The sequence below is a fragment of the Capra hircus genome, chromosome 3, assembly GCF_001704415.2.
Source record: "Capra hircus breed San Clemente chromosome 3, ASM170441v1, whole genome shotgun sequence".
NCBI classification, from domain to species: Eukaryota; Metazoa; Chordata; class Mammalia; order Artiodactyla; family Bovidae; genus Capra; species Capra hircus.
Window position 1 is genome coordinate 93732930 of NC_030810.1, and position 288358 is coordinate 94021287.

The window sequence follows — 288358 nt, forward strand, 5'->3', positions numbered from 1 at the left end:
AGATGAGAAAGAAATACTGAGTCGGCCAAGAAGTACGTTCGAGTTTGTTCATAAGATGTTATGAAAATAACATACGGAATGTATTACCAGTTAGCTCTAAGTGGAGTTCATGGGTCTCAGCATCCAGGGCAGAAAATATCTGAGTCAGAAAGGAGATTTTGTGCTTCTCTTCCAATCTCTCTTTTTACATCCAAGGGAAATGAGGCCCTGAGATGACTAGCCTCCCCACAAGACTCCCCAAGCTGTCCCAGAGGCAGAGCCAAGGCTGACCCCTGGGTCTCCCGGCTCTTGGGTCTGGTCCTTCCCATGACCCCTCGCAAGGGCAAGATCAGTCTGACCAGTGGCCATGATGCTATAAACAGCTGTGGTCACCCACCATCCAGTGCCTAAGCACCCGGCAATTGGCACCCACCTTCGCTACGTGGCTTGCAGAAAACACTGCCCCGGTCATGTGAGCTTCAGAGCAATGGTAAATTCCAGGTCAGTGAACAACCCTCCCTCCAGGTATCCTTCTTCATCAACCCTGCCTTCAGAGGCTCCCAGGCCCTCTGTCCCACCAGCAGTTAATATTTCACTTGGTGAGACTTGAGAGAACAAAGAACACGCACGAAGCTGGCCTTGAAGGGCCAAAGGTAGGCTGCCGATGGCGTCTGATGCAGCTCATAAATAAGAACAAATGTACTTTGGATGAGAACGCGGCTTGGCCTCCTGCAGAACAGCTGGGCAGGCTATTCATAGGCGAGCAGAGCGTGCTATTTGCGTCTGCCTGGCATTTGAATGAGGCTCCCCTAACTGTGGCTGCTTGGCCGAGCAGATGTGAGTCACGAGCCTCATTTACGAGTGGGGAGTGGCGGGGGCAAAGGCGACCTGCCTCTCCATTGCAGCCAAGGGCACACAGGGCCAGGAGGGGTGTGTCCAGGGATATCTCCTGCCCCTGTGGAGGGCTTGGGATCCAGAGAGCACATTTTGTAGGAATGTCAGCCTGATCCTTCTCCACGTGGGTGCCATGTGTCCTTGGACCCTTCCTGATCGCCATCTTTGTCCAGCATGTTGAGTGTGTGTTAGTCGCTCAGTGGTGTCCAACTCTGCAATCCCATGGACAATAGCCTGCCAGGCTCCTCTGTCTATAGAATTCTCTAGGCAAGAATACTGGAATGGGTTGCCAAGCTCTTCTCCAGGGGGTCTTCTCGACCCAGGGATTGAACCCAGGTCTCCTGCATTGCAGGCGATTCTTTATCATCTGAGCTACCAGAGAAGCCCCAGTTCACCTTTGTCCAGGCTCCAAGGCAAACACAGGAGACCATCCACAGCCCCTCCAAGGCCCCCAGGGAGGCGAAGTCCCCTCACCAGGCTGTGCTCCAATATCTCAGGCTTCTTGCATGAGAAAGCCAAGTGGAACAACTATGGAAGGGCAGTTCCCAGATGTTGCACTGAGCCCCCATGCCACCTGTTTCCTGGCCACCATACAACAAGCTTTCCTGCTGGGGACTAAAGTGCTGAGGCTGGGGGCAATGAGTGTGAACTGACGTATGGGGGATTCTTTCCCATCCTTAGCACCAGCCACCCTGGAGATGTCACCCACTGCTCCTTCTCCCAGTTATGCAGTTAAGCATAGTTCTGGCTGGTCCTGAGACAAGAATATGCCTTAAGGAGGGTCCATTCTGGTCCAAAGTCACCCCAAGAGGTTCACCCTAGGCCTGGGTACCCCTCATCTAAGGAGCCCTGAAAGAGTGCTCCCAGGGCCTCACTGCAGAATCAGCTCCAGTCATAGAAGCCTTAATGGTTCATATCCATCTCAGGCCCGAAAGAAAAATTCCAGCTGTACCCCAAAAGCAAAGTGACATTAAAGTCCACCGATCCCAAGCGTCAGGAATGGGCCAGGTCCTCCTTCCTGGTGGTCTCCACTTCCCTACAGTGTTTCCCCCGCTCCTGCTCTTACAGACTGGAAGGCCCCAAGGGTTCGGCACACGATGACACTGGGGGCCCGTGCACACCTAGTCAAGCCTTAGGTGTGTTTGGAGCTCATCCAGCTGTGGATGGCTCAGCTCCCCAGCTGAGCCAGGCATGCAGTGCCTTCCTCTCAGTAGCCCCACACAGAAGCTCACAGCTGGTCCACACACGAGGAACTCACATGCGTTTAACACCTGACCACATCTCCGCAGCACTTAGACTTTGTTCCCAATAGGGAGAGACCTCTCACTGTGCATTTCCGTGGGGCCTACTGTCAACTCGGACACAGAGTAGGTACCTACTCACTATGCTTAATCTGACTTGTCTACCCTGAGGAAATACGTTTGCAAGTGATTCAACATTATGGCCTAACAGACACAGACAGGACCATCTGATGCAAATTTACGCTAATGAACACATTATGGCAGATGCTATGGATTCAAGGACTGACGCAAATTCCGCCTTCAACAAACTAGTAACCTGTTTAGAAATTATACTTTTCCAGCAATCCTACTCCTGGGCATATACCTGAAGGAAACTCTAATTCAAAAAGGTACATACCCTCCAATGTTTATAGCAGCACTATTTACAATAGCTAAGACATGGAAGCAATCTAAGTGTCTGCCAACAGATGAATGGAGAAAGAAGATTGGCACATATATACAGTGAGATACCACTCAGCCCTAAAAAAGAATGAAATAACGCCATTTGTGGCAATGTGGATGGACCTAGAGATTTTTTTAATTTTTATTTTTACTTTATTTTACTTTACAATACTGTATTGGTTTTGCCATAGATTGACATGAATCCACCACGGGTGTACATGCATTCCCAAACATGAACCCCCCTCCCACCTCCCTCCCCATAACATCTCTCTGGGTCATCCCCATGCACCAGCCCCAAGCATGCTGTATCCTGCGTCGGACATAGACTGGCGATTCGATTCTTACATGATAGTATACATGTTACAATGCCATTCTCCCAAATCATCCCATCCTCTCCCTCTCCCTCTGAGTCCAAAAGTCCGTTATACACATCTGTGTCTTTTTTGCTGTCTTGCATACAGGGTCGTCATTGCCATCTTTCTAAATTCCATATATATGTGTTAGTATACTGTATTGGTGTTTTTCTTTCCGGCTTACTTCACTCTGTATAATCGGCTCCAGTTTCATCCATCTCATCAGAACTGATTCAAATGTATTCTTTTTAACGGCTGAGTAATACTCCATTGTGTATATGTACCACAGCTTTCTTATCCATTCATCTGCTGATGGACATCTAGGTTGTTTCCATGTCCTGGCTATAAACAGTGCTGTGATGAACATTGGGGTACATGTGTCTCTTTCAATTCTGGTTTCCTCGGTGTGTATGCCCAGCAGTGGGATTGCTGGGTCATAAGGTAATTCTATTTGCAATTTTTAAAGGAATCTCCACACCGTTCTCCAAAGTGGCTATACTAGTTTGCATTCCCACCAACAGTGTAGGAGGGTTCCCTTTTCTCCACACCCTCTCCAGCATTTATTGCTTGCAGATTTTTGGATCGCAGCCATTCTGACTGGTGTGAAGTGGTACCTCATTGTGGTTTTGATTTGCATTTCTCTAATAATGAGTGATGTTGAGCATCTTTTCATGTGTTTGTTAGACATCCATATGTCTTCTTTGGAGAAATGTCTATTTAGTTCTTTGGCCCATTTTTTGATTGGGTCGTTTATTTTTCTGGAATTGAGCTGCATAAGCTGCTTGTATATTTTTGAGATTAGTTGTTTGTCAGTTGCTTCATTTGCTATTATTTTCTCCCATTCAGAAGGCTGTCTTTTCACCTTGCTTATATTTTCCTTTGTTGTGCAGAAGCTTTTAATTTTAATTAGATCCCATTTGTTTATTTTTGCTTTTATTTCCAGTATTCTGGGAGGTGGATCATAGAGGATCCTGCTGTGATTTATGTCGGAGAGTGTTTTGCCTATGTTCTCCTCGGACCTAGAGATTATTATACTAAATGAAGTCAGACAGAGAAAGATAAATATCATATGATATCATTCATATGTGGAATCTAAAAATAATGGTACAAATGAACTTATTTACAAAACAGAAACAGACTCTTAGACTTGGAAAACACACTTATGGTTACCAAAAGTAGGTGGGGGGGAATAAACTAGGAGTTTGGGATTAGCAGATACAAACTACTACATATAAAATAGACAATCAAAAAGGACTCACTGTATAATATGCACAAGGAACTATATTCAATACCTTGTAATAAATTACAATGTACAAGAATCAAAGGCATTTATATATCAACTGAATCACTTTGCTGTACACCAGAAACAATGTAACACTGTAAAATAAACTACACTTCAGTTTTTAAAATTAAAAAAAGAAATTATACTTTTTAATATTCTTTGTGAGCAAAGATGATTCATACATAGAAGACATGGCATTTAGGCTGTTTACGTAGAAAAAGAGCAGGGTCTCCTGCTAAATCATACCTTCATTCAAAGTTTATGGGCATCTACTTGGTACCAGGTTGCTTAATCAAATTAAACAAGGCATAGGTGAGTGCTGCATGGATAACTCACAGTCCAGTGGGGCCAAAGACGTGTTTCAAGGAATGCCTTACACTGGGGCAGGTGCTGCTGAGAAGCATGGCCTAAGCTCCTTGGAGGTAGAGGAGAGAGATGAATTCTTCCTGAGGTCACAAAACGAGGATAGAGTTTGAGAAGGTCTCCCAAAGGAGGGACCATTTGAAGGATGGACAGATCCAGATGGACAATAGCAAATTCTAGGCTGGAAAGTGGAAGTATTAGTTGCTCAGTGGTGTCTGACTCTCTGTGACCCCCATGGACTATAACCTGCCAAGCTCCTCTGTCCATGGAATTGTCCAGGCAAGAATAATGGAGTAGGTTGCCATTCCCTTCTCCAGGAGATCTTCCCTGGAGATCAAACCTGCATATCCCGACTTGCAGGCCAATTCTTTATCGTCTGAGCCACCAGGGAAGCCGGAGGATATTAACCAAGGCATCCAAACCCAGCTGTGTTTTGGGAATGGAATTGTCTCCCCTGCAGCTACTATGGGTGATGGCTGGATGACGGCATAAGATCAGGTGACACCTTTGGCTAAGGGATGAGTCCTTTGCTTCTCTTGAATAAGTCTGCTTGTCTTGAGGATGCTTCCCAGTCTGAAATCGCTGCCTGGATCTACTTTTCCTAGAGAAGAGTTGGGTGAATGGCTAGAGCTGGGTGAACAGACTTTCTGACATGCAGGGCAGAACTTTTAGCTGGAAAGCAGGACCCACAGCATGACCAAGGACACCCTGGGGCACCTGGCAGGAGGCCATGCATGACCACACCTAAGGTCTGACCAGCTAGGTTTGGACAGACCCACTGTAGTTCTTTCCCCTCCGTGTGACTAAGAACCTTATCATAAAAAAGCTGTAAAAATGCCAAACTTTAACCCTATTAAAGTCACACTGTTCCGGCCTTGGCCACCCTAATGGGATTTTACAACTCACCCTCCCCAACAGGAGTCCTTGCATAGCCTGAGGCCTGCCAGAGTCCATGATGAGTGACTAATGCCTTCATGGACTGGAGCCCACCCCCATTATTCCCACCCTCCCCTTGCCAATCCCCCACCTTGGCTCACTGTGACCTTCCACAGTGGCCTCCTGTTCAGTGACAAGTACAAAGTGAGAAATTTCCAGGGTTCTGGACCCCGGGAAGAATGTATGAGTGTACCCTAGAGGGCTCATCAGCTAAAATGGTATTTTCCTTGGGATTAATGAAGCGTGATGGAATTCTTAGCTGCTGTTGTAATGATTAATATGTCAAGTCCATATCACAAGAGAAGTGAACAGGAAAGGGATGCAGGAGTGAGCACGGGGTAAGGGTGGTTAGGGAGGGGGAAAGTGAGAAGGGAAGAGAGAAGGCAAAACTGGTGAAGGGAAAGGGAAGAAAGAGAAGAAGAGGGGAGGGCTGGGAGAAAGGGGGAAGGGGGCTGATGGGGTTTTATTCCATGGGTTACATTGGATCAAACAGGCCTAAGAACTTTGGTGGGGTGGGGGGCGGTGGTGGCAGTCCTCCTACCCTGGGCCGTACTGGTAGAAAGCTGGGTTGAGCCAGTTCAAAACGACCGCTCTCCTGGGAGTGGTTGTGAACAGAATGTTCTGCTTACCTTGTGTCATGGGACGTCATGGGTGCTTGACAACTAAGGGGTGTGTTTTCTCCCCAGAAAAATATGCAGAAAGAGAAACTGTGCAACTAGTGTCTAGGGGCTCACCAAACACCTAACTTTCATAAAAGAGCCAAAAAACAGCCCTGGACTTCCCTGATGGGCCAGTGATATAGATTCCACCTGCCAATGTAGGGGACATGGGTTGATCCCTGTTTGAGGAACTAAGCCTTCTCTGGTGGCTCAGACAGTAAAGAATCTGCCTGCAAAGCAGGAGACCTGGGTTTGATCCCTGTTGGTAAGATCCCTTGAAGAAGGGAATGGCTACCCACTCCAGTATTCTTGCCTGGAGAATCCCATGGAGAGTGGAGCCTGGAGGGCTATAGTCCATGGGGTCGCAAAGAATCCAACATGACCGAGTGACTAATAATTTTGCTTGGGGAACTAAGACCCCACATGCCAGAGGGCAACTAAGCCTGTGTGCCACAGCTACTGAATCTGTGCTCCAGAGCCCGTGAGCCACAACAAGAGAAGCCACTGCAATGAGAAGCCCACACAAACCACAACTAGAGAGCTGCCTCCACTCACCTCAATTAGAGAAAGCCCAGTATGGCCAAAATAAATAGGATAAATTAAGAGAGTAGTGTGGAAACAGACACTCAGTTCAGTTCAGTTCAGTTCAGTCGCTCAGTCATGTCCTACTCACTACCATATGTAAAAATAGATACCCAGTGGTAATTTGCTGTACGACTCAGGGAACTCAAACCAGGGGCTCTGTAACAACCTAAAGGGGTAGGATGGGGTGGGAGGGAGGTTCAAGATGGAGGGGACATATGTATACCGATGGCTGACTCATGTTGATGTACAGCAGAAACCAACATTGTAAAGCAATTATCCTTCAATTAAAAAGAAATTTTAAAACTAACTTAAAAAAACAATCCCAGCCCTGCGTCTAACTGATGGTTTCAGCAGCTGGAAGTGTGTCATATGTCTCAGCAGCCCTCTGCAATGGAGGGCCTTCTGCAAACAGGTTTGAGAAGGGGACAGAGGCATCAGTCATGTGCTTCCTTTCTGCCAAGCCTTCACCTTGCTCTGCAAGGATATGACCCAGCTCCTCGGACCCTCAAGCCCACAGCTGAGGCTAACCCCAGGAGACTACACTCACTGGTCCCCTCCCCCACTCCAGGCCATCCAGATGCTTCCACAAGAGCTGGCATCCACCCTGTGCATGCTTGAGCCCCAAGTCCTTGAGGCCAGCTCACAGAGAGGCTGGGGACGGTGGCCAAGCTGCCAAAGAGAAAGACATTTGCAATGTAAATCAGCCCTGCCAAGCCAGGCTTTTTCCTCTCCTGCTGATTATTTTTATCAGGATGTATTATAATAATTCCATATTCTGTATAATCATGAGCTGGCTCTGTGTAAACACCCTCGCCTTTATTGAAATCACCTGTCAGTTACTACAGATCTCTGAATTCTCTTTCCTGTCCTTGAATCCACTCTTCTCAATCACATCATGGGCCAGGTGGTTCAAGTTTACAGAACCCCATGTACTATCCTGTGGACCATCACATGTAGTAGCTTTCCTAAAAGAAGAGGGGAGAGAATCAGGTTCTGGATGCCCTGTAATGGCTAAAGTATCTCTGCGATCAGAAAACAGTACAAAGCTCCACCACACACCCTGGCTTACGTACCAGCAAAAACCTGGCTTACATTTCCAGCAGAGGATAGAATTACCTAATTCACAATCACATTTTACAATTGCATTTTGGAATATATTTTTATACCTAATATTGATTTATCTATTTAGTTCTTTGTCCACATTAAAACCATTGGTAAGTAGACCTGACTTCAACACAGCCACTTACAGAGCAGCTGGCCCAGGGGCTCACCAGTGTGTACTGAGCCGCTACCTACCCACCCTTCATGTGGGCCCCAGACCATGTTTCCTTAAGGAAAGAGATCCTGGGACTTCCCTGGGGGTCCAGTGGCTAAGACTTCGTGCTCCCAATGCAGGGGGCTCAGGTTCTATCCCTGGTCAGGGAACTATGAATAGATCCCACAGGCCACAACTAAAAATTCCACATGCCACAACGAAGATGGAAGATTCTGAGTGCTGCAACTAGGACTTGGTGCAGCTAAACAAATAAACAAATGTTTTTAGAAGGAAAGAAACAAGAGGTCTTGCAGGGCAAGCTGTCTGGCCTTCTGACCTTCACCTGCGGGGACAGGCAGGATTACATGATGAGAACCCCATCGATCAACAAAGAAGTCATGGTCTCAACATCCCTTCCCCACCCTACATGCCTGGGTGGCATCATGGGAAGAGGCAGCTGGGGCTCCTCTAAGGAGGAAGGGACCCGTCATCTAAAACCACTATGTTTCCAATTCTCAGTCGGGAGCTTTCATATTTCTACCACCTGCTGTAGCATACCCACGATAACTATTAGCTGTTTCCTTGATGGCCAAGTCCAGTATAGCATAGATCCCTAGCCCCTCTGCCTGGCACAGTGCCTGGCACCCACTGGCACTCAGTTAATGCGCTGTAGGTGGTGGTGGTATCAAAGCACAGGGGCCAGGTCAGGTGAAGGGAGGGTTGGTTACAAAGGATCGCCAAACATGGCCAGCAAGATGTCATTTCATTAAAAACCCTGTCTCTTGGCTCTTTGACAACAGGTGGGAGAGAGGGCTCCCAAGGGAGAAATCAAACAGTCCCTTCTTTTTCCTCCTCGCTTCCAGCTCTGACTGCCCTCCACTCTCACGCCCAGAGTCTGCCTCCCAAACTCTGGACTAAGCTCCGTGTTCTGGGAAGGGTGGAGTTTCTTACAGGAAAGCGAGTGGCAGGGGAGGTGAAAAGGGCAGTCTGGGTGGGGTGCTGGTGGGTCTGAGGCCACCGGGGCCTCTTCAGGCACAAGCAGGAAGGAGCAGGATAAGACTGCCCAGGGTGGGAGGTGGGAGTCTGTAGGGGAACCAAAATGGGGTGGAGGAGCCTTTCCTTCCATCTTCCCCTCCCCATGGCCGTACCTTCACTTCCAAACATTTGACTCCTCACCCAGGGCAACCTGGAAACTCTACAGTTTTAGATGAAAGCAGAGAGCAGCCATAACCCTACATCCTTGTAGCTGCCTTGAGATCCCAGACCCTGGACCTCTTCCCAAATGCTTAGCCTCTTGGTCCAAGGAGGATAAGGGGAACACGGCTGGAGCTAGCCTGGAAAGGAAGAAGTTACAAACAGCAGCTCTTTGAAAGGAACAAAGGCCATACGAATCCAAGGGATCAGCCCATCCCCAGGACCCCAAGGGTGACTGCTTCGTAGATAGACAAGGCATACTCATTTCCATGGGGGTCATTTCATGGCTCAATAAAGCACCAGTGAGGAGTTGGCATGGGCATCTCCTCTGTGCCTACATCCCTTTCAGGCAATCGTCCTGTGCCTTACGTTGGGTTCAGCTGCTACGGCCTCTGTGGAACAGTTAAGACTCCGCTAGCTTGGATATAAAGTGAAGGCCCTTCTTTGACACCAGTAAAGGCTCTCATCATCCCCCCAAAGCACTGGAGACCTAGAGATATCCATGCCTTAATAACCAGAGTTGCTGTGCACTCTACCTAGGATTTAACTTACCTGGCCAACTGCATGTCATAAACCCAGCATTTCTTCAATAAAGCCCAGATCCATTTACCTTTTATCTTGAGGCTGAAAATAACTCAAACTCCTGCTCTTCGTTCTTTAAAGGTGAAAGATTATGTCTATTAATAACACTTATCAAGTCTTTAGAGTCCCTATTGAGCTCCTAGGGTTAATTCAGGCTCCAGTAAATCCAAAGTCTGGCTGGGAGACAGGAGGTGGCAGGATTTCACCTGCAAGGTCAATTTTTATCTAGATCAGGGCTATGCTACATTAATTTATCACCAGTGGAATATAAATATCAACCCACCAAGAATGATAGATTTTGACATGAGGAGTGGTAGGTTATTCAGAAACTTTAAAACAAAAAGCCTAAGAGAAATTTATATTTCTTAGCACCAAGAGAAGAGCTAATACCTGTCATGTTGAAAGTGTCCTTACGTCTCTCTCTGCTCCCCAGTTTGATGACAGGTTCCCTTCTCATCCTTCCCATTAAAGCTTCAATTTTACCCTCTCGCAGTGGCTTCTAAGACCACTCCTTCTAAGCCAGATCCCATCCGCTATTCTTCTTCTTTAATTTTTAGTTATTCACTTATTTTCGGCTGTGCTGGGTCTTCGTTGCTGTGCAGGCCTTTCTCCAGTTATTGCAAGCAGGGGCTGCTCTCCAGCTGCGGGGCATCTCGCTGCGGCAGCTTCTCTCGTGGCGAAGTGCAGGCTCTGGGGTGAGCTGGCTTCACTAGTTTAGTTGCAGCTCCTGGCCTGTAAGGCCCAGGCTCAGTAGTTGTGGCACGTGGGCTTAGTTGCTCCGCGGCATGGGATCTTCCCAGACCAGGGATCAAATGCAATGGCAGGCAGATTCTTTACCACGGAACCACCAGGGAAGCCTCCACCTGCTATTCTCATCTAGGCAATGGGAACAGCCTGAATGAAGACTATAACTCAGGACAGAATGTGGTGTTTCTAGGGATGGGTGGATGGCCAGGGTCACTCCACTGTGAGTGCTGGGAAAGCGGTACAAGATAAAGTTGGAGAACTGACAAGGAACAATCTGTGCAGAACTGGCGGGCCACTGTGAGAGGTTTCTCCTTTATCCCAATGTCCAGACCAGGGAAGAAGGATTTGCAAACACTTTTTAGCCTGTTTCGGTACTGTATGTCTTTTTATGGCTGGCTAGTATTACACTGTATTTATATATCACAACTTGTTTATCCATTTATCTGTTAATGGACATTTGGTTTGTTTCTATCTTGTGGTTATTATGAATTATGCTCCCAGAAGGAGTATATGTTTGTAAAATTTCTACCTATCAGATTGACAAAGATTAAAAACAACATTGAGATATTTTAAATTTCTTTGATGTTATAATGTTATTTGTAGCAGTGGCCAATGAATATGTTCAAGCATGATCAGATTCCTTGATGTGGACAATAGCAGTCTTCTTGATGTTTGTCACCAATCAGTGAATCTGGAAATACGTGGTGGGTACTCTGTTGTTCATGTTGTTGTTCAGTTGCTAAGTTATATCCGACTGATTCTGACCCCATCCATGGACTGCAGCATGCCAGGCTCCCCTGTCCTTCACTCTCTCCCAGAGTTTGCTCAAATGTATGTTCATTGAGTTGGCGATGTTATCAAACCATCTCATCTTCTGTCATCCCCTTCTTCTTTTGCCTTCAGTTTTTCTCTTCATCACAGTCTTTTCCAATGAGTCCGCTCTTTGCATCAAGTGGCCAAAGTATTGGAGCTTCAGCACCAGTCCTTCCAAAGAACATTCAGAGATGATTTCCTTTTGGATTGACTGGCTTGATCTCGTGTTTGGTCCTGGGCTATGTGCTATGGCTGGTTGGATTTCTGAAAGAAGTTGTTTGCAAATGGACCCAAGAATCTGCACATCTTTTAACTGGTTTAAGCAAAGTGATTCAGCCATAGTGACTGCACTGATTCAAGCCGTAGTGCAGGTTAGTGTTTGCAGAGACTCACTCCCCTGAGTTAGCCCCTTGGAGTGGAAGTGAACTGTCTAGAGGGTTCAGCAGAGCAAAAGGAGATAAGCCACATTACAGTGGGGCTTGAGCCACAGGGGGACCTGCCTGGAGCTGAGCAGACCGGCTGAGGGCTCCACGGAGCCTCAGGCTCTTTGGGGCCACTTTCATCACTCCCCCATTTCCAGGGCGTAAGAGCCTCTGCCTGCCTCACCCCTCCTCCAGCCTGCCCGCTTCACTGCCCCTGCCGCCCTCCCCTGCAGCCACCCCACCCTTCCCTGGAACACAGAGTTCTCTGCTGTGGACTCTGGGAGGGCCCTGAATCAGGTGCCAGATGCAAGATGTGCTGCAGCAAGGAGGGGAAGGAAGGAGGCAACTGGGAGGGAGGGAGAGAGGAGAAAGGGACTGTTCTGGAGTTTCCCCCTCATACATTCCAGCCCTTTCTTTTGACAAAAAGCAAAGGAAGTAATTTTTTTTTAATAAACTGAAATCAAATTTTGTTTGTTGGATTTGATCAGCTTCCTTAGTGGCTCAGACAGTAACGAATCTGCCTGCATACCCGGGGAGACTGCAAAACCTGGGGAGACCCAGGTTTGATCCCTAGGCCAGGAAGATCCCCTGGAGGAGGGCATGGCAACCCACTCCAGTATTCTTGCCTGGAGAATCCCATGGACAGAGGAGCGTGGCGGGCTACAGTTCACGGGGTCACAAAGAGTCGGACACGACTGAGCTACTAACACTTCCTTTTCCATGATCCCACTCAACTTCCACATTGCCCCTCTCTTTCAGGACACTCATCCGCAGCAGCAATCACTACACGAAGTACCTACTATGTGTCAGGCAAGGACAGGGCCCAGGAGTTCAGGTGGCCAACTGCCATGTTTGCCAGGATCTGGGTTTCCCAGGACATGAGACTTCCACTACTAAACCTGGGACAGTCCCAGGCAAATTGTGAGAGCTGGTCACCTTAGCAGGAGTTGACCATCTAGGAGAGTCAAGCAGACAGGTGTGGCTTGTGGGCAGCGGCAGATGGAATAAAGAGCTTCCCCCTTAGAACTGGAAACCTCTGCTTGGCCCTTAGCTCCCTTCCTGAAAGGACCCCAGTGCCTGTTTCCATGATGCCAAACCTAAGCTCCTAGGATGGGCAGGCAGTGGTGTCGAGACGTTTTCTAAGATCACTTTCATTATATCAAGCTGTGGGAGCCTGTCCACTGGCTCTGTAGTCAAAGGTCAGCTAAGGACAGGCAATTAGCTTGCCCCTTTGGGCCTTTCTCTTGGTGACACCACCTCTGAATTCAGAACAAAGGCTCCTCATTTTGCTTGGGCACAGTGTTGAATGTGAGAATGCTGCCACCTGCTGGTCACATGGGGCTGTTTTTCAGGAGGTGCGCTGACACCCCCCAGAAGAGTGACAGGTGATCCGAGGGACTGCTGAGCCCACAGGCCACAGTAAGACCTCCCAGACTGCCCAGGGCCAGAGCTCTAGGGAGAAGCAGCCAAGGACCCCCTCAAAGTACACCTGGAAGAGCCCCGGAAGCCCCCCCATGTCTGCTCTCTCAGTCTGGCTGTGGAGTCAGAATTCCCAGCTAGGATGGGTGCTCTTTTAGCTACACAGTACAGTCCCCTGGCCCCCAAAGGTCTGCTGGAGCAGGCTGCACCAGAATCCACAATTTATATCCAGAAATTGTACAAGCTGGCATAGCAGCTGAAATCAGTGCTGGTAGGAACATTTACACCATGAAAATTGGCAAATGCTGCAAATCTCCCAGCCCAACCCCACTCTAATGGATTTGTCAACATGCCACTGCAAAGCCCCTGTCAAGCTTCAAATACTGTGAACCGGAAGAGGGAACGTACCAGCCTGCTAGCAGGAATTTTCTCAGATAAAATTCCATACCAAGTATGGAATCAGTATCAGAGAAAAGAGACATATTCTAAGAAGGAGGTTGTGGGGAAGACATAAAAAAAAAACAAACAAACAAACAAAAAAAACCTCCCTAAGAACTACGGGACTTCCCAGGTGGCGCTAGTGGTAAAGAACCTGCCAGCCAGTGCAGGAGACATAAGAGAAGCTAGTTGATCCCTGGGTTGGGAAGATCCCCTGGAGGAGGGCATGGCAACCCACTCCCTTATTCTTGTCTGGAGAATCTCATGGACAGAAGAGTCTGGCGCACTATGGTCCACAAGGTCACAAATAGTCAGACACAACTAAAGCGACTTAGCATGCGCACAGCAACTACTTAATGATTAACGGCCCTGGCATCAGAAACACTTGGAGCTGAGTGACAGCGCTGCTCCTTGGGAACTGGAAGACACTGAGCAAATGGCTTCACCTCTTAGCTCCCAGTCTGTCTCAAATGAGGGCAATATTAGCAGCTTCCTCGCACGGTAGCTGTGAGGCGATGCACTTAAATGCTTAGAACGTTGCCAGGCACAGAGTGAGCACTCAACACATATTAAATATTAAATATTATCAGTCATTGATTAGAATCACAACTCAGCAGGCTTGGAACTGATCTTGCCATCTCCTTACTAAAACCAGTTTCACCTCTAAGCGTCCTTCACAGGGTTGGGAACTTCCATCCTCACCAGCAGCTGAATTTTGACATCAGCCTCACTTGGGGCTATTTATCTGCACTTTTCCCTGCAGTTAGAACCAAGGACAAGGTATCCCCTGCTGCTGCTGCTGCTAAGTCACTTCAGTCGTGTCTGACTCTGTGTGACCCCATAGACAGCAGCCCACCAGGCTCCTCTATCCATGGGATTTTCCAGGCAAGAGTACTGGAGTGGGGTGCCATCGCCTTCTCCAAAGGTATCCCCTAGAACACAGAAATAAGGTGATAAGGTTTTAACATCCTGAATGTAAAAACATTTAAGATGCAAACAACAGATACTAACAGAGTGCAGATTTTCTGTGAATGGGTTCCTGGCCATCCAGTACATGAGTTCAGAAAGGGAAGGATTCAAATATGATTTTAACCTATATGACCTGAATCCTCTTAAATCATATTGCCTTCTAGCCAGCAGGAAGCCAGAAATCTGACATTTCTGATTACAAATCAGCTGGTCAGATGTAGTCATGTGACCACACCTAGATGGAAGACAAGTGGAAAGGGTCTTGACTCAAAGCAGGGATAGGGGACATGTGTCTAACTGAAAACTAGGGGTTCCATTTTTAGGAAAGGGCTGCTCAGATGGCTCAGTGGTGAAGACCCCACCTGCCACTGCAGGAGACGCGGGTTCGATCCCTGGGTCAGCAAGATCCCCTGGAGAAAGAAATGGCAACCCACTCCAGTATTCTTGCATAAAAACTCCCATGGAGAGAGGAGCCCAGCAGGCTATAGTCCATGGGGTCATGAATGAGTCAGGCATGGCTTAGTGATTAAACAATAATCAATATAAGCAACATAAACAAAATAATCAAAATAAACAACAATAACATTTTTAGGAAAGGAAGAAAAGATATTTGGGCGGGGGTGACCCACAGACTCTAACACTGGATCAGTTTCTCCAGGCCTGCTCACTTCTTAACCTCAGGGTACCTCTAGATAACAACTCCCAGGATAAACTACCCTAAATTCAGGCTGGGCGGGTGGCTGTATTCCCTCCAGAATGTCCTGTCTACTTCAGCATGAGGCACAAACCCCCCATCCCATCAGGCATGGATCCCCACTGTATTACCTCCACAGCTCTTTTCCAAAGTTTCCCTTCTTGCCCGTCCTGCTCTCCCCACTGCACTTCAGGCCTCCATGATCACCAATCTGGGTGACTGTGTTAATCCCTCATCGTTCCTTCTGCCTGCACTCTTGCTCTCCTTCAAACCCTGCAGCCAACACATCACTCTTCCTATAAAGCACAGGTCCCACCGTGACACATCCTGCTCAAGAATGTCCACGGTTTCCCAGATCCTGCCCCAGATTTCTTAGAATCTTGAAGGTTTCCTGTGACTAGGCCTTTGGCTGAATCTCTACACCATTCCCCTTCACACATGTGCAGCTCCACGGGAAAGGGCTGCTCACCCCTCCTAGGCTGACTGTGCCTCCTGCCTCCCTGTCTTGGCTCTGCTGTTCGCTCTGTTGGTATCTTTTTCCTTCTCACTCAGCCTGTCTAGATCTTACCGGTCTCGCAAAGCTCAGGTCAAAGCCTGCTTCTTCCAGGCAGCCTTACCCGAGCTAGAGCTACTCCCACCCTCCCAAGCACTGTCACAGAATTTCATGCTTCTATCAGGCTTGGATTGAAAGCATCTCTGCCTTCCCTACTAGCATGAGCCTCCACAGGGCTGAGGGCCATGCTTGCTGGCGTCGGGCTCTAGTCCCTGCCATGTCGGTGAGTCACAATAAATGTTTGTAGATGGGATTTGCAGAGGAGGAATAATGCTCCATGGAAGCAGGGCACATGGGGGCTGGGTGTGAACTTGAACAGCTCACACAATGACCTATGAACCTGCTGAAAGTCAGAAAGCCAGGGCGACCATTTGCACCACTCGGGAAGCAAATTCAGACTCCATCGGAATTTACAAATATAGGTACAGACCTTCCACAAAAGGGGAACACATTCTGGGCTTGTGTTTGAAGGGTTGCCTGAGGGAATGGAGTGGCACTGGTAAGGATGCCTGTCATCTCTCCCATTCTTTTTTAAGGATCAAGTGTGAGTAGCCATGAACAGCAAAGCTTTTCATGCGGGGCGGTTGGGGTGGGGATAAGGCATTGACAGGAAACTAAGTTATCTAGACAAACCTGTCATTTCTCAGTGAGGAACCCCAGTCCCGGAGCAGCAAGGTGGCTTGCCCAAGATCACATGGTCATAGTGTCAGGCAGTACTTAGACCGTTCCAGTTTCCTGGCTACTATTTTCTGCTCCACTGCACAAGCTCTCTAGGTTAAAGGCACCATTAATTCCCAAGGAAACATCTAGTTTGGGGAAATATGAGGTCATAGGGGTTACACGTAGATTGTGTGTTTATTTTTATGCTGGCCATTAAAATTTATTTTACGCTATACACCCCAAGAAGGAAGACATGCAGTCAATTTTAAATTTTACATGTTTATATTTTACATGTTCCATCTGCTATTTAGACTTTCCCCCTCTGTTCGATGTCACTTTTTCCTTAGAAAGGTATCAGAATGGCTTTTCCTTACAAACTACTGTATATAAAATAGATAAAAAACAAGGTCCTACTATGTAGCACAGGGAACTATATTCAATATCTTGTAATAAACCATAATGGAAAAGAATATGAAAAAATATATAGATGTAACTAGGTCATTTTGCTGTACAGGAGAAACTAATACAACATTGTGAATCAACTATACTCCAATTTCAAAAGTTTTCATGGCTTTTCCAGTTTTCTGAGATGTCTTACTAGGAGCACCCACCCTGACTCCAGCTTCTAACTGGCTAGAATTTAATGCAACAGATAAGACTTGTGACCACAGGCTACTGAAAAGCCCTTTGTGTGTGGATTACAAGGGGGTCACTCAGTTTCTCCTTCATTATACCACGCAACTTTTTTGAGTTGCAAGGTTAAGGCCTGGGGCAAAATGTTGATGGAAGGGAACGTGAAGCACCAAACTGGTCTGTGTATTTGTTCCCTCCAACCCACTTAACCTCCCTTAGCGGGTGAAGGTTATGACTCCAGCCCAGTTCTCTAGTGACTGACTCCAGGAAAAGGACATGTGATGAGAACCTGGCTCTCATGGGACTGCTGGCCAGCGGTGCCAAGACAGAGATGGTATTGTTCAGGGAAGCCTCAGGAAGTCAAATATCCGGAGACAAGTGTACATGGGCAACTCACCCCACAGGCTGCAAGAGAACATTTTTCCCCACCGATCAGCCTGTGTATTCGCTTCCACAAGGGCATTCAGAGGACTTCTGCAACGCTCATTCTGTTCGGTCAAAGGCAGCTTCCCAGCGGGCCAGGAAAGGAGGGGTCGGTGTTCCTGGAGGCCTGCTGAAAGCTTGAGTGCCTTGCCTGTTGTCGCATTTAGTTCCATCCCCACACTGAGAGAAACATTTTTGCCTTTCACTTTTTACAGACGAGGAAATTTAGGCGCATGGAATTTGACTTGGGCCAGGCCCAGCCAGCTATTAAGCAACAGACTGAGGAATCAAACCTGGGTCTAGGTTGACGTTAAAGGGTATTTCCAATGCCAGAAATGTGGGTCCTTTCCACGCTGTTGTCCAGCCTTCTGATAAAAGAAATGTTCACATACTGAAATATAGGGAAGTCATTCTGGCCTATACATGAGCTAACTTGAGCTTTACGCTAACTACAATAGCTTGTTTGTGGCCTATCAAACATACATGGTAATTAAGTTTTAATCATTAAAGAAAAGGGCACCCTGGCCAGAAGTAAGGAATGTCAATGTTAGAAATAAAGATCAAATATGCCTCTTCCTTTGATGATAAGATTCCTTTTCCAGGTGCCAAGACCAAACTGTATGCGCTGCGTGCGGACATGCTGGTCTGCTTTTCTGAAACTTGAAGACATGTGTCCCCAATTTGTTTAATGTTCTTTGTTCTGACAAGATATAAAACTGTGCTGAAAACCCTGCTTCTCCAGAGCAGTTTCTCAGAATGATTTGGAGAACAAGCTTCTGGGCTAGTCCTCGGTTTGGCTCAAATAAAACTCTTCCCTGTTCTTGTTATTGATTGTTTATTGTTTTCATTGACACCTGCTCTAAGGCAAGGCAAGTGGTACTGGCCACTGACCAGATGCTTCTGGAAGCTTTGTCTCTCCACTTACTGCCAAAGTCAATTTTATTTTTGACCTCTTTCACGCCACATCTTCACCCCTGAAGACCCTTGCAAATGCACTTTCCCCATGAATGGTTCCTGAGCACATAGTTTCAAGAGATTTCTCCCCCATTCTCTCTTGCCCTGTGACCCTCTCAGCCTGTGCTCCAAGCTCAGCCTTCATAGGGACTGTAGTTCAGCTCACTGAGGCTTGCAAGTTCACTCGTAAACTCCCAGTTGTGCTCTGAACTCCTCAAGGGTGTGGGGAACAGCCTTGGAGAGCCTTGAGAAGGCTTAGCATAACAAATAATAACAGGTACTGAGTGACTACCTGGTTAATTTTTAGGAGAGGCTATGGGAGTCTCCTTTTTGCCTTCAACATGTCCCAATCAGGGTCTTTTCCAATGAGTTGGCTGTTCTCATCAAGCGGCCAAATTATTGGAAGAGAAGGCATCAAGAGGATAAGATGGTTGGATGGCATCACCGATTCAATGGGCATGAACTTGGGCAAACTCTGGGAGATGGTGAGGGACAGGGAGGCCTGGTGTGCTGTAGTCCATGGGGTTGCAAAGGGTAGGACACAACTGAGCAACTGAGCAAATGGGAGTCTCTGTGATTCTCTTAGGTAAAGAAGTACAGAAAACTCAGACAAGTGGCTGCTATCTCTGGCTCTTTCGCCAAGACTCACCTTTGCATCACATAATCCTACAGAGCATCTATAATCCTCTCCCCAACCTTCTGGAGGTCTCAGAGGAGATATCCATTTCCCTGTACTAAAGCCATGCCTTCAACCACCTGCCAGTCCTGGGCAGGGAACACGGGGTGGTAGGGGAAGCCCTGCCCTGAGGGTTGGCTGAGCAGTCCAGGCTTTCTGGCAGCCTTGCCTGTTCCTTTGGCCCTTTCCCAAGTCTGGGTGCTCACACCAAGCACCTTCCCAGGACTCCGTGATGAGGATCTAATCATACTGGTCACCACCAATGCCTCAAATCTCCTCTAGGGACATATCTGCCAGCACAAACCCCAGTTCTCATTTCTTTCTTCCTGGGATCCTGCCTGATTCCTTTCCCCTATCTCACCATCCTTCCTGTCTGAGCACCTGTTTATCTCCAGCACCAACACCCAGGTGGCATGTCTGCTCCCATCTCTCACCCCTCCTCCCACCCCCAGGTCCCTGGGTCTTCAGAGTCAGCACCGACCCTCCACACAGCTTGCTTCCTCCCCTCCTTTCCTCCTGTCTCTCCTCCCAGCCAGGCTCCAGGCACGGAGAGCATTGTGGCCCACTGCATGCCCTATCCTGGCCCCCAGACTGCCTGCCCACACCCAGGGGCCAGACCTACCCCTGGCTCTGAGCATGCACCTGCCTGTCTCCCTCACTCAGCTGGGAGGACCCCAAAGGTGCCACCCTGTTACCTTGGTTCCTGATAACTGGCCCTGTGACCGTCAATCACTGTTAACTGAAGGTGGAAATGAATGGCAGTTGAGTTAACGGTGTTGGTTCTGTTCTCAATGCAGGAGATCAATCTACATTCACAATTTAGGGGCTTCCCTGGTGGCTCAGTATTAAAGAATCCACCGCCAGTGCAGGAGACATGGGTTCAATCCCTGGTCTGGGAAGATCCCACAAACCGTGGAGCAGCTAGGCATCTGTGTGCTACAACTATTAGCTTGTACTCTAGAACCCAGGAAACACAACTGTTGAGCCCACGTGCCACAACTACTGAAGCTGCACACCCTAGAGCTCATGCTCCACAGGAGAGGCAACCTCAATGAAAAACCCCCGCTCTCTGCAACTAGAGAAAAGCCCAAACAGCACCGAAGACCCAGCGCAGCCAAAAATAAATTAATAAAATGACATTCACAGTTCAGCCCCTGCCTGAAGGTCCCCGAGGCAGACTTGGAAGTATGGACTAGCAAAGGTGCTGTATCTGGAGGGCCCTAAGTCTACAACATGAGGACCCAGACAGGGCAGTGGCTTGCCCAGGGTCATCTGGTGTGAGTCACAGATCAGATTGGACCCAACTCTCTGATTCCACCACAAAGGCACTGCTTCAGTCATGCCTTCAGAGTAGTAATATGCTTGCTTTGCTTCTAAAAGACCTTGCAATTCAGACCTGACTCTCCTCCCAGTGATTTCTAAATAGTGAGGGCTGTTCTTGGACTGCTGACTCTAGCTAGCATTGATGAATCCTCTGGGGAGGAATGCACACAGACAGGCGGGGATGCTGGCATCCTGTTCGGTCCTGCAGGGTTCACAATCGCAACGTGTGCAAGGTTGAAATGACTCGAGGCGTTCCTCTCTGCCTCCCAGACCTGGCATTGTGCATCTCCCACCCTGCTACAGCCTTCATCCACAGCCCGTTGGAGGCTGTTCTGGCTTCCCCCTCTCCTGCCAGCATCATTCCTGTTGAACCTATTAGGGAGTTATTGTTTTTGCAGCAAACAGCTGATGCCTCCGGAAAATGTAGCATTTGCTCGTCTCTGCTCCATTTATCTTGTAGTTGGTACATTTTCTCTTCTTTATTAGCAGGGCCACTTACTGGAAAACTAGATCTCTGTCACTTAGTGGTTTCATCTGTTACTCCTGTTCAGAACCCACCTGGAGTCAGAATCCCATCTCTGCGCCAGAACAATTGGTTGCTATGGAAACTACTGGACCACCCCGGGCACAGGCTTGTCTGCAGAGCAGCAGAGTTGCTGCACACAGGGATGGGGGAGGGATAAGGTGTAACAGGATTCCGGGCATGACCTGTTAGACTAGTGACTGACTTTTCTAGGTCACTCTTCTTCTGCTCCTTTCCTCCCAAAACACTGTGTGTGTGACTTCACTTATCCATACCCTGCCCCCAACACCCGCACCCCCCACAGTCCCCACCACTAACCACTCCACCCAGATTTGAAAATCTTTCCCTATCTGCTCTCTTCTGCTGCCAAGTCCAGCTTAGAGCTCGCTCCCTCACTCTGTGGTTAACCGCACCTGAAAAGGCCTTCTTCAATCTAAACCTCCCAATTGTAGTGAGTTTGCATTTAATTTATTTGAATGGAATCACTTGCTTAGTTTCTCATTGTGCTATTTTTTTCCATCCTTCTTCTCAAGCTCCTATACTTTCTCTTTCCAATGGTATTCTGGCCCCGTCAGAGCACACCTGGGCCAGTTGTGTGCACCCTCCCACAGACCCCAGGCCGGGCTCTGCTGACCACACACACACAAGTGCAACTGTTAGTCACTAAGTTGTGTCTGATTCTTTGTGACCCCACAGACTGTAGCCTATCAGGCTCCTCTAGCCATGGAATTCTCCAGGCAAGAATACTGGGGTGGGTAGCCCTTCCCTTCTCCAGCGGATCTTCCTAACTCAGGGATTGAACCCAGGTCTCTTGCATCACAGGCAGATTCTTTACTGTCTGAGCCACCAGGGAAGCTCTGCTGACCACAGGTTCTTGATAGATGCTACTCCCTGATTCCCAGAAAGAAGACAGACTCAGCCCCCAAATGTGTCCGATTAAATTTACCCAGTCTTATCTCTTGAGGATCAATAAATCCAGAGCGATAGACAAATTGTATAGCTCTGGATATCATTTTGAACTTTTGACAAACGAATGAAAAGGAAAAACTCTAAAGCTAGGAAACTCACCCTCGAGGCCCCGGACCGCTTAGGTTGAACTGGCCAAACACCCTCTTCTGCATTTTCACGTGAAGGGCTATGCATGACTGCCCAGCCTAATGGCAGCTCCTTGTGCTTTGGAGAGGCTGGAACCCTTCCAGAGCACTCTTTAGATGAGGTTAAGCTTACAAACCTGAGTGTGGATTTGGGGTTACCCCTGTGTCAAACGGGCAACGTCCCTTTATCCAGCGCCTGGGAGCGCAGGGCCAGTGAAGCCCCCTCTTGCTGGGTGTGGCTGCAGGTGAACAGACCTGTGCTGGATCACAGGGCGAAGGAGGCAACGTTGGATTTGGGGGTCCAACCTTTTTCCGGAACCTGCCCTCCAGTCCCCTGTGGTGGGAGTCAACCAGTGGACATGTCCCCCTTAGCTAAGAAAGGGGCAGAAGTCAGGGGGCCTCCAGGTGCGGATCAAACTTGGAGCTGGACGGAAGCCACTTCCCAGAAACTCACTGGAAGAACGCCGGGCACGCAGGCTGCGGCTGCTAGGGAGGGCACCCTGCGCCCAGCAGTGAGAGCGTGGCTCTCCCAGCACTCATACCATGGCCGAGTCTGCTCATGAAAAGAGGTGCTGCCCGTTGAAGGCCCCAGCACTCCAGAGAAGCGGGTTCGGGGCTCTGTGTGAGCAATTACCCACGCCCCAGGAGAGAAGAGCCGGATGTGGGAGGGGCCTGCCTTTCCCCCACCCTCAGGGCTGTTTCCCTTGTTGCGGGGATGGGTCCCCTGAGGCCTGAGGAGGTGTTGGCAAGGTGTCCTCACCAGGTGAAAGCCCAGGACAAACACCGAACCTGGATTCCTCTGGCAGTGGGGCTGCAGAAGAGCTGGCTTTGGCCCATGGCGGCTAGGAGAAGGGTCTCAGTCGGGGATACCCTTTAACCCCAGGCTTGTCACCCCATGGGGAAGCTTGCCCTTCCCAGTGGGTGCGGAGAAACCCTCGCACGAGTCTCAGCCCCTCTGCAGCCCCAGCTTGAGAGAACGCCTCTGTTCCCCATGGGATGAGGGTGTGGGTAGTGACATTGAGGTTCCCTCTTGCTCTGCCCTGACTGTAAGAGAAGAGGAAGTGCCCCAGTGGCATCGCCCATGGGACAAAGACCTTGCCCAGCCTGACTGCTCACGTTTATTACAGTTACTAAAGGGGTCTAGGGCACTCTCCAAAACTCACTCACTGCTCGAAGGAGAGGCCAGAACTCCAATTCAGGCTGTGTGGCCGCAGCTCAGGTGGTGTGGAGGCCACGGAGGGCTACTTCTGAGTTGGCCGCTCCGGATACGGACCACAGGCTGGCTTTAGAGCCTTGAGGGGTGAGGGGCACAAGGGGGAATCCAAGACAGCCCAATTCCAAATGTTCCTTGAGCATCTGGGTGAGGTGCTTGGTCTTTTTCCAAAGAAATAATTTCTTTCTGGGAGAGAGGGAAAACAAAGCTCAAAAACCAGAGCCGCAGAAATAGCCTGAGGCTGATCAGCCCTGACAGGCCAGTGGCTATGGTCTCCCACTGACAGCCTTGTCTGAAATAGCAGAGGAGCCGGGCACCCCAGGCCCCATTTGCGAAATAGGTACCTTAAGCTCTGTCAGCCCAGATCCGGAAGTCAGACACTTCTTCAGATGCTGCTTCACGGGAGGGAGGGATGGAGGGAGAGGGAGACAGAGAGAGAAAGAGAAAAACAGAAAGGAAGAAGGAAAGAAAGAGCACAGAGAAGTGGAAAGGTGGGGCACCCAGCCAGGAGAAGAGAACTGGGCAACCAGAGTGCCTGGACCAGGTCTGGCTGGAGTTGGAGTAACTGCTTTATGGGAAAGATTGAAAGGTTAATATGAAACCAGCTGATGCTGAAAGAGAACAATTAGGAAGGTGTAAGGGGCTTTGTATTAGATTAACGGCTGCTGGAGGATAAAGTTTACAGCTTCCAGGAAAGATGTCTGGCTCAGAAAAATCTTTTTCATTGATGGTTCTTGGTTGGGTTTTGCTGATATATTTTTTTCTTCTGGATAATTTAGAGAAAATGACCATTCATTCAGGTGAGATTCAGTCTCTCCTTCCCTCCCCCACTCTCCCCTGCTTCTGTCTTTCTGTTGGCAATGTCTAATTATCTTCAGGTTCTGGAATGAGTTTTAAGGTCCCACCTGTAGCATTTCCCCCCAGCGAGACCTGTGATGCTCAATAAGAATATTCTCTTCAGTGCTGCTTGTGTTACGGGGGTATTTCAGGCCAGTAAGTGGTTTCACAGATCAATAGCTCAGCACAGGAAAGATGTTCTGCATATGTGCTCAGTTGCCAAGTCGTGTCCGACTCTTGGCTACCCCATGGACTGTAGCCCACCAGCTTCCTCTATCTGTGGAATTTGCCAGGCAAGAATACTGGAGTGGGTTGCCATTTCCTCCTCCAGGGGATCTTCCCGACCCAGGTTTTGAACTCGTGTCTCCTGCATCGCCTGCATTGGCAGGCGGATTCTTTACCACTGTGCCACCTGGGAAGCCCCAGAGATGTTCTGAGGTAAGACGTCAAAGAGTTAACTCAAGTGTGGGGAGCCAGCTAAGGAGACTGGGGCAGGGGGTTCCCAAGCTTCTGCAACCCAGCAGCAACTCGGTTTCCCCCAGGGAGCTTTTAACATAACAGACTCCCAGCTCCACCTGGACCAACTGGATTAGAATCTCCGTAGGAGCCCTTGGGAGTCTGTATACAGAGTTCCCCAGGCAACCTCAAGACCAGCCAGTGTGGGAACCACTGGCCCAGGGGCACAAGGAAGAAAGGCAAGGGCCGGGGCCACTGGCGCTTTACAGTGTACTTGGTCATTTGTGTGACTTCCTAGGTCCCATCCCAGCTGGTGGGTTTCTTGGAACAGACACTGTGTTTTACTCATCTTTATGGTCCCTGCACAAGGCTGACCACATTCAGTTTTCAGGTTCACATTTTCAGAAGCCTGGATGGTAGAAACCCAGCTTGCACAAGACCACAGGATCCCTGAGATGGCAGGGCCCTTAGAGACCCTCCAGTGCAGTGGCTTGCAAACTGTGCCCTGGGGTCCCACCGTGGAACCCCAGATACCACCACGAGGAAAGAGCAGAAGCCCATGGAGGGGCTCTTCGGGCTCCCCTCTACCCCCCCCCCCCACCTCCCGCGCAGCCTCTTCACCTCATACGGCTCTGTGTTACCTCTAAAGGGGAGCAGAATATGTCACCTAAAACATGCCACTGTGACCTATAGGTCATTTTGAATTAGGGTTTAAGAAACAGCCAGTGCAAAAAGACACCCTGACCCTCTTTTGTCCTCCTGAAAGCAGGAGATAAATCTCCCATTGAAAGGACCCTCCTTGTACCAGGAGGAAGGAAGGCATCCTTATCACCAGAGGCAGGAAATTTGGGGCCCAGAAGGCAGTATAAACAAACCCAGTTAGCTCTTCACCATTTATTCCCTTGGCTTGTCAGCTCTTCCCAAATGTATTATTTCTTTATCCAAAAGGCCTAGAAGCTGCTTTTTCTGGTCGCTTCAGGTCTTCATTCTCCTGTGAAGACATTCATGTACATGTAAATAACTGATAAAATCCATATGCTTTGCTTTCATTGATCTGGCTCTGTCAGTTTAATTTTCAGACCCAGCCAGGTTCCCTAAGATGGTGAAGGAAAACTTCCCCTCTTGGTGCTTTTTTTTTTTTTTTTTTTAAATAATGACCCAGAATGGAAACAACCCAAGCACCTCTGAATGGGTGGATGCATTTTATTTATTTTTTAAAAATTTATTTATTTATTCGTGGCTGTGGCTACCAGTGGGCTTTTTCGAGTTGCAAGCAGTGGGGGCTACTCACTAGCTGCAGCGCACAGGCTTCTCACTGTGGTGGTTTCCCTTGCTGCAGAGCTAGGGCTGCAGGCGCGCAGGCTTCAGGAGTTGCAGCGCTCGGGCTCAGCAGTTGTGGCACACAGGCTTGGTTGCTCTACGGCTTGTGCAGTCTTTCCAGACCAGGAATCAAACCCATGTCCCTCGCATTGGCAGGATTCTTATCCACTGGACCACGAGGGAAGTCCTCCCTACGCTATTGCAATCTCCTATTTGGCTTTCCAGCTCCCGCCCTCAGCAACCCCCAGACCCAGTCCCAATCTATTTTCCATCCAGTGTCCAGAATAATTCTGTCTAAACATAATGCTGGTCAGGTTGCTTTTCATTCAGGAGCCTACGCTGGATTTCCATTTCACTCACCCACAATCTGAGGTCCCATCCTTGCCTGGCTGCCCCTTGCTCATCTGCTCCAGCTACACTGTCGCCTTCGTGCACTGAACATACAGCCAGGCTCTAACCACACTATTCCTTCTGCCTGAAACACTCTCCCCCCAGATGTCTGCCTTGCTGCTTCCTCTTTTCCTGACCACCACATACTATAAATGGTGCCCCATCCCATCAACCTCCAGTCCCCTCCTTTGCTCTGCTGAGTGTCTCCTCTACCAGGACATAAGCTCCAGGAGGAAAGGGACTTTGTTTTGTTCATACTGTATCCCCAGCACTGACAACAGTGCCTGGCACATAGTTCGTTGTTGTTCAGTCCCTCAGTCGTGTCCGACTCTTTGCAAGCCCATGGACTACAGCAAGCCAGGCTTCCTGTCCTTCACCATCTCCCAGAGTTCGCTCAAACTCACGTCCATTGAGTTGATGATGCCATCCAACCATCTCATCCTCTGTCATCCCCTTCTCCTCCTACCTTCAATCTTTCCCAGCATCAGGGTCTTTTCTAATGCGTCAGTTCTTTGCATCAGGTGGCCAAAGTGCAGGAGCTTCAGCATCAGTCCTTCCAATGAATATTCAGGACTGATTTCCTTTAGGATTGACTGGTTTGATCTCATTGCTGTTCAAGGGACTCTCAAGAATCTTCTCCAGCACCACAGTTTCAAAGCATCAGTTCTTCAGCGCTCAGCCTTCTTTATGGTCCAGGTGCTCCATTAAATAAAGCTGTTTCCTGAAATAATCAGGTTGGTTTCCCATCTAAAATCATTCTGTATATTTTCTCCTTTATGCATGTCTATATTTTCTGAATTTTCTGCAGTCTATATCACTTTTAGTCACAAAATGAGCAATAAATGAAGTCTTCTCCAGGACCACTCTTTAGGGGGCCCTCTGGGGTCTGATTGGCACCAGGTCTGTCCTTGGAACCATAAGGAAACTAAGAGGAACGACTGGCTCCTGCTGGTGAACTGGGAGCTTAGTTGTGCCAGGTAACAGCATCTTGTCTTGGAGTTAGCGGGAGAGCTGAGGAGGGGAGAGAGCAGTGAAAACATAACCAACAATAGCTGTGATACACGCCCCTCTCTGCTCTGCGCAGTACACACACAGACACAAGCACTTCCAAGGCCCCAGCCTCCCAGGCCTGCCCCAGAGAAGGCCCTGCTGCCCTGGGCCGAGGTTTCGCTGGCACCACCTGCTTTCCTCCCTGGTCTCGTCTCTTTCCGGGCCCGCTCTGGGCCCGGTACCTGCCGCCTCCGCTCCTTTGAGCGACTGAATCTAAAACAAAGGAGCAGCACTGAGGCTCTGGGGGCAGGTCTCAGGCCTGCGGGAGCCCCTCGTCTGTCTCTGTCAGGGGCTGCCTCCCCAGTGTGGGTGGCATTCCCAGGTCGTCCCATGACTCGGATCCTGTTCACAGGAACTCAGCAGTTCCGGAAGACAGCACAGCCTCATGCACTAGAAACGATTCCGGAAATGAAAGCCCCTTCACTTGGTCATTTTCTGGTGGAATGTTTTCTGATCTGCTTTCGTAAAGCCCATCCGAAACAGACGTCAGAAAAGAGAACTGGGAGGCCTCGTTTCCTCTGCAGCCCCAGAGCTTCCCTCCTGAGGGTAACTCAAAGCCCCAGAACCTGGCTCCTGCCTGTCTTCTTGTGAGGCACCAGCCAGGTCCCACCACCTCCAGGGACAGAGCTGCTGTCTCCTGGGCTAAGATGAGCCCGGGACACTGAAGAGCTCAGCTCTGTCAACTCCTACAGGGAGCCAGGTGGCAAATACTTTAGTCTTTCTGAGACACCTACAGTCTCGTGTCTGTTGCTTCTGCTTTCCCTGCCCCCCCAAAACCATTCTTGGTTCTTAGAAATATAAAATCCACTCTTAGAAATATAAAAACCATTTTTAGTTCACAGCCCTCACAAAATACAGACTGTAAAGCTGGGCAAGGTACAGCCCTTGAGCCAAATGCAGCCCCCTACCTGCTTTTGTGAAATGAGGTTCTATGGGAACATAGCCACACTGGTCTATGTGGCCGCTTTCAGACTGTAGTAGCAGAATCGGGCAGTTGCAACAGAGTATAACTTTCCTGGTGACTCAGTGGTAAAAAATCCTCCTGCCAATGCAGGAGATATGGGTTCTGTCCCTGGGTTGGGAAGATCCTCTGGAGAAGGAAATGGCAACCCACTCCAGTATTCTTGCCTGGAGAATCCCATGGACAGAGGAGCCTGGGGGCTACAGTCCGTGGGGTCTCAAAGGGTCAGACACGACTAAGCATACACACATACAACGAGAAGGCTGACAAAGCCTGAAATCGTTACTATCTGATCTTTTATAGAAGACATTTGCCAAGACCTGCTTCAGAGTTCTCATATAAATGACTCACAGGTATTCCAGCTTTTAAAGTACTTCACACACATTCCTACTTCTTACTGGAAACATTTTTTGACATTAGTAATTGTTCCATTTTACAGATGAGGAAACTGAGGACTAGAAAGGTTAAGGCTTGCCCAAGGTCACACTGCTCATGGGGATTTTGGACCAGATGAAGCTGCTCTGGAAAGAGCAATCTCTGAAGCCTGGAGTCTACCTTTTGATCTGCTCCATCAGGGAAGGAGGCAGTAAGCAGGTCCCCGGGTGCAGCCTCAGAGAGAGACACCGGGCATGGAAAGCAGCCGGGCTGACCTGCACAGGCACTTCCAAGAGTCTCGCGGAATGAGCAGGGACTTCCTGGTGGCCCAGGGGTTAAGCGTCTGCCTTACAATGCAGGGGACACAGGTTTGATCCCTGCTCTGGGAACTAAGATCCCACTTGCCATGGAGCAGCTAAGCCTGCAAATGCTGTGACTACTGAACCTCAGTGCTCCAGAGGCCCCGTGCACAGCTAGAGAGCCCGTGCTCTGCAAGGAAAGACCCTGAGTGCCACAATTAATGAACAGAAAAAGTCCTCAACGCAAGTCCGTTTTGTGCAAGTCCTCTGCACAAAAAGTGCCGAGAATATCTTCAAAGGCTATCTGTGTACAGGGAAGGCTACTGGCTGACTGGCTGGCAGGAAAGCAGCCCTTTCAAATCCACATTTGGCTTCTGTAAATAGTTAACAGGCAGTCACATCACTGTGAGGAGCAGGGAGCCGCAGCAATCCTCTCACGGAGTTCTGGAGAGGGCCTTGCACCCCACGGGCTCCCAGGACTGCTACTTCCTACAGAACTAAAGATAACGCCATCACTGGTGTGAGAGAGACTCTCAGTGGACACTGGTGGCATTGCCACCCCTAAGAATCATTTCAGAAACACCCTCAGGTTCCTAGGAGCTCACTTCCTGGGCTGGGAGTGTAAAGGGCTGGTGTCATCTTGGAGTAATCATCCCAGTACACTCACTCACGTGAAACTAAATGATTGTTGTCCTACTCCAAACCCTCCCTGAGGAAGGCTGGTGTGTGCATGCTCACAATGCTGCCATTTCATAGAACGCATTAGGAGTGCTTCCTTCAAGCCTTTGTGACCTTTCCTGCACCTTTGTCTTATCCATGGGGTGTGTCTGACTCCTGAAAACAGGTAGCCTTTGTGAAGCTTTGTTTGCATTTCCTTCCATCCAGCTTTGCTCCAGGACCTGTTTAGTGTGTCTCATGGAGTTGTTAGTTTTGGCTGTTGCCATTGTTTATGGGTTTTTTTTTTAATTGGAATTAAACACCACAATTATAAATTAGGATCCCCAATATTTCTAGAAAAGTCAGACAAACACTGGTTCTAAGTGTTGAAGTCAGTGGTGGAAACTAGGGAGCTGGTGCCCCCTGGAAGGATTCTCCTGTTTGCCACAGTCCTCACTGCTCCCTGCTACCCCTTAGACTCATGTGAGTACCATGACCCTCTCCTGCAGAGCACTCACTCCTCAGGGATGGAATTCCACATGTATTGATTTAACATACTCCTCAGAGGATGAGTTCAATGATGCCATCGTGGAGATATTTTATTTTTCTAGTCATTTTTAAAATCCTAGTGCCTAGGTGCCTTAATTCATATTTGCTGAAGGAAAGCGGTGGCCAGAGGAGGAGGGAAGGGAAGAATTACTGATGACTTTCTGCAGCTGAATCAGAGAGAACTTGAATGACTTGCTCAGATTCGCAGAGCTAGCTAGTGACACAGCAGAAAGTCGGACCCAAATTTCAAAGGCACATTTCTACTCCACTTTATCATTCTCTGTTCTGGTGCCTCTGCGGGCCCCTTTGGACTGTGAAGAAGAATTGCACCCTGAAAATTGTTATGGCTTTGGAGGCACGCCTGGCCTGGCTCCTGACAGAGCTGGTGTAGTGGAACTGGGCTGCAGCTGGGTCCCTCTGCCACATGCAGGGGCAGCGCAGCCCTCTGCGCCCCCTCCAGGTGGGCTCCTGGGGCACCATGGCCACACTTAGTGGACACATAAGACCCGGGATCATCAATCTGTTGGAAGAAGAAATGTGACCATCTGCACATTCTTGGGATTCCCAGGCGACTCAGTGGTAAAGAATCTGCCTGCAATTTAGGAGACCCAGGTTTGATCCCTGGGTCAGGAAGACACCCTGGAGAAGGAAATGGCAACCCACTTCAGTATTCTTACCTGGAGACTCCCATGGACAGGGGAGCCTGGCGGGCTACTGTCTGTGGGGTTGCAAAGAGTAGGAGATGACTGAGTACACACAGTATTAGGTTGATTTTGACATAAGACCTGTCAGAAGCATGTTATTCTCCATTTACAGATGAAGAAACAGGTCCAGAGATTGAGTTTCCAGAAGTCACACAGCCAGTCAGTGCAAGAGTGGGTTTTTAGACTTGATGTGTGAAATTCCTGGGCAAATTGTTACACCGTGATACATGACAGCCTTGAAAAAGGACAGACTTTATTTATGTCCAGAATATAAGAAATTAACATCAAAAGAGTAAGGAGCGAGCAGGACCTAGGACCCAAGGAGGAAGGGCCAGCTGGAGGTCGGGAAGCAGAGGCTGCAGGAGGGAGGGAGGACCTGGCGCTGGGCAGAGAAGGACAGCGATGATGAGCCTGGAGTTCAACGCACTCTCCTCTTTCTCCCGGCTGTGCCCTGCCTTTGCGCCTCAGTGCGTGCATGCTCAGTCGCTTCAGCTGTGTCTCTTGGCGAACTCTTGGACTGGGCCCGCCAGGCTTCTCTGTCCATGGGATTCTCCAGGCAAGAATACTGGAGTGGGTTGCCGTGCCCTCCTCCAGGGGATCTTCCCAACTCAGGGATCAAACTCGTGTCTCTTGCAGCTCCTGGGTTGCAGGTGGATTCTTTACCGCTGAGCCACCAAAGAAGCCCCTTACACCTCAGACTTCTGAGCAAAAATATGTCTTATCTCCACTCTCTATGGAAACGTAATTTCTCAGCAATCAGATGTCCTAGATCTGGAAGAAGAAAGTGGTGGTCCACAGGCTTGGCTGTCCAGTTCAAAGGAAAATGCAAGGATGCGCTCCTGTCCTTAGTGTTGAGTCTCTGACCCCTGCTTCAGAGAAAGGGGCTCAGGGCGGGAAGGGAGGAGAAACCCGGTGTGTCCCGGGGAGGCGAGGCTCAGGAGCTCAGGCTTCCCACTGGGTGACTTTGGGCTCTTGCTCTGGAATTCAGTTTCCTCCCTCTAGAGGGAGGGGCTAGGTGGGATGGCCTCTTGTACTCTGGTTTTATGCTTCTCCAGCACAGGCCTGGGGTGCAGGCAAGTGAGATAAGAACAAACACAATGGTGATCAAGAGTCATCCAAGAGATTGTTTAACCGATGACCCCAGAGCCACTGAACAGCCGAAGACCGTGTTTGAAACTTATCTCACCGGCATGTGCTTTGAACCTTGGGAATGTCTCATTGTCCATGAGAAAAACGATTGTAGATGTGAATAGTCTGTGGGTGCTGTGTTAGCTTAATGGCAAAGGTCTGAGTGTCAGGCCCAAGTTCAAAAGATCAGGTCTTGGGTAGACGGCTGACCCTTTTTGAGCCCCAGACGCCTTGTTTTTGGAAGATGCACACCTCACAGGGTGGCCAAGGGGTTAGATGAGTTTCCATAGAGGCAGCATCTAACACGGGACCTGGTAGGATTCCTACAAATCATCTGTCCTCCTCCCACTGTAGACAGAAAAAACCGAAGTGAAGAATGGAGCTAAACTGTGAATCCAAACTCAACAAGTGTTTGTGGAACCCCAGTTGGGTTCTGCCCTCCTCTTCCGCACATTGATGTGTTCACAACCAACTGAATAGGTACTGCTACTCCACTGCTGAGGGGCTTGCCAGGTGGCGCTAGTGGTAAAGAACCCACCTGCCAATGCAGGAGACACAGGAGACGATCCCTGGGTCAGAAAGATCCCCTGGAGTAGGAAATGGCAACCCACTGCAGTATTCTTACCAGGAGAATCCCATGGACCGAGGAGCCTGGTGGGCTACAGTCCGTGGAGTTGCAGATTCGGACACAATTGGATCAACTTAGCACGCACGCACACTCCGCTACTATTCAGAAGAAGACTGATGGTCAGAAAGGGCTTCAACACGTAAGCAGAACTGAGATCTGAATGTTTGTCTGCTAGATTCGACCCCAAAGAGTCTTTTCACAGATTCTGAGAAACACCTCCAGGGCAGATGCTCTGGGGGCCAGGTCCCCTGGGAGGGAATTTAGCTTAGGGGTTGCTCTGGGAAGCTCCCCTGTTATATAGCTGTATTTAACATCCTCATATTCTTGGCACTGTGAGGAAGGGCTGGAGCAAGGGTGCCCCTGCCCTTGGTTCTGGCTGGAACAACCAGCCTCAGGTCCACCTTGGGAGAGGGGATCTCTCAACTGCTTTCTACGGTTCAGTTCAGTCGCTCAGTCATGTCTGACTCTTTGCCACCGCATGGACTGCAGCACACCAGGCCTCCCTGTCCATCACCAACTCCTGGAACTTGCTCAAACTCATGTCCATTGAGTCAGTGATACCATCCAACCATCTCATCCTCTGTTGTCCCCTTCTCCTCCCGCCTTTCATCATTTCCAGCATCAGGGTCTTTAACAAAGAGTCCGTTCTTCAAATCAGGTGGCCAAAGTATTGGAGTTTCAGCTTTAGCATCAGTCCTTCCAGTGAATGCTCAGGATTGATTTCCTTTAGGATGGAATAGTTGGATCTCCTTGCAGTCCAAGGGACTCTCAAGAGTCTTCTCCAACACCACAGTTCAAAAGCATCAATTCTTCAGCGCTCAGCTTTCTTTATGGACCAACTCTCACATCCATACATGACTACTGGAAAAGCCATAGCTTTGACTAGACAGACCTTTGCTGGCAAAATAATATCTCTGCTTTTTAATATGCTGTCTAGGCTGGTCATAGCTTTTCCTCCTATGGTTAGTCAAGGCTTTTTTAGTATTGTCACTCCAGCTCCTCATAAACATTACTATTCACATAGGATCTTGATGTTTACAGTGATTTCTCTTATCCACTGTGATGTGGGGGAGAGTAGTATTAATATTATCATCATTTTTCAGGTAGGACTAGGCTCAAGACGTCCCCTGACTTGCTGGAGGCCATGGCCCCCTCATCCACCTCTGAGAATCCTCTGCATCTTGCCAGCATGGCTCCTCTGCCCTTTCATTCTTTAGCCCTAAGGCCTAAGGGGTTCTTGTCACCCAAAGGTAGAGTTGAGGGGAGGGCCTATGGTCAGAGCACTCGTGAGTTCAGTGGTAACAAGGCTGCTCTTTCTTTCCAGGGATTGAGTCATTAATAGTTCCTTAAATATGCCCACCCTTCAACTTAGAGTGCCATTCAGTCTGCAGTGATCACTGCTGCTGTGGGTGTGGTATGAGAGGGTGGGTGAGTCACTTCACCCAGAGGCGTTCTCAGCCAGAGCAGTGTTCTGTGGGGGCTCACCAGCCCCGCCTGCCTGCCCTAGTCAGCCAGAGTGCTGAACCTCTCCCTCTGGCCACAGCAGTTCCTCAGGAAACTACCCCACCAGGCTGCGGCTTTCTGACTTTGCCTCACGTTGTAACCCCTTCCTGGCCCAACTTGGAACACAAGTGTAGGCCTAAGCTCCAAGCTTCTGGCCTTGTGCACACCATTTGCTCCTAGATAATTCTCAGGCCCTGTCATCTATCAGCTAAGGTCTTAGGGTCAGGCACACCTGGGTTCAAATCTTGGTTCTACCACTTACTGGCAATGCAAATTCAACCATGTTGCTACACTGCTACAAATCACTGCTTTCCCATCTGTGTAATGGGAATAATAGTACTGCCTTACCTCCAAGAGAGGGGCGAGATGCAGCAGGCAATGTACTTAGCACAGAGACTGGCTCGTAGCAGATGTTCAATGAATTTCTCTGTGTATGTGTGTGTGTGACTGTATGTCTCTCCTGAGCACCCAGCTCCCCTCTACTGTGGTTCTGTTTTGTTTTTGTTTTTTACCACATATCAATGTGAGTACCACAGGGCTAACCATTTGTATCTTCCCAAGCATCCTGATTTCACCCCTCCTTTTTCCTTTGGTTCTAACCTCTTCTATACCATTTTATTTTTCATAGCCTTTTGCAACTTTCATGCCCTCTGTCTGTTTTTAATGGTTTATAATAACAACATACTGTAGCAATATAACATTTTTCAGTCTTATCCAACAGGACAGGGAGTGGAAACTGATGGACTAGCTGTGAAACATTGATTGAAGCAATGAATTATTTTCTTTAAAAAAAGAATAAAATTTGCAATTCACAGAAGAGCAAGTGCAGATGCTCAAAAAATAATGAAAAAGTGTCAGACTCTAGTAATCAGGGAAATGCAAATGTAAATAGCATTGAGCTGCTTCTTTACTTCTAACAGAATGATCACAGTTTTAAAAGACTGATATTACTGGCTTGACCAAAAAGTTTGTTTGGGTTTTTCCATACTGTCTTATAGAAAGAACCCCCCATATGAACTTTTTGGCCAACCCAATACCTATTGTTGGTAGGAATGCAGGGATAAAGGTTACTTTAATCATTGCTCTTGGATTCCACAGCTTTTGCAAATCACCCTGGCACCATCCATTAAAATTAAAAATACATAACATATACCTTTTGCCTAGCAGTTCCTGAAAATCTACCCCATAGAAATAAAAATATCAGAATGTTTAAAATAAATAAAAATAAAAATATCCTTATGCACCAAGATTTCTGACTATGTGCATAGGGATATAGAATTAACTTTATATCCTGGAACTTTATATCGTGGAAAATAAGCACAACCTAGAAACAGAGAAAATGCCTTTCGAAAGGGGTATTGTTGAATATATTATGACATGCCAGGGAATATTCTGCAGCCATTAAAAAGAATAAATTGGAGCTATGTCCCGTGACTCATGGGGATTGCCATGAATAATTGATGAGAAAAAGCAAAGAGCAGGACACTGGTTATAAAATTTTAAAGCTGAAATAATGCTAGTCTCCCTCCCCCACCCTCCCTACCCCAGATCCCCACTGTGCAAATGAGCCAATATACATGAGCATGGAGAAGAACATGGCAGTATCCTGACCCAGGGTCACTATGGTTTTGGAGGGGAGGATAGTTATATGGCAGGAGAGAGATGGGAGAAAGGAAGGGAGAACCCAATCTGAAGAATAAAGAAAAGAGAAAAAGACTGCATTAAAATGTATGTGTGTGTATGTATATATACATATATTTAATAGGGGCTTCCCTGGTGGCTCAGATGGTAAAGAATCTGCCTGCAGTGCAAGAGACCTGGATTTGATCCCTGGCTCGAGAAGATACCCTGGAGAAGGGATGGCTACCCACTCCAGTATTACTGCCTACAGAATTCCATGGACAGAAGAGCCTGGCAGGCTACAGTACATGGGTCACAAAGAGCTGGCCACAACTGAGCGACTAAGCACAGCACAGCACATAACATGTGCAGATTTATGTATTTATGTATTAATTAATCTGTGTAAGTAGATGTAAGAAGAAAATTTTAAATTATATATACAAACCTTGTATATTTTTGTTAACCTAAAGCAACCAAATGTACATTTCCTTCACCAATGGTGTCACAGACAGCCAAGATCTTTTCACTGAGAATAAGCCTGTTTTGGGGGGGGTTCGGCCCTATTCTGCCTTATGTACAAAAAGCACACATTTAGTGCTTTGTCTTATAGTTTCTAATTTCTGTTTCTGTAGAGTGCAGTGAGAACCTAGACACTTGGAAAATAAGTTTGTACAGCAATCTTTTAGATATTATGCTTCCCCTCAATCTATTCAGTTCTCTTGCCTACACACAATTCAACAGTAAACTTATTTTAGGATCTCACCTTTACTGTTTTCCCAAAACTGTCGCCTGGGTTCTTACAGAAACAATGATTCTCTTTCTCTTCTATTCACATTTCCTCAGTTTTGCGACATTTGTTAAGGTACAACTGGCATAAAACAGACTTGGGAATAAATACATCTCTCTGTAGCTGACATTCACATGAACAGGCAGACGCCATTGTATGTGGCCTCCTGGAAGGTGTGGGCGCCTTCAGGTGGCATAGTCAATGTGCACCCCCACGTGGGAGCAGCAGTCAGTATGTTTCATTGAGAGAAGGCACAGGGCCATGGATCCTGGCCGGTAAGTTACCAGAAGTAGGACTTCATTGAAAACCCTTCTGTGCTGAATTGGTAATCCCTGCTGGATCACATCCAGCTCTCTGATCCTCACTCTGTCGATTTTTCTATGACTGAAACGTCTAAGGTTGCACGTGGATGTCGGAGTCATGGAAGTTTGCAGCCTTCTTCCTGCAATACATCCTGGAATGTTTTTGTTAATATGGCAAAACATCTGGGTCCAGTGGCCTGTCTAGGGTGGGCAGACCTCATGCTTACAATCTTGTCTTGGGATAGGTGATGCAGGGCTGGGACAGGACTCTGGCCCACCTTCAAATCCCCTGACTGCCTGTGTAACTTTGGGAACGTCATCTTACATTACTACACCTGTGCCCTTGTTTGCAAAATGGCGTGATACTATTTAATTCACAGAGGCTCACATGAGATGAATGATTTTAAAAGTATTTGCAGAAGGATAAGATCATCTGGATTATTTTCATCTGTGTACACCCTATATGGTGTGATCACTCACCTAGAGCCAGACATCCTGGAATGTGAAGTCAAGCGGGCCTCAGGAAGCATCACTACGAACAAAGCTAGTGGAGGTGATGGAATTCCAGTTGAGAGATTTCAAATCCTAAAAGATGATGCTGTGAAAGTGCAGCACTAAATATGCCAGCAAATTTGGAAAACTCAGCAGTGGCCACAGGACTGGAAAAGGTCAGTTTTCATTCCAATCCCAAAGAAAGGCAATGCCAAAGGATGCTCAAACTACCACACAGTTGCACTCATCTCACACGCTAGTAAAGTAATGCTTAAAATTCTCCAAGCCAGGCTTCAGCAATACGTGAACTGTGAACTTCCAGATGTTCAAGCTAGATTTAGAAAAGGCAGAGGAACCAGAGATCAAATTCCCAATATCCGTTGGATCGTTGAAAAAGCTAAGAGTTCCAGAAAAACATCTACTTCTGCTTTATTGACTATGCCAAAGCCTTTAACTATGTGGATCACAGCAAACTGTGGAAAATTTTTCAAGAAATGGGAATACCAGACCACCTGACCTGCCTCCTGAGACATCTGTATGCAGGTCAGGAAGCAACAGTTAGAACCAGACATGAAACAACAGACTGGTTCCAAATTGGGAAAGGAGTATGTCAAGGCTGTATATTGTCACCCTGCTTATTTAACTTATATGCAGAGTACATCATGAGAAATGCTGGGCTGGATGAAGCACAAGCTGGAATCAAGATTGCTGGGAAAAATATCAATAACCTCAGATATGCAGGTGATACCACCCTTATGGCAGAAAGCGAAGAAGAACTAAAGAGCCTCTTGATGAAAGTGGAAGAGAAGAGTGAAAAAGTTGGCTTAAAACTCAACATTCAGAAACCTAAGATCATGGCATCTGGTCCCATCACTTCATGGGAAAGAGATGGGGAAACAATGGACACAGTGATGGACTTTATTTTGAGGGGGCTCCAAAATCGCTGCAGATGGTGACTGCAGCCATGAAATTAAAAGATGCTTGCTCCTTGGAAGAAAAGCCATGACCAACCTAGATAGCATATTAAAAAGCAGAGACATTACTTTGCCAAAAAAAGTCCATCTAGTCAAAGCTTTGGTTTTTCAGGTAGCCACGTATGGATGTGAGAATTGGTCCATAAAGAAAGCTGAGCACAGAAGAACTGATGCTTTTGAACTGTGGTGTTGGAGAAGACTCTTGAGAGTCCCTTGGACTGCAAGGAGATCCAACCAGTCCATCCTAAAGGAACTCAGTCCTGAATTTTTTCTAACTTCTATTCTTTGATGTTCTTTTTTTTTAAAAAATTTTATATTAATTGGAGGCTAATTACTTTACAGTATTGTGGTGGTTTTTGCCATACATTCACATGAATCAGCCATGGGTGTACATGTGTTCCCCATTGTGACCTCCCTCCCACCTCACTTCACATTCCATCCCTCAGGGTCATCCCAGTGCACCAGCCCTGAGCACCCTGCTTCATGCATCAAACCTGGACTGGTGATCTATTTCACATATGATAATACATGTTTCAATGCTATTCTCTCAAAGCATACCATCCTTGCCTTCTCCCACAGAGTTCCAAAGTCTGTTCTTTACATCTGTGTCTCTTTTACTGTCTCGCATACAGGGTCATCGTTACCGTCTTTCTAAATTCCATATATATGCATTAATATACTTCATTGGTGTTTTTCTTTCGGGCTTACTTCACTCTGTATAATAAGCTCCAGTTTCATCCACCTCATTAGAACTGATTCAAATGCATTCTTTTTAATAGCTGAGAAGTATTCCATTGTGTACATGTACCACAGCTTTCTTATCCGTTCACCTGCCAATGGACATCTAGGTTGCTTCCATGTCCTGGCTTTTGTAAACAGTGCTGCAATGAACATTGGGGTACATGTATCTCTTTCAATTCTGGTTTCCTCGGTGTGTCTGTCCAGCAGCAGTCCTGAATATTCATTCATTCATTCATGCTGAAGCTGAAACTCCAATACTTTGGCCACCTAATGCGAAGAACTGACTCATTGGAAAAGACTCTGATGCTGGGAAAGAGATTGAAAGAGGGAGGAGAAGGGGATAACAGAGGATGAGATGGTTGGATGGCATCACCGACTCGATGGACATGCGTTTGAGTTAACTCCAGGAGTTGGTGATGGACAGAGAAACCTGGCATAGTGCAGTCCATGGGGTCACAAAAAGTCAGATACAACTGAGCGACTGAACTGAACTCAACTGTACTGAACTGAACACCCTATACATTGTTTGTAACAACAGGATGGCATGAGGGACTCCATCCGTACAGCAAGCAGCAAGATTTACAGCAAGGAGCCTACCCTTTGGAGGCAGATAGAGGGGATCTGGATGCACTTTCACCAGAATTTCACTGTACCTCCTGGTGCAAGCCACTTTATCTCTCTGAGCATTAGCTTTGTCATCTGAGAAGTGGAGAACAAGAATTGGAAAATCACATCTAGCTTGAGCAGTGATGGCGGTGGTGGTGGTGGTTTAGTCGCTAACTCATGTCCAACTTTTGCGACCCCATAGACTGTGGCCTGCCAGGCTCCTCTGTCCATGGGATTCTCCAGGCAAGAATACTGGAGTGGGTTGCCATTTCCTTCTCCGGGATCTCTTCCTGACCAGGGTCTCCTGCATTGCAGGCAGATTCTTTACCAACTGAGCTACAAGGGAAGCCCAAAGTTGAAGAGAAACCGCCTATGGTGAGAATTATAGATTAGGGTCCAAAGATGTCTGGAACACAGGAGAGGCCAGACAGATGTCATTCTTGAGGACATGACTTAGTCCATAAGCTAAGATCTAAAAGAAACTTCATGTCTTTTAGTTTCTGTAACTCAAGTCATTTCTGACTCTTGAGTTCTTGTTTTGTTGGTAGAAAACTTCAACCCCAGCCCTTCTGGGGAGCCTCCCCACTCTGGCTCTGTGGACTGTGACTTTATGTTGAATGACCTGAGGGTTGAGGGTGCTTGACCTTGATCTTTTGCCCACACGGGTTAGGCTGGATCTCCTTTGCCCTGTCCATCTGACCTGTGGCTCTCTATTGCTTACAGGACACAGTTCGAGTGTGCAATTATCTCTGTGGCTTGGTACATAAAGCCAGGAAGCAGAGGAGTGCAACACAATAGGAAAGAGTAGGGCCTATGGATAAAGCCAAGCCCATCTAAAAACATCCAAATCCGAAACAAATGGCTCACACTGTGAGGGCCAAACAAAACGAATGGGCCTCACTTCTCCTCTGTAGTCACAGTGGGCCTTCCCTCACCTCAGCCTCGGCTGGGAATACTCATTCCCAGGGATCAGTTTTTCATCTTGTCCAAGCTCTACAAGCAAGGCCTTTCCTCCCCATTTCTGGTGCTCCCTATCCCTTCCTTGTTTTGTTTTCCTCTAAAGCCCTTAGTGGTGTACTTTCCTTATTTATCCTGTTTAGTGTCTACTCCCCTCCATTAGAATGCAGGCCCATGAAGGCAGGTTTTCATTTCTTTTATTATTGTTATATCCCAAGTGCCCAGAACAGTACCTGGCACATAGTAGGCACTCAATAAATGTGTTGAATGAAATAAAATGGATGGTTTTTGAATGAATGGACATATGGATGACTGAATGAATTCACTGTTGAATAGTCAAATTGGTTTCCTTTCTCCCCTTCCTATGATACTTGTGCTTTCAGAAGGTTCTCATCTGGGCTGCAACTAGGGTGAGGTCAGTGAGGCACTCACTTTGGGTACAAAACTTAACTGAGAACCAAAAAAGCTCAGCAATTAAATATGGATATTTAATGCAATTGTTTGAAAAATCAAAATTAATGCCAAAAACTCTGTGATGAGCAAAATCTCAAATTTTTAAATGAAGACATGATCTGAAAGAAACTGCAGTGAGCTAAACTGAAAATTATTAAAGATTGTCACTTGATCAAGAGGAATTCTCAAACATGGCAATGTTCTGAATTGAAAATAAGGTAAGCAAAGAGGCAGGATTTGAAAGTTTTATGAGTTTCTTTCGTTAAAGCCAGAAAAGTAACAGTCTAATTAATTCTGGGGTAAGTAAAATATTTAAATGTAAAATAATGTTAGGTTTTAATATTAATTAAAACTTTTCAATTTTTCTTTTTTTTTAATAACACTGTGTAGTTTGTGAGATATTAGTTCCCTGACCAGGGATTGACCAGCAGTGAAAGCAGAGAATCCTGGCCACTGGATTGCCAGGGAATTCCTTTTTTTCATTTTTTAAAAGCTGTTTTAATGTTCTGGAGAAATATGACTTGTTAAGAAAGACATGCACACATAGGAGCACACATTTTTCTTTTGCTGTAGAATCTTATTTAGGTTGTTTCTCAGTAGATGCATGATCTCAGTAGACGCATGTCAGCTAAGCAGCGTTATGAGTCATCCCTTCCCAACAGGCCTCCAGAGTTTTCACAACCTGAACTACTTTCATCTAAATGAGTAAGAGAAACCTCCATACTCTCCCCATGGTGGCTGCACCAATTTATATTCCCCCCAACAATGTATGAGGATTCTCTTTTCTCCACATTCTCACCAACGCTTGCTATTTCTTGCCTTTTTGATAATAGCCATTCTAACAGGCATGAAGTGATACCTTACAGTGGTTTTGATTTGCATTACCCTATGATTAGTGATTCTGAGCATCCTTTCATGTGTCTGTTGGCCATCCATATGTCTTCTTGGGAAAAATGTCTTTTCTGCTCCACTGCCCTTTTTAAAATTGGGTGTGTGTTTTTGCTGTTGTTACTGTTGAGTTGTATGGTTTCTTTACGGATTTTGGATATTAGCGCCATACTGGATATATGATTTGCAAATATCTTCTCTTATTTGATAGGTTGTCTTTTCATTCTGTTGATGGTTTCCTTTCTTGTGCAGAAGCTTTTTAGATTGACATAGTTCCATTTGTTTATGATCCAGCTCTCCCACTTCTGCATATTTATCCAAAGAATCTGAAAACACTAGTTCAAAAAGATATATGTATCCCTATGTTCATCACAGCATCATTTAAAATAGGCAAGAGATTAAAAACAACCTAAGTTCCCATCAATGGATGAATGGATAAAGAAGATATGGTATATACACACACACACACACACACATATATAGATAGACAGACAGAGACACACACACACAATGGAAAAAAAAGAAATCTTGCCATTTGCAATAACATGGATGTACCTTGAGGTTATTATATTAAGTGAAATAAGCCAAACACAGAAAGAAAATTACCTATGATTTCACTACTATTTGGAATATAAAAACAAAAAAACCAACCAAACAAAAAACAAAATAAATAAACAAACCAAATCAAACACAAAGATATAGAGAATGGATTCCCTGGTGGCTCAGATGGTAAAGAACCTGCCTGCAACGTGGAAGATCTGAGTTCAGTCCCTGGGTCAGGAAGGTCCCCTGGAAAAGGAAATGGCAATCCACTGCAGTACTCTTGCCTAAGAAATCCCAAGGACAGAGGAGCCTGGTTCCTGGGGTTGCATGAACACAACAGAGCAAGTAACACTAGGCTACCAGAGGGTAAAAGGTTGGGGGAAGGGGAGGACAAAATAGGTAAAGAGGATCGACTGTGTGGTGACAGATGGAAATGAAATGTTTGGTGGTGAGCATGCTGCAGTGTTTACAGAAGTAGAAATATGTCGTGCTCATGAATTTATGAATGTTATAAACCGATGTTACCTCAACGAAAAACACATTTAAAATAAATATTAAAAAGGGAAATGAGGGCTTCCCTTGTGGTTCCATGGTAAAGAATCCAGCTGTCAAAGCAAGAGACATGGGTTCAGTCCTTGGGTCAGGAAAATTCCACATGCCATGGAGCAACTAAGCCTGTGTGTCACAACTGCTGAGTCTGTGCTCTAGAGCCCAGGAACCAGAGCTACCGAGCCCATGTGTGGCAACTACTGAAGCCCACAGGCCGAGAGTCCATGCTCCACAGCGTGAGAAGCCGCAGCAGTGAGAAGCCCGTGCCCGCAACTAGAGAGTAGCCCCTGCTTGAGGCAAATGGAGAAGAGCCTGTGACGCAAACAAGACCCAGCACAGCCAAAAATAAATAAGATACATTTTTTTAAAAAAAAAGATAAAGATATAAGACGTGAGAGGATCGCAGGAGTCTGGTGAGGGAGGTGGTCTTGATTGGGACACTTTTCAGTGATTCCCAAATCAAGACACATAGGCCTACGACTTTGATCATTAGTTTTCCTTTTTCAGGAAGGGATTTTTTTCCCTAATGTTTATTTATTTATGTGGCTGTATCGGATCTTTGTTGCAGCATGCAAACTCTTAGCTGTGGCACGTGGGATCTAGTTCCTGGAGCAGGGATCAGACCCAGGCCCTCTTCACTGGGAGCCACTGGACCACCAGGGAAGTTCCCAGGAAGGAATCTTGAAAAAGAAATATTGAGAGAAAAAGAAAGACCAAGAAGAGGAAGAGCCTGGCAAAAGAGGAAGGGCTTTCTTATCATGCAGACGTCAGACAATAACACAGGCAGCCCGGGCAACCCACACACTTGCTCACTTTGCTCTCACTTCCGCCATCGTCTATTCCTTCCGTTCTGACCCAGAGGAATGGGTACCTCCCAAGATGACACGTGCCACAACCCCTCACAGGATGCTGAGCTGAGCCAGGCCCCTGACTACATGGCCCCGGCAGCCAGTGCCATGCTTCCTGGGGGTGGTGTACAAGCCTGACACTTGGTGAGGGGTTAAAACTGAGGGTGGATGTTAGGAGACAACCCTGGTGGCACCCAAAAGCACTGGAGCCAAGGCTGAGATTTCCGGGCTCCTGCTTCTGGCCCCTTCACTGGACTACCTGTTGAGTGGCTGGTCCAGTTCCCTTCCCTCTCTGAGCCCCAGGCTTTTCATCTGTCTAATGAGACCTGGGTTCAATTCCTGGGTCGGGAAGATCCTCTGGAGAAGGAAATGGCAACCCACTCCAGTACTCTTGCCTGGAGAATCCCATGGACAGAGAAGCCTGCCGTGGGGCCGCAAGAGGTGGACACGACTTAGTGACTAGACCACCAATGAGACCTCTGAGGACCCCTACAGCTTTGAATCTAGAAGGTAGAACTCAGCATAATATTTGGTGCCTTTGATAGGCGGTCAACACAAGTGGTTAAAAGCAAGCCCTCCCTCTAGAGAATACCTAAATTATGGATAAATTTTTCCTTTGAGTGAACATAAAACTTGGAAAAGCATTTCCAAGGACTCCCAACTATATGCAGAAAATAGACCACAGGCACCTGTCTTTTCACAGTGTGGTTGGTGGTCAAGAGGCCTCAGGGGCCACACTGCCTGGGTTTGAATCCTGGTCTGACTGACCTCAGACAAGTGCACGTCAGTTGTCTTGTTTCTGAGATAAAGAAAGTTCTAGGACCTGCTTGTCCCTTGGAGAGGGCTACCAGTGGAGACATTTTTTGGGAAGAGGGGCCAAGATGCAAAGATGGGTGTGACTAAAACCTAAGGTTGAAGGCTGAGGCTGTCAGGTAGACAGTTGATGGTGGAAAGGAGGTTCCAGTGGCTTTGCAAGAGCACGCCCCCAGGAGGAGGACAGGGGTGGGAAGCACGAGGCAGTGTGGAAATGGGAGCGCGGAAGAAGGCAGGTGACCGGGGGATGTGTACATGGGGCAGAGCCTGGCTGAAGAGGGAGAAGGGAGAGACACAATGGGACAAGCTGTCTCAAGATTCCAAATTAAACTCTGGTGTAAGGGGCTTTCATAGATTCACTTCAGCTAGTGTCTGAAGCTAGTTCTTTGCTCGATCTTCCAAACAGGAAGCTGCCTTTTGACCTGGTAACTTCAGGTTCTGGGTAGAGAAACATAGAGTCCCGAGAGGAAGAAGTTGCGTACATAGCCTTTCAGCCTCCAAAGAGCTGAGCCCAGGCTGAGGAGCTGATGGGGAAGTCCTGCTTCAGGGTAGGAGGCCAGTCCCCTTCCTATTCTTTTTTTTGGGGGGCCAGCCACTAGGCTTGAGGGATCTTATTTCCCCGACCAGAGATCAAACCCGTGCCCCATGCAGTGGAAGCTCAGAGTCCTAACTGCTCGGCGTCTGATTAAAGCTTGGAGTCTTCCCCATCAGGGAAGTCCCAGTTCCTTAGTTTTTTTAGTAATGAGTTTTATTAGGACATAATCCACATACTATACAATCCACCTATTTAAAGTGTACAGTTCAGTAATTTTAGTCTTTTCAGAGTTAGGCAATCACTTGTAGAAGGTGTTCATCATCCCCCCAAAGAAACCATGTACTCATGAGCAATCACTCCCTCCCCACACCCAACATCCTCCTCCCAGCCCTATTTGGAAATTTTGTATAAATATAATTGTATAACATGTGATCTCTTTTTAAAAACTGGGGCGAATGCATGTTCAGTTATGTCTGACTCTTTGCGACTCCATGGACTGTAGCCCGCCAGGCTCCTCTGTCCATGGAATTTTCCAGGCAAGAATACTGGAGTGGGTTGCCATTTCCCTCTCCAATATATTTGCTTTATAATGTTAGTTTCTCCTGTACAAAGAAGTGAGTCAGCTGTATGTGTACATATATCCCTTCCTCTTGGGCCTCCCTCCTACCCCCCAGTCCCTCCCCTCTAGGTCATCCAGAGCACTGAGCTGAGCATGCCACACTGTACCGCAGGCTCCCGCTAGCTAGCTATTTCTCACATGGCAGTGCACGTGGACTTCTTTCACTTAGTATATTTTAAAGGTTCATCCACTTTGTAGCATGAATCAGAACTTCAGAATTTTGAGTTTTGAAAAATGTTGTTTAATATTATACAAACACACCATAGGTATAGTCTGTTGTAAATATTATGTGGGTCAAGAAATAACGTTAACTCCCGTAAAGCCCTCATACCCCTTCACAGTCAGTATTCCCTCCCCACCCGCCAACCACTTAGAGTAAGAATGACTTTTTCTTTACCATGTATCATCAAACATTTGCATTACTAAAGACCTTTGAGTATTATTCCATTGTATGGATAGACCACATTTCATTGGTCTATTCATCCATGTATGTGTATTTGGAGTATTTCCATTGTTTGGCTGCTGTGAATAATGACCTATGAACATCCGTGTGCAAGTTTTTGTCTGGATGCATTTCTCTTGGGTATATTCCAATGGGTGGGATTGCTGGGTCTTATGGTTACCTCCTTCTTCCTTTGCATACACGTCCATTTTAAGACGTGGTATATATCCCACGAGTGATCACAGGTCTTCCTGCTCTGCCACACTATGAGCTTCCTTCATCTTGAATACTCTGCCAAACCTAGTACTTGTGTGTGTGTGTGTGTGTGCAAAGTTACACAGTCATGTTTGACTCTTTGCAACCTCAGGAACTGCAGCTCACCAGGATCCTCTGTCCATGAGATTCTCCAGGCAAGAATACTAAAGTGGGTTGCCATGCCCTCCTCCAGGGGATCTTCCCGACCCAGAGATTGAACCTGCATCTCCGCATCTCCCGTACTGCAGGCAGATTCTTTAGCACTGAGTCACCAGGGAAGACCAACCTAGCACCTAGAAAGCACTAAACTATGGTAAGGGGCCCTCCACTGCTTCAGATGATGCTTACAGGCAAAATAAGAAGAGGTCTGTGAACTGACCATCCGATCTCACAAGAGGGTCTGGCAAGCTTGATCTCGGCAAGATCTTGGTAAGCTTGGCAAGTAGTGAGAGTGAAAGCCTGACTGACCTGTGTTCAAGGAAGAATGGGGAGAGGAGAGTCAGAAAAAGAAAGTACAGATCATTCCTTTGAGGAACTTTTCATAAAGAGAGCAGAAAAGTGAGACAAGAGCTGGATGGGAAAGTGTAGTCAAGAGTATTTTGTTTTTTCTTAAAGATATGAGAAATGACAGTATGTATGATGTCATAGAAAGGTAAGAGCTGATGATGGGAGAGAGGGGTGGGCAAAGACAAGAGTGATGTCCTTATGTAGATGAGGAGAGATGGGATCCAATGCAGAAGCAGTGTGAATGATCCATCCCCTGAAAGTCACGTTGAAACCCTAACTCCTGCTGTGACTATATTTGGAGGTAAAGGCTGGGAGGAGGGGATACAGGTTAAATGAGGTCATAAGGGGAGGCCCCCAATCCAACAGAACTGGAGCCCTTCTTAAAGGAACAGATACCAGATCTCTTCTCCCTGTCATGTGGGGACATAGCCAGACAGGAAGAGACCTTACCAGGAACCACACTGGCCGGCATCTGATCTGGGGCTTAGCCTCTAGAACTAGGACAAATACATTTCTGTTTTTTAAGTCACCCAGCCTAAGGTATTTTGTTATGGCAGCCCAAGCAGACTAAGACAAGTGGAGAGATTGGTTTTAGGAGGAGTGAGACGAGTTCACCCACAGTAACAGGAGGGGAGGCAAGGCACATGGGTGCTGACGCAGCTGGGTGGGAGGTGTGGGAGGGCGGGGAGTGGGAAAAGGGGTCTCCTCAGTGCTTTTTTTCAGTGATATAGGAAGCATAATGAGAAGTTGAGAATGAGGACACAGCGTTATGGGTGTAAGAAGAGCAACGAGGAAGCAGCGAATGGACCAGCGTGATCCAACGAGGACATCTGAGCAACACTGGGAATCCCTTTGAGGTGTGCGGTCACTGAAGTGAAACTCATCAGCCAGGTGGTATGGTTTTCTCCAGGATGTTCAGCAGTTTGACTGGAGGGAAGGGAACTAGTACAAGTGACTGTAACCCCAGCTGGGGGCTGGCCAAGTATAAGGGTAAAGAGTGAGGGTGGAGTTGCCCTGTTGAACACTGCAGACCCCAAAGAGTGAAGAGGAGGGCTCAGAGGGGATGAGGGCCAGGGAAGAGGCAGGGTGGCCAGCTTGCAGGTCCTGGCGGGACCGCTGGAGTTTTGGATTAGGGCCCCTTGGGGGTGTGGTGTGGAAGACAGCAAGCAAAGAGGGCATGCTATCGCTAGTGAGGGGCTGCTAAGGGAGGAGGGGCTAAGATACTGAGGGGCTGCAATATTGCTAAAAAGGCCAGGAGCGGGGCCCAGGCGGTGCTGGGAAAGGAAGCTGAGATCCCTGGGGGAAACCATGCCAGGGTATTGGAAGCTGCAGGTTTTGAAAACACTCCAGTTCTGAAAGGGGCAGTGTTGAGAGTGGTTTCCACCTGGTGTTAAAATCTTCATGGCATGAGGAATAACAAAGATAACTTGGAAAAGGGCTATTGGGTGGTGTGGGTCTGCTGGCGTGAGCATCAGAGCTGGAGAAGGAGCAACGGTCTGGAAGCAGAGCTGAGCCAGGAGGATGCCGCTCCTCCCCTGAGCCCACTGTACAAAGCGCACAGGAGAGGAGCGCTGGCCCTCGAGATGGCTGCCAGGGCTCATGAGAACAGAAAGGGGACGTGGACATTCATTAAAGAGGATACAAGGGGTTTTACTGGTGTTAGAATGGGGTCAGAAAAGGCCAGGGAGACCATATGGGGACCAAAGTCTGGAAGATAAAGGAAATTCTGGGAGTTGCTTTGCCATATATATACACATACTTACATTATTTACAAAGATTTACATCTCTAGAAAAATACAATTTATAATAAACAAGGAACAAGATAGCATCCAGTTATGTTCAGTGTGGGTGACAGAGTAGAAGCTAATGCCTGTTGTGTGTTAGTCCTTGTTTTTTCTAGGAAACATTACTTCTCATAAACGGTCCATTTCAGGCAGACTTTCAGAGTTTCCTCAAGGAGAAGGTAATACATGAACGGTAAATCAGATGCCTTCCCGAAGTGACTGAAATAACTTAATTACCATGTGTTCCATTTCATCTTCTGTTACCAAACAACAGGCACTATAAAAGAAATATCTCATATTAGAATAAAACACAGTCAATCTGTGCTGCAGTATATGAGTCTAAATGACCCTCTTATTCTAATGCAGGCAGCCCTTTTGTAATAAACCCATCAAAAGCAAGAGTTCTAGGGAGAAGAGGTGGAAGGAGACTGGTCTTGGGTCCTTATGGGATGGTAGCTGGAGATCTGCCAGGAGTGCTGTCCTGGTGCACAGCACAAATTCAGAGTCCCAGCTTCTCAAACCAACTCAGTCTTGATCTTTTTACACTTGTGCTTTTTGCGTTTTGTTTTTCATCTGACATTTACTCTTCTATGTGACACATAAAAGGATTTTAACTTTTTCTTTGTTTCTTCAAATGTTTTCTAAGTATGCTGTCATTTTAAAAGTAACTTCTCTTCACTACTTTAAGATGGAGTTTTTTATCCGATGTGTAATTCCTGTACTAAATAGTACTTGATTATTATTTTCGTTATGATGTTTGCCAACTGTAGGATGGGAGAGAACTTATTTGACATCTTGCCATGTGCTGAATGGCTTGAGAGAGTAGACTTGCGGATAACGTGAGTGGAATAATGTCGTTAGTGTAATTACTGAGCCTATGACACGAACTATTTCTTTTATGAAGAATTAGGGCTCACTTTCTTCATGCTGAATTGAATCCTGGTATCCCCAAATAACAGACCTGAGCTCGTAAGACCCATAGGTAAACCGTCACCCCTTCTAACAGCCATCTCCTTTGCCACAAGAATATCCTGGCCATGGTTTTCTTCTTTCAGCTTCTCTTCCTGATTATTCGTCTTTGTGGTGATGACAGAACACCCTTGAGTGACTCAGAGGAAATCAACTCAGCTACAGCCCTGCCTGACAAAGTTCCTTCGAACTGAGAAAAGGTCATTTCATGGCTTTTTTTTTTTTTGGTCTTCTCCACAGTCTGTATTTCCATAGAACAGATCAGACCAGGGTTCCAAAAGATCTGCATGAGTCTGGTAAAAGGAGTTCGTAAAAAATTAGTGCTGGACATGAAAAGATGTTCAGGATCATTAGTCATTAGCAAAATGCAAATTAAAACCACAACAAATTCTTGTTTTATATCTTCTAGTTTGGGGAAAGTTAAAGAAATTTGACAATAAAAAAAAAAATTAGTGCTGGGATCAGAGGGGTTAGGTAAAGGAAATAGGCCTTTTCCTTACTAAGAATCTTGTTGTTTAGTTTCTGAGTCATGTCTGACTCGTTTGTGACCCCACAGACTGCAGCACGCCAGGCTTCCCTGTCTTTCACTATCTCCCGGAGCTTGCTCAAACTCATGCCCATTGATTTGGTGATGCCATCCAACCATCTTGTTCTCTGTCACCCCCTTCTCCTGCCCTCAATATTTTCCAGCATCAGGGTCTTTTCCAATGAATCAGCTCTTCGAGTCAGATGGTCAAAGTATTGGAGCTTCAGCATCAGTCTTTCCAATGAATATTCAGGGTTGATTTCCTTTAGGATCTCCTTGCTATCTAAGGGACTCTCAAGAGTCTTCTCTAGCACCATAATTTGAAAGCATCAATTCTTCAGTGCTCAGCCTAATTCTTTATGGTCCAACTCTCACATCCATATATGGCCACTCACAGAGATGTGACAATTTTGCATTTCTTTCTGGTTATGCTTGTCCCCCATTCCTCCCCCTGCCCTGCCCCTCCACCACATCTGTTAACCCTTTAATAACTGAGTTTAGGAAATTCCCCTCTGCAGCCACAGTGGGCTCTTTAAATCCAAAAGGCATTCTTAAATAGGTAAGAAACACACAAAATACAAAATCTGAACAGCCAACAAAAATATACCAAGAAAAGTAAGCTCCTCTCCCACACCCAGCCCCAAGCTACCTATTTATTCCTCAGGATGTTACCCTGAGATGTCAGTTTTCTCTTCCTAGCTCATCATCCCAAGGCAATATTTTTCATGAAAAATTCTCGTGCCACAGAACCTACAAATGCCTCCCTACTCCCATATCACTCATTTTAATGCTCTTGACTTCCAAATATTTTCTTGCAAATATGGTCTCTTTCACCACTTCTTCAATTTGATGCGAAGCAGGCGGACCTCTTTATCAATAACGATGCTATGTTTGGTTCCCGCCTATGTCTCTGCCTCTGCTGCTTCTCCCAGCTGGAACGCCTTTCCCTCTCTGCTCTTGCTTTGAAGATCTTCCTTTCAAAGTCTTCATGATTCTTTTTCTTCCCCTCCCCCTTGCTGGTTGCCTAGCCCTGATCATCCATTCCAGCCCATCACCATGGGCTTCTTGCCTAAGTCCTGTTTCTTACATGCCCATCCATTCTCCCCAGTGTGACCTTAAGTTTCTCAGAGGTAGGATCCCTAATATACGCTTTCTCTGAATCTCATACAGCGTCTAGCCTCACTGGGTACACGGATCTCAAGGCATCGGCTCACACAGTGCCTGCCATCTAGTCATCTCAGTAAGAGTGCTTGTTGAAAGAATGAAGGAGCAGGTAAAGGAACAAGGCCTGGACTACCCCGTCACCTTTCTCAGGGGCCCTGGATGACAGCCCTCACATGAACAACATGCCCTGTCACTGTTCATGAAGGCCACACCTCCACTGTTACCATCAGGATCTCAGCAGAGGCCCTGCCTAGGATCTCACCCTCACCTGCCCTCACAAGCACTGCTTCAGATCTGAACGCCCCCCCTCTGACCATAAGCTCCAGGTCTTCTGCCGCTGCCCCCACATTGCTAGCACACCTGCCTCTCACCTCATCCATGGCTGTTGATCCCTTTCCACCCTCTCTCCACGGGGCCTCCTAGCCCACCAAGCCCTGGTGGCCTCAGTACCCCTGCCCAGCCTGCACCCTGCAGCTGGCTGAGCTGTCTTCTAGAATCCCTTGCCCCAGGCCTTCTGCAGTAGCTGACTTGCCCGGTGATTTGGTCACTGTCCTGGCCAGCAGCTGGAGAGAAAGAAACCTCCCAGTCCACCCAGTGGTCCAAGGTACCACTGCTCTCAGGCCAACACAGCCATGCAGTGATGGCTCCATCACCCTACTCCAGCCACTCAGCCAGTGGCTTTCATGAAAGCCAGCCAACTCGCTCAGCCAAGCCAAAGGTCTTGGCCACCGCCCTCCTCCTTTGCCTCCCTGAGGCTCTAATGCACGGCCTCTTCCCTTGGATCCATAACGCGGTGCTCTTCCTGGACTCCTTCACCTCGCCCTCCACTTGAGGGCCTCTGGTTTCTATTTCTCGGTGACCTCAGATGCTCTGGCAAGCCGTTACTGTCCTGACAAAGGTGCTCCCCAACTTGTAACCTTAGCCCCAGCCCCTATGGCCACTTTTCCAATTAGGTGCTGGATATCTCTACCCACGTAATGTGCCTGCACCCCAAACTCGGCCTGACTGAGCACAAATCCACCTTTCCAAACAAGGGCTCCATCTGACTCCTGCTATGTCTGGCAGTGCTGCCAAGAGTTGAAATTCCTGTTGTTTTTGACTCCTTTCTTGAAGAAGAGTTATAACCAAAACAGCTATTTATTGGGCACCATTATGAGCCAGTCCTCCTCCAATGTGGGAGACCTAGGTTTGATCCCTGGGTTGGAAAGATCCCCTGGAGGAGAGGGCATGGCAACCCACTCCAGTATTCTTGCCTAGAGAATCCCATGGACAGAGGAGCCTGGTGGGCTACAGTCTATGGGGTCATCATGAGTCAGACACGATTGAGCTACTAAGCACAGCACAACATGAGCCAGTCACTCTGAAGCATTTTGATTATACCAACTTGCTTGGTGGCTTCCCTGGTGGGTCAGATGGCAAGGCGTCTGTCTGCAATGCAGAAAACCTGGGTTTGATCTCTGGGTTGGGAAGATCCCCTGGAGAAAGAAGTGGCAGCCCACTCCAGTACTCTTGCCTAGAAAATCCCATGGATGGAGGAGCCCCTGGTAGGCTACAGTCCACGGAGTCGCAAAGAGTTGGACACAACTCAGCGACTTCACTTTCACTTTCACCTTGCTTGTACATATTGTTATTTCTATGCTACTATGACCTAACCTATCATTATTTCTATACTACTGTTATGCCCATTTTCCACAGAAGATACTTGAGGTGCAGTGGGGTTCATTGACTTGTCCAAGTCCTGTGAGAGATGGAGTTACCACTGAACCCCAGGGAGCCAGGTGCCAGACTGCATTCTCTGCTGAGACTCTGTTTATACAATACCCACACTTTCCCTGAAATCGATCCCTCTTTCATTTGTGCCACAATCACACTGATACAGCTTCTCTTCTGCTTGGCTAGATTATTTCATTTATCCACTAACCAGTGTCCCCATGTTTTGCCTCTTGTCTATTTATTCACTGTATGCTTTACCAATACAGACAACGTCCCAAAGCATAGCTCTGCTCAAAAATCCTCAGTGGTTTCCCAGAAAGAAATCACTGAACCTCTCGGTAGCTCTCTCTCAATATCCTGGCCTGGCTCAACCCCTATCCCATCAAAATATGCTGCCCCAAAAGGGGTGACTTGCCACCCCCAACCTTGCCCTTTCCAGCCCTGAGCTTTACTCTTCCTCGAATTCCTAAAAGTCTAGCTCATCAGCCTCTGCCTCCTGACCACGGGGATTCTGCAAGGACAGGGACTTCTGGATCTCCTTAAGGCAACTTCCTTCACCCATGGCAACCATTCATTGTGTTTGAATCCTATCTTTTGTTCATGATGCAGGCCCAGCTCTGACCCTGGCTCCCTAACGAACCTTATCCTTGGCTCCATTTTCCTGGGATGGAAGAAGGAGGGAGTATATTTTTGGTGGTTAACAGGATAACCCATGGAGTCTGAAGACCTAGATTTGAGTCCCAGCGCTACCATTTATGAGTCATGTGACTTGACTTCTCCAAGTCTTCCATTTGATGTCTCTAAACAAGCTGTAACGATACCCCCTTGCAAGGCTTGATGAGAGGACTGAATGAGATGTTACATGGAGAGTGAATGGTTGGTACTTAATGAACTGTGGTGAGTAATCTGCTGATATTACTTATTACTGTTCAAGGCAACTAACTGACAGATAAGTAGAACCTGGGTCCCCAAGGAACAGGCCCTCTACATGGGGTTGTTCTGCTTTTAATACATGATACATAACATGCCCACTGAGCAGTCTATGGGTTACTTACCTAGGCCCCTGAGTTTCGTTGGCTACGACGTCCCAGAAAACCTACAAATGAAGACATTTTTGTCTCAATTAAAGAGCTGAAAAAAAAAGCTGAAATGTGGGGTTGCTGGCTAGAGGCCTGAACTGGGAAAACTCAAGAACACAGCCCTGTCGAGCTGGTCTTTCCTACTCTCCTAAATGCTCACATCAAATTGGCTACTGAGTTGAGCCAAAGAGTTGTTCAAAAATTGGTCATCAGATGATAGAAAAACAAGAACTGTTGATGAATGTTTTTTTCTATAGCAACTTTGCATGAAGCTAAAGATGGAGGGAAGGCTAGAATATCCTGGACCAGCGCTGCCCAATGAGGATATAATGTGAGCCACCTAAGTACTTATATATGCTTACTAGCCACATGATACAGTAAAAAGAAATGGATGAAATTAATTTTATTAACTACCCCAACATATCAAAAATATTACCATAACATATAATCAGTATAAACATTATTAATGAGATACTTTACATTCCTTTTTAAATAAGAAGTCCTACAAATCTAGTGTTTATTTTATACTGATGGCACATCTCAGTTTGGACTCTCATATTTAACTGTTTGAAAAGCCACATGTGGCTACTATTTTAGACAGCACCAGTTTGGATGTTAAGATATGGTCTCACATGTATCCCTCAGTTGCCTCCCCATCAAAGGCACCAGTTAGCCTGGAGCCATGCTGATGATCTGGCAGCTGAGCCCACAAGGTTGAATGAGCTTGTAAAAGTGTCAACTACAACTAGCTGATGGAGCTGTGTACATTCAACTCTCTTCCGTTTTGATGGCTCCTTGCCAAATACCTTATCTTTCCAATTACTGGCTTTAGGATTGAGATGCTTGCTGAAGTAACTATTTGTTACTTTTGGTGGGGTGGGGGAATATATGGTGCTATCAGTATTGACCATTGGGGTAAGTTTCCTTCCATTGAATAAAGGTTTGTTTTTGTTTGTTGTAATAAGTTAAGTCAGTCAGTTGTTTTGGAGTTATATGGGTACACAGGGCTCTTTTTTTGGGCTCAGGAGTTGTGATCGTAGACATCTTACCCCCCACCCCCCAAAAAACACATATGAGTAGAAAATTATTTTGGTTTCTGGGTACCAATCTGTTAAAGACATTATTAACTATACTACTGCTATTTGGGGATTAAAAATAACTTTTTGAAACAACACTTGAGTTCCTTGATGTTTTACTTATTGGTAATGATGCCTTAAAACCTTCTTCAGCTTATTTTTTTATAACTTGGTTAGAGGAGATTCAGTTGACTGACAGTCGATTACTTAGAGATCTTCATGGTATTTGAAACCTATAATATAGAAATGGTATCTTTGGGAAATCACATTCTAGGGCCAATACCCCAAAACAGACTAGGTCAGTACTGGCCTATAATAGAACTTTCTGAAGTGATGGAATTGTTCTCTATTTGGTCTAACATGGTAGCCACTAGCCATCTGTGAGCACTTGAAATGTGGCTAGTACGACTGAGGAACTAAATTTTAAATTTTGTTTAATCTTCATTGATTAAATTTTGTATTTAGATTATTACATGTGGCTAGTACCACCGTACTGAACAGTGCAGGTCTAGGGAAACTGAAATGTAGTTTGTGAACTTGATTCAAGACACAAGTATGAAATGACCTGGATCCAGGATGCCTTCACCTTGTGGAAACCTTACTCTTCAACAATCCCTATGGGAGCGACAAATTGTAAATTTCCTCTTGGCGAAGGCTGATACGGAAACTGTTAGGGCTTCAAGAACCCCCTAGTCTGAAATTTACAGACTGGTCAGCATCCTCTAGGACTTAAGGAGGGGTTTCTTGTCTCCAGGAAAGAATAGGCTGGGACAGGGTCACCAGTTCTCCAGGGCATATGGGTTGCCTTCCGGATTGGTCTGAGATCTCAGGAGGCTGAGGAAGGCAATACAGGTAATACCATGTCAGCTTTACCCTCTCCACATCACCTGACTCAATAAAAACTCCTTCTTACCTCGGACTTGCTTCTGGGTTGTAAGTCATGGGAATTGTGACCACAGCAGCCGAGAGTAAGAGTTTTGTTTTTTTGCAAAGCCTGGCTTGGAGACCAGAAGTGTAATATACGTTGAGGCAGACCATAGACAGGAGGCTGTGGAATGGTCCCAAGTATTATTGGCTGTGTTCCCACTCCTGTAATGGTCTCTATGGCCCAAGGATTCCTACCGCCTCAGGATAATGCAGAATCTCAGGGAACCCCAGCCAACAAGTACAACAAAAAAGGTTTTGCTTGTTTTCATCTTCAAATTAATCATTTTCTGGCCTTGAAAAACCAATTCCCATTTGAAAACTTTTTTTTTTAAGGAAAAAAGTATACATACATTTTAAAAACAGCAAGCCACATATTACTGCTGGCAGTATGGCAAAAAGCACATACCTATGCCTTGCATAATCTGGAAAAAAAAAAAAAAAGAAATACAATTAGCTGAACTGACCAAAACAGATACAGCTGATCCTCCTTATATGCAGATTTCATATTTGTGATTTACCTATTCACTAAAATTTATTTGTATTCCTCAAGCCAATACCTGCAGTACTTTCATAGTCATACGCTGAAACAGGCCACAAAATGCTGAAAACTGTTGTTCCCAACTGAGGGTCAAGGCGAAACTCTGCCCTCATGTTTTGGACCTTGTACTGTAGACACGATCCTACTTGTGATCTCTTTAGTGCCACGTGTTCCACATTTTGTGCTTTTTTGTTGCCTATTTCACTGTCTAAACTGGCCCTCAAAAACAGTGCTGAAATGCCAGAAGGACCATAATTGATGCTTAAATGAAGCTTATTTAACACGTGTATTCTTTCTATAAGACACATAGTATTTCCCAAGCACAAGCAGGCTGTGTATGTCATAGAGAGAATACACATGTTAGATAAGCTTTATTTAGGCATCAGTTATGGTCCTGCTGGCTGTGAATTTCACCATTCATGCATTAATCACATATATTAAATACTGTGTCTTTAAACAGAAACACATGTAAAACAAGGTTCTATATAGATTCCTTTTCAAACATGTGATCAGAGACTTGCAGAAACCTAACCCTATATCTCCCCTGGGAGGAATGCTTCAATATTCACTAATTCTGTGTTCACAGTGACTTAATAAAACATAACTAGGTGAATAAGTGGCTTCCCTGATAGCTCAGTTGGTCAAGAATCCACCTGCAATGTGGGAGACCCCGGTTCGACTCCTGGGTCGGGAAGATCCCCTGGAGAAGGGATAGGCTACCCACTCCAGTATTCTTGGGCTTCCCTGGTGGCTCAGCTGGTAAAGAATCTGCCTGCAATGTGGGAGACCTGGGTTCGATCCCTGGGTTGGGAAGATCCCCTGGAAAAGGGAAAAGCTAGCCACTCCAGTATTCTGGCCTGGAGAATTCCATGGACAGTCCATGGGGTCGCAAAGTGTCGGATATGACTGAGCGACTCACTTCACTTTCACTGTGAATAAGTAAATTTATATGCACAAGGTTGATACACATCAGGTCCAGTGCTTTTTATTAAAAGCAGCAAGTATTTCACTATTTGGCCATCCCATCCTGCCAGTGGCAGCACAACTTGGCATCGTGTGCTTGGCAGGGCAATGTGGCAGCCGTGCACAGCAAGCCTTAGAAGTGTTTGCCATAGAGCAGCTGACCCTGTGCTAAATGATGTGCCTACAGTCTCCCTGAATCACTGCCACAACGCTGGATTAGTGAGTGATCTAATGTTTCAGAGACTCAGGTTTCTCTCGACCTGAGAAATATGCCTCCTGGGGCAACTGTGAGCATTAATTGAATCAATACATGCAAGAGGTGATTAGCTATTGTGTGCTTAGTTGCTCAGTCATGTCCAACTCTTTGTGACCATATAGACTGCAGTCCACCAGGTTCCTCAGTCCATGGGATTTCCCAGGCAAGAGTACTGGAGTGGGGTGCCATTTCCTTCTCCAAGGGATCTTCCCAACCCAGGGATTGAAGCTGAGTCTCCTGCATTGGCAGGTGGATTCTTTAACAGTGCGTCACCTGGGAAGCCTGTTAGCTATTACCGTTAACCTATTGGAATCTCTACTAATGTCCTTTGATTCTGCAGTTCCATCTCTAAGATGCTAACCTACAGACAGAATCAGTGATGTGCCTCTCTTCTCCGTCCAAAAAAGGCACAAAGATATTTACTACAGCCTTACAATATCAAAAAGATAAAACAACCAAAGTGTCCACAACAGAAAATAATGATGGTTCATCAAGTGGACTCTATCTACCTACCAAAAATCTAAGGGCAGAACACAGAGGATATGGCAAAACCACCACACATCGCTAAGGGAGAGGGTAGGGTCACTAACAGCAAATACAACATTGATAAGAGACAGGGGAGAGGAGGGGAGGGGAGGAAAGGGAAGAGGAGATGGAAGATGAATGAATGAATGAGAATATGAACACACCCCCTTTCCTCTTAGTTGGAGCACAGGTGGGTTAGAATGAATAGGCACTGGTTTGATTTGAGAGGTCCCTGGTTAGGAACTGTTAAGTTGTCCCACATACCTATTCTCTCCTCTCTAGTAAAAGAATTCAGATTTGCAGCTGGGCATACCTCCACTCACCTAAAAAATTAGTTTCTCAGCCTTTCTTGTAGTGAGGTTTAACCATGTGACAAGTTTTGGGCAATGAGATGCAAGAAGGATTGTGTGGTATTTCTCAAAAGCCTCCCTGGAAGGTGTAAGACACACTATTTTTCCCTCCCTGGGTCCCACTCCTGAGATAGCAGGGGAGGTGGCAGGAGCCAGACCATACTTGGGTTTCTGGCAATTGCATAAAGCAGCAATGTGTGCCCAAGGCTGCCTACCTTCAATTATTATTATTACCTTTTTTAGTTGGGAAAAGTTAATCATTTATCCTTGCTTTCCATTAAACTGAGTTGACTCATTGGAAAAGACTTTGATGCTGGGAGAGATTGGGGGCAGGAGGAGAAGGGGATGACAGAGGATGAGATGGCTGGATGGCATCACTGACTCGATGGACGTGAATCTGAGTGAACTCCGGGAGTTGGTGATGGACAGGGAGGCCTGGCATGCTGCGATTCATGGGGTCACAAAGAGTCAGACAGGACTGAGCGACTGAACTGAACTGAACTAACTTAAAATACTGTGTTAGTTTCAGGGATATAGCACAGTGAATTAGATACATATATAAAGGCTGAGTGCCAAAGAATTGATACTTTTGAATTGTGGTGCTGAAGAAGACACTTGAGAGTCCCTTGGACTGCAAGATCAAACCAGTCAATCGTAAAGGAAATCAACCCTGAATTTTCACTGGAATGACTGTTGCTGAAACAAGCTCCAACACTTTGGTCACCTGATGCAAACAGTCAACTCATTGAAAAAGACCAATGCTGGGAAAGATTGAAGGCAAAAAGAGAAGGGGGCAAAAGAAGATGAGATAGTTAGATGGCATCACCAACTCAATGGGCATGAATTTGAGCAAACTCTGGGAGATAGTAGAGGACAGAGGAATCTGGTGTGCTACAGTCCGTGGGGTGGCAAAGAGCTGGACACGATATAACAACAAATTTTGTATCAATGAAAGGGATGCTATTGTGACAATCTTTTCTCAAGGTATCAACAGGGAAAAGCATCTTGAGCATTCAATCTAAGGGCAAAGGTTAAACGAAAACTGTGGGAGGGGAAAATGCTTAAAAATCTTAAAATAGCCCACATAATTCTATAAAGGATTTTATTTAGAAATTATTTCATTCAATAATAGTAATAATAAAATTTCCTTCAATATTTCAAAGGTAATAGAATTATTTCCTTTGGCCACCTGATGCGAAGAGCTGACTCATTTGAAAAGACACTGATGCTGGGAAAGACTGGGGGCAGGAGGAGAAGGGGACCACAGAGGATGAGATGGCTGGCTGGCATCACCGACTCAATGGACATGAGTTTGGGTGAACTCCGGGAGTTGGTGATGGACAGGGAGGCCTGATGTGCTGTGATTCGTGGGGTTGCAAAGAGTGGGACATGACTGAGAGACTGAACTGAACGGATTTCCTTCAAGTATATTGACTCTTTGAACACCTGACGCTTTTCAAGATTTCAACTTGCTTGTTCATTCTGTAGACAGTCAACTTCTTTCTCCTTGGTGGTTGTGCACACTGCACACACGTCAAAGCCGAAAGTGCATTGGTTTTGTTTCTTCTTCTCAGTGTAAAGCACACAAACTGCATTTCCACGCTGTACGCCCTGGGTATTATGCAAAACCCGATAAGTGGAAGTAATGAAGGACTGTTTGCTCCAAGTATAATAACTGTCATTAACTCTGCAAATGGATTTTTAATATTCTTGGCAATTGTGTTACCTGTATAAATGCTTCGAAAGACACCTCTGTGGGCTTGGTCTTTCCTGTTTTTAGAGACCCAATCTATCAGTTACGAATTGGAAGCCATTTCATACTTTTTCTGGAAGCATTTGTTTGTTTTACTGGAGAAGTCACACTGCTTTGTCTGAAAATGATATCATAACCTTAATGGCTTTATATCATTATCTGAAAAGTTTTTTAAAAGTTCAATATGTGGGAGACTTAGGGAGAATGGCTCAGGAGCCAAATAAAATTCAAACTTGTTTATATTCATTTGTTGGAAGATATCATTAAAAGGATGTGATTGTAAGTTGACTGGAGAACTGGACCCAGGCCATCAGAGGCCCAGCACAACCACTCCTGTGCTTGAAATGTACATGCTCTGAGCTAGTCCCACCATGCGAACAGTTTTTAAGGATGCAGCCTAGAGACAGAACTTCAAGAGTTGTGAGACCATCAGGATGGTCTATGTGACTGAATCGTGATCTCTATATGAATTCTAAGATTTGGCAGGCAGACACAGAGGTCTATTCCTCTTGAGGTCACCCAAGACAAGCCTCCTAAGTGAGCTTCCTTGCTTATTAAACCTGACACCACTAATCTGGAGTGGCTGCCTTCTTCCTCAGTCTCTCCTTGCCCTTTATGAAGGGTTATGACCAGTGGGCCAATTTACAAACCAACATCATTATATTCATTTTTTGCCTTTTTCTGTTTCATTTGTTTAGAAAAAAAAATTATGCACAGAATCACCCTGCCCCAGCCTAAGGAGACTCACATTCTCTTGTCTGCCCTAGAATCCAGTCCACACTTTACAATTGTGGTATTATCCTGAAATACAGTATTGACTATACATTTCATCTCTTAGGCTTTAATGAACCACTTTCAAATTACTGATCCCTCTGTAAACTGGAAGTACAATATAAAAAATAGATAAGGAGAACTGTAAATTACAAATACACATGAAACTTAAGCAACATAAAAAGACCATAGCTGAGACAGATTGTCACGCTATTAATCAAGTATTAGCCTACACAAGCATATTGAATGTACTTTCTTGTGGCACATGTGCAAACTTGAAGAACATAATGGTTATGAAGAATATTAGGAAGCAGTGAATGAGTGTGAGTAATTAAGAGAATGGACTCTGAAGCCGGATGGCCTGATTTCAAAATCAGGTTCTACCACTTACAGGTTTGTGGCTTTGGACAAGCACCTTAAACTCCCAATCACATCTTGGTTTCCTCCATAAAATAAGGATAATTATTAGATTGTGTGGGAACAGAATTAACATACGTATTAAAATGGTGCTTGACACAAAGTACTAAAAAATACTAGATTGAGGTCTAAAAACAAAGTGGGACTTCCCTGGTAGTTCAATGGCTAGGACTCTGCGCTCCCAGGGCAGGGGGTCTGGTTTCAACCCCTGTTCTGGGAACTGGATCCCACGTGCTGCAAGAGTTTGAACACTGCAATTAAAAATTCCATATGCTGCAACTAAAGATTCCACATTCTGCAACTAAGACTCTGTGTAGCCAAACAAAAAAAAATTTTTTTTAAGTATCTGTGAAAACTATAACTCATTTTATGTTTCAAATTTGTGAAGTGAGAGTTAGCCACTAATCTGTGGTGTGAAATTCATGAATCACCAGTGGTCCGTGAACCCCATTTGTATATAGGACCTCTACCATAACCCATGCAGTCACTTACTCACCCTCTGGCAAACAGGTTGACAAAGAGACGGAAGCTGATGTTCTGAACAATGGATTGCTAACGATACACTGAACATTCTGTGAAAGATCACTTTCCGCTGAGACAAACGCTTCAGATGAAATCGAGCCACGGTGACACTGTATTGTTGGCGGACATTCCCACAAATACCGTATTAGGTCACTATCATCGACCTCTTTGGGGTCACCTTCCGGGATCGAGCAGGTGAGAGTAATGTTTCCACCCTCAGTCAAGAAGCAAGATGCTGACGGTGTTGGAGGAGGTTCTGGGGGGAAAAAAGGGATGTTTAGTACAGAAAAGAATAATATTTAAACTCCTCATCCACAAATTCACAAAGAACTCCCAAACTTCCTTACGAGCTTGAAAAGATAAGCAGACTACTCCTTGAACACCAAGGGGAGAAAATTCTATTTTCTTCTGGATCAAATTCAGTGCAGATATGGGCCCTGAATCCCTTATCCTCAATTCTGAAATCCAAAGATGTCTGAAAGCCAAATGATTGTTCACAAATATTTGTCATCATGTTTTACTAAAAATACCTGCTTGAGTATAAGGTGCTCCCCATTAACTAAGTGAAGTGCTTCCTCACACACACAGAGATCATTTACATCAGCTTTCTAAAATCTGAAAAAGGCTGAATTCCAAGACATCTGACTCAAATGAGTTTGCTCAAGGTTCTGGGGAGCTATATTGTGGGCTGGTCCCACTCAGAGGTAGAGGAGGGTGTGGTACACGTCACATGCCTGCCAGTCTAGAGGCATCACCCCCAGGTTTCTTCTGGAAACGCCTGCTACTGGCAAAGGCAGGTGGGCCTCTGAGGATGAGTAAGACACAAGTCATGGTGCCCCATCATTTCTCTCTAAAGCCTCAAAGCTAATCAGCTGACCGTATCAACCACTGGTTTATTTATTAATTCATACACCTTCTTGCATCTCTCCTTTCCACCTAAAACCAATCATAAGAGATTTGAGAAAAAATGTAAAAATATATCAAATATACAAAAAGTGGTCATGGACACATTTGGATAATAAAATTTCAATACCTTATAAGTTGCATGTGGATAAAAAAATTTCAATACCTTGGAAATACTAAAAAGCAAAGTCAAGTCCATCAAGACGACGCGATACTATACTGTCACTTAAAATATCTTCTAAGACAAAGGAACTCAAGCTCCAACTAACAATCTAAAAAATAAACATGTACAACTCATCTTGCCCTCGTCTTCTCCGTCTATTTCTGGCTCAGTTAAATAAAACACCCAGCCTGTCTTGTTAGACCCGAGTTATACATGACTTTCCTTTCTGCTTGGGGGCTTCTTCAAGTTTTAGGTTTAATCTAGCTCATGTTATTCATTACATGCTGTCTTAAGGTTTGTTCTTTCGTTAAAAGAACTCATACACACACACACCACACGAGTGTGTATTCACTGCAGAGTACCTGCTATCAGTAAGCAGGGTGACATATGGTGAGTCGTGGCAGAAACAGGCATCAGTAAAGCGTGCATTCAAGGGCAAAGGGATAAGGAAGGTGAGGGGATGCTGGGAAGGCCCAGAAGCCATGCTTCATGATTTGGCCAAGAACAGGTCCTGAGCAGAAATGACAGCGGAACCCAGAGCTCAAGGAGTCAACCTGGAGCCTCTTCTAATAATCACTTCAGAATCCCATGGTCTACTGGAAAACCACAGACCATCCTCACCATGGTCATTCAAAATCACATTTGCAGTCAGCCTTAAAAGAAAGGAAATTCAGACACATGCTACCACAGGGATGAGTCTTGAAGGCATTATGCTAAGTGAAATATGCCAGTCATGAAAAAACAAATCTTGTACAATTCCACTTATAGGAGGTTTTTAGAGGAGCCAAATACTTAAAGAGACAGAAAATGGAATGATGGTTACCAGGGAACAGGGAGACAGGAGGGAGGGGGGAATTAGAGTTTAACGGGCACAGAGTTCTACTTCGGAAATGAAAAGTTCACCATGTTCTGTTACAGACTCTAGTTTCTGATCTAGTTCAGCCAATGTTGGGTCTTTCCAGGTGGCACTGGTGGTAAAGAACCCTCCTGCCAAAAAAAAAAAAAAAAAAAAAAGAACCCTCCTGCCAATGCAGGAGACATGAGATGTGGGTTCAGTCCCTGGGGGGGGAAAATCCTCTGGTGGAGAAAATGGCAACCCATTCCAGTATTCTTGCCTGGAGAAGCCCAAGGACAGAGAAGCCTGGTGGGCTATAGTCCATGAGGTCACAAAGAGTCAGACACGACGGAGTGACTGACTACACTCAGCCAATGTCTTGCTGCCCACAGGACTTACCGCAACTATAATCTAACAAACATTAGTTACATCTGTCCCTTAAACAACCAGCAAGAAATGTGCCTACTTCATCCATCGGACAACTTAGTTAATTGATATAGTTATGAATTAAGAACGCACTATTCTGTAAGAAATGAGAATTTCTTACACATATCTGGTGACATTTCTATATTTTCATACATACACCTTAATAAAAAGTCATATACCAGTCCAGACTTATTAAGGACAGAGCAGTTAATCCTATTTATATGAACATTACCAGCCCCCATGCAATAAAGGTTGTAAGAGGATGGGGAAGAACTATGAAATGTTGATGGTGGCAATTTTAAGGGGACTTTGAAGGAAGGAGGAAAGCCAGATGCTCACCTCTAGAAAAGCACAAAGATGCCCTGAACTCAGGAGGTACCAGGAAATCCCCCTGTCTAAAATATCTTTTCTGAAAGGTTCTGGTGTCTCCGGAAGGCTACTGAGTCTTATTATTTTAGTCTTAACAAACCCTCATGGAAGTATGACTTCCTCATTTCTAAAAAAAAAAAAATTAAGTGTGACTAATCATTTTGACATTCAGATGTATATTTTTATAACCCAAATCTAAATTTTATTAACTCTAACTTGGAAATACCTTCTGGTTCTTTCCTTTCCAAACATCTGCTACCAACACCTCTGTCTACCAGGATGATCATGATAGCTTCCAACCTGGAGTCTCCTCTTCCTAATCCACCATAAGTTGCTATCATCTGATTAACCTTCCAAAAATACATTTCATTAAGGCATTTCTCTGCTCCAGTATGAGACACAATGGCTCTTGACTGCTGCTGCTGCTAAGTTGCTTCAGTTGTGTCCAATTTTGTGCGACCCCATAGATGGCAGCCCACCAGGCTCTTCCATCCCTGGGATTCTCCAGGCAAGAATACTGGAGTGGGTTGCCATTTCCTTCTCCAATGCATGTACACGTGCTAAGTCGCTTCAGTTGTATCTGACTCTGTGCGATCCCACGGACAGCAGCCCGCCAGGCTCCCCTGTCCACGGGATTCTCCAGGCAAGAATACTGGAGTGGGCTGCCAATTCCTTCCCCAGGCTCTTGACTGCCACAGGCTAAAACCCAGATTCCCAAACCAGAACTTGAAGTCGACACATTTAATATGGAAGCAATTGATCTGGATGGTGGGATATACAATTGATAGAAATGGGTGCCCTCAGACTGGGTGACTGGTTTGTCCAGGAGATTATGAACTCCTTTTAGATAAGTGAAGCTTGTTAAGGTGTGCAGGCATCCCCTTAGAACCAGTTGAGGCCAATATTACTCACTGCTTCCCGACTGAAACTCACATGCCCTGCATCTTGCGCCTCCCCAGGCCTTTGCTGAGCTTCCTAAGAACGGTCCACTTGGCTTAATTATCAGAATCAAGCACCACTGTTGAGTTAGCGGGCAATTTTAAAATTTTAATTATTTTTAAATTATATTTTTAAACATTTCATGAAGTTTCAAAAAGAGAAATTGTTTTGAACTCAGGTTTCTAAACTCTATAAAAGGGCTCTTAAGAAGCATTCAATTCTAATTTAAATTCTGAGCCAATCTTTTCATTTGTTTGCTCTCTAAACTGCCAGATCCCCAACTTGCAGGTTTTAAAGATTCTGTTTCTTCAGTGGCATCAACTGGTTCTAGGGGGATGCCTGCACACCTTAACAAGCTTCACTTATCTAAAAGGAGTTCATAATCTCCTGGACAAACCAGTCACCCAGTCTGAGGGCACCCATTTCTATCAGTTGTATATCCCACCATCCAGATCAATTGCTTCCATATCTGTTGAGTGCCTATTACCTATTTAAGTCCTTTGTTAGGCTCTGAAGTTACAATGGTGACCAAGAGAGAAATTCTGTCTTCTTTCCAATGTCGCCAACACTCAGTAGTTGAACTGGTGAGTGACAGCTGTTCATCCAGTTAGTCATCATATCCTGTTCCACTGAGACCACCACAAACAGGAGGTAGGGAGCTCAGACTTGAACTGTTATATTGCACTCTTGTCTCTACTTCACCCCCTGGAAACCATCTTACACACTTTGTCACCGGCTGGATCTTCCTAAGACAGCCTTTAACCTAGAGGAAGTAGGCCTAGAACTATACTCACACCTCGGATAAGATGAGCGGAAACTGTGATGCATCAGAGGGGAGAGATGGGAATGGGTTGAGCTGTGCTATGCTGCAGCACAGAAAAGGCAGCTATGAGACAAAGCATTACTAGGACATCTGAGAACAGCAAGGGAAGATGAATGTTAGCTGAACCTACTGTGATAATCATTTCACAATGCATGTGAATCAAACCACCATGCTGTATGCGTTAAACTTGTACAGTGATGAATGTCAATTATTTCTCAATAAAACTAGAGGAAAAAAACAAACATGTAGGTGTAGCCATCAGCCTCTGGAAGCCTGTAACAAGGCAAGTGCTTCAGAGATGAGGCAAAGAGAATAACCAGGAAGCATTCGTGAGAAGCACAGAGGAACCTGAATCCTATCCCCAGTTCCAGTTTAAAGTGATAAGAGGAGGGAAAATAAAATCCCACCACATGTGTGGGGTGCAGGAGGAAGCAGGAACTCCAATTCACAGGTGTTCAAAGAGTTCTGAGCTCATGTTGCCACTACACCCTTTTCCAGAACATTCCCTGCAAGACAAGGGATGCTGCTGCCATGGCCAGCTTGTGCTGTTCTCTCGACCTCAGTCACATACTCTCTACACTGAGAGGATGACAGGGAGCTGAAAGTGGCTCCTGGGCACCAGAAAGAGAGAAAATCCCTGATAACACGTGACATAACTCATTGTTGTATTTCCCATAAACCATTGGTTAGTATTAGTCTCTTAAAATACTTGGAAATTTGCTATTTGAACACACAAATTTATGGATACTCACCAATCACTCTGAGGTAGAACTGGGAGCTCTTTTTAACACTTGGGGATTCAATTTCATACACATCTTCATCTAATTTTGTTAACCCGGTGATGGTGAGGTTACCTGACACAATGTCTAAATGAACTCTATTTTTAAAAGACTGAAAAGCTTCGAGTCCAGATATTTGATCCCATTCTACAACTTTATCCTTCCCCTTCTTCCACATAATCTCTGTAAACGGTTGAGACTTTGAAACGTAAAAGGTTACATTCCCATTCATAGCTCCATAAATATCTTGGGAAAAACAGCTGACGAAATCTAGAGAGAAAAAAAAAAAGAAATTGATTAGGAAAAATAATATGACTTGATCAAAAATAGGAAACTAGCTTCCAAGATGCCTTTTTGGGAAAATGATTAAGTTTAGTGGTAAAAATTATTCATTAGCTACTTTTTGTACGAAGCTGATAAACTGCTGATAAAAAGTACAGGAAGTAGAACATGCTTAACCCTGTAGAGTTTATTCTTTAATGGGAAACGGGGTGGGGGGCCCTTCCTTGGTAGTCCAGTGGGTGAGAATCCACCCAGCAATGCAAGGGGATACAGGTTCAATCTCTGGTCTGAGAAGATTCCTACATGGTGCAGGGCAGCTAAGCCCATGCGAGGCAACTACTAAGCCCATTTGCCTAGAGCCTGTGCTCCACAGCAAGAGAAGCCACCACAATGAGCCTGCACACTGCAACGAAGAGTAGCTCCTGCACACCACACTAGAGAAAGCTGGCGCCCAGCCATGAAAACCCAGCAGAAGCAAAAATAAAATAAATAAATAAATTTGAAAAAAAAAAAAATAGGGAACTGGGGTCTGCCCAAATCCAAGAAATGGATTCAACATTTCTGGAGCACCATAGGTGGTTCAGCTGGTAAAGAAGCCACCTGCAATGCAGGAGACCTGGGTTCAATTCCTGGGTTGGGAATATCCTCGGAGAAGGGAAAGGCTACCCACTCCAGTATTCTGGCCTGGAGAATTCCATGGAATGTGTAGTCCACAGGGTCACAAAAAGCTGGACATGACTGAGCAACTTTCACTTTCACACCAACTACATGCCAGGTACTGTGGGCCACGCTAGGAAAAGGGTGGCAAACAAGACAGGTATCGCTCCAGGCTCTCAAGGGAGAAGACACTGAGCAGGCAAGGAGAACCACCCAGTCAAGGGCCTTTCCTAGGAGATCATGCTGACCTGACACAGGATAATAAAGCACTGGAAGATAAGAGGAGTCAGCGAGATAAGAGGAGGGGTAGGAGAGATGATCCAGCAGATAGGAGTCAGGGCATGAGTCAGGAACGTGCTTGGCATGTTGGAGGAAATCAAAGCAGTTCCAAATGGCTGGAAGGCTTCCCTGGTGGCTCAGATGGTAAACGTCTGCCTACAATGCGGAAGACCAGGGTTCGATCCCTGGGTTGGGAAGATCCCCTGGAGAAGGAAATGGCACCCCACACCAGTATTCTCGCCTGGAAAATTCCATGGACTGAGGAGCCTGGTAGGCTACAGTCCACGGGATTGCAAAGAGTTGGACATGACTGAGCAACTTCACTTCAAATGGCTGGAACAGAGCAAGGCAGGGGAATGGGTGGGCAATGAAGCTGGAGAGGCAGCCAGGGGCCAGATCACAGAGTCTGGGAGTGAGGGGCTGGGCAGAATCAGGCAAGATAAGCTAAGGATTTGGGATTTATTGTAACTGCAAGGGAAAGTCACAGAAAGGTTTTAAACAGAAGACTGGCATGATATAATTTAAATTTCAGCAGGCTGACTTTGTCTGCAGGGTGGACGCTGGTTGATGAGCAAGTGTGAAGGCAGAGAAGCCAGAAGATAGGTCAGTGGGGTAGCAATGAAAGAATGGCGGGTCGGGAGACCAGACTAGGCTGCTGGCAGCGGGAAGGGACAAGTGGACAGACTCAACATTTGAGAGAGAAATGAACAGGGTTTAGTGATTGGATGAGAGGGGTTAACTGTGACTGTCAGGCCTCTTTCTTGGCTGACCACTAAATGAAATCAGAATGACTAAGAAGAAAGTTGGGGGATGTGATGAAGTTTAAGGTCTCAAGGATTGAGCGCAATGGCCCGTCGGAGCCAACTGTAGGTATCCCTGCAGGACTCCATTCAGGGAAGTCTGGTTGATAGCTTGAAATCCACCACAGTGGGAGTATTTACAGCAAAGAAATTGACTCATGCTTCAAATCAGAGCCTCCCGCCTCCTCCACATCAATCCAGTTGGCAAACATTGACTATCACTATTAGATTGGGATATTCTTGATACCCCCAAACGGGCTTAAAAACATCTTGCTCAAAAACAAAACAAAACAAAACAAAACAAAAAAAACACACATCTTGCTCCAGACTTGACTTTCTTAAGCGAGAAAAGCAGCTGTTAAGGGAAAGACATTCAAGACAAATTAAAACTTCACTGTTTGAAATTTTTGGAGGTGCAAATCAGGATAACTGAAAGAGTACAAGAAAAATAAAAAAATATTAAATAGACCAATTGTGGGCTTTCTTGGTCAAGCACTATTTCTCCCACACAACCAGAGCCCGTGAAAAGGCATGAACAGGAGTAAGATTTGAGGTGTGAGAGTCTATCCACACACAACAGCGGAGGCTGGAAATGTCTTGTAAATGAATAAACGGATGAGAGTAAGCAGGGTGGTGGAGGAAGAGAAGAGGTCTGAGTTCAATCGCTTCTTCCTGGCTGCAAAATGCTGCCTTCTGTCTTTTCAGGGGCGGGTTGGCGGGGGGGGGGGGGTGGGCGGTGTGAGGCAGGGGGGTGTTTCCTGGGGTTGAGCACAGGAAAAAGAAAAGTCAGAAATGGAGCTAATGGTGGAAAATGGGGAGACCAGTTGAGGAAAAAAATCACAGTCATTTTGAGTTGAAAGAAATCCCCATGATTAAATCACCCCCATTTCACAGATGCAATGACAGGGAACTAAGAAAAATGAAAGAAAATGTTGCTGAGTGCTTACCATCTGCCGTTACACGTTCACGTACTCTTGTGTCCCTTTTTAATCCTCTCCACATTCCTGTGCAGTCGTGTTGCTAGTTCTGTACACGGATGAGGAGACGGGAGCCAGAACAGACCTGACCTGGCCCAGCCCCTCACTCACTCACAGGGGCCAGACACTGTGATCTGACCCCTGTCTGCCTCTCCAGCCTCATTCCCCGTCCGTTCCCCTCTTGCTCTCTTCCTTCCAGCCATTTGGAACTGCCTTTATTTCCTCCCACATGCCAAGCACCTTCCTGACTCAGGGCCTGCCTTCTTGGAGGCACTGCTTCCTCTACCTGCTTCATCATCGCTCCTCTCCCGTCCTTACCCAGCCATCAGCTGACTGATGGATGCTAAGCAGAAGCAACTGATAAGACATCCACATGGAGCTGTCCTGGGTCCACAGGTCTGGGGCTCACAGGGGAAGGTACAGATTTGGGAATCATCACATTTGCAGAGGCTAGTCTACCCTTTCCTTCCTATAGTAAAGACTTCTCTGTTGCACCTCCAAGACTGATCCTAAAGTAAGTTACTAATACAATCATTTCCAATGAAAAAGAACAAGAGAAAGGAGAGTGAGTTTTTCCTCAAGGTAACACACTGAACAAATGAATAAATGAGCAAACATCAGCTAAGGAAAGGAATCAGCAGTGAGTTGGTTGATAACAGTGAGTGGTTAGAAAAGGGACCACTGGGATGCTGATCTTACTATGCCAGAGGGCAGAATGAAAAGGGCCCCAACTTTCAAGCCAGATGGACCCAGGATAAATACGTAAAAGTTCCTGTCATGCTAGATTTCCTCAGCCTAAAATGAAAGTCATAATGGCTCCCAGAAAAGATTGCTTGGAGGTCTGAATAAGACTGAGAGAAAAAATAATAATAATAAAATAAATAAGACTGAGAGTCTACACAATGGCTGAAACAAAGTAGGCTTTCAACAGGGTTTTCTTTCTTTTTCTTTCACTGATTCACTGTGAGACTGTGTGAGAACTGGGCATAGAGTGCCTTCTCGCTGTTGCAAAGTAGAGAGAGAGGGAGGGGAAAAGTGTATCAGTGATTGCTTAAACAGATATTCTATACTAGACAGATTTTTTTTTAACTATTGGAGATATATTTGTTTTCAAGAATATTGAATGATATTTTCTTTGTAAGATATGAATGTACCTAGTACCAATACGTAGAGTGGTAATTTCCAATTGCAAAGACTCTTGTAGTCTTACAAAGTATCATCATTACACCCAGTTTGGTAGTTCTCATAGGGCTAGAATTCCAAAGTGGAACTCAAATATTTTCAGACAAAGTGACATGGTTTTTTATTTAGAAAATATAGTCACCATTAACTACTGGGTTAATGAAATGGGCCTCCCCACCCCCCTCAACTCCCAGCCACAAAATCCTTTGCTCATTTTTACCTGAGTCCTGAGATTCAGGTTGACTGCTATTTTCAGTTTATTTAATCAGACACTTCTATAGCACTTACTATCTGCTGGGCAGTTGGAAGAGCTCTACAAATATTTATTCAGAGAATCCTCTTAAAAACAATATTAAGCAGGTATTGTTTTTAAAAGCCTTTGACTGCATGGATCACAACAAACTGTGGAAAATTCTTAGAGAGATGAGAATACCAGACCACTTTACCTGCCTCCTGAGAAACTTGTATGCAGGTCAAGAAGCAACAGTTAGAATAGGACATGGAACAATGGACTAGTTTCAAATCGGAAAAGGAGTCCATCAGGGCTGTATATTGTCACTCTGCTTATAACTTCTATGCAGAGTACATCATGTGAAATGCCAGGCTGGATGAAGCAAAGCTGGATATTGTTTTAACCCTGTTTTGCAGACAGGCACACAAAGATTAACTGGCTAATTAGGTAGTGACACTGGACTTGAACTCAGGCTGACTCTTCACCACTGCTTCTTCCTATGTGTGTGCTCAGTTACTCAGCCATGTCCAGCTCTTTGTGACCCCATGAACTGCAGGTTGCTAGGCTCTTCTGTCCATGGGATTTCCCAGGCAAGAATGCTGGAGTGGGTTGCCATTTCCTTTTCCAGGGTATATTCCCAACCCAGGGACTGAACCTGCATCTCTCGAGTCTCCTGCTTTGGCAGGCAGATTCTTTACCACTATCTAGGAAAACCCTTCATAATTGGCTTGCTATATGGTATAAGGTTATTAAAGACAGTGCCACGATACAGGGTATCTCAGGATGTAATTTCTAGAATGTACTGGAACAGCAGTTGTCAGGAATGAGAAAGTCAAACCATTCTAGTTGGGAGTCAAGCAGATCTCTAAAGCCTACAGGTAAGGCACAAACTCAGGGGTCCCCAAATCACTGAATGTCAGGGCTGGACAGATCCTCAGAGAACCGTGCCCTGTTCCACACCCATCTTTAGATACATGAGGAAATTGAGAAGGTTTGCTTGAGCAAGGTATCAGTGAGCCCAGATCTTCAAAATGTTCCATCGGAACCCAAATTCAAACCCAAGTTTCATAATGCTGTTGCTTTCAAAAAAAAAAAATTTAGATATTCAATGAGAAATAAGACAGGGCTTCATAATTAAAGACCAAGGGAAACTAAGTTGAAAGGAAGGGCTAAGAGTCTGTACTTCTCACATATGATAGCAAGGAATATGTGACGTGAACAAAGAAAGGAGGGAAAGGGGACGAGAGAGAGAGAGTCAAATGCAGGAAGGAAGAAAAGCCAAAGGGGGCATGCAGGGAGAAAACAAGGAGCAAACAAACAAGTCATAAGGACACAAGATCATAGGAGCCACTGAGAAGCCTTTGAGAGCTGGCAAACGAAACCCTGAAACAGAGACCAGCGATTCAGCAGAGAAGCCATGGACGAGCCAGGTGTGATACAAAAGGGACAGGTGGAGACGACAGACCCAGCAAGCCTGGCTCATCTTGACAGGGCTCCTCAGCTCCTCCCCGTGTGGCACGTGGAAACTGCCAGATTTCCTCAGTTTCCAAGAAATGTTGATGCTCAAATTTTACGTGAACATAAAAATCAAATTTTATGGAACGCCAAATTTTATGGAATTAGTTGGCAACTAATTCCAATCTGAGTGGAGGGCTGAGTCAGGTCAGCCCCAAAGACAGGGTCATTCTCTATCTCTGCTGCATCCCCATTGCTCAGCACTTGAAGGACATTCAATAAATAAATATTTTTTGAGTGAATTAACTAAACTGATTTAAATATAACTTGAATGTAATACAAAACGTAGGGCTTCCTGACAGAATCACAAAATTTAAGAGTCACCCCAAATCCTGAGATTTTTGCAAGACCCCATATCATTGTGGATATCAAGACCCTGGTGCTGAGAAGGATTGAAGGTGGTGGGGCGGAGGGGGACAACAGAGGATGAGATGGTTGGATCTCATCACCGATTCAATCAACATGAGTTTAAGCAAGCTCCGGGAGTTGGTGAGGGACAGGGAAGCCTGGTGTGTTGCAGTCCATGGGGTCACAAAGAGTCGGATACGACTGAGCAACTGAACTGATATCATTGTGCCAACGAAGAATCAAGACTCGGCAAGAAGAGGTGGAGATGGTTAACTGAAGCTGTGGAATAAATGGCCTGGGACCCCTCATACGCAATCAGAAGAGACCTCTTTCCTCCTCACTGTCTGCCTCCAGCACCAAAGCAAGCCTGGAGGGTCTGTCAGCTCCCCACTCCCCATCCCCTTCAAGTTTAGCTAGGTTTCACCTACCACGTGTTGTGGGCTTCAGGGCACTGCACCAGATAAGCATACCCACTCAGGACATCAGCCCTTAATCAATGTTAACACCTTGTCTGAGGTTTGAGGACATGCAGTTTTTTCACTTCCATTATTTAAACACAAGCTAACAAGTCTTCTGGATTTTGAAGAAAGGTGTTTTTCTGGAGTTTTTTCTTAGAAACGAACAATATGATTTTAAAATACTTCCTTCTCTTCCTAAAATTTTTTCAAGGTTCCACATGGCTGCAGATTTTAGCAGTTAAAACAAAAATTCATTTGATGAGTAGAAAAAAAAATCCCCTGAAAGTTTCAGTACCCAAACATATAAATCTTGGTATTTCCCCCTGTGTGTATGATATCATAATGACAATTCAGTTAAAGATTCATTCAAGCCAGGAGCTAGGAGGGGCCTGGGCATTTTTGTACCCGAGTGAGCAGCTGGATGTCTCCAGCAGACGAGCTTGTGGCCACGACCTTGTTCCTCTCATTTCAGCATCAGAGCACACTTTCAGTTGACACACATTTGGGTAGTGCAACAGCGGCAGCTGGGAAACTAAGTCTCTGGAGACATGAGCACACATGCTCACAGTACAGAGAGTGGCCACCCTCCTCAAATGTCTTGGTCACTGTGATATCAAATAATCTGCTCCATGAAGTCCACAAAAATTCTATTCATCAGCCCCATGCCCCAGTTCTGGCATAGGAAATATACTCACTGGATACAAAGCTGTTGTTGTTCAGTTGCTAAGTTGTGTCCAACTGTTTGGGACCCCATGGACTGCACATGCCAGGCTTCCCTGTCCTTCACTATCTCCCAGAGTTTGCTCAAACTTATATCCATTGAGTCAGTGATGCCATCCAACCATCTCCTTCTCTGTCACCCCCTTCTCCTCCTGCCTTCAACCTCTCCCAGCATCAGGGTCTTTTCCAATGAGTTGGCTCCTCGCATCAGGTGGCCAAAGTATTGGAGCTTCAGCTTCAGTATCAGTCCTTCCAACGAATATTCGGGATTGATTTCCTTTAGGATTGACTGGCTTGATCTCCTTGGTGTCCAAGGGACTCTCAAGAGTCTTCTCCAGCGCCACAGTTTGAGATACAAAGATAATCAAAAGGAGAGCATAGTCTCTTCATCTGAGGAAGTTTAGTGCAGCTCATTTCTCTAACCTAGCTCTTAATAAATTCAAACTGAATGAGCCCTAGATATTAACAACAGATCATCCAAATGAGCCCTAAACCAGCTCAGTCTCAATAATAATATTTAACAATAGCAGCAACATCAGCACTTTTCCTGAAGGCTCACTATGTGCCAGGTACTTGTTCCAAGACATAGATAGATGTGTGAATAGATAGGTAGATGGATAGGTTCATTAAATCCTCAACTTAACTCTGCAAGGTAGGCCTTACTCTTCATTTATTCACTCACCAAATATTTATTGAGTTCCTCCTATGTCCCAGGTACTGTACTAAGCAGTTAGGAGGATACAACACTGAACAAATCAGCCAGAATCCTGCCCTCCTGGAGTTTACATTATTGGTGGGGGTTAGGGGTGGGGGAAGGGGAAGAAAACATTAAATGAAAAAGTATATTAGGTGGTATTAAGTGCTATTGAGAAAAATGAAGCAGCGTATGGGCAGGATGATTAATAATGAGAAGGGAAGTTACTGTTATATGTGAGGTAGTTATAGCTGGCAAGTGAGCAAGGCCCAGGAAAAGTAAAGGAATGAGCTTGAGCATATGGGGAAGAGCATTCAAAGGTAACTGGAGCTCAGAGAGGTTCAGAAGCTGACCAGTCACCCAGCTGGTCCATGACAGAGCTAGTAACAGACAGGCGGCCAGCTCCAGAGCCCGTGCTGTTAGCTACAATGTGAGATGCCTAGATCTTTCCTTGTCAGTTCCACCTACATCCAGTCCCAGTCAGTGATTTCTCTGTTTCCATGATTTCCAAAGGCAGAAATCTACTGGTCTTAGCTATACCACCACAGCTTCCCTGTCTTCATCTATTTCAGACTTTAACTGCAGCCCCCTGCCTGCCAACAGACAATAACCCCCCAGGCTCCCCAGTTCCAGAAACTCCACAGAACTCGCCTCACATGTGCTCTCAGCTGTCAAGCTATTTCTCGTCTCCTAGATGAGTTCAACCAGAATTAAGATGTTTGTTCTTTAAACCAACTTCCTTCTGAGCTTTCCTGTCTCCTGTCATGCTAAAAATACTCTTCTTTTTATTCCTTATTCTTGCACTTGAGAATGCTTCTCTCCCCAGGATGTTTCCCTCTCAATCTGTGCAGTCCAATACAACAGCCACTAGCAACACGTGGCTCATAAGCCCATGACATGTGGTTAGTCCAAATTGAGATGTATTGTGAGCATAAGACACATACCAGACTTTGAAGATTAAGTACGAAAAGGAAATGTAAAATCTCTCATTAATATTTTTTATATCAACTACATGTTGAAATGAAAATATTGTGGGTATGTAAGGTTAAATAAAATATACTAAGATTAATTTTACCTGTTTCATATTATATTTCTATTTAACAGCATTACTGTGGTCTGCTCTTTCAATATACTCACATCACATTATGCTCAAAAATCACATTTGCCTTTGATTGTTCTTGTCTTGGATAGTACCTACAGCATGCTTTGGAGAATAAGGTTCTTACTAGAGCTATTTAAGATTCTGAAAGTCTTTTTAAATCTATTCACCAAAGTTTGATTAAAGGTATTTCAATACACTATTGGTTATTTCATTAAAAATTTCTTTATAATCCCTATTATTTTTTCCAAGTACTCAGCTCATACTTGAGAAACTCTATTACAACAAATTTATGATGACAGCCTTATTAGTTTCTTATTAATATGGATTTCTTATTATAATCTGAATGTGCACATTAAACTTTTTTTTCCCTACTTTTTAACTGTTACATGGGAAAAACATTCAGAAACTACAGACCAGAGAGCCTGACGGAAATTCAGACACTGATCTTGACAGCCATTCAGGGAACATTAGGGAAAATGAAGGTCACTAGGGGGCATTCCCTGGTGGGCCAGTGGCTAAGACTCTGTGCTCCCAATGCAGGGCCTGGGTTCAATCCCTGGTCAGGGAACTAGATCCCACGTGCTGCAATTAAGAGTTTACATGCCTCAACTAAAGATCCCACAGGCCACACCAAAGGACAAAGATCTCGCATGCCACAACTAAGGCCTGACATGGCCAAATAAATAAATTTTTTTTTTAAAAAATGAAGGTCACTAGTAACCAAAATGGGTTCACTTCCTCAGAACAAGCCTATCAAAATAATTTGGTTTCCGAGTTTCTGACCTTTACTGGAGCAGGGGACACGAGGGGTAAGGTGTCTACGAGATCATGGTCTTACATGGCTTGAGCTTCCCAGTGTGGCTTTACCAAGAGAGCAGATCCAGCTGAACTTAAAACAATATTTTTGAAGTATGCAAGCACTGAAAAAAATGGTGAATTTTTCATGTCTCCCAATGACTTTGTCACCCAAGGTTTGAACATTTTTGGAGGAAGCTAAAGTTCCAAAGACTGTGGAACTTTTAAGTGGTGTGGTGGATCAGACTAAAGATGGTGAACCTCTCTGGGTGTCCCTCAATGTGGAGAAACTTTTCATCTTTAACCTAGATGTTTTATCATCGGTGTTGTATAGATGGAGAAGTCTTGAGGCTACTGTAAAAATAAAACTGAAAACCAGAAGCAGGAGGCTTAAGTCCAAATCCTGAGAACATCAGAGAACTCCTGAATCCAGGGAACATTAATCAATAGGAGCTCATCAAATGCCTCCATACATACACTGAAACCAAGCACTACCCAAGGGCCAACAAGTTCCAGAGCAAGACATACCACGCAAATTCTCCAGCAACAGAGAAACACACCCCTGAGCTTCAATATACAGGCAGCTCAAAGTTACTCCAAAACCATTGACGTCTCATAACCCATTACTGGTCACTCGACTGCACTCCAGAGAGAAGAAATCCAGCTCCACCCACCAGAACTACAACACAAGCCTCCCTAACCAAGAAACCTTGACAAGCCACTGATACAACCCCACCCACAGTGAGGAAACTCCATAATAAAGAGAACTCCACAAATTCCCAGAATACAGAAAGGCCACCCCAAACGCAGCAATATAACCAAGATGAAGAGATAGAGGAATACTCAGCAGGTAAAGGAACAGGAGAAATGCCTACCAAACCAAACCAAAGAGGAAGAGATAGGGAATCTACCTGAGAAAGAATTCTGAATATTGATAGTGAAAATGATCCAAAATCTTGAAATAAAAATGGAATCACAGATAAATAGCCTGGAGACAAGGATTGAGAAGATGCAAGAAAGGTTTAACAAGGACCTAGAAGAAATAAAAGAGAGTCAACATATAATGAATAACGCAATAAATGAGATCAGAAACACTCTGGAGGCAACAAATAGTAGAATAACGGAGGCAAAAGATAGGATTAGTGAAATAGAAGATAGAATGGTAGAAATAAATGAATCAGAGAGGAAAAAAGAAAAACGAATTAAAAGAAATGAGGACAACCTCAGAGACCTACAGGACAATATGAAACGCTCCAACATTTGAATTATAGGAGTCCCAGAAGAAGAAGACAAAAAGAAAGACCATGAGATAATCCTTGAGGAGATAATAGTTGAAAACTTCCCTAAAATGGGGAAGGAAACAATCACCCAAGTCCAAGAAACCCAGAGAGTTCCAAATAGGATAAACCCAAGGCAAAACACCCCAAGACACATATTCATCAAATTAACAAAGATCAAACACAAAGAACAAATATTAAAAGCAGCAAGGGAAAAACAAATAACACACAAGGGGATTCCCATAAGGATAACAGCTGATCTTTCAATAGAAACTCTTCAGGCCAGGAGGGAATGGCAAGACATACTTAAAGTGATGAAAGAACAGATTACTGTACCCAGATTACTGTACCCAGCAAGGATCTCATTCAAATATGAAGGAGAAATCAAAAGCTTTACAGACAAGCAAAAGCTGAGAGAATTCAGCACCACCAAACCAGCTCTCCAACAAATGCTAAAGGATATTCTCTGGACAGGAAACACAAAAAGGGTGTATAAACCCGAACCCAAAACAATATAGTAAATGGCAACGGGATCATACTTATCAATAATTACCTTAAATGCAAACAGGTTGAATGCCCCAACCAAAAGGCAAAGACTGGCTGAATGGATACAAAAACAAGACCCCTATATATGCTGCCTACAAGAAACCCACCTCAAAACAAGGGACACATACAGACTGAAAGTGAAGGGCTGGAAAAAGATATATCACGCAAATAGAGACCAAAAGAAAGCAGGAGTGGCAATACTCATATCCGATAAAATAGACTTTAAAACAAAGGCTGTGAAAAGAGACAAAGAAGGCCACTACATAATGATCAAAGGATCAATCCAAGAAGAAGATATAACAATTATAAATATATATGCACCCAATATAGGAGCACCACAATATGTAAGACAAATGCTAACAAGTATGAAAGGGGAAATTAACAATAACACAATAATAGTGGGAGACTTTAATACCCCACTCACACCTATGGACAGATCAACTAAACAGAAAATTAACAAAGAAATGCAAACTTTAAATGATACAATAGACCAGTTAGACCTAATTGATATCTATAGGACATTTCACCTCAAAACAATGAATTTCACCTTTTTCTCAAGTGCTCACAGAACCTTCTCCAGGATAGAGCACATCCTGGGCCATAAATCTAACCTTGATAAATTCAAAAAAAATCGAAATCATTCCAAGCATCTTTTCTGACCACAATGCATTAAGATTAGATCTCAATTACAGGAGAAAAACTATTACAAATTCCAACATATGGAGGCTGAACGACACGCTTCTGAATAACCAACAAATCACAGAAGAAATCAAAAAAGCAATCAAAATATGCAAAGAAACTAATGAAAATGAAAACACAACAATCCAAAACCTGTGGGACACTATAAAAGCAGTGCTAAGAGGAAAGTTCATAGCAATACAGGCATACCTCAAGAAACAAGTCAAATAAATAACCTAACTCTACACCTAAAGCAACTAGAAAAGGAAGAAATGGAGAACCCCAGAGTTAGTAGAAGGAAAGAAATCTTAAAAATTCGGGCAGAAATAAATGCAAAAGAAACAAAAGAGACCATAGCAAAAATCAACAAAGCCAAAAGCTGGTTCTTTGAAAGGATAAATAAAATTGACAAAACATTAGCCAGACTCATCAAGAAACAAAGGGAGAAAAATCAAATCAATAAAATTAGAAATGAAAATGGAGAGATCACAACAGACAACACAGAAATACAAAGGATCATAAGAGACTACTATCAGCAGTTATATGCCAATAAAATGGACAACGTGGAAGAAATGGACAAATTCTTAGAAAACTACAACTTTCCAAAACTGAGCCAGGAAGAAATAGAAAATCTTAACAGACCCATCACAAGCAAGGAAATTTAAACTGTAATCAGAAATCTTCTAGCAAACAAAAGCCCAGGTCCAGATGGCTTCAGAGCTGAATTCTACCAAATTTAGAGAAGAGCTAACACCTATCCTACCCAAACTCTTCCAGAAAATTGCAGAGGAAGGCAAACTTCTAAACTCATTCTATGAGGCCACCATCACTCTAATACCAAAACCTGACAAAGATGCCACAAAAAAAGAAAACTATAGGCCAATATCACTGATGAACATAGATGCAAAAATCCTCAAGAAAATTCTAGCAATCAGAATCCAACAACACATTAAAAAGATCATACATCATGACCAAGTGGGCTTTATCCCAGGGATGCAAGGATTCTTCAATATATACAAATCAATCAATGTAATTCACCACATTAACAAATTGAAAAATAAAAGCCATATGATTATCTCAATAGATGCAGAGAAGGCCTTTGACAAAATTCAACATCCATTTATGATAAAAACCCTCCAGAAAGCAGGAAAAAAAGGAACATATCTGAACGTAATAAAAGCTATATATGACAAACCCACAGCAAACATTATCCTCAATGGTGAAAAATTGAAAGCATTTCCCCTTAAGTCAGGAACAAGAAAAGGGTGCCCACTTTCACTGCTACTATTCAACATAGTTCTGGAAGTTTTGGCCACAGCAATCAGAGCAGAAAAAGAAATAAAAGGAATCCAAATTGGAAAAGAAGAAGTAAAACTCTCACTGTTTGCAGATGACATGATCCTCTACATAGAAAATCCTAAAGACTCCACCAGAAAATTACTAGAGCTAATCAATGAATATAGTAAAGTTGCAGGATATAAAATCAACACACAGAAATCCCTTGCATTCCTATACACGAATAATGAGAAAGTAGAAAAAGAAATTAAGGAAACAATTCCATTCACCATTGCAACGAAAAGAATAAAATACTTAGGAATATATCTACCTAAAGAAACTAAAGACCTATATATAGAAAACTATAAAACACTGATGAAAGAAATCAAAGAGGACACTAACAGATGGAGAAATATACCATGTTCATGGATCAGAAGAATCAATATAGTAAAAATGGGTATACTATCCAAAGCAATCTACAGATTCAATGCAATCCCTATCAAGCTACAAGCGGTATTTTCACAGAACTAGGACAAATAATTTCAAGATTTGTATGGAAACACAAAAAACCTCGAATAGCCAAAGCAATGTTGAGAAAAAGGAATGGAACTGGAGGAATCAACTTGCCTGACTTCAGGCTCTACTACAAAGCCACAGTCATCAAGACAGTATGGTACTGGCACAAAGACAGACATATAGATCAATGGAACAAAATAGAAAGCCCAGAGATAAATCCACACACATATGGACACCTTATCTTTGACAAAGGAGGCAAGAATATACAATGGAGTAAAGACAATCTCTTTAACAAGTGGTGCTGGGAAAACAGGTCAACCACTTGTAAAAGAATGAAACTAGATCACTTTCTAACACCACACACAAAAATAAACTCAAAATGGATTAAAGATCTAAACGTAAGACCAGAAACTATGAAACTCCTAGAGGAGAACATAGGCAAAACACTCTCTGACATACATCACAGCAGGATCCTCTATGATCCACCTCCCAGAATTCTGGAAATAAAAGCAAAAATAAACAAATGGGATCTAATTAAAATTAAAAGCTTCTGCACAACAAAGGAAACTATAAGCAAGGTGAAAAGACAGCCTTCAGAATGGGAGAAAATAATAGCAAATAAAGCAACAGACAAACAACTAATCTCAAAAATATACAAGCAACTCCTGCAGCTCAATTCCAGAAAAATAAACGACCCAATAAAAAATGGTCCAAAGAACTAAACAGGCATTTCTCCAAAGAAGACATACGGATGGCTAACAAACGCATGAAAAGATGCTCAAAGTCACTCATTATTACAGAAATGCAAATCAAGACCACAATGAGGTACCACTTCACACCAGTCAGAATGGCTGTGATCCAAAAGTCTACAAGCAATAAATGCTGGAGAGGGTGTGGAGAAAAGGGAACCCTCTTACACTGTTGGTGGGAATGCAAACTAGTACAGCCACTATGGAGAACAGTGTGGAGATTCCTTAAAAAATTGCAAATAGAACTGCCTTATGACCCAGCAATCCCACTGCTGTGCATACACACCAAGGAAACCAGAATAGAAAGAGACACGTGTACCCCAATGTTCATCGCAGCACTGTTTATAATAGCCAGGACATGGAAACAACCTAGATGTCCATCAGCAGATGAATGGATAAGAAAGCTGTGGTACATATACACAATGGAGTATTACTTAGCTATTAAAAAGAATACATTTGAATCAGTTCTAATGAGATGGATGAAACTAGAGTCGATTATACAGAGTGAAGTAAGCCAGAAAGAAAAACACCAATACAGTATACTAACATATATATGGAATTTAGAAAGATGGTAATGATGACCCTGTATGAAAGACAGCAAAAGAGACACAGATGTGTAGAGCAGACTTTTGGACTCTGAGGGAGAGGGAGAGGGTGGGATGATTTGGGAGAATGACATTGAGACATGTATACTATCATGTAAGAAACGAATCGCCAGTCTATGTTCGATGCAGGATGCAGGATGCTTGGGGCTGGTGCACGGGGATGATCCGGAGGGATGGTGTGGGGTGGGAGGTGGGAGGGGGGTTCATGTTTGGGAGCTCATGTACACCCGTGGTGGATTCATGTCAATGTATGCCAAAACCAATACAGTTTAAAATAAAGTCTTAAAAAAGAAAAAAAAAAAAAAGACAAAATAATTTGGGTTCCTGAGATGGATACTTGCTTGATAAAACAGATCAAGGTCACAAAGGACAGACCTTTGAACTGACAGTTTCCAACTGCAGGCAGACAGCAGACATGAATTTCTTACAGTATTTCTGGGAAAGAGGTGCCCTCACTTTCACTGGTTTCATTTTGAGCCCCACAGTCCTTGGGCTAAGAGCTCATCAGCACAGGCACAAGCAGCATTGAGAAAGAGAAGGCCAACAAATGCAAGGGAAAGGGATTGAAAACAAGAAAACAAAGAGGCCAAAGGAGAGAATCCCATGCCCATAAAGTAGCTACAAGACATTCTCCTTTGAGGCTGGTGGATGGGTATCGAAGGCTATCTCCAAAGAGGAACTGCTTGAATGTCTTCCAGCCCTGTTCTGGGGACGGGATCATTATTTTAGTCACACTTCATATTCAAACTTGTCTGAGCAAATGGAAAAGGTTGTATCCTGGTTTCACCTTCAGTCCTGAGATGGAAGCTTTTATCTGTAACTGCACAATCTAAGGTGCTGCTGCTGTGCCCTTCAGTAAAAACTTCAAAAAGCCTTCTGTATTCGAGAGAAAACAACATGAGAAGAAATCAAAAGACAGAAAACTTGTGCAAACAAGGGCTGATGCATGCAGGCAAACATTCTGCTTTTAAGGAGAGAAAGCAATGCCTACCCTCAAAGCTTGTATTAATTTAAAAACACGAGTGTAAGTCATGCTGGGACCCAGACTCACCCTGCAGCAGGCCAGCAGCTTCCACACCAGGTAGGGCCTGGCAGCCAGTGGAGTCAGGGGGGGTCAGTGGAGCTGGCTGCCCACAGTATCTGACTGTGCCGCAACAGAAGGGTGCATGCAGCCCACATGGGGGCAGCCCTGGAACATATAGTTCTAGTTACCAAAAGGGAGAGAGTGCTGATGGGCCAAGAGCTCACCAACACAGGCATGAGAAGCATTGAGAAGACCAACAAGCACAAGGGAAAGAGATGGAAAACCAAGAAGACAGGACGTCTCCTACACAAGGCCACTTCTCCAAGACCAGGAGCCATAACCGGCCTACTCGCTGCATAGAAAAAACCCAGAGAATTAGGCAAAATGAGGAGACAGAAATATAAAACAAACAAAGGAAAAAGACAAACCCCAAAAGAAGAACTGAGTGGAAAGAAACAATCCATTAATCTGATAAAGACTTTAGGGTAATTCAATGAACTCAAGAGAAGAATAAACAGTGTGAGAAGTTCACCAAAGAGTTAGAAAATAGAAAGATTCAAACAAAGCTGAAGAATACAATAACTGAAAATTTTAAAACTACACAAGAAGGAATTAACAACAAAAACTTGATTGGAAAATAGGCAGGGGACCTGAACACACGTTGTCCAAAGAAGGCAGAGATGGGCAACAGGCCTATGAGAAGATGCTCAGCATCACTAATAATCAGGGAAACACAAATCAAAATCACAATGAGATGCCACCTCACACCTGTCAGAATGGCTATCAGCAACAGGGCAACAGATAGCAAGAGTTGCAAGACTGAAGTGAAAAGAAAACTCATGCACTCTTGGTGGGAAGGTAAATTGGTACAACCACTATGGAAAACAGTATGGCAGTTCCTCAAAAAATTAATAGAAACTGCCATACAACTCAACAATTTCACTTCTGTAAATTTACCCAAAGAAGAAAAAAGCACTTATTATAAAAAACATGCACACCAATATTCATTGCAACATTATTTACAATAGCCAAGATGTGGAAGCAACCTATGTGTCTGTAGATAGATGAATGGATAAAGAAGATGTGGTATTTATAAACAATGGAATATTACTCACCCTTATAAAATGAAATCTTGGCTTTTAGAACAACATGGATAGATATAGCAGGTATTGTGCTAAGTAAAGTTAGCGAAACAGGGAAAGACCAATACCATATGATTTTACTTGTATGTGAAATCTAAGAACAAACAAACATTCAAAAGAGAAACTGACTCATAGATACAGAGAACAAACTAGTAGTCACCAGAAGGAAGGTGGGTAGAGGGAGGAGTGAGATAGATGAGGGAGATGAAGTACAAACTACCAGTTATAAAATAAGTAAGTTATGGAGATGTAATATACAGCATAGGGAATATAGCCAATAATATTGTAATGACTTTCTATGGTGACAGGTGATAACTAGACTTATTGTGATCATTTTGTAATGTATAAAAATATTGACCCACTATGTTTACACCTGAAATAATGCAATATTATGTCAATTTAAAAAGGGAAAAAACAAATAACAGTAATAAAGTACACAATTAAACAATTCAATTTTTAAAAATTATAGTAAAAAGAGGGCAACAAAACAAATTCTCAGATCCAGTTCTTTAAAAGTAGTTGTAAGTCGTTTTCAAAATTCCTAAAAGATACTTGTCAAAGATAAAACAGCAGCAAAGGAAAAAAATGTGAAATTTGATTAGACCTTGGTATTTTAAAAGACATTCTTGTGACAATTGAAGGAATCTGAATAAGAGGAGAAGTTAAGTGATATTATGAAATTATTGTTAATTTCAATATTAATAAAATATTGTTAATTTACAAATATTATGTTATTGGGTTTATGCCAAAGCATCTAGGAATAAAGTGTGAATGTATAAAACAGTACAATTATGGTAAAATATTAATAAATGAATACATAAATAAACCCCCATTCTTAATTCCATGGCCCAAAGAAAGTTCCTCCATCCCTGCATTGTAGATTACAATATTGACTACAATCTATGTGACTGGTAATTTGCGGTTTTATATCATTTTACCTGCTTTGACAACATTACATTGGGCAATATATACATGTTATAAGAGATCAACTATGGTTATACCAATCATCAAAAAGTCGCTTATCTGGACTTCCCAGTGGCCTAGCAGTTAGGATTCTGGGCTTTCACTGCCTTGACCCAGACTCAGTCCCTGTTTGGGGAAAGATCCCACAAGTCACACGGTGCAGGGGGAAAAGTTGGTAATCTCTTTTGGGCTGGGAACACATGGACTTTGAGTCATGGACTAAGTGCCAGCAGGTTCTATTACTTCTCTGCTGTGTGAACTTTGACATGGCACTCAACATACCTCAACTATTTCTCTCCTCTTTAACAGTCTCTATCTTATAAAACTACTACAACAATTAAATGAAAACAAAAACTTAAAACTCTAAGCACAACACTTGACACAGAGCATGTGCTTAATTCATGGCAACTCTTATATCCACCCCATTATGACACTGGATCTAGTTGGTTTTTTTAATAGGAATACACAACATTATTTTGACTTGGATTATCTTTCCTAAATAAAAACACATAGACTCTCCAAACCTTAAGTCAAACAAAGTGTATGAATAAGTTTCACATAACAATGAACTTCCCCTTCCCAGGTGGCTCAGCAGTAAAAGAATTCACCTGCTAATGTAGGAGCCAAAGGAGCCACAGGTTCAATCCCTGGGTCAGGAAGATCCCCTGGGGAAAGTCATGGCAACCCACTCTAGTACTCTTATCTGAAAAATCCCATGGACAGAGGAGCCTGGTGGGCTACAATCCATAGGGTCGCAAAGAGTTGGACACGACTGAAGTGACTTAGCACACACACACACAACAATGTGAGATAACCTAAGAATTTAAAATGGAGAAATGTTTGACCAATACTTTACCATCTAATGTTCAGATTCAACAATCTGTACTGTTAAAAATATTAAAATAAATCAATGAAAGAGGCATTTTATTAAGTATTATCTGATTTGGTTCCTGTGTACAAAGATCTAAAATCTAGTTGGAAAGATTAGGTCAACAAGAGCAGAATAAGGCAAGCTCCACTAATAAGAGCAAACTAACAAAATCACTGTCTGGGGAGGCCTTATAAATAGCTGTGAAAAGAAGAGAAGTGAAAAGCAAAGGAGAAAAGGAAAGATATTCCCATCTGAATGCAGAGTTCCAAAGAATAGCAAGGAGAGATAAGAAAGCCTTTCTCAGCAATCAATGCAAAGAAATAGAGGAAAACAACAGAATGGGAAAGACTAGAGATCTCTTCAAGAAAATTAGAGACACCAAGGGAACATTTCATGCAAAAATGGGCTCGATAAAGGACAGAAATGGTCTGGACCTAACAGAAGCAGAAGATATTAAGAAGAGGTGGCAAGAATACACAGAAGAACTGTACAAAAAAGATCTTCACGACCAAGAGAATCACGATAGTGTGATCACTCACCTAGAGCTAGACATCCTGGAATATGAAGTCAAGTGGGCCTTAGAAAGCATTACTACAAACAAAGTTAGTGGAGGTGATGGAATTCCAGTTGAGCTATTTCAAAGCCTGAAAGATGATACTGTGAAAGTGCTGCATTCAATATGCCAGCAAATTTGGAAAACTCAGCAGTGGCCACAGGACTGGAAAAGGTCTTTTCATCCCAATCCCAAAGAAAGGCAATGCCAAAGAATGCTCAAAGTACCACACAATTGCACTCATCCCACATGCTAGTAAAGTAATGCTCAAAATTCTCCAAGCCAGGCTTCAGCAATATGTGAACCGTGAACTTCCAGATGTTCAAGCTGGTTTTAGAAAAGGCAGAGGAACCAGAGATCAAATTGCCAACATCCGCTGGATCATCGAAAAAGCAAGAGAGTTCCAGAAAAACATCTATTTCTGCTTTATTGATTATGCCAAAGCCTTTGACTGTGTGGATCACAATAACTGTGGAAAATTCTGAAAGAGATGGGAATACCAGACCACCTGACCTGCCTGTTGAGAAACCTGTATGCAGGTCAGGAAGCAACAGTTAGAACTGGACATGGAACAACAGACTGGTTCCAAATAGGAAAAGGAGTACATCAAGGCTGTATATTGTCACCCTGCTTATTTAACTTATATGCAGAGTACATCATGAGAAATGCTGGGCTGGAAGAAGCACAAGCTGGAATCAAGATTGTCGGGAGAAATGTCAATAACCTCAGATATGCAGATGACACTACCCTTATGGCAGAAAGTGAAGAGCAACTAAAAAGCCTCTTGATGAAAATGAAAGAGGAGAGTAAATAAGTTGGCTTAAAGCTCAACATTCAGAAGACTAAGATCATGGCATCTGGTCCCATTACTTCATGCGAAATAGATGGGAAAACAGTGGAACAGTGGCTGACTTTATTTTGGGGCTCCAAAATCACTGCAGATGGTGATTGCAGCCATGAAATTAAATGACGCTTACTCCTTGGAAGGAAAGTTATGACCAACCTGGATAGCATATTTAAAAGCAGAGACATTACTTTGCCAACAAAGGTCTGTCTAGTCAAGGCTATGGTTTTTCCAGTGGTCATGTACGGATGTGAGAGTTGGACTATAAAGAAAGCTGAGTACCGAAGAATTGATGCTTTTGAACTGTGGTGTTGGAGAAGACTCTTGAGAGTCCCTTGGACTGCAAGAAGATCCAACCAGTCCATCCTAAAGGAGATCAGTCCTGGATGTTCACTGGAAGGACTGATGTTGAAGCTGAAAACTCCAATACTTTGGTCACCTCATGCAAAGAGCTGACTCATTGGAAAAGACCCTAATGCTGGGAAGGATTGCGGACAGGAGGAGAAGGGGCCGACAGAGGATGAGATGGCTGGATGGCATCGCTGACTCGATGGACATGGGTTTGGGTAGACTCCAGGAATTGGTGATGGATAGGGAGGCCTGGCATGCTCGATTAATGGGGTCAAAAAGAGCTGGACACAACTGAGCGACTGAACTGAACAACAGTTCCTATTTTTGAGCTTGCTACTTGCCCAGCACTACCTAGGTCCTGTCTACATGTTACCCCACTGATGCACTCCACTGCTGAATCCTGCCAGCCCAGCCTTCAAAACACCCTGATAGTTCCTATTCCTCACCCGACTCCGTCATTTCTTACCCATCCCCAGCTAGTCATTGTTCCACAGCTTCCTAACTGGTCTCCCTGCTTCTCCTTTTTCAGTAGCAAGGACTATTCTCTACCCAGCATCTAGAATAATTCATCACAATTTCACTCCTGTTCAAAACTCTGAGACTTTCTACTTCACTGGGAATTTAACAAGTTAGTCTTTAAGGGCCCACAAAAATTTATCTCTAGAATCCAGCCCTGACTACTTGTACAATTTCATTTCCTATTTACTCTCCAGCATGGTGGTCTCCTCAAAGTTCCTTAAATGTCTGAAACCTATTTCAGGGTTTTTGCTGCCATCCTCTCTGTCTGGAATACTACTCTCCCAGTCACCTCGCCTGCTCCATCACTTCCTTTTAAGTCTACACTCAACTGTTTTCCCTTTTAAAGAGACCTCCCCTGACTACACTATATAAAATACTAACTACCAGAGAGTGACTGAATGAAATATACCTCCATCCCACAGAGCACTATGCAGCTGTAAAAAAAAAAAAAAATGAGGATGATTTCTATGAACTGATATGGAATGATTTTCCAGACATGTGGTTAAGTGACAAAAGCAACCTATAAGAGGGTTGAGGTACATTGAGCATGTTACCTATTGTTTGAAAGAGGGAGTTAGAAACAAACACATGTATCTGTTTGTATCTACAAAAAGAAACAGGAAAGACAAAAACAAACAAATGATACCTTGTTGGGGGAGAGACAGGGATGGAATGGAATTTCTGAGCATTTTTTAAATGGTCATCCCTCAGTGTCCACAGGGTATCGGTTCCAGGATCCCAGTGCATACCAAACTCTGAGGATGCTAAAGTCCCTTACATAAGAACGGCATAGTAACCTATGCACATCTTCTCATATACTTGTAAATCATCTCTAGATTACTTGTACTATCTAATACAATGTAAATGCTGCTTACATAATTGCAAATACAACATAGTTCAGTTCAGTCGCCCAGTCGTGTCTGACTCTTTGCAACCCCGTGAACCACAGCTCGTCAGGCCTCCCTGTCCATCACCAGCTCCCGGAATCCATCCAAACCCATGTCCATTGAGTCGGTGATGCCATCCAAATACAACATAAATGCTATTTAAATAATTGTCAGAATACAGCATATTCAAGTTTCGCTTTTTGAGATTTTATGGAATTTTTTTCCTGAATATTCTTGATCTGTAGTTGGTTGAATCCAGAGAGGCAGAACCTGCAAATATGGAAGGCCAGCTGTGTTTGGTTTCTATCTGAACCACGTTAACAGCTTCCATATTTAAAAATTAAATTAAGGTGGGGGAAACCCTAAAGTTGAATAGACAGAAACACATTGATGTAACTATGTATCCATTTGATAACATAACCACACAGAAGAAAAATTAAGAATTCAGGTAACTTGAAAATACAGTGTTCTGTACATATTTAGTGGAATATATGGAAGAATAAAAGTTTCGAACTATATTTAGTAAAACTTGTGCTTGGGAGTAGTATTGGCACAGGAATTATGGGACTAGTTTGTGTTTAATGTAGATTAGGCAAATATACTAATGCTACTAAGAATAGAATTCTTAGGAGGAAATTCTTAGGGAGGAAACAGAAGAACTGAATTTTTGGATTACTCTGCGGTAACAAGATAAACGCATGACTTTGTGAAAGCTATTTCCTAGCTCTGAGAACTGACAGGGCCTAGAAGCTGTGACTTCAGGAGCCTTGAGCACACCTAGTCTTAGTCACGCTCAGTGGTGTCTTACTCTTCCCGACTCTATGGACTGTAGCTCATCAGGCTCCTCTAGTCCATGGGGTTTTCCAGGCAAGAATACTAGAGTGGGTTGCCATTTCCTTCTCCAGGGGGTCTTCCCAACCCAGTGATCAAACCCGTGTCTATGTCTCCTCATTAGCAGGCGGATTCTTTACCGCTGAGCCACCTGGGAAGCCCTTAGCACATCTAGCACCCAGATCTTAAATTCTAAATACCATTCCCCACTAAAAGAAAAAGGGGGTCTAATGAGTCCAAGGCTGAGGCAGGAAAGGTAAAAAATGAGTCCAGAACATCTTTCTATGCCAGCAAGGAAGGCAGTGCTCACAACTGAAGCTTGGAGGGGTTCCCAGTGACCAAATTCAGAATCACCAAGCATTAGAATGGATAATGACAGGAATGCTATCTTAAATAGGAGAAGGCAATGGCACCCCACTCCAGCACTCTGGCCTGGAAAATCCCATGGACAGAGGAGCCTGGTGGGCTGCAGTCCATGGGGTCGATAAGAGTCGGATACGACTGAGCGACTTCCTTTCACTTTTCACTTTCATGCACTGGAGAAGGAAATGGCAACCCACTCCAGTGTTCTTGCCTGGAGAATCCCAGGGACGGGGGAGCCTGGTGGGCTTCCGTCTATGGGGTCACACAGAGTCGGACACGACTGGAGTGACTTAGCAGCAGCTATCTTAAATGATACCAATGAGTCCTTACTAGTACTAAAAAATAAAATAGAAAAGGGGGTCCCAAAGCTCTTTGTTACTGAAGACTGTCAATAAAGTATATAGACAAATAGGGATAGAAAATTGCCATCTGCAACAATTTAGAGATAATGGACTCGGGGAAGAATTGTCACTGAGTGCTAAACCACTGGGTGAAAGATTGTTGGAGGACAGGATATTCACACAATCTCAAAGTGTTACTTAGTGAATCACATATTACAGACATACCTCATTTTATTATGCTGCATTTTATTGCACTTGGTAGATACTGTGCTTTTTACACAAACTGAAGTTTTGTGGCAACTCTGCATTGTCAGGCAGTAGTCAGCATTTTTTAGCAATAAAATATTTTTTTTTATTAAGGTATGTACATTTTCTTAGGCACAATGCTATGGCACACTTAGACTACAGTATAATGTAAATGTCATTTTTAAATGCACTAGGAAATAAACTCATATGACTTGCTTTATTGCGATATTTGCTTTATTGAAGTGGTTAGGAACTGAGCCCACCTAGCTCCTATATTTACTCACCTCTACAATAGAGAAATCTGATGGACCTCACCTTAACCAATCAATCAATATTAACATCTCCGATAATCAGCAAATGGACTGCATCTGCACCCTGATGAGATGGACACCTGTGCTCAGGAAAGTCCACATCAGAATTTAAGCATGCACTCCAACACTGAGGGACATTTATATAAAACAACTGGTCCAGACCCTTCAAAAAGAGCAATGTCATAAAGTTTAAAAAAAGAAAAATGTTGGAAACAGTTTAGATTTTTAGATTCAAGGGGATTAAAAAAGCATGGGGCTTCCTTGGTAGCTCAGCTGATAGAGAATCTGCCTGCAATGTAGGAGACCCTTGTTCGATTCCTAGGTTGGGAAGATCCCCTGGAGGAGGGCATGGCAACCCACTCCAGTATTCTTGCCTGTTGAGTCACCATGGACAGAGGAGCCTGCCGGGCTACAGTCCATGGGGTCGCAGAGTCGGACAGGACTGGGCGACTAAGTATAACACAGCACAAACAGGCGTGAGTACCAAACTTGATGTATGATCCAGGACTGGCTTCTGGACCCCATCTAAAAACAGTCTTTTATCAATGCTATACTTCCTGACTCTGAAAATGGTGCCAGGGCTTACTGGAGACATATTATTCTTACAAGATCTATGTTGAAATATTTAGGGTTAAGGTGTTGTAAGAGCTGCAATTCTCAAATGGTTTAGCAAAAAACAACAAGAAAAAGTAACTGGGTAGGTGTGGGTGTTTGTCTCTATAAAGAGAGAGAAATAAACCAAATGTGATAAAATGTTAGTAACTGGTGATTCAAGGAGAAAGGCGTGCAAGTGTTCACTGTACTGTTTTTACAACTACTCTAAAGATTTTAAGTTTTCCAAAATTTAAGAAAATTAGTAAGAACTATTAACCACTTCCATTTCCCTTGCTCTGCACTACTAACCTCTGCATTAGCAAATGTTCACCACCATCCAACAACTGCGCACTCACTGCTTTCTTTCTTCACTGTCTCTCCCCCACTCTAATAATTGTAAGCTTCCCTGTGCTGACATAGAGCTGACAGTCAGTAAGTATGTGTTGAATTACTGATGCTCACCATCATTCTATGAAGCAGATGTTAGTATCCTTTCTCTCACGTGTGTGCTGCTCTCTCTTCAAAGGCAAAGATACAGAGTCACAGAGAAGTGAGGTAACTTACAGAAGTTTTAACCCTGAGGGGCGGGGCCAGGATCTGAGATCCAATACTGTTAATCAGTTAGGCAGCTTTCCCCACTGAGACCGGCTTGGTACCCAAAGGGCTCACTATCTGCAGAGCTATCGAGTTTTCCTTAGCGCAAAGCCTATTCAGAGAAGGTAATATTCATGTCTGCAAAACCAAATGACCTCTGAATAAATAAATGAATTAGGTGGGAGAGACCATCATGAGGGGACTGTTTAGAGAGTCTTCCTAGAACAGGTGTGGCTAGATCGGTAGACTGTATAGCAACAGGCAGTTGTGGCCAAAGGTGCCTTCTGAGACCAGGGAGAGACCCGCACATCTGAAGGAACTACCTCATCCGTTCAACCTCGGTATGTGCTTCTTCCTCGTGCTGACAGCTCTGGCCTATGAAACCCTCACAGCCTTTGGGGCCTGTGATGGTACCTGTCCTGGCCCCCTCTGCCTCCAATCCCTCTCAACTACAATCTTTTCTCTTCATTGCTGCTAGATTATTCTAAGTGGATGGGTCTGCTCCTGTCAGGCCCAGAAACAGGTCTGCTTTGCCTGCAGGAGAGAATCCCAGCTCCCAAAGGGGACTTTCGGGGTCCCCCATGGGGCCTCAAGATCCCACGGGCACACCGACTCTCCAGTGACACTGATGGCTCCCTACTGCCAAAGTTTACCCTCTACATTCTCCTCCTCTTTCTTTCTTGATCTCCTCCTCCTGGCACCTTTTCCCACATCATGGCATGATACCACCTGTCCTCGGAGGCTAGGTTCACACACCCTCCCTTCCAGGAAGTTTTTCCTTCACGAAAGATGTTTGATTTCACCAAAGATGTGGCTCTCTTCCCTCTGCACACCCGCAGCACTTTATATTTACCGCTTACAACATTTACTTCTGTGCCTTACACTCTAGGTACTTTTGAGCACATGTCGACTCCCACCACAACGACCCCCACCCAGGCTGTATTCCATAGAAGCATGCCTCCCACAGGCACTCAACACACTCTGAACGCAAAGTGGAGAGGAAAGGCTGATCAGGTGTGTGTGCTAAAGGGCCAGCAGGGGGATTTTCCCAGTACTAGTTAAGGGGGCTGTTACTATGCTCCAGGGGTTTGGCTATGACTTAACTACGAGCCTGTGTGGGAAGAGGTTGATGATGTGGGTGAGGAGGTAAAAAAATGGAGACAAAGATACCTATCTTATGGGGCTGTCGTGACAATTTAACTGAAGAAGTGTGAAAAGCAGGAACACAGTCCTAGACACTCACACATTCGTCCTTTTCTGTTCCGAAGGGAGGGGAAAGCAGCACCAGCCACACTACTTAGAAACTCCGAATCGAGGCCCACTCGTTCCTGTTGCGAGGCGATTCTGAACCACCGCCATCAGCCCAGGGCGGCCGCGGGACAGGCGCGGTTGCACTTGGCTTTGGCCGCGGCGCGCCCATCCCAGCGCAGAAGCCGGCGCGAGCGCACACAGCGCGATCCACTGCCAGTGGAGGCCCGCCCCGGACAAGCTCGCGGGCTGCGGAAGCAGTGAAAAAAAAAAGATCTGCTCAAGTTCTGGACGATGGCGTCTCGGGAAGTAGTAACTTAGTCACTGGGGTCGCGCAGAAAAGGCACCCCTTCCAGAAAAACACGGGGTGGAAGACAAGCGGGGTTCAGGGATCGTGGGAGTTAAGAAGGACTCCCAAAGGGAGGAAAGAGCGCAGGGAAGGAGAACGAGCCGGAGTGTGGTTTCTTTTTCCCAGACCTCAGAGCCTGAGGAGCAAGTTTCTTACTGACCACCCTATGGTGATTTGTGGATGACACGACCAGGTCCCGCGCACGTGCCCCCCGCCACCTTCGCCACCCGAACTTGCAGCCGCCTTGGGCCGCGCCCGTCCACCGGGCCCGGAGCCCGGGGGCCACTGACACCTCGCGCTACCGGTCCCTGTGGGCTCCCGGAGGAGGCCTCCACTCACCCAATTTGAGGAACAGGCAGACCAGTCCAAGGGCCCCCAGGGCACACCCAGGGGCACTCCCTGCGGCCATGGCGGTCCAGGCAGTTTCTGCTAATGGGTCGCAGCCGCACAACTCGGCCTGGGCCTGCGGGAGAGCCAGCCCCACTGCGCACCCCGCCCCGCGCCCCGCCTCGCGCGCCCCGCCTCCCGCGCCGCGGGCTGGCACCGGATGCAGTCTGGGCGCCGGCCCTTTCCTCTTTTCCCGGACTCGGTTCGGGTCCCAGTCGTTCCTGCCATTCCGCAGCCACCCGCTTTGCTCTGTGGAGCTCTTTAGCAAAAGTGGCGTGCGTTTTTACAACCAGGTTTATCCTCGTTCCTCCCGCACTTTTTTCCTTGGAACGCGATGGAGGCGCCCCCGCAGCTGGAGGTATCGGACTGTCGGTCCCCGAAAGCTGCGCCCCACTGGGCGGGAGGTGACAGGAGAACTCCGGTGGGACACGGAGGTTCCGAAGCGCTTTATTCTTCCAGCGCTTTCCAGCACATGCAGCAGCGCGGAAGTTTTGCCTGCAGGTTAAGACGGTGAAGAACTTGCCCACAATGCTGGAGACCCGAGTTCAATCCCTGGGTCAGGAAAATTTCCCTGGAGAAGGGAACGGCAACCGGCTCCAGTATTCTCGCCTGGAGAACCCCATGGACAGAGGAACCTGGCGGGCTACAGTCCATGAGGTCGCAAAGAGTCGGGCACGACTGAGCGAGTAGCACACACGCCCCACTGATGACTCTAGATAAAACAGCCTCTTTGAAGCACTCTTTCCTCAAATACTCGGAGAAGGCGATCAAATATTAAAACGAAAGGAAACGGGACATGCTAGACAAATGCTAGAATGTGTAGAGCTCCCTGGTGCAGCCCCAACCTCCCCACCCCTCTCAAGTGCCTACCTTTCCTCATTGCAGGGCAGTCATCTTTTCCTTAAGACTGACTCCCACCCCAGCACTCCCCTACTCGGAGCTGGGATTTCCAGCCTCGGGTTTCTCCCTTCTCCATTTGCTCTGTTTCACTCTTCCTCCTAACCCTCAGGCTGAGGAGTCTGACCTGTTCACTCCCTCAGTGTTTGGCCTCCCCAAATCTCTGTCCCTCAAGCTGCAGTAGGGACTTGCAATCTCTATCTTATTGGCTAGTCCTCTCGCCTCAAATCCACCTGCTCCCAGGCTCAGTTACTACTGTATTCCCAGAACCAGCTCCTGGCATGGGCCTCCCTGACAGCTCCTTTCCTTTCAGACAGAAGCACCAGAGTGACCTCTGCTCAGCCACTGTGGCTCAGGGAACTCTTCCTTACCATGTGGGCAGGAAACTCCTCCCATGAACTGGATTCATGAACTGGACCCTCTGTTGTCCTAACAAACACCAACCTGTTTGCCAGTTGTGAAAGAGTGGAAATGGGCTTTATTCTTGCTGTGATTGCCATCATCCTCAGGTGGGGACCCCCAAACCACTCAAGATACTTGAACTACACTGTAAGAATCCATAAATTATTTCTTAAATTAGCCATGAAATTGTAAAAGATGTCTCTATCTGTGAAATTCCTGGGACCGATGTACGATAAGGCAGGTACAAGTGTGTAGCACAGAAAGTGAGAAGGTCAAGTTTCTCCTCTACTCTGGGCTGGCAAGAATTCAGTTTAACTTGGAAAGGTAAGATGGAGTCAGACCTTTAAACTCTGGGGAGCCGCTCAAAACTCCTCAAAGGTTTTGAACTGGGAAGTGATATAACAGCAAACATCTGTTGAGTACTCAAGCCCTGTGTTAAGTGCATTGCCTGCATTAATTTAATCTTAATGATGTCCCTGTTTTTACAGATTAGGAAACTGAGGATCAGAGAAGGTAAATGACTTGCCCAAGAACACACAGCAAGGCACAGAACTGGGAGTCCAACCAAGCTTAAGTCCAAAGCACCACTCTTACCCTTTCATATAGGATGGGCAGCTATACTACTGTTTGGACTGGGCCAGCAAAAGCTCTCAACCCCCTCTAAGCAGGGACAAGTAAAGGACCACCAAGTCACCTGAAGCATCTCCAGGTCATGGTCTCCAAGTACCAGGTAAGGAATGGTTCATTAAGTCTTCCTTGGTTGGTCATGTCTCTGGCCAAATGAATGATGCCAGCTCTTTCATTAAGAGACATGCTGTGGTTCCAACAAACATTTTCAGATACGCCTATATATGCCTGGTAGCAGACTTCATGAATCAAACGTGGCTCAGAAAGGCTGGATCTGCAGTGTATCAGGCAGATGGCCTACTGAGGACTGGGCACCAGAAGAAGGGCTGGATGTATCTTACATCCTGTGGCCAGTGTGGAGAGGTCCAGTTTTATCTGCTTGTCACTGTAAAGAAACATGGCCTAGAAGAAAGGAGGGCTTGTTCAGTCTGCCTGTGTGGCCTGGACGGGCTGCTGCTCTTCCCAGCATATCGCCCTCTGGTTCTCTGGCTGTAGTTCCTGCCAAGCTTGGAACCACACCCAGGAAGCTTAGGAATCCTAGATAGAACAAAACACTGCTTCTAATCCTGCATACATGAAAATGGTCCTTGCCCCATGTGGAAGTGTACGTTCACTTTATTTAAATAAACACTGGGCAGGTTAGCACCAAGAGGGGGTGTGTGTGTGTCGGAGTAATTTTTATTCTGTAATATTCTGTTTCCCCTTTTCAAATGTTCCCCAGCAGAAAAGACGGCATTAGGAGAAAATTAGGCGAAAATAATACATAAGACTTAACATGAAACCATTCCGGGTACCCAAGAGATAAACAGTCACATTTCAACTCCTGGCCAAGCCAGCAGCTGCAAGAAGTTGATAAGCATGCAGCAAATGGGGCTGAGAAGCAGAGGAAAGCACATATTAAAAGCCTTTGAAAGGCCTGAGTTTTAAAAAGAAAAGAAAAAAAAGGAAGTACCTCCTTTTGCTTTTCACCTCCATCTAGTTCCTTCTGCACATTCTGTGAATTTTGAAGAATTACAGTTGGGTTCTGACTACCACGTGTCACTGCTATAGCTTTAATCATGCTATCATTCTTCCCAATTTGCAGATGTGGTGAACTCCCCCCACCCCCAAACCTCCCAGCATTTGAGTTGTGCAGGGAAGAGATGGGTGTGCCATGTGGCCTCACTGCACAGGAACCCACAGCTCTTGGGTTTTCTTCCATTCTGGAAAAGGTGTGCTGAGCATTTTGTGGTCAAGACAATACTAGAGTTGGAAGAAGGTGGTGAGGTCCTGCTGCCAAGACCAAGCAGAAGTTTGTCCCAAGTTCCTGCTCTCTTCTATCAGTTTCCTCTTACCATGTTCTGTCTCCCTACCTCTACCCCACCCACCCCCACCCAAAAGCAAGCTAGATTCTGAACTGGCCTATCTGGCCTCTGGGTCTGTGTGCTGAGACGACTCTGGTCTTGACAGTCAGGGTAGATGTCTACCCATGCGTGCTTGTGCGTGCTCAGTCACGTTGGACTATTTGCGACCCCCTGGGCCACAGTCCATCAGGCTCCTCTGTCCGTGGGGTTATCCCAGCAAGAATACTGGAGTGGATTGCCATTTTCTACTCCAAGGGATCTTCCCAACCCAGGGATTGAACCCACATCTCTTGCATCGCCCGCATTGGCAGGCGGTTCTTTACCACCAATGCCACCTGGGAAGCCCTATCACACATACTTACATACATACACATACATTTACTCTGTCAAATATACATATGTATATGTGTGTGTGTGTATATATATATATATATATAAATATACATTTTTTAGCAGCTGACAGTAAAGTGTCTTGAGGAAGGGTTGCTTTTTATCCTGTATACAAAGGTGCCACTTGGGCTGGGGGTGGGGTGTGATAATAAAGGCCACAATTCACAAACCCTGAGTTTAGCAAGCCAATGTCAGGGGCAGAACTCCAGGCCCCCAGGGCATAGTTCCATAGCCAAGAGTGGCTGATTAAGTGACCAGAAAGGATGACAGTGGACTCAGTCAATGTAAACAGCCATATTTTCAACATAATTTACTACAGGTCTCTGAAGTGTATATAAAACATTTTAGTGCAACATCTTACAAATAGTTTTCTTTAAAAAAAAAAAACAAACAAAAAACAAATCAACAGCTCTCTACATCATGCATGGGTAGTCTGTCTACCCTATTTTTTTCTTCAACAGTAAACGCAGAGAAACCATTGTTTGAAAAAAACATGAAAACTTGCTACAGAAACCCCCTAGGGAAAGAGGGTGTGGTCATAGCCATGTCCTGGAATGGGCCTAGCACAGTGTTGTTTTTTATTAATGCAATATTGTAGATACAGATAAGTCAACAGAGCTGTTGGCCATTTTCCTCTCTGGGTCTCTCCTGTAGGCAACTTGCAATGAGGTCTCCCAGCCACTGGAGGCCAGCATTACTACTCAGCAGATGCCACATATCCACAGAAATGGCCAAAGAAAGAAGGTCCTTGGGATTTTCATACAAAGCAGAAAAGCTCACCCTTTGAGCTCACCCTTTGATGGTACCCCCTGGCCCAACAGAAAATACACAAGAATTAAAAAAAAAAAAGACAATTATTAAAATACTGGCTTCGGTTTCTTTTTTCCTTTCAAATCTCCTGCAAGTGCTTCATTTATTTATATGCAGCACTGGCTTTTCTTTTTTCCATGAACCTAGTCAAACTCAAATCTTCATTAGATGTCCCAGTTCCAGCCAGCCCTCCAGCATCTTTGCATTCAGACGGATGGAAAGTACATCATCTTCTCAGGTTGACTCAGTCTATAAATTAGGGGCTAGCAATTTCCCACCGAAAGTCCACACCCTGACATGAAGAAATGGGGCCAAAGGCCATCTGATTTCCTCACCACTCCACCTGTTCTGTGCCTCTACAGCGTTGATGCAGCACAGGAAACAGGGATGAGCATGTGAGGCATTGGTGGGATTAAGGTGGTGGTGCCTACACAGAGTCGCAGGAGAGGACTGGCATATCTGCGAGGGAGAAAACGCAGCCTATGTAAGCCCTTCAGAAAACAGCCAGGCAACGGCGTTCCTTTCCCTTGGCTATGACACATCAAAGCACCTGCCAAGCACCCAGGTAACGGTCAGCGTCCACATGGCCTGGAATCCCACAGCCTTCCCTGGCATCTGTTCAGCCTCAGGATTGCGTTCCACACTCATCTCTCGGGTTAGACTTAGTTCCAGAACTCCTGGACACTTTTTCCAAAGTGGGTTCTCCCTTGGGATTCAAGCTGCAAGTTCATAAGAAAGGAAGATGGCACTTGTGGCCAGCAAAGTATGAGGAAGTGAAGTGAATTCGCTCAGTCGTGTCCGACGCCTTGTGACCCCATGGACTGTAGCCTACAAGGCTCCTCTGTCCATGGAGTTTTCCAGGTAAGAGTACTGGAGTGGGTTGCCATTTCCTTCTCCAGGGGATCTTCCCCACCCAGGGATTGAATCTGGGTCTCCAGAATTGCAGGCAGACACTTTACCGTCTGGGCCACCAGAGAAGTGGCCAGCAAAGTATGAGGAAGCCAGGCAAAAAAAAAAAAAAAAACATCTTCATGGAGCAAGCAAAAGGAAGCACTTGCAACTGAGGATGCTCCGGAGCCCAGGATCTTGCCCAACAAGTGAAAAATAACAGGTGACATTGGCTTCACCAGGCTTTAAGGGACATCCAAATAAAAAGTCAACAATAACCAAATCACCTAAAGCCGCAAATAAGATCTAAGAAAGGGAAGGGTACAAAGTCCACGCATGTGACCACGTTCTGCTGAGATGGGGTAATCCATAAAGATTACAAAGGGCTGCGTCTGGGCTTCCCCTGGGCAGATATTCTTATGGCAGTGAGATGCAGGTCAAATGGTGAAGAAGAAAGACATCAATATCTTTGAGAAAGATGTAGTCAGAAGGAAGAAGGAAAACGTCGTCTTCATACCTCCAGGGAGGTAGCTATTCCTCCCTGTTCTCCAACACCAGGCTCTGGAAACCACTGCTGGCTACTGTCCCAATGTTCATGAACCTAAGCTGTCAGCCGGCTCCTGTGCCTTCCGATGGTGTATGTGGTGGCTGCTTGAGCCCCATGTGTTCAGCTCAGTTGCTGGCCCCTTTCCAGGCTCACTGGCCACTTGCCCTTAAGAGTTTGATACAGCACCTGGAAACAGAAGCCCACCTGCTCACGGTTATCAGAGACTGCCCTTGCAGAACAGACCAAGCCAACAACCAGCCTTATTTCCTTCTTTCACTCATTGCTGACTTTGATCAATCTGAAAGTCAGTAGCTGAAAGTAACCTTCTGCCCACTTTAACTTGCAAAGTGTGTACTGTTCAGAGTTTCTGACTTGTTCTCCAACCAAGTCTGCTTATTTTTTGGCAAGGATAGGATGAAGCCTATTGCTCCCCAAGACAGATAGGCTGGGCTGGGCACTGCCTACTCCTAGTGGGGTTTATACGCAGGATTTATCTTGTACACACACAGTTCTTTGAAGCTAAATTCAATGCTTTCATCTTGACTACAAAGTGGTTCCAACAACTCCAGCTGAGGGAGAAGATAAGATACAAATTGGGCCCATACTACACATAATTTTCAAGTCTCATTAAGGAAGTAAAAAATGTTGGAGTACATTTTGATCCATGGGTGGGATTTTCAAGTGTGCAAAAATGAAAAAAGCCTTGGAGGAGAGTCCTTTGCACTATAAAGTCTGTCCTTCCTTTTGCCATCAGTGGTAGTTCAGAGTAATTCATCCACAAATCATGGAATCCAAAAAGGGTAAACCAAAGGGATTGAAAAAGAGTCCCTTACAAAGAATAAGAACCCCTGTAACATCTATATCTGAGAATACTATATAAACCAGCGAGTAGACGTGCCACCGGGAGCTACTCACCACATTACCAAAAACAAAAACAAGAAACCTAACTGGCAGGATGGCGCCATCTGCTCGAAAATAGCTAACCGGCCAAGACTGCCACCTAGCGGCAGTCTGCCTCTGACAGATGGGCGACTCTGAACACTTCTGAAGTCTGACTGTGTTCTGCGAGGGCGCCCCAGAGGTCGGGTGCTGTCCGCTGCCTGGTGGTAGAGCAAGATGCAGCGAGGAGAGCCTCAGCTCCTCCGTGGTTTACGATCACCTGCAGTCCCCTTAGTCTATGGCTCCTGGGTGGATACTGAGCACGGGGGGCTCCAGGCAAGTGGGGGAGTAGTTGAGGTGTGGCTCCTTGATCCACAACAGGGGCACCCCATTCTTCCCCTCGGAGTTCTTGCTGGAGTTCCGGCTCTTGAAGCGCACCAGCAGGATGGTGATGATAAGGATGCCAAAGATGGGGAAAGGGTAGAAGAAGACGAAGTAGAAGAGTGCGTCATTGGAGCAGATGATGGACTGCAGGGTGGAACCTGAAAAGGACAGACAGGGAGACAAGACATGAGGGCCGAGAACCTGGACGGTTGCTCACTCCTGAAGACCCCACCCAGATCCACAGAAGTGACTTGGCAGAACTCCCATACCCACGCTATCTTTCCCCTCTTGCTACTAATGGAGGGCGGACTACCTATGTATATATATATATATTTTTTTTACTTTATTTTACTTTACAATACTGTATTGGTTTTGCCATACATCAACATGAATCCGCCACAGTGTACACGTGTTCACAATCCTGAACCCCCCCCCACATCCCTCCCCTCCCCATGTATTCTTGTTCTCACACTTGTGTCTCTTCGAATTCATAGTTGGAAGTTCAAACAAAGCCAGGCCTCCATTTCCCACTGTGAGTCAGTATTACCACTTGGAAAGCCACATAAGAAAGTGGAATTTACTGATTATGTGCTCAGCTGTATCCGAGACGGTGAAGACGCCAGCTGCACTTCAGCTTGAACCACCCTGTTGGTTCTATCTCACATGTCCCTTTGCATTCGGTTCTGCTGCCAATGTCCTTCTTTGGGATAGAGCACATTCTCTACCTACCAGCTTCTGAGAGCAGGTTTACCAGAACTGATGGTTATTTGATTAATGTTACCAATTAAAAAGTCATTATGGCCCACTTACACATGTCTGCAGTGTATCTGTGGCTGCACAGAACACAGTGTTAGTTGTTCCTGGGTACAGAGGAGAATGAAACCCCACACGTCTCACCCCATTAAGGCCTGCTCTGGACTGGAGCCTGGGCTCTAGGAGACGGCATTTTCTCTGTAAAGTAAGGCTGCTGGATGACCTCTGTGTTCTATAAAGCTTACTAAATTTGGAAAGCCACAGTGGGCAGATAAAATACGGTCTAATCACTTTCCCTTGTGCTTTTGGACAGTGGGTTATTCAGCAGATCTTCAGAGGGTCTAAAGTACAATTCAGGGGGTTGGGTGGGTTTTTTTTTTTTTTTTTTTGCTTTCTACTGAATAGCTGTTGTTCATCATTATTAAGAAAATTTAACACACACTTACATGTATCAGATTTCCAAAGTATATGAGACTGGTGATATTAACCACTTTTGACCAATGAAACCTCAATTTCATAAGTTCTATCTAATAAACAGGAAGTTATCAAAGAAAAGAAAAAGCTGATGAAACTCAAAATTATCTGATACAATGTCATGCTGGGAAAAAAAGCTGAATTTTCCAGCCTGTTTTTTAACTTCTACATCATAGGCTAATTCTACTGTAACAAACATCATTTTAGGTTGATCAGTTCCATATTTTGACAGAAGATCATTCAAAAGACTTCTTCATTAGAACTAATAATTCAGGTCAGCATGATGAAAACATTGTGTTCTGGACCATTCTGCAGCAGCTGCTGCTGGTTAACTGCTGCTAAGCTCTTACCAGATGTTCTGTAACATCACTGCCCTTCTAGGCTGGTCTTCCCAACTAATCATGCAAAATCCACCTAATCCTCCACGTCACCCTCCAAAATAAAAATGACCCAGGAACTTGAGAAAAAGCAAGAAGGCAGTGAGGTACTCAGACTTCATTTTCTTTTCTTCTTCCCCTTCAGTTCAGTTCAGTTCAGTTGCTCAGTCATGTCCGACTCTTTGTGACCCCATGAACCTCAGCACGCCAGGCTTCCCTATCCATCACCAACTCCCGGAGTCTACCCAAACCCATGTCCATCAAGTCGGTGATGCCATCCAACCATCCCATCTTCTGTCGTCCCCTTCTCCTCCTGCCCTCAATCTTTCCCAGCATTAGGGTCTATTCAAATGAGTCAGCTCTTCACATCAGGTGGCCAAAGTATTGGAGTTTCAGCTTCAGCATCAGTCCTTCCAACGAACACCCAGGACTGATCTCCTTTACAATTGACTGGTTGGATCTCCTTGCAGTCCAAGGGACTCTCAAGAGTCTTGTCCAACACCACAGTTCAAAAGCATCAATTCTTCGGCACTCAGCTTTCTTTATAGTTTAACGTTCACATCGTACATGACCACTGGAAAAACCATAGCCTTGACTAGACGGACCTTTGTTGGCAAAGTAATGTCTCTGCTTTTGAATATGCCATCTAGGTTGGTCATAACTTCCCTTCCAAGGAGTAAGTGTCTTTTAATTTCATGGCTGTAATTACCATCTGCAGTGATTTTGGAGCCCAGAAAAATAAAGTCAGCCACTGTTCCCACTGTTTCACCATCTATTTGCCTTAACGTTGGAGTCCTTTAATGGACCGGAACCTGGGGGTCTAGAGTCGACAATAAGAAAGTGAAAGAGAGAGAGCCAGAGGGACGGGGAGAGAGAGAGAGAGAGAGGGAAAAAGACAGACAGACATGGGGACCCAAGCTCTGATGGAGCAAAGGTGCTTTAATGATCTTTCTGTGAGTATATATAGGCTGTTGTACAAGAAATTTCTTTCGACAATGATAAAGATCAGAAAACCAAACGTACAGCAACCTTTACCAAGGGAACGAGGGATTAATAATGGTCACAAGGTCAGGAGACAATCCATATCTCAAGAAAGGGGATTGGGACTAAGCACTTTTGCCGTAAAGAGAATGTTTACTGAAGGAGACTCAAGCCTGTCTCACATAATGACCTCAGTCCTGGGAGCAGCTTGCTGTTCCACTAGTTTCTGACAACAGAAACTGATAGGGAACTGATAAGATTTATGAGAAACAGCACGTAGCAATCCTCCTGTTAAACATTCCCTGACAATTCCCCCTTATTTATTAATATTTGCAAAAAGGGTTCTGACCATTAGAGTGTGTTTAGTTTTAACAATTTTTGCATGAAGGCAATGGTAGACAACAAATATAATTGTTAAGACAATCACCAAAATTACAGTTCCAGACCTGATGTTGTGAGTAATGCTTTGAAACCATCTGTGTGGGTCTAGCCCAGATCAGCTAGTTGTTCAGCTAAAGTGTTCAAATTAGTAGAAAAGGGCAGATTTTTAGAAAATGTTTCAAAGATTTTTTAAAATAACTGTATATTCAGAGAGGCATTATCATGTATGTTTTGTAAATGAAATTTCATTTGTTCCCAGTTGTAGGCACTATTATTGAATTGAAAGCCTTTGACTTTGTGGATCACAATAAACTGTGGAAAATTCTGAAAGAGATGGGAATACCAGACCACCTGACCTGCCTCTTGAGACATCTGTACGCAGGTCAGGAAGCAACAGTTAGAACTGGACATGGAACAACAGACTGGTTCCAAATAGGAAAAGGAGTATGTCAAGGCTGTATACTGTCACCCTGCTTATTTAACTTATATGCAGAGTACATCATGAGAAATGCTGGACTGGAAGAAGCACAAGCTGGAATCAAGATTGCCGGGAGAAATATCAATAACCTCAGATATGCAGATGACACCACCCTTATGGCAGAAAGTGAAGAGGAACTAACAAGCCTCTTGATGAAAGTGAAAGAGGAGAGCGAAACAGTTGGCTTAAAGCTCAACATTCAGAAAATGAAGATCATGGCATCTAGTCCCATCACTTCATGGGAAATAGATGGGGAAAGAGTGGAAACAGTGTCAGACTTTATTTTGGGGGGCTCCAAAATCACTGCAGATGGTGACTGCAGCCATGAAATTAAAAGACGCTTACTCCTTGGAAAAAAAGTTATGACCAACCTAGATAGCATATTCAAAAGCAGAGACATTACTTTGCCAACAAAGGTCCGTCTAGTCAAGGCTATGGTTTTTCCTGTGGTGACGTATGGATATGAGAGTTGGACTATGAAGAACGCTGAGCGCCAAAGAATTGATGCTTTTGAACTGTGGTGTTGGAGAAGACTCTTGAGAGTCCCTTGGACTGCAAGGAGATCCAACCAGTCCATTCTGAAGGAGATCAACCCTGGGATTTCTTTGGAAGGAATGATGCTAAAGCTGAAACTCTAGTACTTTGGCCACCTCATGTGAAGAGTTGACTCATTGGAAAAGACTCTGATGCTGGGAGGGATTGGGGGCAGGAGGAGAAGGGGATGACAGAGGATGAGATGGCTGGATGGCATCACTGACTCGATGGAAGCGAGTCTGAGTGAACTCTGGGAGTTGGTGATGGACAGGAAGGCCTGGCGTGCTGCGATTCATGGGGTCGCAAAGAGTCAGACACGACTGAGCGACTGAACTGAACACAAAACTGAGTAGAATTCCAATCACAGTTTAGCATCACCTGTTTTTGTACATCTATTAATTAATCTCCAACCCGTTTGATGGCTGTTTTTAGTTCCTGTATTTCATCTTGAATATCCTCATCTATCCTCATCTATCTGAGCCTGAGTGGGCATCTTTAGCCCAATTTTGAATAAAATTATGTGTTTGAATTGGGGTTGGTAAAGCAACACCAGTGATAACAGCAGTGGTGCAAATAGCTATTAATCCCAAAATGCCAAAAATCCGCCATCCAATGAATCGTTTAGATCGCCAGAGCAATTTAGCAAGTAACCGAGAAGCAAGTCCACCCACTGGATCTCCTTCCCAGGGTTGTTGAAGATTTACTGGTAACCACAGACTATGTTGAGATCGAAGAATCAAAAGGGATTAATTTCTTAAGGAAATAGAAGAGTTCAGGGGGTGGTCCTAAGATGGTGGAGGAATAGGATGGGAAGACCACTTTCTCCCCCACAAATTCATCAAAAGAACATTTGAATGCAGAGTAAATTCCACAAAACAACTTCGGAATGCCGGCAGAGGACATCGGCACCCAAAAAAGCAGCCCATTGTCTCCGAAAGGAGGTAGGAACAAATATAAAAGATAAAAAGAGAGACAAAAGAGGTAGGGATGGAGATCCATCCCAAGAAGCGAGTCTTAAAAAAGAGAGAGGTTTCCAAACACCAGGAAACACTCTCACTGGCAAGTCTGTAGTGAGCTTTGGAACCTCAGAGGGCAACATAACTGGGAGGAAAAATAAATAATTAAAACCCACAGATTATGTGCCCAATGGTAACTCCCAGTGGAGAAGCAGCACTGATGCCCGTATCAGCCACTAGCAAGCAGGGGCTGGGCAGGGAGGCGCCGGCTGCATTGCTTAGAGTAAGGACCGGGCCTGAATGCCCCGAGGGCAATCTGAGGGAACTAACTTGAGATAGCAAACCAGACTGTGGGATAGCTACCACATGAAAACCGGCTCACAGAACAAAGGACTGACTAGAGCTAGCCAGCTGCGGACCGGCCCATCCCCCGCCGGAGACAGGCAGGCAAAGGCAGCCAGAGCTGGAAAGGGGGCAATCATGGCCCCAGAGAGGCATTATCTACCAAACTGCAAACAGGTTTCGTTGCTGACCGAGACTTCTTGGGATTCTGGATGGTCAACATCCGCCTGAGATGGTGCGCCGGTTGCACACCCAAAAAACCAGGCAGCAGGGACGGGGGAGGTGATAAGTTACAGCTACCGTGCTCACCAAACACCTGATCACCTGAGCTGCTCGGACCTGGGAAGGGCACAAAACCCAACCAAGTCTGCGCCTCTGAGGAGTACCCGAGTGCCTGAACCCAAGCGGCTTAGACCTGGGAAGCGCATACAACCCAGGGCCGGCCTCAGACAGTTCCCGGCAGAGCAAACCTACAGCCTAAGCAATGTATACAGGGAAAGCACACACACTGTCAGCAGAGGCAAACCCAGTGTGGCCGAGACACTGCGAGCACATGCCAGTGATATTTGTTTGCAGCGTCCCTCCCTCCCCACAGCACGACTGAACAAGTGAGCCTAAAAAAGTGTCCACCACCGCCCCCTTGTATCAGGGCAGAAATTAGACACTGAAGAGGCCAGCAAACAGAAGAAGCGAAAACAGAGGGAACCGCCTTGGAAGTGACAGGTGCAATAGATCAAAACCCTGTAGTTAGCAACAACTACATAGGAAGGGGCCTATAGATCTTGAGAAGTATAAGCCGGATCAAGGAACTATCTGAAAGTGAAGTATAGATGGAGAAGTCTTGAGCTGAATATAAGAATAAGACTGAAAACCAAGGCAGTAGGCTTAAGCCCAAATCCTGAGAACACCAGAGAACTCCTAACTCCAGGGAACATTAATCAATAGGAGCTCATCAAATGCCTCCAAACCTACACTGAAACCAAGAACTATCCAAGGGCCAACAAGTTCCAGAGCAAGACATACTATGCAAATTCTCCAGCAACACAGGAACATAGCCCTGAGCTTCAATATACAGGCTGCCCAAAGTCACTCCAAACCCACTGACATCTCATAATTCATTACTGGACACTTCATTGCACTCCAGAGAGAGAAATCCAGCTCCACCCACCAGAACACTGACACACGCTTCCCTAACCAGGAAACCTTGACAAGCCACCTGTCCAATCCCACAGCTAGGAAACTCCACAATAAAGAGAACTCCACAAACTGCCAGAATATGGAAAGGCCACCTCAAACACAGCAATATAAACAAGATGAAGAGGCAGAGAAATACCCAGCAGGTAAAGAAACAGGATAAATGCCCACCAAACCAAACAAAAGAGGAAGAGATAGGGAATCGACCTGATAAAGAATTCTGAATAATGATAGTGAAAATGATCCAAAATCTTGAAAACAAAATGGAATCACAGATAAACAGCCTGGAGACAAGGATTGAGAAGATGCAAGAAAGGTTTAACAAGGACCTAGAAGAAATAAAAAAAGAGTCAATATATAATGAATCATGCAATAAATGAGATAAAAAACACTCTGGAGGGAACCAACAGTAGAATAACAGAGGCGAAAGATAGGATAAGTGAAGCAGAAGATAGAATGGTAGAAACAAATGAATCAGAGAGGAAAAAAGAAAAATGAATTAAAAGAATGAGGACAATCTCAGAGACCTCTGGGACAATGTTAAATGCCCCAACATTTGAATCATAGGAGTCCCAGAAGAAGACAAAAAGAAAGACCATGAGAAAATACTTGAGGAGATAATAGTTGAAAACTTCCCTAAAATGCAGAAGGAAATAATGACCCAAGTCCAAGAAACCCACAGAGTCCCAAACAGGATAAACCCAAGGCGAAACACCCCAAGACACATATTCATCAAATTAACAAAGATCAAACACAAAGAACAAATAGTAAAAGCAGCAAGGGAAAAACAACAAATAATACACAAGGGGATTGCCATAAAGATAACAGCTGATCTTTCAATAGAAACTCTTCAGGCCAGGAGGGAATGGCAGGACACACTTAAAGTGATGAAAGAAAATAACCTACAGCTCAGATTATTGCACCCAGCAAGGATCTCATTCAGATATGAAGGAGAAATCAAAAGCTTTACAGACAAGCAAAAGCTGAGAGTCAGCACCACCAAACCAGCTTTCCAACAAATGCCTAAGGATCTTCTCGGACAGGAAACACAGAAAAGGTGTATAAACTCGAACCCCAAACAACAAAGTAAATGGCAATGGGATCATACTTATCAATAATTACCTTAAATGTAAATGGGTTGAATTTACAACCCATGGGTTCAATTTACAACCAACGGGTTCAATTTACCAAAAGACAAAGACTGGCTGAATGGATACAAAAACAAGACCCCTACATATGTTGTTTACCAGAGACCCACCTCAAAACAAGGGACACATACAGACTGAAAGTGAAGGGCTGGAAAAAGATATTCCACACAAATAGAGACCAAAGAAAGCAGGAGTAGCGATACTCATATCCAATAAAATAGACTTTAAAACAAAGGCTGTGAAAAGAGACAAAGAAGGACACTACATAATGATCAAAGGATCAATCCAAGAAGAAGATATAACAATTATAAATATATATGCACCCAACATAGGAGCACCACAATATGTAAGACAAATGCTAACAAGTATGAAAGGAGAAATTAACAATAACACAATAATAGTGGGAGACTTTAATACCCCACTCACACCTATGGACAGATCAACTAAACAGAAAATTAACAAGGAAACACAAACTTTAAATGATACAATAGACCAGTTAGACCTAATTGATATCTATAGGACATTTTGCCCCAAAACAATGAACTTCACCTTTTTCTCAAGCATACACGGAACCTTCTCCAGGATAGATCACATCCTCTGCCATAAATCTAGTCTTGGTAAATTGAAAAAAATTGAAATCATTCCAAGTATCTTTTCTGACCACAATGCAGTAAGATTAGATCTCAATGACAAATTCTAGCATATGGAGGCTGAACAACATGCTACTGAATAACCGACAAATCACACAAGAAATCAAAAAGAAATCAAAATATGCAAAGAAACAAATGAAAACCCAAAACCTAGGGGACACTGTAAAGCAGTGCTAAGGGGAAGGATCACAGCAATATAAGCATACCTCAAGAAACAAGAAAAAAGTCAAATAAATAACCTAACTCTACACCTAAAGCAACTAGAAAAGGAAGAAATGGAGAATCCCAGAGTTAGTAGAAGGAAAGAAATCTTAAAAATTAGGGCAGAAATAAATGCAAAAGAAACAAAAGAGACCATAGCAAGAATCAACAAAGCTAAAAGCTGGTTCTTTGAGAGGATAAATAAAATTGACAAAACATTAGCCAGACTCATCAAGAAACAAAGGGAGAAAAATCAAATCAATAAAATTAGAAATGAAAATGGAGAGATCACAACAGACAACACAGAAATACAAAGGATCATAAGAGACTACTATCAGCAGTTATATGCCAATAAAATGGACAACGTGGAAGAAATGGGCAAATTCTTAGAAAACTACAACTTTCCAAAACTGAACCAGGAAGAAATAGAAAATCTTAACAGACCCATCACAAGCAAGGAAATTGAAACTGTAATCAGAAATCTTCTAGCAAACAAAAGCCCAGGTCCAGACAGCTTCAGACCTGAATTCTACCAAATTTAGAGAAGAGCTAACACCTATCCTACCCAAACTCTTCCAGAAAATTGCAGAGGAAGGTAAACTTCCAAACTCATTCTATGAGGCCACCATCACCCTAATACCAAAACATGACAAAGATGCCACAAAAAAGGAAAACTACAGGCCAATATCACTGATGAACATAGATGCAAAAATCCTCAAGAAAATTCTAGCAATCAGAATCCAACAACACATTAAAAAGATCATACACCATGACCAAGTGGGCTTTATCCCAGGGATGCAAGGATTCTTCAATATATACAAATCAATCAATGTAATACCTCACATTAACAAACTGAAAAATAAAAACTATATGATTATCTGTACAGATGCAGAGAAAGCCTTTGGCAAAATTCAACATCCATTTATGATAAAAACCCTCCAGAAAGCAGGAATAGAAAGAACATACCTCAACATAATAAAAGCTATATGTGACAAACCCATGCAAACATTATCCTCAATGGTGAAAAACTGAAAGCATTTCCCCTAAAATCAGGAACAAGACAAGGGTGCCCACTCTCACCACTACTATTTAACATAGTTCTGGAAGTTTTGGCCACAGCACTCAGAGCAGAAAAGAAATAAAAGGAATCCAAATTGGAAAAGAAGAAGTAAAACTCTCACTGTTTGCAGATGACATGATCCTCTACATAGAAAACCCTAAAGATGCCACCAGAAAATTACTAGAGCTAATCAATGAATATGTTACAGCTGCAGGATATAAAATCAACACACAGAAACCCCTTGCATTCCTATACACTAATAATGAGAAAATAGAAATTAAGGAAAAAATTCCATTCACCACTGCAACGAAAAGAATAAAATACCTAGGAATATATCTACCTAAAGAAACAAAAGACCTATATATAAAAAACTATAAAACACTGGTGAAAGAAATCAAAGAGGACACTAATAGATGGAGAAATATACCATGTTCATGGATCAGAAGAATCAATATAGTGAAAATGAGTATACTTCCCAAAGCAATCTATAGATCAATGCAATCCAGCTACCAACGGTATTTTTCAAGCTACCAACAGTATTTTTCACAGAGCTAGAACAAATAATTTCACAATTTGTATGGAAATACAAAAAAACCTCGAATAGCCAAAGCAATGTTGAGAAAAAAGAATGGAACTGGAGGAATCAACTTGCCTGACTTCAGGCTCTACTACAAAGCCACAGTCATCAAGACAGTATGGTACTGGCACAAAGACAGACATATAGATCAATGGAACCAAATAGAAAGCCCAGAGATAAATCCACACACCTATGGACACGTTATCTTTGACAAAGGAGGCAAGAATATACAATGGAGAAAAGATGATCTCTTTAACAAGTGATGCTGGGAAAACTGGTCAACCATTTGTAAAAGAATGAAACTAGAACACTTTCTAACACCATACATAAAAATAAACTCAAAATGGACTAAAGATCTAAACATAAGACCAAAAACTATGAAACTCCTAGAGGAGAACATAGGCAAAACACACTGACATAAATCACAGCAGGATCCTCTATGACCCACCTCCCAGAATATTGGAAATAAAAGCAAAAATAAACAAATGGGACCTAATTAAAATTAAAAGCTTCTGCACAAAAAGGAAACTATAAACAAGGTGAAAAGAAAGCCTTCAGAATGACAGAAAATAATAGCAAATGAAGCAACTGACAAAGAATTAATCTGAAAAATATACAAGCAACTCCTGCAGCTTAATTCCAGAAAAATAAATGACCCAATCAAAAAATGGTCCAAAGAACTAAACAGACATTTCTCCAAAGAAGACATACAGATGGCTGACAAACACATGAAAAGATGCTCAACATCACTCATTATCAGAGAAATGCAGATCAAAACCACAATGAGGTACCACTTCACATCAGTCAGAATGGCTGCGATCCAAAAGTCTACAAGCAATACATGCTGGAGAGGGTGTGAAGAAAAGGGAACCCTCTTACACTGTTGGTGGGAATGCAAACTACTACAGCCACTATGGAAAACAGTGTGGAGATTCCTTTAAAAACTGGAAATAGAACTGCCATATGACCCAGCAATCCCACTTCTAGGCATACACCCCGAGGAAACCAGAATTGAAAGAGACACGTGCACCCCAATGTTAATCGCAGCACTGTTTACAATAGCCAGGACATGGAAGCAACCCAGATGTCCATCAGCAGATGAATGGATAAGAAAGCTGTGGTACATATACACAATGGAGTATTACTCAGCCATTAAAAAGAATACATTTGAATCAGTTCTAATGAGGTGGATGAAACTGGGGCCTATTATACAGAGTGAAGTAAGCCAGAAAGAAAAACACCTATACAGTAACAGTTCAGTTCAGCCGCTCAGTTGTGTCCGACTCTTTGCGACCCCATGAATTGCAGCACGCCAGGCCTCCCTGTCCATCACCAACTCCCGGAGTTCACTCAAACTCATGTCCATCGGGTCGGTGATGCCATCCAGCCATCTCATCCTGTCATCCCCTCCTCCTCCTGCCCCCAATCCCTCCCAGCATCAGAGTCTTTTCCAATGAGTCAACTCTTCACATGAGGTGGCCAAAGTACTGGAGTTTCAGCTTTAGCATCAGTCCTTCCAAAGAACACCCAGGACTGATTTCCTTTAGAATGGACTGGTTGGATCTCCTTGCAGTCCAAGGGACTCTCGAGTCTTCTCCAACACCACAGTTCAAAGGCATCAATTCTTCGGCACTCAGCTTTCTTCACAGTCCAACTCTCACATCCATACATCACCACAGGAAAAACCATAGCCTTGACTTGACGGACCTTTGTTGGCAAAGTAATATCTCTGCTTTTGAATATGCTATCTAGGTTGGTCATAACTTTCCTTCCAAAAAGGGTAAGCGTGTTTTAATATCATGGCTGTAATCACCATCTACAGTGATTTTGGAGCCCCCCAAAATAAAGTCTGACACTGTTTCCACTGTTTCCCCATCTATTTCCCATGAAGTGATGGGACCAGATGCCATGATCTTCGTTTTCTGAATGTTGAGCTTTAAGCCAACTTTTTCGTTCTCCTCTTTCACTTTCATCAAGAGGCTTTTTAGTTCCTGTTCACTTTCTGCATTAATGGTGGTGTCATCCGCATATCTGAGGTTATCGATATTTCTCCCGACAATCTTGATTCCAGCTTATGCTCCTTCCAGCCCAGCATTCCTCATGATGTATTCTGCATGTAAGTTAAATAAGCAGGGTGACAATATACAGCCTTGACGTACTCCTTTTCCTATTTGGAACCAGTCTGTTGTTCCATGTCCAGTTTTAACTGTTGCTTCCTGACCTGCATATAGGTTTTTCAAGAGGCATGTTAGGTGGTCTGGTATTCCCATGTCTTTCAGAATAATGCATATATATGGAATTTAGAAAGATGGTAACAATAACCCTGTAAGTGAGATAGCAAAAGTGACACAGATGTATAGAACATTCTTTTGGACTCTGTGGGAGATGGTGAGGGTGGGATAATTTGGGAGAATGCCATTGAAACATGTATATTATCATATGTGAAACGAATCACCAGTCCAGATTCAATGCATGATACAGGATGTTCGGGGCTGGTGTACTGGGATGACCCAGAGGGATGGTATGGGGAGGGAGGTGGGAGGGGGGATTCAGGACGGGGAACACATGTATACCTGTGGCAGATTCATGTCAGTGTATGGCAAAACCAATACAATATTGTTAAGTAATTAGCCTCTAATTAAAATAAATTTATATTTTAAAAAAAGAAGAGTTAAAACAAGTATATAATTTGCAATTTTATTAATTTTCCTGATTTGGCCTGACATTTGTCCCAATGAACAAGGATTATATTTAAAGATCTTATTAGTAAACCTTTGCATAGTGTTCTTTGTTCTTTCCCTAATTCTTTCCCTAAAGTTTCAGTAGTATAAACATGGTTCATGGACAAAGAAAGGGCAGTAAATAATCCAAACAATGTGTGGAAGTTCTTTTTTGGAGGCAGGACGAAAGCCCAAGTTTGTCAATTAACATTAATACATAATTTTATTGGGCCCATGTATAAAGGAAGGATTTCGTAGCCTAGAGAAATGTTAATTAGTCTTCCTTCTTCCTCAGGATGAGAGGGACCCTCCAAGCTCCAAAGAGGGGGCATATGTGTTGAGTCATTAGTGGATACGATTGGTCCTATATCTGTCCATTCTGTAATCTATAATAAAAAGGGGGCGGGGGTTAGGCCCCCACTATAAGCTCCATAAGTGTGATCAATAAAGTCAGCCTGAGCGGGGGAAGGAAAAGCAAGCAAAGCAAACACAGCAAAGAAAAATATTCTCAGGATTCCGAGGCGTTCCCTGTTGAGAAATCAGATTTTCAGTTTGATTAGTAAGGGTTTTTATCTGTCCCCAAGTAGGGAGATCATGAGGTCGGTGACGTCGAGTGTGGTTTTATGGAAATTTTTAAAGCTGCCATGGCTTGTATTGGAATTTCTTCTTCCTGGGGTTTTTGTTGTTTGGTCTCTAGTTTGAATGTCGCGGGCCCCCTTAGGTTTAATCTTCCGAAGAGGAAGCCATGTGAGTTCGTTGGATCCATCTGGAGAAATAGAAGCATACCCTTTTCCCTGTAAGATTAGTTTCTTAGATTTCCATTGATTAATCTGTCTTGATACCAAATGGGCAAAGGAAGGGAGGTGTCCTTCAATGTCTCGAAATGTTTTTCTGCTTTTGTCAAAATATCTCCTTGTGGTAAGTTTAAAAAATTTATAATAAATAAAGCTATATTAACAATAGTTATAGAAAGAAAGGAAAGCGATAATGATGAAAACACTTCTAGGAAATATTTTAGTCCAAAAAAAATCATCTAGAGATCTGTTTGGGGCCTGGTATTTGGTTGTGGTTTTGAATTAATGGGTTGATTTCTTCCTCATTCAGTACATACCTTTTTCTTGATATAAAAAGAAATGGGATCTGACTGTGTTTTAAGTGGTTTGTGTTATCTGGGGCAAAGGATTAGGAGCAAACAGTCAAACATTTTTTCCTAAGTGAAATTACTGAAAAGCTGATGCAGAATAAGTTGACAAATGAAACATTGCTCGCATCCAAATACCTGACCTTGTCCCTGGAAAAAGAAATGCAACCTGGCGGTTGTTGGAAGTCTCTGTTCAGTGTGTTAAAGAAGATGATTGTACTTTCACGACAGACTTGAAAAGAAGGTGAATATTTTGTATTTTTGATATTCTTAGGAACAAATAACTTATTTGGCAAATGGTGTCTTTTTTAATGTTGTTTTCGTTTTGTATTGTGAAATAGGCAGTGAAGTTGATGTTATTTTAAGAATCTTACAGACTGGAAACAGAAATAAAGCTATAGTAATAACAGTTATAGGCTTAAAGAATACATTGCATTAGAATCTGGTAAAGTCTGTTCTGGATAAGGAAGATAAAAGTGTTTCTGTGTATTTCTTATTTAATTTTTTACTTGCAGTTACAGTGTGTAATGTGTTTAATTATGTCGTGTATTTGTGGATTATAAGGAATGTCTGTAATCTGTTTAATAGAGAATGAATGTAAAAACTGTTTGAGTTTGCTTAGAAATTAAGGCAGGCCATTATGTGTTTTTATAGAATTAGGTGTTCTCGTTATTGCAAAGTAAGTTAATAGGTGGGTTATAATATGTTGCGTAGTTTCACCTCGGAGAGGTGTGGCCCATATAAAAGAAGAATTTATATCAATCGAGACATGTAAGAAGGAAGAGGAAAAAAGTTCAGGGCAATGAATTACATCCATTTGCCATCAAATTTTCTTTCATTTGTCTTAAACCTTTTTAATATTTTCATATTCATTTTGCCATGTCTTATATCTTTTTATTAAAAGCATGTATCTTACTTTTCTTTAGCAACTATGAAGTGTCTTGTATGTTAGCATTTTATAGATTGATGAATATAATATATATATATTTTTATTTATATTTATTAATAGTCTAAAATCTCTTTAGGTTTTTAGTAAGAAAAAATTTTTTGTAAGAGGAAGTTAGTGTTCAGTAATTCATGTTTTAAAATCTTACTTCATTTGGAAATGACCTAGCTATTTAATAAACTTTTATTATTTAGTTTAGTGTATCTCCAGAAACTTAAGTTACCCCAATCCTAAGAGATTATTTTAGATGATTATAATAATAGATTATTCTATTAAAATACAATTATTTTTAATAGAGTTTATCTAAAAGTTTTCATCTCATTTATATATTTATATATATATAAAGAGTTACCTTCTTGTTGACAAATTTAGTTTACCTTAAACCTAGGCACAATAAAAGTATTATATAATGTTGATGACTTAAGACATGTCTTAGATTAGCAAATAATTATATTTAAATTATATTTATATTTAAATAAACATATTGAATATTGAATATTTTTCAGTTCATGTGGGCTTGAATTTAAATAGAGCTTATTAATTTCATATAATCTAAAAATAAAGACATATATTGAGACATAGATAATTTTAGATAGACAGGCATAGTTTTCCACTTGAAATTTAAAATATCTGTTTGTTTTTTTTTTGAGTTCCACCAATTTGTTTATGGCTGGAATCCTAGATAGAGTGGGCTGTGTATCCCAAGGACATGATAAGAGTTAACTTTAGGTTTTTTCTTAGGCCTGTTTTTGTTTCCCAGGCAGAATTGGAGTTCCAAAAAATTTTAACAAAAGTTAACCTTTTCCTAACTGCACATGTAAAAAGAATCGGTTTTGCAATTTCAAAAAAAATTTTATTTTAATCAGTTTTCTCTGGAGTCTAAAGCAATCTTGTAAATCAGCAATAATAATGTGCCAATAATAGGTGATGGGATCTCTGGTTGTAATGTATCCATAGGTTTCATAGATGCATTAACCTTTTTTAAGGTCTGTTAAGAGAGGCCATTTGTTAGATTTCTTTTTTATAACAAAAATAGGAGAGTTCCAAGGAGCAAGATTCCTCAATATGTTTTAATTCTAACTGTATGTCTGTAAGTTCTTTAGTAGCCTGTAATTTTTCTTTCGTAAGGGGCCACTGCTCTGCCCAAATAGGCTTGTCATTCTTCCAAGTTATTTTAATAATTGCTTTGTTTGTTAAATGAGCAGTGGCCCTTAGGAAAAATGTGGAATGTATATCTGAGTTTGCCATAGCATAAGTCCCTTCCTATTAGATTAAGGAGTGCATCTATCACATAAGGTCTTAATGTTGCAGGCTGGTCTTTTGGTCCTTCATATGGGTAGATCTGAACATTTTGATAAATTTCTTGTACTTTGGTTTGAGAAATTCCTGCAATTTGGCAAGAGATTTTTTTGTATAGGCCAGGATTTGGGCCATAAGTGTTTAGAAATAATAGTAATATCAGATCCAGTGTCGAGGAGACCAGAAAATCTTTTACCATTAATTTTGATACTTATTTTTAGTTGGGCATATTCAGATACCAATGATGTCCATAAGAATTGTTTTTGATCTGTACTGTTGAATCTGCCTGTCCGTGTATCACTAGAGGAGTTAATAGAAGTGTAAGGCAAAAGAAGTAATTGAGCAATTTTGTCCCCCATTTTGAATTGCCATAGAACCTGAAATGACATCACAATTTGAATCTCTCCTTTATAATTTGAATCCATTATTCCCGGGTGAACATTAATTCCTTTAGAAGTCAAACTAGATGGGCCAAGTAAAAGACCGAAGGTTTGTGGAAGCAGAAGTCCAAAAAGTCAGGTAAGCACTCTCGAAGGGACTGCTTGAGGGTAAAGGAAAAAATCATTTAGGGCTGGTATACTGATGGCAGCATTGCCGGATGTTGAGGGTTTGAGGGAAAAGATAGAATTTGCCCCTTGTTTTTGTTGTAGGGGACCTAGGGGGTCCCCTGTTTGGAGTTTCCTGGAATAGGTTTTCCTTCATTATCAAATTTAGATTTACAATCTTTGGCCCAATGCATTCCTCTACGGCAGCGAGGGCAACTTCTTGGAGGTTTTTTATTAGCTTTCTTAGGGCAGTCCCTTTTTAAATGATTTTTATCTCCACATGTAAAGCATCCTTCATTTCCCTTTTTAAAGATAGCAGCCATTGTCTTAGCTAGCATTTGCGTCTTTTAAGTTTCTGATCACAGATTGTGACAAGCCTTCAAATAATCAATATTAGTCCCGGTCTCACAAATTGGAGGGATAGTTCTTTAACATTCCTGATTTGCATTCTCATAAGCAAGTAATTTCTCTAGCTGTTTCTTGGTTTCTTCTCCGATTACAGTATGGGAAACAGCAGTTTCTAGTCTAGCTAAAAAATTAGCATAACTTTCATTAGGTTCTAACAAAGGAGAGACTTTTGGAGTTGCGCCTGTTGGCACAGGAGGAGCATTTGAAGCAGCCAGGGCAGGGCTAGTAAGAAAATTTTGAAATATTTTACATTGTTCTAATTGGGCCTTTTGTAAAGTTTTATCATCTACTTGATATTCATGCAATAAATGTTCAGTCTGTTGTCGAATATCGTGAGGGCTAGAATTAACTTGAAATGAATGGCAGAATTACAGCTTTCATGAGAGCCCATAGGGGCCAGAAATCAATTGGAATATTTTTTCCCTGCCTGGTGGCTCGTTCAACATTTTCTTTGACCTGGTGTCAAATTTCTAAATCAAAACTGCATTTATCAGGGAACCAAGGATTATATTTAACCACTGTTTGAAAGCAAGCCTCTATTCATTGACGCGAAACTAAAAATCCCTGAACTTTAAACAAATAGTGAAGTAAAGCAGAGAAATAATGGGGCTTTCCAGCCATTTGACCCGTGTCTTAGTACTTACCGACCTCAATAGGCCCTGACCTCAATAAGCCTGGAGTCACTCCATCCGAAATGCCACATATACCAGTGTCCATGTTCTGGGTACCACTTGTTGGGGTCCTTTAATGGACCTGAACCTGGTGGTCCAGAGTCGACAATAAGAAAGTGAAAGAGAGAGCCAGAGGGAGAGGGAGAGAGAGAGGAAGAAAGAAAGAAAGAAAGACAGACACAGGGACCCAAGCTCTGATGGAGCAAAGGTGCTTTAATGATCTTTCTGTGAGTATATATAGGCTGTTGTACAAGAAATTTCTTTCGACAATGATAAAGATCAGAAAACCAAACGTACAGCAACCTTTACCAAGGGAACGAGGGATTAATAATGGTCACAAGGTCAGGAGACAATCCATATCTCAAGAAAGGGGATCGGGACTAAGCACTTTTGCCGTAAAGAGAATGTTTACTGAAGGAGACTCAAGCCTGTCTCACATAATGACCTCAGTCCTGGGAGCAGCTTGCTGTTCCACTAGTTTCTGACAACAGAAACTGATAGGGAACAGAAGCTTTATGAGAAACAGCACATAGGAATCCTCTTGTTAAACATGCCCTGACACCATGAAGTGATGGGACTGGATGCCATGATCTTTGTTTTCTGAATGTTGAGCTTTAAGCCAACTCTTTCACTCTCCTCTTTCACTTTCATCAAGAGGCTCTTTAGTTCCTCTTCACTTTCTGCCATAAGGGTGGTGTCATCTGCATATCTGAGGTTATTGATGTTTCTCCCGGCAATCTTGATTCCAGCTTGTGTTTCTTCCAGTCCAGCGTTTCTCATGATGTACTCTGCATATAAGTGAAATAAGCAGGGTAACAATATACAGCCTTGACCTACTCCTTTTCCTATTTGGAACCAGTCTGTTGTTCCATGTCCAGTTCTAACTGTTGCTTTCTGACCTGCATACCGATTTCTCAGGAGGCAGGTCAGGTGGTCTGGTATTCCCATCTCTTTCAGAATTTTCCACAGTTTATTGTGATCCACATAGTCAAAGGCTTTGGCATAATCAATAAAGCAGAAGTAGATGTTTTTCTGAAACTCTTGCTTTTTCGATGATCCAGCGGACGTTGGCAATTTGATCTCAGGTTCCTCTGCCTTTTCTAAAACCAGCTTGAACATCTGGAATTTCACGGTTCACGTATTGCTGAAGCCTGGCTTGAAGAATTTTGAGCATTACTTTACTAGTGTGTGAGATGAGTGCAATTGTGCGGTAGTTTGAGCATTCTTTGGCATTGCCTTTCTTTGGGATTCTTCTCCTTATGTTGCTGATTTGCTAAAAAGAGACTAAGTTGGATATTCTAATGAGTCACAAGGTAACATCTAACAATATACCTGTACGTGGTTGTTGTCGTTCAGTTGCTAAGTCATGTCTGACTCTCTGCAACCCCATGAACTATAGCACACAGGCTTCCCTGTCCTTCACTATCTCCTGGAGTTTTCGCAAACTGTGTCTATTGAGTCAGTGATGTTAGCTAACCATTTCATCCTCTGCTGCTCCCTTTTCCTCCTGTCTTCAGTCTTTCCCAACATCAGGGTCTTTTCCAATGAGTCAGCTCTTCTCATCAGGTGGCCAAAGGTTGGAGCTTCAGCTTCAGCATCAGTCCTTCCAATGAATATTCAGCGTTGACTTCCTTTAGGACTGACTGGTTTGATCTCCTTGCTGTCAAAGGGGCTCTCAATTTGAGTCTTCTCCAGCACCACAGTTCAAAACCATCAATTCTTTGGTGCTCAGCCTTCTTTATAGTCCAACTTTCTCATCCGTATGTGACTACTGGAAAAACCATAGTTTTGACTATATGGACTTCTGTCAGCAAAGTGACGTCTCTGCTTTTTAACACACCGTCTAGGTTGTCAGCTTTTCTTCCAAGGAGCAAGTATCTTTTAATTTCATGGCGGCACACACTGTCCGCAGTGATTTTGGAGCCCAAGAAGATAAAATCTGTCACTGTTTCCCCTTTTTCCCCATCTATTTACCATGAAGTGATGGGGCCAGCAGAGACATTACTTTGCTGACTAAGGTCCGTCTAGTCAAGGCTATGGTTTTTCCAGTGGTCATGTATGGATGTGACAGTTGGACTGTGAAGAGGGCTGAGTGCCGAAGAATTGATGCTTTTGAACTGTGGTGTTGGACAAGACTCCTGAAGAGTCCCTTGGAATGCAAGGAGATCCAACCAATCCATTCTGAAGGAGATCAGCCCTGGGATTTCTTTGGAAGGACTGATGCTAAAGCTGCAACTCTAGTACTTTGGCCTCCCCATGAGAAGAGTTGACTCACTGGAAAAGACTCTGATGCTGGGAGGGATTGGGGGCAGGAGGAGAAGGGGACGACAGAGGATGAGATGGCTGGATGGCATCACTGACTCAGTGGACGTGAGTCTGAGTGAACTCCAGGAGTTGGTGATAAGACAGGGAGGCCTGGCGTGCTGCGATTTATGGGGTTGCAAAGAGTCAGACACGACTGAGCGACTGAACTGAACTGATGGGGCCAGATACCATGATCTTAGTTTTTTGAATGTTGAGTTTTAAGCCAACTTTTTCATTCTCCTCTTTCACCTTCATCAAATATATACATGTATAATGAAATCTAACTAAAATTTAATGTGGTGGAGAATCAACTTTTTTATAAAAATGAGAGGGTATATGATCACTTTAATTCCTATCGCCATTTTTTTTTTTCACAAGGGCAATCAAGAGTCAGTTACTTAAACTGGTGTGTCAAATCCTAAATGCCTGTAACAGGCAAGAAAACAGCTTAGCAGTCCCCCATCAAGCTCTGATTTTTCTTCCAGACAGCTAGAATCAACCGTGTGACACCTTCCCCTGAAAACTTAAAAAACTTACTTGTGTCCAGAACGCGGATGCCGATGGGGGCCGACTCCTCCTCGGTCAGCCGGTACCATTCCTTTTGAGGGCTGGGCAGCCACTCCTCCACGCGGCAGGAGTAATTACCCGTGTCCTGGGGGCTGGCCTGCAGCACGGTGAGCCGGTAGAGGAGCGGGGAGAGCATCTGAAAGCGAAGCCTGCCCTCCCAGGGGCTGCCCTCTGGGCCAAAGACAGCATCTGCGCCCACGCTCAGCAGGGCTGTCCGCTCTGTGGGGTCCTCTTCCTCCTCTTCATCCACCTCCACTTCCTCTTCCTCCTCCTCCTCCTCCCCATCTTCTGGCCCAGGGCTACCCCTTTTTCCTCCAGCCTTAGTCCTCAGGGAGTACCAAGCCACAGCGAAGCGGGAGTCCTGGCTGGAGCGAGACACGATGCTACAGTCCAGCTGGAAAGCTGCCTTCTCGAACACCGTGGCATTGGGGACCACTGTGTCCACCTGCAGGGCAGCATCTGGGGGAGACAAGGCTGTTTTAGTTTCTGCTCAAAACAACTAAATGTCCACCATTAAATATGTTTTAGGAATACAGTAACATACAAGAGAGTTCCATGCATCTATTGAAAGGAATGAGGAGGCACTGTGTACAGACAGGAGGAAGGAAATTCAAGAAAAACTGTTAAGAGTACGGCACACTGTGTACTCCGGATGTCACTCTGCAGAAGAAAATGTGTGTGTGTGTTCAGATGCTCAGTTATGTCTGACTCTTTGTGACCCCACGGACTGTAGCCTGCCAGGCTCCTCTGTCCACGGGATTTCCCAAGCAAGAATACTGCAGTGCGTTGCCGTTTCCTACTCCAGGGGGATCTTCCTGACCCAGGGATCATACTCGCATTCTCTTGAATCTCCTGCCCTGGCAGGTAGGTTTCTTTACTACCAGCACCACCTGGGAAGCCCCATGGAAGAAAATAGAAAATACATTTTATTCTATTTGCTTGGAATATCTGTGGAAGAATTCACAAGGAGCTGGTAACATGGATGCTTATAGGAATCCAGAGGGAGAGGGGCACATTTTTCACTGTGATCCCTTGTAGTGGTTGAATAGATTTCTGCCCAAAGTTATGTCCACCTGGACTCTCTGAATTTCCTTAATTGGAAATAGGATCTTTGCAGATATACTTAGTTAAGATGTGCTCATAACTGATTTGGGGCAGGCCTACATATCAGGAGGGAAGAGGGCACACAGAGACACATGGAGAAGGACACAGAAAGGCAGAGACAGACTGGAATGATGTAGCCACAAGCCAGGAAACACGGGGCCATGAGAAGCCGAAAGAGACAAGGACGGACTCTTCCCTGGGAACTTCAGGGGAGCAGGGCCCTGATAACACCTTGATTTCACCCTTCCAGCCTCCACAACTATGACAGAACAGATTTCTGTTATTTGAAGCTACAAAGTTTGTGCTAATCTGTTATGACGGCCCTTGGAAATGAATTCACCCCCTTAGTAGCTTCTGAATTTAAACTGTGTGTGTATCGGTTGTTGGCTACAACACAGGAAACCCAAGGAAGTAAACATTCTCCAAGGATTGAAGCCAAGCACAGACAAGAAACCTGAAAGGGCTCCTTACTCCAAGTATGGAATCCCCAGGAGGATAACATGGATAGTGTCCTCTCAATGGACATAGGAGATTGAGATAAGAGATAAGAGATAACCACTAAGAGATAACTGAACAAGTAAGTCGTATCCCACAGACGCTACCAGACGGCTCTATCTGTTTCTTTTGCAAGTTTGGGCTCTCTAGAGTAGGTTCTAAATGTGTAATTCACTCCCTACCTCCTCCCTTTGGCTCTGTTTATGAAATGCTCACGCAAGATGCCAATGTAGCATCAACAAAAATAGACTGAATTGGATTCTACTTGGATGACGACCAAATAGGAACCATTCCCAAGTACTGTCCTGGGCTTTCAATGAATGGGCTCAACTGGCTTGCAGGTGAACACAAAGCTGGTTACCGCCACTAACTTGGGGCTCTGCTAACCCCTCCACATTCCTCTCTGCACATCTGGAATCTCATGTGCACCACTGGACACAAAGCTTAGGAACCAGCTATAGGTGATGGGCACGGTGCATCAACCCACCTATCACCAGGGACGCGTTGGGGGGCAAGGTGGAGGGGGGCAGTGATGGTGGTGGCAGGAGACGCTGGAGGGGCCAGAGGGCAGAAAGTGGCAGGACAGGAAATCGGTCTGCTGGCGACTCAAACTGTCTCACTCATCAGCTTACCCCTCCAGGGAGCACAGCTGATGTGCCAACAGAGAAAAGCTGCACTGGCCCGAGTGAGGCATTGGACCCATCCTGGCAAGGTGGTCAGGGGCTGTGAACATTCAGTTCCCCAGAAGGGCCTCTTCCATCTAGTATCCCTTTCTGTCTTCTAGTCTAAGGCTCACAATTTTTTGGAGCCCCTTCAAGGGGCTTCCCTGGTAGCTCAGAAGGTAAAGAATCTACCTGCAATGCAGGAGACCCAGGTTTGCTCTCTGGGTCTGGAAGATCCCCTGGAGAAGAGAATGGCTACCCACTCTAGTATTTTGCCTGGAGAATCCATGGACAGAGGAGCCTGGAGGGGACTAACACTCAAATGCCTTGTTTACATTAATCACTCAACACAAGTTTTTCGAATAAAATTAATTTTTACCTTCCCACAAGCCCAATCCCCTTAACATGCATGCCTCTCTACCAATTTGGTTTTCTGCATCTGTCCCCTTCTAGAAAAGGCAAAACCATCTCCCTGGTCAGCCTTTAACACTCTTTCCTTACTTTCCCATGTTTAAGCTACCAGAAAAAAAGTTTGTCCCTGCCCCACCCAGAGGTCATGCTGATACTTCCAAGCTGTGACCTAGACCAGTGACTCTGGTCTGTGGTCCCGCTCTTGGGGAGCAATGTGGTTTCCCCTCTCCCCTGGTGAACCAAACACAACTACTAATCTATTCAGCAATAGTCCCATCCTGAAGAAGCACAAGCTGGAATCAAGATTGCTGGGAGAAATATCAATAACCTCAGATATGCAGATGACACCACCCTTATGGCAGAAAGTGAAGAGGAACTAAAAAGCCTCTTGATGAAAGTGAAAGAGGAGAGCGAAAAAGTTGGCTTAAAACTCAACATTCAGAAAACGAAGATCATGGCATCTGGTCCCATCACTTCATGGGAAATAGATGGGGAAACAGTGGAAACAGTGGCAGACTTTATTTTGGGGGGCTCCAAAATCACTGCAGATGGTGACTGCAGCCATGAAATTAAAAGACGCTTACTCCTTGGAAGAAAAGTTATACCAACCTAGATAGCATATTCAAAAGCAGAGACATTACTTTGCCAACAAAGGTCCGTCTAGTCAAGGCTATGGTTTTTCCAGTGGTCATGCATGGATGTGAGAGTTGGACTGTGAAAAAGGCTGAGCACCAAAGAATTGATGCTTTTGAACTGTGGTGTTGGACAAGACTCTTGAGAGTCCCTTGGACTGCAAGGAGATCCAACCAGTCCATTCTAAAGGAAATCAGTCCTGGGTGTTCATTGGAAGTTCAGTTCAGTCGCTCCGTCGTGTCCAACTCTTTGCGACCCCATAAATCGCAGCGAGTCCGTAATACCATCCAGCCATCTCATCCTCTGTCGTCCCCTTCTCCTCTTGCCCCTAATCCCTCCCAGCATCAGAGTCTTTTCCAGTGAGTCAACTCTTCACATGAGGTGGCCAAAGTACTGGAGCTTCAGCTTTAGCATCATTCCTTCCAAAGAAATCCCAGGGTTGATCTCCTTCAGAATGGACTGGTTGGATCTCCTTGCAGTCCAAGGGACTCTCAAGAGTCTTCTCCAACACCACAGTTCAAAAGCATCAATTCTTCGGTGCTCAGCCTTTTTCACAGTCCAACTCTCACATCCATGCATGACCACTGGAAAAACCATAGCCTTGACTAGACGGACCTTTGTTGGCAAAGTAATGTCTCTGCTTTTGAATATACTATCTAGGTTGGTCATAACTTTTCTTCCAAGGAGTAAGCGGCTTTTAATTTCATGGCTCCAGTCACCATCTGCAGTGATTTTGGAGATCAGAAAAATAAAGTCTGACACTGTTTCTACTGTTTCCCCATCTATTTTCCATGAAGTGATGGGACCAGATGCCATGATCTTCGTTTTCTGAATGTTGAGCTTTAAGCCAACTTTTTCGCTCTCCTCTTTCACTTTCATCAAGAGGCTTTTTAGTTCCTCTTCACTTTCTGCCATAAGGGTGGTGTCATCTGCATATCTGAGGTTATTGATATTTCTCCCGGCAACCTTGATTCCAGCTTGTATTTCTTCCAGTCCAGCGTTTCTCATGATGTACTCTGCATAGAAGTGAAATAAGCAGGGTGACAATATACAGCCTTGACGTACTCCTTTTCCTACTTGGAACCAGTCTGTTGTTCCATGTCCAGTTCTAACTGTTGCTTCCTGACCTGCATACAGATTTCTCAAGAGGCAGGTCAGGTGGTCTGGGATTCCCATCTCTTTCAGAATTTTCCACAGTTTATTGTGATCCACACAGTCAAAGGCTTTGGCATAGTCAATAAGCAGAAATAGATGTTTTTCTGGAACTCTCTTGCTTTTTTGATGATCCAGTAGATGTTGGCGATTTGATCTCTGGTTCCTCTGCCTTTTCTAAAACCAGCTTGAACATTAGGGAGTTCACGGTTCACGTATTGCTGAAGCCTAGCTTGGAGAATTTTGAGCATTACTTTACTAGCGTGTGAGATGAGTGCAATTGTGCGGTAGTTTGAGCATTCTGTGCATTGCCTTTCTTTGGAACTGGAATGAAAACTGACCCCTTCCAGTTCATTGGAAGGACTGATGCTAAAGCTGAAACTCCAATACTTCGGCCACCTCATGCAAACAGTTGACTCATTGGAAAAGACTCTGCTGCTGTGAGGGATTGGGGGCAGGAGAAGAAGGGGACAACAGAGGATGAGATGGCTGCATGGCATCACCAACTCGATGGACATGAGTTTGGGTGAATTCCGGGAGATGGTGATGGACAGGGAGGCCTGGCGTGCTGCGATTCATGGGGTCGCAAAGAGTCCGACACAACTGAGCAACTGAACTGAGTTTCTTCAGTTACCATATTTCATAAGCAATGCCAGGCGATTCTTAACTCTTAGAGCTCTTTTATTTCCAATCTTCTATATGTTCAACTTATATCAGAAAAAAAAAAGCTCTGAGGTACATCTACATAAAGAATCTTAGGCAAGCAGTAAAAATGGTGGTCATGAAATTCTTTTAATGACATGCGGAAAGGTTCACAAAAGAATGCTGGGGCGGCAGGGTGGGAATCACATGAAACAGTGAGATGCTGACTTCATTTAGAGAGAGACACACACACAGAGGGAATATGAAGATATGTTGCTTACTCGCGAAGCTGTGTCTGACTCTTTGCAATCTCATGGTCTGTAGCCCACCAGGCTCCTCTGCCCATGGAATTCTCCAGGCAAGAATTATTGCAGTGGGTTGCCATTTCTTTCTCCAGAGGATCTTCCCGACCCAGGGATTGAACCTGCATCTTCTGCCTTGGCAGGCAGGTTCCTTACTACTGAGCCACCAGGGAAGTCCATGAAGATATACAGACAGTGAGATTACAGACTTTTTTTTTTGGCCACACCATGCGGTAGGATCTCAGTTCCCCCACCAGGTACTGAACCAGCGGCCCCTGCAGTAGAAACTCAGAGACTTAACCACTGGACTGCCAAGAAAGTCCCTACAGATAATTTTTTATTTCAAAACTGTATTTTTCTGTTTTCCAAATGCTATGTTATTAGTATGATCACCTTATATAATCAGAGAAGGAAGTGAGGCAGGCAGACAGCTGGTTAATCTAGGCTACTCAACTGGCTAGACAGGAGGCAGACTTGAGGCTGCCGATTTAGGGGCCACACTTTGAGCACACAGGGTGGCAGGAGGGAAACCTGGGCAACCCCTCAGTCTGCTCAACATACTGGCAGTGTGACACTTGTCTTTAGGCTTTGGTTCTCTCCAGAGTACCTACACTCAGGGCCCTGGTGAGGACTGAACATGAACCTCCCCTCTGTGGCTGGGAGGGATGCAGCTGGCTGCCTCCTCCCGCGCTGCCTGGGGCCTCATGCGGGGATCTACAAAACGGGTGGGAGGAGGAGGGAGACAGTGTTCAGCTGCCGTATCTACCATTTGTCTTTGGGGAAAGACATGCAGCACATTCAAGGCAAGGGGGAAAGGGGAAGAAAGCTCATGAGCAATACATCTCAAAGCAGAGGCAATTCCCTCTCCAGCTTAGGCAAGACAGGAGGGCAGAGATAGTGTCCTTCTCCTATAACAAAGGCTGTATCTGCTCACTGAAGTGTGTGCCATGATGTGTGGGGCGGGCATAACCGTGAGGCTCCAGGATTCCACCAACAAAAAGAGCTGCTCTACTTAGATGTGAAAACATCATGAAAGCTTCCCTCGGCACCAGTGACCACAAACAGAACCCTGGGATGCTCAGAACATAAGACCAAACATTCCTCTGGATACAGGTCCCAGTACATTTCTGCCCCATGTCCTTCAGGGGACTGTCCTTAACTGACCTGTGGTCTGATAGGGATGAGTGATGACATGGTGTTTCAGAGGACAAAGGAATCCTGCACATCTTTGCTTTAATTATGTGTTTGAATATGGAACAATAATTCTACCCAGTAATTATGCACATTTGGGTACTTTAGAACCAACAATAAAGAAAAGCATGAGGCTGCACAGAATAGTCATTAGCACCAATAAAATTATTAGGAAGTGAGAGTGTAAAGGCTACAGCTACTTCATTTTCTATTTAAATTCTGTGAATCAATTCTTTTCCACTGAAAATCCACAAACTGAATTTTCAGAACCACATGATTATACTGTTTCAAGATTTTTGCCACCTGTCTGAATCTGAATGTATTCTTTGAAAAGAAAATATTCTACTCTGTAAATGGGCTTCCCTGTGGCTCAGTAAGAAAAGAATCCACTTGCAACGCAGGAGACTGCCTACAACAAGGGTTTGATCCCTGGGTCGGGAAGATGCCCTGGAAAAGAAAATGGCAACCCACTCCAGTATTCTTGCCTGGAAAATCCCATGGACAAAGGAGCCTGTTGGACTACAGTCCACGGGGTCACAACAGTCGGACACGACGGAAGCAGTTGAGCACTGCTCTGTATAACAAGCTCTAGATTCATCCACTTCACCAGACCTGACTCAAATGAAGTAAGTCAGAAAGAGAAAAACAAGTATCATATATTAACACATATATATGGAATCTAGAAAAATGGTACTGATGAACCTATTTGCAGGGCAGAAATAGAGACGGCGACCTAGAGAACAGACTTTACGCAGAGGGGAAAGAAGAGGGTGGGACGAATTGAGAGAGTAACATTGAACATACATTACCATATGTAAAACAGATAAGCTGATGGGAAATTGCTATATAACACCGGGGGCTCAAGCCAGTGCTCTGTGACAACCTGGAGGGGAGGGATGGGTGGCGGGCAGGACGGAGGTTCAAGAGGGAGGGAACATATGTATACCTATGGCTGATCCACGCTGTTGTGTGGCAGAAGCCAACACAATATTGTAAAGCACTCATCCTCCAATTAAAAATAAATTTTAAAAAGTATTCCAGGCTCTGGAATAAGTGACAAATGTTATTCTAGTTAAGAAATGGAATCACCTTAGGCCAAAGCCAGATGTGCAGTTTTTCACTCACCAGGGGAAAAAAAGATCTCAGACACTTGTGAATGCAAATGTAAAACGTAAATGCTCATACATTTAACTGCAAGTAACTAATTAATTGTATTAATTTAATTAACAATGGGTTCATTTTGAAATTAATTTTATGCAACGCACAAATGATCACAGAGGGGAACCACCAAAGGGAGAGGAGGCCTGGGGAGGTTAACTCTCACCTGGTCGAGTGACGCGAACAGCCATCTGGCCAGCGGTGTCCTCGGCCTGTTTGTACCACATGCCACTGGGGCTGGGCAGCCACTCCTCCACACGGCAGCTGTAGGTGCCGCTGTCCTGCACGGCCACATTCTGGATGAAGAGCCGGTACACGCCCGGGGAAGGGCTCTCCAAGTGCAGCCGGCCCTTCAGGTTGTTCTTGGCCGCCTGCTCTCCGTAGTGGAAGGTGGCATCGCGACTCAGGCGGGCCACGGTCTCCCGCTCTGGCTGGTTGGGCTTCCACACAAACCATTCCACCAGCAGCTGTGAGGCTGCGCTCGTGCGGTTCAAGACCACACACTCCAGCTGCACCTGCCGTGTCTCCAGAACCGACAGGTTGCCCTGCGCTTGGCTGAGCTTCAGGCGGCTGTCTGCAAAAGTGAGGAAAGAGAAGTTGCCAACAGGCAAACAACGAGCCACCTGCATGCAACCTTTCCCAGTGGACGTTGAGAGCATGCCTTCCAAAGACAGGAGGACAGTGGCAGGCTCAGGTGCGCACTCTGAGTTCTTGATCATGGGTCCAAGTTCCTGAGTTTCAAGGAATTTGCTGTTACAGTAGCAGCTGCCCCCAAATTTATAACCCTCATAGATTCAGATGCTTAGGAGAGGACAAGCATGCACGGTAGACGACTCCACGTCCAAGTGTAGACGACTCCACGTCCAAGTGACAGCAGAGCATGAGGAACGTGGCCAACTGGAGGGGTTGTCAGGGCAGAGTTGGAAAGGGCATGGTGAGAACCCTGCTGGAAGTAACAGCAAATGTTCAAAACTGACCACATTATGGCCAGAATATGCTGAGCCATCAACCTCAGAGGAACAGCAGGGGAAAGCCAGCTTAATATGTATACCAGTTGGTCCTAAGAATTGCAGTTCTTACCTTCTCTACCAAAAAAAACAAAACCAAAAAGACCATAAGGGTTTCCTCTCAAGATGGGAGCAGAACTGATCTAACATCAGTAAAGAAAAGACTGATATGGATGGTGGTTTGAAACCTCAGCCAATCAGATTGTTCTCCAGAGAAAAAAGTCATTAAATATGGTCATTAAACATACTTTGATGGCATCCTTGCCACTGGACTAAAGGGGTTAAAAAGCTATGAAACTGTAAATGCACAGAAGCCCCTGGAAAGAACACCTCCTGAGTCAGGGAGGGGGAGGAACTTTCACTTTTCACTTTTCCACTTCAACAATGTCACAATATTTTATAAGGCACATTTATTCCACTTTTGTAATAAAAGGTCAAAAAATTTAAAAAACTACTGAATATTTTAAATAACCAATCTCTGAAAACATATACATACTCTCGTTGTCTCAAGGTTGAAAGATTATTTTCTCCTTTGTGGTTTTTAGTATTTTCCAAAAGTTCTATGAGTGTATGCCTTCTTATTAAAGGGGGTAGGAGGTACTGGAAGAAGTAGGGGAGGGGGAAAAAAGAAAACCATACAAACCAAAAAGCTCAACTTGGGACCTCCCTGGCAGTCCAGTGGTAAAGATTTCACGTTCCAATGCAAGGGGTGTGGGTTCAATCCCTACTTGGGGAACTAAGATTCCACATGCCTCATGACCGAACAACAAGAATGCAAACAATAAAAACAATGCTATAACAAATTCAATAAAGACTTTAAAAATGGTCCACATAAAAAAATTTTTTTAAAATCTCAACTAAAAAGGGGGAATGTGTTGTTTTAATCTGTGTCCTGTGAGTTTTCTGTTTATAGTGTTAATATTCCCCATTAACAGAGATTTCACTAGCTGTGTTTTGACAAGGATCCTTACAGCCCTTGTGCCCCAGTTAGCTTGCTGCTGAGAGTCTGTTATCCCCAACAGGGAAATTCCCTTGATAAATTTAGGCTGTACCAAGAACTTCTCAAGTTTCAGCACAAACGAGAAAAGGGAAAGGAGGAATGATGACTAAGAGGAAACACATGCTGGGGGAGGGGTGAGCGGCCTCCCAGTGGGGAAAATGGTCAGAACTGAAAACAGACACGAAGAACAGAAACCCAAGAGAACATCTGTGGGGCTAATGGCAATCTTCAGTTCTCAAAAGCCCCAGGGACTGGCCTGCAGGCAGGGCATAGGTCACTGGAAATATCAACAGGAATCATTTAGACTGGAGTTTCCTGTTTTATGCCTCAGAAGGGGTGGACCATGAGGCAGATGAGAAGCCCAGGACCGGGTGGCCTGAGAAATACAGTATCCTGAGCAGAGGAGGGGCATTCGGCCTGGGCCAGGCCACCCCTTCTGCATCTGCTTTCATCTGCTTAGAGAACAAACTTTTATGGAGGTCTCCTGGGAGACAAGCCGTGAGAATAGCATGGTGCGGAAAACAGGACCTGTGCTCACTCGTGGGGCTTCCCGCCTACTGATTCTGAATATATAAATAGTAAACAAGTAACACATAGTGACTGATGATAAACGAATGTCCACAAGTATAAATACGAACAGGCAGTTCATAATGACTTATATACAAAGAGCTGTTCCAGGTGGTGACGTGCTCTGAAGAGGCTGGAGAAAGGAGACACGGAGAGATTGTTGTTGTTCCGTCGCTAAGTCACGTGCGACTCTTTGCGATCCCATGGACTGCAGCGCACCAGGATTCCCTGTCCTTCACTGTCTCGTGTTTCACGTGCACACATGAGCTTGCTCAAACTCATGTCCATTGTGTCAATGATGCCATCCAACCATCTCATCCTTTGTCGTCCCCTTCTCCCCCTGCCCTCAATCTTTCCCAGCATCAAGGTATTTTCCAGTGAGGTGGTTAGGGTACCATTTTAGTTAAAATGAGCTAGGAATGCCTCTCTGAGGAAGAATGAGATAGATGGACATCTATGGTTAACATGTCCTAGGGTGAGAGAATAACAAGCACAAAGGCCCTGGGGGTGTCAGGGAAAGCAACCATTCATATTTACTAAGGGTGTCATGCCAGTGGCTGGGGATCCAAAGGCACAGCACCTGTCCTCTAAGTGCTGACAGCATAGTGGAGAAGAAATGAAAACACCTATTATACTATGCGTTTTCTGTGGAACCCCTGGTGACACAGGAGAAACCAGGGAAGGCTTCCTGGAAGAGGTGCTGAGTGAAGTCTTAGAAACGGGCTAAAGACAGGGGAGAAGCGTCAGGGGAGGTGCACTCCAGGAGAGAACAGCATACGCAAAGGCACAGGGGGGCAGCACAGCATCCCACAGCCCATCGGGAAGCACCAGTAGTGGTAACGGTGAACTACAGGGCACGCAGGAATGCGGGATGGAGAGGAGTGTAAGGCCACATTGTGTGAAAAGCGCAGAGAACTAGAACTTTTCAACAAGGAGAAGGGGCTCCCTTCACATATTTGAAAGGGTATCACTTAGACTAATCTCGGGTTGTTGTGGGACAGACCTAACACCCGAGAGGGAAATTACAGGGAAGGGGACTTTCTAACGACCAGGGCCACCCAAAAGTGGAACCAAGTGGGGCGGAGGCAGTCAGCGCTCCCTCCCTGGAAGTACGCCAGCAGAGGTCAGGGAGCAGAGCATAAACAGGATAAAGGTCGCACTTACAGGACCTGAGAGGGGTCGAGGGGTGATTCGGTCCGGACAGGAAGGGCTCACTCCTGGACTGGGATTGGGTGAAAACGAAGAAGGCAGAAGCAGATGAAGGTCACCAGAAAACGCCTTCCGGGCAGGAATCCTGGGCATGGAGCTGGCACCAGCCCGAGGTCCAGGAGCACCAGGGGCCCTGCCTTGCTGCCCCTTGCGACCCCCGTCTGTCCCTTGGGCTTTTCCCTGGTGAAGATGCTGTCTACAACAGCAGAGTCAAGAATGCGCCTCTGAGTTTTCCATCAGTACCAGGACCCATGAGGTAAAGTGGACGGCCCACAGTGTACTAGGCTGACACTCTGTGCCACACTTAATCCAGCATCAATCTGCAGAGCCTGCCACCCCCAGGCAGTCTCTCTGCGCTCCGCCCACTGCCCAGGCTGCACCCCTGCTCTTACCTGGCCGCTTCACAGTGACCTCCGTGCGCCCTGAAACCTCCTCTGCCAGTTTGTACCAGGCATAGTTGGGGCTCAGCAGCCACTCTTCCACATGGCAGTAGTAGCTGCCGCTGTCGCTGACCTCGGCTCTCTGGACAGTAAGGCTGAACAGACCTCCGGACGCGTGCCTCTCAAACTGCAGCCTGGCTCTCAGGCCCTCCTCCTCGGCATAGGTACCATACTCAAAGGCAGAGTTGTGGGTGGTTTTGAGGATGAGCTTGCCGTCGGCATCCGAGGGCTTGTGAACATACCAGAGCACAGCGAAGTGGGAGTTCTGGCTGGTCTGGGACTTGACTGAGCAGTTCAGCTGGATGGGCCTGTTTTCCACCAGGGTGAGGGTCCGCTTTGATTTGCTCACCTGCAAATTTGTCACTGCAAAGCAAAAGGGGGCGCTTTAGCAGAATCACCACATACTCCTGGAAATGCGGCCTATCCCAGGTCCTGCCTCCAGGTTCCCCGTCTAGCACAGTTCCTAGAGGACCCAACACTGACGGGCTTCCCTCAAAGCATGGCTTGACATAAGGAAGCAGCACAGACCCCATCTCATCCCAAACAGCCTCTCCTGCCTCTGCCTTTCCTCACCCCCAGCTCAGGTCCTCACTGTCCCTCCTGGCTGCTAACCCCATCACAGAGCCTCCAGGGAGATTTGGCAAAAACACACACCTGCCCATAGCATTTTCCTGCTGAAGCAGTTTAGCAGCTTCCAACTGCTCATACTGTTTAGAGTATGCCCGCGCCATGTCCCTCATGAGGCTAAAGGTAGGGGTGCTCTGAAGAGTAAGATGGTCCTGCCTGGAGATGCTCTCATCACTGCACCCCCAGATCTGGGCTTCGGAGAGCACTCACTCACTCAACGTTTTCTGGGATATGCGAATGAATGAGTGTGTGAGTGGGTGAGTGAATGAGAGTGAGCTGGAGAAATGTGGTAGCAGTCGGTGGGAGGATGCTGGGGTGCTCTGCTTGGAGGAGGGGGAAGGAGAAGGCAGAGAAAAAAATGATGAACAATGGGACAGAACAGAGCTAACTCCAGCCCCCCCTTCCCCTCTCTCCTGATCTACCCTACCTAATTAATTACCGTGCTCTCCTTTAAAGTGCCAAGAAGCCACGGTCTAATGAAATATATCTTATGAAGGTAATCGGAGATCTCACCCACTTCATCATTATTATACTTGGCTCTGCTTCCCCTACTCACCATCCTCCCCTTACTGAGAAAGAGGGGGAAAAAAAAAATCACAATTCCGAGTTTCCCTTAGGAAGCTAAAAGTAAAAACATCATTTTACCCTCACCCTTCTCTATATACTGTGTGTGTTGAGGACCAAATCAGCTAAGAAAGAAACTCAGGACAAGGCACAGACCCTGATAGGGAGAGCAAGCTGGGCTTCCTGCAATGAGTCTGCCCAGAGGTAAGGCCAGGGCAGGTTGGCCTGGGCCTGTCTCCAGCATCCCTGCTGATCAGTCTCTTGATCCAGACACAGGACTGAGTCCACTGGTCATGCCTGGGTCTCTCTGTCAGCTCCAGCCGGCTGGCTCTCTTAGAGCTGAGAGTGGAAAGGCAGGATCAAGGTCCAAGTCCCATACCCCAAGGCTACTGAAACTTTCGAAAGCTCCAGACTGTCACCTGGACACCTGGCTAAGCCACAGACAAAGGTTCTTAGTGACTGAAAGGATTCAGCAAGCTAAGTATAGCAGAGTCCAATACACAATACCATGACTACAAAAGCAACTCTCAGGCTGTGTCTTCCGGTGCTAAATCAGGTGACACTCTTCACGAAGCCGAATTCACATACCTACAGACCTTCTCAAGGCATCAACACATGCGGTTGAAATAACCTGGGAGAAATCCCCTGGGCCACGACCCCACCCTTCTGGTTTCATCTTTTTTGGGCAACAAGCCCAGTCTCCTGCCTTATTCCTTCTTCAAACGCACAACATCCCCAGGGCACTGGAATCCAGGGCAGGCTTCACCAACAAGCACCCAAGCTCTGGAAACTAGATTCACGTTAACCTACCAGTCGACTTTTCAGATCCGATGCCTCTAATACTTGAAACAACCAGCTCCCTTTTCATTCCTTTCCAACCCCATTCACTGCATGCAAATGATATCTATATCAGAGCAAATGACACCACCTGAATTGTCTGGTGCTTGGCCAAAATAACTGGGTTGTTCAGTGTAGAATAGAAAGAGATTTAAAATGTATTATTAATTGGGGCCAGATTATTTTTGCAACTGTTACTAAGGAAACCTCCATTGCTATAGTAACTGCATATGTTAAACTGTATTCCTATGACTAAACTTCAACTAGTCACATGGTCTGAGAACAAGAATCCAAGGAAGAGAAATGTTTCAAAGCATTTCAGGTGGTTTTTTTTTTCTTCCTTTCCACGTCAAAATATTGTGAAGTGTCGAAAAGCTTGAAAGAGAGGCATTTTTGAAATCTGGTGCATGTCTGACAGGTGGGCAAGGGGTCAGCTCCATGCCTACGTTCTGAATTTCCTCTCGCGTCTCAAGGACAGAAAGGACCTTTCCTGAAGCCCAGGGGAGATGGCAGCCTGCACCAGTAATTAGGAAACACTCTCGCATCCTACCCGGCACTGCCCTGGGCGATGTGCGGCCAGCCGGCACCACCTTCCTCTATGGGGTGGGGAGAGCCCAGCCCCCTTAAGAATCGGAGGCATTTTCATCTGCAAGATGAGAAACATCACAGCATTCACCTCCGAGGAATGTTGTGCAGATTAAAAAGCAATATTCTATAGAAAGAAATTAGCACAGAGCCTGGTATACAATAAACATGCAGGATGTTTTCACCATTCCCCTTTCTTTTTGGTGTCTGGGCTCAATCCCACATTCAAAGCTCCCTACTAAGTCAAGAAATGCCAATCATAAGTTGCACACTTCCTACAGAAACTACTGTCTGCGGACTGGCAGCATCTGTGTCGCCTGGGAGCTTGTTAGAAATGCAGATATACAGGGCCCACTTCGGGCCTCCCGAACCAGACCCTGCCTTTTTTAAAACAAGATCCCCAGGTGGTTCCAATGCACCTGAAAGCCTGAGAAACCTTTCAGTTGCGTGAGTGAATGGAATGGAATTAGACAATAAACACAAAGGTGAAAGAAAAGTCCCTGAGGACTTGGTTAATTCCCAACCATGAGTCAGCAGGAGGAAAAGGTAGGAAGATGGGTGAGAGGCTGCAGGCCAGATCCTTCACACACCCCACATGTCTGCACAGATACCAGGCACTTCCCAGCTCCCAGAGCTGGACTGTACGCTGTTGGAGAGAAAGGCTCTTTCTGTACCTGGAGAGTCTCCATCTGACTCCTCTGATCACCTGTGGACCTGCAACATCAGCATCATGTGGGGTGAAGACACTGACTTACACTGTGCCCGGGGCCCAGCGACCTGTGGTTTCAGGAGCCCTCCAGGTGATTCTGATGCACCAAATTTGAGAAATCCCTGGTGTGGCACCGAGGTGGCTGCAGGTAACTCTGGAGATGGCAGTTTTTGCACAGCGGCGTGAGCAGTAGCCAGAGGGCAGCAAACAGGCAGTGAGGAGCAGAAGGAGAGAGGGATGGCTCTGTCTTTGTTAGAGATCTGTGACAGTCATTAGGACTACAGGGGGCAGTAGCTGGACAGCAGGGGTTTTTCAAACTGAGGGACGTAAGTCAGCCAGGAGACTGGGAGAGAATGAAGGAAGGGCTGCAGGAGAAGTGTGTGTGTGTGTGTGTGTTGTGTGTGCACGCATGTGCAAATCCTATCCATCTTCAAGAAGGAGGGGGACTTCCCTGGCAGGGCAGTAGATAAGAGTCTGCCTGCCAATGCAGGGGACACAGGTTCAATCCCTCGTCTGGGGAGACTGCACATGCCTCGGAGTAACTAGGCCCCTGCGCCACAACTGCTGAGCCAGAAGCCTGCAACTACTGAGGCCCGTGCACCTAGAGTCTGTGCTCCAACAAAAGCCACCACAGTGAGAAGCCTGCCCACCAAACGAGAAAGCCCTCACAAAGCAACGGACCCAGCTCAGAGAAAAATAAGTAAATTAAAACAAAACACTACGGCTAGAGACTTCTGCAACCAACTTCCCCCAACCCCCATAAACAGAAAGGAGGGGGCAAAGGCACCTGCTACTCAGCAGTTACCACACCTTAGAGTCCCTACAGCCTTAACACCACCTTAGCACCCCTCCCTTCCCTCCCCGTGCTCATACCCTGGTTGAGCCCCTAACTGTCTCCTTCTCAGACCTTATACTCCAGCCTCAGTCTCACCAGGGAGAGCCTCCTAGGCTGCAGACACGACCTCGCTGCTCCCAGCTTAGGGCCTGCCTGTGGCTCCCGACATTGCAGTTCTCAACAGGACAGCAATGCTCTCAGGGACACCAGGGAAACTGAGGTTGGGGTAGGGCGGCGGAGGGAGGGTACAGAATATGAGATGGCCTAAAGCCAGTAGATTCTGTAAACCAACCTGGGTTGACTCTGCAAGAGGTCTCTGCCTCGAGTCTCGTGTGACTTTCACATGACATTAATCAAAGTGAAAACTCGGTGGCTAGTACCTAGCACTTTTCATTTTGCTATCAGCACGATACTTTTTGTTTTTTTCCATAGCTCTAACATATGCTAGGCAAGTCAAGGGAAGGGTTTCCTTTGCTTTGTTCAGCATTATCTCACGAGTTGCTCAGGATCTTGGAAACCAGTCCAGACAGCAGTGCTGCTCAGAAGTGGCACCACTGACACAATCAGGCGGAGCAATGGGGTGGGGAGCAGGGCCTCTGCCTGGCAGCAGCATGAACTGGGGACCGATCCTCCCACAGTAGCCGCCCCCGAGCACTGACATGTTAGAGTTTATTGCTTTATTACAAACTACTTCTAAAAAAATTTCTCCATTCTGCCACCATAAGGGCATTGTAACATCACTGACTCAATGGACATGAGTTTGACCAAACTCCGGGAGCTGGTGAAGAACAGACAAGGAAGCCTGAAGTGCTGCAGCCCATGGGGTAGCAAAGAGTCGGACACAATGAGCAACTGAACAACAATGAACAACAGCAGCAACAATTCTTAAAGATTCCATGAATTTTATTTTAGAGTAGGAAAGGGACTACTACAAACTGTTATTAAAAAAAGGAGAACATAATAAGTGCAGTCCCAAGTCTTCTCTGCCCAGTTTAGAATATTCTTACTTCACACAATTATGCAATCCTTTCTATGTGCTAAGCAGTGCTCTAAGCCTTTTATAAATATTAACTATCTGGTCCTCACCAGACCTATGCAATAAATATTATCATCCCCAGTTCTATAAAAATACTTGCTCAAAGTCATACTTCTGATAAGTGGTAGGGCCAAGATTCAAACCCAGGCTGTCTGCTCTGTCCCTGCTTCTAACCTTCATGAACTCTGACACTCCACGATGTCTTGTAGAAGTGGGGCTCCCTTGGCCCCTGCCAACCCAACCTCTCCCCAACCCTAGGCTTCAGTCACAAGCACGCTGCTGCCTCCCTTGTGATGTTCTTTACTCACAACTCTGAGCCTGAAAGCTGTGCTGCTCCTTCCTGCCACCCACCCCCATGCAAACTGATTCTCCGCGCAACCCTGTGGCCTACCCCCTGGACTAGCTTCTGGCCAGCCTGAGAGGCAAGCCCTGTGACACACCCATCACTGCAGCTACAGCACCCAGCACAGAAGGTGGCACACAGCAGGTGCTCAAACATGCTCGTAGAAGGCACTGGAAGGGAGGGGCGAGGAGAAACCAGCAAAAGTCAGGAGGTAGAAACAGCTAATTAGGGTAACCCAGACATGCCCTGTCTGCCTTACCTGTCTGCAGATAGAGCACTGACCCTTGCTCACTGGCTCCAAACGGGTGCACCCGGTGTAACCATGACAACCAGGCCTGAGGCACAGGGGGAGGGCCGGGGCTCCTCCAGGGCGCTTGCTCTCATGCTCGCTCCTGCTCTCAACACCCACTGGGCAGAAGCCACAGGCACACAAGATGGAAAGAGAGCCTCAGGTTCTCCTGAAAGAAAGGAGGGGCCAACCTCTCTGAAGGACAGGACAGCCTGTCACCTACTAGCCTGTGACAGGGACAGCCACTGTCACAGGCCCCGGACTCAAGGAAGTCAAAGAAAAGAGCCCTCAGCTTGCCCAACCTGCCAGGTCAGCAATAAGAAATTGGAGAAAACAGATTTGGCAGCATCCAGAGGGTATTAAATATTCATCCCAACTGCCCATCAGCAAAATCCCCGCAGAATACACCCACTGACAAGTCGGCTTTCTACACCGGAGGCTGTCCTCCTAGAAGCTTGTTTATTGCTTTGTCAATTTTAATGCGCAATATTTAATAGCCAGACCAAGATACGGTTGTAAATATTTGGAAAATGAGTGCTGACATTTCCCTTATTGCTTCTGTATTTAGGAATATGTAATTGGAGGGTATTTTGGGTGCTAAAGAAAATCAGAAGGAAGCAAAGCAATGCTTCAAAATTAAAAGGAAAAATAAGTGATTAAGAGCTAAGAATCAAATATGCTGAACTAGCTTAAGAGTCCTGTCACACTCTGCCTTCAATGGTAGTGAAGGCTACGCTAAATCAACAAAACAGGAAGGGTGACGGGATTCCTTGAAGAGGTCCTTATGGATGTGCCTTTGGAACATGAAGTGCACCTCTGGAATGGTCAGTAATTGGATCCACATGTTTATCACGCCATCCAGCCAGGGATTTCAAAGAAACAAAGAGCCGTGGTGCGGCCCGGTCAGTCAGGGGCCCTGACAAGGACTGGTCTAGGGCACAAAGCACACAGTCTTCTTGGGAGCAGGTGACACCAGCTGTAGAGGGCTGATAAAAGGACTGCCATGAGCGAGCCAACAGTCCCTGGGTTTCTACGTCATGCTGTTCAAACAAGCATATTCAACAAAAGCATCTTCTAAAAGGCCGGGCAGGGGGGCGATGATGTTCCTGTGGAAAACACCAGAGCAGGGTTAAGAATCCATGGTTTGAGAGGCAAGACGTGGAAGAAGAGTAAAAAGAAGAGAAGCCAGCACTGGATTGAGCTCTGGTGTCCCCAGGCCTTAGAGCCATCTGGTGGCAGAAGTGAGAAGAAACAGAGGTGCTCAAGGAGGCCCAATTTAAACTCCTTCACCATGAGCAAACTGTGTCTGGAGGAACCTCTACAGAGACTTTGTGATTCCAGTTTAAGAAAACAAATTTAACAGTCTGCTAAAGGGGTTCAGGGATGGTAAACCTGAGAGAGAGGGTGCATTAAATCAAAGTATATGTTACCAAAGAAGATTCCTAAGGTGGGGGGGCGGGGGCAATACTATAATAGAATTAAATTAAGAGCCTGGGCTCTGGAGCCAGACTGCCTGTCTGGATTTGAATCTTGCCTCCGCCACTTATTATGGATCGCTGGGTAATTTATTTACCCTCTGTGTCAGTGTCCTCACCTATAAAATGGGTGAAACCAGCACCCCCTCGTGGAACTGCATGGACTAAGAATGAAGAGCTTTATTGTATATAAAGCATTCAGGGTGGTGATGGGCACGCCAGAAATGCTCAATAGAGATCAGCTGATATCACTACTGCAGTTACTTCTTCCGCCACCAGTGCGGAAACACCTCCACACAGCACTCTACAAAGAGAAACTGCTTCTGTAAATGAGATTAACTGAATGCAGAAAGGATTTGGCGCGGGGTGGGGGGGGGGGGGCAGGGTTGGGACGGGGTGTGCTATGCAGCACGCAGGATCGTAGTTTCTTGATCAGGAACGGAACCCGTGGAAGCACAGGCTCCACAGTAGAAGCACAGAATTCCAGCCACTAGACCACCGGGGGAGTTCAAGAAAGGATCATTTCTGATACGGTCTAAAAAAGGCCAAAGTCTCCCTTTCATCCACCCCAACTGCTTCTGAATGACATTCATACCTGGATTCCCACCCCTACTTCCCACTGTTTTTGGACTCTGGCGAGTCCTGATCTCTCGGAGCCTCAGATATTCCATTTATAAAACGGGCAAGCAGTACTTTCTTCTCAAGGCTGCAGGAAAGGTGACTGAGGGCCATTCACACCAAGTGTCCAATACGCGCTCTGACTCGTGGCCAGCCCTCTGGAATTTCTCCACTCCTACTTCCCCAAATAAAAGCTCTAGTAACAACCAGGGTGTGTGAGGAAAAGAGTAAAAATGAACACAAAGCCCTTTGGAAAATATTAAGTGCTAAGTGCATAAATATTTGATAAGGAGCGATCAGAACACTTAAGGGGGATGCACTCTCTCTGGTGCCGCAGTCCCTCCCGGGAGCTGCACACACTCAGCCTCAGCTCCCACCTTGTTCTCTGCGGCCCCCAGAGGGCCAGCCAAGTGCATTACCATGCTCCTCTGAGCAGAGGCCAAGCACCCGGGCACTTGCTCCCAAGTCTCCCATGCCAGTCGCTGCTTGTTCTCGCTTCATGGTGAAATCACAAACAAACTGACTCAGTGTAAGCCATGTGAGAGTTAAACATATAGCCCTCAGAGCAGATCCTGGGTCCCCTAACTCTTCAGGGGGCAATAAAATGATATAATGGAAAATGGAGGTATGTGGATATCAGAGCAACCTAGGCTCCTTGTTCCAATCTGTTTTCCATCTGACAAGCAAACTGTCCCTATCAAGGCTCCTAAACAGTGGGAGCCTGGGTTTCCTCATTAGCAAAATGGGCATAAATACATCTATATTATTTCATTGCTGGATGAATATGAAAAGAAAACAGAGGTATTAAGCACAAAGCCTGGCACCCAAGAGGTATTTAGTACATTTCTGTCCCCTTTCCCCTTTAGCTGTTATTGTTTCAGTTGCTAAGCCATGTCTGACTCTTTGCAACCCCAGGGACTGTAGCTCACCAGGCTCCTCTGTCCATGGGATTTCCCAGGCAAGAATACTGGAGTGGGTTGCCATTTCCTTCTCCAGGCATCTTCCCGACCCAAGGATTGAACCCACATCTCTTGCATCCCAGGTGGATTCTTATCACTGAGCTACCTGAGAAGCCCTACTTCCCCTTTAGTAGCACCAGAATTAATCCAAATCCAAATAACTAGAATCTTCAATGAACAAATTCTTTTTTCTTTCCTTAAGTAAATTCCGTCTTAGCTTCTAAGTAATAAGACAAGCAAGCAAATATTAGGAATTTATTTGAAAAGGCAGCACCAGTCAAGGTCCTAGGGTCAGTACTTCCTCTGCCTTCTATAGCTGGAACCACGTGATGGGCACTGAGGGGGTTCACAATCTGACCGTGAGGACAGAGGAGACCACAAAGGATGCAATTACTCAGAGAAGCAGACAAGCGGGTCCCTCAGCATCTTCCGCAACAAGGGTTCAAACAAAACAGGGTCTCTGCTTAACCTCCCATTAACCTGCAAATCCACTTCAGCAGAACAGCCTCTTCCCTGGCATCCTGTTGTCCAAGTTTCAGCTCTACTAATTGGCCAGGGAACCTTCCCATCACTTATCCAAGTCATTCATTCCAAACAGGACCCTGCTATGGGGCTAGAAGAGGTGAAGGATAAGCCCAGATGTTGCCACTTTGTAACCTCACGTTGCTGAAAATAACAAACACTGTGATCATTTGCAGTGGTGGAGCAGACTGGGTCTGGGTGCACACCATGGCTGTGAGCAATCAGAAACACCCTTTTTGAATGGTGTTCAAACCATCTTTGCAAAGTCGGTGAGGTATCTCTGCAAAGTCTTTGCAAAGATCCCACCCTTCACTGCATGGCTGCTGGTGCTCTCCTGCTCAGGGCCAGGCTCCTCCCTCTGCCTGCCACCAACCTAACTGAAGACAGGTACAGACACAGAGAAAGAGCAGCAGAAACTTACCCTCTCATTAGAGGAAGAGCCTGATCAAGGTGAGAGTGTTTGCACACTGCCCCCTGACTAAGGCTCCCCAAATGAGTGTGTCCTTACAACCTGATGCAAGAGAGATCCCACCTACCCGGGAGAGGGGAGCTCTCAAGTGCTCAAATCCAGGGCAGGAGGGCAGGGCAAACAGTGTGGGGGAAACGATTCAAACATGGCTCCATTCACCAGCTACATGACCCTGGGCTGATCACTTGACCTTTCCTGGGGTTGTTGTGAAATTTTCATAAAATAATCCCAAGCACCCAGTGCAAAGCAAACATTCAGTAAGAGCCTGTATTCTCCCTTTCGCCTCTGAGGTTCCTGTCTGCAAACAGGGGACAATGGGTACCTTGTTCACATCACTGTTGCAAGGATCATAGGAGACGACATTAAGAGACAGAGCTTTCCACAAACAGTCAAGTTGGCCTGCATACCCCACGGATATCAACATCGTCTCACATACACACAAACACATACTCATACAAGCGACTGGGGAAGTGTTCTGGATTAAAGGAATCTAAAGAGACATGACAACTAAATACGATTGTGACCCGTGACTCAATGCAGATTTGGAAGGAGAAAACACTATAAGAGGCATTTTCAGGACAACTGGCAAAATGCTAGTACTGTCCTATAATTGTGTTAAATTCCCAGAGTCTGACAATGCTGTTGTGGTTCTAGAGTGTGTGCGTGCGCTCAGTCGTGTCTGGCTCTTCACTACCACATGGAATTCTGGGCAAGGACACTGGAGTGGGTTGCCATTTCCTGCTCCAAGGGATCTTCCTGACCCAGGGATCGAACCCACGCCTCCTACATTGGCAGGCAGATTCTTTACCATTCAACCACCTGGGAAGCCCGCTATTATGGTTGGGTGGGACCCAGTCCTGATCTTCAGAGACCCACACTGAACTATTTAGGAGGAAGTGTCCTGATGTTGGCAACTTAACTCTTAAATGACTCAAAATCGACAAAAACTGACACACGGAGGGAGAAACAAACACGGTAAGATGTGAACAACTGGTCATCACAGGAAGGGAATACGGGTCTTGTAGCTTCCTGCACACGTGAAATTTCTCAAACTAGAAAGCTGGGAAATAAAAGCAGCCCGTCCAAGGGCTCAGCACTCGACTCGTCCTGCCTCCCTGCATCTCAACAGCTGGCAGAGGCACGTGGGACCCACCCGGGACCCTCACCTGGCTGCAGCACCCGGATCTCTAGCAGGTTGGAGGTCCTCTCGGCCAGCCGCATCCAGCTGTTGTTGTAGTTCCTCCGCCACAGCTCCGCCACACACTGGTACTTGCCCGCCTCCGTGTCGCTGGCTCGGCTAATGCTCAGCCGGACGTTGTTGCTGGATTCTGCCTTCTCGATGGCCGTCCGGGTCCGGAAGCTGGAAGATCTGTCCCCCCACTGGACTCCTCCATCCCGGGTGAAGGTCACCAGATCGTGGAACTCGTTGGTGCCCACCGGCTGGAACCACCACGTCACTGACACAGGGACCCGGGAGAGATAATGGGGTTTGATGATGCACTGCAGGTCGAAGGACTCGTTGTAGGTTACCCCCGGCGTGCGGGAGATGGCAGTGACTGAGAAGCCCGTTTCTGGAGAGAGAGCAGAGAGAGGTAGATAGACACATCCTCTGCATGGGACAGACACTTGGCCTCCTCAGGGCAGTGGGACGCAGTGACAGCTCCTGCCAAAAGCTAACAGAACAAAGGCTCACACACGGGGCTTTTTTTTTTTTTAATTGGAGGCTATATACTTTATAATATTGGAGTGGTTTTTGCCCTAGATGTCCACTGGCGGACAAGCGGATAAGAAAGTTGTGCTATATATACACGAAGAAATATTACTCAGCTATAAAAAAGAATGCATTTGAATCACTTCTAATGAGGTGGATGAAACTGGAGCCTATTATACAGAGTGAAGTAAGTCAGAAAGAAAAACACTAATACAGTATATTAAGGCATATGTATGGAATTTAGAAAGATGGTAACAATGACCCTGTATGCGAGATAGCAAGAGACACAGATGTAAAGAACATGGGGCTCTTTAGATGCTCAGGCCAGTATTGCTTCTGCTAGCGTGTTGACACACAAACCCAACAATTCACAGGACCTCACAGAAAGAGGCTGGCGGTGATTCTCCTTAAGCAGCACTAGCAAACCCTTCCCAATGAAACGTTCAGTTGGATTTCTGTCGCGTCGATGCCCACCCCACCCCTGAACAGCAGAGACTGAGTGTATGGAGGCGGGACCATCCCTAGACAGCTTGGATTCCACGCTGAAACAGGAGATGAAGCCCAATGCCGACTGCCTTCATGCCCGGCCCATCAGCGCGCTTCTGATGGAGAAGCGGGAGGCAGGCGGGGCAGGTGCCCTTGCTCCCTGGGCAGGGCAGCTCGGGCTGGCTCCCCAATCTGACCTCCATCTCCTCATGGAATCCAGGGAAAAGAGGCAGCAAAAGACCCACAGCAGGAAGGACCGATCTCCAGAACGGGGGACCTTGGGCAAAGCAGGGCCCTGCAGGTGTGCTAGACTGAGTCTCTCCATATTCCAGCATCCCTAACCCCAAATACTGACTCCTCAGGACGGGTGATTAGAGTCCCATCAGCCGTGACAGTATGATGGACCATTAACACATTGGTTACGATCCTACAACTGAGCAGCCAGAATTTCCTGAGCACTATCTGTGTGCCCCATCTAACACTGTACAGGAGACGGGGATTGAGACCATTCCCATGGAAAAGAAATGCAAAAAAGCAAAATGGCTGTCTGGGGAGGCCTTACAAATAGCTGTGAAAAGAAGAGAAGCAAAAAGCAAAGGAGAAAAGGAAAGATATAAGCATCTCAATGCAGAGTTCCAAAGAATAGCAAGGAGAGATAAGAAAGCCTTCCTCAGCGATCAATGCAAAGAAATAGAGGAAAACAACAGAATGGGAAAGACTAGAGATATCTTCAAGAAAATTAGAGATACCAAGGGAACATTTCATGCAAAGATGTGCTTGATAAACAACAGAAATGGTATGGACCTAGCAGAAGCAGAAGATATTAAGAAGAGGTGGCAAGAATACACAGAAGAACTGTACAAAAAAGATCTTCATGACCAAGATAATCACGATGGTGTGATCACTCACCTAAAGCCAGACATTCTGGAATGTGAAGTCAAGTGGGCCTTAGGAAGCATCACTATAAACAAAGCTAGTGGAGGTGATGGAATTCCAGTGGAGCTCTTTCAGATCCTGAAAGATGATGCTGTGAAAGTGCTGCACTCAATATGCCAGCAAATTTGGAAAACTCAGCAGTGGCCACAGGACTGGAAAAGGTCAGTTTTCATCCCAATCCCAAAGAAAGGCAATGCCAAAGAATGCTCAAACTACCACACAACTGCACTCATCTCACATGCTAAGTAATGGTCAAAATTCTCCAAGCCAGGCTTCAGCAATACGTGAACCATTAACTTCCTGATGTTCAAGCTGGTTTTAGAAAAGGCAGAGGAACCAGAGATCAAATTGTCAACATCCACTGGATCATGGAAAAAGCAAGAGAGTTCCAGAAAAACATCTATTTCTGCTTCCTTGACTATGCCAAAGACTGACTGTGTGGATCACAATAAACTGTGGAAAATTCTTCAAGAGATGGGAATACCAGACCACCTGACCTGCCTCTTGAGAAACCTGTCTGCAGGTCAGGAAGCAACAGTTAGAACTGGACATGGAACAACAGACTGGTTCCAAATAGGAAAAGGAGTACGTCAAGGCTGTATACTGTCACCCTGCTTATTTCACTTCTATGCAGAGTACATCATGAGAAACGCTGGACTGGAAGAAATACAAGTTGGAATCAAGGTTACCGGGAGAAATATCAATAACCTCAGATATGCAGATGACATCACCCTTATGGCAGAAAGTGAAGAGGAACTAAAAAGCCTCTTGATGAAAGTGAAGGAGGAGAGTGAAGAAGTTGGCTTAAAGTTCAACATTCAGAAAACTAAGATCATGGCATCTAGTCCCATCACTTCATGGGAAATAGATGGGGAAACAGTGGAAACAGTGGCTGATTTTATTTTTCTGGTCTCCAAAATCACTGCAGATGGTGACTGCAGCCATGAAATTAAAATACAGTTACTCCTTGGAAGAAAAGTTATGACCAACCTAGGATATTGAAAAGCAGAGACATTACTTTGCCAACACAGGTCCGTCTAGCCAAGGCTATGGTTTTTCCAGTGGTGAGGTATGGATGTGAGGGTTGGACTGTGAAGAAGGCTGAGCAGCAAAGAATTGATGCTTTTGAACTGTGGTGTTGGAGAAGACTCTTGAGAGTTGTTTGGACTGCAAGGAGATCCAACCAGTCCATCCTAAAGGAGATCAGTCCTAAAGGAGATCAGTCCAGTGTTCACTGGAAGGACTGATGTTGAAGCTGAAACTCTAATACTCTGGCCACCTGATGTGAAGAGTTAACTCACTGGAAAAGACTCTGATGCTGGAGAGATTGGGGGCAGGAGGAGAAGGGGATGACAGAGGATGAGATGGCTGGATGGCATCACCAACTCAATGGACATGGGTTTGGGTAGACTCTGGGAGTTGGTGATGGACAGGGAGGCCTGGCATGCTGCGGTTCATGGGGTCGCAAAGAGTCAGACACGACTGAGCGACTGAACTGATCATGTGCCAGGCATGGTGCCAACTGCTTCACTTTCACGTCACTTCACTGAATCCTCAAAACAACCTTGAAGGACAGGTGGGCTTAGCACTCTTTTCTTACAGAGAGGAAACAGAGGAGGCCCAGAGAGTGTATATAAATTGCCCACTATCAAGCTGCCAGTAAAAGGCAGTCAGATTACAAACATGTATATCACTGATTCCAGGGACCTTATTAGGTGGCTTTACTCCTGGGAAGCATAAGGCAGTAGTTAGGTTAAAGGCACAGACCCTGGAGCCAGATGCCCAACTTCGACACTTTCTACTTGTGTGATGTTGAACGAGTTACTTAATCTTCTGCCTCTATTTCCCCACCCGTAAAATGGGTCTTTGTGAAGACTGAATGAGTTAGTATATGTAAAATACTTGGAATAGTACCTTCCTTTTTAAAAAAAAGACATAAAGGAAAGTATTTTAAACTCCATTGGTAAAAGACAAGGTATGGAATGAAATCTTTTGGCAGAGTGAGGTCAGAATCCCTTGGTAAGTCCTGGCTGTGGGAACCACAGATATACGATGAATATGAAAAAATTTCAGAGGACAGGGACATCACTGGTGGTTCAGTGGTTGAGAATCAGCCTTCCAATGCAGAAGACTGGGTTTGATCCCCGGTCAGGGAACTAAGATCCCACATGCCATGGTGCAACTAAGCCTGTGCCCCAACAAAGACCCAGAGAAGCCAAAAGTTAAAAAAAAAAAAAAAATATATATATATATATATATATATATATACGGTTTAAAAAAAATTCAGAGGACAACCTGATGCTATAAAATTCCTTCTACCTCTAACCACCCCTCAAGACATTCCTAGGCTCACAGGAAGGAGAGACTCCCCCTGTTGAACACCCAGGACTCTCCTCATAGGTTCCTTTCCCATATGTCCACAGAGGATGCTGAGCAGAGGTTCAGGGATTGAGCTGAACAGGAAACTCAACCACTAGATGAGGTTTCCAGACACAGAAATCTGAGCTGCATGGTGAGTGCAGAAAGCAGGTCAATCTTTGGGATTAAGCTTTGGAAAGGAAAAGTAGTTCTGATCTGGGGCGGGTGGTGACACAGGGCTTTGGTGAGGGCAAAACCACTTGGGGCTGCCCCTTCCAGTGGGGTGTGCCCAGAAACAGCAGCAGCCCTCCCAACGAGGAAGGTGAGCATGGTCCAGGGGTGGGATGCGAAATCGCTGAGGACAACTGATGTCACAGTCTCTTGGCAAACAGGAACACCTAACATGACAAGGTACCTTCCCAGCAAAGTAGCTGACTGGTCTTGTAAAATGTAATATACAGATTCATTAGGCAGATAAATGTTGATGGAAGCCTCTTTAACTACCCCATGAGAAGGAAATCTAATATACCCTGGTTTTAGCCAGGGTATCAAGGTATCTTAATTTCATGCTAATCAGGAAATGGCTTTCTTTAGGAAGAGCTGTATGGAGGAAAAGATAAAAACATAGGCTTTGAAAAAAATTTTAAGGCAGATTGCTGGCTTCCTGGGTTCAAGACTGTGGGTTTGTCATTTAAAAGCTATAGCCCTGGGCAAATGAGTTATCCCCTCTAAGGAGTCTCCTTGTAAAATGACAATGTTTACTTGTAGGCTAGGTGAGGATTCTAAGGGACAGTTAAACTTTATTTACACTCAGCCAGGAAGGGTAGTAAATGTTAAATAAATGGTGAAAGGTTTTGTCCTACCCTTCTCTGCCAGGCTCTAAACTGCCAGGAGGGCTGAGCCCCTGCTTCCATGCTTCCAGGTTAGTTTTAGCAGTGGTCTTTGCTCCTCTATCTGGGACCACCCAGGCCAGAATCCTTACAACTTCACTCCTACCACCCAGACCCAGGAGTAGTAACAGTGCCCAGCTGTCACCCATCCCCTGGGCCCACCATGCTGAACCACTGTTGGTTCCCTGAACCCCATCCATACTTCGTCAATGCTTTCTTCAATCAAAACCTTTGGAAGGTGCCGTCCATTTCCCATGTGCTTCCCTGGTGGCTCAGATGATAACGAGTCCACCAGTGCAGGAGACCCAGGTTCGATCCCTGGGTTGAGAAGATCCCCTGGAGAAGGAAACGGCAACCCATTCCAGTATCCCATGGACAGAGGAGCCTGGCAGGCTGTAGTCTACGGGGTCGCAAAGAGTCAGACACGACTGAGTGACTTTTTCTCGTAAGTGTCTTGATACGGGAGCATCTCCCACAATGGTCCCACCAAAAGACAGCAGAGCTTACTTACCGAGAGCGGTGATGGAGACAAGAGTGCTGGCCCGGCGCTCCCCCACGATCTGCCACTCGTTGTCCACGGCCCGTACCCATTCGGTCACGTGGCATTCGTACTGGCCCTCGTCTTCCTTCCTGGTGTTGAAGATGCTCAGGCTGAACGAGTTGGGCTGCACCTGCTCCATCTGGACGCCCCCAAAGCTGCTGCGCTCCCAGTAGGATGTGCCGGGCTCCACAGTGCCGTCTCGGTCCAGCCACATGATGTTGCTACGGCGGTTCTGCCGGTCCACCAGCTGCCAGATGACGGAGAAGCGGCTGGGTGGCCGGCCCGTCGTCCGGATGTTGCAGGTAAGGTGCAGATTGTCGCCCTCCAGGATGACGCTGGCGTTGCTGGCCACATCCACAAAGATGCTGCTCTCTGGGGAGAGGGAGAGAGGGCCACGCTGGGGCTTTCTGGGCTCCACTGTGCCCTCCCCACAGACGTCACAGGAGAAGGGGTACGAATGTCACTCTATTCAGGTACAGGGGACCTGGGAGGATGCAAGCCCTCTGATGCTTGCTGCCACGAGCCCTGGCTGGCTCTGGGCTTTGCTGCCTGGGATTTTAGACCTGATAACCTAGGAGGGCCTTTGCTGGGCGCAAAGATAACATGTGGGACATTGAGGGCCTAAGACCTGAGAATTGAATCAGAACCTAAGAAATATGTCATCAAACATTACCCTTAGGGCATAAAACAATTCATCAGGTACAGTCAGCCCTCCATATCCATAGGTTCCACATAAATGGATTCAACCAACGGTGGACAGAAAAGATTAAAAAAAAAAAAAAATTCCAGAAAGTTCCAAAAAACAAAACTTGAATTTTGGCAAATTGGCAGCTCTACATAGCATTTACATTGTATTAGGTATAAATAGTCTAGAGATGATGAGTGTAGGTTATATGTAAATCCAAAAAGCCACCTTGTATAAAGGGACTTGAGCAGTCTCAGATTTGGGGTGGTCTTGGAACCAATCCCCCCTCAGAGTCTGATGGATGGCTGGAATGTGTTCAGCAGGGTTAAGAATTTTTGACTTGGGTTTTCAGTGAGTTAAATAGCTTGAAAATTCTACTTCACCTCATCTTCCCATCATTTAGGGCTACAGCAGTCAAATGAAAGCTGAGCATTCATATATGCCATTTGAGTCTTTCAGAGCAATATTAGGAAGCATGAAAAAAAGTGCCAGGAAGTATTTGGAGGACAGCACATGCTTTCTTCCTTGGCTGTGGGCAACAATGCAGCGGCAATGGCCTCGTTTCACAGAGCGAGTGGCAAGCAACCTTTCAGGCTTTCACCAACAAAGAGGAACAGACTGAAGGCAGAGGCTCGCCTTCCCGTGGCCATCCACCTCGCCCAGGGGTTCTGCTGCTCTCGACCCTGACTTTCTGCCAATCAAACTCCAGGATAAGGATTCTACTCCCTTTATTCCTGTGCTGCTCACTTAGCTATCTGACCTCCTCCAATGGAATTATTTAAGCTCTACATGCCTTCTTCAATGGGCTAGGTGGGGAGAGTGTTATTTATATCGTGAAGTTTCTAAAGATTATAAAGTAAATAAGCCAATGTCTATAAATCACCTAATACACAGGTTTTCAAAAACTGGTCATCATGATAATTAATTTTACTATTCCCATTAACTATTTGTTTTTCATAAAGACTTTGGGTATTTTAATCTATCTTGATTATGCATATATTATTTTGTATAATTATCTATAGAGATCAAAAAGCAAGGCATAAAAAAACAGAAAGCACCAGATTAATCTGGCTCCAATTTTCTGGGCACCATCCACATAAAACATATACAATTTTGAATCAATCAATCAATCTAATCCCAGATCAAGGGGCACACCCAATTACTGAGGGGAAAGGCATATCCATGACCATGCATTTGGAGTCAGTCTTAGCCCTGTTGTTTTCCCCACAGGCAGAAAGAGACAAAGATAAGCACTGAGCCCGGGCATGGAGCTCTTGCTATAGTGAACGTGTTGGCCACCCATTCTGGATAAGCTTGTTTCACGTGAAAAACAGACAGAGTGGGGAATAGGAATTTTCCCAGGAGCCACACCAAGATGATTCATGGTGATGACAGATCTCCTGAGTAGCTACCTCTACAGCACTCATGTCTAAAAACTAGGATTTGGAGGCAGACAGACCAGGTTCCAGGCCCCAGTCTACTGCCCCCTAACCCTGCAGTCTTGGGGCTCTTACTTAATCTACACAAGCTTTCATTTCTCGTGTGCAAAATGGAAGTACTAATAGTCCTACTTCTAAAGGTCATGACACTGAGAGTATCAGATCAGATAATTATTTTTCATCATTGTTAATAGTAACAATATTCCTCTTTAGATTAAAGACTCATTAATGACTCACTTCCAGTGCTATCAATTCAAAGCCAGCAATTAAAGAAGGGCAACTTCGGCATCAATGGAAAAAACCGTCTCCTCTTGCCTTAAGCAGAATGACTTACAGGGCATCACTCCCACCCCTACTATCACCCTAATGGGCTCTTCTATAAGCCCTGGCTCATTTGTTACGATGGCTGCTGTTTGGGAATCTGCTATTTGAGCAAGCCTGAAAAAACCAAGCAGTTAGATGTGAAACTACAAGGGGAAAAAAAAAAAAAAACATTCTGCAGCCCAGGCAAAAGCAAATACAGACACAAAGCTAACTGCCCATTAAGACTATTTACAAGTGTTTCCAAGCTTGAGAAAAAGGCAGCCAGCAATTAAAAACTCTCTGGATTAAATGAAAACCAGGACAGAACTAATGAGAATCTAAGTGCATGGTCACAGCGAAATTCCAAATCAGGAGACTGATGGTGGAGCACAGGCTAAGCGCAGAGCAGTCGATCTGGAGTTAGAAGCAGATATTTCTAACGCAATGCAAGCTTGACCACTAAACGGAACCGGCTTAGCCACTTCCCAGTATGGTGCTCTGGTCTCTTCATTCAGAGGATGGACAGAATACTACTGGATTGGAGGGCTGGGAGTGGAGGAGGAGATGAGATGCGCAGAAGCAGTTTGGGCTCTTGGGAGATAAAGCGCCATTAAAATCCAGGTCTTTACTATCACCATTACCGATGTGATTCACTGTGTTCTTTGAGACTTACCCACGTGGCCTTGGGGCAGGATCTGGTGGTGCTGGGGAACTCTAACTACCCAGTTATCTGCTGGAAAAGCAATATAGCAGGCCACAGATCATCAAACAAGTTCTTGGAAGGGGACAGGGGAAATCGCTTAGTACAAAAAACAGAGCAAGGACACAGTGTGGCTGTCCTTCACTGGATCCTTAGAGAACAATGAGGAATTAGTCGCAGATTTAAAAGTAGAGAGTCCGTGGTTAAGACAAGCAGATTTAAAAGTAGAGAGTCCGTGGTTAAGACAAGCAGATTTAAAAGTAGAGAGTCCGTGGTTAAGGCAAGCACAGACCGACAGGAAAATAGTAAAGAACGGGCATCCAATTCAACAAATTCCATTCTACAAATACTCAGCAAGCATCTACCCTATGCAAAGCACCATGCTAAGCATTGCAGGGGGAAATAAGAAAGAAAAGAATTTCAAGACAATGAGATGTGTGTCAGAGAGCAATTAAAAAAAAATAATAATAAGCACAAAAGAAAGCCATCCTGTTGGTGAGAAAAGAAAAAAAAGAGCGGCAAGACCCCTGTTGTCTGTGTTTTTCTTCACACTTTAAACTGTATTAAAAATGTCAAAGTGTAAATAAAAATATAAAGGGAATCATTACAGGCCTAAGAGAAAGAACAGTTTGAGCAGTGGAGAAAAAGGTTAAAGGTTAGTTTAAAAACTTCACCATCTTGTTTAAAATCAGAGCATTCTAAGGTTTCTCTTTTTACTAAAAATAAAACTATGAGAGAAATGAGATATTAATAAGGACATGCTGATACTATGAATGATTAAACCCAAGATAAGGAAACACAGGCAGTCCCCTAATCCCGCAGTCCTGACCGATACCCACCCAGACAATGCCAGCTACAAGCAGGCAGGGAGCCCACCTAAGCAACCCTGGAAATGATCTAAGCTTTAAAAGCCTCTGCTCCAGGATGATGTGAGAGGTCCCATCCACTGACTTTTAAAAGCCCACTTCCAAAAGGGAAGAGACAATTAGGGAAATGCCAATCCCTACACCCTCAAACCCAGAAAGCAAATCTTTCCTAATAATGCTCTTCAGGATTTAAAATCCTCCCATAAAAGACCAACCCTCTTAAGTGAGGTTTCAAGACAGGCACCCACCCATTTCTTCTGGGATTTAATTCCCACATGGGAGTGAACAGCTGTGCTGGAGTCCTGGCTGGTCTCCAAACTGAGCTGGCACTGTTGGCATTTTTACAGAGCTGCTAGCATTCGGATCTGCCAGGCCCCTCGCCAGCCTGCAAACACACACCTGATGCTCTGCCTACTAGAGGGGGGAGGGGGCAGGGTGCTAAGTGTGGGCAGGCGAGCTGGAGAAAGGAGGGAGGTTTTCTCTGCCAGCTGCTGGAACCTGCCCTGCCCTCCCCACAGCTCTTCTCTTCTCCCCAGACTTCCCTGATGATGCTAGCTCTAGGACCAGACCAGTGGGAGGAGGGGAAGGAAGCGGTCCCTCCCTATACTTACTGATGGGGAGGACAATGATGGGTATGTTCTTGGGACGCTTGCTCTCCTTGTCGATGAATTCCCCGGTCACTGTTTTCTCCCTCTCCGTCACACGACAGTTGTATTTGCCGCTGTCCTCCTGGCGGAGGTGGTAGATCTTCAGCACAAAGACACTGTCGCTCTCCTTGACCACTTGGAGCTCGCCCCTGGCCTCCCGATGGGCGAATTCACTGTTGAGGACTGGCACGGCGTTGGGCCCCATGCTGGCGATGAGTGAGCTGTTGAAGGCCCAGGAGACAGCGAAGTAACGGTCAGGAATGTTCTGTGCCTCCAGGATGCATCTGAACTCCATCGGCTCTCCCACCGTGTACAGCCGCTTCTCCGTCTCCAGCCGAACGGTGAACTCTTTGTCTGAGAAAACAAATAACAAAGTGGACGCATTCTGGGTGACCAAGGGCCCCAGCGCTCCAAGCTGCATCAGCAAATTCCCACCGTCGCCACCTTCTCAACAAGCTGACGACTGGGAAGGCACTGCCACACCTGTCTTAAGAGAAAACTCTCAAATATCTCAGAGGAAACTCAAAGGTAGCCAGACCCAGAAAGTTTAAGGGTCTTGTTAATCCCAATCAAGATGACGAAGCTCTGTCTGCAGCTTATAATGCCTTAGATTTCACTCCCAGAGATCAGCAAGCAATATCACTCCTAATTTTACTTGCATGGCAGATTACAAAGGTCCAACCTTGATCTATATGCCCAGAACTCCATCAAAGCATCAGGAGTACAAATATTTTCAGTAGATATTATAGACATTACCCTGCTAGACTTGTGAGACAAAATTACCCCAGGTGCTGACCCCAATCTTAATAAATATTCTTTCTCTCAGTCTATTTATCTATCTGGAGAGAGAAAAAAAAATGTCTATTTTTCTCAGTCTATTTATAGAGAGAGAGAAAAATGTCTCCCACCCTCATGTGAATACTGGAAATAAAAATCCCTAACAAAATTGCATAGGAAAAGTGAAAACTAACGTCTTTTCACTAGTCCATCATCCGTCAGATCAAATCTCTAGAAAGATGGAGGGGGCAAGTACCTACTTCCGCTGACAGCCACATGACCTCTAAAACAGTCAGTGAACCCAAGCACCCTTCAAAGAACCAGAAGCTTAATCAGGAATGAGGGGAGGAGGCAGGGCAATGATCAAAGAAGGGCTCACTGCCACTAACTGTCCCGCACACCATGTAATGGTGTGTCTGTCAATGCCATGAGACAATTATCGTGTCTCATGGGCACTGGTGGCAGGGGACAAAGGAGTGAAGGGCTGGAGAAGCTTCTGGAAACAGAGTCACAGAGCCTCGGGTAGGGGAGGCTGTAGCTTCAACCACTGCCCAAGTCCTTCTCTTCCCAGTTCCAGCTCTGTTCCTCTAAAGAGAACACGGAAGGGAGAATCTCATCACAGGGATGTTTGAATTCCTTGTAGAATCATAAGCTCCAATCTCAACTGTCTTCCTTACACTGGCATTCCCAAGTCTTTACGTCTATTATTAGGGCCTTTGCCTTGTTCTTTTTTTTTTTTGGCCACCCTGTGTCACACGTGGGATCTTAGTTACCATGCTGCTGCTGCGGCTGCTGCGGCGCTGCTGCTGCTGCTGCTGCTAAGTCACTTCAGTCATGTCCGACTCTGTGCGACCCCAGAGACGGCAGCCCAGCAGGCTCCCCCGTCCCTGGGATTCTCCAGGCAAGAACACTGGAGTGGGGTGCCATTTCCTTCTCCAGTGCATGAAAGTGAAAAGTGAAAGGGAAGTCGCTCAGTCGTGTCCGACTCCTAGCGACCCCATGGACTGCAGCCCACCAGGCTCCTCCGTCCATGGGATTCTCCAGGCAAGAGGACTGGAGTGGGGTGCTGTCGCCTTCTCTGTTAGTTACCATGACCAGGGATGAAACCCTCGCCCCCTGTGTGGGAAGCACAGTCTTAACCACTGGACTACCAGGGAAATCCCACCTTGCCTTGCTCTCATCCCCTATTCCATGCACTATTCAAGCAGATGAGAATCCCGTTTCCCTAAAAACACAGGAATCACAAGAGCACTTGCTTCCACATTACCCTCCTCGTTTTGTGCCCACCCATTCCTCAGGCTCTTCATCTCCTCCCTTCCCACCGGAGCCAGTGTCTTGCCCCAGATACCTATCTTCTCCAGCGAATCAGCCTCTTCCTTTTATTACCCAAACTTGCTGACAAAGTGAACTAGACCCAATGACTCTAGGGTCTCACTTCCAAAATGACACCTGTTGCCTCCACTTCCCCTCCCAAAAGGCCAACCTGAGAGATGTGGGTTTCACTCTGCCAGCCTCTGTCTAGACACACCCACCCACATGGGACTGAACCCATGTCAGCTGCCAGACACTAACTTTCTGGTCAACCACATTGCAGTAACTTATAACTCAACGTCAGTGATTTAAACAAAACAAAACAAAAAATCACCCCTTCCAAATAAATGCCACCAAAGACTTACAAACAGGCCCCCCAGACCTCAGACTTCCCAATTCCTCAGAGTGAGGCTGGTTGCAACAGTGGCAGTCTTCCTTAGAGTCTTCTGATCTCATGGGAATTCCCCCTCCTGACATGGTGAAGCCTTCACATTGCCAGGTTAACATGAGATTCCTCCTTTCTGCCCAGCAATTTGCCCTTGCTCTTCCCTAGTCAATTAAACCTCTGATTTATGCTTTTTCCAATCCCCTCTCCCTCCTCAGCTCACTGAAATTTTGCTTCTGTCCTTCTCCCACACTTCACTGACTGAGCAAATGTCTCCAGTGACACGCCCGCCCCCCAACCCATCACAGCCGAAGGCTTAGGTTCCAGCCTCTGGACCAGCTCTCCTACTTTGTGTCCATACCACTTTCCTTCCTGCTTCTTGCCAACTGGCCTGACCACTCTGTTTCTCTGTCACTGGGACTTGCTTCCTTGATCACCTCTCACTGCCACAGTTCTCCTGGGTCCTTTCCCAATTTCATCCCACGGGCTTCTCCTGGGGCCTCATCAGTCCCAAGTTCAAGCTCCAACTGAGCTCCATGTCTGATGACATGCTGGCTGCTTCACACACAGAGCATCTCCATGAGAGTCTGCTTGCAGAACAGCCTCCTTGACCAAAACTGACAAGAACAAAAGAAAAGCTAACCAGTGCTGCCACCAAGGGGAAGCAGAGGCCTTCAAGTCTGACTCGGCACATTACCTCATCCCTCCTTATCACAGTTCAAGGTATCACCCTGAGCCCCAGCCTCAGGGCTCCCAACAGTTGGGTTCCTCCTTCCCTAGTACGCTCCATCCTGTCTGCCCCTGGCACCCACTGCTCCCTTCCCAGGTCAGTGCCACTGACCCAGCTGTGGCCTCATCAGCCCTTCCCTCCCTGGTCTCCTGACTTCAGATCCAACCTGTCAGGTCAACCCTAGGTGGCCTCCATGGTTTTTCCTTTCTCAAACCCAGTCTGATTGTGCCACTGATGTGTTTACAAATCTCTATTCCCTCCTCCAAGTGTCTACAGCAGTGGTTTTCAGACTCTGCTTGGGCAGAGGAGAGGGGGGGGTCTTCCTCTCCACATACAAAGTCTTTTATTGCCCGATACAGAAAACATTTGGTTGAGGCAAGGAGGGGACACTGTAGGCCTCACATGCCTTCCTTCAGCACCTCCCACCATGGCGTCTACCCACGCACACCAACACACACACACACACACACACACACACACACACACACACACGTCCACCCACAAAGCGACTGCTCAGGCACCTCTATGGGGCTCCTATGAGTCCAAGGAGAACAGCCTGAGAGATGCTTGGACCAGAGAGTCAAAGCCAAGCTCACATTACAGCAGATGGGGCTTCAGGCCATCTTTCCTATCTCCTATCTCTTATCTCTCACCTCTCATATCTGGAACTCAGCATCTGCCTACCCTTGATTTCTCTGTGCTTGCCAAACATGACAAATAATTCTGTACCTTTATGCTTCTCCTCCTGATGCCTGCTCAAGCTTCAAGCCTCAACTCAAAGTCACCAAATGTGTTGGTTTTCCTGACTCTGCTTTAACGACCCCATCCAGGGAAAACACTGTTGTCAGAAGAATTATATTCACTGTGTCCCCAGGGCACCCCATCCATCACACCATCATCACACTCACTGCCCTCCACTCAGCCCCTGGCTTTCATATCTGCAGTTCCCTAAGGCAGGGACCAAGGGTTCTTCATCTCTGAGTCCCCGAGGCCTATCACCCCACCTGCAGTGCTGCAGAGACTTACTAAATGTGACTGAAATGAAGTAAGAGAAGGGCAACACTGGGGCCACAACCACTGAACCAGAACATCACTAGGACACGGAGTGAAATCATCGACTTTTTGTGTTTTTTACCTGGTTTTCCCTTTGCTTAGTCTGGATACATTTGCTGAGCAAATTCCAAAAAAAAAAAAAAAAAAAATCCTGATTCCAAATTGGCAAGATTAAAATAAAGAAGATTAACTGATGCAACCTAATTTCAAAGCATTAAGACTCAAAATGTGGCCCAGACTTTTGAAGCTGCTCTTAAAACCAGCCAGGAAGGGAAGGGATAAATATGAAAGAAAGCGCCTTCTGTGGATTTCTTAGTACCAGAAGTTTCAGAAGCTGCTAAATACTCTGGATCCTACAGAACAGATAAAGTGCTCCCAGTCCAGGAGCCTAACCCTCCTTGTAAAGTTCTAACATCCATCAGGCAGCCAGAGAATCGCTTCTGCCCTGTTGGCTCTAGAGCTGTGCTTGACAAAGCATAGACTGTCTGCACTGGAAGTATACTGAAAACTCAGCTTCCCAGGTCCCAGCCCGGAAGCCTGACTCAGAAATGTGTACTGCGCAAGCCTGGGCATCTGTGCTCTTAGGTAAGTCAGAAGCACAGCCCCAGAATGACAGAACAAGTGACAAGAAGACCACCACCATTTAACTGGAGCAAATGGGGCAGGAGAGTCAAGACACAGGTCCTGAAGAGAAGTCCCCCCACAGCCTGTACTTCAGCACTCCAGCTCATCTCCCACAAACCACACCTCTGATTGTCAGAACAATGGCAGCCCCTCATTAGAGGTGAGCGGCAATGCAAGGACCCTTGGGCACTTCCTGAATCTCCATGCCGGCACAACCATACCCTCCAACCAAAATTAGTGGACTGAGTGCCCACAGTACGCCTGCCCCCAGCCCAGCTGAAGCAGCCACCAACAGCTGTCAGCTCTAATCTGAAGCCCAGCTGGACTCAGGGGCTGGGAGAGCACAGTGAGAGAGGGTCAGGGCTTGGGATACCTGGCCCCTAGGGACCCAGAGTACTTGCAGAGTCATCAAAGGAGTCTGCCTCACCTCCTGCCAGACAGACTCACCAGTGGGCTGGACGTTGACCACGGTCCCCTCAGAACGCTTTCGGGTCATGGGGTACCACGAGCCGTCCGGGTCCTGGATCCACTCAGTGGCCTCGCAGTAGAACTCGCCCTGGTCGAAGGGCTGCAGGTGGAAGATGGTGAGGCGGAAGGTGGTGCCCCCCAGCTTGTCCAGGCGCACTTCCCCCAGGCTCTGCCTCTGCGCATAGTCGCTGCTCGACTGCAGCACAAAGTTCCGGCTCAGGGCGATGACCTCCACCGGCTTCTCGCCACCCCGCTGCCGGAGCCAGGCCACTGACACGTGGCTGTGCTGCAGCGTCTCCGTGGACGTGTCACATGTGAGCTCCAGGCGGTCCTGCTCCACTTTGTGCAACGTCTGGGGCACAGAGGTGGCCTGCAGGGTGTCCGGGATCACTGCAACACAGGAACCGCCCCAAGCATGGTCAGTAGGCCACAGATCTTACACTCGAGGGGCTGAGTGCCAACCCACCCGGGCTTCCACAGTTCTGTGGGGCCATGGAGGACCGTGGGCAGCACAGAAACAGAACGAGACTTCTGCCTGGGTTTGGACTGCAACTGTTTGGCACTTATGCTTCCTGTCTGGTATTTCAATAACACTCGGATAAAAAGTGGGTTGGGAGCAGAGGGATAAATTGAGAATTTGGGATTAACAAAGACACACTATATATATATAAAACAGAAAACAACAAGGGCTTACTGTATAGCACAGGGAACTATATTCAATATCTTATAATAACCTATAACAGAAAGCAATTTGAAAAAGTACATATATATTTATGTGTGTGTATGTAAGTGAATCACTCTGCTGTACACCTGAAATATTGTAAATCAGCTACACTTCAATTAAAAAATTGATAAAATGATGTTTGCAGACATTACATTTCATTTTACACAATAAATGAACTCACAGAAAATAACATGTCAAAGAAATTTTATGTCAAGTGAAGTAAGACTTTGTTGTTCAAGGTGAAATTGCTTTCAGAACTTTAACTTGGCTACTGACTCATCTTCAAACAAAAGGAGTTCCTGGAAGTTGGAGCGTCACATTTTCAATACAACTTACTCATTTTCTCCTTTCTAGCCACTCCACGCCCATGTTCCCCCAACTCACGTCAGCAATGCAGTGCTCTATAAAAGCTATTTCTTCTTTTTTTTTTTTTAAAGAAAGGGTTGTGGTAGAGAGAAACAGCAGGGTCCTCGATTTTTTAGTAGGTTTAATTTTCATATAACTCATGTGTCAACATGTGTCCGTGGGCTGAAAGGAAGCCATGAAATGGGGATGAGTCAGGCAAGCGATAAGATTACCTCTGTGGTCACCTGGTCAGCATTTTACTCTGGAGACTAAACACCATCCTCTTCTCTGATTTGAAGGGTGGAAATTTTGATTTCAAGTTTCTATTATCTTAATTAAGCTTGGAAGTTATGACTTGGACAGAAAAACAGAATGGCCTTGATATTTCTGACCCTTCACATTGGGAAACACTGTGGCCCAGAGCCAACCACACGGAAATCTCCCTCCCGCCTCCCTCCCTCCATCAGCTGGGGAGCACAGGGGTAAACGGAGGCTGGTGCACAAAGAGCTGGCGCACAGTTCCTTACTCTGGCACCAAAGGATACACAGACCCACTCCAGGTCTGAGCAGAGTCCTGCAGCCACACTTGCTTCCTGACACAGCAGCACCCCCGGTGGCTCAGAGGCGCCATCTAAAGGCCCATCATTTCCCGGAGGTTTGGCCTCTTCCTGCAGATGACACATGCTTCATCTTCCTCATCAGTTCTTCAGCTTATCAACCACAAAGGTCCTTGCCTTATATTTTTATATCCCCTTTCATCAGTTAGAGAGGGTCAGTTAACCTCCTCAAGTTCTTAACATCTGCATTAGACCTTCTTCTTTAAGCTGCAGCTTCAACCTTCTATTTACAAGTGAACACACAAAACTTGCTTCACCTATGCCACTTGGTGACCTCTAAAATATTTGGGGAGCTTTGGATTCTTCTTTTAAAGTCAAATGCTATGTTATGCGCTCAGCTGCTCAGTTGTATACGACTCTTTGTAGCCCTGTGGACTATAGCCTGCCAGGCTCCTCTGCCAATAGAATTTTCCAGGCATGAGTACTGGAGTGTGTTGCCATTTCCTACTCCTGGGAATCTTCTCAACCCAGGGATTGAACTTACGTCTCTTGCGTCTCCTGCATTGGTAGGCGGATTCTTTACCACTAGCGCCACCTGGGAAGCCCTAAAGAGTCAAATAAAACTGTAGTATAAAAGAAGTGACTTAGTGTTATGGACTGAATGTTTGTGCTCTCCCCTGTCCCCCAAATTCCTGTGTTGAAACCCAATCCCCACTGTGTTGGTATCTGGAAATGAGGCCTTTGGGATGTGATTAGGTCATGAGGATGAAGTTCTCATAAACTGGATTAGTGCTCCTTTAAAAAAATTTTTTTGGCCACACTGCCTGGCATATGGCAGTTCCCCAACTAGATCCTTAGTTCCCCAACCAAGGATCTAACCTGAATCCCCTGCATTGAAAGCACAGACTGCCAGGGAAAAAGATTCAGGGATTAGTGCCGTTATAAAGGGACCCCAGACAGCTCTCTCGTTCCCTTTCTGCCACGTAAGGAGACAAGAGAGAGTTAGTACTCAGCAATCCCCATAAGGGCCACTGGCACCCTGATTATCCAGACTTCCAGCCTCCAGAACAGTGAGAAGTAACTGCTTGTTGTCTAAGCACCCAGTCCAGTCTATGATAATTTATTTTAACAGCTCAAACTCACTACGACACTCAGTCAGAACACCAGCCACACGAACACAGTGATCTCCTTACCCACGACGGTCGTCTTGGCGCTGTAACTCCCGAAGTACCGCTCGTCAGTGCTGGGCGTGTGGCACTCGTACACCCCGGCATCCCGGGTCTGGAGATCAATGATGTGTAATAGGGCCAAGTTCCCCTGGACCCTCTCCACGTAGATCTGCCTGCTGCGGACACGCTGCGTGTAGATGGCATAAGAGAAAGTGTCGTCCATGGTGCTGACAATCTGGATCTCCCGTTCCGGGGCCTTGGGCATGTAAATGGACCACTGGAAATTCTGCTCAGAGGGCCCCTGGAAGCCGCTCACGTTGCACCAGATGGTGATGTGAGAGCCCTCTGTGCGGTACAGGGGTCCTTCCTGGATGCTGACTTGCCGCTGCGCTGACACGACACCTGTGGGGGAGACACACACAACGGGCTCTCTCACTTCTCAGACTAAAATGCAAACCAGGCAGCAATCTACAAAGGGTTTCTTATTCAAGTGACATGATAATAATATAAATAACTTAGCGGCTCTTTCTGAGGCGCTCTGTGATTTATAAATATTAATTAAAACATTCCATGGTGAGGCACTGTCCCTAATTTGCATATATGAGAAGGTGATCGTGCAAGGACATGGTCCTGTTATTTATTCAATGGCTGACCCTTGGGAATTTCATTTAGTCTCTCTGTCATTTAGGCAGCAGTTTTATATCTATTTATTAGTGCTCTTTATAAAGTTTTTTAATAAAATGAGCATGGAAAGTTGCATCCTTGGCACAAATTCAGAGGAGAACAAAAGCAATCACCTTGCAATCTGGCTGAAATTAAATGCTCCTTTCTTGATTGGAGAGCTGGAAGGAGGGAGTCCTGGGTCCTTTCTTTGGTTCCACACCCTTATTTGCAAAGGTAGCTACTCCCAGGCCACCACGGACACATTCCTTACACCCTCTTGCCTCCACACGTGGAAGTAGAGCTGAGCTCCTAAAGGCTGCTGTTCACATGAACAGGAATGGGAAGGGCTGACGCAGAACCCTGCTGCCCAGATGCCCACATACCACCGATGGGGGCAACTGTCAGTGCCACCCCAAGTCAAAGAAGTTTCCAGGCTGCCCTGGAAACTGGGCTCTGGTTCACCAACGGCTGCCCCACATCCTGGCTGGGATCTGCTTCTCCAAGTGGCCTCTGCCTGCCTTCGCTACGCTCTTAACATGGTCTCCCCTTGCAGACTTGGGGACAAGAGAGATAGTGAGTTTGCTTTCTCATTCCATGCCAGCACAACTGACTCTGCCTGAGCCACTGAGAAGGCAGCAGGGGACATGACCCTGTGGCAGGTAAGGGCTAGTTGCAGCTCTGCCAGGAACTGAAGCTGGTGGTGCTGTCTTGGACAAGCGGCTTTTCCTTTCTGGACCTTGATCTCTTCATCCATAAGATGATTTCTAGGAAGGCTTTGGAGGGGACTAGCATGTGTGACTAGCTTTGTCACTTATTACCTGTGACCTTGGATAAGTGACTTAACCTCTTGAAGCCTATTTCCTCATCCATAAAATGGGGATAATCATGTGTGCCTCACAGAGTTATCAAAAAGACTGAATAAGACAAGATCTGTAGCGCCCCTAGCATAGGGCCTAGCCCATAATTAGTCCTTAAAGAAGAGCTGCTTGATCAAACCAGTCTATCCTAAAGGAAATCAACCCTGAATATTCATTGGAAGGACTGATGCTGAAGCTGAAACTCCAATACTATGGCCACTTGATGTGAAGAGCCGACTTATCAGAAGAGACCCTGATGCTGGGAAAGACTGAAAGCAGGAGAAGGAGGGGATGACAGAGGATGAGATAGCTGAATGGCATCACCAACTCAACGGACATGAGTTTGAGCAAGCTCCGGGAGTTGGTGATGGACAGGGAAGCCCGGTGTGCTGCAGTCCATGGGGCTGCAAAGAGTCAGACAGGACATAGCAACTGAAGAACAACATAGGAAGAGCTCTGGCTGGAACATTCCATGGCTCTGGATCCACAGGGAACAGGATTTTGGCCAGTGATCCCTCAAGGTCAGGCCAATGGCCTCTTGACAATGACACCATCTCTGGGCCACCCACTTCCACCCACAGCTGCAGCCCATTCCCATTTTCATGAAAACTTCCCCCACTCCCCCTCTGAAAGGCAATCACGGCTGCCCCAGTGTAAACGTATCTGAAGTGGATCCAGCTGGGGAACAGCTGGGATGGCTCAAATCCTAGTGGGAAGCAGCTCTAAGCCCAGCCTGGGGGATGCTTGGGCCTTAAAGCAAACTGATCTAATCTAAAACAGACCTTACAAGGAAAGGCCTGTAGCCTATAAACTTTTATTTATGCAGAATCTTTTCTCCCAAACAAAATCGTACATGGAATGCCATCTTGGCTTAAGCAACAGAAGCAAGGAAAGTGAAAAAGGGGGTAGGAGTGTGGCAAATCAAATCAAAGTGGTATGTGGATTCACTTGACATATTCCGGTTGACAGCATTTATGACTGTATTCAAGATGGCTGACAAACAGCTCGTCAGTTATCTTCAGTATGTTAAAATGCAGTGTGTTGCGTTTTTGCTATGTGTACTCTTTCTCTGACAATGTAAAAAAACAAACAAACTATATATATATAGGCTTCCCTGGTGACTCAGATGGTAAAGAATCCATCTGTAATGCAGGAGACCTGGGTTTGAGACCTGGTTGGGAAGATCCCCAGGAGGAGGGCATGGCAACCCACTCCAGTACTCTTGCCTGGAGAATCCCCATGGACAGAAAGAAGCCTGGCGGGCTCCATGGGGTCGCAAAGAGTCGGGCGTGACTGAGCGAGTAAGCGCTATATATACATAGTGACACTTGAGCCAAATGTTTGAAGCCCTCCGGAAATGGAGAACTTTGAAAACAATATAACTACATTCATAACATTTAGGTCTACCTGCACTTTAGTGTTATATGACAAAACAGCCACAACCAGTCCCCACCTGCTACAAAGAGGACTGGACACAGGTCAGGACAAGCCAGCATCTTTCTTCAAGGCAGGACTTAACCTTAGAGCTGCACTGGAATCACCCAAAGAGCTTTAAAAAATAACAGGGCCTGGACCCCACCCCAAGTAACTGATCTGGTGTGCAGAAACCTGGGCATTAGGGTTTTGGTTTTTTTTTTTAAACTCGACACAGAGCAGTGTCAAGATGTCTCTATTGATAGAGTGTCAGCCAGGGGCTCAAACAAAAAGACCAGATACTGATTTAAGGCTCTCAACAGCTTTGAACTCCTGCCTTCACCGATCTGGGTCAAGAAAGTTTTATTCTCCTCCAGTGAATGGGCAACAGAAAGCAGCTGAGGCCCATCAGACACTGGCTGCGGTGACACAATGCTGAGTCCACGCAGCATGCATTCTAGTTACAGACCTTACGGAAGCACTACATCAGGGGAGCATACACATTATTCCCCAGAAAGGTAAACAGTGCTAAGTGGCCTGAATGAGCCAGGGCACCAGGGTCAAAACAACTTGTCTCCTGTCGGAAGCTGGTTATGAACAGTCCTGGCAAATAAACAAACAGAGAGTAGACTGTACTTTCACCACACACATTCAGCTACACCTGCTTATTAAATATCTCCTTAATTTCCCTCCCATCACACAAAGGGCCTTTGAACCCTGAAAATAATGCTGTTCTTAGGAAGTGGGCCTTAGCACAGAAATAGAAATGAACTTTTTCTTCTCAGCGGTCTAATTCCCCTTCCATACCCCCCACCTTCCCCATTTCCTTCTCTGGGCGCTGCCCCTACTATTCAGATCTCATTTTCCTAAAGCTGTGCTGTGCTAAGTCACTTCAGTCATGTTCAGCTCTTTGCAACCCTATGGCCTGTAGCCCACCAGCCTCCTCTGTCCATGAGATTCTCTAGGCAAAAACACTAGAGTGGGTTGCCATGCCCTCCTCCAGGGGATCTTCCCAACCCAGGGATCGAACCTGCGTCTCTTATGTCCCCTGCATTGCTAGGCAGGTTCTTTACCACTAGCACCACCTGGGAAGCCATTCCTAAACACTGCTACCTTCAAAAAGACCCAGGTCCCCAACCCTGGCCAAGGCATCCCCTAACTCCACTGCACCTTTCATCTTCCCTCAGCCCACAACAGAAGGTTCCTCCGGGCTGGGATCACCTTTTTTTTAAGTAATATTTTTTCTCTGGACATTTCTGCACTCTCTGAATTATTTTGCAATAAGCAAGTATCACTTTTTAAATTAAAACAATCCCAAGTATTATATATAACGGTATAAAAAGGACTAGACAGACACAAAAGACAGTAGAGTGGGAAACAAAAATAGGAACAAAAAACAAGGGCAACAAAAAACATTAATGAAAATGGTAGATATTAATTCAACTATATCAATAATTGCTTTAAAGGTCAACAATCTAAATGTACCAATTAAAAGACTGAGATTGTCAGAGTGGATTAAAAACACGACCCAGCAATATCTTACCCACAAGAAACCACTTTAAACATAAAGACACAAAGATTAAAAATAAATGGGTGGGACTTCCCTGGTGGTTCAGTGGATAAGAATCCGCCGGCCAATGCAGGGACACAGGTTCAGTCCCTGGTCCACAGGTCTCAGGGCAGCTAAGCCTGTGCACCACAGCTACTAAATGTGAGCCTAAAGCCTGTGCCCTGCGACAGGAAAAGCCACAGTGATGAGAAGCCCCACTCACTGCTCCTAGCTGAAGGCTGCACTCAGCAACGAAGCCCAGTGCAAACAAAGACAAGAAAAGTCACTGAGTGGAGAAAAATATACCATGTTAATTCTAATCAAAAGAGCTGCAGTGGCTATAGTAATTTTAGACAGACTTCAAAGTAAGGGAAATTATCAGCAACGAAGAAGGACATTACATAGAGATTAAAAAAAGAGTTAATTCTTCAAGAAGATCTAATAGTTCTTTACTGTGTATGCATGTAACAACAAAGCCTCAAACTACATAAGGCAAAAAGTGAGACAACTGTAAGGAGAAATAGACAAATCCACTATCATAGCTGATGACTTCAACACCCTTCTCTCAGAAATGGACAGAATCAGCAAGCAGAAAACATATAAGGAACAAAGCTGAACTCAACAATATCTTCAATCAGCTGGATACAATAGACATCTACAGACATCATCCAACCATAGCAGAAGACACATTCTTCTCATGCTCACATAGAACATTCACCAACATAGACCACATTCTGGGCCATAAAACACCCCTTAACAAAAAACTCGTAATAACTTCTTTTCATTTGTTTGTTTATGTGGCTGCACTGGGTCCGAGCTGCGGCACATGGGGTCTTCCACTGCAGCACACAGACTCTGCAGGTGCGGTGCCTGGGCTCAGGAGCATGTAGGCTCTCTAGCTGTGGTGCAAGGGCTTAGTTGTTCCGAGGCATGCGAGATCTTAGTTCCCTAACCAGGGATCAAACCCATGTTCCCTGCATTGTAAGGCAGATTCCTAACCACTGGACCACCAGGGAAGTCCACCCTTAACAAATTTTAAAAAATTGAATGATATAATATCTGTTGGCAAACCAAAATGGAATTAGCCTAGAAATCAATAACAGATAACTGGAAAACAGCAAGCTATGTGGAGATTAAACGACACACTTCTAAATAACACACACACACACAAAATCTGAAGAGAAATAAATTTTTTATCTAAATGAAAATTAAAATACAACTTATCAAAAGCTATGATATTCAGGGAAAGCAGTGCTTAGAGGAAAATTTATAGTATTAAATTAGAAAAGAAGAAAAACTTTAAATCAGTAAGTTTCCACCTTAGGAAACTAGGAAAGGAAGAGTAAAGTAAATCCAAAGTAAGCAGAATAAATAAGAATTAGAGCAGGAAAAAAAAAAAAGAATTAGGGCAGAAATCAATGAAATTAAAAACAGAAAATCAATAGAGAAAGTCAATGAAACCAAAGGCTGGTGTTTTTAAAAGATCAGTAAAATCAATAACCCTCTAGCGAGGTTAACAAAGAAAAAAAGAGAATGAAGTTATTAGTATCCAAAATGAAAGACAGGGAATTATAAGATCCCATGGAGATTAAAAGAATAGTAAAGGAAAGCTATGAACAACTCTGGGCTTCCCAGGTGGTGCTAGCGGTAAAGAACCTGCCTGCCAATGTAGGAGACATAAGTGATGCAGGTTCAGTCCCTGGACTGGGAAGGTCCCCTGGAGGAGGGCAAGGCAATCCACTCCAGTATTCTTGCCTGGAGAACGCCATGGACAGCGGAGCCCAGTGGGCTACGGTCCACAGGGTCGCAAAGAGTCAGACACATCTGAAGTGACTTAGCAACAGTAGCATGAACAACTCTGTGACCACAAATTTGATAACCCAGATGAAACAGACCAACTCCTTGAAATAAACAATCTGCAAAAGTCACATAAGAAGCAAAGATGATCTGAATAGGTCTATACCTATTAAGGACAGGCTTAATAGTATGGGCTTCCCTGGTGGCTCAGCTGGTAAAGCTGGCTCAGCACCCTCACCTGCAATGAGCGAGACCTGGGTTTGATCCTCGGGTTGGGAAGATCCCCTGGAGAAGGGAAAGGCTACCCACTCCAGGATTCTGGCCTGGAGAATTCCATGGACAGAGGAGCCTGGCAGGCTGCAGCCTATTGGGTCGCAATGAGTCAGACATGACAGAGCGACTTTCACTTTCACTATACCTATTAAAGACATTGCATCAATAATTAAAACCCTTTCAAAACGGAAAGCACCAGGCCCAGATGGGGTCACTGGTGAACTCTATCCAACATTTAAGGAAGCAATTATACCAATTCTCCACAATATCTTTTTTGGGCAGAAACAAAGGGAACACCTCTTCCTAACTCATTCTATTAATATCAGGCCAGCATTACCCTGATACCAAAATCAACAACAGCGCTATAAGAAAAGAAAACTACAGACCAATATTTCTCAAGAACACAGGAGCAAAAATTCCCAAGAAAATATTAGCAAATCAAATCCAAAAAGTATAAAAAGACGTATATACTAGAACCAGTGAGATTCATCCCAGGTATACTTATTCAATATTGGAAAATCAACTAATGTAATACATCATATCAAACTTTAAAAAGGAAAAACCACATGGTCATTTCAACAGATGCAGAAAAAGCATTTGACAAAATTCAACACTCATTCACTATAAACTTGCAGTAAACTAGGAATAGAGACTTTCTCAACTTGACAAAAACTACCTACAAAATACCTTTAGCTAACACCACACTGACCAGTGAGAAGCTCAAAACTTTTCCACTAAGATCAAGAACAATGCAAATATATCCCTTCTTGCCATTCCCTTACAATAAGGCAAGAAAAAAGAGTGTACATATTGGTATACTCTTAAAAGGTATACATAGTGGGGAGGAAGACAAAACTCTTTGCTTGCAGGTGACATGATTGCCTGTATTAAAATTTAAAAAAAATTATTGCCAAAATACTACTGAACTAATAAGTGATTATAGCAAGAGTGCAGGATACAATAGGTTAATACAGAAGTCAAGTGCTTTTCTATAAACCAATAATTAACAAATGAGAATTTTAAGTTAAAAGCATAATAATCACTTACATTAGCATGATAAATTTAGTCAACTGATCTCTGACACAAGGCAAAGGCAAAACAATGGAATAAAGATAGCCTCTTCAGCAAACAGTGTTCAAACAACTAGATATATGCCAAAAAAAAAAAGAATCTAGACACAGACCTTACACACTTCACAAAAATTAACTCAAAACAGATTACGGACCTAAGTGTAAGATGCAAAACTGTAAAACCCCTAGAAGATAACACAGGAGAAAGTCCAGATAACCTCTGATATGGTAATGTCTTTTTAGCCACAACACCAAAGGCATGATCCATGAAAGAAATAATTGATGAGTTGGCTTTCATTAACATTTAAAATTTCACCTCTGTGAAAGCCAATATCAAGAGAATTAAAAGACAAGTCACAAACTGGGAGAAAGTATTTGTAAAAGACATATTTGATAAAGAACTGTTATGCAAAATATAAAACCAAATCTTAAAACAATAAGAAAAAAAAACCTGATTAAAAAATGGGCCAAAGATCTTTCATGGACACCCCACCATAAAAGATATACAGATGGGAAGTGAGCATATGAAAAGATGTTCCACACCATACGTCATCAAGGAAATGCAAATTAAATCAACAAACGAGAATGGCCAAAATCCAGAACACTGACAACACCAAATGCTGGCGACTGTGTGCAGCAAGAGGAACACTCATTCATTGTTGGTAGAAATGCAAAACGGTACCGACGTTTTGGAAGACAGTTTCGTGGTATCTTGTATCTTACCGTACAGTTCAGCACTTGTGCCCCTTGGCATTTACACAATGAAACTGAAAGCTTCTATCTACACAAAAACCTACACATGGGTATTTACAGCAGTTCTCTTCATATCTGCTGAAACTTCGAAGTAAATGAGATGTCCTTCAGTAGGTGAAAGGATAAACTGTGATACATCTAGACAACCAAGTATTGTTCAACAGTAAAAAGAAATGGGCAATCAAGCCACGAAAAGATATGGAGGAACTTGAAAATACATATTATTAAGTGAAAGAAGCCAGTTGGAAAATGCTACACATTGTATGATTCCAAGTAAATGACATTCTGCAAAAAGCAAAACCGTGGAGACAGATCCATCTCCATAAAGATCACTGACAATGGAGGGCAGGGATATGAACAGGCAGAGCACTAATATTTTTAGGGCAGTGAAAATACTCTGTATGATACCACAATGATGGACACATATCATTATGCATTTGTCCAAACCCACAGAGTGTATAACACCAGTAGAGAACCCTGAGATAAACCATGGACTTTGGATGATTATAGTATGTTAACATATTCCTGGTTTAAAAATTTACCTCTCTGATGAGTGATGGTGATAATGGGGCAAGTTATGCATGCTTAAGGGACTAAGGGTATATGGAAAATCTCTGCATCTGCCTCTTAATCTTACTGTACACCCAAAACTGCTCTAAAAAAAACAAAGTCCTTATAAAGAACTCATACAACTCAACAGCAAAGAAACACTCTGATGAGAAAATGGGCAGAGCATCTGAACGGATTATTTTTTCCAAAGAAGACACACAAACGGCCAACAGACACCTGAAAAGATGCTCAACATCACTAATCATCAGGGAAATGCAAATTAAAATCACAATGAGGAATCATCTCATACCTATTAGAATGCTACTATCAAAAAGACAAGAAATAACAAGTGTTGACGAGGATGTGGTAAAGGGGAATTTTTGTGTCCTGTTGGTGGGAATTTAATTGGTGCAGACACTACGGAAAAAAAGAGAGAAGGAAGAAAAAAAGAAGCTAAAGGTAAAGGAGAAAAGGAAAGATATATCCATTTGATTTTGGAGTTTCAAAGAATAGCAAGGAGGGATAAGAACAGCAAGGAGAGTTAAGTGATCAATGCAAAAAAAATAGAGGAAAACAATAGAATGGGATAGACTAGAGATCTCTTAAAGAAATTTAGAAATACCAAGGGAAGATTTCATGCAAAGATGGGCACAATAAAGGACATAAATGGTATGAACCTAACTTATTTAACTTATATGCAGAGTACATCATGAGAAACGCTGGGCTGGAGGAAGCACAAGCTGGAATTAAGATTGCCAGGAGAAATATCAATAACCTCAGATACCCAGATGACACCACCCTTATGGCAGAAAGTGAAGAAGAACTAAAGAGCCTATTGATGAAAGTGAAAGAGGAAAGGGAAAAAGTTGGCTTAAAGCTCAACATTCAGAAAACTAAGATCATGGCATCCGGTCCCATCACTTTATGGCAAACAGATGGGGAAACAGTGGAAACAGTGGCTGACTTTATTTTTCTGGGCTCCAAAATCACTGCAGATGGTGACTGCAGCCATGAAATTAAAACACGCTTACTCCTTGGAAGGAAAGTTATGACCAACCTAGACAGCATATTCAAAAGCAGAGACATTACTTTGCCAACAAAGGTCCATCTAGTCAAGGCTACGGTTTTTCCAGTAGTCATGTATGGATGTGAGAGTTGGACTATAAAGAAAGGTGAGCACAGAAGAATTGATGCTTTTGAACTGTGGTGTTGGAGAAGACTCTTGAGAGTCCCTTAGACTGCAAGGAGATCCAACCAGTCCATTCTAAAGGAGATCAGTCCTGGGTGTTCATGGAAAGGAATGACATTGAAGCTGAAATTCCAATACTTTGCCCACCTGATGCGAAGGGCTGATTCACTGGAAAAGACCCTGATGCTGGGAAAGATTGAGGGCACGAGGAGAAGGGGATGACAGAGGATGAGATGGTTGGATGGCATCACCGACTCGATGGACATAGGTTTGGGTGGACTCCAGGAGTTGGTGATGGACAGGGAGGCCTGGCATGCTGCGCTTCATGGGGTTGCAGAGTCGGACACAACTGAGCGACTGAACTAACAGAAGCAGAATATATTAAGAAGAGGTGCCAAGAATACACAGAACTACTACACAAAAAAATCCTCATGACCCAGATAACCATGATGGTATGATCACTCACCTAGAGCCAGACATCCTGGGGTGCAAAGTTAAGCGGCCCTTAGGCAGCATCACTATGGACAAAGTTAGTGAAAGTGATGGAATTCCAGTTGAGCTATTTCAAACCCTAAAAAATGATACTGTTAAAGTGCTGCACTCAATATGCCAGCAAATTTGGAAAACTCAGCAGTGGCCACAGGACTGGAAAAGGTCAGTTTTCATTCTAATCCCAAAGAAGAGCAATGCCAAAGAACGTTCAAACTACTGCACAATTGCACTCATCTCACACACTAGCAAAGTAATGCTCAAAATTCTCCAAGCCAGGCTTCAATAGTACGTGAACCATGAACTTCCAGATGTTCAAGCTGGATTTAGAAAAGGTAGAGGAACCAGAGATTAAATTGCCGACATCAGTTGGATCATCAAAAAAGCTAGAGAGTTTCAGAAAAACATCGACTTCTGCTTTATTGATTATGCCAAAGCCTTTGACTGTATGCTGCTAAGCTGCTGATAAGTCGCTTCAGTCGTGTCCGACTCTGTGCGACCCCATAGACAGCAGCCCACTAGGCTCCTCTGTCTCCGGGATTCTCCAGGCAAGAATACTGGAGTGGGTTGCCATTTCTTTCTCCAATGCATGAAAGTGAAAAACGAAAGTGAAGTCGCTCAGTCGTGCCCAACTCTTAGTGACCCCATGGACTGTAGCCCACCAGGCTCCTCCGTCCATGGGATTTTCCAGGCAAGAGTACTGGAGTGGGGTGACTGTATAGATCACAACAAATTATGGAAAATTCATGAAGAGATGAGAAAACCAGACAACCTTATCTGCCTCCTGAGAAATCTGTATACAGGTCAACGAAGCAACAGTTAGAACTGCACATGGAACAACAGACTGGTTCCAAATCGGGAAAAGAGTACGTCAAGGCTGTATATTGTCACCCTGCTTATTTAACTTATATGCAAAATGCCGGGCTGGATGAAAAAAAAGCTGGAATCAAGATTGCTGGGAAAAATATCAATAACCTCAGATACACAGATGACACCACCCTTATGGCAGAAAGCGAAGAACTAAAGAGCTTCTTGATGAAAGTGAAAGAGGAGAGAGAGGAGAGTGAAAAAGTTGGCTTAAAACTCAATATTCAGAAAACTAAGTTCATGGCATCTGGTCCCATCTCTTCATGGCAAATAGAGGGGGAAACAATGGAAACAATGATAGACTTTATTTTGGGGGGCTCCAAAATCACTGCAGATGGTGACTGCAGTCATGAAATTAAAAGATGTTTGCTCCTTAGAAGAAAAGTTATGACCAACCTAGACAGCATATTAAAAAGCAGAGACATTACTTTGCCAACAAAGGTCTGTCTAGTCAAAGCTTTGGTTTTTCCAGTAGTCATGTATGGATGTGAGAGCTGGACTATAAAGAAAGCTGAGAACTGAAGAATTGATGCTTTTGAACTGTGGTGTCAGAGAAGACTCTTGAGAGTCCCATGGACTGCAAGGAGATCCAACCAGTCCATCCTAAAGGAAATCTGTCCTGAATATCCATTAGAAGGACTTAAGCTGAAGCTGAAGCTCCAATACTTTGGCTACCTGATGCGAAGAACTGACTCATCGAAAAAGGCCCTGATGCTGGGAAAGATTGAAATGCGGGAGGAGAAGGGAACGACAGAGGATGAGATGTTGGACGGCATCACTGACTCAATGGACATGAGTTTGAGTAAGCTCTTGGAGTTGGTGATGGACAGGGAAGCCTGGCGTGGTGCAGTCCATGGGGTTGCAAAGAGTTAGACACGACTGAGCGACTGAAGTGAACTATGGAAAATAATACAGAGGTTGTGCAAAAAAATTAAAAACAGTACTACCATATGACTCAGCAATTCCACTTCTGGATATTTACCTGAAGGAAACAAAAATACTAACTCAAAAACATATATGATCATCTATGTTCACTGCAGCATTCTTTATCACAGCCAAGACATGTAAGTAACCTAAGTGCGCATCAACTGATGAATGAATAAACAGCATGTGGTACATAAATACAACGGAATATTATTCAATCATAAAAAGGGAGGAAATCCTACCATTTTCAACATGATAGACTTTGGGGGTATTATGCTCAGGGGTGCAGAGGTAGGAAGTGGGTGAAGGTGGTCAAAGGGTACAAACTTTCAGTTACAAAATAAACAAGTCCTAGGGATATAATCTATAGCATGGTGACTACAGTTAACAATACTGTACTGTATATTTGACATTGCTAGGAGAATAAATCTTAAAAGTTCTATAACTACGTGTGGCAATGTAGTTAACTAGTTAATGTTAATTAACTAGATTTGTGGAGGTAATCACTCTGAAACCAAGCAGGATCCTGCCAGCCCTTCCTGGGTACAAAAGCCCCTCTCTGTCCCTCATTTCTTGACTACAGGAAGAGGCTTTAAGTCTTCCTAGGCCTTCCCCATGTGGAGAAGGTGATGGCACCCCACGCCAGTACTCTTGCCTGACAAATCCCATGGATGAAGGAGCCTGGTAGGCTGCAGACCATGGGGTCGCTAAGAGTCGGACACGACTGAGCGACTTCCCTTTCACTTTTCACTTTCATGCATTGGAGAAGGAAATGGCAACCCACTCCAGTGTTCTTGCCTGGAGAATCCCAGGGGCGGGGGAGCCTGGTGGGCTGCCGTCTATGGGGTCGCTCAGAGTTGGACATGACTGAAGCGACTTAGCAGCAGCAGCAGCAGCAGGCCTTCCCCAAGTTCCAAAGAGCAGACTCAAGCAGTAACTAGTTAGAGAACTGAGGAAATGTGGGAACAAAGGAAAAGCAGTCTAGCAAGAAAAGTAATGATAGCTTAAGCAAAAGTGCAGAGACCAAACAGAGACACTGGGCTCCTACTTTCTCCTCAAGAGGCACATATAACAATCTGATGCATATCTCTGAGTTGTTCTGCAGGAACCAAGACCCTTCCCACCTAAGGTGGACGATGGAGACTATATGCTGACCACAAGCACTAGACCCCAAACTGGTTAGAACCAGAAGGTTGATGGTTAAGTTTTCCAAAACAATACCCCATTACCTCACCACCAGCCCCTGAGAAGAAAGGTCACGAGCTGATCACACATTCTGCAACCCTTACCTCTAATGTTGCCTTTGAAAACTCTTCTCTGAAAGCCATTGGGGAGTTTGGATCTTTTGAGCATTAGCGGCCTTGCTTGTTGCCTGCAATAAGCACTGTGCTTTCCTCACCACAACTAGTCAGTAGACTGGCTTTGTAGCATGCATCTGGCAGGAGACCAGAGTTTGCTTTGGTAACAATTTTACCATACACACACTTGAAACTAATATAATGTTATATGTTAATTATATTTGAAGAAACATGTTTTTATAGAGAAAAGAAACTCATAAACAAATAAAAGGACTAGAAAGAAAATCCTGGGTGAAAAAAATGGCAACTGATTTTTATTTTCTTCTTTATTTTTACTTCTTCCCTCAGACCTCTGCAAACAGTATAATTAGGAAAAAACATTTAACCAAAATAAAAACAATGCATGATTACGAAATTTCTTCTGTTTTGACTCATGTGATATATGAATAATAATGAAACAGAGCAGGACTCTATGGGGCCCTCCTGGATACAAATCCTTTTCAGGTCCCCTGTTTCTCATTCATAGGAAATAGGTTTCATCCAACCTCCTTGACCTTCTCTGAATTCCCAAGGGCAGGTTCAAAGAGTTGCTAATCAGAGAATTTAATGACCAATTTGAGTAAACTCAGGGAGACAGTGGAGGATAGAGGAGCCTGGCGTGCTATACAGTCCATGGGGTTCCAAAGACTAAATAACAATCAGAGAAGGGAGAGAAATGTAGAAATTGAGAAGAAACAGTCAAGAAACAATAGTACCACCATGGGACAGGGTCTGAATTCTTCCTCAAGGATTACACAGAAACAATGCCTTTGAGGGCCTTCCCTGGAGGTCCAGCGGTTGACTCCACACTTCCACTGCAGGGGGGATGGGGCACAGGTTCGGTCCCTGCTCGGGGAACTGAGATTCCCCCATACTTTTGTCGTTGTTGTTTGTGTGTTAGTCGCTCAGTTGTGTCTGACTCTTTTTGACCCCCAGGACTATAGCCCACCAGGCTCCTCTGTCCAGAGAATTCTCCAGGCAAGAATACTGGAGTGGGTAGCCAGTCCCTTCTCCAGGGAATCTTCCCGACCTGGGGATCAAACCTGCATCTCCTCTGTCTCCTGCATTGCAGGCAGATTCTTTACCATCTGAGGCACCAGGGAAGCCCATGCCATGTGGCAAAACCAAAAAAACCAAGCAAACCAAAAAAACATCAATAGTTTTGAATTCTGCAGGTACTAAGCCCCCATCCGGCTTCCCTGGTGGCTCAGACGGTAAAGAATCCGCCTGTAATGTGGGAGACCTGGGTTTGATTACTGGGTTGAGAAGATCCCTTGAAGGAGGGCATAGCAACCCACTCCAGTATTCTTGCCTAGAGAATCCCATGGACAGAGGAGCCTGGAGGGCTGTAGTCCGTGGGGTCCGCAAAGAATCAGACATGACTGAGCAACTAAGCACAGCACACAGCACAGGTATGAAGACCCCCACCCAGGTAGAGGATGGTAACTTCAGCTTATGCTGGAGATTCCTGGAGCACCACCCTATTACCTCACCACCAACCAATGAGAGTCGGAAACGACTAAGCAACTTCACTTTCTTTTTTCTTTCTAACCAATGAGAAGAAAGTCTGCACACAGCTGAAGATAAAGAAGACTCTGACCACCCTGCCAGATGACTTTCCCTTTCATGGTCTAGCAGAATCTTCGGAGTTGGGAGTTGGGCATGAATGTCATCTCCCCAGGTTATCAACCTCCTGAATAGAGTAACCTTTCCTTTCCAACCATACTCATCTCTTATGTGGCTTTCAAGCAGCAAGCAGCCAAACTCAAGTTCAGTAAAAATAAAAGCTATGTATTTGGTTTTTGTCACTGGTTCCTGACCCAGAGCTCCTAAAACTCTTGGAATTTCCTGAGTTACAGTGTCTTTTGTCATTCACAAGGAGCCTCTGGGAACAAAGAGAAGTTTATGCTAATGAGGTAATTCAAGGTGAGTCGTTAGTTTCAGAGGGACTGGTCACGCTTGGAGGGGTGGACCTTTCAGCCCCACCCTCTGAAGTTAAAGGAGGAGAAAGGGGTTGGAAGTAGAGTTTAATCACCAGTGGCCAAAGATTTAATCAATCATGCCTATGTAGTAACACCACACACTGCCCCCACTGCTCTGCATAAAAACCCTAAATGACAGGATAAGGAGAACTTCCAGGTCAAAGTGCTGGGAGGTGGCACACCTGGAGAGCTACTCCCTCAGACCTGCCCTCTGCACTTAATAGAGCTAACACCTGTGACTAACAGGAAATGCAGAAACAACGGAGTGTGACTTCCAAAGCAAAAAGACACTGGGGTTTCCGCCTCGCTCTATGGGCTCACATATCCTGAGGAAAGCCAAATGCCCTGTCACAAAGACACCAAGGCAGGCCTATGACCAGGCCCACATGAAGCCGAGTGCCAACAACCAGCCACGGTCGCCGACAACTAAGCCACCTTGGAACCACCTCCTCCAGCCCCAGACAAGATTTCAGTGACTGCAGCTTCAGATGACATCTTGACTACACCCTTCCTGGGAGCCCCAGCCCCAGAGCTAAAGCTAAGATGCTCCTGAATTCCTGATCCACAGAAACTGTATGAGAGAATAATGCTTACTATTGTTTTATACTCTGGGTTTTTTGTTTGTTTGTTTTCGCTTTAAGAATTATATTCACAATTGCAGTAACTAGTGGTTCAGCAGAACACAGTTTCTCCGATCAAGATTTTTATTTTAGGACAATTTTTTTAGAGCAGTTTTACATTTACAATAAAAATGAGAATTTACTGTTCCTTTAAGTTTGGAGATAATTTTTTTGTACCAACATATGAATGATAAAGACACCAATGGGTCTTAAAATGGAATGAAAAATTATATTACATGAACTTGTGTAATGTTCTTCTAGAAAAGAGTTCCATAAACTTCAAGAGATTCTCGAAAGGTTTCAAGATCCAGAAAAAAAAGAAAAAGATTAAGAATCATTGCTTTAGACGATAAATAGTGGGAAAGGCTATGTCCTTTCAGATTAATTTGGACAGTTTCTACTCACATAAATACATGATATAGCTTAACTAGTTTTTCAAGATACTGCTCATTCATGTTTGCTCCCACTTTTTCCTTTGTGCTGAGTCCTAGACAACCTGGCTAGGGGCAGTATGATTCAGGAGTTAGTGAGCAGGGAGGGGCGGCTGCTGTGCCTGTGAAAGTCAGCTTCTCATGCATCTCTGGAACATGCCTGGGCTGAGAGACTCACATCTCTAAGCACAGGATCTAATGTCTAATTCAAGACACGTAAGTAAGAGTGTCAAAGTGTCAGAAGGATCTAGCTCACCATCCCACATCTATTTCAGCTGTGACCTCTATAAGCCTCAGAGCTCAATCAGCACACAGCTTTTACAAATTCTACATGTGACTCGGCCACATAAGTATACTTCTTTACCTGTAAAATGGGAATAATGTAATACAACATATATCCAGCTCAGAGGTAATCCTAGAGATCAAATACTACTGTGAAAGTCATCAAATGAATATTTAAAAATTTCTTACTGGTTCTATCAACATGAGATAGGTACCAATCCAAAAACAGGAAAAGTTTTTCTAAGTACAAAACCATTAAAGAGAATATTAATGTTTGAATTTCAGTTAAAAATGCAAAACTGCACAGGCAGTAAATTTATGTTAAAGAAAAAATACTGTACTTAGAAAAATGACCAAGCAAAACATTGATACTGGGCTGAATCTGAGTGGTGAGTGGTTTTTCCCCCCTCTTTTTCCTTTCCTCTATTTTACCATTTTTTAAAAATAAGCAAGTATGTGTTTTAAAATAAAGGTTAATGACAAAGATGATAAGCACTCTCGTGTGTCAGACAATATCCTAACTTCTCTGCATACATCATCTTATTTGATCCTTACAACAAATAAATGATTTCATTTAACTCTGCTAATCTACTCAATGTCTCTTGGCCTTACTTATCTATTTTTAATTTTTTATCTTTTCAAATAGGCTTCTCTTACCGCAGAGTGTGGGCTTTAGAGCAGGCGGGCTCTCTCACCCAGCAGCAATGTGGGATCTTAGTTCCCCGACTAGGGATCGAATCTGCATCCCCTGTATTGGAAGGCAGATTCTTAACCACTGGACCATCAGTGAAGTCCTCCAAGGGGGATTTCATTATAGCCAAATTTACCAGGTGAGGAAAGGGTCTTCCAGGTTAAATCACTTTCTCTAAGACAAAGAACATGATTAATGGTTTTCTGAGTCTGTGGTTCATACTGAACATGCCTAGTGAATATCAGTGATAAGTGATGACAATCTACCCACTGAGCTTCCTTGCCAACTCGGTCCTGAAGATTGATGGGGTATCTGCAGGGTCTCAGGTTAAAAATGCCAAACAGACCGACCATGGAGTGGAGACCAAGCCTCCCAAGGGCCTCAGAGAACTGAAAGGCTCCGAGACAGCAGTGAGGAAGGCCACTCCAATGACAAGGCTGGGGATTCCCACTTTCCAGCCTTCAGCCAAGGCAGGATAAGAAGGGGCACGAGCTAAAAACAAGCTTCATTTGATCCCTTTCTGGACAGGGGACAGACAGACACTGAGCCTGGCCCTGCCCAACGAGAGCCAGCACTTGCCGGGCCCTGATTTTAGACAGTGAGCTACATGTATTAATTTTAATGCTCACAGCAACCCAATAGGCACATCCTCTTAGGGACTCACCATTTACAATCAGAACCTGAGGCAGGAGTCGGGGTGGGGGAGGGGTTAATGGAGCCAGGCTGCAGACACCTACACTATGGAAAACACTTAACAAGGATGGTCAATGTCTCTGCCCTCCAAAGGCGGCCTGACCAAGGTCCAAACAGCGGAGCCACAGAGCAAGGATGGCTCACAGTTCAGCTTCCCTAGACCACCAGCATAAAGACCTGCATCCGGGTCCTGACTTTCCTCAAAACATCCCTTGAAGCAGCCATCGACACCCACGTGATATGTGCAGTGGCACAATCCAGCAGCAGACCTGAAGAATGGAGCTACTTCCAGAACCTTCTCTGTCCCTGATCTCTCCAGCATAGGCAGGAGCTGTGAGACCCTGGCTGGCTACTCAACCTCCCTGTGCCTCAGCACCCTCACCTCTAAAGTAATATATTCTTCATAATGTTGCTGAAGGCATCAATGATTTAGTCCATTTAAGACCCTTAGTGCCTGGCCCATCGTAAGTACTCAATATGCATTCAACCTGCATCTGTAGTAGTAACAGTAGTGTGCGCTAAGTCGCTTCAGCAGGGTCAGACTCTGTGCGATGCTATGGACTGTAGCCCGCCAGGCTCCTCCGCCTGTGGGGATTCTTCAGGCAAGAGTACTGGAGTGGGGTGCCGTGCCCTCTTCCAGGGGATCTTCCCGACCCAGGGATGGAATCCACTTCTCTTATCTCTCCTGCATGGGCAGGCAGGTTCTTTACCACTAGCACCACCTGGGAAGCCCCATCCAAACACAGCAGTAATATCTCCTGTCCCACGTGCTCTTCTGCAACAAGACCAATAGATGAAGTTTATCATAACCTTTCCCCTTGAATCTGGGCAGGTTTGTAACATGGTGTGCCTTTCAAGGCTAGGTCATAAAAAGGGATGTGGCATCCGCTCTGCAACCTGAGGCCATCATGGAAGAAGACCTGAGGCTGCCACGCTGTGAGGGAGTCCAAGGCCCAGGAAGAGGGCACAAGGAGGGTACTCCAGTCCAGAGTCCCAGCAGAGCTCACAATCAACAGCCAGCACCACCAGCCAGGTAAGTGCAGGAGCAATACTTCAAGGTGCCAGGCCTGAGCTGTGAGCCGCTGTGATTCCATCCTCGGGACCCTCTCAGCCGAGGCCCTGGACACTGCAGAGCAGAGAGAAGCCACTCCTGCTGTGTCTGCCCAGATTTTCAACCCACAGACTCTGTGAGCATAATAAAGTGATTATTTTAAGTCACTGAGTTTTGGAACAATGTGTTACATGGGAAAGATAACTAGAACTCTGCTACACTTTCAGCCGACACTTTCTGAATACCTGTTACAAGAAGGGGACTAGCATGGAGATTGTGAAGGAGAGATGAATAAGACACAGTTTTATCCTAAGCTGACTATCCCAAAAGAAAATAAACAAACACTTTAAAAACAAACAAAAAACATAACTCCCCCCAAAAATACATGTAACTAATTAGTACTATACAAGAGGCTGTGATGACAGTGAGGTGCAAAGTACAAGGTTAAGACCTCTCAAAAGGAGAGAAAGTAAGCCCAAAAACGTTTTACAGAAGTAGTAACATGGATCTTGAAGCAAGCAAGGAGAGGTACATGTCATGTGAAAACATTGCAATATGTCCCAGAATTAGCCAGAGGTGTACCAAGGTCTCTTGCGCCCCGTGACTGTGGGGCATATCACAGCCAGGTGGGAAAAGACACTGAAAGCCACACTCCTAAAGTCAAACCCCTCCTCTGGGCCAGAGGAAGCTGAGAAGAGGGAAGCAGGAGACAGATCAGATTCGTGTTTCTGAATCATCAGCCAAGTGGCATGGAGGACAGAGCAGAGGGCAAGACTGGAAGCAGGGAGACCAAATTAAGAATCAGGTGAGACAAGATGAGGGCCTGACCTGGTGTTAAGTTCAAGGACAAAAACATCACTCATTTATTTCTTCGTTCTTTTTTTAATTGAAAGCCCCAGTGGTACCTAAAAGAGATGTTCTAGAGACAATGATGAATAAATGTTAAATTATTGATGCCACTTCTAAAGTGTGACTACCAGCTCCAGAACAAAGAAGGCTGCAAATGCAATGAATCACTTCATCCCAAACCAACTTTGATCTCCGTGACATCCGCACAGCTGAGTCACTAGGCTGCCTCACATCCCAGGACATCTAGCTAATAAGCCCCTGGTAGTTTGAGCTTTTGCCTAATTTACTCATTGCTAAATGTTAAAGCTGCCACCTTACAGGACTGCTAACTATGACTTCAAACGTTTTTTAAACATTCTAATACTTACTTTAGACAAAACTTTAAAAAATTTTAGTTACAATATAACAAACCTTTAAGCAGTTATGACCAACCTAGATAGCATATTCAAAGGCAGCGACATTACTTTGCCAACACAAGTCCGTCTAGCCAAGGCTATGGTTTTTCCAGTGGTCATGTATGGATGTGAGAGTTGGACTGTGAAGAAAGCTGAAGGCGGAAGAATTGATGCTTTTGAACTGTGGTGTTGGAGAAGACTCTTGAGAGTCGCTTCGACTGCAAGGAGATCCAACCAGTCCATCCTAAAGGAGATCAGTCCTGGGATTTCTTTGGAAGGACTGATGCTAAAGCTGAAATTCCAATACTTAGGCCACTTTATGCTAAGAGTTGACTCATTGGAAAAGACTCTGATGCTGGGAGGGATTGGGGGCAGGAGGAGAAGGGGACAACAGAGGATGAGATGGCTGGATGGCATCACTGACTCGATGGACCTGAGTTTGGGTGAACTCCGGGAGATGATGATGGACAGGGAGGCCTGGTGTGCTGCGATTCATGGGGTTGCAAAGAGTCGGACATGACTGAGCGACTTAATTGAACTGAACTGAACTGCTTTGGCTATAACCAACAAACCCTTCTCTTTTTCACACGCCTTCAATTTCTTGTCCTCTCCTCACCTGAATTTATGACATCTTCCAGCTCCTCTATCCCTGACTGTTTAAACAACAGGAAAGACGTGTGTACGTCCAGGATGGCCCTTTCATCCCACGATGTCGCTGGCATGAGGACCAGTCCGAAAGACCGCACCTCCCTGCTCTTCCACCTGGGCTCCTCCTCTCCCGTCACTCACCTCTTGCCGATACCCTCCACCCCTTTCCCTAAAAGGCAGGGATAATGCTCCAGAGTCTTACCCACCCCATAATATTCTTCACCTGAATCACCCCTCACCCCAACCTAAGGATGGCATGGAAACCTCTGGAAGGACAGGCAGCCAAGGGGTAGCCCTGTAACCCTGCCAACCATGCCCATGGCTATGAGACAGATCCTCTCCCAGTCCCATCATGTTTCAAGGCAGCAAACCCAGTGGAAAATGGTTATAATGGAATATAAGTACCAGCATTTGCCTTCTGCTTTCCGGAGGGGAAGAAAATTTAAAAGATGGAATCATATTACTTGCCTGTAAATGCTCTCCCTGTAATTACTCTAGATCTACTGACCACTGTTTCCCTCCATCCGGTCTCAAAGATAACAGAAGTGGACTGAGTGTCAGGCTGATTCTTTTTAATAACAAGGTGGCCTCATGGCACAACAGCCCCTGCCAAGTCCAGGGGCCTAGAAGCCATAAGCTTACCGTGAGTTCTAGTAAAGGAGCATTACTCACAACCACTGACTGCCTTGGTCCTTCCCACAAGCCTACATCTCAGCACTGTTGCCATGCTGCTATTTTAGGGTGCATTTCTGGACCAAAGGTGTTTCAGCTGCTCTAGATTCTGAGTCTGATCAAGAGGTGTCTGCTGGGCTTCACAACAGTCTCTTCACTCTCTGCCACACCCTCCCCTCACACAGAGCAATTTCTCTTCAGCCACCCTCAACTCATCCTCCTGCCCTTCCTCCTGGAAGCCGGCAGGTCCCATCAGGAAGAGGACCACTGAGCCCAGGTCATTCCTGAACCATCTCAATGGGCTTCTTCGGGCAGCATCAGGATGCCTGCTCACCGGGGCAGCAGAGGGAAGCATAGGACCTTTCCAGAGGGTTTCCCTGGTGGCATCAGGAATAAGATGTGATGTGAAGGGATGGCCTCCGTGTCAGGAAGCTCACAGGGGTCAGTCTGCCATGTTCCTAGACACATGCCCTGCCTTCTGCCTCCCAGTGCCCGGACTAGAAAGTGGGGGCTGTCTCGCTGCCAAGGGTGTGAACCCAGGCCTGCAGGGGACCTCACACCAGTTTCCCACTCCTGGCACAATCCGCCCCGCAAGCCTCCTCATGCGATATATGAACGCTCTTCTCAAGTCCACCCAAGGCCCCTGCCCCAAGCCTTCTCCTCCTCCAGGTCCGCTGGCCTCTCCAGGCTGGAGGCCCTGAACAGTGAGTGACTGTGTCACTATCTGTGCCGCCCTGGGCGGCGCTCAGCCAGGAGAGATTCCTGTAAACACCACGGATGTGTGAGTCAATGACTCCAGCAGGGCCCTGGCTCCCAGCGTCCACTTCTCCACGGTTAGGAAAAGCCCTAACAGTTGGTTCCAGAGGTTCCCAAGCAGTGTCCCTTGGAAAAGGATGGGCAGCTTTGGGAGCTGGGCTGTTTGCACAGGACAGGAAGGGCAGCGGCTGGATGGGCAGCAGAGATGATCATTCTCCTGGACCACGACCACCTCCAACACATGTGGGCCGCCCTGTTAGGATAATCACAGGAAACTGAGCCCATTCAACTAGCTCGAGTGTGTCAGCAGAGCAAAATGAAGCGAGGAGTACCCGCAGAGTGGACGCTCAGAGCACCCCGAAAGTACGGTCACAGCACAGCTAAGCCTTGGAGGGCCCAGGACTGAAAACTTCAGGGAGGTGCTTCCTATCCTTGGCCTCGGTTTCTGAGCTCCAAAAACATGGCCTACAGGTACCTACTGTTGCTGCTGCACTCACCGGCAGCTCCCCACTATGCCTATTGATGCAAATTCCCCAGCAGCAACCTCAAAGGCTGACCAACTCTTAACCAGCCCTTCCAAACTGGAGATTTGAGCACCAGTCATGACATACATGGGCTTCCCAGGTGGCACCAGTGGTAAAGAACCCGCCTACCAATACAGGAGATGCAAGAGATTCGGGTTCGATCCCTGGGTCTGGAAGATCCCCTGGAGGAGGGCATGGCAACCCATTCCAGTATTCTTGCCTGGAGAATCCCATGGGCAGAAGAGCTTGGCAGGCTACAGTCCACAGAGTCGTAAAGAGCCGGACGCAACTGAAGCAACTTTGCACACACTTGCACGTGCACACGACACACACTTTCATCCCACGCAGGTCCACTAGGCTCGACCAGATACAATCTGCACTCCATAACCTGGCATGTAACCACGCAGAGCAGCAAGGACCATGCAGGGAGGGCAACACCCTCTGCTCTAAGTGTGGATAGCCAGGCACCCTATGCATCTAGCACGCTAAAACACCGACATCGACGCTCAACTAAAAATGCATAGTTAAGCGCACTGACGTGGTTTCCGGGGATTCCCTCTCTGCCCCCCCAACCTGTTACACAGAATATCAACTTGCGGCCCCGCCCCCTATCTCAGCTTTAACGTTCCCTGTTGGTGGTTCAGTCACTAGCTCTTTGCCCTCCTCTGTGGGCAGCCCTGGGGTTGCATATTGTTCCCAATTCAATTAGAGGAATATGATTTGAGCAGGACTGTGAACAGGTGGTGGGCAGCGAGCCCTGCTTGTTCTTAACGGGGGCACAGAGGCATAATACAGAACCATGAGAGTGGAGATTAATTCTGTAACAGCCCTGAACACAGAACTGAGGAGAAGGAACCTAGACACATCACTGGAATGTGGAGGGCTATGCAGGCAAAGTGCAAGACCCTTCCAGGAGAAGGTAGATGAATGGGGCAACACACCCTGGGGCATTCCCAGAAGCTGGGACAGGCCTACCTAGAGACTGGGTTAATTACAGCACTGCCCCATGTGCTGAAATACTAGGCAGCCACTAAAAATCACAGAGAAAAATAATGATGGATATCAACACTGTTGAAGGCTCATTACTAAGTTACAGGAGGAAAAGGCTCTAAAAAGGTTTGAAAGTATTTCTGTAAAAAAAAAAACACGCCCCCACACTCCCACACACATGGGTGGGGAAAGTTCCGAGCTGACACACAGGAAAATGCCAGAAGGCAAGAGGGTAACCGATGACTGTTTTCTCTCCACTCAGTGGGGTTTTCTAACCATTCTGTGCTCTGCATGGATTACGCTCATAATGAGAACAAATGGTCCTAAATCACCTTCCTCCTCACTGTCCAAAAAAGCAGTCAAGACGGGCGAACATTTTAACACAGGCCAGAAATTGTGTAAGTTGGCGGGGGGGCGGGGGGGTGGCGGTGGTGGTGGTGGATAGGGCTGGGGGTGCTGTAAAATAGGGAAGGGGTTGAGATAGAAACTAATGCAAAAATGAGCTAGGGCCAGACCGGCCAAGTGGCCTGGCAGGTGTGTGATGCGTCACGTGGTTCATCAGTTGCCTCCTATTTGAGCTATGTTCTGCTCAAGGGCCTGGTTGAACAGGTTTGACCTCATCTCCTTTTTTCTAAAGCTGTTTAGTCACTTCCCTAAAACTCCTTATTTTCCAAGTTATTAAACTTTCCATTTCAGGTTGATCTCTCTAACGTTATCTCTTCTGCTTCTTCCAACTAGATACTTCTGTGCAGCATTAACAGATACCATGTGCCTTGATGACAAATTTATCCTTCCAGGGCACAAAGAAGGTACCTGAGTGACGGATAGTTGGAGAAATCCTGAGAAAGAAGTTCAGGCATTAACATGCAGGCAGCCACTGTTACACAGGGCTGTTTCTTAATCCCTACTGAACGCAGCAGGTGTACTATCCAAGGCCCTGGAGAAACTTGTGAGGCACAAGATCTGGGTTCTGAAGATTTGCTGAAAGTGAAGTGAATGTGTTAGCCACTCAGTTGTTGTAACTCTTTGCAACGCTGTGGACTGCAGCCTTCCAGGCTCCTCTGTCCCTGGAATTCTCCAGGCAAGAATACTAGAGCAGGTAGCCATTTTCTCCTCCAGGGGATCTTCCCGACCCAGGACTGGACCTGAGTCTCCTGCACTGCAGACAGATTTCTTTACTGTCTGAGCCACCAGGGAAGCCCAAACACTTGCTGAGGCCCCCACAAAGTGAGGAGGGCTCACACACCTTTGCCCTATGGTGGTAAACCCAGCCCTCTTTCTATAAGGAGCCCTGGGCACACTCTCCAAATAGGGACAAGATGAGAAGGCCGCTCTGAGAAGGTAAGGATGAGACTCGTCCTGAAACTGAGGGTTCCTCCCCGCTGTCAACAAAAGTGGACAAGAAGGGCTGAGTCCCTCCTCAGCTCCAAGCACTCACCAAATGTGCCCCACACCAACTTTTTTCCAGGTGTCAGCTCATTTCAACTTCACAGCCATCTCATGAGATAAGTGTAATGACCCCATTTCACAGATGAGACAAACTGAGGCTCAGAGAAATTTGCTGTCAGTGGATGCAGAGCCAGCTTTCTTATTCATTCCACAAATATGGATGGTGCTCTTCTTTGCCGGGCACTGTGCAGACCCAAACCCCCAGTCTAGGAGGGGAGACAGATGCGTACACGCAGGTTGCAATATGCTCGAGGGGCTGTCAAGGACACTTGGAGGACACGGGGGAAGGGTCCCTTCTAACCAGGGGAAGTCAGGAAAGGCTTCAGAGAAGGAGTTTCCTTGAGCCAGGTTTTAATTAAGTGGAGTGGGCATCCTTGCTGGCTGAGGGCAGGAGGGTATTTCATGGACCTCAGCGCAGAGCAGCCCATGTTGTACGCAGGCCTCCAGGAGAGAGCCGGAGGGGCCAGAGTGATGGAGCAGTTGGCTGACAGGTGAGGAGGAAACTGAGGGGAAAAGGAAGCCCAAGAGGAAGCAGCAGAAAGGGGCGGATCAGGGTGTGGCTGGAAAGAGACTTTGGCCCATGGACCACAGGCAATGGGGAGGGGTGTAAATAAGAGAAAATCAATCAATCAATCTTCTGAATCATGTCTCAGGAAGATGGTCCTGGCAAAGATTCCAGCAGTGACCCAGATGAGAGCTGCTGAGGTCCCAGCTAGAGCAGAGCACAGAGAGTGGAGGGGGGTGGTCTGGCAGGAAAAATTCTAAGGAAATGACGTCAGAAGTCAAGAGTGCACGAGGATGTCTAGGGAGCCGTCCAGAACAACCCCGGTAATCTTAGGCAACTGAGTGGGTATGCAGAATGGGGACAGAGGAGGCTTAGGGGGGAAGTGGATGATGTCATCATTGGACAGAGAATTTATCCCTGGGCCCATCCAGCTCTCCAGACCACCCCATCATGTACAGCTAGAAATCATCTCCTCCAGCCAGCCCCTGGCAGGACAGAGGGAGCGGAGACCAGTCACAGAGCTCATGGATGGCAAGCACTCAGATGGGAGGGGCCTGTTAGGCCATAATAAACCAGCGATCAACTGGAGAAAGTTGCCAGAAGACAGTGAATTCCAGGCCGCTCCCAAGTACTCGGCATTCCATCCTCAACGTCTCCATTGGCTGCAGACCCCACAGCTCCCAAAGCGGGCATCATCACCACAAAGGTCAAGATGTAGCAGAAGTCAACAATGGCAGAGCCTGTTCCTGGAAAGCAGTCAAGGACTCTAGACTCATGCAACTTAATCAAAGAAGGAATGATTGACGGAGAGAGGAAAGACAACCAACATTCAAAATAGAAAGCGATCCCAGTAACATAGGCTCTGATGATATAGCTGTGAAGGTTATCAGTTGGCTAGAGCTGCACATGGAGAAAATCAGAAAATGGTGACTATCCCCAAAGGTCTCCAGCCCACCTGGTGCTGATAACTGGAGTAAGCAGTTGCCTTTTGTGGTGCCCAGATGAGACAAGGATCTGGTGTGGTGGTAGGCATGGGGTGTCAGCATCTCTTAGCACAGCAGACTGTCATTGCACAGTGACATATCCCCCAGGACTGAAACAGCGTCTCAGAAACCACTTTCAAGATCACTGTGGAATAACTAACCACACAACGTGACAAGTGAGGAGCCCCTGCAGGTGGAGAGGAGAACAAATCCAGAAGGCAACAAATGGGCAGGTGGATGCTGAAGGATTAGTTTTTAATCCTGCCCAGCTATCCTTTTTCAGCCATATATTTCTGTTTTCCCAAAGTTAGGAAGGACTTTAAAGGAAATCCATCCTCCAGGGAGGGAAGAGATGGTACTCATTAATGCAGAGCCATCCTTGTCTGACACGATTAACTCACCAGACCTGCAGAGCCCAGAGAACAGGCCCCGGTGCATGAGGGCAGGGGGAGGGGGGCATTTGGAGAGCAAAGGACCTACATAAATCCTGTTTTCATAGAACCTCCAAGCAAATCCAGGAAAAATAAAGGACTACAGTGAGTAACAGGTGAGGCAACAGATAGAAAGGGGCTTTGAGAAAGTTCTAACTCCTGGTGGGTATGGACTGTGCCATTAGTGTGTTTACAGAATATTTGATTCACTTGTTAAGGCAAAATTCCAGAAGTATGAGGCCCTGGGAGCGGAGAGGAGCGTTTCTTTACTGCAGCTCTCCTTGACAGGCTCATTGTAAAGTAATGAATTTTGTGGACACTCAGAGAGAAAAAATAGCCTCAAACGCTCCGGATCGATGCTGCGCACTGCAGAGAGACCGCCTTGGGTTTCTATCAGCTGCATCTCAGCCCTGTGCAGAGTTCAGTGGCAATCTGTCCCTTTGAAAGTAGGCTAAGGAGAAGTCAGCCCCAGGCCTGCACATAGCACCAAACGTCTCCATGCTTGGATCAGCTGGAATACCCCAGGTTCAAGCATTTTTGTCCAGAGCTGGGCCAGAATTCCCCACTGCCTGCTCCAGGGAACTGAGAGGTCTCAGCAAGTGACCATCCCCACCAGGATGTAAAGCAGAGTTGGTCTGGGTTTTTTTGTGCATTTTGTAGAGCAAGGGAGCAACTTTAGGTAATATTTTAGTTTCCTCTCTAGTGCTAAATTCCCTATATGCAGAATGAAAAAAAATTTTTTTTTAATTTTAAGCACAAACAAACACAACACAAACGGGAAAACACATAGACAATCTCAAAAGTCCCTTTTCAGACTGAATAATTTTGTGATACAAAAAACCAAAGCCTCAGGACCTCCCCTAATTATATATTTTCCCCCTTTCAAGAAATTTTACATGTAAATGATAGAACAGAATGAAATATCTGAATCATTATCTTAGGAGTAAAAGAACACTTAGAAACCACACAAAGCAGAAATGAAGCCACCATGAAAGGAATCTGACTTAAATTAGAAGCAACATTTAAAATTATAGGTTCAGAAAAGCCTGAACAAAATTCAGGGTGAAGTCAGCCCTGAGTCTGCAGGCCCTGACTGCTTGTGAAGGTGGCGGGATTGGTCTGGAGAGGAGGCGCCGGCTCATGAAGCACCGCCCTCTCTACCCCATCCCTTGCTATGGAGGCTGAAATGGACGCCAGGGAGCAGAAGTCTGCAGTCAGCATCACAGCAGCAACTCAGAATAGTTTCTGAAGAATACCTATGAAACCAGTCACAGCTACGGTTTTTCCACTAGTTATGTACAGATGTGAGAGATGGACCACAAATAAGGCTGAGTGTCAAAAAATCGATGTTTTTCAACTGTGGTGCTGTAGAAGACTCTTGAGAGTCCCCTGGACTGCAAGGAGACCAAACCAGTCAATCCTAAAGGAAATCAGTCCTGAATATTCATGAAAGGACTGATGCTGAAGCTCCAATACTTTGGCCACCTGATGCGAAGAGCCAACTCATTGGAAAAGACCCTGATGCTGGGAAAGATCGAAGGCAGGAGAAGAGGGCGACAGAGGATGAGGTGGTTGGATGGCACCACCAACTTAATGCACATGAGTCTGAGCAAACTCAGGGAGGTGGTGAAGGACAGGGAAGCCTGGCATGCTGCAGTCCATGTGGTTGCAGAGTCAGACACGACTGAGCAACTGAACAACAATGTGCAACTTAACATCAGTGACCTCAGCAGGGACAGGATGAGAAGCAGACTATTTTCACAGTCTACCTCCTAAGTCAACCTTTTAAATTAATTGGATGGTGGTGTTACCTATTCAAAAACAAATGAATAAAAATGCACGCCATACCAAAATAAAATAGGAAAACAATTTAAAAAAAAGAAAACGATAATTTAAAACTTCTCCTAATGAAATGTCATTTCAAAAGCTAAGGGGGAAATGGGGCAAGGGTCGGAGGGCAGCAGAGGGCTAGAGCTAGTGAAGAAAACAACTGATAAGCAAGAGCCATATGTCCTGGCCAAACCCGCCGCTCTCCGGTCCTCACTGTTCACATCTGCCTCAGAGTCCCCACAGCAAGCCCAGCTGTGCACCCAGAACATCTGGTTCTCCTCCTCCATCCCTGCCCACATCTCCTCCGTCACTGGCTGCGTCCCCTCCTGCCCCCTGCCCGGAGACTCAGGTTGCCCACCCGGGTTGTGCCCCCACTCCCCTCTGCTCGTCATCACACTATTAGGGAGTTCACCTGTTCCAGAAGCACTTGAGCACAGGTGTTATTTCCCAAAGTTGTCTGCAACACGATCTCCCATCCCACCAGCTCCGCTACGTGACTTCGACATTGTTCCCATAAAGAGATGGGATCGGTGTTTCTTCCCCTTTAATCCGGCTGTGCTTATGACTGTGGCTTATGACTGCACCCCCTGGAGAAGGAAATGGCTACCCACTCCAGTAGTCTTGCCTGGAAAATTCCATGGACAGAGGGGCCTGGTGGGCTACAGTCCAGGGGGTCCCAAAGAGTCAGACTTGACTGAGCATGCACACACGCACACACGACTGTGGCAGTCATGACCCTCTGTGACTTCACCTGGAGCTCTGAGAGCCACATGAGCAGCCTGACTGCTAAGCACCGCGTCTTGAGGATCCCAAGCCAGCGCCCAGGAGTGACCCCATAAAGACAATTAGATGGTAGCCCTGCCATTCCAGGTCAATCGATACTGGCCCAGTCCCAGCCACTGGCTGACCACCACCCCATGAAAGAACCAAGACTTAGCCACCACTCAAGCCCTTCCTGGAGTCCTGAGCTACAGACAACTCCTGAAAAATAAAATAACTTTTAAGACACTGAGATTTGAGATGACTGATTACAAAGCACTGCTGCTGCTAAGTCGCTTCAGTCGTGTCTGACACTGTGCAACCCCATAGATGGCAGCCCACCAGGCTCCTCTGTCCCTGGGATTCTCCAGGCAAGAATACTGAAATGGGTTGCCATTTCCTTCTGCAATGCATGGAAGTGAAAAGTAAAAGTGAAGTCACTCGGTCGTGCCCGACTCTTGGTGACCCCATGGACTGCAGCCTACCAGGCTCCTCCGTCCGTGGGATTTTCCAGACTAGATAACTAATAAGCTACCTCTAACAGCGGAATTCCAAAGACCCATCTCAAACTCACTTTAGGTGCCCACTTCTTACTGATTCTAAGGCACTGAGCTTGACTGAGCCCTTGAGCCTCCAGTTCCAGAAATTTGTTTAAATAAATTCATTGTATCTTCCCATAACATCTGTTCCTCCAAAACTGTCCCACTGATGTCTGCCTTTCTAAGTTCTCTTCCTGGCGTTGAGGAGGCCAGGCTCTCCTCCTCTCCTTGTTGAATTTCACCCCCACTCATGGAACTGTCCCTAAACTCTGTATCCGTAGGAGCTCTTAGACCCGATCCTTCCTCGCCTCTCTGCACCCACATCTACGTCCACTTTCCCAGGCCTTTACCCAGGGCTGCATCAGCCACCTCCCCATCCCTATCCCTCAGCCTTCCCACCTCCCCACACACAGGGCAGGAAGGACTATTTTGTTTGTTTTACACCCACGATCTTCCAGAAAAGACTCCAGGCAGCTTGAGCACCAAGAATTCTCATCCTCAAACACAGGGATGATCATTCCCTTTGGGGAGAACTGAAGCAGTCTAGCCCCAGAATTCCAAAAATCAAATGAACACCCTCTGGTTATGGGTCCCTGGCCTCCACCCACCACACGGAGCTGAACTCGGAAAGATTCCAAGGCTCCTCCTCTGGAATGGCCTTTTCTCTCCCCAACACCCTACCAACTCCTGGTCACACTTGGAGGTCCAGCTCATTTGTCATCTCTGCTGGGAAGCCCTCCTCACCCCCGAGGGCTGTCAATCACTTTCTCCATGCGTGGTGTCTGCCCAGCACCAACGTTTATCTCTGCACTCACCCACCTCGCAGACCTGGAGCACCTTAAATCAGGGCCTCGCCTTAACCCATCTCCTGGTTACTGCTTGTGGGATAAATCTATTGGTTCTTCTCCAGGAACATCCTCTCTGTGCAGCGCCCCTCCTCACAGGGGCTGACATCACCCCACACCCACTCTGAGGCCTCCCTCAGCCTCTCCTTGAACAAAGCAGGACCCCTCGTGCAGCTGAAAGCCCCCGTCCACAGACACCTGTCCTGGGAAGAATGCCCCATCCCAGGTTTACGATTCCTCCCATGCTCAAAGGCGCCTCTAGAAGCATCTGTTCAGCTGGCCAAGCCTTCGCAGCTTGATCTTCACACACTTCCCAGTCAGCCCTAGTTCCCCTTCAGGCTTCAAGCACATCAGCGGGAGGGCTGGTCACAACTTTCCCAGCTCAGAACAGTTTTCCCCGCATATGGTTCTTATGCCTGGAGGAAACGCTGCTCTCCAGTAACATTAGTGAAATGGATGGTGATGTTCTTAGCGTCCTAGGTCTTACACTAGAAAAAGCATTAACACTGCTGAATCCCCAGGTTCGAGAATGGTTGAGTGTTAGTTGCTCAGTCATGTTTGACTCTCGGCGTCCCCATGGACTATAGCCTGCCAAGCTGCTTTGTCCATGGGATTTCCCAGGCAAGAAAACTGGAGTCGGTTGCCATTCTCTTCTCCAGGGGATCTCCCTGACCCAGGGATCGAACCCAGGTCTCCAGCATTGTAGGCAGATTCTTTACCATCTGAGCTACCTGGGAAGCCCTTTGAGAATGATGCCTGACACTTAACAGGAGCTCAAAATTATTAGTTGAATGAATGAAAGAATGACCAGTCAACCGGCTCAGCCCTGACCTGGAGCAGCTCCGGTCTGCCAGGCCCCTCCACACCAGGCACTGAAACCCAAGAGGTTGTACAGCTCCCTTAAGGTCATGAGCAAGCCACTGAGGGAAACTGGAACCCCCGTCTCTTGGCTCCCAGCACATGGCCCTCCTTCTGCCCAAGTGGGTAGCATCCTCACCACCCACCCCTTCCACATTCCAAAGACAGCGTCTCCACAAGCAGTTCTGGACGGTATCCAGGAGTATTTTTCTTCCTGGCTTTAAAACAAATTGTGACAAATGGCTTTGCAGATCTACTGGGCCATGAAGCCAAGCAGATGGGACTGCAATTCACACTATTAACTTAAATTCCACTTGATGCTAATTTCAAATTAGGGCATTTTATCTAGAAATTATAAAAAGCACTTTGAGGGGGGATGTACTTGTAAATAAATTTGCCAGCAGATTCGTTTATAAATCTAGTTGTTCCTGGCCACCCCTCAGTGATCACAGATTTTTTTTCCCTACTCCCCCTTACTCTCCTCCACCAAAAAGTCCTGACTCATGTAAACAATGATAGATTCTTGGGGTCCACTGGTCTAACCGCCCACCTAAACTTGACTCCTTATGTCTGCGGACCCTCTCCTGGCAGAGACACATCACCATTGATAGCAGCCCAGGCGGGAAAGTTCTATTGGAAAGTTCTTTACTTTGAACTGAAAGTAGGCTCCAGGATCCTGGACAAGCCCAGTCTATCACTCATCCATTCAGTGGGTAATAACAGCATATTCTAGGCACCAGACACTGAAGAGGCACTGAGGCTACAGACGCACAGAATAATCCTGACCCTCAAGGAGCTTGCCACCTAGAAACTCAAGCTTCTCGAATCCCGGGCTGAACAGCTGGCGATCTTTTGTGGTTGTGCATGACATGGATTTGGTCTCTTTCCCTGTTTCTAACAAACAGGCTCCAGTTCACCTCTGTCCCACCAAGGGTGTGGCCCAGAACTTCCTGCCATTTCTGAAACACGTGGTCTGGCCAGCACAGGGCATGTAGACTATCATACCCCAGTTCTAGACACCACATTTCCTTTAGTTGCAGACAAGACAGCTTTGTTTGGTGGCCATATCACATGGTTGATGCCTGCCAGCATCAACCCTCCATCCTTCCCACAGCCTCTCACTCCCACACTTGGGCTGCTGGATTCAAAACCTTCCAAGTATCTCTGTCCATCCTACTGGGATCCAGACCATCAGCCCATCTCCTCCTTCATGATCAAGACACATACTTGCTGTCCGTTCTTGTTTTAAAGTCATGTACATAACTTTAAATCATTTGGAAGAGTGTGACCTCTACCTTCATCAAAATAGACTAGAACAATGCAAAAAGGTAGAGGACTGAATCCTCCAACACCTATCCCAGCCAGAGAACTCTGACGATGATGCTTGGAATATTATTTCCCCACTTTTCTCTTGCCTGTAAGTATATGAGGTCACAGTGCCTCTTGCTAGCATCCACAGTAGGTATCATCAATAAATACACCAATTTGATGCCAAATTCAAAGCCATTCCACACCTGGTAGCTCAGACAGTAAAGAATCTGGTTGCAATGCAGGAGACCCAGGTTCGATCCCTGGGTCAGGAAGATCCCCTGGAAACAGAAATGGCAACCCACTCTAGTATTCTTGCCTGGAGAATTCCATGGACAGATCGGGCTACAGTCCATGAGGTCGCAAAGAGTCGGACACGACTGAGCGACTAACACTTTCACACTTCCACACATATTAAAAGTAAAAATAAAGTTTAAAAAATGTTCTCGTTGCTATCTTCCCTCTTTTGATGGCTTCTTGCAGAGCAACTGGTGAGAAATCTCAGCGCTAGGCTGCAGCTTGCCCTGCCCTCCTCCACCCTTTCACCTGAGCCCTGTCCCTTCCTTGCCAGAACCTCTCCAGTTCCTCCGCCACCATTACCAACCCGATCCACCTGTCTTCTCTTCAATCTTAAAGCTCTTTAGCAAATCTTAAAACCTGTCTCCTCCTGCCACTCTCCCTCTCTGCCCCAGTCAGTTCACTGCCACTTAAGTGCGCTGCAGCAGTTTTCTGCCATATGCATAATGACCGCACCACTCGGCCCATCCCTTCAAGCCCAAACTCCTCCTTTTGGGCCTCAGGGTTTCCAAATTCTGGCCCCTCTCCCCCATCTATCTAATCTGACTCCCACCCGTCCTTCCAAAATTTGCCTTTTCCCCCCAAGTCTGCTACTAGTCATTCACACCTGTCTGCTATTGGTCACTGGGTGCTGCTTCCCATGTTTTCCATCTTCCAGTGTTGAAGAGCTACACAATAAGGGAAAAAGAAAGAGGAAGGAGGGAAGGGAGAAGAGGAAGAGTGAAAAGAAAGTGAAGAAAAGAAAGCAGAAAAACAACGACACCCTGCCAGGCCCTGCTATAAATGCCAGCACACAAGACAACACTGAGCCTTGAGAGCAACAGGAGGCAGCTGCCATCCGCATCCTCACTTGCAGATGAGAGTGGCACTGAGAGGTTAAGTAATCTGCCCAAGGCACATCGAGCCCATATTTGGAACCACTCCACCTGCGTAAGTGTAGGAGATAAGCGTGGAATTAAGCACCACCCAGACAAGGAGCCAACTGTGCTGGGGCAGGCGGGGTCAGTCTAGAGGGTCAGAGAGGGTGTCACGCGGAGGTTACCTGGATCCGAGTCTTGGGAAGCAGGAGTCGGGCAGGCAGCCCAGGCAGGTATGGGGAGGCACTTATGCCATGTGAGAAGCCAGGGCATGTGCAAAGCCAGAGGACAAAGGGTGAGCTCACCGAGAGGGCTGGTGAGGGCTCCGGCTGGAAGCAGGGCTGGGCTGGCTAGTGAGCAGAGATGAAGATGAGGTGAAGGGACCGGATCTCAAGAGGTCTGTCTAGCTATAGTGGGTGCACGCTCATTCATATCCGACTCTCTTGCAACCGCATGGATTGTAGCCCGCCAGGCTCCTCTGCCCATGGCATTTTCCAGGCAAGAATACTACAGTGGGTTGCCATTTCCTTCTCCAGGGGATCTTCCTGACCCAGGGATCGAACCTTGCTCCTGCATGGCAGGCAGATTCTTTACCACTGAGCCACCTAGGAAGCCCCTTGTCTCGCTATAGACGGGCCCTTAATCCTGAGACACACCAGATCAACCACTTCTCTTCTCATTATCTAAACCCTCCCTCTCCCAAGGCCTGTGAGCCCTACTCCAGTGCAAACCAGGTGTAGAGACAGGTGCTAAGCAAGTGCAGGTTCTGTGGGACCAGTCCACACACAGGCAAGGCAGGATGCCCTCCTCAGCCTCTCCCTCACACTGTCCTCACCTTCTGCAACAGGGAAAAAAAAATACAATGCAACTGCTTCTTCTGCAAGCTTGGTAAGTCGAATCCTTAGGACTTCATTGCTTGGCTTTTTCTAACTATCGATAGAAGCGTCTGGAAAATACATGGAGTCATGGACTTCTAGAAATCCATTAAATTTAGGGGGCAATCTGTGATCTAGTATCACTAAATGACAAAGGAAACAAGCATTTTCTCAGGATTGGACAAGTGTGTTTAGCTTCAGTTTAGATGCTGACAACATCAGGTGACACAAAGGCAGGCTCAGGCTCATCATGTGAAAAACAATTAAATTCAACTTTTGAATGAGGAAGTATTTAAAACATACAGAAAATGTAGAGAATAATAAATACCTGTACACATCAAAGACTGTCAAATCCTCATATTCTGCCTCACTGGCTTTAGATTTTTCTTTCAAGAAAGAAGGCATTAGAGACACTGATCAAGTCCCTTATTTCACTCCCTTCCCAATTCTGTTACCCCCATCAACTCCAGAAATAACATCCTGAAATTGGTATTTATCACTCTCGTGCATTTTTATGCTCTTACTATATATGCATGTATCCAAAAACATAGTTTTGGCATAATTTAAAACTTTTTAAAATGGCATCACACTGTAAGCACTTTTGCATCTTTCTTACTCGGCAAGACATTTTTGAGAGTAATCCTTGTTGACATATGTCAGTCTGGTGAATTCATTCTGATTGCGGCAGATCACAGATCACTGCAAGAATATTCATCGTATGTATCACAAATTTTAAATTCATTTTTCTGCTGATGAACTTTTCAGAGATTTCCAACATTTCACAGCAGTAAATGTTCTTGTAAATGTTTGTCTAGAGGTATCCTCAGTCACAGGAGACTTGGTCCAAATGGCTCTGCAACACCGATGCACCAATTTCATATTCTCAAGGTCAGTGTTTAAGTATTCTTTCTGTCTCTTCCTCAACTCCTGGTATTGTTCATCTATTACACTATCACCAATCTGACAGGGATGAAATGTTATCTCCTTGCTATTCTGCAAATTAATTTTAAATGAGAAAATAATAGGACTGATGCTGAAGCTGAAGCTCCAATACTTTGGCTATCTGATGCAAAGAGCCGACTCATTGGAAAGGACTCTGATGCTGGGAAAGATTGAGGGCAGAAGGAAAAGGGGGCAACAGGGGATGTGATGGTTGGATGCCGTCACCGACTCAACAGATACATGTTTGAGCTAACTCTGGGAGATAGTGAAGGACAGGGAAGCCTGGTGTGCTGCAGTTCATGGGGTCACAAAGAGCTGGACATGACAGACACTGAACAAGAACAATAACATAACTAATAAATGCAGCTTAGTGGGCAAGAATTTTCCACAACATGTGGGAATAGAATGTGTGATCCTTGGATTTGCTGGAAAATAATACAGGAAGGATAGGGAAGTGAGAGAGGGTACAAATAAAACAAGATTGGCCATAAGCTGGTAATTGTTAGAACTGGGTGATGGGTGTGTAGGGGTTCATTATCCTATTTCCTCCACTTTAGTCTATATTTGAAATTTTCCACAATAAAAATTAAAATACAGAAAAGCAGTTACAGCATCCAGAGCAAAGAAAATGTGAAGAAGAGGCGCCTCTGTGACAGTGGACGGAAGGCAGCCTTCAGAAAGGGCAGAGCCTGGAGCTGCAGGGAGCACAGGACAAAGGGAAGCTGGAGAGGGGCTTTGAATTGTGTCGTAATTCAAGTCAGGAACATTATTTACGAGATTAGTGTTTTTGAGGACCCTTCACAAATAATAAAATGTTATCACCTAATAAAATGTTATCATATTTTATTTTATTTTGAAGGAAATAACTTTTATTTCAGGTACATGGAAATGTCATTTCCTCCTTCTGATACTCAGAGGTTAAGTGGCAGGACAACTGCGGGTATGGACTTTGGAGTCAGAAATACCTATAAAATGTTATCAGATTTTACATGTACAACTGATACAATGAGGACCATTCAAAAATCACTCAAGTTTTTGTTTCATGAAATTTTACTCTGAACTATAGAATGTTTGTTTTCATACTCCCAAATTTGTTGTTCAATATGTGAAAACAGGTTAAACGATGTAATGGGTTAAATGATGTGACCTATTACATCATTTAAAAAATTTTTTTAATGAAAAAAAATTGGCTTTTAAGTCTAGAATGACTTCAGTATGGATAAGATGTCATACTGCATGTATTTGAGTGAAACTCCAATCATGATGAATCATATGAGAGCTCTGGATGCTTCCAAGCAGGTAGACCTGAGTCCCCACGATTAAGGGGCAAAAGGTCCAGGTCAGGATGCCTAGGATGTAAAATATAAACCCAAAAAAAACACAGAGTGGGATTCTAGACAAACCAAAATTTGACCAGAGAACTAAAAATTCTTGTCACACAGAAAGAGGCAGATTAGCTCAAATGGGTTAAGGAAGTGTGGAAAAGGAAAGCCTCAACCAGAGGTACAGCTAGTGGTTCAGAACCAGGACTCAAGGCATCTGAAGCATCTTGAATGGCAGGCGCGGGGCAGAGGCCCCACTGCAGTGTCATCAATCACAGCACCAACCAGGCCTCGGGAGCTCAACTGGCAGGTGTCAGCAGGGGGCCCCCAGGGCCACCTGCCAGCAAGCCCAGGGCAAAACCAGCTTAGCCAAGTCGTTTCCAAGTTCCTCTGCAAGTTGCTGCCTGAAATCATCTCACCTTGGTGGAACTTGTGTCCCCCATGTCTCCACTCGCAGTCCTCACTCCCCCACTTCTGCCCTGAAGCAATTATTCACTAACCACAGGGATCTGCCAGCCAGTAGCCAAGGCTGGGGGTCCAGAAAGCACAGTGTGAACAGTGAGAGGGGCCGAGGTTGTGGCACCAGCTCCTCTGCGGAGGCAACGCGTTCCAGAGCCCACCATCTGGTCCCATCCCCTCCTTTACAGGAGAGGAAGCTGAGGTCAACCTGTCCAAGGTTCCTTGACCAGTTGCCAACAACAGGGCTTAGTGAAGCCAGATTCCCAGATCAGGGCTCTCATCCCTCCCACAGAGCCTCCCTCACCTTTCTTTTTTTTGGCCATGTGGCATGGGGATCTAGTTCCCCAACCATGACTTCCCTGTAGCTCAGACGGTAAAGAATCTGCCTGCAACCTAGGAGACCTGAGTTCGATCCCTAAGTTGGGAAGATCCTCTGGAGAAAGGAATGGCAGCCCACTCCAGGACTCCTGCCTGGAGAATCCCATGGACTGAGGATCCTGGCAGGCTACAGAGTTGGACACGACTGAGTGACGAATGCTCCTGACCAGGGATCAACACGGTGCCCCCAGAAATAGAGGCAAGGAGTCTTAACCACTGGACCACCAGGAAAGTTCTGCGTCTCCCCCTTTCCAAGCATCCTCCTGGTGCTGGAATCCTGGCGTTGGTTCGGTTCACACCCAGGGTCACCGAGGCCTCAGCTGGATGGACACTCGTGGCAGGACCTTCAGAGGCCTTGACTCACTCCCCTGCAGTGTCCTCGACTCCAGGCTGATTGTCAACAGTTCTCTTCTCTTTTGTGAACCTATTCCTGCCAGTCTAAGGGAGCAAGCAGGAAATTCCCAGGCCTGGTGCTCAGACCCTGACCATTCTCAGCAGACACTGCCTGGTGGTAGCCTGCCCCAGAGGCACCCATCCATGCCTGGTCCTCCTGAAGGTGCCAGGAAATAATCAGATCCAAGAAAGGGGAAGGGAAGGGGGCCGAGGCCAGGCCTTCATGCACTCAGAAGGCTTCCCCATGGGCATCAAAATCCCCAGGCAACAGGGGTGCTATTCCTACTCCACTGTGAGGAAGCTGAGGGCTAAGGGGTCAAGGATTCACCCAAGGTCATGAACTCAGCAGGAGTCAGGGAAATGGCAACAGCCAGGGGCTCCCACTCTGAGGGCAGGGCTCTTTCTGGCCCTGCAGGCAGGTTCACCAGTGGGCTCTGATCTTCCCAGACTTGTGACCCCGATTCACAAGTGCACATGCTACAAGACGAACAGCCGCACGTTCTCACTCCGGATATCACTGCTTTAGAAAGGATGATCCGTGCTTCCTTCCATGGACCCCTACCAAGAACACCGTTCAGGAAATGTTGCCACAAATAAAAGAAAAAAGTAACACCCAACCACAGGTCCTCAAACTCCTCCTCTCTGTTTCCCCTGGAGGTCACATCAGCACAAACTGCACCCGCCTCTACCGTTCACCGGCTTGGTCAAAACCTCAGCACATAACAAGAAAACAATCCAGGACCCTGCAGTCATTGGACACCTGTTCAGGAGCATCCTGAGCGAGCTCCAGTCCCGAGATGCCTATGAAGTTGCAGCCCCCACACAGCCACCCGGGCCCCAGCAGACAGCCCACCAGAGCTGAGCCCGCCCACAGCTCCCAGTGGCTACTGCTCCAGCACTGGCCGGCAGCCATCCTCCTGGGGCCACAATGGCCAGGGAAGTGAGCAGCACAGGTGTGGAATGCTCCAGTGTCCACACTGCCAGGGGGTCCCAGTTACAGCAAGGAATCCACAGGTGACTCCTAGCTGTTAACGAGGTGAGGTCTGAGGGGAACGTGAGCAGAGGATGCGCACAAGGCATGGGGCTGTCAGAGGAGAAGGCCGCCCTGGCTGGCTGGAGGGCACCTTAGGAAAACCTCTCCAGCATCAACTGGAAACCTCTCCTGACATCCCCTCTTACAAGGGCAGGCTCAGGACTCATTAATGTGACTATCAGGCACTAACGCCTCAGCAGCAAGTGACCCTACAGGATAACCAGAAAGGCCCAAGATGTTCCATTGTACAAAATCAAATGTACTAGGTCCCCTTCACACTCTGCTCATGGGAATGTGAGATGCGCATCACTTTGGAAGACAATCTGGCAGCTTCTTAAAAAGTTAAACACACACTCACCATATGGCCCAGCAATCCCGCTCCTGGTGTTTACTAGACAGAACTGAAAACCTACGTCCACACAAAGACATAACACAGAGAAAAGCAGCTTTATTCATAATAGCCTCAAACTGCAAACAGATCAAATGTCCTTCAGCTGAGGAGTGGAGAAACAAATGGTGATACAGCCATACAAGGGAATACTACTCAGCAATAAAAAGGAATGAACCAGACACACACAATCACGTGAATGAATCTCAGAAGCATTTTGATGAGAGAAGCCAGATTCAAAAAGCTTCATCCTAAAACACATTACTAAAAATTTTTTTAAAGGCTTCATACTACAGGATTCCATGTGGCCCACATTCTGGACAGGATAGAGCTGTAGGTACAGAAATCAGATCAGTGGTTGGCAGACCTGGAGGTGTAGGGAGGGAATTTTGGGGGGTGATGGGAACACTCTATATGTGATTGTGATGGTGGTTTCCATAATTGTTTACATCTGTCAACATTCAGTGAGGTATACACTTAAAGCTGGTGAATTCTGTTGTATGTAAATTACACCACCATCAAGTGAACTAAAACAACACTAGGTTCCTTTTGCTTAACTGGAGTTCAGAGAAGTGGCCTGGGCTGGTTGTGACTTGGAGAAATCACAAAGCCTTGCTGCGCCTCAACTGTGCCACCTATACAAGGGCTGCGTCACGGTCCCCTGGCTCAAAACTACGAGGGTGAAGTTGGAGGATGGGAGTGAATGCACAGAGCTGGCATGAAGCGGGGCTCCCTAAGGCCAGCTTCTGCTTCCCCCATCAGTGCAAGTGAGCGACTCTGCTGATCCATAGGCCTTCAACCAGCCCCGGAGAGGGATGAACTGCAGCCCCTGTGACGAACTGAAACACTGAGGGGGGTGAGGGACAAAGACCCCAGCCCGGTGGGGTGGAGAAGGGTAAGGGGAGGCCATGGACGTGGCTGCTGGGGGCAGGGCTGAGACCAAAGACAGCACAGAGGCTGGTGGCGGAGCCCAGCACTCAACCAATTTGCTCAAGGCCAGCCTGGCTGTGGCCTGCAGGCCTCTCATTTCCTCTGCTTTAACGAGGGGCCACAGAAGTGCTTTCCCACAACTGCATCACCTCCCTATACAGCCGTCAGAATAAACACAGAGCCGAGCCGGGGCAGGACAAAGTCTCTGTTATGACACACTGCGGTTCATTTCCATCCGTTGAACCCTTGGGCACAAGCTCTGGCCACTCCCTGTCCCTTCCCACAGGCGCCAGGACAGAGCATTCCTCTGCCTGGCTTCTGGTTAAATGCCACCATCAGGATCTTTAGAAGGAAGGCGGGGTAGGGTTTGGGGCAGGGGAGGGGTCAAAAAGAAACAATGGATCCAAAGGACTTTCCAGGAACTTTAAAAGCTTGGAAATTCAAGGTGCGGTTCTCTACCAGGTCTAATTTTACTTAGAAAGTTCCTCTAAGCACAATACACTTTCCAGCCAAGACAGGGCTAGTTTTGGCTCCTAAGTAATGAAGGTGGGAGCTTCCTCAATTCTCTGAAGAGAGCTAGAATGAGGCAGAAAGCGGCCATAGAAAAGCATCCACAGGAAACTAGGATTGCCAGAGGCAGAATCAAGCGAGCTGTCAGAGGTGAAGTGCAGAGAGGGTAGACAGCTAAGCTGGGCACCACGGGAAACTGGGCACAAAAACACAGCTCTCTCAGGAAAGCCTGGCAAGTCTTCTTGCCCGCTCCATGCCCTTGATTCAGGTGCCACCGAGCTAGGCAAGGCCACCACCTCCCCAAACCGTCCCCGCCACCCAGTGATAAGCAACTCCCTTTCACCAGGACAATCCAATTACATCCTCTCTGCCTGGCACTCACAGGGCCAGGGCAGGTTCTCTTGAGCAGCAGTCCCTAACCCTTCTGGCACCAGGGACCAGTTTCGTGGGAGATACTTTTACCACGGGGGCGGTAGGGAATGGTTTCGGGATGACCCAAGTGCATTACACTTACTGCGCACTTTATTTCTGTTGTTATCACATCAGTTCCATCTCTGATTATCAGGCATTAGATCCTGGAGGTTAGGGACCGCTGCTCGAGAGTGAAGCCCAGCACGGTACACAGAGGACGTCAACGCTGCTCCCCAAAGGACCAGGTGTGCCTGCGCTCAGTTGCTCAGTCATCTCTGACTCGTTTCCAGCCCAGCCAGGCTCCTCTGTGCATGGGGTTTCCCAGGCAAGAACACTGAAGTGGGTTGCCATTTCCTACTCCAGGGGATTTTCCCAACACAGGGGTTGAACCCCATGTCTCCTGCAGGGGAAGGCAGACTGTTCACCACAGCGCCACCTGGGAATCCCGAGTAAAGTACCAGGAGACCCTGAGGAACAGGCAAGAGGCAGCAGTGCCGACAGGAACAGGTGCTGAGATGGAGAAGGGAAGAGGGAAAAGGGGTGGGCACTGTGGAGACACCAGACGCAGGGAGGTGGCAGGTGGCAAAGAGGTGAAGTGCGGGGCAGTAGAGATCCAGGCAGCAGCCCCCAGACAATGCGGGGAGGACCCCTTGGAGCCACCTAGGCATGAAAGAACCTCAAAGCTGGGGAACGCCCAGGGGCCATCTGGTCAAAGGCCAGGAGATTTCAGCTACAACAGCCTCGCCAAGGCTGAAACAAGAAAAGCAAGATAGCCCGAGAGCGGTGTCAAAGTGGTCCAAAGGTAGCTGTGCGTTTGTTTATGGCTCGCCACTATGTACTGTGGCCTAAATCCAATCTCCAAACGACATGCATGTCTAAAAAAGGCAATCTGTGGCTGTCAGCTGATTAGGGTGGCACCCTGGTCCTGAACAACGATGAGCAATCACTACAACTTATAGAGCATTTCCTACACAAAGACTGTCTCCCGACGGTTCCACTAAATTCACCCAACAACCCAAACGAGCTGCTCCCGTTATTTTCAGATAAGGAAAAGGGCATTTAGAAGAGTGAAGTAATTTGCTCCAAATCACAATGCTGGCTCAATAACCAGTGCTTATCGAACGGTGATCAGGGGGATGGAGGGATGGATCACTGGATGGACTGATGGATGAAGGCAAGGCCAGGCTGACAGACAGCTCCTCCTGCGACTAGACGTGACCCTTCTGGGCCTGCCAGAGGGAGCAGGGAGAGCTGTGAATAAATCGAGCCCATGAACAAGGCATCATTCACAAATATATATGACAGCCCTAGTCTGCTGAAAGCGGAGGAAAAATAAAAACACCAACTATCCATGAAACAGAGAAAGAGTCCCTTGCTGTCCTTAAATTTTCAAGTCATAGAGAAACACCCCAGTGGCCCAGGCCAGCTGTCCCCAGGTCTGAAGGGTTTTCTTCTAAGTGTCTGTAGAGTCAAAGTCTCCAGTAAAAGGAGAAACAGAACACAGCAGAGATCACATCGAAGCAGAAGAGACCCTGCACAAAGGCCCTTCCTTTGTGTCTAACTGTGCTTTGTTTAAAGCAAAATCAGATTCAGCATCTGCACTTTTACTCGCTGCCTGACGAAAACCAGATGCCAAATGCTTCCCAGCGCTGCACCGGGGCCCCTGCCCTTAGGAAAACAACTTGAGTCAACCAGGCCAGTGCACGCAGCCTCGAACAAAGTGCGCCTGTGCTCTCCGGGCCAGCTCGGCACTCCTGAGCCTTTAAGCAAAGCACATTTGGAATCTCTGCAGACTAGGAAAGGTGAAAAGGACTTCAGACCTCGTTCTTGGTCTAGTCTAGAAGTCTGGAACTTTTTCCCAAAGCTCTCACCTTTAGTCAGGTGATTGAGATGCTCAAGCTGGTCACCAGTTAGATACCAGTCACCAAAACATTCCCCTCTGAAAGCCACTGACATCCTGGTGACCAGCGGGCAGAGCAGTCATCTTGCTGGCACGGCTCAGGGACAGGGATCCCCTCCCTGGAAAGCTAAAGGGCCTTGGGGCAGGGGGTGGGGGGAAGTAAACTCACCCTCCAGAAATACCAAGAGCCCCAGAGAGAGAAGGAAAGTCAGTCAGCATGCTCTATCCCCTCCAACACAGATCTCTGAGCAAATCAAGTCAGAAGTCGGTGGACAAAGAATAACCTGAAGATCACTTATCACCCAGATCACACAAATAGCAGTTAGAGTGCCACCCTGTCACAGCTCTCGAAGGATTCCACAAAGGTTCCCTGACTACAGGTGAAGCAATGCAAGTCTGGAAGGATGGCCCTCTTCCCCTTGTGGCCACATCCCCGGCCCCCGGCCCCTGGCCCCTGGCCCCAAGAGTGCTGTGGCACGGGAGGAGGAAGTGAAGAAATATGGGCTTTTAGCTGCCTCGGCCAGAAGATGACACCTGTCACCTCCTCACCCATTTTATTGTCTCACATTAGTCACACGGCCTCAACACATCTGCCAAAATTTGAAGGAAGGTGTGCATACCTGGTGAGCTGTTGCCTCTGCCACCTCATCTGAAGCCCTGACCTCTCATTCCCAAGGCCAAGCCCCTATTTTCATATGAATTCAAAGTCATTACTTAGAGCTTCCATCATTACCTCAAACCCCACACAGCAGCTTCCTAAATTCAGTCCCCTCTCCCGAATTTCCATTTTATGTCAAGTCATCACACTCAAACTCTTAGTCATTTTCTCGATGCAAGATTCTATCACCCTTTCATTCACTCCTCCCTTCTTTTCACAGTTACTTTCCTTTACAATTTTCCTTCGATATCTTCTGCCATGCCCTCCTGCTTTCAACTCACATCTCATCACAAACAACTCAATCATTCCAGGAGCTTAAACTGGTCATTCAGCTTTTATTTCCTTCCCCCTGATCGACCTGCCAAACCCTTCCTTCCAAGGCTGCTTAGTTTCTTCTCTGCTCAAAAGCCCACAGTCCCCGCACCGCATAAATCAAGGGTCACCTTCTAAGCCTGCAATTTGCAGTGCTCTAGAATCTGCCTGTGGAATTAGGACATAATCTCCCTGTTCTCTGCCAGAGCCTCGTCCACTCCTGTCTGCACAGGTCTGTTCATGCCATCCGCTCCTCACTCTTTCTACACAAATCCTAATTCTCCCTCAGGATCCATTCAAATACAATCTCCTCACTTGAGTCCCTCCTACTAACATACTTAACCTCTTTCTCCTCTGCTTTACCACAGGGGTGAGCACTGGCTCTGAACACTGTGCCTTGTGATGAGAACCTTCCTTGTTTTATAAGAGAGAAAGAACCTTTTATTGTTTTATAAGAATAAATCCTATTTCCTGCTCCCTTGAGGGAGTATCTAATACAGGTTGCCTTTAACTCTAAGCAGTGGGAAACATCAATTCTGTTACCCAAAAAACTAGGTTTACCTCTTGGTGGATGCTGAGCCAAGAAAAACACAACCACGCCAAAGATTAGGAGAAGAAAGAATTTATTATTGCAGCAAGTAAGGAGACCACGAGAGGTCTTTCCCAAGGCAGTGTCACCTTGACCAGCAAAGTTAGGCTAGTTTAAAGCTAAGAGTACATACATATTCATGGAGGCTTGAGAGTCCAAGTTTTAGTGGACTGAAATCACAAGGATTAGAAAAGGTCAACACCATCATCCCTTTTTGGTTCAACTCTCACATCTATATGTGACCACTGGAAAAAACCATAGCTTTGACTTTATGGACCTTTGTTAGGAAAGTGATGTCTCTGCTTTGTAATACACTGCCTAGGTTTGTCATAGCTTTTCTGTGAAATTTGCACCATAAAGAAGGCTGAGTACCAAAGAACTGATGCTTTCAAACTGTCGTGCTGGGGAAGACCTAAGAGTCCCTTGGACTGCAAGGAGATCAAAATAGTCAATCCTAAAGGAAATCAAACCTGAATATTCACTGATAGGACTAACGCTGAAGCTGAAGCTCCAAAACTTTGCCTACCTAATGTGAAGCGCTGACTCACTGGTAAAGACCCTGATGTTGTGAAAGATTGAGGGCAGGAGAAGGGGGTGACAGAGGATGAGATGGTCAGGTGGCGTCACTGACTCAATGGACATGAGTTTAAGCAAAATCTGGGAGATAGTGAAGGATAAGGAAGTCTGGCAAGCTGTAGTCCATGGGGTCACAAAGAGTCAGACGTGACTTGGTGATTGAACATTATCCCTTACATTCCAGTTGATCTGGAGGTTAAACATTTCAGGCTAATCTTCACTACTGAAAGAGAACTGGGAGTCTTTTTAACTGATACACTATCTTTGCTATCCATACTTCTCTTGCCTGATAACAGTTCTTGCATTCTTTTGTTCTCTTATGATCATTAACTACTGAGATCTGTTCCAGGACAAGCACTGTGGCCAGGCTTAGATCCAAAACTAACTCAGGCCAAAAATGACTTCTCTTGTGTCAAGAAAGCCATGCCTGGTTCTCTTTCTCTGGTGAGTCCCTACTCTATCTGCTTGGAATTCCTCTGGCTGAACCAGTGACAACAGAAAGTGCAAAGATCGGCCTACCCAGCCTTCAGTGGCTCTGTCATTAAGGACCCTGTTTCTTTCCATCTTTACCCCTCTGACAGCCTCAACAGATTTGCTTTCCTCATGGTGACAAAATGGCTGCTCATTTCTAAGAATCTAACGGAAGAAGCTGCCCCTTCTGCGTTTCCTTTTAAGGGAGAAGACATCTTTCCCAGAATCCACTCCCTTCCCTCCCCAGAGGACTTCTCATATCTCACTGGCTAAAATGATGTCACATGCCCATATCTAGACCATGGGCATGGCTTGAATCAATCACATTTCACCCTAGAGCTGGAAGCAGAGCCACTTTTCCTTGAGTTGGGGGGTGGGGGTGGAGAAGGGAGGCATGACATTCAAACTACATCAGGGCTCTGCCAACAAGAAGAGAGAGAGGGGAAAAAAAATGGCTGCCGTGTAGATAACCAACAGTGTCTGCCACAGGCAGGACCCAGCGTCATGCATCTTTGTGCTTTCCCTCCCCCACCACTCCCATCCTGTGCTGGCACATATGGCTGCTCAACAAATAGTGGTGGAATTGAGCCGAACGAGGAATTATCCTGTGGGTGTGAGAAAACAGTGAGCATTATAATACTGTGGCACAATTGGACATTTGTGCATAGAAATTGGAAAGAGAGCCATGAAATCCAAACAGATGCAAAAAAAAAGGATTTAGCAGAGGAGGCTGGGAAGCCCTAGTCCAAACCCTAGGCTGGGCCTGACTCCCAGTTCCACAGCCAGGGAGCAGGCCCCAGGCCAGAGTGCTGGACCTCTCCCAGCAGGGCCCAGCTGGGCTTTTTCCTCATTTCAACCCTTGCCTCCACTGGGCCAGGGTCTACATCCAGCCCGCAGTGGCTCAGGCACAAAGGAGGCTCCCAGTGAGGTCTGCAGTGCCTAGCCAGTCACTGAGCACACTGTGGGCACCTCAAATCCATGGACCATGAACACCTGAGTGCAGTAAGTCTGGGCTGTGAAAACAAGAGCTCCCTTCACTCAGGATCAGACACGGCTCCATCAACAGGGCTCATGGGTCTCCCTGCCTTCTTTGGGCCACCTTATCCCTGTCTTTGCCATCCAGCCCAGCTTTCCAGCACACCCTCCCAGATTCTTCAGGCTACTGACAGCACTCCAGACCCCAAGGCACACGCCTCCATCTTTGGCTGGAAAATGCACCAAGAACTGCAGAGAAAATCTACTGAATCCAAGGCTCTGAAGTCTCCAGCCTCACGGATGCCCTACCTCTGCATCACGAGTCCACACGTTTTTAGCTATTGGCAGTTTTAGAGTTCCTTTTCAAATACTGTAGCTGGGATCTCGTTGGCTACAGAAAATTGTGTTGGGGACTTCCCTGGTGGTCCAGGGGCCAAGATTCCGCACTCCCAATCCAGGGGCCTGGGTTTGATCCCTAGTCAGGGAACTAGATCCCTCATGCTGCAACACTAAGAGGTCACATGCTGCAACTATGATCTGGCACAGCCAAGTGAAAAAACAAAGATAAAAAAAAAAAAGTAAAGCAAGAAAACTGTGTTAAATACAGGCATCTAAGAACTCTTCAATTATGATACATAGTCAACATTCAATACACAAAGATGGCACAATATTAGGTTGAACTGTGTGACCTAATTGCTGATATTCGACTGTTTTTGACCTCTAAACATGGCAATGTTACACAGTTCAACCCAATATTTACACTATGCCAGGCAATAGGCTAAGGACGGGCTTGGGACCCCAGGACCAACTACAGAGCTGTAATTCCTGTCCTGATGGAACTTACAGTCTAGTACACTAAATCATTAATTAAAAAGTCACCTCGGACACTGTCACAATGAGTGAAGTAAGTCAGACACAGAACAACAAATATCAAATGATATCACTGATATGTGGAATCTAAAAAAATGGATACAAATGAACTTCTTTACAAGACAGAACTAGACTCACAGATGTAGAAAACAAACTATAGTTACCCTGGGGTGAAGAGCAGGGAAGCAATGAATTGGAAGATTGAAATTGAAACATACACATACTATTATACATATAATGTGTGTGCTTAGTCACTCAGTCAACTACTATTTATAAAATGTGTGTGCTTAGTCGCTCAGTCGTGTCTGATTCTTTGCAACACCATGGGCTGTAGCCCGGGAGGCTCCTCTGTCCATGGAATTCTCCAAACAAGAATACTGGAATAGGCTGCCATTTCCTTCTCCAGGGGATCTTCCTGACCCAGGGACTTCATGAACCCAGGTCTCCCACATTGCAGGTGGATTCTTTACCCCCTGAGCCACCAGGGAAGCCCATACGTATATAAAATAGATACCTTAGATAACTAATAGGGACTCACTGTATAGCACAGAGAACTCTACTCAATACTCTGTTAGGGTCTATATAGGAAAAGAATCTAAAAAAAGAGTGGATACATGTATATGTATAACTGATTCACTTTGCTGTGCACTTGAAACTACCACAACATTGTAAATCAACTATACTCTAATAAAAATTAATAAAATAAAAACAAAACTGCTCACCTTTCTTCAATACTGTCTAAAGGCAGTGTTTGAATATGTGTGTTCAGTCTGACACTGTCCAAATTATGAATGCCATATATTTCCCCCCACATTATATGTTGTAATGTGCGTCCCTGGGGTCTCAGACAGTAAAGAATCTGCCTGCAATGCAGGAGACCCAGGTTCCATCCCTGGGTCGGGAAGATCCCCTGGACGAGGACATGGCAATCCACTCCAGTATTCTTGCCTGAGAAATCCCATGATGGAGGAGCTTGGCAAAGAGTCGGACAGGACTGAGGCGACTTAGCATGCACACACGCGCAAACCACCCAAGGATGGCTGTGTCTCCTCTACATAACACACACACACACTGTTAAACTTATTAGTTTGTGTTGCAGGAGACAAGTGCTGGTACTGTGGAAACATTTGGCTAAGTGATCTAATTTTGGGAAGTTAAAGGTCACCAACTTGGGATTTCTGATATTGCTGATAATTCTGAATTAGGTCTTCGAAAAACAGGTCCTTACACCACGTATAAACTGCCAGCAGTATACACACATGGGGTTTCATGGGCCCTATTCAAAACATTTAAGAGAACAAACTGCTTTCAACCACAATCCCAGTGTCTCAGAAACACCATTTACATAAACAACTGGTATGTTAATTGCAAATCAACCTTGTTTCTCTCCTAAAGCAGCATCCCCCAAGGATCTTTATTAGGTGTTCCGTTAGCCTAGTCTGAGTTATGGTATTTACTTAAAAGTACCAACAGTGAAGTTCTTGAGAAATATTTGGTAACTCAGACACTTTTCTAATTCAAACTAATCTTCTTCATTAGTCTCCGCTGTTAGGGATTTTACCACCCCATTAAGAGAAAGTAGCGAAGACTGCGCTTGGTGTAATATTCACCAAATTCTTCTACAGGACACTTCTGGTAGTGAGAACCAGAGCTAACCTCAGAAAGTGGGTGAAGGGACTTCCCAGGTGGTCCAGAGGCTAAGATTCCGTGCTCCCAATGCAGAGCCTGGTCAGGGAACTAGATCCCACATGGGGCAACTAAGAGTTCATATGCCTCAACTTAAAGATCCCATGTGCCGCAACTAAGACCTGGTACAGCCAAGTAAATACACGAATAAAGAGTAAAAAAATTTTAAATGAACCCATAAATAAATAAAAAAGAAAGAAAGTGGGTGGGGGAAAAAGGAAAATGACAATTGGGAGAGCAGCTGCAATCCAATTCAGTCTAATACACGACACCTATACAAAGTTACACTGGGGTTCCAAGCAAAGCACATGAGAACTTTAGACCCTGTATCCCTGATCTTTTGATTGATCTGATGTAATTTACTAAAAAAATGTCAGTGAACAGCACTAACCAGCAGGCCTCCTGTCTATTCTGTTGCATTTCCGTGAGAGCCAGCCCTGCACATGCTGTACAGACATCAATGAGCTTGGATGGCATCTTCACACGAGTTCAGCCTGTCATTGTTCGCTGTACCAGCACAGAGATTCAGTAAAACACTAGTCACATTCATGGAACATCTTGAACTCTCTTGACATAGCAAATGATCAGCAGGCCCTGTTCCCATGCCAAAGGCAAACAAAACCTGTCGCCAGCAAGAAGGATGCCCAGTCTCTCCGAAAGATGCCAAGGCCCCTATCCGGTCTCCTCTGCAGAACCTCGCCAATCTCTGGGATGCAGGCAGGATGATCAGGGACCAGCGGAGATTATGCTCTGACTGTCTTAAGAGATTAGTTACTTAAAATCCTCCACATGACTTCAGTCATCCCCCGTTACAGATGACAGAAGCAAAGCCTACTTGATTAAAGCTGAATGCCTACACATTTGAAAACGGGAAAATACACAGAAGAAAACAAGAGTCAGACTGCTGATGGGCAGAGCATCAGCTCCAGGACATCAGGGGCTGCTGAATAAATGATGACAAGGAAGCACATACATTATCCATAGATACTCCATAAATACCACAGCCCTCTCGGCACTTACAGTTACTTACTTTTCCCCAAAGCATAGACTGAGCCTGGCCTTATCCTCAGACGTGGCCTGGCCCTCCCGAGATTCCAAATATGGGAAATTACAGCTCTTCTGCGGTGGGGTAAGAAGGGGAAGGCAAATGTTTGTATTGCATAGTGTTTTAATTAAAACAAAGGTGACGTACCCCAGAGACTCTTTCTCTTCTGCTGGGAGAGTTTTTCCAGGCCTCCTTCCACTCTCTCCCCATGCAGGCCATCAGTTTCTCCCTCACCTAAAAAATAACTCCCCTTTAAAATAAGGGGATTATGCATAAGATCTGCTAAGATTTTTCTAAAGTGAATTCAAGTCCAGAGGCACAATCATTGTCTTACCTAGTTTCAACCTTCTTAGCAATCCACCCTTGCGGGGTGGGGGTTGGGGTGGAAGGACCAGGATTCAGATTCAAGTATGAGAAAGGAAAGGATTGCCGCTCCTCCCAGTTGAGAGGTACAGGGACACCCAGCTAAAAGCCATCCCCCATCCTGTAAAGGGCAGGAGAGCGACCTCAGCCGGAGCTCCGAACGCAATCTGGCTTTCCTGTAATGCAATACCAGCAGACAGATTGCAAAACTCGTCAGCAAGCTATCTTACTGTACTGGAACATCAGAAGACATTAAGAAACTGCTCAGCAAATCATCTCTAAACAGTGTCACAGAGGGTTGTCTAGCTTGGGGATGAGCCGAGAACAAATCTATCTGCACAGCCACTCCTCTAATAAACTAACAGACGTGTCCATCTGCGAGGCAGAATCCCCAATAGACCATCCATCTCCAGATCAACACAGAATCAACGCAGAACAAAACCACTGAGGAAAACCAGAAAGGCTTCTGAAGAAAGCTGCTGGTGGAGAGAAGGCTGGCCCGGCACACAGGGTCCCAGGAGCAGTACCGCCTGCTATGGGGCTCAGGCCAAGGTCACCAGGCACAGCTTACAACCCGCCTGGGCCCTTCTGGCTTAGGGGATGAAGCAGGGAGAAACACCAGGGACAGGAGAGAGAAGCGCAGGCCAGTGCTGTCCAGGGATCATCCCAGGTCAAGGAGGGCCTCTGAAAAGCAGCAGACCTGAAAGAGTCTGCCCCACCCACCTCCCACTGAGCTGACCCAGCAGCTTCCAGAAAACAACAGTGGTGAGAGCTCCAGGTTCTGGGACTGAGTACCAGGTGTGTGCGTGTGAGTCGCTCAGTCGTGTCCAACTCTTTGAGATCCCAGGCACTGTAGCCCGCCAGGCTCCTCTGTCCATGGGATTCTCCAGGCAAGAATAGTGGAGTGGGCTGGCCACTCCCTTTCTCCAGGGGATCTTCCCGACCCAGGGAGGGAAAGAATGCAGACCTCTGGCACTGGCAGACTGTCTGTACTGTCTGAGCCACCAGGGATAGGCCCAATCTTCCTGTCACCACACCCTCAACACCGAAGTCTTCAGGAGGAAGTTTGGTATGGATGCTGTCTCCTATCTGATGGCAAAGGAAGTGATCATTCTAGTTTTTGTTTGTTCTGTTCTGGTGGGCTTCCCAGGTAGCACTAGTGGTTAAGAATCCACCTGCCAACACAGGAGACACAGTTCGACCCCTGGGTCGGGAAGATCCCCTGGAGAAGAGAATGGCTACCCACTCTGGTATTCTTGCCTGCGAAATTCCATGGACAAAGGTGCCTGGGGGGCCTACAACCCACAGAGTGGCAAAGAGTTGGACACAACTAAGCGACTGAGCAGAGCAACAACAGGAATTCAGAGCCAAGTATGAAAATCCCAATTCCAATACAAAATTCCCATCAGTTAATAAAGGCATTCCATATATCCAGGACTCGGGATATTTGCATATTTTCAAAACAAAGAATTTGCCCTTACCTCTCCCCAGCCCCAGTCGCTCACCAGCACTGGTATTGTCTCTTATTTCTAAGGGCTCTTTACCAGGACTGCCCAGGGTATGTGTAATTCATGGCTGCTAAAGAAGAGCTGAGAACAAAACAAGATTTAAGAAACAGCAGGAAAAAGATTTTACCTTAGGGACAGAAAAGAGTTCCCTAACCTCAGAGGTGTTTTTAGTTAATGTTTCTATTTATCAAAGATTAAAATACATACCAGATGACTACTTAAAATGGTCATTATGATGTTAGCTTTTAGTTCTCGGTATTTGAGATAACAGAACAATGAGTGCTTGTAGAAGGCACTCAAGTATTTGTTGAAGGAACAGATCAAAGTCTTCTCAGGAAAGGACTGTAAGGAGGCTCTAACATAACAGGGCTGGCTCTCTGGATGGGTGGCAGCAGGTCAAACCCTGATGTTTAAGAAGGGCTGGCTGTGACATGTGAATTCAACAACCATCCCTCCAAAATAGCAACTATTTTCAAAATCAGGTCTAAAGGTGAACCATCCAAGAAATCTGTTTTTGCTCCCGAGGTTTTAAAGAAAGTTCATACTAGTGAACTTAAGAAGTAACCCAACACTTTGAAATGATAATCTTTTTACAGCAATATCTGCTCCAGCAGGACTAAAGGAAAAAAATTATCTTCCTTTAGGTTAAAGTCTTAAATGTCTGGTAGCCAGCAACCTTAAAGGTTACTCCAGTCCAGTTCACTCTAAATGGAAGAATCATTTGGGAGCTGAAAATGCAGGAAAACTTCTCATTTTTTTCCTAGTCTATGAACAAATAAAAGCAGTTGATTGACTTGGACACAAAATCTAGTATTTACAATTGTCCTCTCAACAAGTTTTAAATGGGCTTTATTTAATTCAAGATTATAACTAAGATAGTCAATAAAATACGGGTGTGCTTAATTTGTTAAATGTCTGTTTCTAGAGAAAATATTCAGAATGAACAAGTCAATTATTTCTCTTAAGTACATTAACACTTAAGGGCAGTGTTTTCATTATGACTGTTGCTCTTGATACCACAAGACAAAATTATTCTGTTATATGGCTATTGAGTAAGACTTGCTGCTCCCTAATGACTGCACCAATTACAGCTTCTACTAGCTATAAAATAACAAGATCAGTTCTGATATGAGTATAAAATTAAGACTGAAAAAAAGAGTGGAATAAATCACCCCTTGAGAATCAAGTTGTTGAAAAATGTGTTCTTGTCAGTCCATTTATGTCCAAAAAAAATCTATATTTGTGTGGGTATATGAATAGGAATGGCAGGGAAAAGCCTGGGAGAATATAGTGTACCAAACTATAAAGAATGTTATTTCAGAGTCAAAGAGGGACGCGGGGCAGGGAGGGGAACCTCCCCATTTTACTTTCTGTCTGTGCTCCTAAGTGTTAGTCACTGAGTCATGTCCAACTCTTGGTGATCCCATGGATTGTAGTCCACCAGGGTCCTCTTTGGAGGATTCTGCAGGCAAGAATACTGGAGTGGGTTGTTCTCCATTTCCTTCTCCAGGAGATCTTCCCGACCCACGAACCTGGGTCTCCCACCTTGTAGGCAGATTCTTTACCATCAGAGCCACCAGGAAAGCTTTCTGTCTGAACTCTACTAGATTTTTACAACAGAACTATACTCATACAGCACTCCACCCAAACATTAAAAGTCAAAGAAATAAAGCAAGCATACATAAGCTATCTCATGAAACTGCAACCAATAGCTCATCATCCTTCTTTTTTATAACATTTTACCCTGAAGCACTTTATTTGTTGTTTTAAATTGTGACTTAAATCAGTGAAAATCAAGTCTTCCCTCCCAATATATGTGTTGCATCTAAAAGGCTGCAAAGTTTCCTTCTTGGGAGGTCTTTAGAAAAGGGGCGGAGCCGCGGGGGGAGGGTTTGTGGCCAGGACAGGGAGGCGTGGTTTGCCCTGGAGCAACAAACAGTTACTCACACAAAGATCTCCCATTCCTCCTCCTCCTCCTCCAAGCCCTTCCTACCAAAGTCAAATCAAGGTCGCCAGTGCAATCAGTTAATTTTACCTAGGAGCAAACACATCCTGGTTAAGTTACCCAAGCTCCTTACAGCTCTCAAAGTAACACATGAGGGTGGAGAAGCTGGCCACCTTATGTTTCAAAAACACCTAACCATGATACCACTTCCACTAAGGTACAGACACAGGGCTAAGATACCTAAGGGATGCAGGCTATGTGTGAGTACCAAGCTAATTTTGCTTTAAAACCAGACTACGGTACCAAATGTGAGGGATCACACTGTTTGTCATGTAGAAAAAACAGATTACTACTACTTAATAAATGCTGCCTTTCTAGGAGACAGAAGATTTCAAATTTATGGGACTCTTGGGGTAAGGGGAGTTAATGGAAGGGATCCCTGAGAAGATAGGCAGCCCATCTCTTGACATGGCTCCATTATCAACAACACAAACAGGATCCAAGGCCCAGCTGAGAGCAGAGAAGGTGTTTGCAGAGGTCGCCATGCAGAAGGAAGAGTAGGCCATACCCCAGAGTAAGGAGAAATGGGTGTTACAAACAAAACAAACAAACATATGAAAATAGCTCCAACCTTGGGCAATCCTGAACAGATCCCACTACATCAAAGAATTATAACGGAAAAGAACACATAGCTGGTATCAGATTTCTTCCCTGCTTTAATAAAGGAAAGGTCTGGGGACCTATAAATTGATGGCAACAGGTCCCCACAAGAAGACTAGACACTGATCTCTTTGAGTTGTTTTGTTAGGATTCTGATGAACAAAAGCTCTTCCTTCGGTATAGAAACAGGCCCCCTTTACTTCCACTCAAGACCCCCACCTTCAGTAATGTCCCCTACCCTCTCTGTCACTTCTCCTATCTACACACATCTACAGCTCTCTGGTATCTGCCATCTGTCCCTGGCCCAAATACCTACACCAACCGACAACTCCAGTTCTTCCAACCAGCACCTTTAGGACCCAGGCCCACTGACACTAGGGCTTCCCCACCCCTTCAGAAGTCTTCTTGGGACTTCCTGGTGGTCCAGGAGGTAAGATTCCGTGCTCCCAAATTAGGAGGCCTGGGTTCGATCCCTGGTCAGGGAACTAAGATCCCATATGCCACAACTAAGGGTTCACATGCCACAACTAAGACTCAGTGCAGCTAAGTAAATCAACAAATAAGAAATCTTCTCAAAGCATCCCCTTGTGTCCTGGTGTCCTCCACTCCACAATTCTGCCAGGACCTCACTCTCTCATTATTTTTTAAAAAATTGCCTAAAATTCCAGCCCATCCAGAAAACCTTTCCAGACTGAGCATTTGAGGGCTACTCCAGTCACATCCCTGGACAAAGAATTCCCTTTACTTCTGCTTAGCTGAAAGCAAGAACAAACTTGCCTGGCCTCTCCTTCCCCAATAAGACAACAGTCCTTGGAGAGTCTGTGGTTGTCCACTTGCAAAGTGATTTACCACCCTTTTTTTTTTTTTTTTTAACCCCCGGCTTTAGCTTACCACCTCCTCGAGGGCAGGAACATGGTTGTGCAAAACCTGGATCACCCGAACGAAGGGAAATACAGTATTCAGATGAATTTCATTAGAGGGTTGGGCAGAAACTTTGCTTCAACTCTCATTATCATAAAGCCTATTATAAAGCTTTTTAAGATCCATCTGACCACTTCCCAGCCTGAGTGGAGTTAATATAATTTAATCTTTGATTCAGAATCTTACAGGGCCCCTAGGCTCATCCTTCTCTTCTGCTACTATAATTAGAGTTGTGGAAGATGGAGAGACTGGGCTGACAGTGGCCTGGAAGCCAGTTTTTAGAATCAATCCCTGCTGCTGCCATCTTGTGATTTCACCTTCCTGAAAGTGGAGTTCAAAAATAAAAGCAAAATCCCACTTAACTGGGGTTCCAGTTAAGGGAGGCCCACTGCCATTGTCTCTGTTAAGTGTCCGCCACTGGGGTCCATGATTAGTCACTTAATAAAGGGGTCTTGATGAGGGAATTTGGCAAAATGTGATTTTCTACACATAACAAGCTTGATTTTGATGCAACCACTCATTTCTCTGAAAATTAGGGGCATTCACACACAGGTGTCCTAAATTTCCTTAAATTAAAATCCAAGCCTTTACAAGGAATAGCTGTGCTCACGTTGAAGCAGCAAAAAAACAGGTGTCCAATCACGGTGAACAAGGAACTCCCAAAGGAACCTACAGATACTAATCAAGGTGCCATAGCTCAGAGTGCCCAAGGCCAGGCACCAGGAAAGGCCACTAAGTAGAGCCACGTCTTCCAGTTCCTGGCCAGGGCTCAGCAGAAGTGGTCTGCCTGGGCTCCAGGGACCCAGTCTAAGCCCAAATCCCAAACTCAATTACAATCCAAACCAAATCTCTGTGTCCGGCATCACCCCACATGAACTGGGCCCTAAAATCACTGACAGTCATTTATCCAATCCCTAAAGGGCCACTCTGCCATCATTCTGACTGCTGATGCCTCTGCATTAGCAGGACTCTCCTGGGAAGAGAACACCCTCCTCAGTTAAAGCCCACCCGTTGCCGAAAGCCCAGCCCAAGACTTGTTCCACAAGGTTTTTGTTGACAACTACTGATTACATTGAACTTTACTTTGAACTTCACAGGGGTCTGTGGACAGAGTTCAGGAGATAGATGAATTTGAATGAGAAAAAAACTGCATCCTTATTTTCACTAATCTCTTAAGTGAATGTTGGGGCTTTCCTGGTGGCTCAGCAGTAAAGAATATGCCTGCAACGCAGGAGATACGGGTTTGATCTCTGAGTTGGGAAGATACGCTGGAGAAGGAAATGGCAACCCACTCCAGTATTCTTGCCTGAAAAATACCATGGACAGAGGAGCCTGGCGGGCTGTAGTCCATGAGGACGCTAATGTCGGACACATGTTAGCAACTAAACGACAAGAAAGTAAATAGCTGTTCCTTTGATTATGAATGTAGGTAAGGATCATGGTAATATATTCAAGACCTGTGACTCTGTCACAATATAAACCATACATACTTTCATATCACATCACAGTGGACGCAGATACCTCAAAATATCATTTGCACCCTTCACTACACCAAAACTACACAACTGTTGCTGCTGCTGCTAAGTTACTTCAGTCGTGTCCGACTCTGCGACCCCACAGACGGCAGCCCACCAGGCTCCGCCATCCCTGGGATTCTCCAGGCAAGAACACTGGAGTGGGTTGCCATTTCCTTCTCCAATGCAGGAAAGTGAAAAGTGAAAGTGAAGTCGCTCAGTCATGTCCGACTCTTCGCAACCCCATGGACTGCCGCCTACCAGGCTCCTCTGCCCATGGGATTTTCCAGGCAAGGGTACTGGAGTAGATCTTGTTATTTAATGTGTTATTAAAGAAGTTTAGTGCTATGTTATAAATTTGTTTTTGTTAATATTTTGGTGAGGGTATTTCAATAAAATTGATTTTCTCTAATCCTATGTTATTTATTTATGCATTTGAGTAAGTTACCCTAAGAAGAGGTCCATAGATGTCAGCAGCTTGCCAAAAGGATCCATGGCACAAAAAAGGTTAAGAACCCCTGTTTGGTGGAGTAAAAAGCACAAGCACTATAGCCAGACAAGGCTGGATTCAAATCCAAGCTCCGTCAATTCTGAGCTCTTTCCTTTTAAGCAAAATGATTTAAACTCCCTGAGTTTTTAATTTCCTCATCTTGATCAAGGGAGCTGTTACAGAAACAACACCTATCTTGTGAAATCATTCATTCATCAAAAAATCAAATGAACAGCTACTTCGCTCCAGGCACACGGCTGAGTTCTGGGGCTACAGTAATGAACATGACAGAGATGGTCCCTACTCACTTTATGCAGAAGGTCATGCTACAGAAACTGTTTACCAGCGACTGGCACCTAAGCATTCTATAAACACAATGCTACCACTAAAACCACAACTCTGAGTGTCCAATTACATGCTGATTTGTGTCGCTTCACTTAACAGCTGGTTTATCTAGCTCTTGTCTTCCCATTAAAGATTCAAAGAGGCCAGGGGAGGGGCCTCATACTCAGACAGACAACTTGTAGGATGAAAGAACATGAACCAAGTGGTCCTGGTTTCAAAACCCTGTTCTGCCACTTCCTAGCTTTGTAAGTGTGCCAGAGACCAGCACCTGTCCCTGCTAAATCTGTTCTCTCCTTCCCCTGTAATAAGAGAACCCCAGTTTTTGGCTGAACACTGAGAATTAAGGATATTTCCAAGCCTTCCTTGCAGCAAAGTATGGTCATATGACCAAGTTCTAACCAATGGGGATGTAAGCAGAAGTGAGGGGTACACTTCTGGGAAATGTCCTTAAATTAAGAGGGCATGCCCTTGACCAATCCTTTCCTCCTTCCTGACGGTTGGGGTTAGCACAGCCATCTTGGACTATGAGATGCTCTTGGGAATAAAGGCACACACTTGAAACAAGACAGAAAGGGGCTGGGTCCCTATCACTGTGGAGCACCATTTCAAGCTGGTACAGTCATCTAAAGAATTGATGCTTTAGAATTGTGTGCTGGAGAAGGCTCTTGAGAGTCCCTTGGACAGCAAGGAGATCAAACCAGTCAATCCTAAAGGAAATCAACCCTGAATATTCATTGGAAGGACTGATGCTGAAGCTGAAGTTCCAATACTTTGGCCACCCGATGCAAAGAGCTGACTCACTGGAAAAGACTCTGATGCTGGGAAAGATTGAGGGCAAGAGGAGAAGGGGGCAACAGGGGATGAGATAGTTGGATGGCATCACTGACTCAATGGACATGAGTCTGAGTAAACTCTGGGAGACACTGAAGGACAGGGGGTTGTCCTTCACTGAAGTTCATGGGGTCGCAAAGAGTCGGACACGACTTAGTGACTAAACAGCAACGGTCATCTACCTCCAGGTGAGTTCCTTAACCTTCCTGGACCTCAATATCCCCAACTACAGAAAGATGATAATGTCAGGTCTCTATTTGGCAAGACTGAGGACTCAAAGAGAAAGGACTTGCTTCACAGTAAGGGCTAGAGTTGGGAGAGGTGGTAATTCTGCTATTCTCTTGCTGCAATAACAGACGTAGGAGACTGGGATATCTTAACACAACCCTCAGTACCCAGGGGTGGCTCAATGACTCATACAGTTGAAAGGCATCTTAGCTAGCCTAGTCCTGACAAGAATTCCCTTCTCTGGCACCCTTGTCAAATGGTCCCCAGGAAAGGGAAGGGCATTGTTTCTGGTGAAACTGTTGGGACAGTGGTGTTGGCTCATCCATAAATCACAATCTTTGTCTTCTTCCATCAGAACCTTTTCCCTGACTGCTCCTAGCCACCTTGCTGCTTTCCTCTGCCTACTCCCTCTCCTCAGCCTTTGATCACCCCAGTCCTACCAGTGAGCTCACTCCCACCAGAACATCAAAGTTCCTTTCAATCTCTTTTGGAAGCACTCTCTGGCCTCTCCCATAAGAAGCCTTCCCTGACTGGGAAAGAAGTGATCGCTTCCTCAGTCCACGGTGTTCAAACAAGAGGGTTTTCAAACCCTACAAATGAAAATTCTCTCCCACTGGAGAAGAGCAAGAATGCCCATGAGCCACTCACGAGTTCGCTGTGTCTATCCGGGGATGTCCCAGTCTCCTACATTTTTCACTGTGAACACTTTCAAGCGATTTCATCTTGTTTGCAATATCAGCACTGGTCTAGAAGGCATCACTCTTCATGGTTATGCAAAATCGAAATTTGCTTTATGTGCCTAAAGCTTATATTCATCTCTCCTGATTACTCCCTTCCTGCTCTCGCAGCCACAAATCCTATTCTGTCTGCCCCTGACACTGTGGTCACCTCCCCATGTCTCTGGCACTCATGCAGGGCTGCTCCCAGGCACGGGCACAGCTGCAAGCAGCCTCTCCTCATTCCCTCTTTCACACTCAAGCCACATCCACACCAGCCCCTACTCTCTCTCCTCTTCTACCCCTCTGGCTCCACCCATTCTCAGTAGTGGAAACTTTACTATCCTCAATCAGGCCCATGCTTAAGACAGCTATAGAATTGGGACAGGGTATCCATAGCAGCTGATGGTTCCCTAGTTAGGTGGGCACTCAGAGGTGCAGAAGGAAGAAACAAGACACAGCGGTCAAGAGGGCAGGAATTGGTACCCAGGCAGGCAGAAAAGGAGAAACTGGACCTAAATCCTAGACAGTGGCAAAGGAAGGGAACAGAAACCATGGGTCTGATGATGGCGAGGGAGAGACAAGCATCTTGGATTTACCCTGTTTACCCCTTACACACTGTCACAGGGATTTCTAACTCAAACCACCGCTTCTGGAGGCTAGCAGCACCTGGATCAGTCTCAGTTTGCAGAACACTTAACCTGATTCTACTTTTTACAAACAAAATTTTATTCCAAGCATGTGACCCATCTGGACACAAAACCTTGAGCATCTTTGCTATTTTCAATTCATATTACACATTAATTTTCATTACACAGCAAGAATGATGACGCAGGAATCAGACCACACCAGGCTGCAAGCAGGTTATAAGACCCCAACCTAGGTTTTGTTCCCTCCACAAAGACCTGCTGGTCTCCAAGGTTAAAAAGTAGTAGTCACTCCCTCTCCCTGCCATGCTGCCAATCATCAAGTGATGAGAAAAGGTGAGATTTCACCAGTAGGGATCAAAAAAACCAGGGCCCTCCACAGCTCTAAACCTCCCCACTCTCACCCAGGTGTGGCCTTCTGCCACCACTCCCCTTCAGCACCACCGTCGACACTCACTTTCCTCCATGGCACCTGTTCACACTTGAGGCTGGGAGTACGAGACAAAAGTGGCCCAAGCTCTACTCCACAGAGCAGCCCAGAGGGGAACAGCAGGGGGACCAGCTGGCAGCCGCACATTTCTGGAGCAGCCAGGAGAAGCAAAAGGCACAAATGCCACATTTCCTTGTCTTCCCATCAGTGGCTGCATCTCCTGCCCAGGGCCCCACCCTTCCACTCAGCCCTCTTTCCTGCCTTAGCCACACCACCATCCACCCCACACCCAAGCTTCCTGGAGGGCTTTCCCTGCTTGTCTCTTGAATCCACATGAGTCACTAATTACTGATTTTAAACCCAGACACTAAGTGAATGGCAAATACCAATACAATATTTAGTACTGGTGAATGGAGAGCTGCCCGTCTTCTTAATTCTGCCTGAGCACACAAGAGACAGGGAGACACTGACCCACAGCTGAGCCAAAGGCTGACTAAACTTGCCGCCAGACGGGGTGTCTGTATGAGCGCTGGGGAGGGGAGCGCAGAGCTGGCTGCGGTGAACCCACTCTCACCCGCTGGGTCCCTAACTCGGCTACACATTGGAATTACCTAGGACTGCTAAAAGATACATGCCTGGGTCGTCCTCCCAAAGAACCTGGTTTAACTGGTCTCGGGTTGCTGCCTGGACATCGAGATTTCTTCAAAGCTCTCCCAGCGATTCTGGGCTTCCCAGGTGGCTCAGATGGTAAAGAATCTGCCTGCAATGCAGGAGATCCGGGTTTGATCCCTGAGTTGGGATGATCCCCTGGAGGAGGAAATGGCACCCCACTCCAGTATTCTTGCCTGGAAAATCCGACGGACAAAGGAACCTTGAGAGTTCCCCCAAAGAGTTGAACACGATTGAGCTCACAGGCACACATTATGTGCCCTAGACATTTTTCAAAGCAGTCAAGACATTTACAATACCTTATAACCTTTAACTGTCAGGACAACCCTTGGAGGTATCACTCAATTTTACTGAGATTCAGACATCAATCACTGTCAGGCTAAGATCTGACCTCGGATTCTCCCATCTCCAAAGTCCACTCTCTTTCTGCCCCTCTGTGAACTCTTCCAAGGGTGTAGACGATGGATGAAAGCAATCTCCACTGGCAGCAGGTCACAAGTCCCATAAATGCAAGACACCGAGATGTGGAGATGGAAACCCCACAAGCAGCAGTGATGTCCTCTTCTGAATACAGGGGACTGAGCCGTACCCAGAGAGCAGAGGGTGTGCTCAGCTGTGAAGTCTAAGGAGTTGGAGGGACAGGATGTACCACATTCTGGCCAGGGAGCTTATCCTCAACCCAAGATACCGTATTTAAGATTAAGACAGCATTCAAGGGCATGGAAAGCACTGCTGAATCTGAGAATGTTGGGCAAAGGGTTGGGGGGTGGGGAGGGCTCTTCAATGGGAGAGAATCCTTAAGAAAGGTGTCAAAGGTTCACCTCTCAAGCCAGAGTTTCTCCATCCAATCTAAGCATCCTGACCTTCCGTGGGGGCACAAAACCCAATCCAAGCACAGCCCCTATCAGGCACCATTCCTCTAGTCTCTCTTCTTCCCAGAACTATGATCTTAACTTCCTTGGGGAGGGGACTTATGACTAGACCCTCAAACATTTTGTCTACAGGTCACTTACATGAGGCAAAGCTTCAACCCTTATTCCACCCATTCCTACTTCCCCACTCAAAAAACCACCATCATTGTCAACTTTCCAAACCAACTTTCCCAAGAGGGGGAGTAATGTCGCCACTTCAGATTAGGAATTCATGTGGAGCAACACAGACGAGAAGAGGAAGACGCTGAAGCACTATGTTTAGCAAATACAAGAAACCAATCCATAATTCACATGGAAGTCCCTAAACATTGACGGAGATGGGGGGGTGGGGGGCGGGCGGTGGTGGTCAGGGAGGGGTGGACCCCACAGCAAAGCCCAGGACAGACACTAAGGACAGCAAACGTCCTTCTTCAAGACAACAAACAATATGCCTCCAGGGTCAGAAATGGGGCTCTGGGTACTCTAGTCCAACCTGTGACACACACCGCCGTCTCCTGTGGTCCCCCCAAGCCGTGTTGATGGGAAAGAACCACAAGGAATTACAGGAACCAGGAGCAGGTTAAACTTTCCATCGATCACTCTGATAAGCAGCACCACTTACCCAGCACAGCCAGACAGCCCAGCACTGGGAGAAAGCACTTCATGTCGGCAGCCAAGAGGAGACACAACACACGGCGCTTCCTCTTCTCCCAGCTCTTAATCTCTCCTTTCTGGCAATCCACTTATAGCTGCAGAGGACAGTTTTGGAAACAGAACTCAATTCAGGGAATGAGAACAGGTTAAGGAGCTCATCAGGAGGGAGTGTAGGGGCTGGGAGGGGCGGCGGGTGGCAAGTGGTAAACTCCTCTAGGCTAAAAAGGAAGGGTCCAGAACAATTCCGAAGGCTCTCCCGAGGCTCCTGCCACGTCCTGTGCCTTGTGGCTTCCACTGGAATTGTAGATTGCGGTGGATTAATCCTCAAGGAAAAGGAAAAAGAGTCTCTGAGAAAATCCTTTCATCCACTGATTATACAGAAATGTCCTTGGCTTCCCGGTGAAGGTGTCTGTAATCTCCCTCATTCGGATTCCCCGAAAGAGAACACGGCAGGTTTTATCAAAACCTTTGACAGCCAAATCGCCCTGGCTGACATCGCCTGCTCTGGGTTTCTTCATCAAAAAGTCTGTCACCATCCATGACGGGGCTGCCACCTGCCCTAGACCTGCCCGAAACACACGAAGCAAGTTGGCGTTCGTTCGGCAGCCCTGAAGCGGTCCCACAATGCCAGCAGATTTCTAAAACAAACACAACAGAGATTTATCCGAGGCAAGCACGGCTGCCACACAACTGAGAGGGACTGAGCGACACCTGGGTCCCGATCCGGGATCAGGACGGTCCACCTTTGGGTCTGACCTTGGCTAAGTCGCTACCTTCGCCTCCGCCTCAGTTTCCCCGCCCAGAGTAGAGCAATCCTGGGAAGCCCGATTGTTCCTGCAGTACTTCACCAAACGCTTCACTCCAGGGAATTCCCTCCGCCTCCCACCGAGCCCCGGCGCCGCGAGTAGCCCCACCCTCCGCGGGGGCAAATCTGGAAGGGGCTCCGAGGTGGGGCCGCCACTCCCGGTTCCACCCTCGGCACCCGCCCCAAACGTGGGAGCTCGGCTCGCGCCGCGTCCCAGGTGGCCCCGCTATTGTTTTACCTTCCCGGGTGTTTATTTTTCGCTGACTGGAAAGAAAAGAGGAGGGAGAAGAGATACCGGGGCTCCGCTTTCGCTGCCGGGGCGCGCTCGCCGCGCGTCCGACCGGCCCGGGGAGGGGTCTCGCGCCGACCCCCGAGCGCAGCCGGCGCCGGGCCCGCCGCCGCCGCCCCTCCCGCCGCCCTCCCCCGGGCTCCGGCTCCCTTCGCTGCCGCCCCTCCCCGCGCCGCCCGCGCGCCCACCGGATACCAACCTCGCCGCCGGCCCTCTCCCTGCGCGCGTGGGTCCGTCGGTCCTTCCGCCCGGCGCACGCCTCTAGGGACGCACTGCCTCCTTCCTCTGCTCCCGCAGCTACACCGGCAGCCGCGCTCCGGCCCCTCCCCAGGCCCCGCCCCTTCACCCGGCCCGCTGCACCCGGGCCAGCCGAGCGCGGGGAGAAGGCGGCGGCCTCGGCGAGAGGCACCGCCCCCGGGCCCGCCCCTTCCCACCACCCCTTCCCCACCCCCCGACCCACGGAGAAGGGCTACCGCTCTGCGGGCCGGCCTTGGGGCTCCGCGCGCCGCTGGTGGCGCCTCACCCGCACCTGCGGGTGGCAAAGGCCACCCGAGAACCTGGGCGCAGCTGGCGTGGGGGCCGGGCAGCTCTAAAAGTTAATCAGGGGTCTCACCCGCACACTACCCGGCCACCGACAGGATGCACAGGCCCTTCCCAAAGCCCAGCAAAGGACCCCGGAGCCTGCAAGAGGGCGGCCGGGGGCGCGTCCCCTCTCTGGGAAACATAAACAAAGCCCTTTGCAGGAGACTTGAATCTGCTCATGTAGTGGATCCCCACACTGCACTTCACGCTGAGACAGAATTTCCTAGACGTTGCGATCGAATTGGACTCTGGAAGCAGTCTGGATTCTAACCCTGGCTCCTCCACTTCCCCGCTGCCCATCTCCGCCGAGTTATCTAAGAGCCCTGTGCCTCAGTTTTCCCCCACCTGTTATATGAGAGAAATGGCCTGTGCTTGGTAGGGTTATATGAGATGACACACTTGTAAAACACTTAGGATGGTGCCTGCTACATCTTAAGCACTCAGTAAAATGTAAGCTATAATTATTTTATGAGGAACACTCCAAGCAAATACAATTTCATTCATTCAAAACTTGTCCAACACACATACTCAGGTACTGGGTGAGCACAGACTAAATGTGACCAACGTGAAATAGGACTGTCTTGCCCCTGGAGCTTGCAGGCTAGTAAGGAGATCATGTTGAAGAAGCCCATGCAAGGTCCCTGAACCTGTGTTGAGGGGTCAAGGCATGAGGAGGATGAGGGCTTTATCCAGTCAGGTGCAGGGAAGGCTTCTCAGAGGAAATGAACACCAGGTAGAATCTAAAGGAGCAGAAGGAGGCTCCAGGGGCAGAGAAAATGGGGAGGGGAGGGCTGACAGGCTGCTGAATCAATAATCTCACTGGCGGGAGTGGAGAGACAGTGGTCCAGTTAAGGGACCAGAAATCTTTGTTAGGCCCAAACTTGTCTGTAAGAAAGAAGTGACAGGGACTTCCCTAGCAGTCCAGTGTTTATGCAATCACCTGCCAATGCAGGAGGCACCACTTGAATCCCTTGTCAAGGAATTAAGATCCCACATGCCTCCGGGCAGCTAAGCCTGCATCCTGCAAGGAAGACCCAGTGCAGCCAAAAATAACTTTGAAAAGAAAAGAAGGAAGTGACAAGAAATAGGAAGAGGAGAAATCAGGTGTTGGAACCTGGAGGGCTTTGTCTGGTATGTCAAGGGCTTCGGACTTAAGCCCGGAGCCATAGCAAATCCCCTGAAAATTTTGTCAGGTAGTATTGACATCAGACTTCCCTGGTGGCACAGACGGTAAAGCGTCTGTCTACAATGCGGGAGACCCGGGTTCGATCCCTGGGTTGGGAAGATCCCCTGGAGAAGGTAATGGCAATTTCCTGGAGTGGCAATTTCCACTCCAGGACTATTGCCTGGAAAATCCCATGGACAGAGGAGCCTGGTAGGCTACAGTCCACGGGGTCAAAAAGAGTCGGACACGACTGAGCGACTTCACTATATCATTATATTGACATCGGATGTACATTCTAGAAAGACCACTTTGGCCTAGGTGTGGAGGATGGAGGAAGGGGGAGTTCTACGGGAGGCTAGCCATCTCCAGACAAGCGATGATGGTGCCCAGGACCATAGGAACAGAATGAGGGGGTGAGGAGCTAGGCTCTGTGGAATACCAGGTTGAGGGTGAGGAACAGGGCAGAAAAACCAGTGCAATCGCAGCAACTGAGATGAGAATACATAGGATCAGGGTGGATGTACTGCGTTAGAAATACTCAAGAGGCATGCAATGAAGACGTCCAAAAAGTAACTGGAATGGGATGATGGTAGAGTGGAGTTCCCAAGTGAGAAACAGATATAGGTTTGTAAGGTATTTTTCACCTCATTGGACAGTATGACAGTAAGAGTATTTAGTGAAAAAATAGTCTGATAATTCACTGATACAAAAAAAAAAGTTAATTACCCCTCCCCTCTCCAGGGTGCAGGCGACGAAGGACACGCTATGGAGATGCAAAAATAACTAAGGGGTCCTATTTGCCCTCACCCTTCTCTCTTGGCTGTAAATTTCTTGTGGGCAGGATCTGCCCTTTAATTATCATTTATCCCAAACAACTCTTGGCATTGTGATCTGCATACAATAATTACACTATAAATACTTCAACTGAATTGAATTAAATTAAATTTTCATCACATCTGCCAAGTATTGTATTGAAAATCTCTTCTTGTGTTAAATATTACCTCTTTCCCCCAAGATAACCATGACTCCGGCATCTCTCACTTCTCCTTATCTGCTGTGAAAATGGTTCAGTCGTGTCCGACTCTTTGCGACCCCATGGACTGTCCATGGGATTCTCTAGGCCAGAACACTGGAGTGCATAGCCTTTCCCCTAGACACGTTCTTTTATTTACTGAGCGTCTACTATGTGTCCAGAAAACTCTCCGTTATGGTGCTTACATTCTCATGGGAAACACAATGAGACAAATACATGAAACAATATGTGTTCTGAGGAAGAATGATATAAGGGAATTAAGCGTGTATGTTTGGGGCTTAAGGGGAGTGACATTTGAGCAGAGATCTGACTAGAAGGGCTTCCCAGGTGGCACCAGTGGTAAAGAACCCGCCTGCCAATGCAGGAGACATAAGATACACGGGTTCGATCCCTGTATCAGGAAGATCCCCTGGAGGAGGGCATGACAACCCACTGTAGTATTCTTGCCTGGAGAACCCCATGGACAGAGGAGCCTCGCAGGCTATAATCCATGGGGTCACAAAGAGTCTGACGCAACTGAAGTGACTTAGCATACAAGCACGCTGATTACAAGGAGTACGTAAGCCCTGGAGATCTCTAGCGAAAGAGCATTCCAAGCATAGGGAATAACAAGTACTGGCTCCCTAACATTCTTTGATAATAGGTGTGTTCATGTGCCTGAAATGGCATGGGAGAGAAGGAGAAGGAGAGATACGAGCAGGGAGGTTGCAGAGGCTAAATCTTGTTCAACTTTTAGGCCTGGGGACAATTTAGCGTCGGGAGGTAGAAGTGGAAGACGGACATTGAAAAGGTAGGAGAGGACCATGGCTCAGACTAAGGAGTAGAGATATAGGTTGTGAGGAATGGGTGGTGTCTGAAAGCATTTTGAAAATAAATCCAATGGAATTTTCTGGAGTACTAGATATGGAAGTAAAACAGGAGGGAAAGGGGCAGGGTACAAAGCTTAAAAGAATGACATAGCCCAGCACATGACATAAACTGAGTGAAGTGAAGTTGCTCAGCTGTGTTCGACTTTGCAACCCCATGGACTGTAGCGTACCGAGTTCCTCTGTCCATGGGATTCTCCAGGCAAGAATACTGGAGTGGGTTGCCATTTCCTTCTCCAGGGGATCTTCCCGATCCAGGGATTGAACCCAGGTCTCCCGCATTGTAGGCAGATGCTTTACCATGTGAACCACCAGGGAAGTCCAATATAAACTGAGTAGAACCACTAATTCAGGATGGCAGCCAGTCAACTTCTACTAGACCTTGAGCCTCAGCATATTCTCATTGTAACATATCAGCAAGCTAAATGACCCAACCCACCAGCAGCACAACAGCTCTGAGGCCAGTCATTAAAGGCCAAGAAGTGAGCAGTGGCCCAGTTCCTGGAAATCCTTGCCTCTTCCCCAGAAATAGTTGGAATAATCCTCCCACTCATTAGTCTATGAAATTACCCAGCTCATGAAAACTAAATCCATCATATTTCAGGACCACTCTCTCCTTCTGAGAAGGCCCAGGTTCTATCTGTGGAGTGTGTTTCTCTCTAAATAAATTCACTTCTTACCTATCACTTTGCCTCTCACTAAATTCTTTCTGAGATGAGACATCAATAACTGCAACTTCTATAAGTCCTGAAACCAGGTGTGTGATCTCAGCTAAAAGACCATGGGTCCCAATCTGAGTTACATGGTTTCAGAGGGGAGCAAGAAAGAGGAGAGTCAAGGAACCTTCCAGAAGATCCACCTCAGTCTGAAACGGAGATGTCAGACCCCCCCCAGGCTGCCCAACTCCTTCTCCAAGGCCATACTTCCTAAGCACTTTCTCCCCAGGTCTCTGCCCAGGCCACTTCCTCCATCCTTGAACCCTATACTAAATTATCCCTTCTCAACCCAGCCCATCTCCTATCACCTAGACCCCTGGGGTCAATGCCAAATCAAATCCCGTAGACAGAGTTTTGGGTGAAGTAGAAAAGGATAGCTTTATTGCTTTGCCAAGCAAAGGAGGACACAGCAGGCTAATACCCTCAAAACCAAAGATCCCAACTTGGGGAAGATAGTGACAGTTTTATAGTAAAAGAGGGTGTGATCAGCTTGTGTATATTCTTCTGAAGGGTTGGTGGTGAGGTAAGTAGGAGTCAACATCATAAACCTCAAGTCCAACTGGTCTGGGGTCTACATGCTTGAGGGCAGCATACCATAACTTCTCCCACCTGGAAGAGGTTTCAATATCTGCAAAATAGCTTAAAGGTATTGTTGTGTGTATCCGTTGATGGGGAAACAGGACATTGTCCTGAGGCTGCTCTTGACTGTTTCTCCATGATCTCACATCCACTCCCTTCTCTAATTAACAATAGATTGAATCTGCCCATTGGACCTCAGGAAAGATCATGGAGGCTGAATGAAGGCTGCTTCCTAGAATCAAAGAAAAAGGGGCACAAGGTCTTGTGCCCAGGAGCCCCCCAGGACCCTGCATGGTATCACATCCCTCTGGGTGATCTGTCAACTTTGGATTTCCATCTGCACCCCAGGTACATTGTGGCCAGCTCCCAGCCTAGCATCTTTCCAATTTCCACACTAATGGACCACCTTAGACCGTCAAAGGACAGTGCCAACTGTAAGGTGGAGAGAGTAAAGTACAATTAAAAGAATGACTTTGCCCTTTGGGTGGAGGAACAAGCAAGTGTTAAGTAAGCACTGAAGAGCTGCCCTTTCAGGAGATAGTCCTCACAAAGAGAAAGGCTCAAGTCGTAAGGGAAGGGGAAGCACCCACGGAGGAGCGAGGACAGCAGTCCCTAGGCAGCAAATCTGTCTAGGTCCTGGGCTAAACAGGAGCAGCATCTCCTGGACTGGCCTGGAACCAGGCGAATATTTTGAACATTTCTGAAGACAGTAATCTTCGCCCTCAGGAAAACAGACCCTCCTGAAGCCTGCAGAAGGCTGCTCTGGGGAACAAAGGTCCAGTGTTGCCTGATTTTCTTACTTTTCAGGAAAATCAGGAAATCCAGACCTTAGTTGAATTCTTCCTGATTGTATTCGTTGGAAGCTAGTGTTTAAAAACAAATGTTGTTGGAGAATACAACAGCACCAAATTTGTTTGTGGATAAAGCATGAACAAGGGGTTCTATCTGTTCTATCTGACGTCTCCAGACCCATTGTGGCTACGATCAAAAGACTAATATAAAACCATAATTGGTAGAAATTTCTGCTTTAAAAAAAAAAAAGGAAAAGTGAAAGAAGGCATTAACCTAGTTGTCTTTTGTCAACTGAAAGAAAGTTGAGGGCAAGGCATTTTGCTTAAAGAGAGCCTGACACTGTGTGCTCGCAAGCAGTAATGTTGATTGTTCTAATATGTCAGGAATGCTGGGTGGAAACAGCACTGCTCCCAGCTCACTGAACAGCCAAATCAGGGCTCAGAGTGCCACTAAACAGCCCTCCTGATAGAAGCTTCCTTCTCGGTGATTACCCTTCTATGCAGGTGAGGATCCCCAGAGCTGAAGACTAGGAATAGCTTATGCAGGGCACCATCTGTCTTTAAAAAATACAGTTGACTCTAATATCTTGAGATCAGGCTAGTGAAGGGGTAGGCCCCTAAAACTTTCTCCACAGGTGGGTGCTCAGAGGGGCTTCCTAGGGGGCTCAGTGGTAAAGAATCTGCCTGCCAATACAGATGTGCGTTTGATCCCTGGGTTGGGAAGATCTCCTGGAGAAGGAAATAGCAACCCATTCCAGTATTCTTGTCTGGAAAATCCTATGGACAAGGGAGCCTGGCAGGCTACATACAGTCTATGGGGTTGCAAAGCGTCGGTCATTACTGACCATGCATGAATGCTCAGAACCCCGGGGATGCCATATAGTGATAGAGAAGTCTGAATTGGCACCCCAGCCCCATGGGCTTCCCTGATAGCTCAGCTGGTAAAGAATCCTCCTGCAATGCAGGAAAACCTAGTTCGATTCCTGGGTTGGGAAGATCTGCTGGAGAAGGGATAGGCTACCCACTCCAGTATTCTTGGCCTTCCCTGGTGGCTCAGCTGGTAAAGAATCTGCCTGCAATGCGGAAGACCTTGGTTCGATCCCTGGGTCGGGAAGATCCCCTGGAGAAGGGAAAGGCTACCCACTCCAGTATCCTGGCGTGCAATTCCATGGACTATATACTCTATGGGGTCGCAAAGAGTTGGACAAGACTGACCGACTTTCACTCTCCGTGGGCTTCCCTGGTGGCTCAGACGGTAAAAAATAAAATAAAATAAAATCTGCCTGCAATGCAAGAGACCTGGGTTCAGTCCCTGGGTTGGGAAGATCCCCTGGAGAAGGAAATGGCTACCCACTCCAGTATTCTTACCTGGAGAATTCCATGGACAGAGAAGCCTGGGGGATTGTAGTCCATGGAGTTGCAGAGTGGGAGAAAACTGAGCGACTAACACTTTACTTTGTTACTTTTATCATGCAACTCTGAAGGCTGGTTTATTCCAGAGGGAAAAAATTAGATTCTATTCAGCGAACGTTCTCCTTCCTCCACAAAACCCCACAGCTGTGCTCGCTTATTCTCCGGCTGACAGAGAACAGTGGGTCTGGAGAAGAATGCCTGGGTTTGTGTGATCTGCGCTTACTGACACTCAACTCTGGCCAAGTTAGTCCGTTTCGCTCACCCGAGGTTCTTGGTTTGTAAAAAGGGATCACAATAGCACCTGTCTTCACAAGGAGCTTGTAAGGATTAAATGAGCTGATGTATAGAAAGAACTTAGTGGGGACTTCCTTGGTGGTCCAGAGGCTAAGTCTCTGTGCTCCCCATGCAGAGGGGCCCAGGTTTTGATCCCTGATCGGAGAACATAGATCCTACATGGTGGACGATGCGGCCAAAAAAATTTTTTAAGAAAGAACTTAGCAAAATGCCTGGTACTTAGTTATCAGTATGCATTAGCTATTCTCCTCTCTCATCATGAACCTCACACAGTCCAAGGAGCCAGAAATTCTAGCTTTCAGTCCAGACTCTACTGTTTATGCTGTCTTTTGACCTTTCTGGACCCAAATTTCTTCTGTAAACTGAGATTGGTCAGATTAGTCAGAAGGTCCCAGAATGCTGTGCATGAATTACTCCAGCAGCATTAAAACACAGATTCTCCAGCCTCAACCAGGCAATTCCATCTCCAAGTATTGCTGTGAAACTGGACTAGATGAGTTTTAAGGGCTCTTCCAGCTCAAAATTTTATGATGAATTTTCACAAATTCATGATGCCATCTCCTCTAAGTCCATTTCTGATTTTGGTTGGGAGGACTCTCCACTACAATAGCATGACACCTAGCTCAAAAAAATTAGAAGAGCTTGTCATTTCTACCATTATTCTATTCTAAAACCTGCATGTGTGTGCTTAGTTGCTCAGTCATGTCTGACTTTTTGTGACCCTTTAGACTGTAGACTCCCAAGCTTCTCTGTCTATGGAGTTTTTCAGGCAAGAATGTTGCCATCTCCTTCTTCAGGGGATCTTCCCAAACAGGGATCGAACCTGTTTCTCCTGTGTCTCCAGCATTGCAGGTGGGTTCTTTACCCTTTGAGCCCTCAGAAAATCCCATGTTCTAAACCTAATCCTGATCATTTCAAGAGCGCCCACCGCATCCTTCTCACCCCAAGCCTTGAGCATTTCATTGCTCTCCATTCCTCCTTTCCAAAAGTCTCAGCAAATCCTAATTGTTTTTTTAACCCAACAACAGCCTTAGATGGGCCTTTTACACTCAGATCTGGCTCACCGCCTGTGCTTTTCTCTCTCTGCATTCCGTCCCTTTGGTAAAGAATGGAAATAACCCAGCGCCTGTGGGCAGGCAAAGATTCTGAGCTCAGGCTGAATGCCATGGCACTCATGTTGGAGCGATTCCTCTGAGCTAGATTGTCTGACCCCAATCTCTCTCTCACTCTCTCAGTGTCCCAGGGCAGCCAGGCTTGCTGCCAGGGCTGGCTGCCACTTTCAAGCGTGCTGTTGCCCAGGTAGAAGACTCTAAAGAATTTGGCTTGGCCTCTCTGGTGTAAAAAACAATGTTAGTTTGATCATAGAGCCTCTGTCTCCTACAGGGAAAGGTGTGTCACCAGAGACCTAAGATTCGAAGAATGAGACGGACCATGAGCTTAGAGCAGAACAGAGCCTTCTGGATGTGGGGGTGCTCTTTCTGAGACATCTGTTATTCCACTGATCACCCAGGCTGTTTGGCCTGATCTGTCTGGCATGTAGCCTGTTTCTATAAAAGAGTGCAAAGACATTGGCAAATCTCACCCAAATATATATGAGCCCAGCTGACAGTTTCCAAAAGTTCACTTGGAAGTTAATTATTTGAAACTCAGAACATATTTCCCTGTAAGAGTGAAATAATAAATGGTGATTATATTTCCAGGCTGACACACAAGTCTATTTAACCCTTTATGCGCTTCAAATGCTACATGTTTATGAGGAAAAAAGCAGCCAACCAACAATACAATTGAAACACCAGGGATTAAATAATACTTAAAAATAACTTTGGGACAAGGATTTTTTTTTTTTTTAATGTAGCACATATTCAGTTAACATAAAGCACTGTTCTATGCCCTGAAGTGTTAGAGAAAGCAGGGGAATTTACATTTATCCTCAGGGGAATTTATATTGCTCTGATTTTTTCCGTTCATGGTCTGTTTTCTCCTGAGAATGTAAGCTCCCCGTGGGCTGGAATCTGGTCTGCCTTGTTCTCTAGCGTATGCTTCAACACCTAGCGTAATGCCTGCCACAAAGAATGTACGCAATAAATATTTGTTGAATGAATGAGTAAATAAATTCCAGTCAGAGAGAGGCAGTAAACAAGTAAGCAGATACATATGTGACCAATGTCAGGTGATAATATGTTCTATGAAGAAAAATCAAGCAGAGAGTTCAGGGATGGGGATGACTATTTCCCACGGGGTCTGTGAAAGGCTTCTCTGAAAAATGATACCTGCATGGAGATCTGAAGGAGGAATTGACTCAGGAAAGAGGTCAGAGAAGAAGGACTCCCGCTTTTGGTGTCAGACCAGGACATCTGGACCAAAGTTCCCACAGTCAACTAAAATGCCCGGACAAAGTTTAAATAGTATTAAAACTAGAGTTATCAAAGTGGCAAGGAATTACTAGGCAAAAGGTAGGAGAAAAAGATAACCGCTACTCAGAGCCATTGTTATTCTGAGGACACCTGTGAATGCGCAGTAAACATCTGCCAAACTGAGCTGAGATTTTGGTGGCCTCATAAGCCAAGGGAGACAAACACCAAAGCTCAAGAAGAAGGTGGGGGCTTTGAGCTTGAAGCTGGGGAGACCTTGAACTTCTGTTAAAGGCGTTACAGATGGAGACCAGCACCGGGCAGCTTCTAGAAGCAAATGAAAATCCTTTCAGATCCTATCACTTTGGGCCTCAATTATCTTAAAGTGACATCTCCCACAAGTAATCAGAAATAAGCAGAAAATAACACCATATGAGTGAGAATCAGCAGAAAACTAAAACAGATTCACAAATCCTTAAGATATTGGAGTTATCTGACATAGCCAATAGAATAACTATGCTTACTTTTCTCAAAAAATAAAATGAAAACTTGAAAATTTTGTCAGAGAACTGGAGGCTGTCAAAAGATCTAGAGAAAGAGCAGCCCAGGCTGAGAGGAAAACAAATGCAAAGGTCCTGCGGCAGATTTGAGAGGAAAAAATCAGTGTGACAGAAGCAGAGTGAGCATGATAGAGAGAAAGGTAGAAGATGAGTTCAGGAAAGGAGGCCCAGGCAGTTCACAAGGGGGGTGGGAATTTTATGTTGCGGTTTTTTTTTTTTTTCCTTAGAATTTTTGGCTGTGCCATTTGGCATATGGGATCTCAGCTCCCTGACCAGGGGATCAAAACTATGCTCCCTGCATTGGAAGGACAGTCTTAACCACTGGGCCACCAGGGAAGTTCTGAGAATTTGTCTTTTATTCCATGTGTCAAGAGAAACTATTGGAAGGTTTACAGCATTAGAGTGACATGATTTAATTTACATTTTTAAAAGGTTAGTTTGGTTGTATAGGAAATAGGCTCTAGGGAAGGAAAAGTAGACACAAGGAGACCACTTAGATCATTGCAAGGTCCAGGTGAGAGATGATGGAGGCTTGGTCTAGGGTAGGGGAGATGGAGGTGGTGAGAAGTGCTTGTTGTTTAGTCGCCAAGTCATGTCCCACTCCTTGTGACCCCATGGGCTGTAGCCCGCCAGGCTCCTCTGTCCGTGGAATTTTCCAGGCAAGAGGATTGGAGTAGTTTGCCATTTCCTTCTCCAAGGACCCAGGGATTGAGCCTGCATCTCTTGAGTCTCCTGCATTGGCAGGCAGATTCTTTACCACTGTGCCACCAGGGAAGCCCCAGGTGAATTTGGGATATACTTTGAAGGGAGAGTTGACAGCTCTTCCTGATGGATTGGGCATGGGATGTGAGGAAAATGTCAGAATAATCCCCTACCCCTGTGTACTCTCTATATGACCCTGTTCTCCCCATCCACACATGGTCTCTCCTTCTCTCTCAGTAGACAACTTCCTAATTGTAATTTTCAGCCCAGTTCTTTTTTCTGAGCATTATCCCTATGAAGCCAACTGCCTTTTGAGATGTTCTGCCCGGATGTCACCAGACCTTAGACTGAACATGCCCTAAACTTAGCTCATTATTTTACCTTCTAAACTTTTTATTTTTTTTTCTCATCAATTTCCTCAGTTAAGGATATTACTTTTCACTCGATCATGTAAGTCAGAAAGTAGGGATTAATTTTAGACTCCTCACTTTCCATGTGCAACTGGTAACCTGGAAAGCATCTTGTAAACCTGCATTTTCGATGGACTTCCCTGGTGGTCCACTGGTTAAGACTCTGTACTTTCTAATGCAGTGGGTGGGTTCAATGTCTGGTCAGGAAACTAAGATCCCCCTTGCAGTGTAACCCTTCCCCCCAAAAAAAAGCTGTGTGTTCCTTTCTGTTTTCATGCCTTCTGTCCTTTCTTTTTTTAAGATTAAAAAAATTTTTTTCTGTATTTATTTTTGGCTGTGCTGGGTCTTGATTGTTGCCCATAGACTATCTCTAGCTGCAGTGAGCAGGAGCTGCTCTCTAAATAAGGTGTGTGGGCTTCTCATTTCATTCCAGAGCACTGGCTTTAGGCGCCTGGGCTCAGTAGCTGTAGCCATGGGCTTAATTGCCCCGTGGCGTGTGGAATCTTCCTGGATGGGATTGAACCTTGTGTCCCCTGCATTGGCAGGTGAATTCTTAACCTCTGGGCGATCTGGGAAGTCCCAGCTTTTTTGTTTCCACTTGTGCCCAAGAGCCTCCTCTTTAGTTCCATCCACACAGTCCCCTGGCAAGGGCCATATACCCTCTGTCCCCTCTACCCTCTTCCACTGCCCATTTCCCTGGCATTCCCAAGTTTCGCCTAGTCCAGACCTCATGGCCCTTGGGACTCAATGAAGGACAGCATCTCCAATAAGGCTTTCGCTGAAGCTGACACCCAAATGTCCTATGTTTAGGAGCCCACATATGTGTTTTAAGTTCACAGCACAAATTACCAAACATGGATGTTAGCAAGCTTCCTTCATAATCACTTGTGATTTCCACACCACTTCTATGACCCCCTGTCCTCTTTCCCTAATTTTCTTCACTTATAATTTTCTATTTTTGGACAAGGGGGATGGGGGGGGCGGCAGAAAGGGAAGAAAAGAACTTGAAAAAGAGAGAATGAACCAAAGAAGAAAGATAGGGAAGCAGGAGGAATGAAGGAAGAAGCAGAAGGGAAAGAAAAGAAGAGAGAAAGAAAGGGAGAGACAAAGAAAAGAAGGAAAAAAGAAAGAGACCCTTAAGTAACCGCACATGTGTCTGAGGCATACATCTGCAGTATCTCTACTTAAACAGCAGGGACCTCATGGCAGATATTACACATTTAATTGACTAAAGAAACCAATCATAGAACAAAGCCCCTTTCTTTGTGAGATGTCATATGATAACCCAAACACAGTAGTTGCTGTTTTTCTCCAGACACTATCAACCACAGCCGTCTGTCTTGGTCCTAGACTGTTTAAAAAATTTTTTTTCATTTTTTAATGTGTGCGTGTGTGTATCAGTCACAAGACCAAAGTACCCTCCGTTGCAACAATGGCCGCCCTGTGGAATTCAGCTGGGCTCTCCCAGCCCACAGCCCACTCCTGGCTGCCAGATGTCAGCCAGCCCAGAGGTTCTCTTTCATCCTCACCCACCGCAGAGCCATTTTGGTCTGTGCTGTGGTGGGGGCTGACAACCCTTGCAAGCTCCACCCCAGATCTGAGGGAGGCTTAATCTTTCCTGAGGCCCGCTGTGGGGAGGGGGAGGGTAAAGAGCAAAGCCTCCTGGGAACGGAGATGGGGTGGGTTAGATTTGTTCTCAAAGTTCAGCCACTGCTGCTTATTCAAAGGCTTATTTTCAACCTAGGAATCCAGTCCTTACCGTGAAGGAAAACCAGGACAGATCTCGCTGACAGCTTTAAAAGAAGCACCATGAGCTGCAGACGTGGAAGGGAGCACACATGAGTCCTCCTCCTGTGGCTCTTTCCCGGTGGTCCTGTGTCCTACTCTCCAGGCAAGAGGCAGTTGGATGGCTCCGGACTCCACCACATCCACCACCTCCTTCATCCCTTTCTCTCTGGATGCTTTCTTGTTCTCCTCTTCCTCCTTTTCCTTCTCTTCTTCCTTCTTTTTCCCTTGCACACTGCAGATTTAGAATAGCCATGGGACTCTAGCAAGGCGGTCGGAAGACTCACCCCCACAGAGATGCTGCCCAGAGGGCCCCAGAACTGCCAGCCCCACTTCTGATCTGTAAGAAAACGCAAGAAAAAAGTTTCCTCGTCTGCAAAATGGAGATAATAGCACTTGCTTCATGTGAGGAGCTCTTGTCATGCTTCGTTTACAGGGTCAGCACAGAGAGTTCAGGGATAAGACGCTGTCTGCAATCTGTAGCATGTAGTAAATGCTCAACGAATTCAGTCATTTAACAAATATGATTCAGTTCAGTTCAGTCGCTCAGTCGTGTCTGACTCTTTGCGACCCCATGAATCACAGCACGCCAGGCCTCCCTGTCCATCACCATCTCCCGGAGTTCACTCAGACTCACGTCCATAGAGTCAGTGATGCCATCCAGTCATCTCATCCTCGGTCGGCACCTTCTCCTCCTGCCCCCAATCCCTCCCAGCATCAGAGTCTTTTCCAATGAGTCAACTCTTCACATGAGGTGGCCAAAGTACTGGAGTTTCAGCTTTAGCATCATTCCTTCCAAAGAAATCCCAGGGCTGATCTCCTTCAGAATGGACTGGTTGGATCTCCTTGCAGTCCAGGGGACTCTCAAGAGTCTTTTCCAACACCGCAGTTCAAACGCATCAATTCTTTGGCGCTCATGATTAGACACCTACTAAATCCCAGGCTCTGTTCCAGGTGCTGGGGGAACAAAACAGACAACAACAAGATTCCAATCTCACGGAGTTAACTTTCTAGGAGGAAGAGAGAAATGAGAAACAAGTAAGTAAAAGAGGATGTCAGATGATGACAAGGTCTGTGGAAAGAATAAAGCCAGGGAGGGGATAAGAGTGCTGGAGTGGGAGATGGAAGGTGGGATTGCAATTTTAAATTGAACAGCCAATAGTGATGTTAAAATAAAGCACTGAAGGAGGTTAACGAGCCCAGCCTGTGGGTGTCTGAGGGAAGAATATTCTGGGCGGGGGGGACGATAAGTGCAGAGGCCTTGAGGCCAGAGTGCACCAGGTGCGGTTGAGAAGCATCCAAGAGGCTGGTGTGGCTGCAGTTAAATGGGGATGGGAGAATAATTGGAAATGAGGTCAGAGAGGTAAAGGTGCGTGTGTGCAGGAGGGAGCAGGGGTGGCAGGCAGTGCAGCCATGCAGGGACTTGTTGACCATTGTAAAAACTTGGGAGAGTTTTATGGGGAGGAGTGATACAGTCTGATGAAGATTTTAATAGCAGTGCTTGGGCTGATGGGTTGAAAATAAACCAGTGGGGTCAGAATGGCAGCAGGGAAACCAGTTAAAGTCCAGTGCAGTAGTTCAGGTGAGAGATGGTGGTAGCCTTGACCCAGTGGTAGAAAGGAGGTGATGAGAAGTACGCTGGATTCGGGATATATCTTTTTAAGGAGAAGCTGACAGAATTTTGATGATGGATTCCATGAGGAGGGTGACAATAAGGAAGGAGTGCTAGAATGTCTGTAAGATTCTGGGCCCGGATGAAATCGCCCTTTTGAGTGAATGCTATGAATTTTGTTTCGGACACTGTGAGAGACTATTGCCTCAATAGTCCCAATGAGTCATGTGTGGAGGCTTGTACACTGGAGCTTGCCCTCTTCGAAGACTATCTCAGACATGTACGAAGCCCGGGCTGCCCTGCTGCAGAGGCATAGGGAGGACACCCAAGAGCTCCAAATAATGGCCAGATATAGAGGTGAGGGCATCTTAAGCCATCCAGTCCCAGTGAAGTCTCCAGAGCACTGGAGTCTCATGAATGACCCATTGGTCCAGCCACTAAGCTTTAGGGTTTCTGACGAGCAACAGTTAACTGGTACAATCTTGTGAAATTTGAAATGTCTTATGGGTGGCATGAATGGTAAAGAACCCACCTGCCAATCCAGGAGACATAAGAGATGCAGGTTCAGTCCTTGGGTTGGAAAGATTCCCTGGAGGAGGGCATGACAACCCACTCCAGTATTCTTGCCTGGAGAATCCCGGACAGAGGAGCTGGGCAGGCTATGGTCCATAGGGTCACAGTCATGGTCCATAGGGTCACAGTCAGACACAACTGAAGCAACTTAGTACTCAAAATTGCATCAGTTCAGTTCAGTTCAGTCCAGTCACTCAGTCGTGTCCAACTTTTTACGACCCCATGAATCGCAGCATGCCAGGCCTCCCTGTCCATCACCAACTCCCGGAGTTCACTCAGACTCACGTCCATCGAGTCAGTGATGCCATCCAGTCATCTCATCCTCTGTCATCCCCTTCTCCTCCTGCCCTCAATCCCTCCCAGCATCAGAGTCTTTTCCAATGAGTCAATTCTTTGCATGAGGTGGCCAAAGTACTGGAGTTTCAGCTTTAGCATCATTCCTTCCAAAGAACACCCAGGACTCATCTCCTTTAGAATGGACTGGTTGGATCTCCTTGCAGTCCAAGGGACTCTCAGGAGTCTTCTCCAACACCACAGTTCAAAAGCATCAATTCTTTGGCGCTCAGCTTTCTTCACAGTCCAACTCTCACATCCATACATGACTATTGGAGAAACCATAGCCTTGACTAGGCAGACCTTTGCCGGCAAAGTAATGTCTCTGCTTTTTAATATGCTATCTAGTTTGGTCATAACTTTCCTTCCAAGGAGTAAACATCTTTTAATTTCATGGCTGCAGTCACCATCTGCAGTGATTCTGGAGCCCCCAAAAATAAAGCCTGACACTGTTTCCACTGTTTCCCCATCCATTTCTCATGAAGTGATGGGACCGGATGCCATGATCTTCGTTTTCTGAATGTTGAGCTTGAAGCCAACTTTTTCACTCTCCTCTTTCACTTTTATCACACAGGCATAGACATTCAAATTGGGATGTCAAGTAGGCAGTTGAGTCTAGAATCCAAGGGATTTCCAGGCTGCAAACACATCTTGAGAATCACCAGCGTTATCAACAGTAGTTAATGCCATGAGACTGATAAGAGCACTAAGGGTGTGAATACAGGTAGAGAAGGGGAGGAGTCCATGGACTGAGCCTTGGGACACCAGAACATCTAGCAAGGAAAAGGAGCTGCAAATGTGACTGAGAAGGATCAACTGGTGCAAAAGGAGAAGAACCAGGCATGAATGGTGTCCTGGGAGCCAAATAACAGATTGTGTTACTGGTAGAAAGAAGAAATCAATTATGTCAAACACTGCTAACTGATTCAATAAGATGAGGGCTGAGAACTGATCGTTGGATTTAGCCAAGGAATGTCTTTAGTGGAGTGGTAAGTGGCAGCCTGCTTACAAGGAGTTGAAGAGGCAGTGGGAAGAGAGGAATTGGAGCCATGGCCATAGACATCCCCGTTGAGAGATTCTGAGATAAAGGGAAACAGGGAAATGCATTCATAGAGGTAGAAGGGTGTGCAGTCAAGGAGGACGTCTGAAGGTTGGGAGCATGTTGTTTATGGATGGGGATGATTTGGGGGAGAGAGGAAAATTAAGTGAAGCAGGAGACAGATTGGCCACACGATGTTCCTGAGATACAGGGTATAAGTAAAGGCACCGGCCTTAGTGGGGACAAGAATGGGCCATACGTAACAAGGGGGAAAGGCAGAATACATGGGCACTGATGCAAACTGGTGAGCAGATGTTGGCAGAAGTATGTGGAATTTCACTGCTTATGTTTCCTCGGCAAGCTCGTTGGCTGAACTTGAGGATAAAGGAAGAGGTGTGAGAAGGCTCAAGAAGGAGGTGTGTAGAAAAGAGTGGTGGCCACTATATGATATATCTGTGGGAAATTAAGGTTCTCATCCTTCCCGTTACTTTCCAGGACTAGCTCAGGATTCTGGGAGAGCCAGGATTTGTATAGCCTTAATGTCAAGTGACTTTGGCGGGAACTATAGCGCCCAGACAAAGCCATTTTTTAGTTCCTCCGTGACACAAAAGCCAGTTTTGTTCAGCTCTGTGGCAGCCATGTTCTTCAACCCAGGGGGTATCTTTTCCCCAGTCAATGCTATGAATCTTAATTAGCGTGAGCTGATCAAGATAATTCTGTACCCTTTACCAGCAATTGTTTTTGGGCTGGACATGTGTTGCAATTTCTGATCAGTAACATGTGAGGGGAGACCTGGTAGCAGTCTCTTAGAAAAGATCTTCATAAGATAAAATAGCTCAGATAAAGAGTGAGAAACGTTGGACGAGATCCGTTATATGCAGAATCTAAAAGGATATGAGGCCTTACAAATAGCTGTGAAAAGAAGAGAAGCGAAAAGCAAAGGAGAAAAGGAAAGATATACCTATTTGAATGCAGAGTTCCAAAGAATAGCAAGGAGAGATAAGAAAGCCTTCCTCAGTGATAAATGCAAAGAAATAGAGGAAAACAACAGAATGGGAAAGACTAGAGATCTCTTCAAGAAAATTAGAGATACCAAGGGAACATTTCATGCAAAGATGGGCTCGATAAAGGACAGAAATGGTATGGACCTTACAGAAGCAGAAGATACTAAGAAGAGGTGGCAAGAATACACAGAAGACTGTACAAAAAAGATCTTCATGACCCAGATAATCACAATGGTGTGATCACTCATCTAGAGCCAGACATCCTGGAATGTGAAGTCAAGTGGGCCTTAGAAAGCACCACTATGAACAACGCTAGTGGAGGTGATGGAATTCTAGTGGAGCTATTTCAAATCCTGAAAGATGATGCTGTGAAAGTGCTGCACTCAATATGTCAGCAAATTTGGAAAACTCAGCAGTGGCCACAGGACTGGAAAAGGTCCGTTTTCATTCCAGTCCCAAAGAAAGGCAATGCCAATGAATGCTCACACTACTGCACAATTGCACTCATCTCACATGCTAGTAAAGTAATGCTCAAAATTCTCCAAGCCAGGCTTCAGCAATACGTGAACTGTGAACTTCCGGATGTTCAAGTTGGTTTTAGAAAAGGCAGAGGAACTAGAGATCAAATTGCCAACATCTGCTGGATCATGGAAAAAGCAAGAGAGTTCCAGAAAAACATCTATTTCTGCTTTATTGACTAGGCCAAAGCCTTTGACTGTGTGGATCACAATAAACTGTGGAAAATTCTTCAAGAGATGGGAATCCCAGACCACCTGATCTGCCTCTTGAGAAACCTGTATAGAGGTCAGGAAGCAACAGTTAGAACTGGACATGGAACAACAGACTAGTTCCAAGTAGGAAAAGGAGTATGTCAAGGCTGTATATTGTCACCCTGCTTATTTAATTTCTACTATGCAGAATACATCATGAGAAATAGTGGGCTGGATGAAGCACAGGCTGGAGTCAACATTGCCAGGAGAAATATCAATAACCTCAGATATGCAGATGACACCACCCTTATGGCAGAAAGTGAAGAGGAACTAAAGAGCCACTTGATGAAAGTGAAAGAGGAGAGTGAAAAAGTTGGCTTCAAGCTCAACATTCAGAAAACTAAGATCATGGCATCTGGTCCCATCACTTCATGGCAAATGGATGGGGAAACAGTGGAAACAATGGCTGAATTTATTTTGGGGGGCTCCAGAATCACTGCAGATGGTGACTGCAGCCATGAAATTAAAAGATGTTTACTCCTTGGAGGGAAAGTTATGACCAACCTAGATAGCATATTAAAAAGCAGAGACATTACTTTGCCATCAAAGGTCCATCTAGTCAAGGCTATGGTTTTTCTAGTAGTCATGTATGGATGTGAGAGTTGGACTGTGAAGAAAGCTGAGCGCCGAAGAATTGATGCTTTTGAACTGTGGTGTCGGAGAAGACTCCTGAGAGTCCCTTGAACTGCAAGGATATCCAAGTCCATCCTAAAGGAGATCAGTCCTGGGTGTTCATTGGAAGGACTGATGCTGAAGCTGAAACTCCAATACTTTGCCCACCTGATGCGAACAGCTTACTCATTTGAAAAGACCCTAATGCTGCGAAAGATTGAGGGCAGGAGGAGAAGGGGACGACAGAGGATGAGATGGTTGGATGGCATCACCGACTCAATGGACATGAGTTTGGGTGGACTCTGGGAACTGGTGATAGACAGGGAGGCCTGGCGTGCTGCAGTTCATGGGGTCAAAAGGAGTCAGACAAGACTGAGCAACTGAACTGAACTGAAAAAAGGAATTATACAAATGAACTTATTTACAAAGCAGAAACAGACCTACAGACTTCGAGAAGGCTCTTCTAGTTGCCAGATAAAGGATAATAGGAAGAGATAGGGAGTTTGGGATGGACGTATATACACTGCGTTATTTCATATGAATATCCACCAAGGTCCTACTGAAGAGCAACACAGACTCCACTCATCATTCTGTGGCAGCCTGGATGGGAAGGGAATTTGGGGGAGAATGGATACATGTATATGCATGACTGAGCCCCTTTGCTGTTCATCTGAAAATATCACAACATTGCTAGTTGGCTCTACTCCAGTACAAGATTAAAAGTTTAAAAAGAGAGAGAGAATCATAGGAAGAATGATTTCTCTTCTTAGCTTCCCAGGGTTATCTGTATGTAGAACCTGGGACTGCAGCAGCCACACTGAGGTCAGGTCTAAGGGTGGCCCACATGGAAGAGGGGAGGGCTTTCAAGACATCACTGAGTCACTGAATTCAACCTGGGAGCCTCCCTACCTCCTGATGTCTTAATATGTGAGGCATTATTATCTATTTTCCTTATTGATGCTGCCCTTTTGTCTTGGTTCATCTGTGTTTTGCAACTGGAAGAATTCCAATACCCAGTATATCAGCAAAATAGATACAGAATTCAGCATGGTTGTATTGAGGATATCAATTCAACTCAATGCAATATAGATAAAATGAGAACAATGTACCAGGCACAGTATTAGACACAGATGAATAAAACTCCCTTGCCATAAATTACTCATAACAAATCTATGTGTGTCTGTATTAGGGGAAAGGGATAATAAAATACAGAATTAACTATTCTAGAAAGCAGAATATACGTGCCTTGAAAGAGATATAGGTCAAAAAAAATAGTGATAATATCAGTTAGGGGAAACTGGGTTAGTCTCCATGAAGGAAGTAGAATAAAGCTGGGTCTTGAAAAGTAGTAGGATTTTTGGAGACAGTGTGAAGAGCTTCCCAGGTTGGGAAAGATAGGAAACTGAACTAAAAGGCAGAATCTGGTGAACTGAGTCTAAAGTGAACTGGTCTGGAAAGCCAAGTAGTACATTTGGTTCAGCTGGCTTACGGAGCCCATGTAGCGGAGGAGAGGAAATAATGTTGAAAAATTACACTGGGTCAGATTTGAGACACCTTAGATAGCAGGCCAAGCCTGGATGGGAAGGGAGTTTGTGGGAGAATGGATACATGTATATTTATGGCTGAGCTGCTCTGCTGTGCACCTGAAACTGTCACTGCATTGTTAATTGGCTATACCCCAATATAAAATAAAAAAATTTTTTTAATTTAAAATAAAAATTCAAAAAATAAATAAATAGCAAGCCAAGAAATGAGGGTCTGCTTAGTTTGCAAATGGTGGGCTCTGGAACTTTTCTCAATAGACAGGTCACAGAATCAGAGCTGAGTGTGAGAAGGTCCATTCTTAGTAGAGGGACCAAAGCCTGTTCCATTTTTTTTACCCCAAAATAACTGTTTCAATTATTTGCCACACCCTCAGTACTCACAGACATTAACATCAGTCAGTTCAGTTCAATTTAGTCGCTCAGTCGTGTCCGACTCTTTGCGACCCCATGAATCGCAGCACGCCAGGCCTCCCTGTCCATCACCATCTCCCAGAGTTCACTCAGACTCACGTCCATCAAGTCAGTGATGCCATCCAGTCATCTCATCCTCGGTCGGCACCTTCTCCTCCTGCCCCCAAATCCCTCCCAGCATCAGAGTCTTTTCCAATGAGTCAACTCTTCACATGAGGTGGTCAAAGTACTGGAGTTTCAGCTTTAGCATTATTCTTTCCAAAGAAATCCCAGGGCTGATCTCCTTCAGAATGGACTGGTTGGATCTCCTTGCAGTCCAAGGGACTCTCAAGAGTCTTCTCCAACACCACAGTTCAAAAGCATCAATTCTTCGGCACTCAGCTTTCTTCACAGTCCAACTTTCACATCCATACATGACTACTGGAAAAACCATAGCCCTGACTAGATGGACCCTTGGTGGCAAAGTAATGTCTCTACTTTTGAATATGCTATCTAGGTTGGTCATAACTTTTCTTCCAAGGAGTAAGCATCTTTTAATTTCATGGCTGCAGTCACCATCTGCAGTGATTCTGGAGCCCCCCAAAATAAAGTCTGACACTGTTTCCACTCTTTCCCCATCCATTTGCCATGAAGTGATGGGACCAGATGCCATGATCTTAGTTTTCTGAATGTTGAGCTTGAAGCCAACTTTTTCACTCTCCTCTTTCACTTTCATCAAGAGGCTTTAGAGTTCCTCTTCACTTTCTGCCATAAGGGTGGTGTCATCTGCATATCTGAGGTTATTGATATTTCTCCTGGCAATCTTGATTCCAGCTTGTGCTTCTTCCAGTCCAGCATTTCTCATGATGTATTCTGCATAGAAGTGAAATAAGCAGGGTGACAATATACAGCCTTGATGTACTCCTTTTCCTACTTGGAACCAGTCTGTTGTTCCATATCCAGTTCTAACTGTTGCTTCCTGACCTGCATACAGATGTCTCAAGAGGCAGGTCAGGTGGTCTGGTATTCACATCTCTTTCAGACTTTTCCACAGTTTATTGTAATTGACACAGTCAAAGGCTTTGGCCTAGTCAATAAAGCAGAAATAGATGTTTTTCTGGAACTCTCTTGCTTTTTCCATGATCCAGCAGATGTTGGCAATTTGGTCTCTGGTTCCTCTGCCTTTTCTAAAGCCAGCTTAAACATCTGAAAGTTCACAGTTCACGTATTGCTGAAGCCTGGCTTGGAGAATTTTGAGCATTACTTTACTAGCGTGTGAGATGAGTGCAATTGTGTGGTAGTTTGAGCATTCTTTGGCATTGCCTTTCTTTGGGACTGGAATGAAAACGGACCTTTTCCAGTCCTGTGGCCACTGCTGAGTTTTCCAAATTTGCTGACATATTGAGTGCAGCACTTTCACAGCATCATCTTTCAGGATTTGAAATAGCTCCACTAGAATTCCATCACCTCCACTAGCGTTGTTCATAGTGGTGCTTTCTAAGGCCCACTTGACTTCACATTCCAGGATGTCTGGCTCTAGATGAGTGATCACACCATTGTGATTATCTGGGTCATGAAGATCTTTTTTGTACAGTTCTTCTGTGTATTCTTGCCACCTCTTCTTAGTATCTTCTGCTTCTGTAAGGTCCATACCATTTCTGTCCTTTATCGAGCCCATTTTTGCATGAAATGTTCCCTTGGTATCTCCAATTTTCTTGAAGAATTCTCTAGTCTTTCCCATTCTGTTTTTTCCTCTATTTCTTTGCATTGATCACTGAGGAAAGCTTTCTTATCTCTCCTTGCTATTCTTTGGAACTCTGCATTGGGATGCTTATATCTTTCCTTTTCTCCTTTGCTTTTTGCTTCTCTTCTTTTCACAGCTATTTGTAAGTCCTCCTCAGACAGCCATTTTGCTTTTTTGCATTTCTTTTCCATGGGGATGGTCTTGACCCCTGTCTCCTGTGCAATGTCATATCATGAACTCCTTATTGTCAAATTCAGGCTTAAATTGAAGAAAGCAGGGAAAACCAATAGACCATTCAGGTATGACCTAAATCAAATCCCTTATGATTATACAGTGGAAGTGAGAAATGGATTTAAGGGACTAGATCTGATAGACAGAGTGCCTGATGAACTATGGACAGAGGTTCGTGACATTAACATAGATGCACCTAAAGCCTCAGCAAGAACAAACGACAGAATTACTTTCTCAGACCCACGCAGTGGAAAGCAGGACTGGGGACATATCATTACCCTGACCTTGTACAAACCTTTCCAGCCCTCCTTCCTAGATACCACCCCCTTTTAAACTCCCTATAATAGAAAAGAGTCCCCATTCTGTTTAAAATGTACCTCCAGAGCCCACACTGACACCAAGGGTACAGTGGTTCTCTATTTTCTAGACTCTAATGTTTTATACAGTGGATGGCTTCCCTGGTGATTCAGATGGTAAAGAATCTGCCTACAATGCAGGGGACCTGGGCTGGATCCCTGGGTCGGGAGGATCCCCTGGAGGAGGGCATGGCAACCCGCTCTAGTATTCTTGCTTGGAGAATCCCATGGACAGAGGAGCTTAGTGGGCTACAGTCCATGGCGTTGCAAAGAATCAGACGCAACTGAGTGACTCATACTTTTCACTTTCCTCCTATCAATCATGGTACCCTTTGAAGGACATCATGAAATATTGATGTATTTAAGTCCAAAATACAGCCTATGGTTTAGCACAAAATTATGTATTTAGCTACTATATGCTTAAGTTGCTTAGAAATGTTAAATTTAATTAAATTTACAGACACTAACACACAATATAAAACCACAACCATAAGCTCAAACACCTGTCCATAGAAAAAACAAGCTGTCAAGCTCAGCACTGGCGGCTATGTCTGGGTCCATTAATATTCATTCGCTACTTGCTAATTCTCTCTGTCATCTGCTAGCACTGGCCAGTGGACAAGCAATAACAGGTGCCAAAGATTTAATAAAAATGTAGAGAGAAAAAAACAAAAAGCTGGAGAAATTCTATCCATTAACTTAATTTTTCTGGGAATTAACCTGTTTCTTCATTTACTCAACAAAGATTGATTGAGCAGTTACTGTATGCCAGGCATGATGCCAAGTGGAGGAGACATGCAGACGTAAGGTGCAAGCCTGCCTTCCAGGAGATGTCTCTTTGTGGCTACGGTCAAGAAAATGCTAACAGGACAAGAGGAAGTAGATACTGCGGTGGAAATGGAGCAGAGACCATAAAGAGTCTAGAGCCCGTGGCCAGGCAAGACATCCTGGAGGATGAGCCACGAGAGAGAAGTCTTTTTCAGTTTTTAATCTTATATAGAGTTTGCATTTATCTATGTGTTTCTTTGTTTGCTGTGCCCTTTGGCATGGGAGAATCTTAGTTCCTCTGACCAGATATCGTACCCACACCTGCTGCAGTGGAAGCCCCAAATCTTAACCACTGGGTTGCCAGAGAAGTCCCAAGAGGCAAGTCTTGAAAATAAGCCCAGGTTATCTCAGCCAGTGCTGGGCAGAGACCAGTGCAATGTTCATGGAACCATCCGGGAGGGCAGGGCCACTACTGGGTTACCAACTTTTACACTTGGTGAGGCAACGATCATTCAGAATATCATCTGCCATTTTCATAATGTTATGGATGAAACAGCCTTCTAGTACCCGAAATTTAAAAAAGAAAGAAAAAGAATCTGGAAGTGCATAACTTCAGGAAAAAGGATTGTCCCGTACGTGGTATAATTTTAACTTTGTGAAGAACTCATGACATTGCTCTTATTTGTCTCGTTTTGCTGCAGATTCGCGAAAGCATGAGCGCTGGAGCTGCAGTGGGGAGAAAAGCTGGATACGGCGCTGCAGCAGAGCAAAGCAGCTGGGACAGAGGTGCTGAGATGTCTGGGATCTCAGCTTCTGGGGCTCCCTGGGTTTGGGGGAGGGATGTGGGGCAACCTAGCCCCCAAGGCTGCGTCATGACCTTCCAGGGCTCTGGACGTGCTTCCCTGGGTGGGGGGCGAGGGGTGAGGGGGTAGTGAAGTGGGCAGGGCTTCTTCCATAAAATTATCGCAGATTATATTTTTTGATTGTATCAGTATAAAGAATATAACCTTTGACCTGAATTGTTCATTCTCTTCCCTCTGATGTTAAAAGAAGTTTAAACATTTCTGTGGGCCCCTAAAAGTATTGCGGGCCTAAGGAGCTTTGTCCACTGTGCCTAACGGATAAATCAGGCCTGACAGTCCTAAATTTGGGGGCAGCATCCAGTGATTCAGGGCACCAGAGGGCATCATCGGGCCCACACTGGTTCTGCCTATGGAAAAATCCGGTTCTGCCTGAGGAGCAGGAGTGTAGCCGAGGAAAGTTGAGGAATAGTGACAAGATGGCCAGATCCCAAAGAGGTGTGTGGATCTGGTAAATGAGCACAGCCAAGACTGGACACCCCAGAGGGCAGAGTGCCACTTGCCAATGGCCAGTAGGACAGACTGGCCTCTTCCGGCTTCAGGGACAAGAAGCAGCAGGGACCAGCCCTTCCTAGAAATTCTGCCAGATGGTCTAGCATCCTGGACTTGGCCTGATGTACATTTCATCAGTCAGGGCCAGACAAAGCTTTCAGTTCAGAGGCCCCCCTCTCCACCACAATCTCACCCACCCCCACCCCTACCCCCACCCTTATTGTGAACTGGAAAAACTGAGGCTAAATTTTATTCTCACTGTCCTTTTTTGTGTTCAAGTTTCGGGTGTGGGTTTGTGGGAGGGACGCACTGGGGTTGTGACTGACTGGTTGTTTTTTGCTTGCTTCTGCTCAGAGGAAGTCTTATCTAGGGTATGCAGGGCTGGAGGGCAGGGACCAAGGCTATTTAAATGCATAGGGCACTTGAGGTCACCCGGTGGGAAGACAAGAGAGAGAGAGGGAGGAGGGACAGCAGGAATACATAACAGGAGCCCAGCTGATGTTTTTGAAAGAATGATGTCTCCTTACATGTATGTGTGCTCTGATATAGTCTCCCAATTTTTCTACTCTAGCCTACGTAAAAGGAGTCCGAAGACAAGTGTATGATAATGAAAACTGAGAGAATAGAAATGGATGAAAGGTAAATGTCTAACTAGAATAATGTCTAAACGAGTAAATAGGATTTTCATACTGTCTGCTGATGTCTTTCTGCCCAATATTTTATAGTGAAAAAGCTCAAAGCTACAGAAAACTAGAAAGAACAGTACAGTGAATATTCATGTACCCCTCCCCCAGATTCACTAGTTAGCATTTTGCCACATTTGCTTTTTCCTTTTGGGTGTATGTGTGCCTGACTGTTGTGCATGGTGTGTGTTTTCATGCATGTATTTGTGTCTGTGTGGGTTTTTTTTTTTTCTAAACTATTTTGAAGTAAGTTATAGATACCATGACATTTCACTATGTAACACTAGTTACATTTTAGGAGAGTGTCAGATATCATTATCATACTGAAAATATTTGACATTAATGCAATAGTATTATCTAATATAGAGCCCAATTGTCTAAAAAATATGTTTTATGGCATTTTTATAATCCAGGATCCAATCAAGTTCGCTCATTGCAATTTGGCTCTTGTCTCTCCTGAATCTCCTTTAATTTGAAAGAGACCTCTGCCTTTTAACTTCTTTGTCTTAATGACACCGTATTATTAAAGAGTCCAGCTGGTGTTCCATGGAATGTCTCACGGTCTGGGTCTTGTTGATTGCTTCCTCATGATTATATTTAGATTGAGTGTTTGAGGCAAGAATACTACACAGGTGAAGCTCTGTGAACCCCACTGCCCACAACAGGAGGCCATAACATCAGTTATCAGTTACCCTCAATGTTTGTGATGCTGAGCCTGAAAGGCTGCAGTCCATGGGGTTGCTGAGGGTTGGACATGACTCAGTGACTTCACTTTCACTTTTCACTTTCATGCACTGGAGAAGGAAATGGCAACCCACTCCAGTGTCCTTGCCTGGAGAATCCCAGGGACAGGGTAGCCTGGTGGGCTGCCATCTATGGGGTCGCACAGAGTTGGACACGACTGAAGTGACTTAGCAACAGCAGCAAGGAAATGTCTATCAGCTCTCTCCATTGTAAAGACAACTTTTGACCTTTGTAATTAATAATTATACTGTGGGTGTTAAAGTCTTTTTTCTTTTTTGGAGCCAAAACCCATCTACTTTTCCCAGATTAAAAAAAAGTCTCCCCTCAATTGTCACATCAAAACCCCTCACTGACAGTATGGTGAACTCATATTGGCATCCAAGAGGCTGCTCCTATAGCAGGAAGCTTCATGATTGTGATAATGAATACTCATAGCATTTCCTAAAGTTTTTGTAGCATTTTACAGTTTGCAGAGCATTTTCACACATATTACAGCTTTTTATTTTCCCCTAATTTCCTTTTCCTTCAATAAGAAAGGAGACTGTTTAGAATCACTCACTCATTCATTCACCCACCCATCCCTTCATCCCAGTCACATCCAGGCATTGAGCTAGAGGCAGAGGACTTTCCAAGATGAGTGAGGGGATCAGGACTAGGTGAGGAGATGAATACATAAACCGCAGTAGAGAGACATGATCTGGTGTTTAGAATGTGGGGAGGAAAGTAAACCGCCCCCACCCCAACAAGAGAGAATCCCAGGCAAGTGGAAGGGGAGCCTCCCGCCTGCCCTAGACATTGCCATGTGGGAAAGCAAGTTTCTTCCCCTGTAGTGTCCTCAGTTGGGCTTTCCTCGCTGTTGCCAAATGTGTGCTAAGTGAGGGTACAGTAGTCTCACTTGCAGATGGGAAAATTAAGCCCCCAGAAGTAAAAGAGTTTGACCAAATGACATTTCGCTTATAAGTGCTTGGTTCTTGATCCCAGGGGCCTGATCCCAAGCCCCACGTCTATGCTGGTCCCCTAAGGGAAGAGACAAGAGGATCTCCTGTGGTCTGAGCCTTGGTGCACTCCCTGACTCCCCTCTTCTGCATGCAGAGCAGAGACGGCCAGACAGAAGGTATACTTATTCAGGCAGTATGAGCATCAGTCACTTCCTTCCAGGCACTGAGTGATGGGCATTTCAGAGCAGGGAGCAATTTTCCTAAGTTCTGCACTGTTCACATGGACGGATGCAGTGGGGTAGGGGTGGGGTTACACATTTGATCAGCCTGCACATGAACAGACTATCTGAAGTTAACGAAGTGCCCTGTGTAAACACAAATCCAATGCCTACGTTTTGGAGAGACTGAATGGGTGTGTAAAAAAAAAAAAGAAAAAAAAAAAACTGTCTCCAGGAACAGGGTTAATGGGTGGGAGGACTCTACTGGACTTGGGGCAGGAGAGTAGGCTCACTGTAGCAAAGAGTAAGGCTCAGCAGCCAGCTGTGAGTTTGAAGTACCGGGGCAATTAGGCATGAGCTATTTGCAGACAGAGAAAAGGTGAGCTCAGCGGCTCAGTTCCAGGTGCAGCCTTGATGCTAAGGATTGTCACCCTCAATAGAGGCTGTGAAATGAGGCACAGGGTTATCTTTGTGAGCTCAGGGCCCAGGGTTGGAAGCATTTAAAGTACATCTTCTGAGCTTTAAAAGAGACACCATATATTTAAACACGAAAGTCACGAATTCTGAACCACTGGCTGCTAATTGTCCCATTTCCCTTTAAGTTTTAGCAGAGTCTGCTGATGCAGCCTGTATTTGTGGTGGTGGGGTATGTGTGTGGGGTGGGGGAGGTAGTGAGAAGGGGGAAAATGTGGCATTTTTGCCAGCATTTGCCTTTTTTTTTTTTTATTTTGGTCTTTTTTTCCCTGCTGTTCTCCACCCCTACAATAAGCTGAAGCAGTGTAAGTTACAATTTATTAGCTGGTTGCTATGGGTTACACCAGTGCTCCACAGATATTCCCTTCAGAAATAGTAACATTTAATGTAATGTAAAACAGAACTACTATCTCACCACTTGGTTGGCTGCTGCTGGCTTGCAATATTATATCCTTCCCTGCTGAGATTGAAGCCTCGGGAAATTAGCTGGTGCCATTATTTTATTACGATGATGGGTGTCTGCCCTACCCCTTGTTTCATGAAAAAGAGAGTTTGCAAACCAAGAGTATCGGCAGGATCTGGGATGCTAACTTGCAGGGCCACGCAGTGTCTGGAGACAGAGAGTCTGTTTCATCTTCCTGTTCATTATTTAAGGCCGTCTTCTCAAGGCTGAGTCCCTGTAAGCCCAAGGCCACTTACCATTTCAGGGAGGCTAATCATAACTACTGACGGGTTTATTTAGTTTGCCATCTTTATAATAGTTGTAGCAGACTGAATAACAAAAATTTGCAGGCTGGTAAACTTTTAGGATAATATTTAGCTGTGATGGTGATTTGTAAGGAAATTGTTAGGAGATGGCGACCCCGACTAGAGTCTTAAAATAAACCCAGTGTAAGAGAGAGAGGTATTTCCAGGTCACCTGTATTCTCTTTTCTTCCTTCTGTCTCCGTCAACCACCCACCTCATCACTGCTCCATCCAGAGCACGTCTACCAATTGCTTCTTGCTTCTGCTCACAGAGCAATGTGTCTTTCACATGTGGGTTAGTGGGTCAAAATGCGATTGTGTAGGGTTTGCTTCTGCAGGAAGAGTGCTGGGGTGATAGAAGGAACGTGGGACCTAGAGCCGGATGCGCCTTGTTCAAAGCCGGACTCTGGGGTGATAGAAGGAACGTGGGACCTAGAGCCGGATGCGCCTTGTTCAAAGCCGGACTCTGCAACTTTCTGGCTGCACGACATTGAATAAGTCTCGACTATTCGGAGCCTCAGTTTTCATATGGAGAAACAGTATTTGCCTTGAATGGACATCCTTAGGAAGAGAGGGGGAATGTATGTAAAATCACTTAGCATGGTGCCGGCTCATTGTACGTATTTTAAAAGTGGTTCCACTTACTGTTTCACGTCTCTGGAATGCGAGATATTATCGTTCCCTCTGCCATACTGTCCATCTGGGCAACTCTTGCTTTTTGTTCGAGACTAGTTCGCATACAACCTCTTCCGTTGTCACCCTCCCATCTTCTGCTTTGAGATGCCGTATTCCTCCTGCTCTCAGCTCTGAGTGGCGCCTCATGTACCCTACCCCTGCAGTACCAGGTGCCTTCCGGATTGCCAGTCTGTTCACAAGCCTTCCTCCCGTAGGCTCTAGGCTCCTTCAGGATCAGGACCTTGCCTCCTCTATCTCTCTTTCCAGCACAGAGGTTTTCTTTCCTTTTTTTTTTTTTTTAAAAATATATGTATTTATTTGGCTGCACCGGGTCTTAGTTGCAACACGCAGGATCTTCGATCTTTGTTGCACCATGCAGAGTCCTCAGTGGCAGCACACAGCATCTTTAGCTTCGGCATGAGATCTCATAACTGTGGCATGTGGGATCTAGTTCCCTGACCGTGGATCGAACCCAAGCCCTCTGCACTGGGAGGTCAGACACTTAGTCTCTGAACCATCAGGGAAAAAACCCAGCACAGAAGTTTTCAATGAAGTCTGTCGGTTGTATGGCTGAGGTAAGGAAAGACTAGTTCTTAATTCATGTTCACTTGACACTCCACCTAGGGCAACCACTGGGACCAAGGAACCGCGCATGCCATAGTCGCTATGGCTCAAAAGCCTTTGGCACCAAGTAACAAAAGATACAGGAGAAGGCGATGGCACCCCACTCCAGTCCTCCTGCCTGGAAAATCCCACGGATGGAGGGGCCTGGTGGGCTGCAGTCCACGGGGTCGCAAAGAATCAGACAGGACTGAGCGACTTCCCTTTCACTTTTCACTTTCATGCATTGGAGAAGGAAATGGCAACCCACCCCATTGTTCTTGCCTGGAGAATCCCAGGGACGGGGGAGCCTGGTGGGCTGCCATCTATGGGGTCACACAGAGTCGGACACGACTGAAGCGACTTAGCAGCAGCAGCAGCAGCAACAAAAGATGCCGCTTACAGTGACTTAAAAATGAGAACATTTATTTTGCCCCAGCACAGGAAGTATTGTTTTTCGGTAATGCCATGGAGGACCCTGGACCTTCAGCTGCAGAAGGTATGGTATTTAGATCAAACAACAGGATCTGCTGCTCTTTTTTAATGAAGCAAAAACCTTTTTCAGAGCCTCTGGCCCTCACCTAATAGACTTCTGCTCAAGTTTCTGGTCAAAATTCTGTCAGTTATCCTTCTGAAGCCAATTACTGGCATGGATTAAGGGACACCATAACAGCTCATAACTCATGTTAGTGAGCAGCAAAGGCTGTCAAACAACACTGAGGTTCTGTGAAAAAGGGAGAAGCAGAGGGGCAAGGTTATTGTGGATAAGCAGCCACCGAGCTGCTGCAGAAGCGTCCATTCATTTATTTATTCATTCGACAGATATGTGTTAAGTGCCTACCATGTACCAGGAATGGCGCTGGAAGCTCTGAATAGTTGTGAACAAGAAACAAAAGACCCCTCCCTGCAGAGCGCTACCATTCCCGTGGGGAACGGGACAGTGACCATGTCAACAGACAAACAGGAGCATTACAGATTGTTGGGAGTGTCAACAAAGAAATAAACAGGCGGTGGAGCAGAGGGACAACAAGGGTTACAGTAGCCTGGGTGGTCAGGAAGGCCTCTCTGAGAAAGTGACATCTGATGGAACAGGGAGCACAGGTCAGGAGGAAGTCAGGAGGATAAGTAGTCCAGGGAGAGAGACAGCAAGTGCACAGGCTCTGGGGCGGGAGTGAGGTGACTGTGTGGCTGAAGCAAGGTCTGTGCCTAATGGCCGAGCAAATGTTCTTCCTGGAACCCAACCTGGCTCTCCCCCCTGGCTGGAAACAGATCACTGGCAACAACTCGGCTTCCCAAAGCCTCTCCTGCCCAGACTTGCAGCCCCTCCCAGGCCAGAGGCACAGCTGCTGAAGCCACAGGACAGGAGGCTCAGGTGTGGGCTCCGCCTGTGAAGTGAAGGGAAGCCACCGTGACTGTGATGAGGGACCCACCCGAGGCGTCCGCCTGAACTGCGTAGCAGAGACTTCCTTGGCCACATCTCCCTGCCGACATGAGGATGGGGCATGAACAGACAGGGGCAAGGTAAACATAGAACTGCTTTCTGTGTCTCCCACGGGCTCACGGGCTTCCCCCTCGTGGCAGGGCTGGCCCAGCTGCTCTTCCCACAAGTGGAGGCAGAACAAGCCTGCTGCTGGGTGTGCCAGCTCCGTGCCATGAGGCAGTGTTGGCGTAGGGATCTCTCCCACCTTTCTGTAGATAGCTGTGCCTCTGACCTGGCTTCAGGGCTGCTGCAGGGAAGGGTGGGGCTCAGATCACCCCATTTCCACAGGTGGGCCTTCTGGAGTGGCTGAAGCTCCTACTCCTTGCCCCCTGCTCCTTGGAGCAGAGTTTCAGGAAGCCAAATGGGCTTTTGGCCCAAGAGACCAGACACGGAATGAAACCTGTTTTCCAATGGCATTCTTCTGGCTTTTCCTTCAAGTGGGATTTTTGACTGTAGGATTGGGTTTAAACACTGAATTTCAATTTTGTACACACACACCAAGAGGCCCTGGGCAGTGGGGGCGTTGGAAATGAACACCAGCCTAAGTCCTCTACCTGCCAAGCGTTCGATTAAGCTGCTTAGGTCTGTTTCCACCATCCTGTCTTTCAAATATTTATGTGGCAGATTATAGGCAAGCTTCAAAGGCAAGGAAATGCAAATCTGTTCTATAAATCATAGAATAACACAGCTGCTGTCTTCCTCGGAGTGACAGCTTACGAATGCCAGCATTTCTGCCTGTGGAAGGGTGGTGGGAGATGGGTTTCTTGCCCTCAGCCAGGCCTGGGTGGGTGGGTGGGTGTGTGGGGGTGTGGGTGTGTGTGTGGGGTGTGTGTGTGGGTGTATGTGTTGGAGATGGCGGACGGGAGTGGGAAATTCTTTGCCTTTTTGTAGAATACCAGGTTTTGTGTGTGTGTGTGTGTGTGTGTGTGTGTGTGTGTGTGTGTGTAAACTGCCAAGGGATAGAAACTCTCCAGGGATCTGAGGCACTGAGGAACCTAGAGATGGGGGTGGCTTTCAGTTTGGGGGAAAATGTACCTAAATGGGCTTCTTCAATGGCTCAGCAGGTTAAAAAAATCTGCCTGCAATGGAGACACAGGAGACGTGGGTTCAGTCCTTGGGTTGGAGGAGGAAATGACAACCCACTCCAGTATTCTCGCCTGAAAAATTCCAGGACAGAGGAGCCTGGCAGGCTACAGTCCATGGGGTCACAAAGAGCTGGACACAACTGAGGGACTAAGCACACGTGTACCTAGAATATGAAGTGGGAGTGGGGAAAATCAACAAGCAATAACTCCGAGAATTCCAAAATGAATTTAATTTAGTCGAAATGAGTAAAATGGAAATTGTGCATTGCAAATAGTCATGCACATTAAGCTCTGCCCCAGGGTCTTAACAATCTGCCAGGAGACGCCCAGTGAGCTGAAGATTAGACTTTTGTGGCTCTTTTTGGCTGTTGCCATGAACACATGGATTTGGTACACTGGTGTTCAGTGACACATTCACGTCCATCCAGACCAATGCTGGGGTTTATGGTCCTTGTCCTGAAGCTGGTTCTGGCCTGGTGTCATGCTGGGGATGCACCTGAGGAAGGCTTCAGCCAACAGGGTGCAGAGGCCCCAGGGAAGTGATGTACATGAGGAAACGTGTTGGGAAAAGGTTTGCTGGCTATTAGTCAGAGTTCTGCTGAAAGTGACTCAAACTCACTTAAGCAAGAGGGGAATTTTCAGGGTCACAGAAGGGAGTGTTTAATAACCAAATCATGGAGAATGAAAGGGGTTGTAGCTGGGTTTGGGAATAGTTGGAAGAGTTGGAATACTGCCAGAGCTCTGTTCTATCACCTGTCTTTAATTTTCCTCTGTGCTGGTTCTAACACAGCTGGCAACAACTAGCAGATTCTGTACCTAACACCTTTACCACTATAAAAACAATTCTGTGCGAATTACTTTTGCCATGAGTTACCTCGGGCATGCGTGCTACATCTTTTCAGCTGTGTCCAACTCTTTGCGACCCCATGGACTGTAACCCGCCAGGCTCCTCTGTCCATGGGGTTCTCCAGGCAAGAATACTGGATTGGGTTGCCATGCCCTCCTCCAGGGGACCTTCCCCACCCAGGGATTGAACCTGCACCTCTTATGTCTCTTGCACTGGCAGGTGGGTTTTCTATCACTAGCACCACTTGGGAACCCAACGTTATCTCAGGGAAGAACTATGACTGACCCAACTGGGATCCAGTGTTCATGCCTGGACCAGTGAACTGTAGGGAGGGGCATGGGGTCATATAAAAACATGGCAGTTCTTATGGACCTCATATTGATAAGGAGAGGCCTTTTTAGCAAAAGGAATGGTTAAGCTTTTGACAGACAATCCATCAACATTACTACAGCCAAGAGAGGACTGGAAAGAGACCAGGGAAGATGATGTGATGAATGAATTATATATTGGAATTCCACTAACCGCCTACTTGAAGGTCAGTATTCCATAGGAATACTTAAGCCACTTATGCCTTAATGCAACTAAATCCTCCTGATTCTTCTTTTTTTCCTCCCTATAGCTCAAATTTTTTTTTTTTAATCCCTGGTTGCCCTGGATCCTCCTCTTCTCTGCATTAAGATTTTCTTAAGACTGAAGGCCCTTTACAGTCTTGCCCTAGAAGAGACCATAGAGTCCTTCTTTCCATGCATAAAAATCACTCCCTGTCTCAACCTTCCCCTTATCTTCCAGAAGAAATCTACACATAAATTTCTACTAGCTACTCAAAGCTTGCTCCTTGAACCAGCCATATCAGAATCTCCTGGAAACTTCTTAGAACTGCAGAAATTTGGGACTTGTCCCAAAACTACTGAATCAATCTACGTTCCAGCAGGATGACCTGGCAAAGTTCATGAAACTGAAACACGTTGCTTTAAGCAATTGCAAATTGATCACAGAGCCTTTCTGCTCTTGACCGCTAAATAAATATTTCTTCACAATTGTCCCATGAGGTCGAAAGCAACTGCATCTAAAAGCTCAGACTCACAATAACACTCAGCCTTACTTTTCTCAATCCCTATGTTTCCTGCCTATATACAGTCCATCTCCAACTGGCACCCATTCATCCCACTGTCTCATTGGCCTGCTTTTCCTAATCACCTAGAGCAGGCTCCAACAACTGCAAATGCTGCTCATGTATAGAGCAGGCCTAGGGACTTCCCTGGTGGCCCAATGGTGGAAACTCTGTTCCTCCAATGCAGGGGGAGTGGGTTTCAATCCCTGCTCAGGGAACCGGATCCTGCATGCTACAACTAAGACCTGGCTCAGTCAAATAAATAAATTAAAATAAATATTTAAAAAAAAACAGGCCTAATAGTACTATCAGAGAAGGCAATGGTACCCCACTCCAGTACTCCCGCCTGGAAAATCCCATGGATGGAGGAGCCTGGTGGGATGCAGTCCATGGGGTCACTGAGGGTTGGACACGACTGAGTGACTTCACTTTCACTTTTCACTTTCATGCATTGGAGAAGGAAATGGCAACCCACTCCAGTGTTCTTGCCTGGAGAATCCCAGGGACGGCGGAGCCTGGTAGGCTGCCATCTATGGGGTCACACAGAGTCGGACACGACTGAAGTGACTTGGCAGCAGCAGCAGCAATAGTACTAGCCTAATTTACATATTTACATACTATACACACTTAATGTGCAATTATTTTCATCCTGCTAAGAGCATTTTCAGCCACAGCTTTGTGAACAGCTGTAAGGGATATTGCAAACAATATATTGTTAATTATAAGGTATCATAATTTACAATTTATATTCTTCAATACATTAGATGGGATTAAAGATTATTTCTAAAATTATTCTAACCAACCTGCATTCTAATGCACTATAAAATAAATATACAGAGAAATTGGTGGAATGATATCTATTGGACCAGGAATTGTATATGAGCATGTCTTGTATATAAATATCATCTTGGAGAAGGAAATGGCAACCCACTCCAGTGTTCTTGCCTGGAAAATCCCATGGACAGAGGAGCCTGGTGGGCTGCTGTCCATGGGGTCGCACAGAATCGGACATGACTGAAGCGACTTAGCATGCATGCATGCATTGGAGAAGGAACCGGCACCCCACTCCAGTGTTCTTGCCCGGAGAATCCCAGGGACAGGGGAGTCTGGTGGGCTGCCGTCTGTGGGGTCGCAGAGTCGGACACGACTGAAGCGTCTTACCAGCAGCAGCAACGCAAGGGTCAGAAAACTCTGTACAAGGATAGATAGTAAACATCTTAGGGTTTGTGATCCGTATGGTCCCTGTCACAGCTATTCAACTTTGCCGTTATAGTGAGAAAGTAGCTGTAGACAATATATCTTGATTACAGTAGCTTTAAAACAAGCCTTGAACTCAGGTAGTTTCAGTCCTCCAACTTTGAATCTCTTTTCCAAAATTGTTTCGGCTACTATAAATTTCGTTTTGCATTTCTGTATAAATTTTAGGTTTAGCATGACAATTTCACTTTAAAAATCTGCTCATATTTTGTTTGGGATTATATTGATTCAATTTAAAGAGAAATGACAGCTTAATAATACTCAGCCTTCTAATTCACAGGCATGGTGTATCTTTGCTTTTCTCTCATAAATTTTTTATTTATAAATGTTTTCCAAAATGAAAAATAGGTCTACCAGAAAAATGTCCCTCACTGAGGAGAGCCCTTGCTCCTGCATCAGGATGGGAAAACCTCGGGCCCCTTCCCTGCTTTCTAAGGGAGGGGGACTCCCATGTCCTGGGACCTCCTCTCAATTTTCCAGGCCAGGGCCCTCACCTGGGCAGAAGAATCAGCATGCCAGGGGGAGGGGTGGGGTGGAAGGAGGGACCAGTGTACTCAAAGGTAAAACCTTCCTTCTCCTGTAGAACCCATTTCTCCTAGCCAGACTATCAGCTGATATAGGTGCCCTGCCCAAACTCAACAGTGATGGCTTTGGGCTCCTCGTGCATCTGGAACCATACTGTGTATTTGGTGTGGAACTTCCACAGCTGCTTTTTTAGGACTTTGGCTGCCAGGTACTGCGCCTTAGGGCCCTCTGGATAGAAGAGGATGAAGTAGAGCATCTCCATTCACAGGCGCTGGTAGAACTCTGCAGTGTTCAAGTGCAGGACAGCATCTGCTGGTGCTGGAGGGATTCTGTCAGGGGCTCCCGGGGAAAGAAGCTTCCCTGGGGGCTCAGATAGTAAAGAATCTCCCTGCAAAGTGGTGGGACCCGGGTTCGATCCCTGATTTGGGAAGATTGCCTGGAGAAGGGAATGGCAACCCACTCCATATTCTTGCCTGGAGAATTCCACGGACGGATGAGCCGGGTGGGCTACAGTCCATGGGGTTGCAGACAGTGGGATGGGCTCAGAGTCTCAAGGGTGGGGCATGTGGTGCCAGGTGGGTTCTTCTATGGCCTGCTGATTGAGCTGTCTTTGGTGAGGGCGGCAAACCCTGGTGGACACACACCCAGCAACAGCCACGGAACTGCCATGGTGCTGCTCAGAATGATGTCTTGCTCGGTTGGGTGCATCATAGGCAACATGGGAACTGAAGGATGCCAGCTCTGCCATGGACTTCAAAGAGCTCAGAGGCAAGGGGCCTTGAGCTCCAGGGCAGTGCTGAGCTGCCTTGGCCTCGCCAGGGTTAGGCTTTGGGGAGTTGGGAGGATTCACAGGTATTAACACCAAGAGCCACCTCCTCCTACCCCAAGTTTTCCCTGATCCTGGGATCACACAGCCCTGAGTTCCTTTGAAGTAGTTGTGGGGGCCAGGTGGGGGACCCAGAGCCTGCCTACTGGTGTTTTTACCTCCCCGGTTGCTGAGGGATTTCTTTTTTTTTTTTTTTTTTTTGTACTTTTCACTTTCATGCAGTGGAGAAGGAAACGGCAACCCACTCCAGTGTTCTTGCCTGGAGAATCCCAGGGACGGGGGAGCTTGGTGGGCTGCCATCTCTAGGGTCGCAAAGAGTCGGACACGACTGAAGCGACTTAGCAGCAGCAGCAGTGTACAAGTCACAGACATGTTTGGTTAAATTCATTCTTAAGTATCTTACATTTTTGGTGCTATTGCAAATTCCACTTGAAATTTCCTGTTCCACATTTGTTGCTAGTATACAGAAATACGTTCAATTTATTTTGTATACTGATCTTATATTCTGCAACCTTATAAACTCACTTATTAATGTAGGAAATATTTTGTAGACTTGTTAGTATTTTTTAGGTACACAGTTATGTCCTCCGTGAATAAAAGTTTGACTTTTGTCTTCTCAGTCTGTAAGACTTTTTGTTAATTCTTTCATGGGCTGGGACACAAATACGATGTTGAGAAGAAGGGAGAGAGTAAACATTTTGCCTTGATCTTATTAGTGAGAAAGTAGTGAGTCTTTCAATGTTAAATTGTAGTGTTTGCTCAGATTTTTCATAGATTCCTTTATTAGACTGAGGTAGGTTCTTTTTTTTTTTTTGCTGAAGTTTGTTTTTAACTGCTACTGGACATTGAATTTCATCACATGATTTTTCTACATTTATTTAAATGATTGTATGATTTTTCACCTTTGTTCTCTTAATATAGGAAATTATATTGATTCATTTTCAAATGTTAAATTAACCCATTCAGTCATAATGTATTATCATTTAAATTATATTCCTGGATTTGATTTGCTAATATTTTAAGGATTTTAAAATCTATGTTCATGAGGGATGTTGATCTGTAGTTTTCTTTTTTTTTAATTACATGTATTCTATTTATTTTTAATTAACTGATGTGTAATCTTCTGTTAATGTCATTGTCCAGTTTTGGTATCAGAGCAATGGTGACCTTGTAAAATGAGCTGGGGTGTGTTTCCTCCTCCTTTTTTCTCTGAAAGATGTTGTTTAAGAGTGGTACTGTTTCTTCCCTTGATGCTTCCTTGTTTAATCCATCTAGGCCTGGAGTTTATATTATCAGAAGATTTAAATTATGAATCCAGTCTCTTTAATACATGTAGGACCACTTGGATTTCCTATTTCTTCTTGTGTCAATTTTAGTTATTTGTGTTTTTGAAGAAACTGTCCATTTCAACTAATTTATCAAATTTATTGGCATAAAGTTATTCATAATATTCTCTTGTTTTTTATATGTCTATAAGATTTGTAGTGGTGCCCTTTCTATTTGTAGTGGTGTTTTGTGTTTTTTGCGTTTTCTCCACCTTGATCGGTTTCACCAGAAGCTTTTTTATTTCACTGCTTTGTTTTCAATGGAATCAGTTTTTGATTTTTCAATTTTCTTTATTCTTTGCCTGTTTTCTATTGCATTTATTTCCTTTATTATTTTTATAATTTCCAATCGTCTGAGTTTTAATGTACTCTTTTTTTTGGACCACACTGCATGGCAAGTGGCATCTTAGTTCCCCACCAGAGAACGAGCCAGTGCTCCCTGCAGTGGAAGCGCAGAGTCTTAAGCAATGGCCCACCAAGGGTAGTCCCTAATTTTCTCTTTATTTTAATTTCATAAGGTAGAAGCTTAGATCACTGACCTTAGATCACTGACCTTCCTTTCTTTCTAACATAGGCATTTTCTTTTAAGCACTTCTTTAGCTGTATCCCACGTATTTTGAAATCTGGAGCTATATACCTATTAAATATAATTATCATGTTCTAATTTCACCAAATATATTCTAATTTGATGCATAGGTTATTTTGAACTGCGCTGTTTCAGTTGCAATATTTGTGGATTTTGCAGTTAATTTTCTGTTATTGATTTCTAATTTAATTCCAATGTGGCCTGGTCAGAGAATATACTCTGTATAACATAGATATTTTTAAACTTACTGAAACATGTTCTCTGGCCTAGTATGTGCTCTTCTGTGAACTCCAAGATAAATATACTCTGTATATTTGAAAAGAATGTGTATTTTGCAGTTGCTGTGTAGAGTGTCCTACAAATAGCAGTTAGGCTCAATAAACTGATAATGTTGTTCAAGCCCTTTATATCTGGACTCATTTTCTGTTTCCTTGTTGTATAAATTACTGAGAAAGGAGTGTTGAAACCTCCAAGTACATTTTTGTATTTGCATATTTCTCCATTTTTACCCTGCATTTTGTTGCATACAAATTGAATATTATTTATCTTCTAGATGACTGGACCCTTTTATCATGATGAAATAGTTCTCTTTGTCTCTGCAAATATTTTGTCATGCTTTCTCCTGTTGTGGATATTTTGTGATATCAAAGTAGCCACTCCAACTTTCTTAAAATTAGTATTTACCTGATTCCTCTTATTCTATCCTGTATATGTATCTTAATAGTAAAAGAAACAGTCTTTTAAAAAACATATAGTTGGGCCTTGGTTTTCTACCCAGTATGTCTACCAGTATGACAATATTTGCCATTTAATATATTATTTTAGTATATTTATATTTCATGTAATGATTGATATGGCTGTTGTCAGTTAATGATTTATTTGTTCCATCTATTACTTTTTTCCCTTCTATTTCTTTTTTTCTTTTGGACTGAAAACGTTTTAGTATTTCAGTTTATTTCTACTATTTTATTAGCCATACTTTTTTTTTTTACTTTGCTCAAAAAAGGTTCACAGATTACATCTTTTATATATCATAGTTTACCTTTAAATACTTTATCACTTTACATATAATGTAGAAAACTACTTATTTTCCTTTCCCCTTTCCTGTGTGGTTTTCACTGAGTTTTTTCTGTCCAGGTTTCATTGAACATTTTAGATCTGTAAGTCTATATATTTTTAACTAAGTTTGGAAGATCACAGTCTTTTTTTCTTAAAGTTTTTTTTTTTTTTCCCTATATTGCCACTCATATCTCTTCCTTCTGGGAATTTTGTGTTATAGGTTTATGAAGCTCTGTTCATTTGGTTTTTTTCAGTTTTTCCCCTCTATGTGCTTTAACTTGGATATTTTCTCTTTACTTTCTTCAAGTTCACTGATACGTTCTTCTGAAATGTGCAATCTCACGTTAAGCCTGCCTAGTGTGTTTTTTATTTCAGGTGTTGGGTTTTATTTTTTAATAAGCTCTAGAAGATTTATTTATTAATATTTTATAATTTCCAGCTACCTCTTCATTATGTTCATGTTTTCCCTTAATTCCTCAGACATATTTACAGTGGTTATTTTAAAATTCTTATTTATTAATTTCTTCTTTGTGATTTTGAGATCTGCTTCTATTGACTGATTTCCCCCTTCATTATAGGTTATATTTTCTTGCTTTGGTCATGTCTAGTAATTGATTCCGGAGAAGGCAATGGCAACCTACTCTGGAAATCTTGCCTGGAAAATCCCATGGATGGAGGAGCCTGGTGGACTGCAGTCCATGGGGTCGCTAAGAGTCGGACATGACTGAGGGACTTCACTTTCACTTTTCACTTTCATGCATTGCAGAAGGAAATGGCAACCCACTCCAGTGTTCTTGCCTGGAGAATCCCAGGAATGGGGGAGCCTCGTGGGCTGCCGTCTATGGGGTCGCACAGTCGGATTCGACTGAAGCGACTTAGCAGCCTCATTGTAAATGTTACATTGTTATATTTTCTTGTATTCTTTTAAAGAGTGTTGAGTTATTCTGATAAGAAGTTCATTTAATTTCAGATCAGTTTGATCTCTCTGAAGCTTTTTAACTTATTTAACTGCTTATTTAACTTATATGCAGAGTACATCACGAGAAACGCTGGGCTGGATGAAACACAAGCTGGAATCAAGATTGCCGGGAGAAATATCAATAACCTCTGATATGCAGATGACATCACCCTTATGGCAGAAAGCAAAGAAAAACTGAAGAGCCTCTTGATGAAAGTGAAAGTTGGCTTAAAACTCAAGATTCAGAAAACTAAGATCATAGCATCCAGTCCCATCACTTCATGGCAAATAGATGAGGAAACAATGGAAACAGTGAGAAACTATTTTCTTGGGCTCCAAAATCACTGCAGATGGTGACTGCAGCCATGAAATTAAAAGACGTTTACTCCTTAGAAGAAAAGTTATGACCAACCTAGACAGCATGTTAAAAAGAAGAGACATTACTTTGCCAACAAAGGTCCATCTAGTCAAACCTGTAGTTTTTCCAGTAGTCATGTATGGATATGAGAGTTGGACTATAAAGAAAGCTGAACACCGAAGAATTGATGCTTTTGAACTGTGGTTTTGGAGAAGACTCTTGAGAGTCCCTTAGACTGCAAGGAGATCCAACCAGTCCACCCTAAAGGAAATCTGTCCTGAATATTTATTGGGAGGACTGATGCTGAAGCTGAAACTCCAATACTTTGGCCATCTGATGCAAAGATCTGACTCATTTAAAAAGACCCCGGTGATGGGAAAGATTGAAGATGAGAGGAGAAGGGAACAACAGAGGATGAGATGGTTGGATGGCATCACCAACTCTATGGACATGAGTTTGAATAAGCTCTGGGAGTTGATGATGGACAGGAAAGCCTGGCATGCTGCAGTCCATGGGGTCGCAAAGAGACATGACTGAGCGACTGAACTGAAGCTTTTTAAGTTAGGACCTAGGGTAGCTTTTGCTCTAGGACTAGTTTAATCCTACTCGTAAGACGTACTGTTTTTGGAATTTCACCTGAATGCTTCAGGTATTCCACAAAGTCTTTTCATTTTGTCTCATCTGAACTATAATAAAATATCTTCCAACCCCGTGTGAGCTCTGGTAGCTGTTTAGCTTATGATTCCTCATAGTCTATCTTCCTTTGTTAGTTATTATTTACCTAGGTTTGTGGAGTTTAACCTCAAGTATATAAATCTTATGATTCGGCCAAAGATTCACAGGGATCTTCTGCAGATTTCTGAGGCACTTTCTCCGTGTTGCTCTTCTACGCTGGAACGCATCGCTACTTCCAGCTGTCCCAACCTTACCAAACTCTATCTCTGACTCTTCAGCTCAGTGAGACTTCCATACTCTGTGTGGAGCCCCCCTTCCTGCATCCTGGTCCAGAAACCGTATTAAAATAAAAGGCCAAGGTTATGGTAGAGTTCACCTCCCTCAATTCTCTTCTCTCAGGAATGCTGGTCCTGAAACACCTGATGTTCAACATTAGCAAAGAATTCTTTCATATTTTTGGCGTAGTTCCCTAATTCTTCACACTTGGTGGACTAGTTGCGTACCACTTTCTTCCTATGACCAGAAACAGCTCTTTAAAATTTAGTTTTTATGCTCTGTTTCATGAACACTCCGTTCCAGACAATCCTAAACTGTTTCCTTTACACAATTTGATGTTCTTCAGTGTGTTTGGATCTTATATGCCTTCCTAGAACGTACCTTCCCCTCTCATTTTTGTGTCTCACCTGTTACAAAGGCTATCTTAAAATTCATCCTTTCCAGAAAACCTCCAGTGGTTAATCTATCCACCGCTCTTTATTCACGAGTCCTTTGTCATAGTTTGTAAATAGTTTCTAGTAGATTAAATTACACTTCTGGCCATGGGGTTCTGTAAAAATTTTTTGGCATTTATTTTATATGTGACTGTTTTGCTGATGTTTATAAGCAAAAGCTTATAAATGGAAGAAGTCTGTCTTCCATTTATTCCCGTTGTTGCAAACCACCTAAGCCAATTTGGCTGTCCCGAATTGAGTAAATATTAGTTACCCTCAATAGTTTGGTGCAGAGTCAATGTACTATGAACGAAATGAAGCTAAATATGAGGTTTTTCAGTTAATGGGCCTCTTCCAAGACGATGGGAAGGTCCCTAACAACCTGTTTACTTGACGAATGTTTTAATACATTTTGCGAAGGACATATATTTGAACCACAATCAGTTAAGGAACTGTCTCGTTCCTTTATGGATTTTTTTCCCCAGCCAATCTCTCCTTTTATCAGGTGGTATTTAAGGGCACTAGGGGGATGTAGCTAAGGAAAGTTGAACAGGTTTAGTTTAGGCTTGGTGGGATATATTAGTATGGTTTGCAAACATTTCCAGATATAGTTAACTTATTCCTATTTGTCCTGTGCCGGGATAGTCTTACTATCCACTGGGCAAACTTACCCACTGACATCATGGGAAGATGCAAACCAGAGAGCCTACTGCAATAGAACAGGTTCTATGGCATTGAGTATGGACATGAGGAAGGGAGGGACACAAGGTTTTAACTGTGCAAAGCCAAAAGATAATCTGTGAAGTTTCTCCCAATCGAGACATATAAAGTTGTGATTGGAGCATTCAGTCCTCATCAATAATCAGAGAAATTTTGTTAAGAATATGCTCTATAAACAGTATATACAATTATAAACATTTCATGAATTTTTCTTTTTTGAAGAAATTATGCCAAATCAAACTGATCAGAATTCCTTATTTACAGGGCACAAGTCCTGTATGAAAGCTATAGTGAACGTATCCATTGAAGTTGTATATTGGTGCATTTAAACAATAAAAACAAAACATTTTGATCAACAAGTTAGAGGAAGGACTAAATTAGTTTATTCTCTATTGAAACTATTACAGAATAATTGTCACATGAAGAGGCTATCAGAGAATATGTGCTTAGTCACTCAGTCATGTCTGGCTCTCTGTGACCCCATGGAATATAGCCCGCCAGGCTCCTCTGTCCATGGGATTTCCCAGCAAGAATACTGGAGTGGGTTGCCATGCCCTCCTCCAGTGGATCTTCCCAACCCAGGGATCGAACCCAAGTCTCCCACACTGCAGATAGATTCCTTATCTCTGAGCCACCAGGGAAGCCCATCAAAGAGTACACAGCCCCCAAATGTAGGAATATAATTCTAAAGCTGCTATTAGATATTAATTAATTAAAATATCATGTTTTTTGGATTCTTTGTAACCCTTATTAACTTTTTAAAATTCAAAATCTATTATGATTTTTCCCATTTTGTATACATATTTAGTTTTATATATAATTTTGTATTTATAATTTTTAATGTTTTTTCTCAAAAAAGACGCTCAGGAGACATGTCTCAGGCCTCATAAAAGTTGTACTCAACATTAGATGGGTGAAGATGTTTGCTTTTCCCCTTCACGTTTCACTTTTCCCCTGATACGTTTAAAGCTCTGAAAACCATTGCTGTAGCACTAAGCACCTCTCTTCCTCTCCAATGCTGCTTGTTGCTATAATGAAAGTGCAAAGGATGTTTGCACTTTGCTACCAGATCACAGCAAAGGCAACAGTCAGGTTTGGTTCTATAACAAACTTGCATTATTAGGCAGGCAGAAGGACCATCACAAAACTTGTTTTGTAATCTTAATGGGGACCCAAGTCTATGTCCTTTCAGGTGCTCTGACAGGACATTTCATGGAAAACTTGTATGAAGCAAATGATAATATTCTAAGGCTGAATGCTGCTGAGCATCCCATTGGAGTCAGACAAACAGGAATCCTCAGAATCAGCATCTCTACCCATGATGGTATAGGAATTGAGCCTGGGTGAAAAGTAAGCACTTGCTGGATTCGTGTATCCTGTTCTTACAATGTGGGGACTCTCTACAGTATTTTTTCTAATTCTCTTCTCTGGATCATCACTTATGTCACCAACAAAAAGCATTTCTAATATTCATTATACTAACTGCCAAACTGCTGATAATTGCTGGAGATGATGATACCTGAAGAACTCAGAGTTCTTGCCTCTGAAGTGTGGCTTTCTTGGTAAATATTAGCTAGTCAGCCCTGGGTATGCATCCCCAGTCCGAGCAATCCTTGGGTGCAGATTAAATCTAAATCACACACATAAACAAGTCACACTGTCAATGCTGAGCCGTTTCAAAGGAAATTACAGAGAATGTAACATGTCTCTTCTGTTACAGTTGCTTTTTCGTTGAGTGTTCCCAAGCAGCCCTGCTCTTGTCTGTTCTGTATATTGGGGTTCTGCATGCTGCTTCTTTTGAGATAAATACAGTGGGTCCTGTTGTGTTTAAAGCTTTGAAAACCATTGTTCGAGCACCAAACACCTCTGTCCATGTTCAATGCTGCTTGTTGCTGTAATGAAAGTGCAAAAATGTATTTGAGTTGGTTTATGCTAGTGAGAATGTGGGAGACTGGGTCTAGACCAGCTGAGCTGGGTGTAACAACTGTAATGTCATCTGATCTTCTCCTGTCTCTACTCTCACGCCCCGTCATTTCCAATACATGCTCCCACCACATTTAACCTGCAAAGACCTTTTGGTACTAGGGTCCAAATCTCCTTAATCAGGTTACTAAATCTGATGGTTAATTTTAAGTGTCAATTTGACTGGGCCACAGGGTGCCCAGATATTTAGCTAAACATTCTTTCTGAGTACATCTGTGAAGGTGTTTCTTGGAGAAACTAGCATTTGAATTAGTGAATTTAGTAAAGCAGATTGCCTTCCCCATTGTGGGTGGGCCTTATCTAAGCCACTGAAGGCCCAAATAGAACAGAAAGAAGAAGTGGGAATTCTCTCTCTGTCTGCTTTGACTGTTGAACTGGGATATCAGTTTTCTCCCGCTCTTGAAATCATCTCTCCTGGTTCTTAGGCCTTCAGACTCAGATTCAGCCTACACCATCAGCTTTCCTAGGTATCCAACTTGTAGACTACAGACTGTGGGATTTCTCAGCCTCCATAATTATATAAATTAATTCCTTATAGTAAATATTTTTATATATAAAATAAATCCTCCTCCCCCCTCTCTTTCTCTCTCTTATTTGCTCTCTCAAGAACCCTGACTAATACACCAAGGTAGAATTGCATCTAGTCTTCTGGATTAGAAGAGCAATACTGGGAAGACAGCTTAAAGTGGAACTGATGGGATGGCCAGGGCCAGCATGTATGTAACCTTGGTCTACAGTGGACATCAGTCATTTGCCCGCTATTACCCCTTCTTTTCTCTGGGACCAGTCATCTGTTATTTAGAACTGCCCCTCCCACTCCTAAAGATGAGGTTCTATAAGTCCTTTTCTAGTTTTGTTCTTGGTCTCAGGGATGACCCAGTCACTCAAGACACGAACCTGGTGCTTCCAAGGATTTTTTTCTTAGCTGAGAAGCAAGCCCTGCCCTGTCCAACAGCAAAGCTAGCATATGTGAGACTGGAGTTGCTGGGTGGAAGGCCCCTTGAACAGCACATCTCTGCCTTGCCGCACAAAGGCGAGAGGGAGGAAGAGAGTCCTGAGGGCCTGGGCCCTGCTCTAGTCATCGCTGATGCCCAACACTATTCCTGTCTCGCCCATTTGGGTTACATGAGTCCATAAATTTTCTTCATGCTTGAGCTTGTTGGAATTGAATTTCTCTTTTGTTTTTTTAACAAGAGACATCTTAAACAAAGCACCAGCTAGGGCAGCAAAACCATAGAACCTGATAAAATAAAAGACAAGGAGACAACAAGGAAAATGGAAGAAATGTATGATAATTCTCAGAAAAAAAATGAACAGTGAGAATCAAATTTGCAGTCTTGGAAGTCTGTACCTCAGGGTAGAGAGAATGGGCACTGAAAAAGATAACCTTGAGATCTGAGCCCAGAAAGGCAGATGCGACTTCACTGGTTTCATTACCTTGCAGGATGGGATGGGTGGGATAGGGTAGGGCGGGATGGGATGGAAGCAATGGGAGAGCTCTGCTTTTCGAAGTGCTTGTAGGAAAGGGAGTAAAAGGTGAACGCGTCACACAGATATGAGCACATCTGCATGGATATCCACAAACCGTGAGTGTAGAGAGAATGACGGAAAAGAGAGGAGAGGAAGGGGGTGCAAGGCTGGCATGAGCTCTGGGCTGTGCGACCAGAGAGAAGAAATGCAGGATCGCTCTTAAGACGCTTCACAGCCCGTGTGCTGGGTGGGGGCGGGGGCGGGGGCGGGAGCGGGGCATGTCTAGCTCCCTGGAAGCAAGGATCGAAGTCTTGGAAGCCTAGCCAGCCAGGCCAGGAAACAGCCAGGTACGAACTGGGGGCAGAAGACACACTAGATGCAAAATGGATCGAATCAAGGGTAGACAGACGCAGACTCAAGGCCAAGCTAAGGGCAGAAGCCAGGTGACGGGAGTGAGTCACACCTAGAGAGTAAGACACAGTCTGAGGGAGGAACCCAGGAGCAGAGGCCAGAACCTGGAACCGGATGAGCTGGGTGGGAGGTGAGCGGTTGCAAGGCTGCAGACAAAAAGCCTGACGTGGAACTCCTCCTGGTGGCCATCTGCTGCTGAGCTGTCACTTTCGTGCCTGTTTATCCACATGTGGTGGTGCTGCCCTCGGGCTCCAAGGCCCGAGCAAGCCTTCTGACAGCGGGGGCAAGATAGGGGAGGGATAGTGTGGGAATCTCGCTCTACTGGACACAGGATGTCGGATACGTTCTCCTCAAACTGCTGACAGCTTCATCTTTCCTAACTGGAGGAAAGAAACGAGAACAGCTCTCCTGCACCTGACTCTGGGCACCCTGCTATGCGGAAGTGCAAGCGACAGGGTCCCTGAGAGGAGCCGGCCTTTGCAAAGGCCTGGCCAGATGAGGGCTCTGAACCTGTCGGGAAAGCAGATTTTAGAAATGTCCAAAGAAGCGTTGGGTAGGTCTCTGTGGGCAGAGGCTCTCAGTGAGCAGACAGCTCAAGAGGAAAAGGAGGCTAACTGGGACCAATTTTCTTTTTTAACAGATGATGGCAAGAAAGCAGAACTCCTCAACTAATACTTTGCCTCCAAACTCTCAGCCAAGAAGACTGATGTCCAGACTGGAAAAGACAGAATTAATGCTGGTTAGATGGGGATTCCCAGGTGGCTCACTGGTAAAGAATAGGCCTTCCAAGCAAGAGGCACGGGTTTGACCCCTGGGTCGGGAAGATGCCCTGGAGAAGGAAATGGCAACCTGCTCCAGTGTTCCTGCCTGGAGAATCCCATGGCCAGAGGAGCCTGGCGTGCTACCCCCATGGGGTCACACAGAGTGGGATGCAGCTGAGCACGTGTGCAGAGGGAATGAAGCCACAGAGAATCTGACGAGCAGACTTCACATGCCCGCTAAATACCTAAAGGCCTCCGTGGGATTTAGCCCCCTCAGAGTGCTCCTCAGATATTTCTCAGATGCCCAGAGTGCCGGGATCCAAATGTTTGTCCACTACCCCAAATCTCTGCCTGCTGCTGATGATGCTCACAGACTGGCCATCTGCAGGCCACAGCTAGTTCACTCTACTGCTGCTACCATCAAGCAAGCCTTCAGCAAGGGACGCCGTGCTCCCTAATGCCTCCCCACCAAAGCACAGGACACAGCAGTCCCTACACGCCTTCGAGCAGGGCTGAGATTGATCAGTCCTTCCTTTACAACACGAGCTGCACACCGGCGGGGAGTCTGTCTGTTCTGTTTTCCCCACTTACGCATCCCCAGGGTCTAGAACAGTTCCTGCCATAGAGATGGAGCTCATTAAATCTCTAATCCCAGCAAGTCTTGACTGCACACTCCAAAATATAAGAACTAAGTGGAGAAACACTAACAACAGTTAAAAGATGTTGCTAATTTCACCATTCTCAGGCCCAGATTTAGGAGTTCTTTTGTATAAATAACAACAAAAATACACCCCACCCCCGCCTGCCTCCACCATGAGCAGGCCATGGCTTTGCACATAGAAGATACTTTCATGGGAAGTAAAGGGTGTGTTCGGCTGATGAAACAGAAAGAAAGTATCCCCTCTACCCTCCCCAAGAAGGAGACCCCACAGTGGGCATGGACCGTGGGCCCCTGGGTCAGTAGGTGGTAACTTTGTGAAGAAGGCTGCCTTCTCTCAGCAGGGGCACCCCACACCGAGGTGGACGTGGCCCTGTTCTTGGACACACAGCTTCGTGTCACCCCTTGGCCAGGCTCTTTGCTCCGTGGACAAGTAGCTTTGTCTCCTTATGTGGCTCCCATCCTGCCGCCTGGCAGGAGTCAGTGCAACTGCCCATTTGCAAGTGCCCTGGAGTCAGGCCTGCTCTGCCTGGAACCCACCCAAAGCCCAGAAAGAGCCAGCCTCCCTGTGCTCACATCCTGTCCCAGCACCTGCTCTCCTCTGTGATTGCTGATGGCCTATCCCTTCCCTTGGAAAAGCCGGCCCTCACACCAGGCCCGCCATCTTGCCCTGCAGCGACCAGTGGAACAGTTCCATCAGAACACAGTAATCCAAGAGGTCTGGAGGACATCAGTCTCCAACAATGCCATGTGGAGGACAGGAATGACCCACCCCAGTTACGCTGCTTTGGGCATCCTTAGTTCTCTTCTGGGGAGAGAGGACTATTCTGTCTGAATGTCCCTTGTAGTCCTCTGGGCCTCAGCCCCTCACAAATGATTGCTCGGGGAAAACATCCTCTCAACTCCGCAAGAATAAGCAAGTACTGTAATTCATTGCATTCATACAGAATTAAGAAGTATTTTCCCTTTCTATGAAAGTAAGGTCGTAGCAACTCAGCTCTGGCTCCATCATATACGAAAACGCACACTCTCAAAATGAAGCATTAATCATCCAAACCTAAAACCATATCCAGATTAAAGATGACTTACATAGTCATTCCAAAGAGCACACACAGGGTACTTGTTTGCATGTGTTCATTACAAAATGACCCACCAGGTGTGATCAGATGGATTCAACTCATCCTCTTTTTTTGGACCAAAATGGACGCAGGTTTAAATGGCAATTGCCTCACATCCTACTCACACGGTTCTCAGAACACACACACACACACACACACACACACACACACACACACACACACCAGTAGGTTCCAGTTTCAGCCAGGACACACTCATGAGAAAAAATAACTTCGGGGAACTAAAAGACCTTCTTACTGTCAGAAACGGTGCCAAGTGTCTGGCCTGAAACCGTGTAACCTTCGAATGCTAAGAGGTCTCGCCAATGCCATTGCTGAGTTCTGTGGGGAACAGAGCTGGGTGCTATAGACTAGACCCGGGCAAATGTCCTGAGTGCAAAACACAGAAGCTGAATTCTGAGAACCACAAATGGTAAGCAACTTGGATCTTGGGTAGTATTTATGAAAGAGCTGTTTAAAGGGAATTTATGAGCACCTATAAAAGGAGGTAGTGAGCACTAGGAGCTAGCATAGGTTCACTCCTGTTGTGAGGCGTAGTAACCATTTTTCTCTCTTTGAGAGGACTGTCAAGGGGATTCTGAGCCAGGGTCTGTGTTTCAGGAAGACAGCAAGACTATCCACTCCATAGCTGACCCCATAAATTAGAAATTACAAACCTGTGGTCTGTGCCTCCCCGTGTTTGTCTCTGCCCAGCTTTCATGATGCTCCTGATGCAGGTGCCGGTGGTCAGAGATGGGGGAGGGGGAGGTCATTTCCTTCCACCCTCCCACTAGTGGTCACGTGAACAGTGATGCCTCCCCGTGGGAGGTCGGGGTGGGTGGGCGCTCACCCTTCTTCCCAGTCACTCAGGCTTGGCCAGGACGCTTGCTTTGGCGGACAGGGTGCAAGCAGAAGTTTCCTCTGCTCCCCGGGAGCACTTCTAGGACCTGGTCTGCTCTTCAGCCTGAATCCTTGAACAAGAGGAAACAAGTAACAAGAACAGGAATGAACCTTTATGGGACTTCCCTGGCAGGCCAAGGGTTAAGACTTTGCCTTCCGATGCAGAGGGCACACATGTGAAAGTGTTGGTCGCTTAGTCGTATCAGACTCTTTGCGACCCCATGGACTGTAGCCCACCAGGCTCCTCTGACCATGGTGTTCTCCAGGCAAGAATACCAGAGTGGGTAGCCGTTCCCTTCTCCAGGGGATCTTCCCCACCCAGGGATCAAACCCATGTCTCCTACACTGTAGGTGGATTTTATTTTATTACCATCTGAGCTACTAGGGGGAGCCCAAGATGTCACATACCTCCCTGCCAAAAAACCAAACATAAAACAGAAACACTCTTGTAACAAGTTCAATAAAGACAAGAAAACAAACGACCTTTACTGTTACAAGCCACTGATACATTGAGGGCTGCCTGTTAGCACAGCCTAACCTAGAAAAGGTGCCAGAAGAGATAGCCCATGAGAATCTGAGCCTTGCACTTCCCTTAAAGAATCAAAAGATCCAGTGACGGCCTCCAGGGCCAGTGGCAACAAATGGCTGGAGACGAAGAGCAGCTCCCCTTTTGCATGGAGGCCAGTCACCATCTGCCCACTTTACTCATTTGCATGACTTGTTGGCCCTTCTAAGGGTCTAACTCACACTCCCATGCCACCCTTGTATAACAAGAGCCACAGAGAGTTAGACAGACACTTAACTGTCTGACCCACCAGGGAAGTCCTTGTAACAGCCGAGCAATAAGGCCCCGGTCCAGCCACTTGTCGCATGTTCCACATGGCTTCCTTTGCTTCCGACCTCACTCGCACTCCTACCTGCAGCCTAGCAGCTTCTCCAAGCTTCTCAAACACAGAAGGCTTGCTCACAGCATAAACCATGTGAGGAACAACAGCTGACCTGACCGTCTCCCAGCTTTCGTGAGTCGTTGCAGGAATCATGAGCACTGCAGTTCACCCACTGCTCAGCTCCAACCCTGGGAGATCCCATCCACCCTCCTCCCATTCCTGGAAACATTGGCAAGCGCTTCACAGCAGCGTGTGCGTGGGGGTGAGGTCAGAAGAGGATGGAAATGAACATATCTGGAGTCCTACTGCTGTGTGGCTGCTGCCGCATGGAAGCCACCAAGTGACTGGGAGCAAACCAAGAGTCTTGAAGGTGTATTGCTGACATTTGGGTGGTTACAGCTACCCTCTGGCGGTTTCCCAGGTGGTTCAGTGGTAAAGAGTTCACCCGCCAATGGAGGAGACATGGGTTAGATCCCTAAGTCAGGAAGATCCCCTGGAGGAAGGAATGGCAACCCGCTCCGATATCCTTGCCTGGAAAATTGTATGGACGGAGGAGCCTTGCGGGCTACAGTGCATGGGGTCACAAAGAGTTAGACACGATTGAGTGGCTCAGCTCACCCAACTACTCCCTGCAGACTTTCCCTGTCTTCCCTGGGCTCTCCTAACTGGAGAATGCCAGCCCCGTGTGTCGGAAATGCAGTTGCATCATCTAAGTGTCTCCTCTCTGGACACCCCTGAGGTGCCAAGTCTCTAAACACTTAGGTTATGACATGGCAGACCTGAGTGCCCAGGGGCATCCCAAATATCCTCTGTTCAGACAGATCCTGAGACTCTGGGCACATTCACGCTGCTGGCTTGTGGCAGGAATGCATCAAGGTCCCCCATCCCTGCAGGGTCCCTGCTGGGTGGCGAGGGAAGGTAGGATGCAGAGCCCAATACGGATTCAGAGATGCCACTGCCTTTCCCTGGAACTCATGGTTATAGGAAACTAGACCCAGATGGAACCCACCCCCTCACCTGGCACAGGGAGGAAGAAAGTGGAAACAGCTTCCCAGGCTCCCATTGGCTAGAGCGAGGCCATGTGGGCTGTGTTGTCTTCCAGCTGAGAGGGGCTGGGATCCTGGACCACCCCAGGGCATCACTGAGTAGTTGCCTCACCCGGCCTCTAGTCTCACACCCTTGCCAAGCCCATTTACAGGCTGCTGCCAAGAGGAGCCTCATAAAATGCACCCCTGATTACGCCATTCTCCTGCTTGGCCTTCTCTTACATGGTTCCCATGCTTTCCGGATATAGTTCAAGCTTCTTAGCATAACAAGCAAGTCTGTTCATGGTCCAGCCCACAGGCCTTTCTGCCCTCTCCCACTCCCACTTCCCTCCTGCCCCTGAGCTCACACCACAGCAGACTGCTCAGGGCTCCTCACAACCCCCAGGCTGTGGCAAGCCTTCTGTCTTCTGTATGCCAGAATCTTTCCTTCCAGCTTCTCCCAGCCAGTTCTTTCACATGTCACCTCCTTAGGCAAGCTTCCCAGAGCCTAATTTTGATACCCGTCCCCTGAGATGCCGAGCACCCTGGACTCTCTGTGACAGAGCAGCCCTCGCAGTCTGCTGCCGCCTGTCCTCACCCCCACGAGAGCAGGGGCTCCACACATCATGTCTGCATTTACTTTGGCATCAATTAATACCTTGCTCGGGCTTCCCTGGTGGCTTCAGTGGTAAAGAATCTGCCTGGAATGCAAGGGACATGGGTTCGATTCCTGGATTGGGAAGATCCCCTGGAGAAGGAAATGGCAGCCTGCTCCAATATTCTTGCCTGGAAAATCCCATGGACAGAGGAGCCTGGTGGTCTGTAATCCAAGACATCACAAAGGGTTGGACCTGACTTAGTGACTAAAACGACAACAATAACTGACTCAGTGTTAAAAACTGCCAAAGGAATCATCCCACATCCTTTCTTCTCCCCCACCCCACGAATAAAAACCTTATTGTTTTACCCACTGATCCTTGAGATTGTTGGTCTGTCCATTCATTCATTCATCAGACGTTTATTGAGCCGCTACACTGCAGCAGACACTGTGGCAAGCCCTGAAAACACGTCGCACTGAGCAGTAAGCTAGAGAACAGAGACTGCGTCAGATGACGGCATGTGCTATGAAGTAAGATAAAACAATACACGCGGGCAGAGAGTGCTGCGGTGGCGGGTGATTTGCTTTCATCACCCGAGAAAGCCTCTCGGTTAACATGGTGTTTGAACAGAGACCTGAAGGAAGTGAAAAACCACATAGATATCTGGGTAAAAGCTTTTCAAGCAGCGGGAACAGCAAGCGCAAAGGCCCTGTGTTGGGCCAGGTGATGCAGTCATGACAAGCAAATCTGAAACCCCACACTAAACAGGTGGCACAACAAATGCTCATTTCCTGCTCATGTCCCAGTTCCATGTTAAGCTACTGGTGATGGGCAGTCTTCATTTGGGTCCAGAGACTCAAATGCCTTCTATTCTGTGGCTTTCCTGTTTCCCAGGGTCTCGACGACCACTCCATTAAGGGGTAGATGGGGAGTGCAGAAGGCTCAGACCGTTCTTAAGACCTGAACCCACAGTGGAAGTGACAAGCACAACTTTCTATCACTTTCTATCAGAGAGAACCAGTCAGGAGGCCACCCATGGATGCCAGGGGTCTGACTGGGTTGCCCTCTACTGGCAACAAGGCACACTGCGGACAGGCATTTTGGGGCCAGCTGGCCATCCCTGGGTGAGTGGAGACACGGGCTGGCAGTTCAAGGGTGAGTAAGGAGACTGGTGTGACTGGGGCAGGGGAAGCCAGGTTGAGTACGGTAGGTGGCGGTGTGGGTCTGGCAGGTTGTCCAAGGACTTTGGACTTGACTCTATGAAATGGGCTTCCAGGCGGCGCCAGCAGTAAAGAACCTGCCTGCCAATGCAAGAGACATCAGAGATGTGGGTTCAAGCTCTGGGTCGGAAAGATCCTCTGGAGGAGGAAACCCACTCTGGTATTCTTGCCTGGAAAGTACCATGGACTGGACAGAGGATTCTGGTGGGCTGCAGTCCATAGGGTCACAAAGAGTCAGACGCTACTGAAGCAACTTAACATGCACACTTTCTATGAAATGGAAGGCCTTGGAGGGCTTTGAGCAAGGCAGGGACAAGAAAGGGTTTATGTTTCAAAAGGACATTCAGGCTACAGGGTGGCGAATAGACTGTGGGGGACACGGGGGATGCAGGTAGGTGGGAAGTTGGGCAGTCACACAGGGGCAAGGTGACGGTACCCTGGACCAGGTCAGGGGCAGGGTCAGCGAAAACCCTTCCAGAGGGACATCCAAGCAGGATAGGATTCAGACCTCTGATCTATTCCAACTCCCACCTTCTAAGCCAGGGGAAGGAGCAGACAGTATTCTAGGCTTCATAGGTAGTATCTGCAGCAACTACCCAGCTCTGCTATAGCAGCATGGAAGCTGATATGAACAATGGGTAAACAGGAGCTTCCCTGGTGGCTCAGGCCGCCTGCCAATGCAGGGGACGTGGGTTTGATCCCTGGCACAGGAGGATCCCGTGTGTCTTGGAGCAACCGGGCCCGTGTGCCGCAACTGTTGAGCCCGTGCTCTGGAGCTGGGGAGTGGCAAGTACTGAAACCCTTGAGCCCTAGAGTCTGCGCTTCACAGCAGGAGGCCGACGTGCAGCAGCTGGAGACGGGCCCCTGTACACAGCAGCTGGGGGCAGGAGGGCAGGGGGCATGTGCAGCAACCGGGACCCAGGACAGCCAAAAATAAATAAATAAATTTTTTTAAAAAAAGAGAGAGAGAGAAAGTTCCAGGGCAAAGACTAAATAAATCATTTCAGAACCTGTAATTTAAAACAAAGACAATGTGTAAACGAATGAGCATGACGAATCTCCTGATAAAGCTTTATTTGCAAAAACAGGAGGTCCAGCCACGAAGCTTCCTGACCCTGATAAACCAGTCACAAATGGCACCATTCTTCTCCTGGCACACCTTTCCAGTCCAGGTGTTTGTGGTGGCTGCAGAACACGGCTGAGAACTCTGTCACTGCCTAAAGTCTGTGCGACAGCCACTCCCAATGAACTGAATTTCTAATAGTAACACTATGGCAGAGGGATGAATCACAGCTTTCCACTGTCTTTGAGCAAGTTCTCTCTTGACAAAGGAAATGGTGTTTGGTAAGACCTTTTTATGATAGTGCAGGCTCATCAGCTATTCTTCTCCAACTAAATACCTTTATTATGTGTAATTAAAGCAGCAACTGAGAAAAGATGCAAATGTGTTCTTAAAAATCTGACTTTGCAGCAGCTGGGAGCTTTGCAACCTTTTAAAAGAGCAGGTTTAATGAAAGCACATTTGGCATGTGACAAAATGGGAAGCGGCGGGGGGGGGGGGGGGGGGGGCGGGGCAGAGAAGAGCTAAAGAAAGGAGGGGAAAATAAGGAGGCTGCAGCTTAGTGCTCAGGCCAGCCTAGCAGTCACCCTGTGAGCTGAGCTGACTGCAAACTCCACCCGAGGCCAGCTCTGCCCTCCACGGTGGCTCCTCAGCCCCAAAGCTAAGTACTGTAGCAGCACAAAGATCACACACCACTTTTCCAACTTGCACCGATATTTTCCTTTGCAGAATTTCTTTCGTTCTTTGCAAGGGTAAGCTGTATGTGTAACAAGATGGGGCAACAGAAACAGGAAAGGAGGCCAGAGAAAGGATGAGAATATATCATCACCTTATTTATGATGAGAGCTGAAATCCAGGAATGATCCAATTCCTGTAGCCCGAGGTGGTCCAATCAAACTGTCTGTGAGGCTGAAAATGCTCTGCATATTCACTATCCAATCTGGTAGCTACTAGTCACATGTGGCTACTGAGCCCTCGAAATGTGGCTAGTGGGAACTGTGTTTTTAATTTAATTCCATTTAATTAATTTAAATCTAAATGTATTGGTGGCTGGCAACCACCGTTTGGGACAGCACAGCTGCTACTGTATGTGTATGTGTGTGTATTAGGCTCCAGAGTCAGACAGACCCGGGTTTTGACCCTGGCTTCCCACTTACTAACTGTGACTGGGCAAGATGCTTATTGCCACTAATCCTTGGCTTCCTCATTTGTAGGCTTGGTAGAGTTGCTCCTACCTCATGGAGTAGCTGTGAGACTGAGGTGAGAAAG

The 288358-nt window shown here is 45.7% G+C and overlaps 2 protein-coding genes across 12 annotated transcripts; both read right to left on the reverse strand.

Annotated features, from left to right (window-relative positions):
* On the reverse strand, positions 25790-95890 carry CD58 (CD58 molecule). 7 transcript variants are annotated; one of them, XR_001917860.1, is made up of 7 exons: positions 95734-95890; positions 67650-67946; positions 62414-62695; positions 56751-56766; positions 54318-54358; positions 49128-49167; positions 25790-27332 (listed from the first exon to the last, which is right to left on the reverse strand). XR_001917860.1 is itself a non-coding variant. In XM_018045958.1 (7 exons), the coding sequence occupies exons 1-5, from the start codon at positions 95801-95803 to the stop codon at positions 54318-54320; spliced, it is 762 nt and encodes a 253-aa protein (XP_017901447.1). In that variant the 5' UTR covers positions 95804-95890; the 3' UTR covers positions 25790-27332; positions 49128-49167. The 7 variants fall into 7 exon arrangements, 6 of the variants coding, with proteins under 6 accessions (XP_017901447.1, XP_017901451.1, XP_017901448.1 ...); XM_018045958.1 differs by having other exon boundaries at positions 56695-56766; XM_018045962.1 differs by lacking the exon at positions 49128-49167.
* On the reverse strand, positions 99720-231163 carry IGSF3 (immunoglobulin superfamily member 3). Of its 5 annotated transcripts, none has more exons than XM_018045963.1 (12): positions 231025-231137; positions 229700-230369; positions 165226-165603; positions 162386-162796; positions 157023-157412; positions 155519-155578; positions 152389-152790; positions 146663-147067; positions 135581-135991; positions 131572-131979; positions 123626-124114; positions 99720-103106 (listed from the first exon to the last, which is right to left on the reverse strand). In XM_018045963.1, the coding sequence occupies exons 2-12, from the start codon at positions 229740-229742 to the stop codon at positions 102856-102858; spliced, it is 3648 nt and encodes a 1215-aa protein (XP_017901452.1). In that variant the 5' UTR covers positions 229743-230369; positions 231025-231137; the 3' UTR covers positions 99720-102855. The 5 variants fall into 5 exon arrangements, with proteins under 5 accessions (XP_017901452.1, XP_017901454.1, XP_017901453.1 ...); XM_018045965.1 differs by having other exon boundaries at positions 229700-229826; positions 231025-231131; XM_018045964.1 differs by having other exon boundaries at positions 229700-230296; positions 231025-231127.

Bases quoted from the DNA above. Each gene is read 5' to 3' on its own strand.
- IGSF3 (XM_018045963.1), bottom strand. From the start codon at position 229,742: ATGAAGTGCTTTCTCCCAGTGCTGGGCTGTCTGGCTGTGCTGG. The intron at 131,980-135,580 runs GTAAGAGCAGGG...TCACTTTTGCAG, and splicing joins GGTCACTGTGAAGCGGCCAG to ACAGCCGCCTGAAGCTCAGC. The intron at 103,107-123,625 runs GTAAGTTTTTTA...TGTCCTTTTCAG, and splicing joins CATCCGCGTTCTGGACACAA to GTTCCACCCTGCAGTCCATC.
- CD58 (XM_018045959.1), bottom strand. From the start codon at position 95,803: ATGGCCGCAGGGAGTGCCCCTGGGTGTGCCCTGGGGGCCCTTGGACTG. The intron at 67,947-95,733 runs GTGAGTGGAGGC...TTTTCTCTCTAG, and splicing joins CTGCCTGTTCCTCAAATTGG to ATTTCGTCAGCTGTTTTTCC. The intron at 62,696-67,649 runs GTGAGTATCCAT...TTTTCCCCCCAG, and splicing joins GTTCTACCTCAGAGTGATTG to AACCTCCTCCAACACCGTCA.